This window comes from Erinaceus europaeus, chromosome 4 (genome assembly GCF_950295315.1).
Source record: "Erinaceus europaeus chromosome 4, mEriEur2.1, whole genome shotgun sequence".
Classification (NCBI taxonomy): domain Eukaryota; kingdom Metazoa; phylum Chordata; class Mammalia; order Eulipotyphla; family Erinaceidae; genus Erinaceus; species Erinaceus europaeus.
Window position 1 is genome coordinate 119,630,531 of NC_080165.1, and position 288,358 is coordinate 119,918,888.

General features: G+C 37.7%; 2 protein-coding genes, 1 long non-coding RNA gene and 1 pseudogene across 5 annotated transcripts in view; all 4 read right to left on the reverse strand.

Moving 5' to 3' along the window:
- Positions 1 to 47,013: 47,013 nt before the first annotated feature.
- ENPP1 (ectonucleotide pyrophosphatase/phosphodiesterase 1) lies at positions 47,014 to 135,180 on the reverse strand. The gene is made up of 25 exons (XM_060190444.1): positions 134,837 to 135,180; positions 102,110 to 102,182; positions 99,425 to 99,541; positions 99,101 to 99,226; positions 97,682 to 97,742; positions 95,147 to 95,244; positions 91,429 to 91,508; positions 88,357 to 88,476; positions 86,735 to 86,844; positions 81,404 to 81,469; positions 81,022 to 81,094; positions 77,549 to 77,657; positions 76,463 to 76,594; positions 75,677 to 75,708; positions 72,675 to 72,802; positions 70,563 to 70,632; positions 69,323 to 69,410; positions 66,776 to 66,945; positions 65,841 to 65,892; positions 64,372 to 64,532; positions 61,130 to 61,259; positions 59,664 to 59,744; positions 56,470 to 56,602; positions 54,208 to 54,370; positions 47,014 to 50,495 (listed from the first exon to the last, which is right to left on the reverse strand). Exons 1-25 carry the CDS (start codon positions 135,053 to 135,055, stop codon positions 50,325 to 50,327), a joined length of 2,763 nt encoding a protein of 920 aa, XP_060046427.1. The 5' UTR covers positions 135,056 to 135,180; the 3' UTR covers positions 47,014 to 50,324.
- Positions 135,181 to 136,931: 1,751 nt separating this feature from the next.
- LOC132538144 (uncharacterized) lies at positions 136,932 to 168,286 on the reverse strand. 2 transcript variants are annotated; one of them, XR_009549583.1, is made up of 4 exons: positions 168,069 to 168,286; positions 161,762 to 161,841; positions 137,264 to 137,430; positions 136,932 to 137,106 (listed from the first exon to the last, which is right to left on the reverse strand). It is a non-coding gene; the product is annotated as an uncharacterized LOC132538144 (long non-coding RNA). The 2 variants fall into 2 exon arrangements; XR_009549584.1 differs by lacking the exon at positions 168,069 to 168,286 and adding an exon at positions 164,674 to 164,973.
- Positions 148,610 to 148,704, reverse strand: LOC132538460 (U6 spliceosomal RNA; annotated as a pseudogene).
- A 33,429-nt stretch (positions 168,287 to 201,715) lies between the features above and the next one.
- ENPP3 (ectonucleotide pyrophosphatase/phosphodiesterase 3) overlaps positions 201,716 to 288,358 on the reverse strand; it is a 101,281-nt gene continuing 14,638 nt past the window's right edge. Inside the window, exons 4-23 of one of the 2 annotated variants that reach the window (XM_016193737.2) lie at positions 284,261 to 284,358; positions 280,742 to 280,821; positions 277,236 to 277,355; positions 276,424 to 276,533; positions 274,393 to 274,458; positions 272,672 to 272,744; positions 255,868 to 255,976; positions 249,123 to 249,251; positions 248,760 to 248,791; positions 245,660 to 245,787; positions 240,117 to 240,183; positions 237,676 to 237,763; positions 235,514 to 235,692; positions 234,805 to 234,856; positions 231,835 to 231,989; positions 224,440 to 224,575; positions 218,079 to 218,156; positions 215,649 to 215,781; positions 213,377 to 213,533; positions 201,716 to 201,976 (exon numbers count right to left, since the gene is read on the reverse strand). In XM_016193737.2, the coding sequence (XP_016049223.2) occupies positions 201,806 to 201,976; positions 213,377 to 213,533; positions 215,649 to 215,781; positions 218,079 to 218,156; positions 224,440 to 224,575; positions 231,835 to 231,989; positions 234,805 to 234,856; positions 235,514 to 235,692; positions 237,676 to 237,763; positions 240,117 to 240,183; positions 245,660 to 245,787; positions 248,760 to 248,791; positions 249,123 to 249,251; positions 255,868 to 255,976; positions 272,672 to 272,744; positions 274,393 to 274,458; positions 276,424 to 276,533; positions 277,236 to 277,355; positions 280,742 to 280,821; positions 284,261 to 284,358 (2,161 nt within the window). In that variant the 3' untranslated portion in view covers positions 201,716 to 201,805. Of the gene's footprint in view, positions 201,977 to 213,376; positions 213,534 to 215,648; positions 215,782 to 218,078; positions 218,157 to 224,439; positions 224,579 to 231,834; positions 231,990 to 234,804; positions 234,857 to 235,513; positions 235,693 to 237,675; positions 237,764 to 240,116; positions 240,184 to 245,659; positions 245,788 to 248,759; positions 248,792 to 249,122; positions 249,252 to 255,867; positions 255,977 to 272,671; positions 272,745 to 274,392; positions 274,459 to 276,423; positions 276,534 to 277,235; positions 277,356 to 280,741; positions 280,822 to 284,260; positions 284,359 to 288,358 lie in introns of both variants that reach the window. The other variant, XM_060190443.1, reaches the window with a different exon arrangement.

A 288,358-nucleotide genomic window follows, 5' to 3' on the forward strand; every position in this document is an offset into this window, starting at 1 on the left:
CACCGCTCCTGGTGGCCACTTAACCTGTTTTTATTTTGTTTTGCTTCTTTGATTTTCATCTCTGTTTTATTTGACAGGACAGAGAAATTGAGAAGGGGCCCGGTGACAGAGAAGGAGAGAAAGAGACACCTACAGATCTCCTTCACCACTCATGAAGCATTCCCCCAGCTCCTTGAGCATGGAAATATGTGCGCTTAACCCAGTGCACCACCACTCCACCCCCTTCAGATAAAAATTTTTTAAGGATGTTTATTATTGAACTTTTGAAATTGTTGATAACTCGGACTACTAGACTATGGTTGGTTATGATTTGTCGGTTATCACCATATGATATTATAGGTAATAAACCCTGCAGAAAGTGGTCTCAGCTGTCCTGGGTTATTGGACAGGAAAAGCCATCCTCTAAGTGGTCAGGTAGCTTGAAAATTCATGGAAATAGTTTACCACTAACCCATGCAAAACTGTAGCCACTAAATGCTATAGATCACCCTTAAAAATGTGAATTGTGTCTACCATAATTGAGAATTTTTTTCTTTATAGTATGGACTTTTAATATCTACTCTCACCATTTTTATTGTTGTTGCTGTTGCTATTGGTGTTAGAGAAGGCAAAAGACATAGAATGAGTAAAAGAACACACAGCACCAAATCTTCCTTCAGTGAGACAGGGCCAGCCCTTGAACTTGGGTCACATGCATGGTAAAGCAGTATATTATTCCACTCAGCTTTTAAGTACATCATAAGATATTATTAACCATAGTCACTGTGTTAATCATTGCATCCCACTGATTTATCTCTTCTATAATGGAAAGTTTGTTAACAAATTAACGTTTAAATTCACCTTTAAACTAAATATTAAAGATTAACAAATGTTTATGCTATTTAATTTTAATTTGATTAACAAAAGTAACAAATCAACTACTGGAAAACCTTTATATGTGATTGGAATAGTAGCTATATTAATCTTTTTTTTTCAGTTATAAGTTTCATGAAATCTGGAGTCAGGAGATAGATCACTTGGTGGGGTGCATGCCTTACCAAGTGTGAGAGCCGGGTTTGAGTCCTGACACAATATGGTAGCAGTATGGCATTGTGGACAGCTCCATGAATGTAATGGCTCATATTTTCTCTCTATCTAAAAATAAAAAGAAATATAAAAGTCATCCTTAGTACAATACAATTAACATGCATAAATCCCCAGTAAGAAGGGAAGGAATGAGGAGGAGAAGAAGAAGAAGGGGAGGAAGAGGAGGAAGAAGAAGAATAAGGGGAGAAGCGAGAAGAAATGTTGGGAAATTGTGCAGATGTGGTCACATCCACCATGTTGTCCTCTCCAGGTATTGTCAGTTCCTGTGAGAGTTGAAATTCTATTCCCGGAGTGCTTTGTTCCACCATGTTTTCCCCTCAGGGTATTGTCAATTCCCCGGGAGAAACCCTATTCCTGGAGGTTTCCTAGCCATTCCTGTCCCGACTTGTCACTTCCGGAATTTCTCCCATAAAAGCCTTTCTGCTTCTGCCTCTCTCTCTCTCTTTTTCCTCGCTTTTCACCTTGGTGACCAGACACAGGGAAAGCTTGCTGCATGTAGTGGGAGGCATCCATTTTGCTATCTCCACATGGCCCGAACCACTGTGCTCTCACCCAACTCTGAGGTGTCTGCATGAATAAAAATTTGTGTTCCTTCTCTGCTCCAGATATCCTCTCTCCTCCGAGTCTCAGCCTGACAAGGAAGAAGAAGAGGAAGAGGAAGATGGAGGAAAGAAGGAGAAGAAAGAGAAGGAACATGGATAAGAAAAATTATATTTAGTATATCAAATATTTTCCCAAAATATGATCTGTTAAGTTAGACTATTGTATAAATTACCAGATTTCAAGACTAAGTAACAAAATAAAATATATGAATTTGCTTCTTATTATTTATATCAATTACAGGTAGTTAATAGTTTATAGTACAGTTATTAAGATATGGTACAATTTCTCATCTCTTCATGGTAATTATCTGCAAAACAGCCTAACCCCTAATTTAAGGCCTTCTCCATTATCATATACTAGGTCTCGAGGGGCCTCCTCCCAGCCCCCTCCCTTCCACTCCTTATCTGAAACCCTTTGCTTTGGTGCAATATACCACACCCAGTCCAAGTTTCACTTTATGTTTTTTCTTTCTGTCCCTGTTTCTTAAGTTCCACCTATAAGTGAGAACATCCTGTATTTGTCCTTCTCTTTTTGGCTTTTATCACTTAATATTATTCTTTCCAGTGCCATATGAGATGAAGGAAAAGGGATGACTTCATCATTTTTAACAGCTAAGCAGTATTCCATTGTGTATACATACCACAACTTCCCTGGCCCTTCATCTATCACTAGACATCTGGGTTACCCACCCTCCAAATTAGGCTACTTGAAATTATTCTACTATAAACAGGTGTACAAAAATTTTTTTTGATGGATGTATTTATTTCCTTTGGCTATTTCTTCAGGAGAGAAATTGTCAGGGCATAGAGTATGTCCGTTTCTGCAATTCTGGTGTCTCCAGACTATCTACAGGGTTTGGGCCAATTTGAATTTCCATCAACAGTGTAGAGGGGCTTCTTTCCCCCACATCATCTCCAACACTTGGTATTTATGTCATTTCTAATGTTGACATTCTCACAGGTATAAAGAGTCTTGCTGTTGCTTTTCTTTGCTATTACCTGATAACCAGTGACTTTGAGCACTCTTTCATATATCTGCTGGTTCTTTGGTGAAAATTCTGTCCATGTCTTTGCCACATTTTTAAATGAAGTTGTTTGCTAAGTTTTAATGAGTTAGGTGAATTCCTGATAAAATATATGAACATTTTATGTCAAAATATATTGTATTTGGGTTCAATAAAATATTCATTAACATATTATAGCTTATTTGTGTTTAATGTATTGATAAATATATCATGGATAAGCAATTTAACATATTTAAATATAAATGTGCTAAACTCATATATTTTCTATAATTACATAATTATAAAAATATGCAAGTGTGTATTAACGTAGTTTAGAATACATCAATATGGGAGTCGGGCGGTAGCGCAGCTGATGCACAGTGCAAGGACGGGCATAAGGATCCTGGTTTGAGTCCTGGCTCCCCATCTGCAGGGAAGTTACTTCACAGGTGGTGAAACAGGTCTGCAGGTGTCTATTTTTCTCTCAAGTGTCTTCCCCTCCTCTCTCCATTTCTCTTTGTCCTATCCAACAACAACAACATCAATAACAACAATAATAACTACAACAATGTAAAACAACAAGGGCAACAAAAGAGAAAATAAATATAAAAAAATAACTTTCGCTGGTATTTTTTCTTTATACATTTGACCTAATTAAAATTATATCTAATTTTGTGACATACAACTTTATTGAATAGTACTGTTTCATTATGTACTATGTATATCCCCTAGATTCCTTAATACATATACTTTTAATTGTTAAATACTTCAAAAACAACTTGATAACCACTGTTTCACTCCGCAATATGTGAAAGACACCTTGCCATATGAATAGGTATCTATTCATCTGCAACTTCATAAGGACTAAAATAAGTGAGATCCTCATTTGGTGAGATGGCTTTACTGTTGAGGAAATTAGGTAGACTAGATTGTCATTCTTTAGACTTTAACCTAAAATACTGAGGACAGGCAGAAAGCTAACAGTTGGAGTATATCCTACCTCACTCAACAAAATATTTCCAAGAATTTGAGTGGAAACATATGTGAAAGAAGTATTTATGAACTAACACTTTGTTTTATGTTTGCCTTACTTGCAGAAATAATAACAGACTATTATCAGTCAATGTACTATTTTCTCATACAGGCTTATAGTTAAATAATAACACTATTTTTAGAAGCTGACTCTATAGCTGACACATCCTGTAGTAGTCCCAGACTACCTCTAAGCAACCAGTACAAAACAGATTTATGAAACTTGCTGCCTTAAGTCTTATAAGAGAACAGGGAGTAATAAAGTCTCAAAATAGAGTCTCTTATGTAAAAACTTACCCTTAAATGTCAACTTTTGTAATTCAACTCAAATATAGCAAACCTGGAACTCTCATATATAAGAAGTTTTGTACATGTGCATATATATATACTGGCCTAAAAAAAGGCCAAATTACTTCATAAATTTCCAGATCCCAAAGCAATAGTTAATATGTTAGCAATGTTTCCTGCACAGCAAAAGTCATCCAGTGGCAATACTCATTATTAATGCTATCTTGAAGAAAGATAGTGTGATGATGGAAAAACAAAAACCAAAAAACATGAGTTTCTAGTACTTCAAAACTCACTCATGAACTTTGTGTCTTCATTTACTGATTTTGTTACCTTAGAGTGTGACATAATCTTCTTACATCTCAATTTTTCCATTTATTACTTTTTCCATTATTACTTTCCATATAAGAAAGTAATACTCTTCCCTAAAGCAACCAGAAGGACAGAAATCACTAAAGTTAGAGCAGAAATAAACAACATTGAAAATAAAAGAACCATACAAAAGATCAATGAAGCCAAATGTTGGTTCTTTGAAAGATTAAACAAAATTGACAAACCCCTAGCCAGACTCACCAAACAAAAAAGAGAGAAGACTCAAATTAATAGAATTGTAAACGATGGAGGAGATATCACAACTGACACCACAGAAATCCAGAGAATCCTGCGAAACTTCTATAAAGAACTATATGCCACCAAGCTAGAGAATCTGGAAGAAATGGAACAATTCCTAGAAACATATGCCCTTCCAAAACTGAACCAAGAAGAACTACAAAATCTAAATGCACCAATCACAGACAAAGAAATTGAAACAGTTATTAAGAATCTCTCCAACAACAAAAGTCCTGGACCAGATGGCTTCACAAACGAATTCTACAAAACTTTCAGGAAACAGTTAGTACCCATACTTCTGAAGCTTTTCCATAAGATTGAAGAAACAGGAATACTCCCTTCCACCTTCTATGAAGCCAACATCACCCTGATACCAAAAGCTGATAGGGACAGAACAAAAAAGGAAAACTACAGACCAATATCTCTGATGAACATAGATGCCAAAATATTAAACAAGATCTTGGCCAACCGGATACAGCAACATATCAAAAAGATTGTTCATCATTACCAAGTGGGATTCATCCCAGGAATGCAAGGCTGGTTCAACATCCGTAAGTCAATCAATGTCATTCACCACATCAATAAAAGCAAAGCCAAAAACCACATGATTATCTCAATAGATGCAGAGAAAGCCTTTGACAAAATCCAACACCCATTCATGCTCAAAACTCTACAAAAAATGGGAATAGATGGGAAATTCCTCAAGATAGTGGAGTCTATATATAGCAAACCTACAGCCAACATCATACTCAACGGACAGAAGTTGAAAGCATTCCCCTTTAGATCAGGGACTAGACAGGGCTGTCCACTGTCACCGTTACTCTTCAACATAGAATTGGAAGTTCTTGCCATGGCAATCAGGCAAGAGAAAGAAATGAAAGGAATACAGATTGGAAGGGAGGTAGTCAAGCTCTCACTATTTGCATATGATATTATAGTATACATAGAAAGACCTAAAGAATCCAGCAGAAAATTACTGGAAGTTATTAGGCAATATAGCAAGGTGTCAGGTTACAAAATCAATGTACAAAAATCAGTGGCATTTCTTTATGCAAACACTAAATCTGAAGAAGAAGACATCCAAAAATCACTCCCATTTACTGTTTCAGCAAAATCAATCAAATACCTAGGAATAAAGTTGACCAAAGAAGTGAAAGACTTATATGCTGAAAAATATGAGTCACTACTCAAGGAAATAGAAACTGATACCAAGAAATGGAAAGATATCCCATGCTCATGGATTGGAAGAATAAATATCATCAAAATGAATATTCTCCCCAGAGCCATATATAAATTTAATGCAATACCCATCAAAGTTCCACCATGCTTCTTTAAGAGAATAGAACAAACTCGAAAATCATTTATCTGGAACCTGAAAACACCTAGAATTGCCAAAACCATCTTGAGGAAAAGAAACAGAAATGGAGGCATCACACTCCCAGACCTTAAACTATATTATAAAGCCATCATCATCAAAACAGCATAGTACTGGAACAAAAATAGGCACACAGACAAGTGGAACAGAATTGAAAGCCCAGAAGTAAATTCCCACACCTAATCTTTGATAAGGGGGCCCAAAGGATTAAATGGAAAAAGGAGGCTCTCTTCAATAAATGGTGCTGGGAAAACTAGGTTGTAACATGCAGAAGAATGAAATTGAACCACTTTATCTCACCAGAAACAAAAATCAACTCCAAATGGATCAAAAACCTAGATGTCAGACCAGAAACAATCAAATACTTAGAGGAAAACATTGGTAAAACACTTTCCCACCTACACCTCAAGGACATCTTTGATGAATCAAACCCAATTGCAAGGAAGACTAAAGCAGAAACAAACCAATGGGACTACATCAAATTGAAAAGCTTCTGCATATCCAAATAAACTATTAAACAGAGAGACCCCTCACAGAATGGGAGAAGATCTTCACATGCCATCCATCAGACAAGAAACTAATCACCAAAATATATAAAGAGCTCAGCAAACTTAGCACCAAAAAAGCAAATGACCCCCATCCAAAAATGGGCAGAGGATATGAACAAAACATTCACCTCAGAGGAGATCCAAAAGGCTAACAAAAATATGAAAAACTGCTCTAGGTCACTGATTGTCAGAGAAATGCAAATTAAGACAACACTATCATACCACCTCACTCCTGTAAGAATGGCATACATCAAAAAGGACAGCAGCAACAAATGCTGGAGAGGATGTGGGGACAGAGGAACCCTTTTACATTGCTGGTGGGAATGTAAATTGGTACAGCCTCTGTGGAGAGCAGTCTGGAAAACTCTCAGAAGGCTAGACATGGACCTTCCATATGATCCAGTAATTCCTCTCCTGGGGTTATACCCCAAGGACTCCATAACACCCAACCAAAAAGAGGTGTGTACTCCTATGTTCATAGCAGCACAATTCATAATAGCTAAAACCTGGAAGCAACCCAGGTGCCCAACAACAGATGAGTGGCTGAGAAAGCTGTGGTATATATACACAATGGAATACTATGCAGCTATCAAGAACAATGAATCCACCTTCTCTGACCCATCTTGGACAGAGCTAGAAGGAATTATGTTAAGTGAACTAAGTCAGAAAGATAAATATGAGTAGGGGATGATCCCACTCATCAACAGAAGTTGAGTAAGAAGATCTGAAAGGGAAACTAAAAGCAGGACCTGACCAAATTGTAAGTAGGGCACCAAAGTAAAAACCCAGTGGTGAGGGGTAGACATGCAGCTTCCTGGGCCATTGGGGGGGTGGGAGTGGGCGGGTGGGATGGATCATAGTCTTTTGGTGGTGGGAATGGTGTTTATGTACACTCCTAGCAAAATGTAGACATATAAATCAGTAGTTGATTAATATGAGAGGGGGAAAATCAATTGTATGTCTCAAAGTTTCTCAAAAGACAAACTGAATCTTTTTAATATATAGGCTGTGTATTTGATATGCGGGCTCTCTCAAAAGCCTAGACCAAGCAGATTAGAAGCATCCAATAGCACAGCTATATACAAGATACTGGATACTGTACAGCAAACCCTAACAAAAGGACTTTTCAAAGTTAACCCAATTACCAAATAATATGATGATAACATTAACTATCGATTGTCTTTTTTGAACCCTAAGACAGCAGGAACCCCACATCTCCACTATAGAGCCCCTACTTCCCCCAGTCCTGGAACCCTTGGATAGGGCCCACTTTCCCGTATGCATCTCCCAATCCATATCAAATAATATTGCATCCGCCGATCACAACCTCACCAACGCAATGATTGCCACCTCAACATGCTTCACCTCAGACTGTGTCCAGAGACTTCACGTGTGGAATGACAACCCTTCAGCTTCATTACTCGGGTGAGACCTTTCCTTTTATAGTACACTCTAATTTCATCTCAGGTGGTTCACTTTCTAACAAAGTCCCATAACCTAGATATACACCAGTTTCTGTGAGAGAGAGCATATGTTCACATGTATCCATAAACTACTGCAAAATATATACCTGAAAGCAGAAGTACTCTAGAGTTTGCAGTGAGTACCCCCCTAACACTTCCTCTCCACTATTCCAAGCTTTGGGTCCATGATTGCTCAACAATTTGTTTGGCTTCGTATGTTAACTCTCTTTTCAATCACCAGGTTCCAGATGCCACCAGGATGCTGGCCAGGCTTCCCTGGATTGAAGACCCCACCAATGTGTCCTGGAGCTCAGCTTCCCGAGACACACCCTACTAGGGAAAGAGAGAGGCAGACTGGGAGTATGGACTGACCAGTCAACGCCCATGTTCAGTGGGGAAGCAATTACAGAAACCAGACCTTCTGCCTTCTGCAACCCTCAATGACCCTGGGTCCATGCTCCCAGAGGGATAGAGAATGGGAAAGCTATCAGGGGAGGGGGTGGGTTATGGAGATTGGGTGGTGGGAATTGTGTGGAGTTGTACCCCTCCTACCTTATGGTTTTGTTAATTGATCCTTTCTTAAATTAAAAAAATAAAAATAAAAAAACATAGATCCTATTAGATTAAAAAAAAGAAAGTAATACTCTTTATTTTATTATTAACATTTTATTTGTTATCTTTATTTTACAAAATTACATACCAACAGGAGTTTAGATCCACACCATTCCCACCACCAGAGTTCTGAATCTTCAGTCTCCCCACTGCAATCTACCACAGTTTCCAACATGGGCCAACCATCATCTCTACAACTATTTTTTCACATTTATATATAACTGCCCCCTTTTTCCTTCTGATTCAATCGTCTCTTCCCCTCCAAGGCACTCATGACAACATTACTCTCTCCATATGTCCCTCTCCTTTTCCTTCTGTCTCTCTGGGTAATGATGGAGTTGGAGTTCAGAGTCCTCTTATCTTCATCCTATCACTTCTCCCCTGCTGAGAGTATGGACCAAGGTTGTTTTGGGGGTACAGAAGGTAGGAGCTCTGGCTTCTGTAATTGCTTCTCCACTGGCATGGGCGTTGACACAGGTTGATCCATTCCCCAACCTGTTTCTGTCTTTCCCTAGTGGACCAGAGCTCTGAAGGTGCGAGGGTCTAAGATATACTGGTGAGGTCATCTGCCCAGAGAAGTTGGGATGGAGTCATGGCAGCATCTATAACTTGTTGTCTAGAAGGTGGCATTACCTAAATTGAGACAAAATGGTTAATGAACAGAAATCAAAAAGGAGGATTAGAGCAGATGAGATTAGGGATTTTTAGGACAGAAGAAAGCTAGGAAATCTATTTTAGGTATGTTCGGGGTGGGGGGGAGCACAACTATGGTAGTTTTGCTTGAGTTTGATAACTAGCCTGAAGTTGGATATGAATATTGCCTGACAGAATGGTGTCAAAGTAGAGAAAAGGGCTAGAAAGTTGAATTAGTGCAGAGTAGCTCCTGTTTTTGAAAAAATTCTGTAGCTAAAATTAACTATTTCTCTCCATCCACCTAACCCAGGGCCTATATATATATATATTCATAGTATATATGTATATATACATATATATGTGAATATATACATATATACGTATATATGTTCATAGTCATAGTCATTCATATTTAGCACCAGAGCCTGTGTAACCTCTTAGTTCCTGTCGGTCTGAGCTCATAGCTCATGGTCTCAGCTGGGAACATTGCAGGCTGCTTTAATTTCAGGACCAGTCTTTCTCAAGTGGCAGAGCAGGATACTGCAGCCTCCCTTTGGAAAGCCTATCCCTTTATGGTGAAGACAAGGTCCTGGGAAGGTCCACAAGATGCTGTTCCTTATGGCAGTGTCCAGTAGTGGTAGAAAGAAGGATCCCTTAGAGGTCTACTTAATGTTTTGTACACCAGTGAAACGTTAACTTTAGTATAGTATTCAATGGGTCATTTTAAGAATATATTATGTGCTAGGCACATAGTGACTAATATATTATAAGCTGTCATAAAAGCGGTTTTTTCTCACCCTTTCTACTGCTACAGCTCTGATAGGGCCATAAACAGACTGAGGACCACCTGGAGGGCTAGGAGTCTCTTTGCTTTATTACCCTATGGGACTCTGAACTCACCAATGGGTAGGCTCAGGCTATTTACTGGCTTTGCAAAGGGGAGTGGCAGAAATGAATGAGGGCATTAGAATGTCAGAGTGCAGGCAGTCACAAACAGTTCCCTTTCAGCCTGGAAGAATTAAGGAGTCAGTCAGGGGGTTGGGAGGTAGCACAGAGGGTTAAGAGCACATGGCACAAAGCACAAGGATCCCAGTTGGAGCCCCTGGCTCCCCACCTGCAGCGGGATCACTTCCCAAGTGGGGAAGCAGGTCTGCAGGTGTCTGTTTCTCTTTATCTTCCTCCTCTTTTCTCAATTTCTGTCTTATCAAAATAATAATAATAATTCAGGAGTAAAAGCAGGCCAATATTTCCAGGGGTTCTTCCTTCCCCTTTCATTTCCTGTCTGCTGATTTTCCCATTTCACTAAATTGTTATATTAGGGAATGCACATGTGAAAGAGTTAAAATCAAGTAATGAGGGGGCTGGTAATGACACACCTGGTTGAGCACACATGTTACCAAAGGAAGGACCCTAATTGCGCTGCTGCTCCCTACCGGAGGGGGGGGGGGTTTGAACAGTGAAGAAGGCCTGCAGGTGCCTATCTCTCTCTCTCTCTCTCTCCAGCTCTGTCTCTCCCCTCTCCTCTCAGTTTGTCTCTATGTTATTAAAATAAAAATTATTTCTTTTTTAAAAAAAGGAAAAAAAATTGCCATCGGGAGCAGTGGATTTGTAGTGCCTGCACAGAGCCCCACTAATAACCTTGGAGCAATGAGAACCCTGGAGGCAAAAAGAAAACCAACAAAAAACATAATAGATATAAGGCATAATTATTTACACAATTTTATAATTACACAACAAAGTAATAGAAGTACATACGCCATCTCAGACACATTAAAATATAACCACATTTCTAATCAAGTGAATTATATTGGTAACTATAAGGATAAAGGGTAAGGACTGACAAAACATGCACTTAGATAGCTCACTTGCTTTGTTATAGGTATGACCCAGACTCAAGCCTGGTTCCCACTGCATTGAGTGAAGTTTTGGTGTTGTGTTGTCATTCTCTGTCTCTGTCTTCTCTCTTTTTTTATTTAATTTTTTATTTATAAAAAGGAAACATTGACTAAACCATAGGATAAGAGGGATACAACTTCACACAATTCCTACCACCAGACCTCCGTATCCCATCCCGTCCCGATAGCTTTCCTATGATTTAACCCTCTGGGAGTATGGACCCAAGGCCATTGCGGGATGTAGAAGGTTGAAGGTCTGGCTTCTATAATTGCTTCCCTGCTGAACATGGGCATTGACAAGTCAATCCATACTCCCAGCCTGTCTTTCTCTTTCCCTAGTGGGGAAGGGCCCTGGGAAAGTGGAGCTCCAGGACACATTGGTGGGGTTGTCTGTCTAAGGAAGTGTGGTCAGAATTATGCTAGCATCTGGAACCTGAGTAATGAGGGTGAAGGGTTGACATTCCACGCCTGACATCTCTGGACACAGTCTGAAGTGAAGCATGCTGCGGTGGTACTCCTTGCATTGATTAGGTTGGGATCGGCAGATCACTTGGTATGATTTGAGAGAAGCATGCAGAAAAGTGAGCCCCACCCTAGAGGTTCCAGGACTGGGGGAATTATAGGCTCTAAAGAGGAATTGGGAGGTTCCTGCTATCTTAAGTTTTAAGAAGACTATAGATAGTTATTGCTATAATCACATTATTTGGCAATTGGATTTACTTTGAAATATCCCTTTGTTAGGATTTGCTGCATCATACACAACATCACCATAATTTGTGTCCTTTGACATTATTTGTAAATAGCTGTGCCACCAGTTGCTTCTGTTCTCCCTGGTCTAAGCTTTTAAGAAAGACAAGATATAAAAGGCAGCCTCTGTATTAAAAAGATTCAGTCTGTGATTTAAAAGTTTGAGACATTCAATCCATTTTTCCCCTCTCATATTAATTAAATAGTGATTTATATGACTACAAATTGATAGGAGTTTACATAAACACCATTCCTACCACCAAAATACTGAGTCCCATCCCCCCCCCAACCCCCCCCCCCCCCACCCCTTGAAGCTGAACATCCACCTCATAATGCTACTATGATTCCATCCTGAATTCCCTGGGCAGATGACCTCATCAATGTGCCCAGAACATCACCTCTTCAGAGCCCTACCCAACTAGGGAAGATAGAAACAGGCTGGGCGTATGGATCAACCTGCCAATGTCCATGTCCAGTGAAGAAGCAATATCAAAAGCCAAAACTTCTACCTTCTTCATTCCTTAAAAAAATTTAATCCATATTCCCAGTGGGGGAGAAATGTTATGGGAACATGAAGGGTGCTAAAACCAAGTTCCATCAGGACCCAGAGAGAGAAGAGAAAAAAAAAAAAAAAAAAAAGGAAAGACATTTGAAACTAGTTACAGGTGTAGGTGTGACTTAGAAAGGAAAAGAAGGGGGAAGGGCTGGCAGGTGGTGGCACACCAGGTTGAGAGCACCAAATTGAGTGCTCACATTACAATGTGCAAGGACCCAGGTTCAAGCCCTTGGTCCCCACCTTCATGGGTAAAGCTTCATGAGTGGTGAAGCAGGGCTGCAAGGGTCTCTCAGTCTCTTTCCCTGTATCTCTCTCTCCCCTCTTAATTTTTATCTCTCTGTCTCTATCCAATAATAAATAAATGAGTAGTTGTGAGGCTACATGATGAAATTTTTATTCTATTTCAGTGACCGGTATGTGAAATATCAATTCAGTGCAGTTGTGTGACATAGTACCATAAACAGAAGAAGCAATCAGGAAACATCACGTCACATACTAGGGAAAACTGTGTGGTGAACAGGGAATTCTGTAGTTATGCTCACCCAACAAGACCAGGTTTGTGTAGTTCTCTAACATCACATCCCTGTACAGATCCCGCTGAATCTGGTCAAGACATTCTCATTCCACTTGGGAGAATTCTATGAACATATCCCTGAATGTCAATGTCTCCTGAAACTAAAAGAAAAAAAACAAAAAAAAAAAAACCTTGCTATTTCTGGGCAGAGGTCACAGTAAAAATAAATAAATAAATAAATACATATTTTTTTAAGAGAAAGGAAGACAGGACCATAATAAAAATGGGCAAAAACATGCATAGACAGATAGTTATAGAAATAATAATCAAGCCATATCTGAAACCTTGGGAGAACCACAGCAATTTCCACAGAGGGAATGGGACACAGAATTCTGGTTGTAGAAACAGTATGGCATTGTGCCCCTGCTATCTTGTAATTTTGTAAATCAATAGTAAATCACTAATAAAAATTAATTAATTAAAAAAGAAAGACTCTGTGTATAGCACATCAAATATTTCACACTTTATCATCCCCAGAATCCCTGTAGAGTTTGTTTAAACAAAGGCTGTAGATTGTTACCCCTGAGGTTTTGTATATATATATTTTGTGGTGGGGTAAGGGAGGGGGATGCCAGGGTCTTCTGTATATGACTTTTTTTTATTATTAATCTTAAACTTTTTTCACTCTTTTTTAAAATTACAGATAAAGGTAGAGAAATTAGAAAAAAAGTTAGAGAGATACCATTGCACCATCCCTTCTCTTGTGGTGTCATACTTTATATAGTATTGGGACTCAAACATAGGCCAAATACACTGCCAGGATGGGCTATCCTTCCTGTCCAGAATCTACATTTCCACCAAGCTTGTAGGTAATGCTGATACTACTGGTTCAAGGGTCACACTTTGAAAGCCATTAGTATTTGCAACTGCTAGACTCCAATGATCAAGACCAATGTTATTAGTAAGAGAGAACAACTAAGGATATATATAAATACACAGGACATAGCTGGCCTTTACCTCAAACTTATTTTCTTTCTCTTTGTTAATATCTTATTTTCATTTTACTGGGGGGTTTAGCAGTTTACAATAAGGTTGTTGACATATAAGCACATCAATATCTCAAGACTGTAGAAATTAAAATATATAAACTTGGAGGGAGAGAGTTAATCATATCTAAGATCTTGAGAGAACTATGGTGGTTATAGTTAGGAAGTAATGTAGGAATGGTGTAGAACTATACCCCTGTTATTTAAAGTTAGTGTTAAATCACTAATTTAAAAAATATATATATCCTGGCCACATTCTTTCCCCATTTTTCCCCTCCAGGATTATCACTGAGGCTCTATGCCTGCACTACAAATCTACAGCTCCTGGAGGCCATTTTTTTCCCCAGTGCTGTTGCTGTTGGACAGAACAGAGAAATTGAGAGAGGAGAGGGAGACACCTGCTGACCTGCTTCACCATTTGTGAAGCAACTCCTCTGCAGGTGGGGAACCGGGGTTCCAACTGGGACTTTTGTACTGTCCTTATGCTTCACATTATGTGCACTTAACCTGGTGTGCCACTGCCCAACTGACTCTCTTTCTCCATTTTTTGAATGTACTTTTTGTTGCTAAGTTTATTAAGTCTGTTACATGTCTTGGTTATTGGCCCTTTGTCTGATGTGGCATGTGAAGATCTTCTACCACTCTCTATTGTGATAGAGACTTTCTGTAGGGAGTCTTTATTTTGTTCATAGTTCCTTTTGCTGTACAGAAGATTTTTAAGTTTGATGTTTCACTGATTTATTTTTTCTTTTCTATTCTTTGAAAATGGATCTGAGTCACTGAAGATTTTTTTAATTTCTTGATTGGGGGGGTTAGTGGTCTACAGTTGACAGCAAAATACAATAGTTTGTACATGCATAACATTTTCCAGCTTTCCACATTACATGCATAACATTTTCCAGCTTTCCACATAACAATTCATCCCCCAGTAAGTCTTCCTCTGCCATCATGGTCCAGGACCTGAACCCTCTCTTCATCCCAGATTCTTTTACATTGGCACAATACACAAAGTCCAGTTAAAGTTCTGCTTAGTGTTTTCCCTTCTGACCTTGTTTTTAAACTTCTATGAGTGAGATCATCCCATATTGGTTTTTTTGTTTCTGACTTATCTCACTTAGCATGAATCTGTCAGCTCCAACCAAGATGGGGTAAAGGTGAATTCACTATTTTTAATAGCTGAGTAGTATTCCATTGTGAGTATATACCACAACTCACTCAGCCATTCATCTGTTGTTGGACACCTGGGTTTCTTCCAGGTTTTGGCTATTACAAGTTGTACTGCTATGAACATAGGTATACACAAATCTTTTTGGATGAATATGTTTGCTTCCTTTCACCAGGAAAGGAAATGCAAGGTCATAGGGTAGATCTACTTCTAGCCTTTTCAGAGTTCTCCAGACTGCAGTCCACAGGTTGGACCAATTTACATTCCCACCAGCAGTGCAGGAGGGTTCCTTTTTGCCTACAGCCTCTCCAGCATTTATTGCTGCTACCTTTTCTAATATATGACATTGTCACTGGAGTGAAGTGATATCCAATTGTTTTCTTCATCTGCATTTCTCTGACAATCAGTGACTTGGAGTATTTTTTTCATATGCTTGTTTGCCTTTTGGATCTCTCATTGAAGATATCTTGAAAGCGTATATTAAAAAAGCTCTATCAACCAGTTGAGACACCACCTCCAGTCTGTTTCACCAACAAAAAGATGGCTGAAGGGAGGAGAGGACACCTCTAAGACTTGCCAAATGCAACAGTGAGTCCCCACTGCTACTGCCCTCAGAATATGGAGCAGTGGGGGTGAGGCCCTGTGCTGACACCAGGGAACAGAGAACTAACCAGGAAACTCAGGAGAAGATCTAGACCTCAGTGGCCTAGTGGTGGGGCTGTGAGAGTCTCTTTTCATAACCACTGGATTATCTTTACCCTATTCTGCTTTATCTCTTGGTCAGGGGTCATTGATTAACCTAAGAAGCCTACTTATAGTTTAAAAGTCCTCAGGCTCCCATAATCTACAGGGAAGAAAAAGAACAAATGAGGCTTTTAAGCCACTGTGCTCCAACTCAGGGATTAAAATAATATTGAAACAACTGTCAATTTCCACAACTGTGAACCCTTTAATTACCTTACTTAGACACAGGTCAATCCAGGCAAGAGTGATCAGTAATTTGAAAAGTACTGAGAGAGGGACCTCATAACATACTATATAAAATGGTTAAACCAACAATAAAAACTATTGGAGAAATGAACCAGGACAAGAGTCCAGCGAAAAGCTCCCTAAAGGGTGAAGCACAAAACAATGAGGTCAACATCCAAATACTAGTTAAGGAAATTATAACAGGAGTGATTAAAGAGTTGGAAAGAACTCTCATCAGAAATGCAGAAACAACAAATGAGACTCTGGAGGAAAACACTAATTACCTCAAGATTATTAGAGAGCTGAAAGCTGAAATAGCTAAGCTAAGAACACAACTAGCTGAACAAGCCAAAACAGTATCAGAATAGGGAAACAAAATAGATGAACTCCAGAAAACAGTAGAGGGGAAAGAGAATAGAAACAATGAGGATGAAGACAGAATTAGCAAGATACAGGACAAATTAGATACAACTAAAAAAGAAGTAAGAGATCTCAAAAAGAGACTAAGAGATACTGTAAAAAAACAGAGACCTATGGGATGATGGCAAAAGAAATAATATATGCATTATTGGCTTACCAGAGGAAGAAAAAGAGGGAGGGGAAGAAAGCATTCTTCAGGACATAATAGTTGAAAACTTCTCTAGTCTAGACAACATCAAAGACATAAAGGTTCAAGAAGCCCAGAGGTTCCCAAACAGAATTAACCCAGACTTAAAGACACCAAGATACATTATATTTAGAATGAACAGGAATAAGGATAAAGAAAGGACCCTGAAGGCTGCAAGAGAAAAAACAAAGAGTCACCTACAAAGGAAAACCTATAAGATTAGCAGCAGACTTCTCCACACAAACACTGCAGGCCAAAAGATAATGGCAAGATATCGATTGAGTGCTCAATGAGAAAGGCTTTCAACCAAGACTACTGTATCCTGCTAGACTGTCATTCAGACTAGATGGAGGCATAAAAACCTTCTCAGACAAGCAACAGTTGAAAAAAACTATCACCAAGCCTGCCCTGAAAGAAGTTCTGAAAGATCTCCTATAAAAAGTCAGACCACCATAAATATGCCATTTATCAGAACACTATAAAAATCTACAAGATTTCCATTAAAATATCTTCTATCTTTGATATCAACAAATGTCAATGGCCTGAATTCACCTACAAAAAGGCACAGAGTAGGAAGATGGATCAGAAAACACAACCCAACAATAAGCTGTCTATAAGAAACCCACCTAACTCAACAAGACAAAGACAGACTCAAAGTGAAAGGATGGAGAACTATCATACAAGCCAATGGACCACAAAAAAGTGCAGGAATAGTTAGTCTCATATATGACATGATATACCTTAAAATAAATAAAATTTAAAAAGATAGGGATGGACACTACTTAATGCTCAGAGAATCAGTCACTCAAGACAACTTAACAATTATTAACATCTATGCACCCGATGAGAAACCATCTAAATACATCAAACATCTACTGAAAGAGCTACAGCAATATATTAACAGAAACTCAGTCATAGTAAGGGACTTCAACACACCACTCTCTTAACTTGACAGATCATCCAGGCAGAAAATCAATAAAGACATGAGGGAGCTAAATGTGGTGATACATAAACTAGAACTATTGGACATTTTCAGAGTCATTGATCCCAAGAAATTGGAATACACATTTTATTCAAGTCCACAAGGCTCAAGGATAGACCATATGTTAGGCCACAAAGACAGCATCAGCAAATTCAAGAGCACTGAAATCATCTCAAGCATCTTCTCAGACCACTCTGAAATTAAAATAACACTGAACAATCAACAAAAGATTAGTAATAGTCCCAAAATGTGGAAGCTCAACAGTACACTACTTAACAACTATTGGGTCAAAGGGGAACTAAAAGAAGAAATCAAAATGTTTGAGAGTTCAACGAAAATGAAGACACATGCTATCAAAATATTTGGGACACAGCTAAGGCAGTACTGAGAGGGAAGTTCAAAGCCATACAAGCACACATTAGGAAACAAGGCAAAGCACAAATAAACAGGCTGATTGCATATCTTAAAGACCTAGAAGAAGAAGAACAAAGGAACCTTAAAGCAACCAGAAGGACAGAAATAACCAAAGTTAGGGCAGAAATCAATAACATTGAAAATAAGAAAACCATATGAAAGATGAATGAAAGTAAATGTTGGTTCTTCAAACAAAACTGACAAAACTTTAGCCAGACTCACAAAAGGGAGAAGAATAATAAATAATAAATAGGATAAATAATAATAAAATAAAAATAAATAATAAATAGGATCATAAATGAAAGAGAAGATATCACAACAGACACCGCAGAAATTCAACATATCATATGAGACTTCTATGAAGAACTATATGCCACCATGCTAGAGAACCTGAAAAAATGGACGATTTCCTAGATACCTACAAACTTCCAAAATTAAGTAAAGAGGAAGTAGATAACATGAACAGGCCCATCACAGCTAATGAAATTGAAACAGTTATCAAAAACCTTCCCAAAAATAAAAGTCCTGGGGATTCGGGCTGTAGCGCAGCGGGTTAAGCGCAGGTGGCGCAAAGCACAAGAACCGGCAGAAGGATCCCGGTTCGAACCCCGGCTCCCCACCTGCAGGGGAGTCGCTTCACAGGCAGTGAAGCAGGTCTGCAGATGTCTGTCTTTCTCTCCTCCTCTCTGTCTTCCCCTCCTCTCTCCATTTCTGTCTGTCCTATCCAACAACGACAACAATAATAACTACAACAATAAAACAACAAGGGCAACAAAAGGGAATAAATAAATAAAATAAATATAAAAAAATAAAAATATAAAAATAAATAAATAAAAATAAAAGTCCTGGACCAGATGGTTTTACAAATAAATTCTACAAAACCTTGAAAGAAGAACTAATACCTCTACTTCTAAAAGTCTCCTAGAAGATTGAAGAGACTGGAATACTCCCTTCTAGCTTCTATGAAGCCAAGATCACATTGACACCAAAAGCAAACAGGGACACAACCAAAAAAGAAAAATAAAGACCAATATCTCTGATGAACATAGATGCTAAAATATTGAACAAAATTCTAGCCAACGGGATACAGCAGTATATTAAAAAGATTAGTCATCATGACCAAGTGGGGTTTATCCTAGGCATGCAATGTTGGTTTAATATATGAAAATCAATCAACATGATCCACCACATCTAGAAAAGCAAGACCAAAAACCACATGGTCATATCAATAGATGCAGAGAAAGCCTTTGACAAAACACAACATCACTTTATGATCAAAACACTACAAAAATTGGGAATAGATGGAAAATTCCTCAAGATAGTGGAGTCAATATATAGAAAACTTACAGCCAACATCATACTCAATGGTAAAAAACTGGAAGCATTTCCCTTCAGATCAAGTACTAGACAGGGATGCCCACTATCACCATTATTATTCAACACAGTGTTGGAAGTTCTTGCCAGAGCAATCAGGCAGGAGCAAGGAATTAAAGGCATCCAGATTGGAAGAGAAGAAGTCAAACTCTCCCTATTTGCAGATGACAAGATAGTACACATAGAAAAAACTAAGAAATCCAGCAAGAAGTTTTTGGAAATCATCAGGCAATACATTAACGTGTCAGGCTATAAAATTAACATTCAAAAGTCAGTGGTATTCCTCTATGCAAACACTATGTTGCAAGAAGTTGAGATCCAGAAACCAATTCCTTTTACTATAGCAACAAAAACAATAAAATATCTGGGAATAAACCTAACCAAAGAAGTAAAAGACTTGTATACTGAAGATTATGAGTCACTACTCAAGGAAATAGAAAAAGACGCAAAGAAGCGGAAAGATTCCATGTTCATGGGTTGGAAGAATTAACATCATCAAAATGAATATACTACCCAGAACCATCTACAAATTTAATGCTGTCCTCATCAAGATCCCAACAACATTTTTTAGGAGAATAGAACAAATGCTACAAATGTTTATCTGGAACCAAGAAAGACCTAGAATTGCCAAAACAATCTTGAGAAGAAAGAACAGAACTGGAGGCATCACACTCCCAGATCTCAAATTGTGTTATAGGGCCACTGTCATCAAAACTGCTTGGAACTGGAACATGAATAGACACACTGACCAGTGGAATAGAATTGAGAGCCCAGAAGTAAGCCCCCACACCTATGGACATCTAATCTTTGACAAAGATGCCCAGACTATTAAATGGAGAAAGCAGAGTCTCTTCAACAAATGGTGTTGGAAAAATGGGTTGAAACATGCAGAAGAATGAAACTGAACCACTATATTTCACCAAACACAAAAGTAAATTCCAAGTGGATCAAGGACTTGGATGTTAGACCAAAAACTGTCAGATACTTAGAGGAAAATATTGGAAGAAGTATTTTCTGCATAAATTTTAAAGACATCTTTAATGAAACCAATCCATTTACAAAGAAGACTAAGGCAAGTATAAACCTATGGGACTACATCAAATTAAAAAGCTTCTGCACAGCAAAAGAAACTACTACCCAAACCAAAATACCCCTCACAGAATGGGAGAAGATCTTTACATTCCATATATCAGACAAGAGGCTAATAACCAAAATATATAAAGAGCTTACTGAACTCAACCACAAGAAAACAAATCACCCCATCCAAAAGTGGGGAGAGTACATGGATAGAATATTCACCACAGGAAAGATCCAAAAGGCTGAGAAACATATGAAAAAATGCTCCAAATCTTTGATCGTCAGAGAAATGCAAATAAAGACAATGAGATACCACTTCACTCCTGTGAGAATGTCATACATCAGAAAAGGTAACAGCAGCAAATGCTGGAGAGGGTGTGGGGTCAAAGGAACCCTCCTGCACTGCTGGTAGGCATATAAGCTGGTCCAACCTCTGTGGAGAACAGTCTGGAGAACTCTCCGAAGGCTAGAAATGGACCTACCCTATGACCCTGCAATTCCTTTCCTGGGGATATATCCTAAGGAACCCAACACACCCATCCAAAAAGATCTGTGTACATTTATGTTCTTAGCAGCACAATTTCTAATAGCCAAAACCTGGAAGCAACCCAGGTGTCTAACAACAGATGAGTGGCTGAGCAAGTTGTGATATATATATACACAATGAAATACTACTCAGCTATAAAAAATGCTGACTTCACCATTTTCAGCCTATCTTGGATGGACCTTGAAAAATACATGTTAAATGAAATAAGTCAGAGACAGAAGGATGAATATGGGATGATCTCACTCTCAGGCAGAAATTGAAAAACAAGATCAGAAGAGAAAACACAAGTAGAACCTGAACTGGAATTGGCATACCGCACCAAAGTAAAAGACTCTGAGTTGGGTGGGGGAGAGAATACAAGTCCATAAAGGATAACAGAGGACCTAGTGGGGGTTGTATTGTTATATGGAAAACTGGGAAATGTTATGTTATACTATCGTATTTACTGTTGAATGTAAAACATTAATTCCCCAATAAAGAAATTTTAAAAAGAGTTCCATCGATGTTTTCCTCTAAATATTTGATAGTTTCTGGTCTAAGATTCTAATTTTGACCCATTTGTAATATTTTGTGTGTAGTAAGATGTAATGGTCCAATTTCAATTTTCTTCATGTTTTAACCTAATTTTCCCAAAACCATCTATTGAAAAGTCAGTCTCCTTACTCCATTTAATGCTGTGGTCACCCTCATCAAAAATTAGATGTTCCTAAGTGTGGAGATTTATTACTGGACTCTTAATTCCACTGGCTTGTGAGTCTATTTTTGTTTCAGTGCCAGGAAGTCTTTATTTCAATAGCCCTATAATATAGTTTTTACCTCAAATATCTTACTAAATTGTAGAAGTTTGTGTCTGAAGAACATGGTGATGAGGTAGAGAGCACTAGGATTTTTCATTACTTTGTAGAACTTTCTCTGGAAAGTCATCACTCATTTCTGGACTTCTATCCTCACTGCAAAGAGCAGTCTCTGAATATCAATGGATTGTGAAATATAAAGCATCATATCAATTACTGTTATATTAAGGAATGAAAATATTGGGGAAGTTTAGTGTGAGGCTATGAGATTCAGATTCTATCTTGGAAAAACATATGATCTGATCATAATTTTAAGGCAGATGAGAATACAGAATTTAGGTGAAAAAGGGTCTGACCTGTCTCAGTAGTTGGCTGTTGCCAAAAAGGACCTCAGGACCTGATAGTTGTCATATATATATATTATTTTGTTGTTTTTGTTTTTCCCAGAGCACTGCTCAACTCTAGTATATGGTAGTGTGGGAATTTGAACCTGTGGCTATAGAGCCTCAGGTATGTGAGTCTGTTTGCAAAACCATTATGCTATCTTCCCCACCTCCCATCATAACTTTTTGCAAAACAGCAGTTGAAAATCTGGGCTTTATTTTTATTGCAGGAAAAGGTGAAATTGAACCCAGCATAGCTATGTGCAATGTAATACTATGTGACAATGACTAGTTGTATTGAGAAGAGAATAATTCTATTTTAGACCTGGAAGAAGAATGATCATCTTTATATAAATAATACCTAGGAAATTTTGAATATTTGCTTGAGGATGAGACCTCAGTAAAAACAAAACAAACAACAATAACAAAAAATATATGTAGACTCTTAATAAGGCTGTTCAGTTTTAAAATGATCAAAGAAAATTACTATTTTTTTATGACAAAACTAGTAACTAGGATCAATCCTGAATATATTACTGTTTTTTTTCCCAATGAGGGGATGAGACTGGAGTCATATTTCTATATCTATATTTGTAGAAGGCAAAGTAATCTGACAAGAAGCAAAATTCACAGATCCTACTCTGTGAATGCATATTCTAAGGACTGCTTAAGTGATGCTGGGTATTAGTGTGTGCTGGAGGAATTTCAGTTTCTTGGCAACACATAGTTTGCTAAATTTCCCATTAAAATCCTAGAAACCTGAGAGTGATATTCAAAATACATTGTTGACCTCTCAACGTATAGACGTTCAAATAATAAGAACTTGGTTCTGCCTGATGAGACGAAATCTCCTCTGCCATTATAGCCATGAGTCTTCCCACAAGCAATCTGAGATTTGGAAAAGTACTAGCTATGCAATCTAGAAACTTCCAAGATAGGAAATTAATGAAGATTAATGTAACAGTGCCAAGATATTTCCAAGCTACCTGACTTGAGCAAATTGGAAGTCTTGTTGAAATGGTCTGTCTCAAAGCCAAACTATGGAGGATTTCCATAGACAAAACTGAGGTTACAATTCAAAATTACAAAACATATATTAGAATGGTCTTTCATGAAAAAAAAAATGTAAGTGCACAAAGCTGGGGATTTTAAATACTCAAAAACTAACAAAAAAGAAGAGCAGAGCATCGGTTAGGGATAGAAATGGGGGTTAAAAAATGGGTCTCTGGGAGTTAGGTGGTAGCACAGCGGGGTAAGTACAGGTGGCACAAAGTGCAAGGACCTGTGTAAGGATCCGAGTTCAAGCCCCTGGCTCCCCACCTGCGGGGGCGTCCCTTCACAAGCGGTGAAGCAGGTCTGCAGGTGTCTATCTTTCTCTCCCCCTCTCTGTCTTCTCCTGCTCTCTCCATTTCTCTCTGTCCTATCCAACAATGACGACAACAATAATTACTACAACAATAAAAAAACAAGGGCAACAAAAGGGAATAAATAAATATATTTTTTTAAAAAAACGGGTCTCTCCTCTACATAAATGTAGGTACTTCCCCAAAAACTATTTGTTGAGAGCATTTTAAGGGATTAGTAGAAAAACATAACTGTCATATATATTGTTATTCCCCTACTGGATACATGTATTTGTTTTTTTGCCCTGGGTCAAGGATTCCAACTCCCTTCAAATAAGTATGATAAAATGTTGTGAGTATAACAGAAAGAAGCAGTAATAAAATTTTAAGTCCTCCATAATGATTTTCCCAATTTACTCTCTCCAACATGTTTCCATTGTACTTCAAAGAGCCATTTACCAAGATTTACCAGGATTAACACAGGAGATATAATATATATATATATATATATATATATATATATATATATATCCTCAGAATTAGGCAGGAGCTATTGTTGACAGTAGAAAACTAATAGAAAACAAGAGTGCATCATTTAAGTGTCCAGTCCTAGTACTTCCAAAATTCTTAATTAGTACAGAGCACATGTTTAATAAAAGTGTAGAAAACTGAATAGAAAAAAATAGGAGTAAATAAAGTGCTTCAATTTAAGGTGAACAGAGTCCAAAAGCCTTTTAAAATGCCATGGCTGCACTGTTTGTTATTTACCCAAACAAATGCAAGTGATTCATTTTACCCAAAGCCCTCATACAATTTCGTATATACACACAATCAATATCACATTAAGTTTTTTAACACTTCCTCTCAGCATCTATCATTGTTCCAATTTTCTTGGCATAGAGAAGATGCTCATCAGCTTTTTTTTTTTAAGTGATTGATTGATGAACTGATTGACTGATATTCTTTCCCTAAACAAAGCTTCAACTCTGGCTCAGCAATTTGTCTTGCTGGTGTCCTTGAATCCATGGCCTGAGTATGACACCAGCTGGTTAGAAGCATCAAAGACAACAAGTAATTCTCAGAGGCCAGTGGGGCATAGGAAGTAAATTAATCAAAGGGTTAGTAGCTAAGCTGCCTCATTTGTCACTTAAAAGCTTCTATTTTTACTCTGCATAAGATATTTTTTTCACTTCAAAGTTGTTGTATTTTCCTCCTTGATGTACTTCCTAATTAAGGGCCAGACTTTCTTCTAGTTTCAAAACAAGATTCCCTCCCCAGAGATAGCTCTCTAAACATAGCTTTATGAGGAAGGCTAACAGACATGGAATAGAGTGTAAAAGGTACTTTTGACATGGAAGAGAGCACAAACAGCCCTCTTACCTCCAGCGAGTGCTGTCAAACAGGCAACCACTTTAAATAGACAGCGATGAGGCCCCAGCAGCCTAGTCCTCCTTCCCTTCATTACATCCCACATCCGAAATCTCTACCCATCATTCACACTCCTGTTTGGTCTGGACAAGGGAATGACTTTGGCAAGACTCTTTGCATGTTCTTCATGAACTGCAGCATTCCTCTCTGCGGTCTAGTCGACCACACTGGATTAGTTGAGTTTCCCCTTTCAGCAGAACTTTTAGGAGTCAGTGGACAAATTTAAAGACTCATACTGTTGAGAGATGAGAATATGTAGAGTGGAAGAATCAGTAATGAAAGGAGAAAATAAAAACCGTCTAGAAGAAGAAATGGAATTTGAGCAAAACTTGAAGAAAATGGGGACATTCCATTGGGAGAACACACACAAAGAGGGAGAAGGTAAGAGGTGATTATGGATCAAGATGTGAGGGAAAGGCAACAAATATCACAGAGTCAATAAAGATGAGACATCAAAATCAATGTTAACAAATTAATCAGGCTCATATTATGAATATTAAGAGTACAAAATGACTCTGTGACAACAAAACAACAAACAAAATATAGTCTTCAGTGTACCAAGTTGTACCATAGTCACTGAGGTCAATACATATCTCAGATAACGCCTTCTCTGGGAAAACACAGCCTGCCATCTAGTCACGGACTTCTTGAGAAACAAAACACACATTATGAAATAATGACATTAAACTAATCTCATTGAATGCCTTGGGAAAGCTAGAGTTGCAGAGGAAGTGGCAAATGGAGGAGAGATCAAATTGTATCACTGTAGAAAGGTGTGAATTTGGTTTTGGTTGTTGAATTTTTACATTTTAACCATCTTCACATTTTCTACACACACACACACACACACACACACACACCTGTCAATTTGTTCTCTGTTTCTGTTGATTTAGTTTTTTAGATTCTACATATGAATTCTTGCAGCATTTATATTTCTCTGCCTAACTTATTTTACATAGAAAAACCTTCCTCTTGACAGTGATATCATCACAAATGGTAGAATTCCCTTCTTTAAATGACCAAATATTACTTTGTTGTGTCTATATACATAATTATAAAAAAGCATTTACTTTATTCATTCACTTACTTAAACATGGATACTTAATTTTTCCTGCTTTGTAGGTGAATATGGGAGTGCATACAACTTTTTAGTACAGTATTTTCACTGCTTTTGAATACAGATTGTTGGATCATATAGCAATTCTATTTTCAAACACTTGAGGGTTTCTAATTTTTTCCCATAGGTCCTATACCAATTGACATTATTCTTTTCAATAATAGTATACTAAGTGCCCTTTATCCCACATCATTATTCAGATTTACTCTCTCTCTTATCGTTTCAGAGAGAGTCATTCTAACAGGTGAGAAGTAATATCTTATTGTGACTCTGATTTATATTTTCCCAATAATTAGTGACACTCGCCATTTCATAGACCTAATGGTCATTCAACTGCCCTTCCTTTTTTTGAGTGTCTTTTTAGGCTCTTTGTCCCAGTCTTAAAGCTGAATATATAGATATCATAAATACTTACACATGTTTACTATAATGATTCTTTAAATATTTTGGATATGTCCCCTTGACAGATGTGTGATTTGCTAATCTTTCCTCCCATTCTATAGATTGCTTTTTTGTTTGTTTGTTATGTTGATCTTTTTTTTTTTTGCTTTAGAGATGCCTTTTTGTTTAATACAGTCTCCTTTATTTTTTCCATTTCAAGTATCATTTTGTGAGTGGCATAAAAGAAAGGTTTCACTATTGATAAAGAATGTCTAATTTTCCCAAAATTATTTATTAAAGATGATTTTTTTCATTGAAATTCTTGTTGGCTCTTTTGGCAAATAATAATTGACCATTTGGGGGAGGTAAATTTGAACTGTTCTTTATATAATGAGATAATTGAAAGTCCAAGAACTGATGGGATGAATGGAAAGGAAATGGAATATTATCAATGATGGAAACAATAGTGTTTGAATCTGTGGGATATTGATAAACATTTAACATCCTTGTATTTGCAGTGAGTTTTGTTGGTGAATAAAATTTTATAAGTATGCCTGTTTATATTCTCGTTTATCTGTTTGACTTTGAGCTTGCAAAGTGAGTACTAATAGAAAAAGTTTTCTGAATTCAAAAAATAATATTGAATAATCACCTGGAGTTAGGAGGGTCCTGGCTTATAATATGAGAGATTCCTATTCCAAGAGCTTCTACAATAGCTATTTTCAAAAGACCAATGTTTAGTCGACTGTTTTGAAAAATCTCTGAAAAACTGTCATTAGCTTGTGTGTGCTCATGTAAGTTGTATGTATGCACTACCTGGTGTAAACATGTTGAATCTGAGATAACCATCAGATGTGGTAACAGGGAACAATTACCAGTTGTTATTGACCTATTATAGTTGTGAGAACCTAAAGCAAAGAAGGATTTTTAGAGTCTCAAGTGTCATCAGTATTTGGGGACAATTGCACTGAGAACTTAAACTTCATATGGTATTCAAATTAACCACTAACTTTAACCACTAACTTTAGACTAGTATGATATTCAGTATACTCCTTGAATTATACTTTCCTTAGCCAGTCCTTGCGCTTTGCACCACATGCACTTAACCAGCTGCGCTACCGCCCGACTCCCAAATTATACTTTCCAAGAAGAAGCAAGTCAACAACATCGCCCTTTACACTAGTATGTCACTGCATTTCCCACAATCATTTACTGCCACCTGCTGAGTGAAGACATGCAGCACACATGGCTAAATTGTTTTTCTCAAGGACCAACTGAACTCTAAGTAGCTTTATTTTTTTTTAACCCTTTGTCATCTGATGTCACTGTTACTGTTCAAGCAAATACCAGTGGGAGAAAGATAGCCAAGATGGTTCAGAGAAATATCCCCCCAGAACATTCACTGCTGTAAGCTGCTTCCCCCCCCCCCCAGATAGAAAGAGAAAGACAAAAATGGAGAAAGGGAGGGAGGGAAGGAGGAAAGAGTACTGAAATAGCCCCCCAGTTTGATGGGGGCCTAAATCAAGCAAAGACCAATTGCATGGAAAAGCAAACACACTCCCAGGTGGATTATCTTGCAGGGTCCGATGTTGAACTCTTAAACATGATTTAATAACCATGAATCATAAAAGAAAAAAAAAGAAAGAAAGAAATTGCACTTCATCCACATTATGAAAAATCTGCACAAGGCCGTATGATGAGAAAAGACAAGTTGCAAACAAAGAGACCATTTTTACAAACCAGATATCTGATAAAGAAATTGTATTTAAAATGTGTTGAAAATCCTCAAAGAGCAGCAGTAAAGTTATAAACTATTTAGTTAGAAAATAGGCAAAAAGGGGGGGGCATCCTGTGGTGCACCCCGTTAAGCACACAAAGACCTTCGCAAGGAACTAGGTTCAAGCCCCTGCTCCCCACATGCAAGAAGGACAGAGCAATGAAGCAGTTCTGCAGTTGTCATTTTCTCTCCCTCTATCTCCCCTCCCCTGTCCTATCCAAATAAAAAAAAGAAAAAAGAAAACAACTGGCCACAAGGAGCTGTGGTTTCATAGTGCAGGCACTGGGTCCCAGTGATAATCCTAGAGGTGGAAAAAAAAAGAAAAGCGGAAGACACGAGGAAATATAGCACCAGAGAAGATATGCAGATGGCCAATGTGCACATGACAATATTTGCAACAGCATTTGTAAACAATAAATGCACATTAAGTTCTCTATGAGATGCTATTATGTACCTATCAAGAAAAATAAAATAAAATAAAATAGGGCAACCACTCGGAATGCTGGAAATGCTGAGGAAAATGTAGATCTTTCTTTCATACCTTAATGAGCATGACAGAAATTAGTACAATCACTACAGAAAATATTGTTAGTTTGACAAGTTCTCAAAAGAGTAACTAAATGTTCACGTAATACACAACCAGCAATATTTTTCTGAAAATTTCATCCATAAAAGAAAAGATCAACATCTGTCTACACAAAAACCTTAACTTTATTGTTTAAAGTAACTTTATCGGGAGTAGGGCAGTAGCACAGCAGGTTAAGAGCACGTGGCGCAAAGCACAAGGACTGGTGTAAGGATCCCAGTTGAAGACCCCCACTCCCCACCTGCAGCAGAGTCACTTCACAGGCGGTGAAGCAGGTCTGCAAGTGTCTATATTTCTCTCCCCCTCTCTGTGTTATCTTCCTCTCTCCATTTCTCTATGTCCTATCCAACAACAATGACAATAATAGCTACAATAATAAAACAACAAGGGCAACAAAAGGGGATAAATAAATATTTTTTTAAAAGTGGTAAAGTAACTTTATCTCACCTACCTCCTATTACACATCCTACAATCCCTCCAGAGCTAACCTTGTCAGACAGAGTAAGGGCTACAAAAGCTGAAAAAAGGCAAGAAACTGGCATACTTTAACTCTTTAGTTTTTAGTAGTGACTCTTTAGTCACTACTACCAGGCCATCCCATCGCCTGGGGCCCTAGTCAGGGAGTCCCGGGATCCCCACACAGACCTGATGGGCCTAGACCTCTAACAGATCCCTCTTGCCACTGTCACTGATGATAGCCATCAGGAACAACATAATGGACCCCTTTGTGATCCCCTATAAGAACTTGCCTTCAATATGAATCAACAATGGTAGGGGCTGTTCCATTCTCCGAAGGGAGGTTGAATAACATACTCTACCTACTACCCGAGGAAGATGGGTCCTAAATTAGTGCAGCCTGGAATGTTCCTAGCTGTGACCACAGAATACAAACTCAGACTACAGGGGTGCAGAGGTTACACAGGCTCCTGTGCTGAATATGGGTCCCAGATCAAATCAGTGGGGTTTATAGTTAACAATATTTATATACTTTCCTCATATTTGGTAGCTACTCTATTTCCCTAATCCAACTTTCTATTCCTTTTTCCAACTATGACACCATCTCCCAGATAATAACATGGGTCAACCTACATATCAGATGTCAGGCTCAGGCAAAACTTTACAGTAAAGTCATGGGCCCTGGGAATAGCTAAAATAGACCTACTACTTTTTCCAAAACGGAGACCCTAAATCTTCATCTGCAATATTCTTGTCTTTAGGTTCATGATTTGTCAGCTTGTTATGCTTTATATCTTAACTCTTTTTTAGCCACCAGGTTCCAGATGCTATCATGATGCCAACTGGACTTCCCTGAACAGAGGACCCCACCAGTGAGTTCTGGAGCCCCAATTCCTACTCCACTAGGGAAAGAGAGAGACAGGCTGGGAGTATGGATTGACCTGTCAATGCCCATGTTCAGCGGGGAAGCAATTACAGAAGCCAGACCTTCCACCTTCTGCATCCCATAATGCTCCCAGATGGTTAAAAAATAGGAAAGCTATCAAGGGAAGGGATTGGATATGGAGTTCCAGTGGTGGGAAGTGTATAGAATTTTACCCCTCTTATCCTATGGCCTTGTCAGTATTTCCATTTTATAAATAAAAAGTTTTAAAAAGTAACTTTATAGGGGTCGGGTGGTGGTGCACCTAGTTGAGCACACATATTTACAGTGCACAGCGACCCAGGTTTGAGCTCCCGGTCCCCACCTGCAGGGGGAAATCTTTGCGAGTGGTGAAGCAATGCTGCAGGTGTCTTGCTGTCTTTCTCCTCTCTATCACCTCTTCCCTCTTGATTTCTGACTGTCTCTATCCAATAAATAAAGATAATAAAAATTATTTTAATGTAACTATATTATCTTGTTATATTTATAACATTTATATTATAAATGATTAAAAACCCATAATTAACCAAAATGTTTTACAAGAGGTGAATATTTCATGAGTTTGAGACACATTCAACACCTTAGATGTACCCCAATTAAAATCTGTCTCAAAATGTCACATAATGTATAATTCCCTTTGTATAACATTCTTGAAATGACAATATAGTTTACTGTTATTTTCTGCATCTTATTTGCTTATTTAGTATATCTATCCCTCTACTAGACATCCACAGAAGCCAACTTCACCTTTTCAGTGACTAACTACCTCTAGGGGCTAGTGATGGTAGAGGACTGAGGTGGGTTTATTAATATAAAAGTACTACGGGGGGGAGTCGGGCGGTAGCGCAGTGGGTTAAGCGCACGTGGCGCTAAGCTCAAGGACCGGCATAAGGATTCCAGTTCAAGCCCCCGGCTCCCTACCTGCAGGGGAATCACTTCACAAGTGGTGAAGCAGGTCTGTAGGTGTCTATCTTTCTCTCCCCCTCTCTGTCTTCCCTTCCTCTCGCCATTTCTCTCTGTCCTATCCAACAACAATAACAACATCAATAATAACTACAACAATAAGACAACAAGGGCAACAAAAGGAAATAAATAAAGAAAAAAAAAGAGAAAAAATCCGAAAAAAAAAAAAAAAAAAGAAGTACTACTGGGGGCGGTAGGCAGTAGCACAGCAGATTAAGTGCACATAGCAGGAAGCGCAAAAATCAGCATAATAATCCCGTTTCAAGCCTCTGGCACCCACCTGGGGGGGGGTTTGCTTCAGAGTGGTGCTTCCCAAATTTAAACATATTATAAAATGGCACATATCTACACTGAGACTTTGTAGCACCCTGTGTTTTTTGTTTGTTTGCTTGTTTGTTTGCCTCCACGGTTATTGCTGGGGCTCCGTGCCTGCTCTAAGAATCTACTTCTCCTGGAGGCCATTTTTTCACATTTTGTTGCGCTTGTTGTTGTTACTGTTGCCATTGATATTGTTGTTGGATAGGACAGACAGAAATGAAGAGAGGAGGGGAAGACAGAGAACAGAAGAGATAGATAGATGCCTGCAGATCTGCTTCAGCGCTTGTGAAGCCACCACCCTGCAGGTGGGGAGCCCGGGGCTCAAACTTCTTTAATCTAACTATTCCAAAATAAAAAATGGGGCCAGGCAGTGACAGGCCCAGTAGAGCACACATACCACCTGCAAGGACCAGAGTTCAAGCTCTTTGATCCCTGCCCGCATGGAGGAAAGCTTTGTAAGTGGGGAAACTACTGTTGATGTCTCTCCTCTCTATTCTTCACCCCTGATTCTCTCTCAATTTATGTTTCTATTTAAAAAAAAAAAAGCCGCTGGGAGCAGTGAATTTGTCATGTAGACATCAGCCTCTAGTAACAACCCTGGTGACAATGTGAATAAATAAGTAAATAAAGTAGTAACTAAAAATTAACTGGGCATCAGCTACAAAGCACATCTGGTAATGCCCCTGACCCCCTACATAGAGTATTATGGCAGAGGGGAAGCTTTGATACTGTTCTCTCACCATGTCTTTCTGCCTCCTTATCAAAAACCATTGGTCAGGAGTCATGAAATTATATATGCGTAACACCACCTAACAAACTGAAATAAAAAACTGACAAATAGTGTTTGACAAATAGTATATTTGTGTGCTCATCTATTAACAAATAATTTCTTTTTATGGGTTTTATGACAAGTTCAACTTATAAATTATGATTTTATTATATATGTGTACTGCCCCCCTTTTGTCCCAATTCCTACACTCATTCTATATGGTTAACTCCTCTTACATCTACAATCTCTACTGCACTTGATTTAATTATTGCATATTTATGTCACACTATTAAATGTCAAACCCAGGTCCACACCAAAGTCCTCTTTAGGAACCTGTGTTTTAATATATACACTGGTATATGTTATGAGTTATATAAAGGCTAGAGAATGAATGAGCTATGTGCAAAAAAGAAAACCTGTTCATTTCAAGAATTACAAAACAAGTAGTGAGATATTTCAAATAATGGTAATAAGAGTTTAGTGTCTCTACAAGAAATATTTTGGTGAGTGAAAGCAATAAGTCTTATAGGCAGTATGTGCTCAGTATGTGGTCACTTGTATTTTCCTAAAGTGAACAATTCCAAGTTGACCAGCAGGGGGAGAAACAGCTCTTATTTTGTATTTGGAATTTAATAAGTACTAAGTGTGACTACAGGAGTTTCCTATGTTCAGCATTATCCATTACTTACATTTATAGAATTAACAGTGTGTCTACAATGACAATTGTTTTCACTGCTAATATTTCATGAAGTATATTCATAAACTTACAAATTTTCCATCTATAATCAGAATTTAGCACCTTGTGTTATATTTCATCCAGTCTAATGTTCTCAATATTCCTCCACACGGATGTCTGAGGTAGATTATCCTTTGTAGATTATCCTTTCCTATTTCAGTTTATGTTTACAACACATCAGTCATCCCTTAGTATGCATGAATGTCTATCCATGGTTTGTTCCAAGCCTTGCCTATAGTGACAGTTTTGTATGAATCTTTTTCAGTGTGGAATCAATATGCACACATATGACTTATATTTTAACTTTAAACTCAGTCTTGTCACTTTCACAGTGCTTTACAAAGAATTTGGAATAATTTTAGAATAATTATAGTATTAATTGGATGAAGCTGATTGTGATGGTGCTTAGTGAAGTAAATGAAAGACAACAACTGGATAGTTTCATTCATATGTGGAGAGTTGAAACACATAAACTTGAATAAAATTTAAAAAGTAGCAAACTGTCTCTAAGATTTCATAACCATGGTTATGGGTGTGGTGATGTAGACACAAAACTTTTTGTGATGACTATGGTGTATGGAACTTTACCCTGTATTTTTATGATCTTAACAATCACTAATAAAGATATTTTAAAAATAAAGTGTGCAATATTATTACAAAGGTGGAGCAACAGTTATGCATCAAAGAGATGGAAAGATGGGGGTCGGTAAATAGTATAATGGTTAGGCAAAAAGACTTCCATGCCTCAGGCTCCAAAATCCCAGGTTCAATCCCCCACACCACTATTAACCAGAGATGAGCAGTGCTCTGGTAGAGAGAGAGAGAGAGAGAGAGAGGGAATCATGTAGTAAGAAAACAATTTACTATAATAGCCAAATGAATGGTATAATATATAATGAAACTACTTTGGAATAAAAATCAGTAAAATAAAGAGAAAATAGAATTGATAGCAATGTGGAATCTCCTATGTTTACACATTAACAAATATCCAGTTATTTACCTATAAAATGTAGTAAGCCTTTGTCTGAGATTCAACCTCCAATAGATTAAAAAAAAAAAACCAAATGTGAAGAAAATTTCAAAATGGTGTCAGTTTATCTTTTCTCCTTCACCTACCAACCTTTTAGTCTTCTAAAAAGTGAACAAGACTAAAAACATTCTCCCCGATACACACATTCCACCTCAGCATAAGATTTTGACTTATGAATGTCTTAAGAATGGCATTAAACTCACCAAATATAATGCATAACTTAAAAAGAAAAGATTTCTACCCTATTTCCATCCATTTCTACGACCAATCAGCCACATAAATTGAATTTTTCATTCTTCTACAATTGTACACTGGCTACTTCAGAATAAATGAAGATCTGAAATATGAGTCACATTTATGGACATTTTTTAGACCTCTGAAACAAAATTATTAAGTTATCTTCAAAAATGTGCCTTGCCTAATTCTGTATGAATATATTTTCAGTGTGGAACCAATATGCACACACACACACACACACACACACACACACACGAACTATGTTTTAATTTTATTTTTTTAAGTTTTCACTTATAAAATGGAAACATTGACAAGACCATAGGATAAGAGAAGTATAATTCTACACAATTCCCACCACTAGAACTCCATATCGCATCTCCTCCCCTGATAGCTTTCCTATTCTTTAACCCTCTGGGAACATTGGACCCAGGGATATTATGGGGTGCAGAAGGTGGAAGGTCTGGTTTCTGTAATTGTTTCCCCGCTGAACATGGGCATTGACAGGTCGATCTATACTCCTAGCCTGTCTCTCTCTTTGCCTAGTGGGACAGGTATCTAGGGAGGTGGGGCTCCAGGACACATTGGCCAGGTCATCTGCCCTAGGGAGTCCAGTTGGCATCATGGCAGCATCTGGAACCTGGTGGCTGAAAAAAAGTTAAAGTAGCAAGCAGAACAAATTCTTGACTAATCATGAACCTAAAAGCAAGAATATTGTGGATGGAGATTTGAGGTCTCCATTTTGGAAAAAGCTTCTATTTTAGGTGTATTCCAAGGGCCCCGTGACTTACTCATTTTTGCCTGCGCTGGACATCCAATATGTGGGTGACCTAAGCTATTGTCTGGGGGGATGGTGTCACAGTTGGAAAAAGGACCAGAAAGCTGGATCAGGGAAGAAGTAGCTCCCAAATATGGGGAAAGTATACAAATATTGTTAACTATAAACCCTATCAATCTGATCTGGGGCCCATAGTCACTACAGGAGCCTATGTTTTAATTTTAAATTCAGTCTTGTCATGTTCAGCATGCTTTACAAAGAATTTGGGATACCTTTGGAAAAAAATGTGGTATTAATTGGATGGAACTAGAGTGGCATCTTACATCATTGTTCCCAATGTCTGACCATTTTTCACCTTTATAGCACTGAAGATCAACATCTTTTAAATCCTTTGCCCTAAGATACCCATCAGAAAATATCCTTCACTTATTCTTGACCTAATAAACCAGCTAAAACAATGTAATGAATGTTTTCATTTCTTTCTTATCATTGTTTTATTCCCATTTTTTGCCCCCTTTCTTTTCAATTTAAACTTCATTTTTTCCCCTTTTTATCAGGTGGGGACCTAAAACATAAATAATTTTACTAGGTAGCTTTTTTATTCAGCAAGAGAAAATACAACAGCATTTGGAGCTTTCCCCAGTTCCACGATACACCCAGTGATATCTGGGCTCAAACCTGGGTAATTACACTATGGAAGGGGGTGGAGGATGGCCTCTGGCTCTTTGAGTTGTTTTTTTTTGTTTGAAGATTTATTTACTTATTTATTTATTTATTTATTTATTTTAAAAAGGAGACATTAACAAAACCATAGAATAAGGGGTACAACTCCACAAAATTCCCACCATCACAACTCCATATCTCATCCACTCCTCAGATAGATTTCCTGTTCTTTATCCCTCTGGGAGTATGGACCCAGGGTCATTGTGGGATGCAGAAGGTAGAAGTTCTGGCTTCTGTAATTGCTTCCCCCACTGAACATGGGCATTGACTGGTCAATCCATACTCCTAGCCTGCCTCTCTCTTTCCCTAGTAGGGTGGGACATTGGGGAAGCGGAGCTCCAGGACATATTGGTGGGGTCATCTGTCCAGGGAAGTCTGGTTGGCATCATGCTAGCATCTGGGACCTGGTGGCTGAAAAGAGAGTTAACATACAAAGCCAAACAAATTGTTGACCAATCATGAACCTAAAGGCTGGAATAGTGCAGATGAAGTGTTGGGGGGGGGGGGGGGTCCTCCATTTTGTAGATATCTAGTAGGCATATTTTAGTTATATTTCAAAGGGTCTGTGGCTATACTAGTTTTTTTTTTTTTTTCCTGAGCCTGAAATCTGATATGCAGGTGGATCCAAGTTATTGTCCGGGAAGGTGATGTCATGGCTAGAAAAGGGACAGAAAGCTGGATCAGGGAAGAGAGTAGCTCCCTAATATTGGGAAGGGGTATAAATATTGTGACTGTAATTGATTTGATTTGGTCTGGAGCCCATATTCAGCTTATGAGCCTATGTGACCTCTGCATCCCTGTAGATCTGAGCTCACATTCTGTGGTCATGAATAGGAACGATGCCCCAATATTGACTCATTTTCCTCAGGTGTAGCATAGAGTATGTTGTTCATCCTCTCTTCGGAGGATGGAACATTCTCTATCGTTGTTGATCCAAGTTGAGGGCAAGGTCCTATGGGGGGCCCACAATGGGGTCTTTTTTGTTGTTCCTGATAGAGATGACCTGTAACAATGGAGAGAGGGATTTATTTGAGATCTAGGCCCGCCATCTCTGTTTGGGAATCTCAGGACTCCCCAATTAGGGCCCCAACTGATGGGGTGGCCTGATAGTGACTAAAGAGTCATCATTAAAGTATGCCAGTCTCTTGCCCTTATTCAGCTTTTGCAGTCCTTGCTTTGCTAAGGTTAGCTTTGGAGTAAGTGAGAAAACTGTAATAGGAAGTAGGTGAGGAGGGTATCTTAAGTCTAATTAGATACTATTTCATTAGGAACTTTATAATGACTCACTACAGACTATTGCATATTTTTGCTTTCAGGTATATATTTTGCCCTAATACGTGTGAACATATGCTCTATCTCAGGGGACTTGGTCTATATCTAGGTTTTGGGGCTTTGTTAGAAAGTGAACCTCCTGGAATGGAATTAGAGAATCCTATGAAAGGAAAGGTCTCACCCGAGTGATGAAGCTGAAGGGTTGTCATTCCACATGTGAAGTCTCTGGACACAGTTTGAAGTGAAGCATGCTGAGATGGTACTCATTGTATTGATTAGGTTGGGATTGGTGGATGCAATATTATTTGGTATGAATTGAGAGAAGCATGCAGGAAAGTGTGCCCCACCCTAAGGTTCCAGGACTGGGGGAAATATAGGTTCTATAGTGGAAATGTGAGGTTCCTGCTGTCTTAGGGTTCAAGAAGACAATAAATAGTCATTGTTATAATCACATTATTTGGTAATTGGGTTAACTTTGAAAAATCCCTTTGTTAGGATTTGCTGTGTAATACCCAACATCACCAGAACTTATGTCCTTTGACATCATTTATACATAGCTGTGCCACCGGTTGCTTCTGTCCTCCCTGGTCTAGGCTTTTGAGAAAGTCGACATATCAAAGACTCAGCCTATGGATTAAAAAGACTCTGTGTTTTAAAAAGTTTGAGACATACAATCAGTTTCCCCTCTCATATTAATTACTGATTTATATGACTACAAATTAATAGGAGTGTACATAAACACCATTCCCAACACCAAAAGACTGTGTCCCATCCCACTCATCTACCCACCCCACTCCACCCTGCTACCCCAGGAAGCCGAATATCCACCCTCACCCTCACCCCAGGGTTTTTACTTTGGCCCTACTCCAGTCTTTGAGTTTTTTGTTTGTCTCACAGCTCCGAGCTGATTTTTTTTCAGATGACAAGTCAGAGACAGAGGAGAAAAGTAAAGAGAACATTACATTAAGGTCCTCTGCTGTGGTAAATACTGAATTCAAACACTGGTTGTGTGCATGACAAAGCAGATGTACTTTCTAGTTGAGCTATCTTGCCAGCTTTGGTTTTCTTCTAAAATGTTTCCACTTGGTGACATTTTCATTCTGTGCATGAACTATTAATGATTAAAGAACTGTCTTAATTTCAACTACTAATGGGATAGAAACTTCATGAACTTGAACATTTTCAATGTATTGTTAAGGAACAATATGATATACTGTTGAAATATATAAATTTTGTCAAGACTTGCCAGGATAATCCATTAGCCAGGGATAAGATTAATATTTCCACATTATAAAATTGAGAAAAATGCCTATCATTTAACACAGTGCTTGAAAGTGTTATCCAGGTCTTGGACCTCAAATTTCTGAGTTTTTCTAGAAATTTTGAATCACTGTTGAGTAAATCACATAAGAGCAAGGTAAAAAGATAGACAAAAAATACACATCTAGTTTCCTTACTGTTTAAAATTGGTGAAAGGTAGCAAAAAAAAATTAGTGAGTCAGATCTCTGAGGAAAGAACCAGAAACAGGGATGAAAGGACAAAGATAATCCTAGTGATTTATAGGAATAAAATGTGTGATGCTTCCTCAGAAATAGTTGCCTCCTTTCCAAAGAAGATCAGGATTTTGTCGCATCATTATTATAAGATTCATATAAAATCTTTTTTGTTCTGTTTATTTAATTTTTATATTTATTTATTTATTTTCCTTTTTGTTGCCCTTGTTGTCTAACATTGTTGTGGTTATTAATGTCGTTGTTGGTGGATAGGACAGAGAGAAATGGAGAGAAAAGGGGAAGACAGAGAGGAGGAGAGAAAGACACCTACAAGACCTGCTTCACCACCTGTGAAGTGACTCCCCTGCAGGTGGCGAGCCAGGGCTCAAACTGGGATCCCTACACTGGTCCTTGCGCTTTGCTACCGCCAGACTCCCTGTTCTTTTTATTTTTGCAGTCATGCTTATCACTGGGGAATCTGTACCTGCACAACTCCACCATTCCTGGTGGCCTTTTTTTTTTTTTTTTTTTTTTTTAATAGAGGATGACAGACAGGGAGATAGAGAGTGAGGTAGAAGCAGACAGAAGTAGAAACACCTGCAACACTGTCCCACTACTCATGAACATTCCTACCTGCAGGCAGAGGCCAAAAACTTGAACCTTGATCCTTGGTCCTTGTGCCTGGTAACATAGATATTCGACTAGATGTGTCACCTGTTGGCCCTCTACAGAGTTTAAATCCTTTGTTCTTATGTCACTTTGGGGCAAAATGTTTTTCTGAATGTCAGCTTTTTGGTTCTCCTTCTCTGACCTTGGAATAAACCTTTTTGCTTTTGTTTTGTTACTGTTGGATTTTCTCTGCTCCTCACAAAATTTTTTCAGATAGTAAGAGTCAGAGAAAGAGAAACAGAAAGAAAGAACACCACAGCACCAAAGCTTCTCTCAAATGGTGAAAGTGGAGCTCTGACCTGGGCACTTACATGGCATCCTCCTAGATGAGCTATTTTGCTGGCCCAAATCTTTTCTTTCCTTTTTTAAAATATTTATTTATTCCCTTTTGTTGCCCTTTTTTTATTGTTGTAGTTATTTTTGTAATTGATGCTGTTCTTCTTGGATAGGACATAGAGAAATGGAGAGTGTAACTCAGTATTTGGGGGCCAAGTTATTTTTAGAAATGCTTTAACAATTTAAGCACATGATCAGAATTTAATCAGTATACAAATTTGAAATATTAATTGCTTAGACTAAAGAAATATATACTCAGAACTGATCTAGGCAGTTGACGGCCTTAAGACAGTCAATCTATTTTCCTAACATATTGAATATATAGTGATTTATAAGATTGTAAGTTAATAGGAGTAGAGTTTAATACTGTCTCTCACTGTTGTGCCCAGAAGTTCGAGTCCCGATCTCACACAAGGAAGACCAGCATCACATGCAATAGTGAGAGCCTTTATTAGCAAATTTAAGCTTGGGCTGCCGACAAAGGCCCTTCCACACAAGGGTAGAGTCCGCTGCCAACCACCCCGAAACACTGTTGCTCTCAGCTTTTTATAGTACACAGAACAAGAGCCATTGGTTTCAGTTTAACGGTTGTAACAAGGAACTGTTGGTTTCAATGTAAAAGCCTCTAACAAGTAACAGTTGGTTTCAGTGTAATAGTCTCTAAGAAGTAACAGTTTCTAATCTCTACATTCTAATCTCCACACCACCACCAAAAGTTTGTGTCGCCAGCCATAACATAAACCCTAGTTTTTTTGTTTGTTTGTTTTTATTGAATAATTAATGTTTTACATTTGACAGTAAATACAATAGTTTGTACATGCATAATATTTCTCAGTTTTCCACATAACAATACAATCCCCACTAGGTCCTCTGTCATCCTATATGGACCTGTACTCCCCTGCCCTCCAGCCCCAGTCTTTTACTTTGGTGCAATACACCAACTCCAGTTCAGGCTCTACTTGTGTTTTCTCTTCTGATCTTATAAACCCTAGTTTTTAAATTTGCATCTTTTTTTGCCTCCAGAGTTATTGCTGAGGCTCAGTGATTTCACTAATCCACAGCTCCTGGAAGCCATACCCCCACCTATTTTTTTTTCCATTTTGTTCAGTAGCACAGAGAGAAATTGAGAGGGAAGAGGGAGATAGACACCTGAAGATCTGCTTCAGCATTTGTGAAGATTTCCCCCTGCAAGTGAGGCCCCAGGGTCTTGAACCCAGGTCCTTGCATACTGTAATGTGTGTACTTAACCAGGTGCACCACCGCCTAACCTCTACACTTACTATTTAAAAAAAATCTGTCTTGTATGATAGGAAGGTACCTGTTAAAAACTCATTTTTAAATGGCAGCTGGCATTTAGGAACCTAGGATGCAAAGAATGAATAATTTCTGTATGCTTGTCCCTTGATTGGTGTTTTTATTATTTTTTTAATTGATTTAATTATGGACAACAAGTCCATTGGATAAAGAGGGGTACAATCCCACACAATTCCCACCACCAGACTTCTGCATCCCATTCCTTCCATTGGAAGTGTTCCTATTCCTTATCCCTCTGGGAGTGTGGACCCAGTATCATTAAAGGGTGCAGAAGGTTAAAAGTCTGGTTTCTGTAATTGCTTCTCTGCTGAACATGGGCATTGGCATACTCCCAGACTGTTTCTTTGACTAGACTATTTAACTGTGTCTCCTCAGCTAGTTTAAATGGATGATTTTGCTGGACAATTATCTTGGTTTTTATTATTCAGAACATTTTTAAATAACTTTGGGTTCCTGGCACCATGTTAGACATGATGAACATACAGATCATTTCTGTCCTCAGTATCAGATGACTTTGAAACAAAACAATAAATATATACAAATGGATCTGCTGATTTGAGAAATATATGCAAAATGCTAAATAAGAACTGTAGTCACTGGTGTGGGGAGAGTCACACATAGGAAATTATAGTCCTTCTGGATCAATATATCCTGGACACAGAAGTTTCTTCAAAGTTCGTTTTCAGGAAAAAGGTCAAAGGGTAAGGTTTTGCTTTTACCTAAAGTACAAATTTAATGAAGACCACAGTCTGAAAAATCACCAGAGAATTCAACTATTTAAGATTTCTCAGTTTCTTTGTGTCCTTTGTAGTAGTATTGTTTCTTCAAAATGAAAATATCAGGTCCCTGGAGGCTTCAACTAGAAACTAACAATCCTCTTATATCTACAACTATACCACCCTGAAATTATTTTCTTTCCTTTTATGATTGTAGACTTCCTTTAGCAAGCCCTGTGTTAAGCATGGTGAGGAAGATGCCTGGGTACATTTTCTTAGTAAGTCACAATGTCATATAATAATATAGTGTTCAGATTATTGAACCAAAATATTGCATTATGCTCAGTTGTTTATAAATTAACAGTGACTATCATCACTACTATATAGGTGAATCTAGTTACATAACCAATGCCATTAAGTTTGGAGGGGTGAACTTCTTTTTTTTTAATTTATTTTTTATTTAAGAAAGAATAAATTAACAAAACCATAGGGTAGGAGGGGTACAACTCCACACAATTCCCACCACCCAATCTCCATATCCCATCCCCTCCCCTCATAGCTTTCTCATTCTCTATCCGTCTGGGAGTATGGACCCAGGGTCATTGTGGGTTGCAGAAGGTGGAAGGTCTGGCTTCTGTAATTGCTTCCCCGCTGAACATGGATGTTGACTGGTCAGTCCATACTCCCAGTCTGCCTCTCTCTTTCCCTAGTAGGGTGTGTCTCTGGGGAAGCGGAGCTCCAGGATACATTGGTGGGGTCTTCAGTCCAGGAAAGTCTGGCCGGCATCCTGATGGCATCTGGCACCTGTTGGCTGAAAAGAGAGTTAACATAAAAAGCCAAACAAATTGTTGAGCAATCATGGACCCAAAGCTTGGAATAGTGGAGAGGAAGCGTTAGGGGGGTACTCACTGCAAACTCTAGTGTACTTCTGCTTTCAGGTATATATTTTGCACTAGTTTATGGATACGTGTGAACATATGCTCTCTCTCTCACAGAACCTGGTGTATATCTAGGTTTTGGGACTTTGTTAGAAAGTGAACCACCTGGGATGGAATTAGAGAATACAATGAAAGGAAAGGTCTCACCCGAGTAATGAAGCTGAAGGGTTGTCATTCCACACCTGAAGTCTCTGGACACAGTCTGAGCTGAAGCATGTTGACGTGGCAATCTTTGCATTGATTAGGTTGTGATTGGCAGATGCAATATTGTTTGATATGGATTGGGAGAGGCATGCGGGAAAGTGGGCCCTATCCTAAGGTTCCAGGACTGGGGGAAATATAGGCTCTATAGTGGAGATGTGAGGTTCCTGCTGTCTTAGGGTTCAAAAAGACAATGGATAGTTAATGTTATCATCACATTATTTGGTAATTGGGTTAACTTTGAAAAGTCCTTTTGTTAGGGTTTGCTGTATAGTACCCAGTGTCTTGTATATAGCTGTGCCATTGGTTGCTTCTGATCTAATTGGTCTAGGCTTTTGAAAGAGTCCACATATCAAATACATAGCCTATATATTAAAAAGACTCAGTCTGTGTTTTAAAAACTTTGAGACAATTAATTTAGGTCTGAACTTCTATGGTAAGGACATGTGTCTTGGATGTGAAATAAAGGCAAAATGCTGATGAGTAAGCACTAATGGAATAGTTAGCATTCCTATTTCCCAGTTTGTGCTTAATCATGAGTTTGGAGTAAGCACAACTTTGTAACCTAATATCAATTGTTCTAATTGCATCTAACTTCTTCTTCTTCTAGCGTTTGCCCGGCTAGGGAGGATCGTCAGTTTCCCCAACGAATGGGTACTCACGAGATGCACCACGGGAAGGTCGATCCAATGCATCCCTGCATCTAACTTAGTTCCTTTAAGTCTACAATGGTTATATCTTAAACCAAACAAGTCCATGAACAAAACCCCCACTTATTTACTATACTGTTTCCCTATACTAGCAACTCCTCTGGACAGTGAAATTGTATCAAGATATAAAAAATAACTCATGAAATTCAAAATTGTGTTATTCAAGACTTGAAAACTTGAGCAAAGGCATGAATCCATTCTTTATGGTTTAAAAAAATTGAAGTCCTTTAAAATACTCTCACAATTTTATAAAATTATAAATGTTCAGTTCTAAGACCCTTGTTTCAATTCCTTTATGTTATGATCAGCACAACTGAATGTATGCATAGGCACATTTTTCCATATTAAAAAAAAGTGAACTGCATGGGGTGAAATTATTAAGAAATACTCACACTGAACCCCAAAAGGACTTGGTTTGATCTGGGGTAACTATGGGGGTGGCAGAAGGGAGGGGAAACAAGGGATTGAGAAATCATGAAAAACTTAACTCCAGCGATTAGTATGGATGGGCTTGCAGGTGAAGTCATACACATGTTTGCATAGAAAAGAAGAAAAATAGATCATGACAGCCCAATTTGAGAAGAAAAAGGATAGCCTCTTGGACCCAGCTCCCACCCCTTTCTTGATGGTCATTTTAGAGTTGGTCTGGGATCCAATGTCAGGAAGATTGGAGGATAGGAGCTCAAGGTCCTGACCTTGCTGTCTCAAGGTGGTGGGAAAAACCTGTCCCCAGCCTCCTCCTTTCTGATCCTGACAAAAATTTAAAAAGCACAATGAAAATAAAAAGGCAGTCATTACCTGGAGGTTGATGAGTAACAAAGATGCTGCATTCTTGATTTGTACTAACAAAACTTTTCCCCTTCATGAAAAATACTAGTGTACAGACTTCTAGTGACACTGGGACACTGAGAAAAAGAGAACCTTTTGTTCGGTTTCAGATGCTGAACAGAAAAGGACATTTTTTTTTCCAATTTCAATATTGTAACATTAAATTGCTTTGTGTCTCTAGTCTATGAAAACTATAATTTATTTTGAAAATTTCAGTTGATTACATTCAAATGTTATTGACTGCTATTACAATCCTTCAATTGTGTCTCAAAGACTTATAGTCAAGTATAAAGTCAAATTTAAAACAAGGACATTGGGGTATATAGGAAGAATGGGTCTTCTGATATGTTGCCCCTTTGTGATATCCCAAAGGTATAACACTTGATTTACAGAACTTATTATGATTTCTGGCATGGGTATGATTTCTACTAATCATTTTTTCCTTCTGTTGTGGGAGGCTGTGGTGCTACAGCCCTCTGAGAGACAGACCCAAGCATCTTTCCCAGAGTGTCTGGTTTATCACAGTAGTTTTCCATGAAGAGTCAGGGGATCCCATGGGTCAGACAAAGAAAATTTTATTTAGCAAAGAAACATAGCTCACACAGACACAAAAAGGTCACTAGAGAATATGGCCATTTGCTAAGTTTCCTTTGGATTTTTATACCAATCTGTCTCATCTGGAATGAATTTTTCTTTGGTGTTTAAATTACCTTACCTTGCTTGCTGGATCTTTTCCTCTAGTATTTTCTTTTCCTGGTTAGGTCACCTCCTCTACATTTCCACCCTCCCTGGGCTGGTTTCTTTTTCCCTTTCCGCTGTGCCCAAGGTTAGTGAAAGCAGTGTTTAAGTGACCAAAACCAGGTCACCATGGCTTTTCTGGAATGGTTTTATTTATTTATTTATTTATCTATGTATTTATTTTTACCAGAGCACTAATCAGCTCTAGCTTATAAAGGTGCAGAGGAATTGAGCCTGGGAACTTCAAAGCCTCAGGCATGGGAGTACCTTTGCATAATCATTGTGTTATCTACCCTTGTCCTCCAGACCTAATTTTCCTCTAACATTTCTATCACTATTAATATATAATAGAAAGGAAATTAAAAAAAGGTTAAGTGGGGGCCAGGTGGTGACGCACCTAGTTAAATGCACACATTATAATTCAAGCCTCTGGTCCCCACCTGCAAAACGAAAGGTTCACGAGTGATGAAGCTGGGCTGCAGGTGTCTCTGTATCTTTCCCTTCCCCTTCTCAATTTCTACCTCTATCTAATAAATAAATATATATATATTTTAAAATGACAAGTGAAAAAATATTCATATTGAAAAAAAATCTATGCAAGTTACATGTTGGTGAATTTACTTGGGGACACAGACCTTTTGTGATGGGAGTGGTAAAAAAAATATATAAACTGTTACTCAATAAAGCTCTAAAGTTAAAGAGAGAGAATTTACCTGAGTTTTAGAGTATTCTGAATACTACAAGGGTATCTCTCTCTCTCCTTAGAAGTATGATATGTGTAATTTAAACAGCAAACATATATGTCATGGATCAGGAACAGGCGTTTACCTTGTGAACCTGAAATGAACTTTAGATCCTTTTTGATTCCCTCCAATATAGATGTGGTTGTCTATACTCCTGCACTTGGTATGAATCACTAAAGGAAACAAACACCCAGGTTCCTCCTTCGCACTCTCCACTGCCCCCTACCCCAACACCCTGCACACACACACATCAACACATAAAATAAAGCAATCATGCTACACTATATATACAACTTTTATTTATGAATCCATATTTCTTAGATTACAGACATTTACATACTGTAGGGTTTTTTTCCCTTCTCCATTATAGATATTTTGGTTGGGTAGAAATCAAGGAAAATGTCTTAGAACTATAGCCATGGAAAATGTTTTACTTAAATACACTCACAGACCAAATTCCTGTATTAGGTTTCAGCATGAAGTATAATTAGCACATTTCGTTTCAAAGTTCAAATGCCAGTCTCTATCACAGATAAGCACTTACCCACAAAAAAAGGGTAGGGCAGCTAATGGAGCTATCTATGGTTAGAAAAGTCAAGGAGAAGTTGAGTTAATAGCCACCCTTCCTAATTCCTGAAAAGGCCTACATATCTATTTAGCCTCTGGAAACTGACCGCCCACTTTCTTCTCCCTAAAGTTTGTATCTTTTCTGATTGGTAAAGTATCTTTAAATCCCACCTAGTTATTTGTTCTGCTGTGAAAGAACTGACTAGGTATAAAATACTTACTCATTTAAGTGTTACTGACCGGAGATAGAAATATAATCAATGATGAAAAGCAAAAAGTATTTATTTTGAAAATAGGGTAAAGGCATCTCCAAATATAACCATGTGAATTTACTATTCAACTTAGGAAAGTGGAGATCAGTCATATGTTTTAAGCTAACGAAGTATAAAAAAAGAGGAGTATCTTTCAAAACAAGAAAAAAATTATAGAGAAACTAAAAAAATGTTTTAAAAAAATCAACAAGGTAGGAACAGATATGCCTTTTTCCTATCAGAACCAGCAGAAAATTTATAGCATAACACTTCCTTTTAGGAGAACAAAGCAAGAAGTGAAATGGTTATACATTATAAGTAGGTCATAGCAACATTTGTAGGATGTCTCAGAATTAATAGTAAATGGAAAAACGTCAAAAATGTATTCACAAGGATACTGGACTGCTCTTTCATTCCTGTCCATCAGAAGACTTCAGGAGAGCTCAGAGTTCTAATTCCTCCTGCAACCCAAATGCTACCACTCCTGACATGTCTCTGCTGAGCTAGTTAAGCAGCATCTAGTGTCTTTGTGCTTTTTTTAAAAAAGATTTTGTTTATTTATTTTCCCTTTTGTTGCCCTTGTTTTATTATTGTAAAACAATAATAAAAAGACAAAGAGGGGGAGAGAAAGACAGACACCTGCAGACCTGCTTCACCGCCTGTGAAGTGACTCCCCTGCAGGTGGGGAGCCGAGGACTCAAACCGGATCCTTAGGCTGGTCCTTGTGCTTTGAGACATGTGTGCTTAACCCACTGTGCTACCACCCAACTCCTGTCTTTGTGCTTTCTAACCCCATTCAAGGCTGCAAATAACACTTAACTACCTATCAGGTATCATTTACACTTCTACTGCCTCCTCTCCTTCCCTAAAACTATAGGGATTTCTTTTAATTGAGGGGATTGTTTTACAGCACAGTCATTGCTACATGAGTATAATTTTGTTATGCACCAGGACCCCACAGTTCTCCTCCAACCTTCCCTCCCCCTCTTTACCTGAAGTCTTTTGCATTGATGCAATACACCATTACTCAACTGTTAAAAACAAGGTTGTTTCCTTTGAGTCATTTTGGATGGAACCAGAAGACATCATGCTATGGGATTTTTTTTTTTTTTTTAGCTTGTTCTTCTTTGCATTCTTGGTGTCTGAGAAAGGTGAGAAGCACCTATTTCTTAAGTTAAGATCTGTTCATATGCTTTAAGCAGAGGCAGTTATGTGTCTGCATATGTTTTAAAGAATATGTAAAAATTAATGAGACACTTCTATAAAGAAGCAGATATCAGTCTGCTTAGTGCAGACAAAAAGGTTGGGTTTTATATAATAAACAAATAGGAAGATTCTGAAAACTGCAGACAACACCCAAGAAACAATTTGTGTTTGTTGTTTAGCTTGCTCATATATTTCATAATTGGAATTGAGAAGTCAATATCCTAGAAGAGTCCAAAGAAAGCATGCTCAATAGCTCCACAAAAAAAGGTCATGGCTCTACCTACCTCAGCAAAGGTTGAATGGGAAGCCTAGGTTTACAGCCAGGCCAGACTATGTGCTGTTAAAGTTTAGCTCCCGTAACTCCTAACCACATCCCAGCCTCTGATAATAAAGCTTTTCCTGCCACTCCAAACACCAGTGTCAGTAGTGACCACCCTGTACATCCTAGTTAGGGACACAGAAGCCCATTAGGGAGCTCAGTTCTTACCCTCCTCAGCAGCTACAAGAATCACCTCACACTTCAAGCTATGAGTAGAGGCTGAATGTGCAGCCTGAATGCCTAGACACACTTGGCAAAAAATAGCACAGGTCTCCTACTGGGGTGATGTCACAGAATGCCAGCTAAAACAGGTTTAATTGTATAACATAATATCTAAAATATTCAGGTTTCAAGTGAAAATTATTCATCACACCAAGAAGCAGGGAAATATTTTTGAATGATAAAAAGATAGCAGATGTTGGAATTACGTGACAAAGATTTTATGTCATTATAAAAATGTCTCATTGAGTAGTTACAAATATGCTTGAAACAAATTTAAAAAGAGTTTCAGTAAGAAATAAGGTTTCCAGAGAGATAAATATCCTCAGTAAATAAATTTAAAAAAGGTAAAAATGGAGTTTTTAGAAATAAAACAACCAATGTATGGGTTCTACATCAGAATAGAATAAACAGAGGAATAAGTGAACTCTTAAAGTTTAAACAACAGAAACTATCCACTCTAAATACAGAACTTTAAAAAGAAAAAAAAAAAAGAACCCTGAAAAAAGTAGAGTCTGGGGTCCTTAAGGACCAAAGCACAAATCAATGTAACTTTTTAAATTATGAAATAACATTCAAATGCAAATTGTAATATTTAAAGGTTTTTTGTGGTCCTGAGGCTAAAACTTCCCATGTGAAGGTCAAATACAGGGTTGTAAAGACAATGTAATAGTTATGCAAAAGACTTTCATGCCTGAGGTTCTGAGGACCCAGGTTCAATCCCCAGTACCACCATAAGCCAAAACTGAGTTTATATATCTATATATCTTTCTCTCTCATTAAAATAAAATAAATTATTAAAAAAAGGTCAAATACAGATCTTTGGTGTATCAGTATCAGATCCAGGGTCCTGGAAAGTGAAAGTGGGTTTTGAAGATTCACAGATTGGAATTAAAAGGCATAATCTATGCAGCAGGGAAATCTGGCTCATTTATCATGATCACTGAGACAATGTGAAGTGATGCTGGAAGGCTTCTTCAAATTTATGGAGCTTCAAAATAAACAAATTACTACAGTAAAGTTCTTCTGGCAGACTGTGTGTGTGTGTGTGTGTGTGTGTGTGCATGCACACACAGGAAAACATTTTTATAATCTCACGGAAAAATGCCACCTGCATGTGTTAACAAGTTCTTGAAAGTTTCACCAAGATACCCTTTTAACAATCTTAACCACTACTTTTAGAGCTGTTTTCAACCTATGTTGAGCTCAACCAGTGAGCTGATGGGATTTTTTTTTTTTTTACAGATGTGAACTATCTTATAACAGGTAGATAGGTTCAAGTCACAGATCTGCTTTCAAAGTTAAAGTTCTTACAGCCATTACATTTGAGAAACCTGATCACAATAAAAAACAACACAGAACTAAAAATGTTCTCTGTGAGCGAGTACACAGAAAACATAAAAATAGAACCTCAGAAGCATTCCATTGCCTTTTTCATTAAATATAAGAGAAATGAAACTTCAGCTTAAAAGGAATCCAAAGTCTTTCAAAATTTTGTGAAAATTCTCCAACATTTAGTATTGCGATGCTAATCGTTAGTTTAGTGTCTGCCGGCTCCATGAAAACTTAATAGTGAAAATGAGATTCAAACTCTGATATCTAGGCAGGGTTCATAGCTACTTTTGTCCTTGAGAGAAGTAGGAGAGAAGTTTTAGATATGGTGTGTCTTTATTTCCCAAACTTGAGCAATGCATATGGTTCTTACACTCGTAACCATGTGTAAGAATCAGTAGGAACACTGTCCTACTGCTATGTTGAGGCCACAAGTTTCCCTGAGAGTGTCACAATCACAGAGGAATTCCCAGTTCAAACTCTGGTCAACAGTTTATAAACAATGCAATAGTGTGAATTGAGGACTATATAAAAATGAAAATTCTTCTGGAAAGGTTTATGGTGTGTTTCTGCAATAAAGAAAAACAATCAGTCTTCTTGGTCTAAAATGGACAAATATGTTTTCAACTTCAAAATATCTGAAATTGGTTCTTTCCTTTCTTGATAGAAGCTGAGTCCAGTTATGTGTTCAACATCTGTGACCCGAGCTCTGTGAAGCTTCAATAACTCTTCAATCCATGATGATAGATGCTTCCTATTCTATAGTGGTGGGATACAAACAAATAAAACAAAAAATCAAAAAAAGAAAATTTACTTCCCCTACAATTCCCCTTCCTCTCCATTGTCGCTATTTTAACCAGTTCTGGCAAATTGGCTCCCAAATGGCAGATGCCACAAAACTTATTAGGCAGAGCCCTCACTCTTAATTACTTTGCTATATAATATATAACACAAATGCCTGCTTGGTCACAGGTATCACATATGGAAACAGGAAAATAGCTTGCAGCAGGTAATTATGTATTACATCAGAGCAAGAAACTTCCTTGGTGTGAGGTTAAAATGTTAACAAAGTAGAAGCATCATAGTATGGTAAAAGAATGTCAAGATTTTAGAAAGGAATATGGGAGTTAGCATTAAGAACTCTGAATTCAAAGGGCTTGGGTGGTGGCACACTCAGTTGAGCACACACATCACCAAAGACCTGAGTTGGAGCCCTGCAGGGGAGGTAGGGGTGGTGAAGGGGAGTCATAAGCAATGAAGCAGGTCTGCAGGTATCTCTCTCCATCTGCCTCTCCCCTCCCAATTTTTATATGTCCTAGATAATTAAAAAAAAAAAAAGGAGCGGGGCAGGTGGTGGTGCACCTGGGTGAGTGCACACATTACAGTGCTCAAAGACCCAGGTTCAAGTCCCTAGTCTCCGCCTAAAGGGGGAAAGCTTTGCAAGTGGTGAAGCAGGGCTGCAGGTATCTCTCTCTCTATCTTCCTCTCTGTCTCCCAATCCCTCTCGATTTCTGGCTGTCTCTATCCAATAAATAAATAAAGATCATTAAAAAATAAAAAATAAATAAAAAGGAAAAAATGGCCACTGGGAGCAGTGGATTCACAGTCCCAATACTGAACTGCAGCAATAACCCTGGAGCCAAAAAAAAGGAAGGGAGGGAGGAAGGGACGAAGGGACAAAGGGAGGGAGGGAGAAAAATCGAAAGAAGGGAAGGAGAGCAGGAAAGAGGAGAAAGAAAGAAAAGAAAATTTGAATTCAAGTCCATGCTTTTACCACAACTCTACCTGGTAAACTGGGGAAAAATTATTTGACATCAGCACCTTAAACTTTGGGGCCACATGTATTCATGGTATATAGTTGGAAATGATACAAACAGACTTTTCACACTGAAGGAGAGCTGATGAATAAAGTCTACCTTCCCAATCACCAACTACCAATACTGGTGCCACATTCAGTCTTTTCCACAGTAATCCTCATTCTGGGTCTAATGGGAACACTCCTTTATCAAAAGAGCTATTTAGCCAGTAGACATTTGTTCCGATTTTCACAAAAATAAGTTAAAATTATATGCAAATGGTCTGCTCTCTCCTGCCAATATTCAACTAATCATCATATCCTACTTTAGGGAAAAAAAATCTCAAGTGTGTGTGTGATAAACCTTCAAATAATCTCTGGTTCAAGTTCAATATTGTCTTCTGGTTGCACTCTCATTCTATCATTTTATTAAGTGCATTTAAGATAGTGGTACAGTAGCTTTTATAATGGTGAAGATGGAAAAAGAACTCATTCATTCATGAAAATATTATTTTAGTCAATGATATGTAAGCATAGTCTGTTGCTGACTTCTTTATTTTGGGAGGAACCCAAATTTTGACAGAATATCTAGAGACGTAAAAGCCATCTTTAATCCACAGGGGCCACATGCCAAATGGTGGTACTGAAAGACAGGAAATGTCTGGATCCCTAATTGGTATTGTTGACATAATGAAAGATAAAAATAAGATGAAATAAAATAATAAATAAATAAGGGAAATACTTGGTATACGGTCAACAGCATCTACTTGGCAGAACTAGATAACTCTAATAGATAGTCCAAGAGAAGATACTGGTATTGTGTAATTAATTCTGAATATTGGGGGAAAGTAACTAAAGAACTATATCCTAGGAAAACAGGTCAATTCACTCTGAAAGTATAGCAGAGAAATAATTAAGAGGAGATACATATTCATTATCTGTAATGAATGATCCATAGAAAGATCATTGGGCCAGGGATGGCAAATGAGTCATTGTAATATACTCCTGGGTCCACAATAATTTGATAATTCTGTGTCCTGAGGACCTGGAAAGTCTGTTGGTATTAAAATATTTGTCTGTACTATTGAATGACTGGGTCAGAAAAAAAAAGGTTGAACGAATGAATGAATGAGTGAGTGAATGATCACAATATGCTGCCTAGTCAAGTTCAGAATGAGCCCAATCCTTTAAGACACAGAATTCCAGATATCTGCTCTCCACTCTATTTGCTAATAACTAGGGTTGTATTATTTTGTATATCTTCAATGGACAAAAAAATGAAAAGAATAGGATCTTGAATAATAAAATAATTCTTTCCAATCACTGGAATAGGAGAATGAGAAAAGATAATAAGGGAAAAGAATAATGTTTGTAATAACATGCTATCTCAAATAAGGATTTCAGCTTCCAGGAAGGGGGAATAAGAGTATAGGACTTTCATGCAAGAGGCCCTGAGTTTAAGCCCTAACATTACATATGCCAGATCAGTGCTCTGATGGGATGCATCGGATCGACCTTCTCGTGGTGCATCCCGTGAGTACCCACTCACTGGGGAAACTGACGATCCTTCCTAGCCGACTGAATCCACATGGATCCCAGTCACTTTCAAAGCCAGCAACAAGCAGCTCCTGACAGCTTTCAACCTGACGCTGTTGACTGGCTACGGAAGAAGGGCAAACGCTAGAAGAAGAAGTGCTCTGATTGCCCTCTGTCTTTTTCTTTCTCTCTCAAGAAATAAATATACCTTTAAAAAACAAAATAGGGAGTTGGGCAGTAGCGCAGCGGGCTAAGCACAAGTGGCGCAAAGACCAGTGTAAGGATGCCAGTTCAAACCTCCGGCTCCCCACTTGCAGGGGAGTCACTTCACAGGTGGTGAAGCAGGTTTGCAGGTGTCTATCTTTCTCTCCTCCTCTCTCCATTTCTCTCTGTCCTATCAAATGACCACTTCAGCAACAACAACAATGATAACTACAACAATAAAACAACAAGGGCAACAAAAGGGAATGAATAAATAAATAAATAAAAATAAAAAATATATATTGGGAATGGGTCGTGGCTCATCTAGTAGAACACACACACTACCACGCACGAAGAGCAAGTGCAAGCTTATGTTCCTCCCTAGAAAGAGGAAGCTGCATAAGTTGTGAAGCAGAGCTGCAGGTGTCTCTTTTTCTATCTCCTCCTTCCCTCTCAATTTTTCTTTTCTCTCTCTAAACAACAAGAAAAAGAAAGTAAGGAAAATGCCTTCCATGAGTGGTGGATTTGTCATTCTTGCCAGTATGCTGAGCCCCAGCAATAAATCTGGTAGCAAGAAAAAAAACATCTAATATTGTCTATCAATAACTTTAAGACTACGAATAGTGCTGACATTTTTGGAATTATAAATCTAGTCTTGAAAAAAAAAAGTAAATCTATAATTCAAATAAACCTAAAGTTTAGTGGCTAAGTGATATGAAGTCACTAAACTTTTACATTTTGATCAGATGTTTCATGTTTTTAACAGATGGGGTAATCTTTAAAGATCTGTTATCTAAGAGAATCAAATTAAAAATCATCTCATTATTTCAAAGTACATATATATTCAAGTTACATTTAAGAGTGTTCGATATAAGACACAGCCATGGGTACTTAGAATTATATTTTCAGGACTTAATACATTTAGCAAAAACTACTTACCGCACAGCTCTCACTGTTATCAATCCTATGAGGCAAAAGGAATGCTAAGGTGTCTAAATTTCCACAGTGTAAGGGAGTCTGGGATTTATTTTTACAACTTGTAAGTACAATGAAGAAGTGAGTTGGAATCGTAATTTCTTGATTGCGGATGAGTTTGCTGTTTCTGTAAAGTATAGCAATATTCACAGTAAGAAAGAAGTACCCATCTTCTTTAGAATGTTTCAAACTAGTATATCTAATATATTACAGCTAATATAAGTCAGTCAAATAATTAAGTGCATTTTAAGAAGTGAGTAATAATTGTAAAAGATTTGGGATACAGAAATATAAACATAATCCAAATAACTTTTTATAGAAAGCTTTGTTACATGATGCAATTTTTGTATTTCTACCATAACAAACTGGAATTGAGATACTATAACAAAAGAAAAATTCTGAACACCTACAGTAAAAATTATCTACAGTGTTATTATTGTGGGCAGACAGTGATTTTAAAATTGACTCATTGGATGTTTTAGACACACATTATACCATGGGAAGCCATGTTACTGTAAATTCTCCTTTGTTTAATCTGTAATTTCTTTCCTCTATCAATAACTTTATCTTCATTTTCAGCATGTACTCGAAAATGTTGCAAGTGACACCACTGCCTTGTCTCTGTTCTCCTATTTCTTTTACTCCTAAAGCTAGGGCTGTATTCATCTTCTAAAAAAATATTTTGTAGTTATTATTGTTTGTGGATAGGACAGAGAGAAATGGAGAGAGCAGGGGAAGACAGAGACGAGGAGAGAAAGATAGACACCTGCAGACCTGCTTCACCGCTTGTGAAGGGACTTCCCTACAGGTGGGGAGCCGGGGGCTCGAACCGGGGTCCTTATGCTGGTCCTTGCACTTTGAGCTGCATGCGCTTAACCCACTGCACTACTGCCAGACTCCCTACATCTTCTAAAATTTAAGGCGGTGGAATCACCATTTTCAAATGTAATCTTATATGGACTACAAGATGATGTAACATTAAAAATACTACAGACTAAACAATCTGTGGGTTGGAAATGTATAATATCCTCTTCTCTATCCATTTTATTATGATCTGTAAATAATGCCTAGTTTTACAAATACCTAGTTTTACAAATTAATGTATTCACAAGTATATGCACATAAAAAGGAATTATAAATCAGTCTTAGAGACTACAGGGAATTATCAGAAAGGACTGAGTCCAGTGAAGTTTTTTTTTTTTTTTTGGCACCATAACAAAATTGCTTCATCTTGTCATTATTGTTATAATAAAGATCATCCAATTTCTAAAATATTCTCTCCCTTTACCTTACAAAAACAACACCACGAGTGCATGTGGTTAGTTCAGCATCTTTCTACAGCTAGAATTGGCTCAAAACTGTGATATTTACCCCAAACCTACATTTATACTGCTGCTTTATGTTACAATTGATGCCTTAATTCAGGATGCCTCTAGTCCCACCAGATGGTTCTTCTTTTAACTGGCAGCCTGCTAATTAGGTAAGTATCTTAATAGTTATCCACAGAGGTGTTTTGTTTGTTTGTTCATGTGTTTTTTAACGATGACCTTATCTTCTTAAGTTAAGGCAAAGTTCATCATTTAAACTGGGATTAAGAATTACTTATCTAAAACAACAAGGGTAACAAAAGGGAATAAATAAACAAATATTTTTTAAAAAAGAATTATCTGTCTGAGAAGAGTAACATCAGTGATCTAAAAAAAAAATCACTAAACAAAGAGCAAAACTGATCAAAATCAGACATTTAAAAGGGCTTACAGAAATGCCATGTAGATAAATGTTGGTATGCTTCTAAATTCTGCTTCTAAGACCCCTTCTATTTCATTGGTTTAATCCCCCCTGCTTAACACTGTATTCTATTTACATAACCACTGTTAACTAAGCACCACCCTGCCTCCAGGGCATTGGTTTAATCCTCACTGTTTTGCACACTTATTCCTTCTCCCCACACCCTATCCTACGTACATCCTCTTCGGACCTGACACTTCTGCCTCAGGATATATAAGGACAGGATTGTGATTAGAGATAGCTTAGATTGCGCTGAGTTCCATATGAATAAAGACTGAACTGCGTACCACTCAGCCATGAGTCCCTGGTCGTCTCTCCTGCCTGTGAAGCTAGCCTGGCAGATAAAAACAAGTAAGAGAGGGAAATATTCTGAGGATTCAGTTGGATGGTAATCATATTTCATACCAAAATTTTAAAGTAAATGAAATATGTCCTTACTGTTTTAGAGTCTCCAAGGAATCATAATGCCCATCATAATCAAAGTCAAACACAGGACCGCTGACAACATTGACACCATTTCTTTCTTCAGCATACTTTGGCAGTAGGGTGCCATGGAAGTAGTGCCATATTACTAAAACAACAAGGAATATATAGTATACTGTTAAAAAAGAAGGAACTGAGATGGAATATAAAGTTTGGCCAGATCAGGTTCCCAGAGATATCTCACCCAATCAGTTAGTGGGTGAGAGTGCCGTTACTTCTCCCAATGAACATATGAACATTAGAAAAAATGACAGGCACCTTGCTGTGCAATCAGCAGTCAGAATAAGTGATAAGTTACCTAGCACTAATGCAGAGGCTTTCAGCTCTGTTATTCAGGAAGACACAGAACCCTACAGAGAATTTGTGGACAGGGTATAAGAAGCTGTCAGTAGATAAGTAGACAATAAAGAAGCAGCCAGAATTTTAATTAAATGACTAGCCTATGAAAATGCAAACCAAGATTGTAAAGGAATTCTTGGGCCACTTAAGGATCTAGATTTAAGTATTTCTCAGATAATAAAAGCATGTACTGAGGAACAGACTCAAACCCATAAAGTACATGTTATTACATTTAATCAGGCCACATATGTGGCAGGTTCAGTACAGCCCATGCAAAACAAGGTTTGTTTTAAATGTAATAATGAGGGCCATTTACAAAAGAATTGCAAAATGAATCTCAAACAGTTTGATTATAAGATATCTAGAGATGACAGATATTTAAAACCTCCCTTAACCAAATGCCCACTCTGTAAAAGAGGCTTTCACTGGGCAATCCACTGTCCATCCATAACTTATGCAGGAGATAATTCTCTGCCAGATAACAATAAGCAGGGCCCTGGCTCTCCAGCCCACAAAGCTGGATGACTCTGAAGGATAGTCACTACAGGCATGAATCTTAATAGATTGCTTAACTGTGTAACTTATGTCTTTAACCTTCTAGTCTCTCTATGAAGAAGTGATTTATTTGAATATGAAGTATGTATATATGTATTGACTCAAGTTTATCCTAAAGCCATTGGTGATTGTAGTATGCTACTGTACACACCTATGTCTTTTAACCAAAAGTGAAAGAATAGAAACTGTATCCACCAGTTTTTTGCTGTCCTCTCCCCATAACTTTTACTGCTGTTTCGTTGCTGTGCTCTACTTAACCTCTCTAGTTCTAGCACATTCTAGAATTATTGGTACCATGCAGGACATATACTGACTAGCTATTAATTCCCAGTCCTTCTCTTACCAAAGTGCTAAGCTCTAGTTATATAATTAAATATTTCTCTGATATAGCACAAGCCATTGTTTCTTTATGCCTAGACTAGTGTGATTCCTCCCTTTATGGGTGTTTATCTCAGTATCTTTTTTTAATGTTGATTCTGAAAAATGGATGTTTCACACATCCCTCAGTTTGCTAAACTGAAATTTATTCCTATCTCTGTGGACACTGTTACAGGCTTTATATATGCCACCTGTTGCACAGAAAGCAAGCCATGTTCGTGAACACTATCTCTGCCTTTGCTGCTGAAGTATTCCTTATTAGATTGACTATGACCCTAAATATGTTTCTAGACTAAGGCTTACTTCTTCTAAACATGCATTTTGCATGCCTTACTACCCCATTAGATAAGTAATTGTAGAATGCCATATGTACCTTTAAAGGGTTATTTCTCAGACATGAACAGAATACAAGGAACTTTATATATTTTAAATTTTGTACTGCATAATTCTTATCAGACAGCTGCTAAGCATTGCCTTTCTCCACAGAGCTACTCCTTCTCCAGCAGATGCCTCATGATTTGTCTAGTCTTTGTGATTAAAATCAATAAAATTAAAATCATTAAAATCATTGCACCCGCACTGTGGGGGGTGAAGGCAGAGTTTACAGGGGTAACCCTAGAATCACTGAAGATTTGCTTATTTCTCCTATGCTCATACTGACTGTACGCCTTGTCCATGTCTATAATCAGAAGTGGGGAATTGCTGTGACCTCAACAGGAGTTTGGTAGTATTAGCATACGAATGACGTCAGCCAGAGGCAGACACAGAGAAGGGAAGGTATAAAGTATGGAACTTGGAGCAGGTGGCTCTTTTTGGCTGCTGCTTCTTCTCCTGGTCAGAAGCATCTTGATGGAGGTGCGCCAGGTATCTGCCATGGCTACTTCTCCTGGGAACTAAACACGTGACTCTGCTAGCTGGTAAACTTTTAGACCCCTCTACAGCCATGAACAACCTTTACCAGAACCGATAATTGTTTATCTTATGGGACTAAACTTTTGATAACTATACTCAGACTTTATGGACCTAGTGTACTGTTAACCCTTGATAATAAGTGCTTATTTTGCCTTTTACCTGTTTCACCTTAATAAACCTTGTGTTGTTTAAACCAAAAAAAAAAGCACCAAATAGTTATTTGAAATAACTCAATGTCATGATTCAAACTTAGCATTTATAATTAATTAGAAATAAAATCAAGTTTGGCCTTCTGCCTAAGGATCAGATCAAAAGTCTATGTTTGGGTTTGGCCTTTGGAAGGACTCATAGGAAAAAGCTGAATCACTTCCGTTTCAAATATTCCTGAACATGGGCATAAGCATCAGCATGAACTTGTGATTGTATATCATTACTTAGTATAAAAAAAAATGACCAACACAAAAAAGGCAGGCTATTCATATTTATTGATAATATTAGACTAATTCTACTGATATATTCATAGATATTCTAGATAAAAAGAAAATTTACTTATATGCTCTATATTTTATAAATGCATATATTACTTTAAATATAAATGCATATTTATTTGTCAGAGCCAAGTGCTGTAATAATTATAATGATGTAAAAGGTAATGGTTTTTAGAATTAAAAAAATTATCAGGTTTTTTGAAATTGTTAGTTTAAGAGACTGTGTCAACTAGATAAATTCAGGACCAGAATTACAAGGTTTTTGCCCTAAAGTTTATAAACATTTAAATCTGATACAGAAGAATATCAGAATTCTAATAATGATAATTTTATATACTTATATTCTAAAAGTAAACACTTCAAAAATTTTCATATTTAGCTATTTAATTTTGAATACTAGGGTTAGTACATAAATTATACCTATTATTACAGAAATTCATTGCAATTATAAGATAGGGGATTAGTTCATTTTTTTACCTTGAAAACTCTGGTACATTGGCACTATGTTACTAGTAATCAGTGCTTCAGAATATATTAGACTTAAAGCTTTATTTAGTCCTACAAAAAAAAAAAAAGACATTTTTTTTCATTTTTCACAAGTAACACTAGAAATTAAAATTTTCTTATAATTTCATGAAGCCATTTAAAAAAAAATGAGCTGAGTAGCATGTAAAACTTTGCCCAGGTACTGTGTTAAGGAACAAATGCAGAGTATTTTATCAAAATCCTTTTTAAAAAGTAAGATATTTAGACTTTTTAAAAAAAGATATATGTATCGAGGAATAAAACTTCACTATGAGCCCCAAACTAAACATAATGAAATATTCCTTTATTTACCATTTCTGCTAAAGTGTACTGCATTGCTATTCTTATTTTCTTAAACTCTTTCACAGTGAAAAGGAAAAAGAAAACATCTGGCTTCAAAATAGCATTTACTATCCAGAAAAAACATCACAGGATGTCTGCTTCAAAATGCAAGACAAGGTTTCTTTGTATGAACTTGCAGCTTGGATCTCGTCTATTTTTATAAGGTGGTAGCCAAGTTCTGATTTCAGGTACTTACTCTGGGGACAAGACTGGGTCTGCAGAATATTTGAGTACTTGGAGCTTTCTGACTTTTGCTTTTTTAAAGCTGGCTTCAAATGTTTTATTACCATACAAATGTGCCATAAAAAAAAAACATAGTTTCCAAAAGTCAATTTCAAAGGCTTTTGATCAATGAAAGAACAAGTAAGTGGTTAAGACTCTTACCTTTGTTTTGACAAACTACTTTTTTTTTTTTTGCCTCCAGGATTATTGCTGGGGCTTTGTGCCTGCATTTTGAACCCACTGCTCCTGGAAGCTATTTTCCCCATTTTGTTGCCCTTGTTATTGTTACTGCTGTCATTGTTGTTTGATAGGACAGAGAGAAATCAAGAGAGGAGAGGAAGATAAAGAGGGGGAGAGAAAGATACCTGCAGACCTGCTTCACTGCTTGTGAAGTGACCCCCTTGCAGGTGGAGAGCCAAGGGCTGGAAATGGGACCATTAAGCCAGTTCTTGTGCTTTGTTTGCACCATGTGCACTTAACCCGCTGCATCACCACCCAGTTCCAGACAAATTATTTTTCATTAGACTACAAAGTGATATTTTTCTTTAAGAACAATGTTGCAAGCTTTTAACCTGAGTTTTCTCAAATTGTTTAAAGGAAATGCAGAAACATGCAGATATTGTATCATGATTACATTAAATCTACCACTCCCCAAACAATATAATGACCCCAAATTCATTTGTTGATACCTTAAAACTTTTATGAAGAGTTATATTTCTCAACTGCAGTTTTCATTAATAACAAGGTGGTCTGCATCTCCCCTTATTGTAGTAAGATTTACAAATGAGAAAGAAAAGGGAAAGGAAGGAAATAAATGGACATGAGAATAAGATAGAAATAAACTTAGAACCTACCTGGTGGATAGAGGAACCCATAACTGTGTTTGGCATTGTTTCTATAAAATGAACATTTATGGAGAGGGCTGAGAGAAATTCGAGGATCCTGGTAAAGACAGTTGGGAATGTTTTCTGCAGAAAAACTGTCCTAAAGAACAAAAAAGAAAAAGATCAACAGGCATCAGACATAAGGAGATTGCTTCACAAACAGTTAGACTTGAAATACTTATAAAAATTTTCATGCTCTGAGAGTCTGGCAGTAGCACAGCGGGTTAAGTGCACATGGTGCGAAGCACAAGGACCAGCTTAAGAATCCCGGTTTGAGCCCCGGGCTCCCCACCTGCAGGGGAATTACTTCTCAGGCTGTAAAGCAGCTCTGCAGGTGTCTGTCTTTCTCTCCCCCTCTCTGTCTTCCCTTCCTCTCTCCATTTCTCTCTGTCCTGTCTAACAACAGTGATATCAATAACAATAATAATAACTACAACAATAAAAAATAACAAGGGCAACAAATGGAAAATAAATAAATATTAAAAAAAATTATCATGCTCCTGCTGACTCTTCATTTTTTCACCATCTTCCTATTTTTTTCTAAATGTTTAACTCTTTTTCTAACTAAAGTATAAAATTTCTTTACAATACTGTTTATTAATCTATTAATCATTTGCCATATATGTCCAATTATCTTCCTACCATGTAGTGCTACTTTTGTTTATACTATTTTAACTTACTCAACTTTAAACATTTACATAGTGAATGGCTATTTAAGATACCTAAATCCATCTTCTACATACAAGTAAACAGACTATAGCTAGGGAGGGAAGAAAAAAGTCACTGAGTAGTGAATACAATATAAAGAAATAGTAAACATGGAATTTACGCAGTTTTGACTATATAAGTAAACTGAAAAATGAAACAGGATCCATAAGAAAACTAATAAGACATTATCTAGAATGTCACATATTACAAAGTTAAAGGTAAAAAGTATTTGAAGTATTTGACATGGTCTTCACAATTTTTGGAAGCAAAATTTAAGGCAGAAATCATGCATATATGTTAAAGTATATATACATATATGTATATATCATATATATTTCAATACAGAAATAACATGCAGTACTATTGTTGGAAAAAAAAATCAATGAGTATTGGATTATATTTTTATTTTTAAAATTTCAAATACAGATTTAAAACATTATATTGATTTAAGTATATAGCACTGTAATTCAGTGTCTATACAGCATGTTACTTTATGGTCCCCACCAACAGTCTGATTTCCACGCACTACCTTTCATGTTACTTCCATTACCCAAATGCCCACCTTCACCCCCTTTTTCCTTTAGTGATCATGATTTTTTGTTTTCATAACCCAAGAGATTTTGTTTTTCTTTGCTTGCTTGTTTGTAAGTTTCAGATGTGTAAATTTACATTTTGACATCTGTGTATAGTTTCCATTCACCAACACATAACAGTTTAATTTTTCCAATGGTTTCATAGATTCAACCAAGTATGCTCAAGTATCTTCTCTATCCTCACAGTTTATCAGATTCACTTTCATTTTCTAAAAACCTGGTAAATCTACTTTAAAACTTCAAATGCATTTAAAATCCAAACATCATCTTCAACCCCTGTTCGCCATTCAAGGCCTTTCTCTATCATTTCTTTATTCCACCCCATGAAGAAGGAACTGCAGTCTTTTTGTTTTTCTTTTTTTTTTCACCATGGTTATTAGTGGGGATCAGTGACTCCACTATTCTCTGTGGCCATTTCTTCTTTTTCTTCTGAGAGGAGAGGGGAGGGGAGGGGAAGGGAGGAGAGGGGAGGAGGTAAAGAAGGAGGGGGCGGGGAGGAGGGGAGAGAAAGGAGGAAGAAGAAAAGTTCCTGCAGGTGGGGACTGGGGCATTAACCTGGGTCCTTGTGCAGAGTAGTATATATGGTCTACCAAGTGCAACAGTCTGTCCTTTCTCCACCCCTTTCAAATACCAACTCTTCATCTGCACTACTCCAGAGTTTAGGTTTATGATTAATCAACAACGTGCTTGGCTTTATATGTTAACTCTCTTTTCAGCCACCAGGTTCCAGATGCTAGCATGATGCCAGCCAGACTTCCCTGGACAGACAACCCCACCAATATGTCCTGGAGCTCTGATTATCCAGAAACCCACCCCAGTAGGGAAAGAGAGAGACAGGCTGGGAATATGGATTGACCTGTCAACACCCGTGTTCAGCAGGGAAGCAATTACAGAAGGCAGACCTTCCACCTTCTGCATCCCACAATGACCTTGGGTCCATACTCCCAGAGGGTTAAAGAATAGGAAAGCTATCAAGGGAGGGGATGGGATATGGAGTTTTGGTGGTGGGAATTGTGTGAAGTTGTACTCCTCTTATCCTATGGTTTTGTCAGTGTTTCCTTTTTATAAAAAAAAAAAAAATCCTAATTCCTTTGGTTTGGGTGATGAACAGGACCATGGTCTTTTCCTGGCTTGGGGGGGTGGGTGGGCTGTATCCTATAGATGGTGTATGTAGGAAATTTATTGAATTTTTGTTGGTCATTACACCAGGTCCCCTGCATTGCTTGATGCTGTGGTCTATTTACATAATCATTGTTTTGCCTGAGACACGCCCTGCCTGCAGGGCATTGGTTTAATTCCCCACTAGTTAGATGGAAGCTTGCTACCTTCCAGCTCGTTTCTTCTCTCCACCCCCTCTCCTAGCCATTTCCTTTTCCGACCTGCCACTTCCATTTCAAATATATAAATGTGTTTTCTCTGATCAATAAAGGCACTGCATTATGTTCTCGCTCAGCCACAAGTTCCAGAGTCTCTCTCTTTGGCGACAGTAGCCCGGCAGATTTTAATGGCTTTTTTCATCAGTGAAGACCCTTTAAAACTTGGGAAGCTAAGGAAAAAAATTTGTACTCCCCAGTTGTCTTTTTAAAGATGGATAATAACAACTGACTTGAAATTGATTGCAAGAAATTATATGTGACAACCATAAAATGTTAAGACTAAAAAAGTAAAAGGGCAAGGCAGAGTCTTTACTACATATCCTTAATAGAATAAATCTGCTTTGAATCATAATCATAAAGCCAGTCAGTGACAGAGCTGGAACCTAAATTTTCTGACTCTTACTTCACTAAGTTTCTACTTTGGGAACTGATTGACTATAGGCTCATGAGTAACAGTTATAAAATACACTTTCAATGTTTCCTTAATGATAATTTGACACAAATACACATAGCTAACAAGGTGACAAATACTTGCAGTTTTGTCAATGGTGTAGGATGTCCAAAGGGGCATGAGAATGTCATGGCTATATGCACTGACAAACTGCTGCTGGTATAGAAGACAGAGAGTGTTATTCTTCTGGAGATTTCTGGGTCTTCCATAGGGCAAAGCATCACGCTCAATGATCTTCTCTTGGGCTACAGAGGGGAAATAAAGTCACCATTTATATTTAATTAGTATATGTTAGACTATATTACATAAGGACACACTGACTTAACTCTGCTTAATCCTATTGAAAAAAAAATATATATATATATCTTTAACAGTAAGGAAAGTAAGAACTTAACCAAAACAATTAAGAACACAAAAATGATTTATTGTAGTTTTCACTGATAAAGACTCTTGAGAGAACTGTATTATCAAAATATCACATTGTGAAATTGCTAGAAATCTCAACAATTAGGGACTTAAAAATTGTATCACTGACACTCTTTAACATTGTTTTAATTACTTATTCTCTAGAATACACTCCAAAATGTTTTCTGGATGATGTATTTAGAAATTAAAAGTACAGAACTGAAAATATGAGATTAAACTAGATGAAACAGTAATAGCATTTGCCATTTTTACAAAGTGACAAGTACTCAGCAGAGTTCCCTATTTATAGTGTCTAGTTCTTAAATATGAGGTCAGTTGGGTTATGCACTCATTACAGGTGAGGAAACAGCAGTCTAATAGGGAAGGAAAAGATTTTCCATGGATAGAAACTTCTGAAGCTCATGTTTAAACCCAAATCTACTCAATTTTAAATGTCATTCCTTGACACAACACTTTACTACCTGAGATTGCAAACATCTCTCTAATCAAACATGTATAAGTATTTTATATAAACAAGTCAGAATTCACTTTTTTATTCCAGGTGGAAAAAACTGACAAGCAACTTAAGTCTCAGAGATTGTATCAAAGTGATAAAAACATCTATTATGTGAATTAAAAATTCCATCAGGTAGCTACATAGTCTTAATTTTTACTAAAAAAATTACAGAGAAATAACTTCCAATAAATAAATTTGCACTTAACTATAATTAAATAATAATCAACTGAGACACAAAGTTAAATTGTATTTACAACCTGAAAGTCTATAAAAGCTTTAAAAAATTTTAAATACCTCCATTGTGTTCACAGAGTAATTTAGCTCCCACTAAACATATTAAACATTGTTCACATTATGAAAACCTCTTCTTTCCTCATTATTAATGGTCTAGACTATCCAGTAAAGAAATATGTTTCATCAATAGGTCCCTCATTAAGTCCTTAATTTTACTAGTTATTTTCAAATAATGTCCCAACACCAATACATTTATGTCTCACACTGTTGTGGACACACACACACACACACACACACACACACACACACACACACACATATACACACACACAAAAACAAACAAACAAAAAAAACACCCCTGAATTTACATTATAAACTCAAAAGAAACATGCCTTACCTTCTACCATAGATAGATTCAAGTCTGTCTGGAAATCCACAGCTGGTAAAATCTAGAAAGTTAATATAATTTTTAAATATTGAAAGAATAGTTTTGATTTTCCAACTATAAAGTCTATAGCCTAACTATGTCACTGTAGAGCGAATATAACATTTAAAACCATCTTGTGTAAGTGAAAGTTATTTTTTGATGACTAAAAGGACAAGATGATAGCTGTAAAAAAGGCAAAACTGTGATAAGTACACGATAAATTTAAATAAAAATAATAATGTAATTGCTTTATAATTCTAAGCTCTATTTAGTTTTATTAGTGAACCTTAAATTAAATGGAAAGTATAAATTCAACCATTTCCTGAAAATGTCTTTATGGATACTCTCAACTTCTTTCATAATATTTGTTCAAATATTTCCATTTCTTACAAGTATATATTAAGAAAAAAAAGGAGCAGTGTTATATATTAACCTCATGCCATAAATGATATTTCCTCTCTGAATTTAAAATAGGTTGTGATGTAGTCTACAGAGGGAATATTGCGGTTAATTTATAATCATGATCTCATTGTTAGGATAAGAATATGGATTATCATTCAATATATCCCAGGGCAAATCGTAGTACCAAAGGTTTAAAAGTAGAAGTAGTGAGTCTTAGACACAGCACAGTGATTATGCAAAAGGTTTCTATGGGGGCTCTGAGGTCCCAGGTTTAATCCCCAGCACCACCATAAACCAGAGCTGAGAAGTACATGGGTTAAAAAAAAAAAAAAAAAAAGTAGTAGTAGTAATGTAAAAACCAAGAGTAAAAGATTCACATGTACCACTAGAACTACAAATAAATATGCTTACTCTCACACATAAATTTCAATTTGATTACTAAGTAATTATATTTAGAAGGTAAAATAAGCAATACACACTAATCTAAGCTGGGCAACACTTACAGAGTCGTCACATGAACAGCCAAGGTCATCTCTGGGGGTGCTTGTCAATGGGCACCGTACCAAGGATCGGGTTTCTTTGGGATGCTTCGGAGTGTAAACGGGATCCTTTAGAAGGTGGTTAAGACTTCCATGAGTTCCATTATTAGGAGCTGGTGTTAAATTCAGCAAATCTGCATAGTTATAGAATGGTAGCAAGTTACTTAGAAGCTTCTAAATCAGCCAGGTGGCAAACTTATACTTTATAAACCAATTTAAAAAATTTTATTGGGGGATTAATGGTTAATGGTCAACAGTAAAATACAGTAGTTTGTACATGTGTAACATTTCTCAGTTTTCCACATAACAGTTCAACCACCTCTAGGTCCTTCTCTGCCATCATGGTCCAGGAACTGAACCCTCCCCACCACCCCAGAGTCTTTTACTTTGTTGCAATACACCAAACCCAATTCAAGTTCTGCTTTGTGTTTTCTTATTTTTCAACTTCATTTATTATTATTATTTTTAGTGATTTAATAATGATTGGCAAGATTGTGGGATAAAAGGGGTACAATTCCATACAATCCCCATCACTAGAGTGTCCTATCCTATCCCCCTCCATTAGAAGGTTCCCTGCTCTTTTCTTTTTCTTCTCCTTCTTCTCCTTCTTCTCCTTCTTCTCCTTCTTCTCCTTCTTCTCCTTCTCCTCCTCCTCCTCCTCCTCCTCCTCCTCCTCCTTCTCCTTCTTTTTTTTTTCTTTGCCTCCAAGGTTATGGCTAGGGCTTAGTGCCTGCAACATGAATCTACAGCTCCTGGGTGCTTTTTTATTTTTTTTTCTTTCATATTATTGGGTAAGACAGAGAGAAACTGAGAGTGGAAGGGAAGATAGAGAGGGTGAGAGAAAGATACCTGCAGACCTGCTTCACCTCTTGTGAAGCGACCCCCCCCTACTGGTGGAGAGCAGAAAGCTCGAATCCAGATCCTTGTGCATCATACTATGTGCGCTTAACCTGGTATACTACCACCCAGCCCCCAGAAGATTCCCATTATTTATCTCTCTGGGAGTATGAACCAAATATCTTTATGAGGTGCAGAAAGTGGGAGATTAGACTTCTTTAATTGCTTCTCTACTGGACATGGGCATTGACAAGTCAATCAAACCAATTTTTTATTTAAAATATTTCTTATTCTATCTAAAGTAAAATAAAAAATCCCACATGGTGTCAATGCTTAAACCTTGGCAGTGAGGTGTCTCCACAGTCTGACTATTCTTTTTGTTTGTTTCTTTTTAAGTAGCAGCAAAGACACAGGGACAGGAGGGGAGAAAGAAAAAGAAACATTGAAGTTTCCTTCCATGTCATAGGGGCTAGTCTCAAGCCTGGGTCACACACATGACAAAAGAGGACACTATCTAAGTGAGCAGTTTTGCTGGCCCTTAACTATTACATTCTTTGTGACAATACTGATATGTACGCTGTACTAATCTAAAAAATGTCTAATTTTTTTTTGTTGTGGTTGCCAGGTCTTCACTGGGTTGACTTTTTCAGAGAGAGAATGAGAGAGAGAAAGAGAGACAGAGACATCGAGAGAAAGGGATAGAGGGAGAGACACTGACAAAGGGGAGAAAAGAAAAGACACCACAGCACTAAAAAGTCTCTTAGTACAATGGGGACCAAGCTTGAATTTGCATCACATGTATGGTTTCAAAGTAGACACCCTCTCAGGTAAGCTATCTCACTTAAAATTTACCTATTACCTATTAAAATTTACCTATCATCTGTAAAATTTACCTATTATGACTTAAAGGCTTGCCTATTACTGAATTAGTATGGTTTTCTTGACCCTCAAAACTATTTACTAAGTTATCATCAATATTTAGTAGATGAGTAATCAGAGTACTTCATTCAGGATCTCAAAGTTGATCTCAGATTCAAAACTAGCTTTGCTCGATTCTGTGACTAAAGCTACTGATAATTATAATGTTGGCAAACACTTAAATCATAAAGCACTGACAATATATATCCAACAAAACTTCCAGTGCTTTAGGACATATTAACTAATTTCAGTAAATAGTTGTCTACTAAGAGAATTATACTTAGGATGTATGTTAGGTTTTGCAAATGCTCAGTATTATTATCATCAGAAAAAGGAAATAATAGTCAAAACAAAACACTCAGCCACAAAAATACTAATTACGAAGTTACAGACTAAACAAAGAATATACTAAGGTATCCTCTATTTCTACAACCTTGATATTGACATCTTTCCAGTTGTTACCAAGTAGCATACAGTTAAGACCAGGGACTGGCAAAGTTCTAGGCAAAGTACAAGACTCACTGCATATAAGGTACAGAACTTTGCCAGTGCAGTAACAGAGAATACAAACATAAATTATGTTATGGTATTTACTTATAATGTTTTTAACAGCTCTAGGTCAGAAAGGAGGTGAAAATGTCAGTCTATTGTCTCATTATCATCATCTCCTGAAAGGATTATCTACCATTACTTCTACTTATAATTCTATTGCAACTCTGACTTTAAAAGAGATCATATCTGACTATTGACACTTACCACACATTAAGTTATAGACTTCAATATTTTCAAAGGAATCAACTTCAACGCCATGCTTGAATCCAGGTCCATAGCCAATAAAGAGAGCCTAGATTCACCAGGAAAGTAAAAGTTTATCAATTCATTTACCTTATGTGTATGGTTTAGGGGAAAATGTTTTAATTTTTTTATTGTCTTTATTTATTTATTGGAATAGAGAAAGCCAGAAATCAAGAGAGAAGTGGGGGATAGAGACAGAGAGAGACACCTGCAACACTGCTATACCACTTGTAAAGTGGGAACCAGGGGCTTGAACCCAGGTCCTTGAGCATTGTAACATGTGTGCTCAACCAGGTGCACCACCACCCAGCCCCAGGAAAATATTTTATATTCCACATTACATATATAAAATGGTCATGTTTAGCTAAGGGGGAAATAATATGCCCAGTGAACCCCAGGGACTCTAACTCCTGTTGTACATTTAACCTAAGGGCATGTAAGATATTTCTTTTGGCTTTATAACAACTACTGACTTGATAGAACAGAAAAAAAAGTGAAATATTTTTCTATTTTTAAAATGGGACATAAATCTCACCCTGGCCACCTTGCACAGTGCTATGAAGGTTTAATTAGTAATAATTAATAAATATATTCTGATATTAGGTAAATTGAATTTAGGCAAATATAAAGTATTATATTTAGAACATATCTTTTCACTTATCAAAAAATCATCTTTTAACTGTGGACCAATTTTTTTGTAATTTTTATTTATTTTATTTTGGATAGAGATAAGAGAAATTGAGAGGAGGGAAGAGGAGAAGAAAAGAGGGAGAGAGAGAGAGAGAGAGAGAGAAAGAGAGAGAGAGAGAGAAATACAAGCCTACAGCATTGTGAAGCTTGTCCCTGTAGGTGGGGCCTGAAGGCTTGAACCCTGGTCCTTGCACACTGTAATGTGTGCAGTCAACCAAGTGTGCCACCACCCAACTCCCTGAACCAATTTTCTTAATGAAGCATAATATACAGAAATTATTAGAAATTTAATTAATTACATGTTCATGTAACTTGAACATAAACCTTTAACAAATCTACTGATTTAATGTTCACAGCAAAACAGACACATAAAATAGATAACGTAAAAATTAATTTCATTAAATCTTATCCAGAACATATAATCAATCTGTATTTTTAAATCTAAAACTTTGCATATCAGTTATTTTAGATATAAACTGTCATTTAAAAAAAAAGAATAAGCTTTACTCACTTGCATATTTGAAAATACATTGTCAGAGCCATGAAATCCACTTCCACAGTATTTCCGTTCTGAAGGATTCCTAATTTTGATCATACAAATTAACAGTGTAAAGTTCATTCATAACTAAATCAACAACTAGAACATTATTTTCATTACTAAAGGATAAAGTGGGTCAGGAGATAGCCTAATAACTTATCAAACAGCCTTTCATGCTTGAGCCTTAGTGGTCCCAGGCTTCATCCCTATTCCATAAAGAAAAAAATTAGATATGCAAACAAAGATAAATAAATAAAACTAAATAAAACAATTGGTTTGGCAAAGCAAAGAGGGAACATCTTTTGTAGACAAATCAACTATAAGCAATTATAGTATAGATGAGTGGGCTAGGGAGAGATAGTATAGTGGCTATGTAAAATGTCTTTCATGCCTGAAGCACCAAAGGTCCCAGCACCATCATGAACTAAACCTTAGAGGTGGTCAGAGAAGAAATATAAAATATAAAATAAATGGAGGGTTGAGTAGTGGTGTACCAGCTGTGTAGGTTCAAGTTCCCAGTCCGGACCTACAGGGAGGAAACTTCACGAGCAGTGAAGCAGTCCTGCAGGGATCTTTTTTTCTCTCCCATTCTATCTCCTCTTCCCCTTTCAATTTCTCTCTGTTCAATACAATCAAGTAAATAAATAACAATAATATAGAGGGTGAAATTGCCAGCATCTTAACTACTTTATTTACTAGCTATGATTACAGAAAACACTGATAATTGCATTCTTTTGATTTAATATTTTTTATATTTATTTATTTTCCTTTTTGTTGCCCTTGTTGCTTTTTTACTGTTGTTGTAGTTATTACTGTTGTTGTTACTGATGTCGTTGTTAGGTAGGACAGAGAGAAATGGAGAGAGGAGGGGAAGACAGAGAGGGGAGAGAAAGACACCTGCAGACCTGCTTCACCGCCTGTGAAGCGACTCCCCTGTAGGTGGGGAGTTGGGGGCTCGAACCCGGATCCTTATGCCGGTCCTTGCACTTCACGCCACGTGCGCTTAACCTGCTGCACCACTGCCCGACTCCCTGATTTAATGTTTTTATCACTGAGTTGTTTGATAATAATTAAGTGGTTTACCTAAAGAACTATTCGACTATGATTACTGAATGTGGGAACTGTCCCTTCCTTTCAATCCCCAGCACTGCCATGTCCCAGATCTGAGCAGTGCTCTGGTCTCTCTCCTCCAGTTTTATTCACTCATAAAAAAATTAATGAATAAATTATAACAAGGAAAAAAAACAGCTCCTTTCATATTCTTCTAAACACCACAAAATTTAGTTCTCTATTAATAGCAGAGATAGTATTACTCTGCTGACTGAATTCTAGTACACAACAAGGTTTAACAGGGGGTGTTAATCATTCCCAGCTTCCTTACAACATAAAAAGTTTTTAAATCAAGTTTTGAGATATTAACTTATTAATAATATTAACCATACAAATAACTTGCTGACACACCAGTAAACTAAGGTTTATTGATGGGTTAATAAATTAAATCCTGACAACTGGATTTTGTCTGAAGTCACGATACATTTTTTCTATGCAAAAATGCATCATGACTTTTCCAATAACCTAATATAATAATAAAAATAATTATTTATTAATAAAATGAATTTTTCCAATATAGTATACTACTAGTATTAGTGTAAGGTTCAGAAGAGATACAATGGGAAGTGGTGACACACAGTAGGAATTTAAGAAAACACCACTAAGGGTGTGAACAGTCAGAATCTGGTCTGGTTCCTTAGCTGGAGCAACTCACCCCTCCCCTGGAGACTTCTGGCAATGTCTGGAGACATTTTTGTTGTTATAACTATAGAAAGGATGGTTTTTCTTCTAGTGAGTAGAACCCATAAATGTATTCAAATATTTCACAATAAACAAGACTTCTTCACACAAAAAAGAGAATTAATCTGACTCAAAATGTCAGTAGTGGAACATTAAAAAAAAAAAACTGAGGTAGAATGAAGATAGACATACTTATGTGACTTTTATATAATAATATTTTGGGAAAGATCCCAACAGTTACCTGAATGACAAATAAATTAGGTTAAGTTCATCTAGAAACTTAAAGAGACTTACAATGCAAGTTGCCACTGAGGGTCCAAATAGAATGTCAAAGGCTCAATCCTGTCACTTTTGGCAAAGTGCAAACGCTTGGGTAGGAAATATTTCAAGTATGGTTTGAAGTGCTGGTTTGGCTCCTGACACTGAAATTTTACAAGGAAAAAATGTATTTTTATATATCTTTAAGGGCAAATCTCACTTAAGAAAATTGCTTTCAACTCCATTTGAATTTCTCACATTTTACCAGTTTGCTCAGTGAATCACATATACAAAAAAGGTAAGTTCTTAACAACTTATATGTACAAGTTAAACATTCTCAGCTACTAAATCTTTCTAATTGTACAGAAAATTATAATTATAGCATATAAAATTTCTAGGACATTTAAACTTTTTCAAAAGGTGTTATTCAAGATACTATGTATAATCCTATTTTAAGGAATTTTTTACAGTTATATTTGCAAGAATTTTCATCAAAATTGCAAGCATTTTCTATCAAAGGAGAAGGAGAAAAGAAGAGGAGGAACAGGAGGAAGAGGAAGAAGAGGAAGAAGGAGGAGAAGAAAAGAAGACGAAGAGGAAGAGGAGGAAGAAGAGGAAGAAGGAGGAGGAGAAGAAGAAGAAGAAAAAGAAAAAGAACAAGAAAGATAATGTACAGCTGGGAAGTAGCGCAGTGAAAAAACATTGGACTCTCAAGCATGAGGTCCCAAGTTCAATCACCACCCTTGTATTTGTGAGAGTGATGTTCTAGTTCTCTATCATTAATAAAAGTAAACCTTAAAGAGGGGCTGGGGTGGCTGGGTGGTGGCACACCTAGTTGAGTGCACGCTGCAATGAGCAAGGACCCAGATTCAAGCCTCCAGTCCCCACCTACAGGAGGAAATCTTTGCAAGTGGTGAAGCAGTGCTGCAGGTGTCTCTCTGTCTCTCTTCCTCTCTATCACTCCCTTTCCTCTCGATTTCTGACTGTATCTATCCAATAAATAAAAATAATTAAAAAATTTTTTAAATAAAAATTATTTTAAAAAAATATTTATCAAGAAAAGGAAGAAAAAGAGAAGAACAAGCTGTTCAGTGCTAAAACAAACACTGATTTTAAAAAATAGCCATTAAAAAAATTAGCAGGAAATATGTCATAATACTGAGATTTTAGGTACACTGTAGTTTCTTCCCCTTATATGCTCAATTATTCTATTTTTACATAAATGTAACAACTTCAACGAATAAATTCTCTAAACTTTCAAATGTAGAGTTCTACATGTCCTTAAAGATCTTTAAAAGATATGTAGAATTGTTTCTTTTTCTTAAAAAGAGAGAGAGAGAGAGAAAACTAGAGCACCAAAGGACCCATCAGAGTGGTAGGTGTTATGCTGGACCCTGGGTCTCTCATATAGCAAAACAGCATGATATCCAAGCAAGCAGCTTTGTTAGTCCTACACAGTATTTTTAAATGACACGTACAAATTTTTTTTTGGTCAAGATCCTTTTAATTTTTTAATTTTTTGATATTTATTTCTTTCCTTTTGTTGCCCTTGTTGTTTTTATTGTTGTAGTGATTATTGTTGTTGGATAGCACAGAGAGAAATGGAGATAAGGGGGGAAGACACAGAGGGGGAGAGAAAGAGAGACACTTGCCAACCTGCTGTTTAATTATTATTTTCTTTCCTCCAGGGTTATTGCTGGGCTCCATGCCTGCACCATGAATCCACCACTCCTGGAGGCTATTTTTCCCCCCTTTTGTTGCCCTTGTTGTTGTAGCCTCGCTGTGGCTATCGTCATTGCCATTGTTGATGTCGTTTGTTTTTGGGATAGGACAGAGAGAAATGGAGAGAGGAGGGGAAGAAAGAGAGGGGGAGAGAAAGATAGACACCTGCAGACCTGCTTCACCGCCTGTGAAGCGACCCCCCTGCAGGTGGGGATTCGGGGGCTCGAACCGGGATCCTTACACTGGTCCTTGCGCTTTGCGCCACATGCGCTTAACCCACTGTGCCACCGCCCGACCCCCTGTTTAATTGTTTTTATAAAGAGACCAGAGCCCTGCTCTAATCTGGCATATGCAAGACTGAAGATGAGACCTGAGATCTGATGTATTCAAATCCTGTTTTCTACTGCTCAGCTAACCCTCCAACAGTAGAGAATTTAAATTGTCAACAATATTTATACACCTTTCCCATATTTGGGAGCTACTCTCTTTCCTGATCCAGCTTTCTAGTCCTTCTGCCAGCCATGACATCATTTCCCCAGACAATAACTTGGAACTACCTGCATATCAGATTTCAGGCTCAGGCAAAAAAAAAAAAAAAAAAAACCCAAAACCCCAAAATCCAACACTAGTATAGCCATAGGCCATTGGACTATAAAATATGCCTAATAGCTATCTATAAAATGGAGGCCCCCCCCCAAACTCTTCATCCACACTATTCCAGCCTTTAGGTCCATGACTGGTCAACAGTGTGTTCGGCTTTGTAAGTTAACTCTCTTTTCAACCACCAGGTTCCAGATGCTAGCATGATGCCAACCAGACTTCCCTGGACAGACAACCCATCAATGTGTCCTGGGGCTCCCCTTCCCACTAGGGAAAGAAAAAGATAGGCTGGGAGTATGGATCGACCTGTCAATGCCCATGTTCAGCGGGGAAGCAATTATAGAAGCCAGACCTTCCATCTTCTGCATCCCACAATGACCTTGGGTCCATACTCCCAGAGGGTGAAAGAATAGGAAAGCTATCAAGGGAGGGGATGGGATACAGAGTTCTGGTGGAGGGAACTGTGTGAAGTTGTATCCCTCTTAACCTATGGTTTAGTCAATGTTTCCTTTTTACAAATAAAAAAGTTAAATAAAAAAGTAGAAAAAATAAATAAATTGTGACTCAGATACTCAAAAATTCTAATACAAAAATGTCAACGAAAAAATATATAGAGCTTTTAATATATAGAGAGCTATGTGGAGCTTTTAATCTAAATTCTATTTATTATATCAAACTATTAATAATTAGATAATGGAAAAAATAGTAATACTTACCGAGAGATTTCTAGCAATGCCTTCATAATTAACTGAAACAGACAAATGTAGAGAATTAATAGTTGGTGGTATATAGTAATCAGAAATAAATACAGAATGCGAAAAAGACGTGTGAAATATTTTAAATAAAGTTATTTTTGAAGGGGCTGTGGTAGTGTACTTACTAGAGCACACACATTACTATGTGCAAGGACCCAGGTTCAAGCCCCCCCGTACCTATCTGCAGGAGGGAAAGTTTCACGAGCAGTGAGACAGTACTGTAGGTGCCTCTCTTTCTCTCTCCCTCTCTATCACCCCTTCCCTCTCAATTTCTCTCTGCTTCTATACCAAATAAACATTTTTTAAAACATAAAATCATATTTGAGAACATGCATTATCTACTTTCAGAAGTAATCTTTCACCAGTATTCCTGCCATTCAAAAACAGTAGTTTTAGTAGTTTCAAATGGATGACACTAATTAAAGTTAAATGCACTGGCTCAACTTTTCTGCTTTTTTTTCTAGCACAAGTAATCTTGAACTTCATGTAAGCAAGATACACACTACAACGTAAAATTACACTAAGTTTATCAAATATGTTTACTATGAATAACAAATAGCTAAGTGCTTAGACTTGTATGCCCACATTAAATTTCATAAAATTCCACTGGGTACAGAAATACCACACTGGAGCTTTACTCATGAAAAGGAAATTAACTTTAATTGATCTGCTTTATTTTAGGGATATTATGATTTAGTGGAAAATATTCTTAATATAACTGCAACCAAAGTTTAAAGATAAACTTACATGCATAGTATTGATCTGGAACATCTAAAGGCCTTAGTCGAGCTGCAGGGCCATATACAATTTTTATATTCTTAACATCTCCCAAGTATTTATTCAGATACACATATTTTTTACAACTGCCTTGTTCCATGCCTAGGCGAAAGAAAAATTCCCAAACATGCTTTAACTTTAATAAAAAACTTAACATGTCTGAACAGAGTTTCTTTCACTTCCAGAATTTAACTTAGTAAATGAATATGCTCAAGAGTTCATGTTAGTTGAACACTAATAGGTAAGAAATGAAATTTAAGCTTTATAATTTTGCTTTATTTCATATCTATTGCCTTTACTGCAAGCAAAATTGTTTCTTCATATTTATATATATTATTTACCTGCTATGTTCTATTTATATGAGAGAAGAGGAGTGACTTATCACCGTGCTTGATTGACTATAAAAGCCCAAGTATTTTCCCTAAACCACTGAGGATATTAACTGGGAGTGACAATTTTTCAGTCTTATTCCATGATTATATCTTCTTAGGAACGGTTCTAGAAATAGCTTTTTGAAATTATATCTCAAGAACACAACAATAACAATAAGAAAAAGACAATGAACTTATTTTCGATTTTTTTTTTGTATACATACTGTTTCTATAGCTCCAAGACTGCACACTAAGCCTTTACCAAAAAAATCACAGTAAATTAAGGTAAAATAAGAACAACCCCACAATCAGAAAATACTACTTGTAAGTCACATGTATCATGTTAAAGAAATTTGAAGTTACATACTAATCTTCAAATTAAAATCTAAAATGACAGATTTACCAAAATGTTATATTAAAAATAATTATAACAATCTAAATTATTCATGTAGGCACTGTCCAAATCCAGGGGTTATATTGTGAATTTTAGATTTCTATGAATTCTCTTTTACTTATATTCTACATTTTATGGTATTTTTCATATAGAACTACATTTGAAATTTCATTTCCACTAGAAACTATGTTTTAGAATTAGCAGTAACAGATAAAAATTATAAAATAATGAACTACAAGTAAAATGCTGGTTCCATTTAACTTCAGGGCAAATAATATGCATTCAAATTACCATGGTCTGAAATAAGGATGATGTTCAGGCATCTATGCAAGTTCAGCTCTTTTAGCCCATCCATCAGCATGCCAACCATGTTGTCAACCCTCTGCAAGGCTCTGATGACCTAGGAAAGGGAGACAACCTTGCATGATGGAATCCAGACAAAAAGCTACTTCCGTATAAGGTTATCTCTGCTTATTGAACACAGAACACTGCGATGAATTTATTCACACCTGTCTAAATCCAGTTAGGAAAGATAGGAAGGGAAGTAAATAACTGATTAATAGAGGAGGGCCCAATTTCCACACGTGCTCACTCATGAATCCTAAGAATAACATTAGCTAATCTTAGTAGTTCTCTCCTTCCTGTTACTTAATTGCTACTCCTTTTGCCAGACCCAACACAAGTCATAGCACTACTAGCTCAAAGCCAGTATTTGCTGATAATAAAGGAATTCTGAATGTCACGTCATTTCTATAATCATTTTCTTGTATTTTCGTATCACTTACATGTTAACTATGTAAATGTGACCCTATTTAATTTTCAAAACTGTGGAAATTATTCATGAAGTGATTATTATAGTTCTATATAGTTAAGTTTAAAAATTAGAACTCCTGGGAATACAATCAGTAATATCCTTTTTTTTTTGCTTTGCTTCCAGAGTTATCACTGGGGCTCAGTGTGTGTATACTATGAATCTACTACTCCTGGAGGCTTTTTTGTTTGTTTGTTTGTTTGTTTGTTTATTGGCTAGGACAGAGAGAAATCAAGAGGAAAGGGAAAGATAGAGAGGAGGAGAAAAAGATAAAAGACACCTGCAGATCTGCTTCACCACCTGTGACGTGACCCCCTGCAGGTGGGAAGCTGGAGCTCAAACTGGGATCCTTGCATGGGTCCTTGCAGTTAATATTATGTGCACATAACCCAGTGCACCACTGCCCGACCCCCTCAATCAGTCATATCCTAATGAACTCAATTTTTCTCCTTTTTTATTATCTTTATTTATTTATTGGATAGTGATAGCCAGAAATTGAGAGGAAAGGGAGTGATAGAGAGGGAAAGAGAGACAGAGAGAGACCTGCAGCTGCAGCCCTGCTTCACCACTCATAAAGCTTTCCCCCTGCAGGTGGGAACCGGGGTTCGAACCCAAGTCCTTGTGCACTCAATCAGGTGTGCCACCACCTGACCCTCCTCAGTTTTCCACATAATAATTCAACCCCCTCTAGGTGCTCTTCTGCCATCATTGAACTCAATTTTTGTCCTATCAAATAAAAGTGAAAGAATTTTAAAAAAGAAAGAAAGAAAGAAAAGAAAAAGGAAAATGGCTACTGGGAGTGGTGGATTCAGTGAGGCCCCAGCAATAACCCTGGTGAAAAATAAATAAATAAATAAAAGACTATAACCAAGGGGGCATGAGGTGGTGCACTAGTAGAGTATACAAGTTCCCACATGCATCAACCTGTGTTCAAGTCTCCAGTGCTCAACCTGTAGAAGGTAACCTTCATCAATGTTGGAGTAGGTATTACTCCCTCTGTCTCTCTCTTCCCTCTGTCTCTTACTCTCCAACAAATACAGAAAGGGAAAAAACAAAAAAGAAATGGCTGCCAAGAGCAATGGAGTTGGGCTCTGAGCTCCTGAGATAACCCTGATGGCACATCAAGAAACATCCTAATAAATAAATATAAAATAATCCTTACACTTACTTGTGTTCACACTGACCTGGTGTCAGTGACTTTAGTAAAAGAATAAAAACTACTTAGTCAATTGTTCAAATCAAGATAACAGCTATTATATTTTATTACCAATTAAGAGGGTTCCTTTGAGAATTAATGACATGGCCATATTGTTGGCCACATACTTTCTTTATTCTACTTCTAAGAGACAGCATTTTTCCTTAGCTTTTGGACATGATTAAAGCAAGGGCATATGTACCTATTAAATATAGTGAACTTGCTGGAGATAGATTTGAATAGAAAATTTCCCTCTCTTCAGCCTCCCTCTCTCTCGCTCTCACTTTCTCCCTCTCTTTCGATAGAGACAGGAAGGGAGAAAGGCAGACAGAGAGAGTGAAAGAGAACACAGTTATGATGCTTCCATCAATGTGGTTGGGGTCTAAAGCAGCAGCACACTATTCAAGTGAATTATTTGGCCTGTCCAAACACTTACAGTGTTTGCCTTTCTTTCCTTTTTTTTTTTTTTTTTTAATTAGAGCACTGCTCAGATCTGACTTACAGTGGTGTTGGGGACTGAACTGAGGGCTTCAGAATCTCTAGTATAAAGTTGATTGTAGAACCATTAAACTTTCTCCCCAGTCCCTCTTTAATTTCTGTTATTTGATGACACCCAAGAGGAAACTAGTCCACAAAAAAGGCTTCATCTAAGGAAGACCCAGGGGAAAAAAAAAAAATTAGGCAGAGATGGTTTATGTAGTTGTTATATATTTAAGCAAGAAAAAATATCCTACTTTCATTTCCTCATTCCTATTGCTGTTACTGAAGGAAGCATTTCGAGCATATAATACCCTCAGAAGGAGGGCTCACCAACTCTCCAGCCTGTGCTACCTAGACTTTATTCTACTAGAATCACCTAGGACGAAAGTAAGACAAGGATTCTGATATAAGAGGGGGCTGGCAATACTTAATTCTCCCTTTTTTATAGCCAACAGATCCAATGATGTTTACTATTTTTTTCATATATTCAGAGATTAAGAAAAATGTTAAATTATAATGGAAGAGGTACCTTGTGCAGGTACTTTCGTAATACAAGGGAAGTTCAACTTTTTTTTTTCTTCTAATGCTTCCTACGTCCAAGATACAAAAATGATATGGCCACCCAACACCTGAAAGTTTTATTTGATGCTTTAAAGCACTTTGTTAGCTACACACACTGTCAGGCTATTGAAAGGGTGTCCTGAAATTGTCAGGTCAAATCAGATAGTATGTTAAGACCATTCATCCATGAACTATTCCCCTAGTTCTAGTTTTCTAGCAGACACTAAATAAGACAATATTACTTCAATTTCTCTTTACTTTTAATAAGCTTGTCTACCTTTTGCTAGTTAAGCTCTGTTAAAAGCAGTATTTCAGATAATGAGAAATGTATCTACTAAAGAACAGAGTTAGTAGGAATTTTACTCCACTATTTCACAGATTACACTATATTTTCACAGAAAATTTGGGTCTTAGTCAAAACAACTCCATCAGTTTTTAGTTTGATGGCATAGCATCCTCTATTTTAGGAAACCTGTGCTTAAAATTCAACCTCTTTAACAAGGACAAAATGGCTTCTAGGAGCAGTGGATTCATAGTGCAGGTACCGAGCACCAGCAATAACCCTGAAGGCAAAAAACAACAACAACAAAAAAAAATCTCAACCTCTTTCTAGAAACCCTGAACTCTTATAGAATGGGCTAGAAACCTACTTCAAAATAAGGGGTGGTAAGATTTTACATCGTTTAATTAAGTAATCACTAATAAAAATGTACTTACTTCACTGCTGACTGGTCCATACTTATGACCTGAAGAATCTGGTTCTTCTAAATACAGAGTGTAAAAGTGTGGTCTAAATCAAACAGTATCAAAATGTAATATTTTATGAACACATTGTAAAACAGAATGGAAAGAATAATTCAACAGCTGGTAGTGATTAAAAATTCTACAATGCCAGCAAACAGCTCTAAATTTGTTAAGAAGCAATTTACTATTTTGATACTCTTCCAAATGCAGCTAGACTAGTTCACTAAGTTCATGAAGTATGATATGAAATATCATAAGCATTGCAAAGTATTCTTCTTGTCTATTTTAAAATACTATGCAGCAATTTTTATAAAACAAAAGGATATTTAAAATAGAAAATTGGTGAGTCATATACCTTTCATCTTTAGGAAGCTGTAGCCACTTGAGAACAGTTAAAATTCTTTCTTCAAACGGTATTGAACTATAATAAAGAATAAAGAAATAAGAACACATCTGTGACAACTGTTTGGATTTAATGCATATAAATGTTTCTCTTCACCCGCCCCTCTTTTTTTCCCTTTTTTTAATGAGGGGGAAAGCATAAGCAGTTTTCTGTTACCACAATTTATACAGTCAATTTTCCTATATTTGGGGAAATCTCAAGGGACAGCACATGCTATCCAGATACTCCTCACCCTTGGAAACCTGCCTTTGTGATCATGGTATTACCCTTACTAGGCATGTGTAATACAAAAAAAAAAAAAGTCTTTTATGAAGCTTTTATGACAGACTAAAAGTCATGTGTTCAAAAGTCATATGACTTCTAGTTGAGTTTAGTTTCCTTTGCTTTCTCAACAAAGGAAACAACTTTTTACACATAAAAAAAGCTCTATTACACAGGTTAAGCGCACAAAGTGCAAAGTGCAAGGATCTGCATTAAGGATACCAGTTTGAGCCCCAGCTCCACACCTGCATGGGGTTTGCTTCGCAGGCAGTGAAGCAGGTCTGCAGGTGTCTTTTTCTCCCCCTCTGTCTTGTCTCCTCTCTCAATTTCTCTCTGTCCTACCCAACAACAGCAGCAACAACAGTGGAAAAAAGATGGCTGCCAGGAGCAGTGGATTCGTAGTGTAGGCACAGAGCCCCAGCAATAACCCTGGAGGCAAAAGAAACAAAAAACCTGAATCAAATTTAAATGTGCTTCCCACATCCTCTTTAAGGATATGATTCACACCTGAGAATAGCAATAACTACATGGATACACGTCAAATCATTCTACAAAAAATTAAATCACTCTAGTAATGAGTTCATGAGTTCAAGAACTCATTCATTGATGGCATCTGGTAAAACTGGAAAGCAGGCACATGATGAGCAGGTGGTTTGCCAGACAATATTTCCTCAGGATAATGGGTTATGTCTTCTTTCGGACACAGAACTTAGTATCTAACAACTCCACTAGAGTTTGTCCAATTCTCCTAGGTCAGGTGGTCACACACCGGGTAGAGCGCAGACAGTGAAAAGCGCTAGGACTCACTCAAGGATCCCAGGTCAAGCCCCCAGCTTTCCACCTGGGGGTGGGGTTGTCACTCACACAAGCAGTGAAGCAGGTCTGCAGGTGTCTATCTTTCTCTCACCCTCTCTGTCCACCCCCTCCCACACACACACCTCAATTGCTTTCTATCCTATCCAATAAAATGGAAAAAACAGCCACCAGGAGCAGTGGATTTGTAGTGTGAGCACCATGCCCCAGAGATAACTCTGGAAGGAAGGAAGGAAGGAAGGAAGGAAGGAAGGAAGGAAGGAAGGAAGGAAGGAAGGAATTCTCAAGTCCAGGTAGGAAGGAAAGAATTCTCAAGTCCAAGTCCCAGCTTCAATCCCCCACACCACCATAAGCCAGAGCTGAGTAGTGTTTTGGAAAATAATAATAATAATCATAATAACTACAATGAATGGAATGAAAATAATGGCTGATTTTAAGGTAGGGGAATCAGCATTACACTGTGCTCATGCAAGCCATGAACAGTAAAAATAGGATAAAATGAACAAACCAAAGAGCAATGAGTTTCTTGCCTTAATTATATGATCTTTTTTTTATTATTTAGTTGATAGAGACAGAGAGAAATTGAGAAGGAAAGGGAAGATAGAGAGGGAAAGAGAGACACCTGCAACAGTACTTCATTGCTTCCAAAGCTTTTCCCATGCAAATGAAGACCTCGCAGACTGTAACATGTGCGTTCAACCAGTGTACCACCACCCAGCCCCTGTAAGATCTTTTCTGTGGGTCCCTCACATATACTGTTAAATATGGTTTTTGTCATCACAACTGTTCTACCACTCCCAGCCAATTTTCTTAAAGAAAGGCAGAAAGGGCAAGACATGGTGGCTGGGTGGTGGAACACCCAGTAGAGCACTTACACTAGTATTATCATGTTTGACCCTAGTTCAAGCCCCTGGCATCCATTTGTGTGTGTGTGTCGGAGGGGGGAGCTTCATGAGCAGTGGAATGATGATTTAGTTGCCTCCCTCCCTCCTCTCTCCCTCCACTCCCCTCCTCCATTTCTCTCTGCATCATAAAAAAAGAAAGTTTAAAAAAAAAAAGTGTTTGTGTGTATGTTAAGAGAGAGAGACCACAGCATCAAAGCATCCTCCAGTGCAGTAAGAGTCAGGGTTAAACCTATGTTACATTATCCACGGGAGTTATTTTGCTAGTCCAAACTGACTATTTTTTTTTTTTTTTTTTTTTTTTTTTGGCCTCCAGGATTAGCTGGGGTTTGGTGCCTGCACCACAAATCCACTGCTCCTGAGGCTATTTTTTTCTTCCCTTTTGCTGCCCTGATTGTTTTTTTATCATTGTTGTGGTTATTATTATTGTCATTGATGATGTTGTTGGACAGGAAAGAGAGAGAGGAGGGGAAGGCAGAGAGGGGGAAAGACAAGACACCTGCAGACCTGCTTCACCACCTGTGAAGCAACTCCCCTGCAGGTAGGGAGCTGGGGGCTCGAACTGGGATCCTCAGCCTGGTCCTTGCGCTTAGCACCACATGCACTTAACCCACTGTGCTACCGCCTGACCCCCCCCAAACTGACTATTTTGAGAGAAATAGCCCAAACATAAAATGGCTTCACTAAGATTCACTAAAAGGTGTCTTCCAGAAAAAAACAAAAAAAAAAACCCTGTATATATAATGAATTTTGAATGTTATCAAGAAGTTATTCTAGTCAGCTCCTCATGTGAATGTCACTAGGACTGCAAATCTAGAGATACCTTTTTCACCTTCTCTGAAATACTAGTTCAAAAGGGCAAGGTGGTGGCGCACCTGGTTGAGTGCACAAGTTATAATGCGAAAGAACCCAGGTTCGAGTCCCCGGCCCCCACCTGCAGGAGGAAAACTTCACAAGTGGTAAACCTGTCTCTCTGTCTCTCTGTCTCTCTCTCTCCTCCTTCCCTCTCAATTTCTGTCTCTATCCAATAAACAAATAAGATAATAAAAAAATTTTTTTAATATTACTTCAAGATAGATACCACAATTATTTCTGCCTATTTCCTCTTTAATACTTTTTCTCTTTCTCTCTCTCCTACTCCTTTTCTTTCCCATGGTTAAAATGTGTAGTACAAACCTCTATATTCACCATGACTTCATTTTTTTTTCATTCCTGCCCCCAAGTCTGCATGCATGCCCAACATTTTACCAGTATTTTCTAGATAGCAGGGGGAGGGGCATTTAGTGGTACTTTTTATGGATCATCCATCTAAAACTCTTTGAGAAAGAGTCCTTATTCTGGCAATTTTCACTTTTCAGCCAACCTATCATTTATATACTAGAATTTAAGAGGTTATTAGAGAGAGAGAGAAACTGAATGCTGAGTTTACTGGTTCCGTCAGTATAGTATGTGTGAGAATGGGTCATAGCATCTAACCCCCTCTCTGTGTCATATGATTTAAATAATAAATTAAAGACTAGGAAAGCAGCATAATGGTTTTGCAAAAAGAATTTGCGCCTGAGATACCAAAGGTCCCAGGTTCAATCCACAGGGCCAACATAAACTAGAACTGAGCAATGCCCTGGTTAAATCATTTAATTAATTAAACAATTAAAAATGAGGAAGGAGGGTCTCTTCAAGAAGTGGTGTTGGAAAAATTGTATTAAAACATGCAAATGAATGAAATTGGGCCACCACATATCACCATGCACAAAACTCAATTCGAATTAGCTCTAAGACGTGGACATTCCTGGAAATGGATGACAGAGGACCTAGTGGAGGTTGTATTGTTATGTGGAAAACTGAGACATGTCATGCATGTAGAAACTATTCTATTTATTGTCGAATGTAAAACATTAATCCCCCAGTAAAGGAAAAAGAAAGAAAAGAAAAAAAAAAAGATGTGGATATTAGACCAGAAATTATCAAATACATTGAAGAAAACATTGGCAGAACAATCTATGCCTCCAAATGGTCTTCAAAGATTCACCAATAGCAAAGAAAACAGAAACTAAGATAAATCCATGAGACTGCATTAAACTGAAGATCTCTGAATAGCCTTGCTCTGCATAGCAAAGAGTATCATCACCCTATCATCACACTGCACAGTATGGTAGATCTTTATTCACCATCAACCAGATAAAGCACTAATAACCAAAATACTAAAGAGCTTAGTAAACTTAACACTTAAAAAAAAAAAAAAAAGAAGAACAGTCCAATTAGAAAATGCGGTGAGGGCATGGACAGAAATTTCACCAAAGAGATCCAGAGGGCCATGAAAAGGTGTGAAAGTCACTGATTATCAGAGAGATGCAAATAAAGACAACAATAAGATACAACTTTACACCTGTGAAAATGTCATACACTAGAAAGGACAGTAACAATAAATGTTGGAGAGGATGTGGGGATAGAGAAAAGGGACATTTCTGCACTGCTGGTGGGAGTGTACATTGGTCCAATCTTTGTGAAAAAGAAATATGGAGATTTCTCAGACCACTAGAAATGAACCTAACCTGGGACTCAGGAATTTTCTTCTAGTGATTTACCCAAAGGAAACAGAAGCACCTGTCATAAGAAATCTATGTATAGAAGGATGACAGAGGACCTAGTGGGGATTGTATTGTTATATGGAAAACTGAAAAATGTTATGCATTTACAAACTATTGTGTTTACTGTCGAATGTAAAACATTAATTCCCCAATAAAGAAAAAAAAAGAAAGATATCTATGCATACTTATGTTCATAGCAGCACAGTTTCTAATAGCCAAAAACTGGATGCAACCTAGATGTCCAATGACATATGAGTGGATTAAAAATCTGACATATATGATGGAGTACTAAGCTGCTACAAATTATGAAGTTGTCTCCTTTGAGTTATATTGGATAGAATTTGAAGACATCATGTTAATTTAGATAAGCCAAAAAGAGAAGAACAAATCCTAAATGATCTCACTTCTATGCAGGACTTAATAAATAAAGACAGGGAGGAAGAACACAAAGTAAAACCTGGACTTGGCATGATGTATTACCTCAAAGCAAAGGACTCTGGATAAGGAGGGGAGAGAGGGGTGAATGAGAATTGTGGGGTCCTAGTACATAATGAAATTGCACTAATATGCCAATGACTGCACTGTAAAACATTAACTCCTAAGTAAAATATTAAATAATAAAGCACATCTTTTTTTAAAAAAAAAAAAAGAGAGGTTATAATTAAAAACTTAAGCTACTTTATAAGTATAGATTCTAGAAAAATTGTATCTACACATACCCATTATATATTTTATAGATGTCTGGAAGAATTCCATTAATTTTCACATCTGATCCTGGCCAAAAAAATGTCCCACTCTTCAGGCCTTGATATTTAGCTGTTAGCCAAATCTTGGGAATATAATAAAGAAAAGTTATGCAAATACTAACTTCTTAGGTGAGTATGTGCATACAACACAAATACATTTTTCCTAAGTGTCAGAATGCTTTTAAGGTTAACAAGCTTCATAAGTTAACTACAAAGTAAACAACTAATATGACTCTATGTAATAGGGGCAAGCTATTAAGTAATCAAAGATTAAATTAACCTAAATATGGACTTAAATCATTTGGTAGTTCTTGCCACTTAGAGCAATATCCTTGACTTATTAGGTTTCTCTGGAAAAAAGGAAACAACAAATATACATGTCTTCAAGTTATTCAAAGCTTTACTTTTTGAAATTATCATTTATTAAATACTTATTGTCAATGATAGTTCTATATATCCTAGTATCCTTATAAGTATCCTAGATTACTCATTCAACGGAATCATCTACAATATAGCTCAAGAAAAATGAAGCAAAGAAAGAGTAATTACTGGCGCCCAAAATCATAACATCTAAAGTTGGAACAAAAATTTGAACTTACAAACTATAGATTAAAATCATGCTCTCTCTACACCTTGGGAGAATAACAAGACTATACAAATAAACTACACTAAGGAATTATTGTGGCAATTAAAAAATTAGAGAATGCATATAAATGAAAATCTGAGGAAATTTTACAGGTTAGTACATTCAAAGGAAATCAAAGATCTCCTCTATAGAATCAATGAGCTTTTTAAGATTAAAACATTATCCTATATTATCATAAGCTGTTTCTTCAAGAAAGTACTTCTTAGTGGCATAAATGATTGAGCACACATTACCATGTGCAAGGATACATTTTTGAATCCCTGCTCCCCACCTGCAGGGGGAAATGCTTTATGAGCAGTGAATAAGGCCCACCGGTGCCTATATTTCTCTATCCCTCTCTATCTCCCCCACCTCTCTTCTCAATTTTTCTCTCTCCTATCAAATAAAAAATGGTCTCCAGGAATGGTACATTTGTAGTACTGGCACTGAGCCCAAGCAATAACCTTGGTGGTAATAATAATAACAAAAATAATAATAATTAATTTTTCAAAAGAAAATATTTCTTGAATTGAGAAGAAAAACCAAACTCAACATTGATATATACTACTCTCATTATACAATGACACAATCTATGATTATAATTAACAGCATTCATTTCCATTCACAAAATAATAAACCAAAATAAATACAATTATTAAAAACCCCAAGGGATCTGATATTCTACTTTAGTTGGCAAATGCTAGAAGAAGAAGTGGAAAGAGAAGAAAATAATTTTAAAAACTTATTTCATTCACTTATTTATTTTGTATAGAGACAGAAAAATTGAGGGGGAAGAGGAATATAGAAAGAGAGAGAGAGACACCTGCAGAATTCTGCAGGTGAGAACCAGGGGCTTGAACCCAGGTCTTTATGTACTATAATGTGTGAATTCAACCACATGCACCATTACCCAGCCCCAGAAGAGAACAATCTTAAAAAGCTGTTTAAGCAGCTAATGCAAAGAACTTACTGGTTCTCCTTTGTACCACTCAGGATTAAATTTCTCTGCACTTTTAAGTGCAAAGAAAGCGTTCATTTTGGGATCATACATTTTATTGTCAATTATGCCATGGGATTCTGGATAAAGTCCCTAAAAACATAAAACACAGGGTTTGAAAAAATGTTTTATGTTAAATAAAATGATAGAACAAAATCATTACAGAGAAGCTGATATTTGATAGCTATAGGGAAGTTAAACTTTAAAAGAACAAAACAAGTACTGTCAAAACACAACTAGTCCACCACTTAAGATTTTTATTTATTTGCTTTTTACATTAGGCAATAATAGAAAATAAGTCAGGAATGATATGGATGGAATATACATACACAGTCAACAAACTTTTTTTTGGAGGGGGGGGGAAGTGCACTCATCTTTATGCATTACTGAGTAAAGCATTTTTACAGAGCATCCTTTTTTTTAGTTGGGTCCAAGAGCAATGTGTAACAATTCAGCTCAAGTTGTAATTTTTTAACTTGTACCCTAAGCCCTAGAGAATTCCACTTTCTTTCTGGGCACAAATTAAATCTGAGACTAAAAATTTACAGGGTCATAGTCCCATCTATAATTAGGCAAAGTGTCTGTGCATCATCATGGGTCCAGAAAAACAGTACAGTTCACCTACTGGTTGCTTGCCTTGCTGTTTGCAGAGTAGCCTGAGCTGGAGCCCTACAGACTACCTGGGAGCAACATGCCCATGGGGAGAGCTCTGGTGCCATGGTAACATCTTCCTGTCTGTCTGTCTATATCTCTAGCCAAAAAAAAAAAAAAAAAAGTTCACTCAGGGGCCAGGTGGTGGCGCAGCTGTTTGAGTGCACATGTTACAATGCACAAAGACCCACGTTCGAGCCCTTGGTCCCCACCTGCAGGAGGAAAGCTTTGCAGTGGTGAAGCAGGGTTGCAGGTGTCTCTCTTTCTCTCTCCCTCTCTATCTCCCCCTACTCTCCTGATTTCTGACGGTCTCTATCCAATAAATAAAGATAATAATAAAAAAAATTCACTCAGAGCAATGAAATCATGTAGGCATGAGGCATTAAGACACAAATGTGAAGAAAAAAATCATACATTACAATGAATGGAAAGACAGATTAAGAACACATTACAAGTGAAACAGTTTCGGGAGCTCAAGTAAAGTGAGCTATAAAACAACTGAGAAAAAACAGAGTGCTTAATTAGATATGGTCTGTTACAGCAGATCAAAGTACTAAAGAAACAAGGTAGAGGAACCTAATGGTACTCTATGATGGGAGAGGAGAACAAATTTGTGGAGGGTGTGGTATGCTGACATTTGTTATGAGGAGAAATTAAACTGTACATTTATGACAATAGTCGTCTTGTTAAGTCAACATTGCCCTTGAATAAAGTGATCTACTAAAACAAAAAAACATTCATTTTATTTACTTATTTTTTAATATTTATTGTAATTATTTTCCCTTTTTGTTGCCCTTGTTGTTTTTTACTGTTGTTGTAGTTATTATTGTTGATGTCGTCATTGTTAGGACAGAAAGAAATAGAGACAGGAGGGGAAGACAGAGAGGGGGAGAGAAAGATAGACACCTGCAGACCTGTTTCACCACCTGTGAAGTGAATCCCTGCAGGTGGGGAACCAAGGGCATTTATTTACTTATTTATGAGTGAGAGAACACAGTTTAGCTCTGGCATAAAATGGCTCTGGGGATAAAACCTGGTAATCTGGGGTCTCATGTAAGCAAGTTCTGTGCTCTAAGAGGTTGAGTTACCTACTAGTACAAGAATCAAAGAATCTTATGACTGAAAGGAAATCAGAAAATAAGTTCTAACACAATAGACCCCTTTGTGGGTCCTCATAGGACCTTGCCTTCAACTTGGATCAACAATGGTAGAGAATGTTCCATCCTCCTTACAGAGGATGGACAACATACTCTATGCTACCCCTGGGGAAGATGGGTCGATATTGGGGCAGCTTGGAATGTTCCTACTCATGACCACAGAATGTGAACTCAAATTTACAGAGATGCAGAGGTCACATAGGCTCCTAAGCTGAATAGAGGCTCCAGATCAGATAAAATTGATGGGGTTTACTGCCAACAATATTTGTACCCCTTTCTCATATTAGGGAGCTACTCTCTTCCCTGATCCAGCTTTCTGGTCCTTTTTCCAGCCATGACATCATCTCCCCAGACAATAACTTGGAACTACCTGCATATCAGATTTCAGGCTCAGGGGAAAAAAGAAAAAGGGGGAAAAAAAAAACTAGTATAGCCACAGGCCCTTTGGACTATAACTAAAATATGCCTACTAGTTATCTACAAAATAGAGGACCCCCCCAACTCTTCATCTGCATTATTCCAGCCTTTAGGTTCATGATTGGTCAACAATTTGTCTTTGTATGTTAACTCTCTTTTCAACCACCAGTTTCAGATGCTAGCATGATGCCAACCAGACTTCCCTGGACAGACAACCCCACCAATGTGTCCAGGAGTTCCGCTTCCTCAGAACCCCGTCCCACTAGGAAAAGAGAGAGACAGGATGGGAATATGGATCCACCTGTCAATGCCCATGTTCAGCAGGGAAGCAATTACAGAAGCCAGGCCTTCCACCTTCTGCATCCCACAATGACCTTGGGTCCATACTCCCAGAGGTTAAAGAATAGGAAAGTTATCGCGGGAGGGGATGGGATACGGAGTTCTGGTGGTGGGAGTTGTGTAGTTGTACCTCTCTTATATTATGGTTTAGTCCATGTTTCCTTTTTATAAATAAAAAGGTTTTTACTGTTGAGTGTCAACCATTAATCTCCCCAATAAAAAAAAAAAAAGAAAGAAAAGAAGTTCTTAGAGTCTTTAGACACTACTCACAGACAGGAAAAGAAGAACCTAGAAGGTAAAGTAATCTTCCCAAAGTTAGAGTTAAGAGACAGAATAGAGGCCAAGGACCTAAGTTTCTTTGCTTAACTATAAAGTTGAAAAGAAGGTTTTTTTTAATAATCTAATATCTAATTATCCCCTTGAAAAATGTTCATATACATCTCAATTTTGTGAATATAAAAAATTGAAATACAGAACTTACTGTGACAATGCTGTAGTGATTGGGAAAAGTTTTTGTAGGATATACTGGTCTCATATTTTTAGTATATGTTCCACAGCTTTCTACAAGGGAAAAATAAGATTGTTATTAAATAAAACTCATAATCTGTTTACCTCATTTAGCTACCATGCTGTAGATATCTAAACTATTTTAAAGATTAACTCAGAAGAATTTATAACATAAAAATCTAGGGCAACACTGTGAATTCAAACTCAATATTAAGAGCTAATTATTCTCTCAGTTAGAAAAAGATTAAGTTGATATAGTCAACCCATAAGTGTCATTAACACTAAATTCCATATGAATCATTTATAGTGAATCATGTTTGCTAAATTTTTGTCTATTTTTGTCACACAACTATTTATAAGAAGTATCTTTTTTAATGCAATAGTGGTATTTCTGTAAAATTAAAACAAGGGTGAATCAGTAGCTAAAAATTCAGAACCAGCTAACTATAATCTTATTGCTTCTCTAAAGACAAAATACATCTTCTGGCTTCCACTTACAAAAAGCACAGAAGGGAGTTGGGCAGTAGCACAGTGGATTAAGCGCACGTGACGCAAAGCCAAAAGACCCGCGTAAGGGTCCAGGTTGGAGCTCCTGGCTCCCCACCTGTAGGGGAGTTGCTTCATAGGCGGTGAAGCAGGTCTGCAGGTGTCTGTCTTTCTCTCCCCCTTTCTGTCTTCCCCTCCTCTCTCCATTTCTCTCTGTCCTATCCAACAACAACGACATCAGTAACAACAACAATAATAACTACAACAACAACAATGAAAAACAACAGGGACAACAAAAAGGAAAAGAAATAAAATAAATTAAAAAAAAAAAAAAACCATAGAAGGCAAATTGTTTCTGATTTAGTACTAGTGTCGTGGTCCTCTTCTCCTGCCTCTGTCAAGGAAGGAACACATAGCCAGTGATTCTAGCATTTTACTACTACTTTATTGTCTGAAAAAAGTTCTTAAAATTGGCATGTCTGTGTCTCACTGCTTTCCAAATAGTTCAGAACTACAGATCACATACCTCAGCCATCCAAAGCTAACTGTATATTGATTTCTTTTTAAATTCACATAACAATGCCTAGCTCCTTAATTTTGAATTTAGGCATTTATCTCTTTAATTCAGAATGATAACATGGTTGGGCTACTGAAATAATCTTTCTTTCTCTTGGAAACAAAAGACCAAAAATAGGCTTTAAAGTCTTAATTCTGGCTGATAAAAACATTATCTTGGGAGTCTGGTGGTAACACACAGGGTTAAGCGCACATGGCGCAAAACGCAAAGACCTGCGGTGAGAATCCTGGTTCAAGCCCCCAGCTCCCCACTTGCAGAGGGGTCGCTTCACAAGCGCTGAAGGTGAAGCAGGTCTGCAGGTGTCTTTCTCCCTCTCTGTCTTCCCCTCTTCTCTCCATTTCTCTGTCCTATTCAACAACAGTGACATTAGTAACAATGATAGTAATAACAACAACAATGACAAAACAAGTGCAACAAAAGGGGAAAAAACAGCCTACAGGAGCAGTGGATTCATGGTGCAGGCACTGAGCCCCAGCAATAACCCTGGAGGCAAAAAAAAAAAAAAAAAAAAAAACCAAACTTTTTTTCACATTAAAGTTCTAAAGTAACTTTATGGAGCTGGGTGGTGACACACCTAGTTGAGCACACAAGTCACAATGCACAAAGACCCAGATTTGAGCCCCTAGTCCCCACCTGCAGGGGGAAAGCTTTGCAGATATCTCTGTCTCTCTCCCTATCTCTCCCTTACCTCTTGATTTCTGACTATATCTATTCAATAAATAAATAAAGATAAATCTGAAAAGTAATTTTATGTCAAATGATTCTTCTTAAAGCCTAAAAATTTAAAAAGATCTTCAAAAATTATTTTTGACTTGTCACAAAACAAATAGTTATGTATTTACCAAGAGTGATTCTATTGTTTATGGAAATGTCATATATCACATTCTGATACATAATATTTTATCCTCTTTTTATTCATTTATTTTTATTACTTTTTTTGGAAAGGAGATGACTTCCTTATTCTTTTTAATTTTTTTTAAATATTTATTTACTTATTCTCTTTTGTTGCCTTTGATTTATTGTTGTAGTTATGATTGTTGTTACTGATGTCGTTGGTATTGGGTAGGACAGAGAGAAATGGAGAGAGGAGGGGAAGATAGCGGGAGAGAAAGATAGACACCTGCAGACCAGATTCACTGCTCGTAAAACAACCCCCCCCCCTGCAGGTGGCGGGGGGCTTCAATCAGGATCCTTACTTTGGTCCTTGGGCTTTACGTCACGTGTGCTTAATCCCCTGCGCTACCTCCCGACTCCCATTCATTTAATTTTTTTAATTTATCTATTAGAAGCAGAGAGAAATTTAGAGGGGAGGGGGAGATAGAGAGGGAAAGAGACAGTGAGACACCTGATGCCCTGCTTTACCACTCGCAAAGCTTTCCCCCTGCAGGTGGGCACTGGGGGGCTTGAACCTGGGTCCTTTCGTACTCTATTGTGTGCACTTTACCAGGTGCACCACCACCTAACCCACTATTTTATCCATTTATTTTGTAGAAAGAGACCAAAATACTTTGCTGTCATTTTATACAGTACCAGGGACCAAACCCAGGGCCTTACTTGTGCAAGACATTTATTCTACCACTAAACGAACTCCCCAGTCTATAAATATTTTACAATGACAGAAGAGCACAGAAGTATAGTTGTATTTATTTCTATTTCAGTTCAACACTATGTTGTTGTTACTTAAATATTGACAATAAGCAAATTGTGTGGTTTATATACATATATTTTAATAATGATAAAAGTAATATATTAGTAACTAGCATGATGTAAAACTTTGATGTTAAAACTAGTAATATATAAGTCTGCTATTATATTAATAACAGGATGATTTTCAGTTAAGGTCTTGATTGAAACAAATTTTGCTTAGGTGATAAACAGCACTATAGGATGAAAACTACACCATAAGATGTCTGCATTAATATGTTAAAAATTCCTCTAGTTTTGAAATGTATTTTAATATGTAGAATATATATAATGGCACAAAATAATACAAATTTGAAAAACAATATACTTATGTACATAACACATACAATATAGGCTATATATGACATCTTAACCTATCTAACAACAACGACAATAATAACTACAACAACAATAAAAAACAAGGGCAACAAAAGGGAAAATAAATAAATATAATTTTTTTTTAATTCTAAGCTTAGTTACACTGTTTTAGAATTTTAAAAAAGTGGATTTAGAGCAATTAACATATTAATACTTAATTCCATAAAACGTTCAACTACTTTCTAATAGAAAAGTCTGGTCAAACACTTAAGCTCTGGGGGGAGTTGTGGGGCAGCACACAGGGTTAAAGCGCACGTGGCGCAAAGTGCAAGGACAGGCGCAAGGATCCAGTTCCAGGCCCCAGCTCCCCACCTGCAGGGGAGTCGCTACACAGGCAGTGAAGCAGGTCTGCAGGTGTCTATCTTTCTCTCCCCCTGTCTTCCCTTTCTTTCTCCATTTCTCACTGTCCTATCCAACAACGACTACAACAATAAAACCACAAGGGCAACAGTAAAGGGGGGAAAAAAACAAACACTTAAGCTCTGTCAGTATTTTTCCAAAAAGAGACTTCTCTAGTCTATCTTACTGAAGTCGTGACACTCCAACAGACAACTACCAAGTTACTCACTTAGTCTGCTAATAACAGGAAGAAGTCCAGCCCAAGTGTGTAAATACTCTGCCCTGAAACCATCCAAAGAAAATAGGAGGGTGGGAGCTTTTTCATACCTGTATAAAAAGAAAAAAAAAGTATGTATAAAGAAGTTGATAGCATAGCAAATAAAGATATTTTTCTTTCTTTGGTGCAAGTCTAGTGGAGACTTTCCCATGAAGTTAATATGTAATCTAAAGTAAACTAATAAGCATCTTCATAAAGGGTATTTTGTAAGCATTTGCATTCATATACAAATTGTCTCTCTCTCACACACACAAAGTAGTATTAATCAAGCATATATATTTTTATAAGCCACTACACAGAGAACATCACTCTTGGTTCCTACTATTCCAAAAGTCAAGTTAAACATTACTAATGTTAAATAATAATTGCCCATCTTGCAGAAGAGTAAACATTAACCGCAGAAATTTCTAAATAGTACTTTTGTTTCTTTTTTCTTAAACAAGTACTTTCTGATATTGTCTCTGTTTGAATCTAACAAATGGCAGATCACATCACAAAAAGCATACAAAGTATTTTTTTAAGTTTAATATATTTCAAAGGCATTAATACTCAATAGAGAAGTTTCAGAGGTACTTATTACAGTCAAATATAAATATCATAAAGTAGTAATCCAGTTAGGAATGTAAGCACATGGGTAGAAACACTTCTGCCTTTCTCTCTCTCTCTGGAGTTAATGTATGTATTGTGGACATCCAAAATGAGCAAAGGAAAACATCTAATAATGATGTACTCAGAAAAAAAAATGGGTAACTATGAAAAATAGTCTTATGAGGGGGCTAGGTGGTGGCCACGCACCTGGTTGAGTAAACATGTTACAGTGCACAAGGACCCAGGATCGAGCCCCCAGTTTCCACCTGCAGGGGGAATGCTTTGCAAGTGATGAAGCAGTGTTGCAGGTGTCTCTGTGTCTCTCCCTCTCTATCACTCCCTTCCCTCTCAATTTCTGGCTGTCTCTATACAGTAAATAAAAATAAAAATAATAAAAAGTTAAAGAAAAAGAAAGAAAAATAGTCTTACGACTGAAAATTTATAGTCAGGGAAGATAGCATAATGGTTATGGAAAGTGATTCTCATGTCTGAGGTTCCAAAGCTTCAGTTTCAGTCCTTTGCACCATCATAAACCAAAGCTTAGTAGTTCGTGGGGTGGGAGGCAAGAGAAAATTTACTCAATAATATGAAGTTGCAGATAGACCTAGTTTTTTTTTCTCTTTTTTAAATCTTAGTGGAACTTTTTTTTTAAAGATTGTATTTACTTTTTATGAGAAAGATAGGAGGAGAGACAAAGAACCAAACATCACGCTGGCACATGTGCTGCTGGGGATCGAACTCAGGGCCTCATGCTTGAGAGTCCAAAGCTTTACCACTGCGCTACCTCCCAGACCACTGGCCTAACTTTTTTTCAAGCTTATCTTCTCCCCATCTTACCTCTCATTCACAAACAAAATGAAAACATTAAGGAAATGCATACAATTTCCACTAATAGTGGCTCTGTTCAGAAACTAACAAAATAAGTTGCCAGGTTCAAAAGTTATATTTGTATATAATCCTGTATATATTATCAACAGAAAATATAAAACAATTGACTGGAAAACTACTAAGTATATTGTTATAATAAGCCCTCATATGTGGGGCTGAGCAGTAGCATATCAAGTGGAGCGCACATTACAGTGTGTAAGGACCCCAACTTAAGTCCCCTCTAAACTTCTCTCTGTCCTATCAAACAAAAGGGAAAATTATATATATGGTCACTGAGAACAGTGGATTCATTTTACAGGCACTAAACACTCAGCAGTAATCCCAGTGAAAATAAAAATTTTAAAATAATGTTTAAACCAGTGATTTTTTTCCAAAAAATTGGTTTTATTTTTATAGAAAATTTGATATTGTAATTAAAAATAATATTGACATTAAAGAAAAAAAAAGTTAAAATTCACTAAATCTAAGGTGTGCAGACACCTATCCCAGGGTGATATAAAATTGTACTCATGTGCCAGCAGCTGTCCTGTAAACCATTATTTCCACAATAAAGCAATTTTAAAATGAAAAAAGATTTCCAATATATCTTGGACTTAAAAAGACATGTTAGGCTACATTAGAAGCCATCTTTGAAAGCTTTTTCATTTGGGTTTAGGTTTTACAATTGTTGTTACCATTGCTTTAAACATCAAGGTACTTTTCACTCCAAAAGAAAAAAAAAAACTCATTTTTAAAAGAGAAACACAAAACACCTGTGTACATAAACAAATTATGCAAAATGCAGGGTTAAAAATTCAAACCACTATCATCTTTATATTACCAAAGACAAGGTCAGAATGAAAATAACACAGGGAGTCTGGTGGTGGTCGGGTTAAACACACATAGTATGAAAATAAAACTTAATGAACTAAAGAATAATAGTTACTCTTACTTATCATAACTAGATAAAAGAAAAACATGTACTTCTAAAAAAATACCACTATCTCACAGTATCTAAGAATATACTCTTACCCTGCTGGACACTGTGGTTCATTAATGTTTTCACATGTTTCTTCTACCCAACTTTTCACACCTAAAATATTTTCAAGAAATTAAACAAGTTGAATACACTTAGTAGGGCTGTGTACCTTGTGAAATACATTATGCCAGATTTCACAAACAAATTTGTTAATGTATTTGATAACATGGAATATGACTCCAGGAAAATGAGGCAAATTGACGGAGGTACTCTGTTTTCAAAAAAGTTAGTAGATAATCAGTCTGAGAAAATTACATATAGGATTTCAAGAGAAAACATATTCTTGTAGTCATGAGAACTTGAAGGAATCTCTTCTATTTCTGAACTGTCAATATTTTCAGCCAAAATTTACAACCATCCTTCTCCCATCCAGCAAAATGTAGTATTAAGTCATTCATGCTTTAATTCCTTTCATATATAGCTATGTTCTGTCTAAGGATTTTAAGGAACCCTTTAACACCCTGGCAAGGTATCATAATAATATAACTGTATGTGGTAATCTATAAATCCTTTGCTGTAATTTTGTATCTATTCTTTCAACATATGTATTTGCATGTGTGTGTAAAAATATATATACAAAATTATATGTAGTGTTTCTATTATATATAAATGTGGGGGTCAGGTGGTGGTGCACTTGGTTGAGCGCACATATTACAGTGTACAAGGACCCAAGTTCGAGCCCCCGGTCCCCACCTGCAGAGGAAAGCTTTGCGAGTGGTGAAGCAAGGCTACAGGTGTCTCTGTCTCTCTTCCTCTCTATCTTCCCTCCTCCTCTCAATTTCTGGCTGTCTCTATCCAATAAATAAATAAAAATTAAAAAAATAGAAATGTGCAAGGACTAAAAAAGTGGTTTTCACAAACACAATATTAAATATAAAGTTAGTATCAAAACTATATGAGAATGGTAGTGGAAAAGCAAGTGACTAAAGATAAAATAACTTTAGCTATATGTAGCGGGTATTAATCATCAAGATGAGTAATGAGCACAAGGTTAACTATAAATACTTTCTTTTTAAAAATTTTTTTTATTATCTTTATTTATTGTATAGAGATAGCCAGAGATTGAGAGGGGTGGGGAAACATAGAGGGAGAGAGACAGAGACCTGCAGACCTGATTCACCACTAGTGAAGCTCTCCCCCTGCAGGTGGGGACCAGAGGCTTGAACCTGGGTCCTTGTACACTGTGATGTGTGCGCTTAACCAGGTGCACCACCGCCTGGCCCCTATAAATACTTTCTATTCTAATATTTATTTGAAATTTTCTCTACTAGTATTTGAAAGTATTTTTCAGAGGATTTTCTAACACACCTATCTCCTAACTTACAAATAATAATATTTATGTAAAACCCAGTTTAGCCCTATGAAAATGTCAAGAGTTGTAGAACCCTGCCAAAGTAACATGGAAACCTGACCTTGACACGCAGAACTATAGTTGATGCAGCAGTCGCCCTTGTCCTTGCAATCATCCGAACAGGAGCAAAGGCTTCTGGACAACCTTTTTTCACCACACCTAAATTTGTTGCAAGTCCATATATGTTCTAGAAACAAATATCAACAAAATACATTTGATGGCTCAAATTTAACACACCCAAAGTGAACAAAGAGCTGCTGTCTTCTGGTGCAAGATCCATAAGACACAATGAATTGTTTCATAAATCTTAGTTACTCACACAATCATTATTTAAAAATGTAGACAAACATCACTCTCTATGTAGTTTTTTTGTTTTTTTTTTTACCTGGCTCTATACATGTCTCTTGGTAATCCAAACAGCAGTTTCCAAGTTCAACACAAGCAACGTCACAGCGACAGTTTCCAAATGTTCTCTCAAAACAGCGCCCTTTGCAACTTTTAACTGAAAATATTAAGTGAGTTAGATACTACTCACCACTACTAAACAAACGTAACTAAATTATATGTAGATTCAAACACTGTTGTTGAAAACACGGATGTAGTAACAAAGTTACCCAAACATCCTTTCACAAATACATATAAGATGTGACACAAAAAGAAGGTATGTTTATGTACAGTGTGATTTTTATCTCTTGCCATAGAAACAGGGAATTTTTTTTTCTTTTATTTATTACAACTCTTATTGAGTCAAATAAGATTTAAAATACTTATAGTATGGTAAAGACAAATCAGAATAAAGCTTGTATAGAGTATCTTGTGCTCTGAAAACTGGCTGAAATGGCCATGAAGTTCACTAAAATTGAAAAATGTGAGAAAAGATTTGTTTAAATGAATGTGCATGCATACTTCAGAAAGAGGAAGTATATCTGACTCACTTCTTGGCATGAAGATGTCATATATTTGTGTATCACATGTTTGTAGAACTGTGATTCCCTTCTATCAACAAAAATATCTAGCTCTGGTTTTGGTGGTGCTGGGGATTAAACCTGTAACATTAGAGCCTCAGGAATGCAAACCTTTTGTATAACCATTATGCTGTCTCCCTGACCCTGAAAGCTTTTTGCAAAACATAACTTCTGCACTTACGTGGCAGGTATGGAAGGAAAATTTTCTTCTTCAAAAACAACTTTGTTATAGTTCTCTTTAATTTATCTGGAATGAATTATATTTTCAGTGGAGTGCTAAAAAATATCAGGATAGTTGTTCAACAATTTGTTTGGCTTTGTATGTCGACTCTCTTTTCAGCCACCATGTTCCAGATACTAGCATGATGCTGACCAGACTTCCCTGAACTGACAACCCCACCAGTGTCCTAGAGCTCCGCTTCCTCAGAGCCCCACCCCACTTGGGAAAGAGAGAGGCAGTCTGGGAGTATGGATTGACCTGTCAACACCCATGTTCAGCGGGGAAGCAATTACAGAAGCCAGACCTCCAACCTTCTGCATCCCACAATGACCTTGGGTCCATACTCCCAGAGGGTTAAAGAATAGGAAAGCTATCAGGGGAGGGGATGGGATACGGAGTTCTGGTGGTGAGAATTGTGTGGAGTTGTACCCCTCTTATCCTATGGTTTAGTCAATGTTTCCTTTTTATAAATAAAATAAATAAATAAATACATAAAGTAAAAAAATATATATTAGGATGGTAATTATAAAAAATCTACCTGCACAATAATATCAGGCCAACAGAAAAAAATTAATAATCCTAGAGCTTAACTGTAATAGTATCCTTGTGCAAAAAGATACTACTGGGGAATTTAATTCTATTTTGACCCTGAAAATATAAGCAATTTTAAAAATATAAAATTACAATAATGTTGTAGGTCACAAATACTATTTTCTTGACTTCATGGGAAAAAATGTTCTTAGTTAGATAAGAGCTACTACTTGGAACTCATTAAGATTCAATCTAGTAGATTTTAATTCATGCATACTACATGGAGTTTAAATTAAAACTGCCATTTGCAAACCTTCAGGTTTATTATTATATATTTAACTGAATTTAAGGTTATTACTTTATACTTCAAAACTACATAAGTGAACATCTGTAACTTTTTAATTTGTTAAATTTAATATCTTTGCTCTAAATATATTGTTGACTATATTAAACCACTACATTTCATTACTTTCAAAACAAATCTTAACAATCATTTAAAAATTCAAATGACTAATATTGCACTCACAGTATAGTTGAATAGGAAAAGAATTTGCTCAATTTTCAAAACTGAATTCCCTTGTGAGAACATCAACTATTTATATGAGGGGTTAAAAAATACTTCATTTTCAACATAATGATGACTACAATGTATTGTGATTCAGAGTTTTATTATTTAGAGTAACATTTCAATTCTGAATAAACTGATTCACTCAACATAAAAATTAGTTGTAGAAGCTTAATTATATCACTATTACTTTTTTTTTTTTTTAACCAGAGCACTGCATAGCTCTTGCTTATTTCAGCTGGAGATTGAAAATGGGACCTTGGAGGATCAGATATGAAAGTCACTACCGCTTTCAAACAGCCAATGTCCAAACGTTTTAAATCTCATAGCATTGTGAGACTATGATTATCATTATGAAGGATTATGTGTTTCTGGTTGCCCTGAGATGCTGTTTACCAAGTAACCCCCATGGCTGCTTTAGCAACTAATTCCTTGGGGAGAAAGAATGTCCTAGAAATCCCTGGAGGAAATCAGGGAGAGAAGATTCTAGAAACACAGTACTAGAACTTGTCAGCTATTTCTGCTTGCTTATTTCTTTGTTCTTGTTTTAGATTTCTGTTTGTATTATTTTTTAGTTGGGAAGAATAAAATTCTATAGGTGAATATATAGCTAAAATATTATGCAAGTTTCAAGAAAAAAAGCTCATACTAGCATCAATTTTACAATATCCAGTGGAGTCCCTATAGAATTAGGACATAAAATTTATTTCAAATACATTCTGAAGATGGTTATATATCACCACCACTATTTCCTCCCCTAGCACACATACACAGCACTCTATTAATTACCTTCTTTTGCACAGCTTGGCTTCAACCCAAATATACAACCAAGGATTGTTGTTAACACACAGACTGATAATACCTAGAGAAAGGAAAAATAAAATCATATAGGTTCTGTACAGAATTGTGCTTTCAATGTTGAAATCAATGTAATATACACACATCTCGATTTTCAGTGATACACACTGGAGCATCATGATAGAATATTACTTCACTTGAAAAAGATTAAATAAGAAAATCCTATTTTTCCTAATGTTTTATTTCTTTAAATACTTCTGAACTTGATGGCTTTAAATTTTCTGTTGTTTCCAAGTCAAGGTGCTGGCTGCATAGAAGCAATCACTGTATGAAAAGTCACTGTACACTGTCTATGCTATCTTCAATAACATGTCTATTAAATTTTAGAAGACCTATCTATACCATTCAAGGTTAATATTGCTATAAGCTTATTAGTTAATGTAAATGAATTAAATCCAAAAAATGTGATGACTAAGGAAGATAAAAAGGATAATTTATTTATAGGCTCAATTTCCAACTTATTATTTCATAAAAGGCAATTTGAGAACAATAGACAGTTCTTGATTCTTCTAACAATTAATATACACAAACTTAAGAAATGTCCTAACTTGCACTCACAAAGTCTGGATTTAGAAATGAACTAGACAGGGTTAAGTGACGATACTCCAAACCCAAACTGATTGTATAACTGGGATTAAGTTACTTAAGATTTCTAGACATGAGATTATTCATCTATAAAATTAAAAGGTTGGTATACAGATATCTCTAAAAAATATTTCCAGCTCAAGCATTATACTATTACCTCACCATCAAATCTTCTAGACTTTGAAAATTCAAAATAAGAGAGGTATACCATATGATTCCTATAAACAATAATAAACCTTTAATATGTGAGTTAAAAGAAAAAATGCAAAGCAATTCACAAAATAATTCTTAATAATTCTGGAGCAGAACTTCCTAGAGAACTCACTGGAAAGTCAGTTTGCAAGGCAATTCAACACCAACAAAAAATACATATGATTAGTATCAACTACATGTAAATACAGACTATTACACATTAAAGAAAACAATGAGACATAAGCATTGGAGAGCTTCTATGTGTGTCAAAGAAGGTAAAAAGTAATGACTCTTATTTCATAAACTCTAAGAAGTAGCTGCTGAGCTTTACAGTTGTTTAAAGAAGAAAGGTTGGTGTAGCTGCAGTGTGAATAACCAGAAAGAGCTTCTTAGAACCTTTGAGATGGGCTCTAAAAAGGGAAAATGATAGACTAATATTGCTAGTCAACAATGAAGGAAGGGAAGAAAGGATATCAGCAAAGTTTTAGGAGGAAGGCAAGCATAAGAAAAGGCTGGAAGAAAGGACATCATATGAGAAAAAAATACGTAAAGGGTAAGAACATGCAAGGACAAGGCATAGACAGGTAAAAGAAATATTTCCCAACTATCAATGTGAACAGCTTAACTAGATATAGAGGAATACATGGAAGAAAATAGATAAAGAATAGAAGGTAGAGTAGAGGCTTCAATAATTTCTCAAATAAAACATATCAAGTAGTGCCCATATGTCAGCCTCTAGACTAAGTATTTGTTAATCAATAATAAAATAATAGAACTTCTGGCTTCAAATTATTCGTGTCAAGAGACTTGAGAATTAAAGAAGAAGTGAATTTGCTGAAAAGTTGATAATCATGAAAGAGCAACTCCAGAGTTCACAAAGTGGACAGAATGCATGAAAGAAAACCTCTAAACAGAGTTAGAACCTGTGAAATATGGGGGGTGGAGCCAACATGACACTTTGGAGGCAGACACTTTTAGGGTAGGATACTGGGCCATCAGCAGGATGGTGAATAAGGGGTCCTAAGTGTGATATCAAGGAGAGGTCCTGTGGCTCAATCTTAGGTTAGAAAACAGAGGGAAAAGAAAGGAAATGTTCTGATTATTTCTGAAGTGCACACGTCTTCCCCACCCCATAACCAGACCCCAGGAGCTGGAGAGCTGCTCCTAGCAGGCTCCCCACTGAGCTCTTTTCTTTATCAAGATTCCTGGCTCACCAAGGGGTGTGTCATTCCAATCCTTTTCCTATTTGATTTCCTTCTCTCTCTCTTTTTTCTTTTCTAAGTGGCTGGAGATCTATTTGAGTGACAAAATATCTGACCAATCAGAGCCTCACCCCTGCCTGGGAAAGATTACCTGGAGGTTTTGTTTGTTTGTTTGTTTGTTTTAACAATTGGCTGTCTTTTTTCAGGCTGCCTGAGCCAGTCTAGAGCCATTCAAGTTGCAGACTGACTGTTCAGTTTTTTTCTCTATTCTATTTTATTATTACTATCATATATATGTGTGTGTCCCTTCCCCCGCTCCTTCAGGTTGACCAAAATTAGCTGCTATTGTTTTTTCCATTGCTAGGTGACTGGGTGTCCTATCTATTGTGAGAGGAACTTGTTTCCACTCTCCCCGTTTTCCCTCCTCCTAGCTAATTAAAAAACAAAAACAAAAAAACTCTTTCCTTTCAATTTTTTTTCTTGTTCTTGTCTTCTTTTCTTCCTTCCTCCTTCTGCTTTCTGAATTCACTGATATTCACTTGTGAATTATTTTGGGAAAGAAATCTGACTCAGAGTGGACTTTCTGTGTGTCTGTGTCTCTCTTCCCTACTTCCCTTTCTCCTCTTGCTATCCCTAGAATTTACAGTGGGCAGGAAATTTGCATAATTGGCATTCTTGTTTTCCCTTTTTTCCTTTCTCTTTCATTTGGATTTTGTTACTATTTTTTCTTGGACTGGAGGTGTTGTTTGGATAACTGATAGTGGTTAAACTGCATCAATCCTTGCTTCAGTTACTATTGTAATTTCTGAGGTTGGTGACTGCATTTGTAATAAAGGCATTTGTATAGCATGAATTATACTCAAAACACAACAGCTGAAGTATGACAGAACAGAAAAAATAAAAAACACATCAATAAAGAAGGTGTGAAATATCACTTGAATGCAGTTCAGATTCACATAGCAGGACTAGGAAGTACATTCAATAAGGTAGAGAAAAGAATATCAGGAGTATAAGACACAAAATAAATATACTCTTTGAATTCAAAGAGGTTAAAGAGGTTTAGGGAAAAACAAAACAATTCTCTGTAAAATAGCAGGCTATATCAGAAAAGCATATATGAGCATTATTGAGATTCCTGAGAAAGAAGATAGAGAGGGGAGCATAGGTCATATTCAAAAAGATCATAACAGAATATTTTCCACACCTGAGCAACATTCAAAATATAGATATCTAAGAAGCTGAGTGAATGTTAAAGTTCCTGAATCCAAAGAAGCCTACACAAAGAAAACTATCCAAAAGTAAGGACAAAGCCCAAATACTGCTGGCTGCCAGGAAAAGAAAAAACTGGCATAAAAAGACAGGGGCATCAGGCTTTCACTATATTTCTCATCACAAAGACTAGAGTTGAGATGGGTGTGGAATGGCATATTCAAAGATTTAAAAGTTAAGAATTACCAGTCACAAATATTCTACCTTGCCAAATTATCCTTCAGATATGAGGCAGAACTAAAGGTCTTCTTAAGAAAGAGAAACTCTCTTTTTAGTCACCAGGTTCCAGATGCCAGCATGATGCCAACCAGACTTCCCTGGACAGACAAACCCACCAATGTGTCCTGGAGGTCTACTTCCCCAGAGCCCCACCCCATTAGGGAAAGAGAGAGGCAGGCTGGGAGTATGGATCAACCTGTCAATGCCCATGTTCATTGGGTGCTGGGTATATTGTGAGAAATAGGTTGAGCATGGTGAAGCTTTTCCCATTGAAAAATAGGGAACTAGGGAAACAAATCTTCCTATAAGACTCCCTCTTGTGAGGCAGAGCTTAGAAGAGGCACGTACTCAGTTTTCTGACTCCCTGTCAGTCCCTCCCTATCTCCAGAAACCCTGCATTTTTTGCCTCCAGGAGCCCAGCATTCCTTAAAACATTAAGCCAGCTCCCCCTGTTCCACCCTGCATTCCTTGATACTATTGCCCATCCTTTTATTATCTACATATCAATCTTCTGCTTTGTCTAACAAATGACTTAAGGCCTCCTCCCTACTCCCCACCCATTCTGCTCATTTAATATATTCTTTTCCTACCCTCAAGACTGCAGGGTGTTATTAATCCTACCAGTCAAACTCCTAGCAACAGTTGCTAAGGAAGTCCCTACCTTTCCCAGTCCCTTTTGCCTTTCTCTGCCCCTTTCCTAACTATATATGGTATTGTCAAGCCACTTCCATTTCCAACTTGCCTCTTCTGTTTTCCAACCTCAGGGAGCGCGGGCAGACAGGGAGGCTGACACCAGCCATTGTGGTTTTGTACCATGTAACTTAACCAGGTGTGCTACTGCCTGACTCTGGGGTGTTCTGATGAATAAAGATTTGAACAGCCTTGCCACCACGAGCTTGGTCCTTGGGTCATCTCTCTCTTTCTCTCGAGTCGCTAGCCCGACAATCAGGGAAGCAATTACAGCAAGTCAGACCTTCCACCTTCTGCATCCCACAATGACCTTGGGTCCATACTCCCAGAGGGATAAAAGAATAGGAAAGCTATCAGGGGAGGGGATGAGATACGGAGATCTGATGGTGGGAATTGTGCAGAGTTGTATCCCTCTTGTCCTATGGTTTTGATGTCTCCTTTTTTAAATAAATAAAAAAAATTTAAAAGAGAAAGAGAAACTAAAGGAATTTACCTCTACCAATCCTGTCTTGCAAGAACTGCTGAAAGGAATCTCACAGGAAAAGAAACAAAGGAATTCCAACTGTAATTAGGCAATCAGAAGAAGAATAGAACCAACAACTGGAAGGGACAAACAGGAAAGGCATGAACAAAATGGACAGAATAATACAATCAAATGCTTGTGCATCAAGACTAACTTGAGTGTGGGGGAAGATAGCATACTGGTTATGCAAACAGACTCTGATACCTGAGGCTCCAAAGTCCCAGCTTCTAAGCAGTGCTCTGGTAAAAATAAATAAATAAATACTTGAAAAAGAATGTTGCAAATATTGTAAGCTAGATAAAACACTCGTGGCAATCACAAAACAAAATATAGACCAGAGAATGATAGGGGGGTTAGATTAAGCACTCACATTACAGTGCACAGGAACCCAGGTTCAAGGCCACAGTCTCCAGCTGTAGGGGGAAGCTTCATGAGTGGTGAGGCAGGGCTGCAGGTGTCTCTCTGTCTGTCTGTCTGTCTGTCTGTCTGTCTCTCTCTCTCTTCATCCACTCTCAATTGCCTTCTTTTCTATCCAATAATAAAAATAAAATAAAAGGAGAATGATAGGAAACATAAATAAAACCATTATAGAAATATACACCAAGTAACAGGTAGAAACAAACATAAAGATAACCAACAAGAGCACAAAACAACCTCAAAACAAACATCAGAATGTCTATAAGTAAATTCCAAATATCAATAATCACTCTAAATGTAAATGGTAAAATTCACCAATTGAAACACTAAGACTAACTGAATGAAATAAAAAGCAAGATCCTTCTATTCTGTACCTCCAGGAAATACACATCCTAAGAAAAAACAAACAGAAAATCAAAGTGAAAGGCTGGAATAAGATGTCCCAAGCCAATAATAACTTAAAAAAATTTTAAAAAGGAAAGAAGGAATAGCTATTCTATTAGATAAAAATAGACTTTGAGGCAAATAAGGCAGTAAAAGACAAGTACAGAGATGTTCATTATATATGGGTCAAAGGATCAATACAAGAAGATATTACCATCATCAGTATACATGCCCCCAACATGGGTGCATCCAAGTAAATAAAACAAGCACTAGATGACTTCAAGGAAGATACTGACAGCAAAACATTACTAGTAGGAGATTTAAACATACTACTCACAGAAGAAATAAAACATCAGAACAAAAAAATCAACAAAGGAATAGTGGCCTAAAATGTTGCCACAGACAAGTTGAACATAACAGATACATATGCAATATTTCACCCCCAAAAAATGAATACACATTCTTCTCAAGTGCACATGAAACATTCCTGAGGATTGAGCAGATGCTGGGACACAAAGATAGCCTTAATAAATATCTAAATGTTGAAATTACATAAAAAACAAGGGAGGGGAGGTCTGACCATGGAGTATGAGGCTATAAATCAATCACAAAAAGAGAAAAAGTAATACTCCCAAAATATGGAAACTAAACAAAATTCCTCTGAATAACAACTGGGTCACTGAAGAAACCAAGAGAGAACTTACAAGTTGCTTGAAGAACAATACAATGAAGAGATTTGTTACCAGACCCTACAAAATGTGGCAAAAGCAGTCCTATGGGGGAAACTCATAGCAATACAAGCCCACATTAGCAAAGAGGAAAATTCTCAAGTAAACCACCTTCTATTATGATTCAGCCAGCTAGAAACAGAGCAACAAAGAGACACAAAATTCAGTAGGAAGACGGAAATAGTTAAAATGAAGACAGATATTAATGAAGTAGAAATTGGAAAGAGTGTCTCTTCAAAAGGGTAAAAAAAAAATAGATTAACCAGATAATGCTTTGACAAAAATTATTAGAAAGAGGTGAAATTACAGTAGATGACAGGGAGATAAGAATCACATCACATAAAGATATCTCTATGCAAGCAAACTAGGCAATTTAGAAGAAAAGGACACATTCTTAAAATCATACTGCCTGCCAAGCTTGACCCAAGAAGAAGCAGAAAGGTTAAACAAGTGAATTACTAGTGCAGAAATGGGCAAAGCAATCAAAAATCTTTACAAGAATAAAAGTCTAGGTCCAGATGATTTTACTAATGAATTCTATAGAACTTTCGAAATTGAACTAACACCAGTTATCCTCAAACTTCTCCATAACATTAAAGAGAGGGGATCATTCAAACATGTTGGGACCATGTGTAAGCCTGATAGAGCTTGGGGAGAACCACCTCCATCCTTGGATGGAGGTCTGGGAAGATAACCTCTTGGTAAGTCTCTCTCAACCGAGGTGAGCATAAGGGGGGAAACTCAGACTTGGTTCTTTCCTTCTTGATTCTCAGGCCCACAGAAACTCCAATACTTCCCTGCATTAACTGCAGGCCACATGGCCACAGATTCACTTATTCAAAGTCACCTTCTGATTACAGAAGAACACACCTTATCACACACTTCATGACTCATCTCAGACCCCAGACAAGAGAAATTCCAAACTATATGGCCTTTTGATATCCATCTTCTTTCCGTCTCACCCTACGGGTTTAACCCCTATGCTTCTCTCAAATACCTTTGGATAATTAAGTTGCTTGTGTCATGGAGAATAACTGTCTGTATCTCATCAATTCCTGTCATACCAGCCCCCTACCTTAGGGGCATGCTGACTGTTAAGAAACCTGTAATTTCTGACATATTTCAACAATAATTACTTCCATTGCTTTTCTATTTAACTCATGTCCACTTTGCTAATAAACGGACTCTAGGACTCAGATTCTAGGCACGCTAAGAGTCCCCTGGTGTCTTACTTCGTGTCACCCCTGTCGTGAGCGAGAAAGAACCAGCCCGTTACCTTTCCCCTGGAGACCACCCCGCCGGAGAGAGAGAGAGATACCCCGAAACAAACACATTCAATGAAGCTAACATCACTCTTGATTCCAAAAGCAGGAAAGGATTCTAGCAAAAAATAAATCTAATAACCCATATTATCTGATGAACATTGATACAAAAAAATAAAATCTTGGCAAATTGAATCCAGCAACATACTAAGAGAATAACTCACAAAGACCAAGTTGGATCTATTTTTGAAAAAGAAAGATGGTTCAGCAATTGTAAGTCAGTCAATCAATGGAATCCACCACATAAAAAAGGAAAATAAAAACCACATGGTCATATCAATTGACACTAAAAAGGCATTTGATAAGATTCAATTTATGATAAATATGCTTTAGAAACTGAAAATAGAAGAAATATTCTGCCATTCAATTAAGGCTATATATTATAAACAACAGCTAGTATCATGCACAATAGGGAAAAACTGAAAAGTTTTCTCCTCAAAAGTCTGGAATGACATACCAACATCAATTATTTAAGTTCTGGAGGCCCTTGCTGTTGCGATCAGACAAGAAAGACATACCAAAAGAATACATATTGGAAAAGAAGTCAAACTATCACTATTTGTTGATGGCATGATAATATATCTAAAGTCTCCAATGACTCCACCAAAAAACTACTATTAATAAATTCAGTAAGGTAACAACTAATACACATAAATCTGTAGCACTTCTATGTACAAATGATGAGTCAGCGGGAAGGGAATTGAAGGAATCAGTCCCATTTGCAATCAAACCCAGAGAAAGAAAATAATTTGGAGTGAATCAAAGGATATGAAGAATTTTTACAATGAAGACTATAAACATTGTTAAAAGATTAAATACAGAATGACACAAAGGAATGGAAGAATATCCCTTGCTCATGGACTGGAAGAATAAATATTATTAAAAATGGCTATCCTACCAAAGCAATCTATTGAATCAATACAGTCTCTATTTTTCTTCAAGGAAAGTGGATAATTTATTCAAAAATTTGTGTGGAACCACAAAAAAAAGAAAAGAGAAAAGAAAAGAAAAGAAAAAATAATAGAAATAGTCAAAGAACTCCTGAAAATAAAAGGAAAAACACAGTGATATAATATTCCCCAACTTCAGTTTATACTACAAAGCAATAGTAATTTAAAAAGCAAGGTACTGGAACAAAAATGGACACTGAGGCAAATGGAACAGAATCAAGAGACCATGGGGCCAGGTGGTAGTGAGACCAGAAATAAACCCACACATATACAGCTACCTAGTATATGACAAAGGGGCCCAAACCCATTTTCATGAGAAAAAAGATTATTTTGGTACTGGAAAATTATATTTGGAAAATGATGCTCAGAGAATGGTGCTGGGAAAATTAGACAGCTGCAAAGAGAAAAATGAAACCAGATCATCATCTAACACTAACATCAAAAGCAGCTCAAAAACAGGTCAAAGATTTGTGTATTAGACTTAACACTATAAAATACACTAAAGAAAACATTGTAAAACACTGCATCAAAATTTAACATCAGAAGTGTACTTGGTGACTCAACCTCATGGACATGTGAAATGAAAACAAGATTCAATAAATGGAAGTATATCAAAAGTAAATTACATAAAGATGAATAGGTAACAAAATAATTGGGAGTATATATTTACATGTAACACATCCAACAAGTGATTGATATGAAATATTTTTTTAAAACTCATAGAGCACAACAAAAGAATAATCCAATAGGGAGTCGGGCAGTAGCACAGCAGGTTAAGCACACAGGATGCAAAGCACAAGGACAGGGATAAGGATCCCAGTTCAAGCCCCCAGCTCCCCACCTGCAGGGGAGTCACCAGACAGTGAAGCAGATCTGCAGGTGTCTGTCTTTCTCTCCCCCTCTCTGTCTTCCCTCCTCTCTCCATTTCTCTCTGTCCTATCCAACAACAATGACATCAATAACAACAATAATAACTCCAACAATAAAACAAGGGCAAAAAAAAGGGAATAAATTAACACATAAAAAAAAAAGAATAATCCAATAAAAGTAGACAAAAGGAATGAAACAAGACTTCTCTAAAGAAGAGATACACATGGTTTATTGCTTTTCAGCCACTAAGCTACAGATGCTACTATGATTTCATCCTGAACTCTCTGGGTAGACAACCTCAGCAATGTTTCCTGAAACCTCACCTTTCCAGAGCCCTAACCCACATAAGGGAAAGATAGAAACAGGCTGGAGGTATGGCTCAACCTGCCAATGTCCATGCTTAGCAGAGAAGCAATTATAAAAGCTAGAACTCCCACCTCCTGCACCCACAAAAGCAATTTGATCTATACTTCCAGAGAGGTACGTGATAGGGCAAGACAACTAGAGGCCTCTGAACTTCCATTCCACTAGGACTTGAAGCATTTGTCACCAGAAAGCTTGTTTTTATACCACAGCTAAGAGAGAAGTGAATCTAGAAAATACCAGAGGAAGCTGGGCACTTCTCAGGAAGCTGAGAGAAGAAAAAAGGAAGGATACTTGGAAGTAGTAATAGTTGTAGGTGAGACGTAAAAAAGGAAGTGAAGGCAGGGCAATAGAAAAAATAGGCAAAGTGTGTGTGTGTGTGTGTGTGTGTGTGTGTGTGTGTGTAGATATAGATATGTAGATATAGATAGTTATAAGTCAGCACATATCTGTGAAGTTGAGAGAACTACTGCAGTTTCCAATGGTGGGGTGTGGGGGACACAGAGCTCTGGGGATAACCGTGTGGAATTATACCCCTATTATAATTTTGTAAATAAATATTCAAAAAGGAGGGGGGCTGGGGAGACAGCACAAAGGTTATGCAAAAGCCTTTCAAGCCTGAGGTTCTGAGGTTCTGAGGTCCGAGGTTCAATCCCCAGCACCACCATAAACCAGAACTGAGCAGTGTTCTGGTAAAAAAAAAAAAAAAAAAAAAAAAAGAAGGAGGAGGAGGAGGAGGAGGAGAAGAAGAAGAAGAGATACACATGGCCCACAGACATATGGAGAAAGGCTCCACTTCACTTAGCACTAGAGAAATGTAAATTAAAACTACACTGAGGGCAGGGGAAATAGCATAATAGTTATGCCAACAGACTGTCAAGCCTGAGGCTCAGAAGTCTCAGGTTTAATCCCCCCACCACCATAAACCAGAGCTGATCATTGCTCTGGTTAACAACAACAACAAAAAAATGACTGAGATTCCACCTGACACCTGTGAGAATGAAACTCTTTAACAAAACAGAAAATGACAGGTATTGGAAATGTGTGGAAAAGAAGGATTTCTGTTACTATTGGTGGGAATACAAACTGATAAAAACTACTTTGGAAAAGTGTATGAAGAATTCTAATATAAAAATGAGAATACCGTATGATTCAGCAACACTACTCTTAGGCATCTATTTAAAAGAAATGAAAACACTAATTTGAAGGGACATATGCACCCCTATGTTCATAGCTGCATTATTCATAATAGCCTAAGAATGGAAGCAGCCTAAATTCCCATCAACAGATGATTGGCTAAAGAAATTATAAGATATATATTCTATGCAGTATTGCTCTATTATTGAAAAAAGAGAGAAATTGTGTCTTACTGGACAAAATGGCTAGAAATAGAGGTGATTAGCCTTAGCAAAATAAATGTGGAGGTGAAAAACAGCTACTAGATGTTTTCACTCATATGAGTAATCTAGAGAAATGAAACAGATGCACTACTTACAAAAGAGGAGGAGGAAGAAAGACAAGGGAAGAGAAGAAGAAGAAATAAAGGGAAGAAGGGAGAGAAGAAAAAAATAAATTGTCTCAAAAACTGCTAGAACTTTGGTGGTTATAACTGGAAGGATTGGGGCATGAGGTAGTGATTACAGTGGGGAACTATATCCTGTAATCCTATAATTTTGTAAACCACCATTAATTACACATTTTAAAATGCCTGAAAAAAAAAAGAATATCAGGAACAACTTAAGTTAATTTTCAGAAATTGGTTTGATAAAGCAGATTTAATCTATGTGAAAAAATCCTCGCAGGAAATTCACCTCCGAGATAAATATGTAGAAACAAGGCTGGTAGGATGGAGGAAGATATTTTTTGAAAACCTAAGGTGTAGCCACAAGAATGTGAAAACAGCTGATGATGTAGCTCCTCTACCCTCCCGGCAAGTAAGAAGGATCTGAGAGGTGAAGTCACAATGAAGCAAACAAGGAAAAGGGACTAAGGTCACACCATGTGAAGGACAACAGAAAGTCTGTGAATTTGTGTAGACTAAATCCACAAGACTGAAAAGTCGGGCGGGGGGGGGGGGGGGGGGGAAGCGCGAGACTGGGTGGTGGTGCATCCAATTAAGCGCACATATTACCAAGCCCAAGGACCCTGGTTCCAGCCCCTTTCCCCACCTGCAGGTCTGAAGATGTCAATCTTTCTTTCCCTCCCTCTATTTCCCCATCCTCTCTCAATTTCTCTCTGTCCTATCTAATAAGCTGGGGAGTCCCGGGGGGGGGGGGGGGATAACCGCCCAGAGCAGCAGATTCATAGTGCCAGCACCAAGCCCTAGAGATTGGAGGCAATAATATTAAGAAGAAGGAGGAGAGGGGGGAGGGGGAGGGGGAGAAAGGGAGGGAGAGAAGGAGGAGGAGGAAGAAGAGGAGGGAGGAATTTTTTTTTAAGTAGGTTCTGGGAACCTACTTTAACCTGAGATGGTAGATTATAATATAAATATCAGTATGTAGTCTGGGATTCTAGGAGTGGGAGTATGGAGATAGAATTAAAAAGATGGCATGGCATAGGGGGAAGTAGAGGAAATGGGGTACAAAAGGTGGCAAGTGAGTCAAAGTGAGCCTGCAAAGATTGAAAGGGTTAGCTAAGGGTGGGAATGAGTATTTGAATGAGGAGCTGGGAGACAAGAATAGAGTCAGGAGAGTGATGGACAAGGGAGGAAGGAATTAAATAACGTAAGTGGTCTGGAAGGTGGCGTGGTGGATAAAGCACTGGACTCTCAATCATGAGGTCCTGAGTTCAATCCCTGGCAGCACATATACCAGAGCGATGTCAGGTTCTTTCTGTCTCTCCTCCTATCTTTCTCATTAATAAATAAATGTTTTAAAAATAAAAAAGAAAGAATAAGTAGGGAGTCCTGGGACCTGGACTGTGGCTTTTTTTTTTTTTTTTTTTTTGCAAAGCCTCTAACCCAAATTCGAAAACCTGCTACACCACATGAGAATATAACAGCATTAGGGGAAGCTTTGTGCTGTGGTATTTCATTCCATACACCTTCTATCTGAAAAAAAAATCATCTCAGAACAGTGAAAACAAAAATTTAAAAATAAATTACATATATATATATATATATATATATATATATATATATATATATACAAAGGAATTTTAGACTCAGAGCTTTCAGAAGTGACATAGTTTAGAATAGAGATACAACCAAAAGTATAAACCTGAAATAGGTGTAAAGTACTTAATAGAATACCCAGAAGTGGGAGTCTGGCGGTAGCGCAGTGGGTTAAGAGCACATGGCGCAAAACCTAAGGATCCCAGTTCTAGGCCCCGGCTCCCCACCTGTAGTCAGTGAGTCACCTCACAAGCGGTGAAGCAGGTCTGCAGGTGTCTGTCTTTCTCTCCTCCTCTCTGTCTTCCCCTCCTCTCTACATTTCTCTCTGTCCTATCCAACAACATCAGTAACAACAACAAAAAAGAAAAAGGGCAACAAAAGGGAAAGTAAATAAATATTAAAAAATATAAAAAAAGAATACCCACAAGTTCCAGTACTTTTACTAACAATCAGAATTAATCTTTTAACATTAAATTAAAAGCAGTGAGGGAGCTTTATTCATATTCTGAAATTTACCGACTTCAAATATATTTTTCCCTCAGTACTGCCAGTCATAAAGATATTTTACTAGTAACTTCACTATTCATATTAAGTATAAACAGAAGGAACAATAAAGAGCTCTGTTATAGGGGGGATCAGGCAGCGTCGACTGGGTTAAGCGCACATAGTACAAAATGCATGGACTCATGCAAGCATCCCTGTTGGAACTCCCCCCACACACCCACTCCTTCCTGCAGGAAGGTCCCCTTACAAGCTGTGAAGTAGGTCTGCAGGTGTCTGTCTTTCTCTGGCCCTTCTCTATCTTCCCCTGCCCTCTCAATTTCTCTCTGTCCTGTCCAATAAAAAACGGCCTCCAGGAGCAGTTCATTTGTAGCAGGAGTCCCAGAGACAACTCTGGAGGTGCAAAAAAAAGAGCTCTGTTATAAACAAGTCTTATCTTGAGTGAGCAACACTATGAAAAGATTTGGTCGTAAGCAATTACTTAAATGATAATCACTAAAAAAAAAAAAATCTTTCTTGGACACAACTTAGAGTCAAAAGAAATAATAAGTAATTAAACCACTTTTTCTTCATTGATGGTCTCAAAGTCGCATTTTATTATATTCTTTATCAAGCATTCATTCAAACATGAGTACATCCACTGCACAATCTCTGTGTGAAAGATCAGAATAAAAAGGAAAGTGATTTTCTAGCCCCCATCTGCACCTGCAGAGGAGGAAGCCTCATGAGCAGTGATGTCATGCTTCAGGTGTCTCTGTCTTATCTCTCTCTCTCATTCTCTATCTCCCTTTCCTCTTAATTTCTCTCTGAACTAGCCAAATAAATAAAAAATTAAAAACCTGCCAGGCGTGGTGGATTCAGAGACAACCCTAATGGCAATAAAGAAGGAAAAAGTGAGAGAAAGAAACTCTTACATTGTCACAGAGACAATGGTAGAGGGTAGACATTAAAATAAATGCTTATTGGGAATAGGGCAGTAGCTCAGCTGGTTAAGTGGCGCAAAGTGCAAGGACTGGCTTCCTTAAGGATGCCGATTCGCCCCTGGCTCCCCACCTGTAGGGGAGTCACTTCACAAGTGGTGAAACAGGTCTGCAGGTGTCTGTTTTTCAAATCTCCCCCTCTCTGTCTTCCCCCTCCTCTCTCCATTTCTCTCTGTCCTATCCAACAACACCATCAGTAACAACAATAAAACAACAAGGGCAACAAAAGGGAATAAATAAATATTTAAAAAAAAAATATGAGTGCTTAAAATGGTCTAGAGCTATAATAGAAATATGAAAAACAACAACAAACCAAAGTTAATAGTAACAAGAGAGAATAATTGCAGAGAATGCCTCCACAAATAGAGATTTGGAGAAAGGTAACCCAAACACAATGCATAGTTACATCTTGACCTACAAAGCATTTGATCACAACTGGAAAGTTACCATGTAAGGTTTGGTCATGAGCTCACAAAGCATCTTTCACTGAGGGTAAATTTCAGGTACTTCAAGGCAGGGGAGAAGGGAGCAGTTGATTAAAACCAGGATATATGCGGTGGGTTTCAAGTTGGCCATACACAGTAATTCATGGCCTTTGTTTTAAGGGGATGGAGTAGCATGTGCAGAAAGGGTGCCCCATCCGGGGAAGCCCATCCATCCTAAGTTCATGAAGTCAGGAGGGACCTGCCTAACTTCTCCCCCAGGAAAGGGGTCAACTCGCTCAGACTCTCATGGAAACAATGGCCTGGACTTCCTGGACAGTGGGCCCATTTCCCACAAGAACTCTGGTGGGAAAGGTGTGTAATTATACCCCTGTTATAATTTTTTACATCAATATAAAAATCACTAATAATTTGAAAAAAGAAAGTAACTAGGATAACTTACATTTAAAAAACTTTGCTAAAAAAGTTATCCTGGAGTAGTAAAGCTCCTACAATAATAACAGCAAAAAGAAATGAATTATTGTGACATTAATAATCATGGAGTCTCCCTTTGACTCTTCAGCGGGAGGTTCTTGGCACTGGGTCTACTGCATTGGAAAGGAAGGTTACCTTAACCTTCTCTCTGGACTATAGGTATGTCTAACCCTCAGTAGATGAGTTGACACTCAGAGGCTTCTCCCAGAAGAAGAAGGCTTCTCCCGTGCTACACCCTTGTCACACAAAGCCACCCTGTGACCCCCAGCCAGTGGCCAGGGAGGCAGTAAACCTGCAAATTCTGTGTCCCCATTCTTTTCTCTGGAAATTGCATTAATTCTCCCAAGATTACAAATGTGGGCTGACTATATATATATATATATATACCCATTTTTTATATGGTCCGGCCTTCTCTTCCTTTTACACCTACTACTTCTGAGTGTGTGTGTGTGTGTGTGTGTGTGTTTTCCTTTTTCCCCTCTTCACTTTCACTGGGTCCTGATGGAATTGGAGTTCAGAGCCCTCTAGTCATCTTGCCCTGACATTTACCCCTCTGAGAGTATAGGTCAAAATTCTTTATGGGAAGCATAAAGTGCAACCCAAACACATCCATCCAAATAGATCTGTGTATACCTATGTTCATAGCATCACAATGTGTAATAACCAAAACCTGGAAGCAAACTTAGGTGTCCAACAACAGATGAGAGGCAAAAAAGTTGTGGTATATGTACATAGAATACAGCTATTATTAATACATATATATACATAATAATATATATTATATACACATATAATATATATACATAATAATATATATTATATACACATATAATATATATACATAATAATATATATTATATACATATATAATATATGTATATAATATATATTATTGTATAATATATAATATATTATATACATATAATAATACATATTATTAATACATAATATATTCTTAATACAGCTATTGAGGATGATGAGGTCAACCTTTTTTTACCTCATCTTATATGGAGCTTGAAGGAATCATGTTAAGTGAGATAAGCCAGAAAGAGGATAAACATGGGATAATTTCACTCATGGACAGAAGTTAAGAAATACGAACAGAACGGGAAAACATAAAGTAGAATTGGACTGGCACCAAAACAACAGAACTGGGGGCTAGGGTTCAAATCCAGGTGCATGATGATGGAGGAGGAGGACCTAGGCTGGGGATGAGAGTGTTTTGCAGAAAATTGAGAAATTTAAACACCTATCAACATACAGTATTCACTGTAAACCATTAATCCCCCCAATTAAAAATAGTAATAATGAAAGAGAGAGGATTATTGAAATTAGTATAGTGCTTAAGCAAAAGATGTTCTGGCCTGGGACATAATAAAAACTCTGTAACAGCTTTATAACTTTCATGCTAATGTAAAACTTTTCTATATATTAAACTCTGTAACAACTCTGTAACAGCTTTATAACTTTCATGCTAATGTAAAACTTTTCTATATATTAAAAGTCAATTTTTTAAAAAATAAGAATATTTTTCTTGCCATGCAGGATTTTTTTTTTAAATTATCTTTATTTATTTACTGGATACAAACAGCCAGAAATTGAGAGGGAAAGGGGTGATAAAAAGGGAAAGAGAAAGAGAGACACCTGCAGACTTGCTTCACTACTTGTGAAACTTTCCCCCTATAGTTGGGGACCAGGGGCTTGAACTTGAGTCTTTATGCAGTGTAAGATTTGCGCTCAACCAAGTGCACCACCACCTGGCCCCCACAAAATTTCTACTGCTTAATTTCTGGGTCAATTTTCATTGTATGTATTCCTGTAAATATACGTATATACATAGTTGAGAAATTATTCTACACACTTTAATTGAAAAAAAAATTCTATGTATAATTTTGTTCCTTTTTTTTGCACAATACTGTTTCAAAAGGATTTTATTATTGTATTAATAATTTTTGTATATAGGGTCAAGATGGCATACAGTGGTAGACTATCAAGACTTTCCAGAGATACCTGGTTCAATCCCCTAAGTAGCACCATATGTCAGAGCTGAGCAGCACTTCAATCTCTCTTTCTCTCATATGCAAATAAATAAATTCTTAAGAAAATAGGGAGTCAGGCGCAGCAGATTAAGTGCACATGCACAAAGCGCAAGGACGAGCGTAAGGATCCCCGTTCCAGCCCGCAGGTACCCACCTGCAGGGGAGTCACTTCACAGGTGGTGAAGCGGGTCTGCAGGTGTCTTTCTCTCCCCATCTCTGTCTTCCCCTCCTCTCTCCATTTCTCTCTGTTCTAACAACGACATCAACAACAACTACAACAACAATAAAAAAAAAAAAAACAAGGGCAACAAAAGGGAAAATAAATAAATATAAGAAAAAAAGAAAATAAAGAAATATTTCAAATCCATTTTAAATTTAAGTAGATCTACAGACTGAGGTATAGAAATGTATAAATAATACAATGTTGAGGTCAGAAAGTAGGTCGGGGGCCACAAACACCACTGCACCATGCCAGAACACGTTTCCCAGGCACACAGGAAATGGGAGTGGTAACAGGCGTGGCTTACTTAGAAAGGTGAAGGCAGGGCTTGGATGATTATAAACTAGATTTGTGGACAAGCTGGAGCTCGCTCTCGCGCGCTCTCTCTGCCTAGCAACATATGAGTAAGAGCTCTGGGTGTTTTCTTTCTTTCTCTTCCTCCCTCTCTCTTGGCCTAACATGTAAATGTTGCCAATTTTCCTGAATAAAGTTTAAAATTCCTGAAAAGCAGACTTTCTCCTTAATTCTTTGTTGAGATTATGCAGGATGAACCTTTAATGTAGGGAACAAACTACCCCAATACAATGTGATACTGCCAAATGAAAAAGGCTAGTTGAATTTTTACTTCATGCATTTTAGCAATATATAATTTTTTAAAAAATAACATGCATATGTTGTTTTTATATACACTTCTTACTTTGATGAACACTTTAGTAGGCTTCCCACATTCCCTTTCAAGAATGAAGAAACTGCTCCTCAGGCTGCAGAAAGTAGTGCCTTACAAAGGGCCCCAGATGAAGACTATACCTTACCCCCTTTCAAGGGAAGCTTCCACCCTCTTGGACAACTCCATGGGGTCATGGTAGTAATAACTGGCCCAGGATGCCCACTTGAGGCACCGTATTACAACTCAGCTTCATACCACAGTACTTCCTTGACCTTGACTCCTCTTATAGAAGTGCAGATCTCAAAAACACATCTTTATAAAACCCCTGGCTGGTTAATCTTCAGCTTGGAGTGTATTTCCTGATAAACCCAAACACTGTTTTTCTCCAGAGCATAGCTATCTCAGAGAAATACCTCAGGGAAGTAACAAAGCCCAGATCTCTGCCTCCAGGCAATAAGCAACAAAGGGGAGGTAAGGGGAAACAAAGACAGAGGGCTGGAGAAGTGAAACCATTCAGACCTTCACTATTCTTATTTTAAGTAGGAACCAGGCAGAGGCTGGATCGCCGCAGGGGTCCAGCTGCAGCAAGGAAATCCTTATTCCCAGCTCTGTTTTTATCATCTTTGCTTTATGCCTTTTCTGCCTTCAAGACCCTAGCAATTTCCTTCTTTTCCTCTTCTCCAGGTTTGCCTCATTGCCACCCCACAACCTATCTGGTTTCTATCTCTTCCAATACCGCTGTAATATATTATCTTTGTTTACTATATTAAATTACCTTAATTTATTTTTAAAGATTTATTTATTTGTGAGTGGTCAGAGAATGGCTCAGTTCTGGCATATGAGAAGCCAGGGATCAATGTGGGGGGCCTCAGACATGTTCTGAACTTTACTGCAGAACTCTTTCTTGAGCTCTTGCATTTTCTTGATTAAATTTCCAGATATGACCTTTATTTTCTTTTTGAATCCTGACCAGTGCAGCAAATAATCAAATATCAAATACACACACACACACACAACAACATCATCTCAAAGAATCACCTGAGGTTAAATTTAACAGAATTGAGGAACATTTTATTTTGAGAGTGCACTTAACTTTTAATTCTCAAATCTCCTAAGTACAGAAATATTTTAATTAGACCTGTTTCAGCTGGATTTTAAGAAGCAAACATTGCCAACAAAATCTTTAAGACAGTTTGCTTTCTTTGAAGCAATGATGAAGAAAGATATGACTCATTAAATAAATGTAGTAGTAAATGACTTTAGAAAAAAAATCAACTTTATCAGATGAGAGGAAAGGAAAAGTAATTTATGGTACAGGACAAGAATAGCCCTTCCTACCCTCAGGTGGAGGGTAAAATGGATGGACTAAAAGGTAAAGTACTAAGGATTTTATCCAAGACATTCTTGTTCTTGCCTGGGCAGGCATCTTGCTTATTGAGGTGGTAGTTAATACATAGATGAAGCATAAAAGGTGAACAAAAGAAAGGGGGAAAGAGAGAGAGAATGAGAGAGGAAGGGAAAGAGACCTCATGTGTAGTTAAGTGGGAGGGGTATTATTATTCCTAAGATAATTTTTGGAACATTATGACTAGGGAACATTACATTAATTGAAAAAAGTTGACTCAGTGAAATTTTACCAACTCTTTCTGAGGAATAGGGTGCTAATAAATGACTCTTTAAGGCCCATTAGTGTTGCTCATCAGTCAAAATTACAGTGGCCTGGGACAGGAAAGAGTTCACCCCATAGAGTACACACTTTACTAATCATGAGGACAGGGGTTCCAGCCCTCACCACCACATAGTAGCTATGCCAGGGCAAGCTTCATAAGAAGCAAAGCAATGCTATCTATAGTATCTGTCTTCATTCTCTCTCTCTTTCTCTCTCTCTCTCTCTCCCTTTCCCTTTCTCACTTCTCTTGTCTCTATCTGAAATTAAAAGGGAAAAAGAAGAGTTAGCTAGGAGTGGTAAAATAGCACCGGCACAAAAAGCCCCAGTAGGAAAAAAGAAAAAAGTTACACAGAAAATTTAAAGCCAGTACTCAGCCCTAAAATCTGGAACAGACAAGGATGTCCACTATCACCACTGTTATTCAACATAGTTCTAGAAGCTACTCAAAAACTGATCATGGAAACATGGTTTACTAATGTAAGAAAGAATATCATTTTAGAAATGTATTACCTTTTAACGTACATATTTAGACATAAGTCACATATTTAGACATAAGTCACGTTAATTATACTCATTCAAATGGATATAGAATCACAAAATTATATTTGTAAGATCATAACCCTTCTTGTTGTTTTCGACGGGCTATGTTTTTTTCGCCGGGCTATGTTTTTTTCGCCGGGCTGGCTTCACGGGCGGGTAACAGACGACCAGGGACTCATGGCTGGGTTGTAGGCAGTATCTCTTTATTCATGCAGGACGCAGCACAATCTAAGATGAGCTAAGCTAAACTCAAGGTACTGTAAAACTCACAATGCTGTCTTTATATATACTTGCCAAGTAGGGTGGAAACAGGATGTGACATAGAGAGGGTGGAGAGAAAAGTGACTGGTGAAAATCAGAGTGTGACAAGGAGGGGGTGGAGCAGGCGAGAATCCTATCACTGAACCACCAATGCCCTGGAGGGAGTGCTTTATGTAAATGTAAAAGTGATTTATGTAAATAGACCAAAGCTTTGAATGGGATTAAATCTATCCCTATATAGGCATATGGTTAAGCAGAAGCCAGGGGGAGCTGGCATACTATCCAACACCTTCTAAGCAGTTTCTTTTTGTTCTTATAATATAGGCTTCTCGAACAAGGAATATGCATTGTATGTACCGTACTTCTCATTACTTGCTGGACAACTATTTCTTTTTTGTTTTTTATTTTTTAATATTTATTTATTTATTTCCTGTTGTTGCAAGGGGAAGACAGAGAGGGGGTGAGAAAGACAGACACCTGCAGACCTACTTCACCACATGTGAAGCGACTCCCCTGCAGGTGGGGAGCTGGGGGCCTGAACTGGGATCCTTATACCACATGTGCTTAACCTGCTGCGCTACCGCCGACTCCCAGACAACTATTTTTTTAATAAAGAGCTGTGATATATCAACTTTTAAGTACCATAAGTAAAAGATATTTAAGATTATAATATGGTTTTTTTTGGTCTACATATTGGTCTGTGCAGCCCAACACAGCAGTAGTCTGTCAATATTAAGCCTTGAAAAGTAGCTAGTATGACAGAAAGACTGAATTCCTTTTTATTGTATTTAACTTTAAATAATCTAAAATTTAATTGATACCACATGTGAAATTTAACACCTAGTTTAAAAAAGATAAAAAGACAAGGAAGAACTGTTCTTTCTACATGTACTGTGCTCTCTTCAATTTGCTTATGCTACCAAAATTAAAATGACCTTTCCAAATGTAAAACAGGTTTTGTCTCTAAGAACAATTGAAACAAAAAGAAACAGGAAAAAAAAAAAAAGACCAGTGATTTCTAGTTAATGTTAAGAACAAAACTCAAAATTGCCAAGATGTTTTTCAAGGTCTTCCTGTCTGGCCCCTGAACACCTTTTCTGGGGGTCACCCATCAAGCACTTTCTATTGCAATAGTTTTCTGCTCAACATTTACTTTAGCCTTCATCTCTTCTGGGAAGGATCTTGCTTGCTTCCTGCAAAAGCAACATTTTTGTGGTTATTCTTGTTGTTGTCATTGTCTTATTTGTTTTGTTTTGAGAGATGTAAATAGAAGATACAGAGAAGGAGACCAACCAGAGCACTGCCCAGCTCTGATTTATGATGGTGCTGGAGACTGAACCTGGGACCTGGGAGGTTCAAGCATGGAAGACTTTTTGTATAAACCCTATTCTATTTCCCCATATCAAACCAGTGTCTTTGAATAGGCCACTGCCTCTTTCCAGAATCCTTTTATCCTTGCTTGTTACTACCTCAGAGATTCTTCTCAGACCTCTATGATGAAGTCAACTCCCCTTTACTAGTTAGTCTCTCTCACTATCCTGTCTGTACAGTTTCAAGGTGGCAATTATCAAAGTCACAGTGTGAGACAGCCTTGCAAGATTTTTTTTTAATAAATGCAGAGATGGACCATGAAGACAGTATTCCCCTCTTCTGCCTACCATATAGCCTTTAGCCTCTTAAATTAGGGCTGCTCACATAGTAGGAATTCTGAATAGTATTTACTGAGTAAAGTTCCTAACCATAGCAGTAACAGTAAATCCTACTGTCTACTTAGACATCATTATAGTTAGTTTAAATATATATATATTTAACATTGAAAACAAACTTATGAAATAGTTTCTATTATTATCCCAGTTAGAGAGAAGTAAAGAGACTTACCCAAGGAGGGCTGGGCAGTAGTGCAGCGGGTCAAGCTGCTGAAGTGCAAGGACCAGCTCAAGGATCCTGGTTCTCCAACCCCAGGCTCCCCAGCTACAGGGAGGTTGCTTCAAAAGCAGTGAATCAGGTCTGTAGGTGTCTATCCTTCTCTCCCCATATCTGTCTTCCTCTCCTTTCTCCATTTCTGTGTCCTATCCATCAATAACAGCAATAATAATAACCACAACAATGATAAAAACAAGAGCAAAAAAAGGGGAAATAAATAATTAAATAAAATATTGAAAAGAAAAAAGGTGGAGCTTCTGTGAGAGAAAGCCATCTTGAGACACTTTCTGATTTTCTAATTTGGCAAAGAGAACAGGAAATGACTGTGAAGCACCTGAGTCCTTTGAACTCCTAGATCCAAGTTATGAACATAATGGGTGAAGCAGGTCTACAGGGATCGATCTTTCTCTCCCCATCTCTTGTCTTCCCCTCCTCTCTGTCCTTTCCAACAATGACAATAACAGTAGCAACAATAACAGCAACAACAATGGGAAAAACAATGGCCACCAGGAGCAGTGATTCCTGGTGCAGGAGCCCCAAAGGCAAAAAAGAAAAAAAAAACAAAAAAACAGGAGCCAGGTTGTGGTACACCTGGTTGAACACAGGCATTACAGTGCTCAAGGATCTGGGTTCAAGTCTCTGGTCCCCAGCTGCAGGGGGAAAGCTTTGCAAGTGGTGAAGTAGTGTTGCAGGTGTCTCTCTGCCTCTCCCCCTTTCTATCACCCCCTTCCCTCTAGATTTCTGGCTATTTCTATCAAACAAAATAAAGATAATAAAAAATAAAAAAAAAAAGAAAGAAAAACAAAAGAAGGGAAGGGGAGGGGAGGGGAAGGAAGGGGAAAGGAGAGGAGGAAAGGAGAGTTACCCAAGGACACACAGACACTCCAGCAATCTAGCAGTGGAGACTCACCCATAACTACTATGCTCCAAGTGACTAAGAAAATGAATTGTTGAGGTACACAGAGATAATGGATCAAAGATTATCTATGAGAAGATAAACTTAGTTGGATTCCAGGAGACGCCTAAAGTTGGATGAAACAAGGAAGCTGAAAAGATCACTCCTGGGGTAAAGAACAGAGAAATCTACACAAGGTACAATGCAGTATCAAGCTAGTTGGAATGCAAAGTGTTTCATTTAAAGATGGAACTTCTGGGGGTCAGGCTGTAGCGCAGAAGACCTGTGTAAGGATCCTGGTTTGAGCCCCAGCCCCCGACTTCCCACCTGCAGGGGGGTCGCTTTACAAGCAGTGAAGCAGGTCTACAGGTGTCTGTCCTTCTCTCCCCATATCTCTCTTCCCCTCTTTTCTCCATTTCTCTCTGTCCTATCCATCAACAACAGCAATAATAACCACAATGATTAAAAACAAGGGCAAAAAAGGGGTAAATAAATAAATAAAATATTTTTTAAAAATAAAGAAAGAAAAAAAGGTGGAACTTCTGTGAGAGAAAACCATCTGAGACACTTGCTGATTTTCTGATTTGGCAAAGAGAACAGGAAATGACTGCAAACCACCTGAGTCCTTTGAACGCCTAGATCCAAGTTATGAGTATAATGTATGCATGGCCCACAAAATAATGGGACACAGAGTCTCACTAGGGTCTGGGTCACAGACCAGACTTACTTACCAGCCAATGGGTTTGCTCTCTCTGACCTCAAACAACTGTGCCGACTAGAGATAAAGTACACAAGGTCTGGCAAATAGGAAATGGGGGGGGGGGGGGCTTGATAGAGCAGTGATTATGTAAAGAAACTCTCATGCCTGAGGCTTCCATGTCCCAGGTTCAAGCCCCTGCACTGCCATAAGCCAGAACTGATCAGTGCTCTGGTAAAAAAAAAAAAAAAAAAAAAAAAAAAAAAAAAACGACAAAGAGCAAACTTAATAAATACAGACATGTATTCAACGAACACTTATGTAGTACTTCTTACTAAGTGGAAAAGTCTTAAGTGCTTGACAAATACTAACCAATAAATAGCTACGCGTGTTATGTCACAGGCCTTCAAGACTGAAGTGAATGGAACTATTTATGCTAAGTCCTTGAGAGACCAAAATAACTGTTATTCAAGTGATGAGAAACAAAACTAGAAAGAAGGACGTTTTGTGGCAGTCTCTGAGTAGAAATATCATGCTAGGAAGTCATTGCTTTGGAAAAACCAATAAACAAACATAAAAAAAAAAAGAAATATCAGCAGTAGAAGTGGAGTTGAAGAATGAAACAAAATACAAATTAAACAAAATCTTGAGGGCTAATTATGAAGGTATGAAGATAAATGCCTTCAATATCCAATGAACTAAAGTTATTAGAACTCTCAAAATCCTATTCATTAATGGTACATTAAAAATTGTCTAGCATCGAGCCCCTGGCTGCCCACCTGCAGGGGGATCGCTTCACAAGTGGTAAAGCATGTCTGCAGGTGTCTTTCTCTTTCCCTCTCTGTCTTCCCCTCCTCTCTCCATTTCTCTCTGTCCTATCCAACAATGATGACATTAATAACTACCACAATAAGACAACAAGGGCAACAAAAGGGAAAATAAATATTTTTTAAAAAATTTAAAAAATAAATAAAAATTGCCTAGCAACAGTTAAATATCATCATGAAATAAAAATTAAGAACAGGGAGTTGGGCAGTAGCACAACGGGTTAAGCACACTTGCCATGACGAGCAAGGACAGCGTAAGAATCCAGGTTCGAGCCCCCAGCTGCAGGGGAGTCACCTCACAGGTGAAGCAGGTCTGCAGGTGTCTATCTTTCTCTCCCCCACTCTGCCTTCCCCTCCTCCTTCCAATTCTCTCTGTTCTATCCAACAACGACGATGACATCAATAACAACAACAATAACTACAACAACAATAAAAAACAAGGGCAACAAAAGGGAAAATAAATTTTTAAAATTTAAAAATAAATAAATAAATAAAAATAAAAAATAGAATAGTATATGCAGAACAATCCCATTTTCTTTTAAAAGAAATTATAAGCATACATAGAAAAGCCCAGGAGGGGGACAAATTTAATAACAGGAAATAAGATGAAAGGATCTCATTTAAATGTTCCCTTTTAAAAAAAAAAAAAAAAAAAAAATTTTGTAGTAGTATATACTGTGTCTACAACCAAGGAGAAACACTGTAAGCTTTCTATACAGCTATGTTCGACCTAGAAAGAACCTGTCTGATCCAAACAACTCGTATTATAATTAAGGAAACTGAAAGTCTAAGCAGCAAAACATTTGTTCAAAGGTCACTTGGAAAATGACTTGTGCAAGTTTAGGGCAATTTACCTAACCCCCGTCTCTCAACGCCTTTACCAGCGGAAGCATACAGAAAAGTCCATGTTCTCTTTTTCTTTTAAAGTTTCTAAGGGGTTACAAATAATTTTATGTGTCAACATTCTTTATATTACTTTGAGGGTTCAGTGAAGTATTTAAGTAAATGTATACAAGGGATCCTAGTTAAGTGCACACATTACAGTGCCTAAGTACGCAGGTTCAAGCCCCCGGTCCCCACCTTCAGGGGGAAAGCATCACAAATGGAGTGCTGCTTCAAGTGTCTCTCTGTCTCTCTCCCTCTCTATCTCCCCTTGCCCTATCAATTTCTATCTCTATCCAATGGTAAATAAATAATAAAAAATAAAAAATATATGCAAGTAGAGTTACTTTGTGCTTGAATTTCCTTGAATAATCCAAAAATAGAAATGGAAAAACCACTCTTTTGATAATTCTTTTAAACCATGCCCTCCCAACCCTAATATAATTTATTCACCTGTTTCCTAGTGTCTATAGAATAATAATCTAAATGATTCTGAGTGGTGGCTTTACAGGAAGCCAATGCATTTGGCCAGAGAAGTACTATGGAATCAACATTGTGCCAAGACACTTAACCTGATTCAGTGCCATCTGTAAAAGCCTGGGAACAATATTCCTTTGTTCCAGTTTTGTGTTGAGTATATAGCTGACAATTGTGAAGTACTGCAGTGGAAATTTTGAATTGGAAGCTTTCTAATGATGATGTGGTCTATATGAAATCTATTTGATATCCTGAGAGATGAATGGCTGGCTTAGAAAGAACACCTAGATGCTATCAGATCACAGAGAAAGAAGACTGGCAAAGCTGAAGGGAATAAAGACCAATTAAAGGACAAATACACCACACTTCTGTTTACACTTTGACTGGGAAAAGATACGGTGGGTGGTAAGACCATACAATCACAGATTTATATGGCCACTTGAAGGTTAGGGATTCAAATATAGATGCACTAATAGGACATGTGGGTATAAATTCAGTGATCAGGTGAAAACTGAGATTAGTTTTATTATTATCTTTATTTATTTATTGGATAGAGACAGCCACAAACTGAAAGGAGGGGGAAGACAGGGAGAGACAGAGAGATACCTACAGCACTACTTCACCACTTACGAAGCTTTCTCCCTGCACTTGGAGACCAGGGCCTTGAACCTGGGTCCTTGTGCACTGCAATGTGTGTACTCACCCAGGTGTCTACTACCTGGCCCCTCAGATCAATTAATTATTCTGTTAAGTGCTGGAAATGGAAGGCTGGCCCCACAATTTATCTAAGAAGAGATTAAAAGTGACCTCTCCTTTTGCTATGTGTACAAACCAGGTTAAAGCATAGCCCCCACTGAATAAGAGAAAACTTTGGTACTTTGGTGTCTTTCTCTCTTTCTCTGTCTCTTACTATCTGAAAAAGTCCAGAGCTGTGAAGCCCAGACCATATGTCATATATATGTATATATATGTATATTCTCCGTGATAACTTGACTTCAGAACCACTTCTTAGTTCCTCAGGAACAAACATCCAAAATTGGTCATTTCTAGGTTTAGGGAAGTCTCCCTGCATTGTATCTTGCCTCTGTTTTGGTGACTTTACTGTCACACCACAAACTCAGTTTCCATGGCTCATGTAGGGGACTTTTTCCTGTAGGGTTGCTTTATATTTCTTTTTCCTTGGGTAATAATATTCTGTTCTTTCTTTTTATAAGAATTCATATCAACTATTTCCTCTGTGTCCAGCCTTCTTATGTGTATATCTTATGGATGCACAGTTTACCTTTCAATAAAATTCTTTTTTAAAAAATATTTATTCCCTTTTGTTGCCCTTGTTGTTTATTGTTGTAGTTATTATTGTTGTTGTTATTGATGTCGTCGTTGTTAGATAGGACAGAGAGAAATGGAGAGAGAAGGAGAAGACAGAGAGGGGGAGAGAAAGTCAGACACCAGCAGATCTGCTTCACCGCCTGTGAAGCGACTCCTCTGCAGGTGGGGAGCCGGGGGCTGGAACCCGGATCCTTATGCGGGTCCTTGCGCTCTGCGCCACGAGCGCTTAACCCGCGGCGCTAACGCCCGACTCCCTCAATAAAATTCTTTTCCTCTTCTCATTCCACCTATTCAGTTAACTCTGGATACCTAGTTTTGCCATCTTCTGCTCCTGTCATATCTCACTCATGATTCTGAAGAGAATTTGTGTTGAGAGACCTTATATGCTCTATAATAAAGAACTGAAGACCATTAACTTTTAAAGAATATTTGCAGAAAGGTTTATCCATCATCATCTTCTGGTTCTTTTTCCTCAGTGTTAAAAGTAAACTGAAATAAATTTATATTCAATGTTATTTTTAATATGATGTATTATTTTTTTAAAAATTAAAAAATGTGTTACTTTAGCATTGTGAATTTTCTTTTTTTAATTTTTTTAAATTAAATTTATTTTCCCTTTTGTTGCCCTTGTTGCTTGTTGTAGTTATCTAATGTCATTAGATAGAACAGAGAGAAATGGAGAGAGGAGGGGAAGACAGAGGGGGGAGAGAAAGATAGACACCTGCAGATCTGCTTCACGCTTGTGAAGCAACTCCTCCGAAGTGGGGGACCGGGGGCTTGAACCCGGAACCTTACACCGGTGCTTGCGCTTCGCCATGTGCGCTTAGCCCTATGTGCGCTTAGCCCACTGCACTACCGCCCAACTCCCAACATTGTGAAATTTCTAAACAAACCAGAAGAGCTAATTGGAATGCATACCATTTCTTTCTCTTTCTCTTTCTCTCTCTCTCTCTCTCTCTTCTTTCTTTCTCTCTCTCTTTTTTTTTTGCTAGAAGGAAAGGCACTTCAAATTTCAAACAATTTAGAAACAAATAAGCCTTTAGAATGCAACTTGTAATGAGAAATCTGCCTTTGATTAAAATAAATATGCCTCTACCAACCATAAAATATCTTACCACCACCAAAAGTAAACAGTAAGCCTTTTAGCAAATAAACTCAAGACATACATAGATGTTCTTCTGAGCCTAAATCATGTTAACCAACATGAAACCCCTACAGTATCAAATCAGACCTAAGTTTGTTTATTACAATGTAAGAAAGTAAAATAATGCCTTTAAGTGCGTTTTTCAAACAAGTGATCATCATGTCCCTATTAAGCATTAACTAGGGCATTCTATTTAAGTGTTTTAGTTTTCTGAGGTTTAATTATAGGAATTATGACAACATTTGTATTTTTTTAGGTTCTGCTTCACTTTCAGGTGTTAGAGTAATCATTTGGTGGAAATGTGTAGGTGTTAAAGATTTAGATTACTGTAAGTAGAACTTTGCTGTTTTAATTTTTTTTGTATACTCTTAATTGATTATGAACACCTCAACAACTGAAATAGGGATGTATGATGACAGTCCTACTTTATATATAAGGAAACCGAGGACACTGAAACTCACAGGGTTTCAAACAGTGTGTAAAGGAATTACAGCGAAACCATTAAACATCTAGATCCCTGGATTCTATCCCCAGTAAATTTTTTACTTAGAATATCTGGAATTGTCGTAGACTGAATATTCGTGTGCACACCTCCACCCCCCCCACACACACACACTTTATATATTGAAGTTTCAATTCCTCATGTGAATGGTACTTAGAGGCAGTAAATAGGTTTAGGAGGCCAGGCAGTGCCACACCTGATTAAGCACATGAGGGAAGGGTGCCCACATTCGGGCGCCAGATGTTAGATAAAAACAGCAACAAACTATGCACCTGAGGACAGCCATGGCTCTCTGTAATCCTAACTTCAGAGTGTGATTTCCCCCTGAAAAAAGGAAATATTGCAACTGTACTTTTTCCTAGAAGCCAAGTCCCAGAGCTTTCTGGTGACAACTGTCAAGTTCCTTGTAGAGATTTTTATGCTAAGGTATATAATTTGAGGGAAAGAGAGAGAAAAAAAAAAGTGGGTAAGAGATTTTACTTTCAATTCGGTCATTAAAAGTTTCAAAAATACAGCAACAACGACCTGATATTAGAACATCAACTTGCGTGCCTGATGCCCCAGAGGTCACAGGTTCAATCCCTGACACAACTTTGACCCAGAACTGAGCAGTATGCTGGCTGTCTCTTCTCTTGCCCTCCCACTCTACCCTCCCCTCCTTTCTTTCATTTTCTCTCTCATAATAAATGAATGTAGGGGTCAGGAGGTGATGAACCTTTGTTGAATGCACAAGTTATCATGCATGAGAACACAGGCTTGAGCCCCCTGTAGGGATGCTTCATCAGTGGTGAAGCAGGTCTACAAGTTACCTTTCTCTTTCCCTCTCTATTTCCCACTCCCTTCTCAATTTCTCTCTGTCCTATAAAAGAAAAGAAAAAATGGTTACCAGAAAGAGTGAATTTGCAGTGTTGGCACCAAGCCCTAGCAGTAACCCTGGTGACAATTTAAAAAACTGTATAAAAAATAAAGGAGTCTAAAAAATGTTTAATACAGCAATGAGTTTTTATGTATAATTAATATCTCACAGTATTTCATCAAAAGAACTGAGGTAACAACTCTTTCCAATTCACTATGTGTCACAGCAAAAGACTCTACCCAATGGGACAAAAAATTATTCATGATTATCCTTCTTATGAGAAAGTTGATTCCCAAGACATTTCCATTTCAAGTGTCCACATTGCATGATCAGAATTTAACAGGAAGCTAATTACTTAGTTGACTGCAAGTCTCAAAGACTAAAACAGAGTCTCCATGATAGATGCATACTGTAGGGCTATAAGTAAATAACTAGGAAAGGTTCAAAACCTGAACCTAGCAACTGAAAATTAAGCAATTGGTCAAGACTATAGGTATTTGGAAATGATTTCATATCGTAGTAACATACAGATTCAAAGTATAATTACTGTATATCTTGTAATAGTGTGCTAAATAACTGAAAGTACCAACACTAAGCAATGTATGTTGTTGTGAAAGCTAAGGTCACCCACTAATGAAAACAAAACAACCAGATAGACATAGACATAGATATAGGCATAGCCTCATGCCTTACCTTGTGCTAGTCTAGGTTCAAAACCCCAGTATCATGCAGGAATGCTACAGAAACAGGGTAAGCTCTGGTGCTGTACTGTCTCTCTATTTGAATGAAAAAGTCAGTCTCATACTGGTGAAACTCCAATAGGTAAAGAATTGATTTCAGAAGGGGGGTGAGTAAAAAGACCTGAGTCTCATCAATAGCATGTATTCTATAATAGGCCCAGGCCATGAAGCAAACATGTGTTCTGGGACATTCACTCTGCATCTGGGCTTTATATTTAAACATTGAGTAACACAATTTCTTTTCTTTTTTTTCTTCATCTTCTCTTTATTGGAGGGAGTAGTGGTTTACAGTTGACAGTACAATACAGTAGTTGGTATAAGTGTAACATATCTCAGTTATCCACATAACTCTCTTACCCCCCACATCTAGGTCCTCTGCTATCATGTTTCAGGACCTGAACAGCCACCCACCAAAACTCCCCTCCCCCCCCACACTTTTTTCTTTAGTCTGATGTTGATTCTTCAAAGTACTGCAACATCTTCTGACATCAAAAATATAGTGAAAACTGAAATCATTATGAAAGGAAGAGATTTCAAAAATCGGAAAAGAGTTTCTGTATACAGCACTGTTCAATCATAGTATGTAAGTAACAATATATTTTAGAGTACTATATATACATCTGATACTTGCATACAATACCAAAACCTGCATCTCGTTAAAGTTTTCAATTTACTTTGGAAAGCACGTTATTCGGGGACGGATGCTGGCACACCTGGTTGAGTGCACATGTTACAGTGCGCAAGGATCCAGTTTCAAACCCTCGGTCCCCACCTGCAGAGGCAAAGCTTTGCGAGTGTTGAAGCAGCGCTGCAGGTGTCTCTAAGTCTTTATTCCTCTCTATCACCCCCTTCCCTCTCGATTTCTGGCTGACTCTATTCAATAAAGTTAAAAAGTAAAAAAAAAAAAAAGAAAGCACATTATCCCACTTGATCCTGGCAATAATACTATGTGATGTGAAATAGAATATATGCTGTCCTTAACACAGAAGAAACTAGGGTCTGTTTCACCAGATTTCACCATTTCATAATGGTTCCGAAATCAAAGATCCAGGATGCCTAACCTCCATCCAACACTTCAAGGATCCACAAAGAAAAAAGCAACCACCACCACCTCCACCCCCGCATTTCATAAAGCTAACTGGACCCTGAAACTCTCACAAGAAAACAGCTGATAACTGATGCTTTAGTTAGCAAAATAGTCTTACAGCCTATGGCTAAGAGTGGACAAAGAATCATAAAATGTTTCTTCATATTCACAAAATATTCATATTGATGGCATTTCAGAACAGCCGCAAGGAAATTCCTAAACAAAGCCAAAGAAGAATTTTCTAAAGTTTCTGATTTGAAAAAGAAAACAGCTACTAAATTCCTTTAAGTGGACTCAGATCACATGGAAATTTGTCGATACTGCATCCAGGGTCACTCAAGATGTAAAACCTTTCTAAAGCCAACAACTTTCAGCCAGGTAAGCCCCTTCTCCACCCCCCACACACACCTTTAACAAACATGTACTTTCAGAGAGGAAGAAGTGGTATTTCTAAAGGCCACAACTTTTTGCAGCCTGTTAAAATGGAAAGCACAAATGAATGAATCCGCTGGGATAAACACAAGTGACTAGTGATCGGCAGGTATTGAAAGACTGCAAGAATGTGAAGACCAAGAGGTAAAAGCTGTCTCTCTCCGGTACCAGGGTGCTGACGGCGCTCAGAGCTCATGAGCTGCGCCCCCTCCCCGCTTTCCGGGCGCCGGCCGGGCGGCGGACCTACCAGTGAAAGCACTTTATAGGTGTTGGGGTCTTTGGCCGTGCGGGCGCGCACCGCCTTCTCCATCGGCTCCTCCCCCAGGTCCATGGGGGCCAGCAAAGATGCAGCCGACTGCGGCTCTCCGGGAGCCTCTGCTGCATGGCCGCGCCTCAGGTCCCTGCCATTCCCCGCCGGGCCCTCCCGCCGACCGCCCCCGCCCCCTGCGCAGCCGTCTAGCTCCATAGTGGCCCGGAGCGCTGTGGCCGGGCCACCCCGTCTGGCCTTTAATAGGCTTCACCCGCCCCGCCCCGCCGCAGCCTGTGCCCGCCCCTCGCCACCGGACCCTTGGCTCCTCGCCTGCGGCCCAGAACTACAAGTGAGGGAAAGGCGACTCTATGCCCCTGGTTATTTGGCTTCCTGTCTGATTTCGGGCACTCTGCGTGTAGGTTATTTTGGATCCTTTACGTAGGCGTGTCTTTAACTTCCCCTCCCCACGCCCGGGGCACCGTCCGAACTCCTGCAGGAGTGGCCCCTGAGTGGCCTAGAGAGGGCTGGACTGGAATATTGCAGTGTGTGGTCTGCAGAGGGCATGAGATCATGGGGCCCCAAAATAGAGCAAGAGGAGGAGGAAGAGAAAGATGCAGTCAGGGGTGCTGCTGCAGCTTCTCCAGGTCTGGAGAGTGGAATAGTGTTCTGGATGGAAGAGAAAATAGACTATAGGATCGAGTAGTGGAGAAGATAGCCTACTTTTTCTGCATTAGAGTAAGAATTCCCAGAAAACCCTGTGACATTCAGCCTAAACTTCTTTTAGAGGACTATCCAACCTTCAAATATTCTAATGTGAGAAAGCGAGTTTACCCAGAGGCTTTTCCCAGAGCTCTCTCATTTTTAAAAATTCTCCATCTTTTCAGGCAGCCAGACAGAAGGCCACCTGGCTCCTCAGATACTGAGAAACTCCCTCTTGCTGAGAACCTAAGGCCAACTGGCTCTTCAGATGTTAAGAAACGCCCACTTGCTGAATGCCTCAAGGACAACTGTTTACAAAGAGTGAGATTACAGAACTCACAAAACAAAGCCCCTTTGCCCCCTGGCCCTTGGGATAAGAGTGACCATCCTGTTCCTGGTCATTATAAAAAGACATGAGTTTGAAGGTTCTGGATCTCACTCCCTCCCAGGCGATGGGGCCACTTTTGGCACTATGACTTGGGGGAAAAGGGAGGGGACCCCTCAGCTTTCCTGAGGTCCTTGTGTATCAGTTCCTGTGTCTTTACATGTGTAAGCTGTTATAATGGGTACTGTCAGAAACAAAACTTAACACTAGCTTTACAAATACAGATTCATGTAAGAGACACTTCGTTTTTTACAGTTTTATGTGGTTTCTGTGTTTTGGGTACTTCTTATTTAACGGTTTACTCATTAATTCATTCAGATTTCTCATATTGTACAGCTTCAAAGTGGCTTAATGTTAATATTTCGTTAGCTGTAAACACCAAAAATGTTAACAAAGTAGGAAATGTTTTACTGTTATATCTTGGAAATGGGGCTTTCTGATTTACTTTCAAATCTACAACTCTTCTTTTTCTCTTCTTCTCCCAGGCACTACTTTGATCTGGCTTGTGATGTAGGGGATTGAACCTAAGACCCCGGAGATTCAGGCATGAAAGTCTGTTTTCGTAATCATTATGCTATTTCCCCCGCCCTAATTATACAACTTTTGCATTTCCTTGCTCATCAATCTGAAACCAGTGACTTCCAGCTGCTCTGCAATACTGACGTAAGCAACCAGGAAAAGTTATGCAATAGAAAAGCATTTTCAGGGAGTTGGGCGGTAGCGCAGTGGGTTAAACACAGGTGGCACAAAGCACAAGGACCAGCATAAGGTTCCCGGTTCAAGCCCCTGGCTCCCCATCTGCAGGGGAGTCGCTTCACAGGCGGTCTGTCTTTCTCTCTCCCTCTCTGTCTTCCCCTCCTCTCTCCATTTCTCTCTGTCCTATCCAACAACAACGACATTAATAATTGCAATAATAAAACAACAAGGGCAACAAAAGGGAATAAATAAATGTTAAAAAAATTAAAGCATTTTAATTCATTTTAGTTGCATGAATACATACATTTTTTTTATGAGAATGGATGTTAGGCAGAAAGTATGCATTTGGCCCCCTTGAAAAACAACTTGAGATGCTTTCCATCTATATGGATTAATTCATTCTGTAGTGAATCCATGTCATCCTTCAGGCCTCCAGCTATACATAGCCTATCAAAGATGAATAATGGTATATTGTTCCCAGGTGGTTCTTAAGTCAGGTTGAAGAGGATGAAGGCAGTAAATTAAAAAAAATAATAATCAGAACCCAAATCATATATGCAGAATAGAACCACATGTAAACTATTACAAGAGTTCAATGAAAAGCTTATCCTTCAATGTATTATAAAGCTCTTTGTAAAAATTACCTTTGAGTCAACTCACAAACCACTCGAGAGAAACAAGTTTTCACTGTTTCTTAGTCATAGCTATATCCCATACTTGACTCCAAAGTTTTCTTTTGACCGTTTCCAGAAATCAAAGATATGCTCCACAGATGAGTAGTCAGTAGAAATGCTCTAAAATACCTTTAAACCTGACAAAATAAATGAAATAAATATATCACCAGCATCCCAGGGCCAGGCGGGATGCATTGGATCGACCTTCTCGTGGTGCATCCCATGAGTAACCATTCATTGGGGAAACTGAGGATCCTTCTTAGCCGACTGAATCCACATGGATCCCAGTCACTTTCAAAGCCAGCAACAAGCAGCTCCTGACAGCTTTCAACCTGACGCTGTTGACTGGCTACGGAAGAAGGGCAAACGCTAGAAGAAGAAGGGCCAGGCACTATTTTAAATTTTCATGATTGGACAGGTCAGTAAACACTCTAGAGGAACATCAACTCAAATGTGTTGGGACCAGCAGAATCATACATGGGACAGAAGGAACTCTGTGTCCTGTTAGAAGGTACAACACTCATTTGGCAAGATCCTTTGCCTACTATGGTCAGATAGTCAGAGTTTTCAAGAAAAACAGGAAATTTAGATGTTTGTGTGAATTCCCCAGATTGCAAAATTTTGTCTACAAGTTTCCAAAAAAATACTTCCTCTAACCACTTTAAAGGCCAACAAAATGTAATACATCTGCAGGTTGGGCCTGGCACACAGGCCACCAGGATGTGGCTCTACCTTATCCTCATTCGTTGCCAGTTCCAGTTGAGACTTCTATGCATAGCTTTCAAAACCTAACTGAAATTCTAAAATCAGAGGAATAAAAATGTAACAAGTATGCCATTTACATTATTTTGCTTCAGATACTGCATTGTCTGTAATTAAGTATCTCCTCTGTCTTGTTTATATTCCAGATGGTCTGAGGGACAACTTCATAACCTAAAGGACAATAAATAGAAGACAACTTCTCTAATTTGTGAGAGTGTAGACAGGACTGTTCCATCCTTAGTCCTAAATCATTCAACTTCAGTAATTAAGGATTCCAGTCTAGTACAGCATTAAAGATGATAGTTTAAAATTTTGTAGCATCTTTATTTTATTTTTTGAAGACATTATTTATTCATAGGAAATGACAGAAGGAGAGAGAAAGAACTAGACATCACTCTGATACATGTGCTGCTGGGGCAGAGTCCAGTGCTTTATCCACTGTGCCACCTCCCAACCACAGTAATTTTTATTTTATTTATTTATTTATTATTGGATAGAGACAGAGAGAAACTGAGAGGGGAGGAAGAAATAGAGAGGTAAAGAGACAGGGCTGGGCGGTAGCGAGCCAGGTTAAGCAGGCATAGTTCCTAACACAAGGATCCCAGTTCCAGCTTCTGGCACCCCATCTGCAGGGGGGTCCCTTCATAAGCAATGAAGCAGGTCTGCAAGTTGTCTCTCTTTCTCTCCTCTCTGTCTTCCCCTCCCATATCAATTTCTCTCTGTCCTATCCAATAACAACAGCAGCAACAACAGCAGTAACAGCAACAATGGGAAAAAGATGGCCGCCAGGAGTAGCGGGTTCGTAATGCAATCACCAAGCCCCAACAAAAATCCTGGAGGAATTAAAAAAAAAAATTTTTTTTTTTAAAAAGAGGGAGAAAAAGAGACAGAGAGATATACCACAGCCCCACTTCACCACTCCTGAAGCTTTCCCTCTATGGGTGGGGGCCGCCGGCTTGAACCTGGGTTATTGAGCATGGTGTGAGCGCTTAACCCGGTGCGCCACCACCTGGCCCCTTTTATTTATTTAACATGAAAAGTTAACCATGTCTCCCTTGGTGACTGAAAATTTTAACATAGATAAGGCCAAAACCCCAAACTGAACCAATTTATCTATGTTTGAATGATGACTTTTTGAATTTGAAAAAAAAAACTCTTCTCAACTTGAAAGAAAGAGAGAAAGAAAAAGAAAGAAGAAACTTATAATTATTTTAGCAACTGTTGCAGGGGGTCCTCCAGCTTCCTACAATACTCCAGTTAAACACCAAGGACATCTAACTCAAAGAAAAGCATCTTTATTTTCGTGAAATTTAGAACAAGAAATTCCATAGTACACTTTTTTTAAAAAGAATTTTGTGACACTGATTTCTTTTTCTTGTTTATTGGCACAAAAATATGATTTCTGGAGATTAAAAAAAAAGATTGGATAATTATATGACTAGGGCAGATTACAAAAATTCTGAGTCTTTTTGGTAAAAATCAGGTAGCCTTATTGCACCAAAGTAAAAGACTCTGGGGTGGGGGGCAGGGTTCAGGTCCTGAAACATGAAGGCAGAGGAGGACCTCGAGGGGGTTGAATTGTTATGTGGGAAACCAAGAAATATCACGCAAGTACAAACTATTGTATTTTACTGTTAACTACAAACCACTAATTCCCCAATAAACAAATTTTAAAAAAAGAAAAGCAGGTAGCCTTTGGTGGAATGGAACTTTTGGGTGTCTGGTTATGCTTTTTTTAATCTCTTTTCCATGGGTGCTACTTAAATGTGTGTATACTTCATAAAACCTCATCACCTATGTACTTATTGTTTGTACACCTTCCTGTATGTTTGTGGTGCCTCAATAAAAATTTACTTAAAAGATTAAATAGTAAAATAGCGTTATAAAACTATAACGCTATTTTACTACTATACTACTATATTAGTTTACTACTATAACTAATAGTAAAATAGCATCATAAAACTACAATCACTAAATGCCAACAAAATATTTTACACTCCCTCAATTTTAAATAAAGTTCTAAATCTATGCTGTCTATATTTAGATTGCACAATTCCGACCCCTAAGAGAATAAGATGACTGAATTTTTATGTAAATTATGCATGCCTTATTAGTAATTTCTGGGAAGGCTTTAGAGCTATCACTGGATCTGGATCTACAAAGGGAGACTTCCTGGAATCAGGAAAGGAAATTTGTTCCACTGGGATCTCAGACTCCTTAAAATGAATGAAGCCAGATATGTAAAATCCAGTGAGTATGATAGAAAAATGAAAAAAATAATAATAAAATAAATTCAGATCAAATCTAAAAAGAGCCTCTGACCAGAGCTGTAGCACAGTGATAGAACAAATGCATTGCATGTATGAATGAGATCTTGGATTTAATCCCCACCTCAAAAAAGTAAATTTAAAAAATAAAGGAAGATTCTTCATTTGCTAGCTGTCCAGTCTCAGCCACTTCCTATTATTTCTTACACTTTATCTCAAACACAACCAAGACCAAGGGATGCCAAGACATCTGGATCCATAACTGCTGTTCCTATTTTACTTACATGCCCCCTTTCTATTTTTTTTTCTCGTTCTCTGTTCCTCCTTCACCACTTTATATGTGGGTTGGGTATTTCTTTTATTCTTTTGTTCAATTTTAGCTTTTTGTAAATTATTTTCTTAGTAGTTGCTTTACAGGTTGTAAAATGCATCCTTATCATCTACTTCAGTTTACTATTGACTTAATAATACTGGCAAACTAACACTTTTTTTTTTGAATGAACTACACTATCATTTCCTCCCCTCTATTTTACTATAATCACCACGCAATACTAATCTATATGCGCCATGAAACCAGTTATGTAATGTTGCAATCTTCTTTTTTTCCTTTCTTTTGTAGAGCCAGTGTTTCATACATGCATGATTTCACAGTTCCAGACTACTCTTTCATTTAAGTAGAGAAGCAGATACAGTAACACATCAAGAGAGCGAGTGAGACAGAGACTGCAGTACTGACTCTTCTGGGGGTGTCATAAAACCACATAGTCCCAAGGTTCAAACTTGTGTATGTGGGAGTCGGGCAATAGCGCAGTGGGTTAAGCACAGGTGGCGCGAAGCTCAAGGGCCCGTGTGAGGATCCTGGTTTGAGCCCCTGGCTCCCCACCTGGAAGGGAGTCAGTCACTTCACAGGCGGTGAAGCAGGTCTACAGGTGTCTTTCTCTCCCCCTCTCTGTTTTTCCCTCCCCTCTCCATTTCTCTTTGTCCTATCTAACAATGATGACATCAATAACAACAATAATAACTACAACAACAATAGAAAAACAAGGGCAACAAAAGGGAAAAACAAACAAATAAATATAAAAATAAAAAACAAACAAACCTGGGTATGTGTATGGCAAGGTACATGCCCTGTGTATGTATATGTTTTGAGTTATATGATCACTGAAATCATTGTTTCTAAACACCAGTATGTTTTTTTTAAGTTAATTAACGAGGAGTTGTGTATATGTACACACTAATTTTTTTCTTGAATATGAGTCATATTGTTTCTTGGAATGTATTCTAATTTGGGATGGAAAACTAGATTTTTATGTAAATGTTCTAACATTTCTAGATTCTGGATGTTTTGTGAATAGTTTTCCAGTATTTACCTAAGTATAAAATTAAACATTTTTTCTGTTGTTTTGAACAATATGATCTTTTTCTTTTTTCCTCCAGTGTTATTTCTGGGGCTTGGTGTCTGCACTCTAAACCCACTCCTTCTGTAGCCATTTTTTGGATAGGACAGAGAGAAATTGAGAGGGGAGGGGAAGATGGAGAGGAAGAGAGAAAGATAGACATCTGTAGATCTGCTCCACTGCTTGTGAGGTGACCTCCCTGCCAGTGGGGAGCTGGGGGGCTGGAACAAGGATTCTTGAGTGGGTCCTTCCATTTCTCACTCTGTGCGCTTAACCTATTGCGCCACCACCTGGCCCCTGATTTTGTTGGTTTTATGACCCATCTTTACCCCACCAAATAATCCCACCCCTATGATGACTAAAGGACACAAAGATTCAGAGAATTTTTGTTATTTTTTATAATTTTTTTCTATAATTTTTATTTATTTATTGGTTAGAGACAGTCAGAAATCAAGAAGAAAGGGGAAGATAGGGAGAGAGACAGAGAGATATCTGCAGCCCTGCTTCACCACTCATGAAGCTTTCCCCCTGCAGGTGGGGACTGGGTATTCAAACCTGGGTCCTTGAGCATTGTGACATGTGCACTCAACTAGGTGTGCCACCACCCATCTCCAAGACTTGTAATCTGTTCTAGTCACATAGTTATCCAGTACTCACTATTCTAATCCAGAGCCAGAGGAATTTTTAGAATAATTACTACTTAATCTTTCTGTCTTTGGTCATTTATATAAACCCAAAATGATTATTATTAGAAATGGTTCTTTTTTGGGAGTTGGGCAGTAGTGCAGCAGTTTAAGCACAGATGGCACAAGGCTTAAGGACCAGCAGAAAGATCCTTGTTCAAGTCCCTGGCTCCCTACCTGCAGGGTGGTCACTTCACAGGCAGTGAAGCAGGTCTGTAGATGTCTATCCTTCTCTCTCCCTCTCTGTCTTCCCCTCCTCTCTCCATTTCTTTCTGTCCTATCCAACAACGATATCAATAATAACTACAACAATATAAAGGGTCAAAAAAGGGAATAAATAAATATTTAAAAAAAGAAGTGGTTCATCTTTATGTTTGCATTTTTATGGAGAGGATTTGCCAGTATCTTTATAGAAACTCACCCAGATAATAACAAATGTTAAAAACATGTCTAACTATATACATTTTAGAATATTGTCCACTGAGGTTTTTTTTAATTATCTTTATTGGATAGAGACAGCCAGAAATTGAGAGAGAAGGGAGATAGAAAGGGAGAGAGAGAGAGAGAGAGAGAGAGAGAGACCTGTAACACTGCTTTACCACTTGCAAAGCTTTTCCCTCTGCAGGTGGAGACTGGGGACTTGAACCCAGGCCCTTGAGAACTGTAACATGTGCGCTTAACCAGGTGCACCACCACCACCACCCCTTTTTTTTTTCAACACCAGATCTTCACTCCTCCAGACTAACTTTTTCAAATAGAAAGAAAGAGAGAAAGGTGGAAAGGTAACTGATCATTGAAATTACCCATGTGCATTGGGGGCTACATTGGAACCCAAGCTGCTAATCATAACAAAGTAGCTATCTCCCCCAGGCCAATTATCTTGCTGGCCCTGAGTTAATACTTAAAAAAAAAATCATGGAGACCTAAAATATGTATCTGTGGGATCCATGAACTCATAGCTTCTCAAATTTGCAAGCTCTATCCCAGGAGAATACCAGTTGTGTCTGCAAAGTATTGAAATTACCCAGTTGTACCAACTCCAGACTAAAAATGTCCTACTTCAAAGGAACCCTCCTGCACTGCCTGTGGGAATGTAAATTAGTCCGACCCCTGTGGAGAGCAGTCTGGAGAACTCTCAGAAGGCTAGAAATGGACCTATCCTATTATCCTGCAACTCCTCTTGTAGGGATATATCCTAAGGAACCCAACACACCCATCCAAAAAGATTTGTGTATACTTATGTTCATAGAAGCACAATTTGTAATAGCCAAAACCTGGAAGCAACCCGGGGAAAAAAAAAAGCCAAAACCTGGAAGCAATCTGTTTAACAACAGATGAATGGCTGAGAAAATTGTGGTATATATACACAACTGAATACTACTCAACTATTAAAAATGGTGAATTAAAAGTGGTGAATTCATCTTCACCTCATCTTGGATGGATCTTGAAGGAATTATGTTACATGTGGTAAGTCAGAAAGAGAAGGATGAATATGGGATGCTCTCACTCAAGGACAGAAATTGAAAAACAGGGTTAGAAGGGAAAACACAAAGAAGAACTTGGACTGGAGTTGGTGTATTGCACCAACGTAAAAGACTCTGGAGTGGGAGGTTGGGGGAGGGTGGGTTTCAAGTCCTAGAACAGGATGGCAAAGGAGGACCTAGTGGAGGTTGAATTGTTATGTGGAAAAGTGGGAAATGTTATGCATGTACAAACTATTATATTTTACTGTTGACTGTAAACCATTCATCTCCAGTAAAGAAATAAAACAAAATGTCCTACCTAATGATTAAGCTAATGATCAAGATTACATTACGCACTATATCTCATTCCCTTTTAGTTTCTTTAAGGTAACTCAGTGATTAGGGTACTAGGAGCCAACTGTGTGTAGAAATAAGAATTCAGGTGTGAAGATGATACTGATTTCCCAATATTTAAGTGTTATGTTTCTCCACACACATATGTACATGTGTATATGACAGAGAAAGAGAAACAGAGAGAGAGAGAGTGAAAGAGGCCATAGCACTGAAGCTTCCTTCAATGCAGTGGGGGCTGGGCTTCAACCTGAGTCGTGCATATGGCAAAGCAGTACACTATCCAAGTGAGTTATTTTGCCAGCCCATGAAATATATATGAACTAAATGGCCCAGTCTTCTTATAAAGCTCCAGCCCAATAAGTAACGACAGATATATGAGTGTGTGTGTGTATGGTGGGGGTTGGCGGGTAGGGAGATGAAAGGTAAACCGTACTATACCTATTTTTCCTGTTTGTTCCAAATGCCTCTGCTGTCCAAGATGTATGATGACAGTAATTGGGCAGTATTCTTGTGGTGCTGTGAGTGAGGCTATGTCTCGCTTCTCTGAGTTGTTCTTTGAATTCTTTCTGACATATGTGGACAGTTTCTATTTTAACAGAGTCACAAAGTACCTTTTACTTTGTGTCTTCTTAAATACTATAAGCTATTTTTTTTTTAATCATTCCCTTAGTTCCATCAAGGTTTGGCTATCCTTAATAATTGATTTAGCTCTGGGGCTGGGAAGATATCATAATGATTATGAAAAAGATTTTCATTTTAAGACTCTTAGGTCCCTAGTTCAATCCCCAGTACCACCATAATCCAGAGCTGAGAAGTACTCTGATCTAAATATATATGTCAGCTCAGGCAGAGCTGAACACAATTCTGAGTATAATCACCTTTTTCATCTGGCCCTGGTCTCAAGTATTTAAATGTGGTTCTCTGAGTTAGAGTTACTCAACTAGAAGATCCATAGTATGTCTCTATGGCTTTCAGGCTGCCCCAAAATATGCCAGACTAGCAAACTGATCACTCAGCTAAAAGTCACTGTATGAATGAGTGATTCCTCAAACCTTACTGTCTCCAAAAAGTGGGTATTTCTTCTAACCCTTCTTCTGCCCACCCACCCCACAAAAGTAGGAAATAAATTGCTATGTGAAAGTCATCCTCCCTACACAGAGACAGAGAAATATCCTTATCATCAGAGACAGATACTCCACTGTATAAACAAGTCTTGCTTAACTCATAGGATTTCTTATCCAAACCAGAACTTTCAAGCATTCCTTCTTCTAGTCAGTCCTTCACACATCCATTGCATCTATGTCTAAAAGTTATGTAAATAGAGTTTTTCACTCAGTTACTAGGGGTCATTCCTTGTAGGTCTCTGTGTGTACATAACTAAATCTGTCTTTTCTTGTGTTTATCTTTCTCATGTTACTTTTCTCCTGGCGTAGTCAAAGGAAGCAAGGAAGGTCAGAGAGAGAACCACCAAAAATTTTATTTGCAAACATGTGTAAGCTCTGTATTCTTTAAAGGAATGTGGAAACTTCAGGGTTGCTCCATTCCTGTCTGTAGGTGATACAATGAAAGTTTCAGAGTAGGGGCCAGGCAGTGGTGCACCCAGTTAAGTGCTCACATTACAGTGTGCAAGGACCCAGGTTCAAGCCCCTGGTTTCCACCTGCAGGGAGAAAACTTCATGAGTGGTGAAGCAGGGCTGCAGGTGTCTCTCTGTCTCTCTTCTCTCTATTTCTCCCCCTCCCCTCTCAATTTCTCTCTGTCTCTGATAATAAATAACTGTATTTTAAAAAAGAAAATAGTTTTTAAAAAGATTCCTCCTTTAAAAAAAGTTTCTGAGTACTACCTCAAATTCTTTATTGACATTTTTTACTTGGTAGAAGCTTCTCCATGTTTATCAATGGAATACTTTACTTACAGTTCTTCCATGAAGCCCATTCAGCAAGTAGAATAAAGGCATCTTTGCTTCAGACTCACCACTCATATTAAACTACAGCCCCTTCCCATCACTGTCCCTTCCCACAGCCACACCTGGTCCACTCAAGGACTTCAGCTCATAAATGGTGAAACCATCATAAAAGTGTCTGATGGAGGGTTTCCCATAATGCCTCACTCATCTTTCCGCCCTCCGTTTGTTTGAAGAGTCAACTTTCTCTCATTCCAATGTAGCAGAAATTTTTTTTTCAAACATCATAGTCCTATGGTTTACTTAGTAGTCAAGCTTTTCAGGCTTCACACTTATTATATTTGTGCCCAAGCAAGAACACTGAGCAGGATAAAGAACAAATAAAAACAATTTAGAAATCATTATTTCTTTAATAAAATCCAGCCTTTTAAAAAGGTAAATATATTTTTCTCTCTCCTTCTCCCTCTCCCCCATACTTTCCTCATCTATTTCACCATCACTAGAGCCTCAACTAGAGGATAACATTTTTTATTTATTTATTTTTCTAATTTTGTATTACTTTATTTGTTGGAGACAGCCAGAAACCAAGAGGATACGGGGAGACAGAAAGGAAGAGAGAAAGATAAATACCTGAAGACCTGCTTCACCACTTGCAAAGCTTTCCCTCTGCAGATGGGGACTGGGGACTTGAACCTGCGTCCTCCCAAACTGTAACATGTGCACTCAACCAGGTGTGCCACCACTTGCCCCCTATAGGATGGCTTTTTTTTGAGGCCAAAAGAGAGGCAGAGACAGAGAGTGAAAGACACTACAGTACTGAAGATTTTTCCAATGTGGTGTGGGCTGAACCCAAACCTGGGGTATGGTCATAGTCAAGAAGGCACATTATGCAGTCAGCTGGCCCCAGACAAATGTCTTTCTTATATGCAAGGAACTTTATAATCATTTAAAGTTAATGATATTTCAGAAAATTAAAACTCAAAAAGAATATGACATCCCAATTCTTAAAAAATAAAAATAGCCCCTTAAAAAATGAAAAACCAAGAAAAAAAAATCAAAGCAAAATTCTCATAATAGGGTAGCTGCCAATCAAAGGAACAATGAATTATACTGTATATTAATATACATTTTAAAAATCATTTCATACTGCTTACAAAGTTGTTGGAGATGATTTTTTATATAAGAGAAACAAAGTGAGTTTTATATTTACTATGAGTATATATAGCCTGATGGCACTTTTGAAGTGATATTAACACACAAGAAAAATCCAAATAAGCCCAAAAGTGCCACTGAGTTAGTTGAAAAATTAGAGACTGGTATTAAGAAAAATCAAAACAGCCGTAATCTGTAACAAAGATTACAGATAGGAAGGTACTAAAAGAGGGAGGGGAGGGGAGGTTATTCTAAGAATTTGTAGAAAGGGCCCCTTAAAACTTTGGGAAATTTGTGGTATACGTGCACAATGAAATACTACTCTCCTGTTAAAAAGATGACATCATCTTCTTTGCCTCATCTTGACTAGATCTCAAAAGTATCATGTTATGCGAGATAAGTCAAAAGGAGAAGGTTGAATGCTGGATGATCTCACTCATAGGTGGAACTTATGAAATAAAGAAATAAAGGCAAATATATAAAGTGAAACTTGAATGGGGTGTGGTGTACTACACCAAAACAAAGGATTCTGGGGAGAGGGAGGGAGAAGGCACTGGTCTCCCAGTGCATGGTGGTAGAAAAGGACTTAAGTTAGGGATGAAAGTATTTTACAGATACCTACCCTAGAGACATGAGAAATTTTGCCCATGTGTTAACAACTGGACCACAAACCATTATCTCCTTAATAAGATGACTTGGAAGGGGAAAGAAATGAAGGGAAAAAATTGGGAATAATTTAGAAAACAGAGTATTGTGACTTTTTAAAGAAAATTATTACATTGATAATGATGTTAAAATTGATCCAGACCAACAGTGCTCTGGATGTAATTTACAAAAGCTTAAAAGTAGTCTTTAAAATGGTTCAACTGTCTTCAGCTACCTGTGTAATAGAATAAAGTAACACAATTTAAAGCAATAAAGTAAAACCCAGTGATGTACAATATAAAACTGAACAAATAAAATATTCAAAGTTTTCCAGGCATTCACAGAAGCTAGAAACTATAGCTTTACATTATTTATATTTATACTCTATTCATTTACTGGATGGAGACAGAGAGAAACTGAAGTGGATAGGGAATCAAAAAGGGTGAGAGAGACACCTGGAGTACTGCTCTACCACTCATGAAGTTTACCCTCTGCAGAATAGGGACCAGGGATTGAGCCTGAGTCTTTGCACATAGTAACATGCTCTCAACTGTGTGCACCACCACCTGGCCAGTATGGCTTTTAATTATGAGAAAATCAATTAACAGAAATAACTCATACATGACAGGGATTAGGAAATTGCAGATACAAGGGTTTTCTTTGTTTGATTTGTTTGTTTTTAGTGGAATGGGAACTAAATGTTGTGTGATTTATACTTCTTTCCTTGAACTGGGGCCATGTTTATCTTCTCTGTATCATTCCAATTTTAGTATATGTGCATAAGCACTCTTTTTTTTTTCTTCATTCAGATAGATACAGTCTTATCCACAGGCTGTAACACCCAAGTTTCCTCAACTGCTATAATACTTCCCATCTGGTACTGGGGCTTAAGCATAGGTTGTAGGCATGGTAATACAGGTACTCTAACTGGTGGATTCTTTCTCCAGCCCTAAATGAGGTTTTTGTTGTTGTTGTTGCTGCTGCTGTTTTCTTTTGTTTTTAATGGCAAACAACCCAGTGGTTGAGGAGACATCTTCACAGTGTATTCCAGAACTTACATACTTGAAATCCAGGTTTGATCTTCACTGCATATGATAGAGTGATACTCTAAGCTCTTCCTCACAGAAAAAAAAAAGGGGGACTCTTAAAAATGACAAGATAATTCCATTTTTTGTTTGTTTGTTTTGTTTTGTTGTCTCTCTTTTTTTTTTTTGCAGGGCGTCACTGCTCTAGGCCCACTTTTTCAGATAGAAATATAGTGATGGAGACAGACATATGAAGGGAAGGTAAAATGTCATAGCATCCAAGGATGTCTCAGTGTAGTGAGATAAGACCCAAACCTGAATCACACTCATGGCAGACCAGGCACCTTCTCAAGTGAACTATCTTATTGATCTGCCAGTCCCTTTTCTGGATAACCAATTAGCAGGAATAGAAAAGCATGCCATATATATTAAAAAATATTTATTTATTTATGTATGCATTTTCCCTTTTGTTGCCCTTGTTGTTTTATTGTTGCAGTTATTATTGTTTTTGTTGATGTCATTGTTGTTGGATAGGATAGAGAGAAATGGAGAGAGGAGGGGAAGATAGAGAGTGGGAGAGAAAGATAAACAACTGCAGACCTGCTTCACCACCTGTGAAGTGACTCCCCTGCAGGTGGGAAGCCGGGGGCTCAAAGTGGGATCCTTACGCCAGTCCTTGTGCTTTGCACCATGTGCACTTAACCCGCTAGCTACCTCCCTACTCCCCCTATATGTATTTTAATATATAATTTGATAGTTATACCTTAATAAAATTGATTTTTAAAAATTAAAAATGCCATGTGAAAAAGAACTTATGGGGGGAAAGATAAGGAATTGAACATATGTATTTGCGTTACTTTTCTTTCAAAATCACATAAAGAGTATGATTTTTTAAAGGCATAAATCCACAAAAACAGAATTGGGGGTGGGGAAATGACCAGAATAACACAGTACTAAATGAAAACAAGAAAACCACACTTGATAACTGCTTTATCAGACCAAAGAAAGCTTATCCCTAAGCCAGAAGTGAAGAAATTCAGTATGCAACCAGAATTCTAGATAGGATGACCTCACCAGGCATTTCTATCAGAGGACACAAAGGTAGGACTAAAAAAACAGTAAAACTGTTTGAAATTTTGTTTAATCTGTAATTACAATGCCAGAGCCTCAGATTCTCTCCTTGATACTATTCAACTGGTAAATATCTCCTCCCCCTTTGTCAACAGAAAACTAGAAGTTTATTCTGTAAAGAAGATAAAACAGAGCCTTTGGACTCTTAGACTCCAGAACTAAGTCAGGAAGCTTCCAAATTATTACGTTTCACTAGTTCCTTTACAATGACCAAAGTAATGTATTTAGCTTGGAAGAACAGATTGAAAATGTACATACAGAATGCTATTAAATCAGTCACCCTTGTGAACTCCCATTTATTGACTAAATATACTAAGGATTGTGCAAAACACACTGAGAGTAGAGAAGAAGAACAAAAATGGCCCATCCTCACAAGAAGTCACATGAAAAAAATAAAAATATTAACAAACTGGGCCAATTAGGTAGCTCACTGGTTGAGACAAAGTGCAGGTTAATGCTGTTATCTCTTTCACTCATTCATTCTCTCTTTTTTTTATAATACAAGCAAACCATTCCAATACTAATAATTGATTTCAGTACCATATCTGAGAATTATGAAAGGAAAGCCAATATGTTGAGAGCCCAGAAAAGCCTACCAGTTCTGTGATCTTGGAAGTGGCACAGTAGATAAAGTGGTGGGCTCTCAAGTCTGAGACCCCAAGTTTGATCCTTGGTATCACATGTGCCAATTATGTTCTGGTTCTCATCTCTTTCATTAATGAATAAATAAATCTTTAACAGATAGCAAGATTACCAATTCTAAATCTGCAAACCAAAGGTTTTTTAGATGTTAACATTTTTTTAGTGGTTTCTGTTTTTCTTTTTTTTCTTTAGAATAGCTTTTATTTGAATGAGCAGAGAGGAATTGAGAGGGGAGGAAGTGATAGGGAGAGAGAAAGAAAGACACCTTCATCACTGCTTTACTGCTTGTGTGCTGGGGCTCATGTGTGTTGGTATGCTTCTAATTCTGCTTCTAAAAACCCCTTTTGTTTCATTTGATTTAATCCCTCCTGCTTAACGCTATTCTATTTACATAACCACTATTAACTAAGCACCGGCATGCCTGCATAGCATTGGTTTGATCCCACTTAAAGCTGCGGTCTATTTACATAAACCACTGTTAACTAAGCACCACCCTCCCTCCAGGGCATTGGTGGTTCAGTGGTAGAATTCTCGCCTGCTCCGCCCCCTCTCCTTGTCACACCCTGATTTTCACCAATCTCTTTTTGCTCCACCCTGTCTACATCACATCCTGTTTACACCCTACTTGGCAAGTATATATAAGGATAGTATTGTGAGTTTTAGGTTACTTTAGTTTAGCTTAGCTTGGCTTAGATTGTGCTGTGTTCTGCATGAAAAAGAGATACTGCATACAGCTCAGCCATGAGTCTCTAGTCATCTGACTCCCACCTGCGAAGCCAGCCCGACAATATGGACTGGCTCCAACCAGGGGGTAAGCCTCCGACCCTCCCTCACTGGCTCTAGAGGCTGAGTGAATTCAGAAAGAGATGTCGGGGAACATTCTGGTATGAACATTCGTTTATTTGGAGAAGAGTACAGGTCTTTATACTGAGTTAAACAAAGGACATTTTTCACATATGTCAGAAATTACAGGTTTCTTAAAGGTCAGCTTGCCCCTATGGTGGGAGCCTGGTATGACAAGAATTGATGAGATACATAAAGGTCAAAACAATTAGTTTCCATGATGTGGGCAAGTTAATTATCCACAGGTATTTGAGAGAAGCATAGGGGTTAAACCAGTACGGTGAGGTAGCAAAGAAGAAAAACAAAACTTGATGTAAATCACAGATATCCAAGGGCACAAGGAAATAGAATTTGGGGGTCTCACTGCCTGGTGTTGGCGGGGGTGTGTGATAGATAGAGTGTGTTCTCCTTTATGATCAAAAGGCGAAGTGGCTGTGTGAACTTTGAGTGAACCCTAAAGCAGGCAACCATTTGGCCTGCTCCTAGCAGGGGAGACTAAGTGTGAGAGGCTTGTAGGCTTTTTGTGAGCTTGAGAGACTAACAAGGAGAAACTGAGTCTGGGAGATCTTTCCCTCTTGGCTCATCTCTATAAGGAGAGAAGCTAACAAGTGGGGTGTCTTTCCAGACCTCCATCCAAGGATGGGAGAGCTCCGCTAAACTCTACCAAGCTTTCACATAGTCCCACACTTGTGAAGTCCCCCCCCCCCCCCCCACACACACTGATTAGGAACCAATGGCTTGAACTCAGGTCCTTACACATGGTAATCTGAGCACTCAACTAGCTGTGCCACTGCCTGGCCCCTGAACCAGAGTTCCTATGATCTGTATCACTTACATACAGTACACCTCCTGACCTCCTGTAGTTCATGTTAGAAAACTCATTTGCCTGAGAACCACTAAAAGAACAACAGCACACATCCTAGGACATGCCCCTGCCCCTGCAGTTGCAATTTGATTAGATGCTTAACAAATATCCAGCCAATCGGTTTACTTTGACTAGCGTTTTCTCTGACTTGAACTCTGAGGTTTTCTGTCAGTAAGAAATTTGCGCCATGCACAATTGAAAGGTCATGATGGAGAGAAAGGTTGATTGATGGAAACATTTATTTATTGAATTTCCACTGCAGCCAAGCAGTATGCTGGGCTCAGGATATAAGTGTAATACAGCATCAGTCTCCATTAGCAACCTAATGGCTTAGGGGAGGGAGATAGATACCAATCATATAACTCATGAAAGATATCATTAAAATTATAATAATAACTACGGTGAAAAAGTATAAGGAGTTAGACTATACAACTGTAGAAAATGATTCAATTTGTAATGGAGTAGGATGTGGTTAGACAAGGATTCCCTGAGGAAGTTATGGTTCAACCAAGATTTGAGAGGTGAGTAGGATTTAATTAAAGAACATACCCAGACAACTTTGAAACATGGCTTTTGTTGATTGCGTAAAGTCTGTATATAGGGGGGAAAAAGATAGATTGACCATGAGTCATAAACTAGAGACTCTTTACACATCTGTTCTTAATTTACCAGTTTTATAAGCTTCCTTTTATACATGAGAATGATTCAGGATTCCCCTCCAACTTGGATGAATTGGAGGAGAGTGGGGGTGCTTGCATTCACAAGTTTAAAAAAATCAAAGGGATGATAAAATAATGTTATTATAGGGTAGGGGAGACAGCATAATGGTTATGCAAACAGGCTCTCAAGCCTGAGCCTCCCAGGTTCAATTCCCACACACCACAATAAACCAGAGCTGAGCACTGCTCTAGTTAAAATAATAATAGTAATATTATTGTTTACTGTCCTGAATTTTTATTCAGGTATATGTGCTTTGAAAGTAGCAAAGTGACAAACTAAGTATCCACTTGAAATTAAATTTAAAGATACATGTTGAAAGTAAGGGGAATCACAGTAAATAAAAAGTGATATATTTCAAATAGGTAATATTTAGTTTTAGATTAATTTAAGTTTCAAAATACTATATGGAAAATATGTTTTATAGTTGGTTATAACAGGAAAACAAATGTTTTGTGCTATTTCTCCTCAATCATATATAGTTGAACTTGAAAACACATTTCATAAGAATGAGCCTTTGCAAACTGAGAAAGAAATGCAACATAAAGATTAATTTTGGTTTTTACACTTTTTTCAAAAAATGTATTAAAATTTTATTTTAGTAAATTATTATGTGTTTTGGGTCACATTATTAGCTTTTTATTGATAAGGAAACTATGGGCTCCCAGCTCGAAGTAGACTGTCTCGTGAGCAGAATCTGTGAACTCACTCTTCAGCACATGCTGCATTGTAAACACAGTGGAGTTATCCCAAGCAGAGATGAAAAAAGGACTTTAAGGACTTTAAGGATTCACTCAAGCATGATCTCTTGCTCTTTGGCAGCAAGCCAGGATTGAAACTGTCTGGGAAACAGCTGCTGGCAACAGATCAGTCTGGTGTGCTGCTGAGAGATAGAGATATTTTTTCTTTTTCCTGTTTTCTTTTAGAAAAGAAATAAAGATATCTCTAATAGGTTTTGATACAAACAGCCATAGACGCTTCATAGAAACTTGTTGCAAGAAGATGCTATTCTGTCTAGAAAAGAAGTGATCAAAAATAGCATTCGTTTCCATGTGTTTATAGTCTACTAAACACTGAACTTTCTGATTTGTAAACTCTTTGCTTGAGGTCTTTTGAATTAATGAACCCACCATAGATTGTGAGTCCTACAGCCACTATCCTAGTCCTACAGGCAGGTTTCATGTTGAATTGGTTGTTTTTATATCCAAATAGAAGTTAAAAGGCTTTTAATGTTTCACATTACCCTATAGTACCAAGAAACTTCTCTTTTAGACCAATTAATTATCTGCAGATGGAGTGAAATAATGGGCTGTTTCTAATCTTACAACTATAAACAATCATTTATATCATATGAAAATGTTAGTAGTTCTTTTGTAATGACTTGTTTATGTTTTATTCACTCTCATCCACCAGAATCTATCTAATGTATGCATTGAATTTGCCCGTAAATTAAAAGTATATATGAAAAAGTGGCCCCCTCCTAGAAATCCTTCAGTTTTTAAAGGGCAGCACAAATGTCTCCCATTTCTCTTATTATAGAAAATTGTATTAGATTTGCTTCTTTGACCAAGACAGATAGCTAATGAGGCCTATAGTTGGCCTTCTACATTGTGGTAGTTTTTATGGCCCAAACAAAAGGAATAAAATGAACCATCTTGACTTCTGCCAACTGTGTCCATTACAATGATACATTCAGGTAAATGAACACTGTGTTAATCCATGAGTCCCTCATTAGCTGGATATTAGTCAGGACTCCAGTCATTTCTTGGCTGACATATGATATGTAGAATTAATTATATGAGTTTGGGGTCTAGAGTTCTGGAGTTTATACTCAAGTAAGTATGAGTCGTCATTCCTGTAGTGTTTAAGCCAGTCTAACAATGTATTATCCTCATCTTCAGTGGATCCTGCCAGTGCTAAATACTATATTAATAGTGGTTTATTTGAGGCATGAAAGTCTTTTCGCATAACCCTTATGCTATTTCCCCAGCCCAGTAAGTAGTTTATTTTATTTAGTGGAGGGGGGGTGTTAATGGTTTACAGTCAACCGTAAAATATAGTAGTTTGTACATGTGTAACAGTTCTGTTTTCCACATAAAATTTCAACCCCCTCTAGATCCTCCTCTGCTATCATGTTCCAGGACCTGAACCATCCCCACCACCCCAGAGTTTGTTTTTTTAAAAAATATTTTATTTATTTATTTAATAATGAGAAAGATAGGAAGAGAGAGAGAGAATAAGAACCAGACATCACTCTGGTACATGTGCTGCTGGGGACTGAACTCAGGACCTCATGCTTGAGAGTCTAGTTCCTTAGCCTCTGCACCACCTCCCAGATCACCACCCCAGAGTTTTTTACTTTGCTGCAATACACCAAACCCACTCTAAGTTCTGCTTTGTGTTTTCTTATTTTTCGACTTCTTTATTTTATTAGTAATTAATAATGATTGACAAGAAGTCCTTATTTCAATACATTCATATTATGTATTCTACTCCATTCCACTTGGTTTACCACATGTCAATACTTTCTATCCTAGACATTGTTAATATGCATTACCTAGGCTGCACATATCTGTATAATGTTCCTTTTCTCTCCCAGCTGAACTGTGTTGTGATTGGACCCTTTGATAGTCCGGTGAGCAGGTGTCAGGGGTAGTTACATCCTGATGTGAGTATCTGTTTTCTTAAAAACACTCAGGAGCTTCCGATGAATAACTAACCTTTAAGATGAAAGACTGAGGGAGTTGGGCAGTAGCACAGTGGGTTAAGCACACAGGGCACAAAGTGCAAGGACTGGCCTAAGAATCCATGTTTGAGCCCCTGGCTCTCCACCTGCAGGGGAGTCGCTTCACAGGCAGTAAAGCAAGTCTGTAGGTGTCTGTCTTTCTCTCCCCCTCTCTGTCTTCCCCTCTTCTCTCCATTTTTCTCTGTCCTATCCAACAACAACAGCAATAACAACAATAATAACTACAACAAGGGCAACAAAAGGGAAAATAAATAAATACAAAAAAATTAAAAAAAAAGAAGACTGATATCATTCAGCAGGTCTGGAGTCTTGTTTTCCAATAAAGATCAGGAAACTTATGAAAGATACTAAGATTTTTTCTTTCTTTCTAAAACTGAGACCTAATACAGAATATAGACTCTGTCTGATAAATAATATTAATATTGTTAATTCTCCTGTCATCTCTAGAAAGAAAGAACTTATATTTTTGACCCTTTGAAGCAAAATTCTGGAAGTTGTTGCTGTCTGTATTACTGTTTCAATATTTCACACTTTTATTAAATCATTTCTATAATATTTTGAGGACATCCAAAATGTTATGTGTCTGACTTTTTATGTGGGCCCCAAGTTGTCACAAGACCTAATAAAAATAGTTACTTTTGAAACTCCAATATGTTTGGTAAATTGGCTTCCTTAGTATATTTTCAAATCAACTTCCTCCCCTGACTACTACTATTACTTTAATAAGGAGATGTTTGTGTAAAGAGTGGGTGATCAGATGGGGAAGTGGAGACAGGAAGAAAGGGAAATGTGTGATTAGGCTGAGTCCAGTCTTCAAGAATCTCAACTGTTCTACACCCCAAAAGAATTATTTATTTTTATTCTCCAACTCTTTGTAAATAAAAGTAGCTAAGGAGCTGTCATTTTGGTGGGGAGAAAAGGCTTTGGATTCAGTAGACTTTTGGCGAAATCCTACTTTCTCTACTTAACAATTTGATGACATTAGCCAACTCATTAAACTTATATCTGGTTTGGTTTTCACATTTTAATATAAGGATGATAATATCCTCTGCTCTATCAATCTAAAAAAAGGACTATTAGAAATATTCAATGTTGGACATAAGAACATTTTATAGATTTTTTTTTGTGGAATTTCTTTTTATTTTATTTTATTTTTTAAATTTTTTATTTATGAAAAGGAAACATTGAATAAACCATAGGATAAGAGGGGTACAACTCCACACAGTTCCCTCCACCAGAACTCCATATCCCATCCCCTCCCTGGATAGCTTTCCTATTCTTTAACCCACTGGGAGTATGGACCCAAGGTCATTGTGGGATGCAGAAGATTGAAGCTCTGGCTTCTGTAATTGCTTTCCTGCTGAACATGGGTGTTGACAGGTCGATCCATACTCCCAGACTATCTTTCTCTTTCCCTAGTGGGGGAAGAAGGCTCTGGGGAAGCAGATTTTAAGTAAGAAACTGTTAGAGTTGATGATCATATTCCTGCTGTAATTACTCTGGAGTAGTTGCAACATATTGATCCTTAAAGGATAAATTTGCCATTTGAAGATGATGGTTTATTTCCTTTAAAATTACTAAAATTAATTTTTTAAAGTTTTAAACTAAGAACACTGGCAAGTACAACTCATAAATGTTATGTTTTAAATTGATATTCCTTTCTAATTACATACCATACAATTACATTAGAAAAAAACTTACACTGAAAAATATCTACAGGTTTTATTTATAGTGAAGGCAAACTTACGTTCCTTAATTAGTCTAAAGAACATTCTATCCTGAAGCAATAACTTTATAAAATTTGTAAATATGTCTGGGGATGCAAAATAAATGTCTAAATATAAAGAGCTCTTTGCAAGAAAATTACCATTAATTTCAAAGTTAAATCTGAGTAAGAAATAAGTCAGTGTGTTTATTTATAAGTTTTGTGCTGAGTTAAACAGATATATTTTCCCTGTACAGTTAATTCCCTGGCAACTGTAATGAATGTCATTCCTAACGAAATCACATATATAAGATTTATTCACTGCTTAATGTCAAGCCTGTTATTCCAAGGTAACATCAGATTTTAGGAAACTCAAATATCATTTCAAAGGAAGATTCAGAATATTCCTTGGTCCTCTTCCCCTACCATCCTAGTAGCCCCTCCCCCAGATGAATTACAATACAATAAACATAATTGGACATAATACAAAGATGTATTATCTTCAGCAAGTCAAAATTGTTCTGATTTTTAAATTACTCTTTGGCTAATAGAAGTTTTGAAAGATGTCACCTGTTAAAGAAGCAGCATTTAGAAATAATTCTCTGTAGTATTTAATAAATTTACAATGAGAAATCTCCCCTAAAGATATTATTTAATTTGCATAGCATCCTATGTTTTAAAAATTTCCAGCAGTATTAGAATCAATCTCTTCATATGTTTTAAAGTTGAAAATTTTGCATTCGTTTTTTTAAATATTTATTTATTTCTTCCCTTTTGTTGCTCTTTTTTTTTTTTTATTGTTGTAGTTATTATTGCTAGTGATGTAATCATTGTTGGATAGGACAGAGAAAAATAGAGAGAGGAGGGGAAGACAGAGAGGGGGAGAGAAAGACAGAAACCTGCAGACCTGCTTCACCTCCTGTGAAGCGACTCCCCTGCAGGTGGGGAGCCAGGGGCTGGAACTGGCATCCTTATGCAGGTCCTTGTGCCTTGTGCCACGTGCACTTAACCTGCTGGGCTACCCCTGACTTCCCATTTTTTGTATTCTATAAGCAGCAGGCAAACAAGAAATGAAGAAAGCATGCTTATAAAATTGAATTATTCCAGTCAGATGTTCCTTTTAATCAAATCACCAGGATAACTGACATTTCCCTAATGCAGCATGCTAAACACTCATAATAGACCTGAAAAACTAGTCATGTTTATAATAAGGAATCACTCCAGCAGAGCAAGGAGCTGGACAATTCCAGATGGGCAATTGCATCTTCAATTCTCAAACCCTAGAGCAACTAGAACCATGACGAAATCATAATACAAACCAAAGATTTTTTCCTGTGGAGTATGTGAGACTTTTAGAAAGGCATAAACATTTTGAAAAGAAAACATAGTAACATGGATATACAAACTTACATTTAGAATATTAAACAAAACTGTGTATTTTTTTTCACTTATACAACATCATTCTAAATTTTCCAGTAAACATATTGTTGCATTGTAGTATTTTATACATCTCAGCTACTATGAGCTCAAGTGCACATCTGCATAATTACAATAATTTCCCCACCAAATCACTCATTATTAATTTGTATTCAAGAGAAGTATGAATTTTGAAATGTGGAGATGCTCGTCAGACTTTTTATCCTCTTTTTTCTTCTTGTGAGAATTTTCCTGACATTCACTCTAAGATTTGTACTGAATATAGGTGCTAATAAAACTAATAGCTTCCTCAAAGTTAAACCAATTTCCAAAGGATTTGGTTATAGCTACATGTTGTATGCTTTACATTGGGTTGTTCTAGCTCTCCCCCTACCAAGAAAATTGGATCAGTCCTGCTAGTTTCGCGGGCCCGTTTGGCCCCGCCCCTAGGGACCCCAAGAGGGTTCCAGAGTTGCAGAGTTCGAGTGTGCTTGGCGCCGCCGCGAGGAAAGAGGCAGCAGAGTTCTGTTTGGTGATTAGTTTGGTTTAGTTTATGAATCGTTGTTCCTGAATAAAGAAATACAGCTTCCCTGCCCAGCCGTATGTCTCTGGTCATCTCTGTTACCCGCCCATGAAGCTAGCCCGGCCAGCTGGAGCCTCCGAATTTTAACAACAGCTACAGCTATCTATTGCTTTCTTAAAGCCTAAGACAGTAGGAAACCTCCCCTTTCTCTATAAAGCCCATATTTCTCCCATTCCTGAAACCTCAAAGGTGAAGCTCACTTTCCTACATGCTTCTCCCAATTCATACCACTGATATTGCACCTGCTGATTGACACCTAATCAATGCAACCAGTACCACCCCATCATGTTTCACTTTGGACTGTGTCCAGAGATGTCAGGCATGGAATGTGAACTGACCAACTTCATCACTCTGGTGAGACCTTTCCTAGCTCATAGGACTCCTTAAATTCATTTCGGATGGTACACTTCTTTTTTGTTGTTTGTTTGTTTATTTTATATTATTATTGGACAGAGAGAGAAATTGAGAGAGGAGGAAGAGATAGAAAGGGAGACAGAGAGACAGACACCTGCAGCCCTGCTTCACCACTCATGAAGCTTTCCCCCCTGCAGGTGGGGACCAGGGGCTTGAACTCAGGTCCTTGCACACTGTAATGTATGCACCTAACCAGGTGCACCACAGCCTGGCCCCCAGGTGGTACACTTCTTAACAAAACTCAAAACATAGATATAGACCAGGATCTATGAGATGGGGCATAAGTACATATATCCAGGAGTTGGGGAAAAACATATACCTTAAAGCAAAAGTGCACAGTAGTTTGCAGTGAGTCAATAAAATGTAACAAGCAAACAGAAAGACCTAACAAGACACCATAAAGTACCTATTGAAATGGTTTCTACTTAGACCTAGATACCCTCCTCACCTACCTTCTTTTGCACATCCCTCAATCACTCCAAAGCTAACCATGTCAGACAAAGTAAGGACTACAAATCTGCATGGCAAGAGACTGGCATACTTTAATGATGACTGTTTTGTCACCACCAGGCCACCCCATCACCTGGAGCCCTAGGCAGGGAGTCCTGGGATTCCCACACAGATATGATGGGCTTAGACCTCTAACAGATCCCTCTCACCACTGTCACTGGTAATCTCCATCAGGAACAACATAACAGACACTTTTGTGGTCCCCTATCAGATCTGGCCCTCAATGTGAACCAACAATGGCAGGGAATGTTCCATTCTCTAAAGGGAGGTTGGATAGCATACTCTGCCTATCACCTGAGGCTGATGGGTCCTGAAATTGGCTCAGCCTGGAATGTTCCTAGCCGTGACCACGTAATGTGAGCTCAGACCTACAGGGAGCAAAGTTTACATAGGCTCCTGTGCTGAGTATGGGCACCAGATCAGATGGGGTTTACAGTTAACAATATTTATATACTTTTCCCATATTTGGGAACTACCCTCTTCCCAGATCCAGCTTTCTGGTCCTTTTTCCAACTGTGACACCATCCCCCCAGACAATAGCTGAGGTCACCTGCATATTGGATGTCAGGCACAGGCAAACTCTGGTTGGGTCATGGACCCCTTAGAATATACCTAGCTTTTTCCAAAATGGAGACCCCCCCAAATCTCCATCCTTAATATTCTTGCCTTTAGGTTCATGATTAGTCAACAATGTGCTCTGCTTTCTATCTTAACTCTTTTTCAGTCACCAGGTTCCAGATGATACCATGATGCCAACCAGACTTCCCAGGGCAGACGATCCCACCAATGTGTCCTGGAGCCCCATCTCCCCAGATTCCTGCCCCACTAGGGAAAGAGAGACAGGCTGGGAGTATGGGTCGACCTATCACCGCCCATTTTCAGCAGGGAAGCAATTACAGAAGCCAGACCTTCCACCTTCTGCACCCCATAATGTCCCTGGGTCCATGCTCCCAGAGGGTTAAAGAATAGGAAAGCTATCAGGGGAGGGAATAGGATATGGAGTTCTGGTGGTGGGAATTGTGTAGAGTTGTACCCCTCTTCTCCTATGGTTTAGTCAATGTTTCCATTTTATAAATAAAAACTTTAAAAAAAAACAACTAATAACTTCCACTAGTGTAAGAGAGATTCAGTTTCTGTTTACTCCTAGACTCAGGGCACAGACCTCCTGTATGTTTCCACAATTCTTTTCATGAAGAAACTGTAAACCTAATTCCCAAGGATTTCAGAATACATGAAATTCAACTTACATGTCCAGTGAAATAACTGCTGGAGTCTGAATGAAGTGGGCTGCTATCCCAGAAGATCAGTTGTTATCCACACCAATCTCCTGGGAGAAGCCAGGGGGTGAATCAGGGAGGGAAACCTAGAGCACATTTATTAGTATGCATTTACTTAAGTCTTTTGCTTTGTAACCAGCAAAAATTCCATAGAAACCAAATTTCATGACTACAGTAGGAAAATATTTTTGTAATGACTAAAAACCTAGTCTCCAGTTGCTATGAATATATCACTGCTAATAAGACTACCCTAGTCATTGTCAGAAAGCCCATAAGAAAAGTCCAGAAATGGGACCGGGTGGTGGTTGAGTGCACATGTTACAGTGCTCAAGGACCCAGGTTCGAGCCACCGGTCCCCACCTGCAAAGGGAAAGCTTGGCAAGTGGTAAGCAGGGCTGTCGGTGTCTCTCTTTCTCTCTCCTTCTCTTATCTCCCCTACCCTCTCGATTTCTGGCTGTCTCTATCCAATAAATAAAGACAATAAAAAAAAATTTTTAAAGTCCAGAAATAACTCATTTGGTTAGGGCACCTAGAGTGTGCTCTGGATTTGAGCCACCAATACTAGGTGAGAACAGGCTTTGACAGCAGGAGGAGATTCACAGATGGTCAAGTAGAGCAATGGGGTCTTTCTCTTATTGTGTGTCCTCTATCTGAAATAAAGAAAAAAGAAAGAAAAGAAAAAGAAAAAAAAAGGCCTAGGAGTGATGGAGTCATGTATATGTTAGGTCCAAGAGCCATAAAACAAAAGAAATCAATGAGAAAAGTAAAAAATCACAAATGCTATGTCAAGAAATGGTAATGTAGGCCTGGTGACATTGCTCACTTGGATAGTGTGCTACTTCGCCATGAGCTTTGTCACATGCAGGAACCAGGTTTAATCCTACTCTCAACTGTATTGATATAATCGTCAATAATGTTGTTAATCTGTGGTTTCTTTCCCTCTCTCTCCTTTCTCTTTGCCTCTATATCTCGCCATTTCTATCTGAAAAAGTTAGCTAGGAGTAGTGAAGCCCTAGAAATAAAAATAAAATAAATTTAAAAAGAAAGAAACTGGGGAGTTGGGCGGTAGCGCAGTGGGTTAAGCGCACGTGGCTCAAAGTGCAAGGACCAGTTAGGATGCCAGTTGGAGCCCCCCCCCCCCCCCCCGCCCCGGCTCTCCACCTGCAGGGGAGTCATTTCACAGGCGGTGAAGCAGGTCTGCAGGCATTGCTTTGTATCTTTCTTCCTCTCCATCTCCCCCTTATCTCTCAATTTCTCTGTCTCTAGTCAATAACAAATAAAAAAAATAAAAAAGAAACTGAAATTATATGCATGTTGTGATGTTTATTGTTCCTTTTATTGTTTTTTAATCCATTCTCTAGTAAAAATGGAATAATTCTGGTGGTGGGAATTGTATTCCTCTTAAAAAATAAAGAAAAGAAAATACTGGAGTAATTAATGTACAGTAGATCAGTCTTCTGATTGACATATTCTCGGATTTAGGAAGCACAGATCTTAGTGTCAGGCAAGACCAGTTGTATCTTGTTTGTTCACTCACTGACAGACTCTGATTTCAGAACCTAAAGCTGCCAATTGCCAACATCCCACCATTAACCAGTATATGCTGAAATTTCATAATTATAACATAAAGGATGTTTTTGGCCTAATGCTTTATTTGCCAAAAAAAAGTGTATTCTTGAGAAGGATAAGAGAATGTTTTATTTAGTATTTATGTATCTTTAAAATATACATATATATTTATTTATTTATTTCCTTTTGTTGTCCTTGTTTTTTATTGTTGTAGTTATTATTGTTGTCGTCATTGTTGGATAGGATAGAGAGAGGAGGGGAAGACAGAGAGGAGGAGACTTAAAAGACACTTGCAGACCTGCTTTACCACCTGTGAAGTGACTCCCCTACAGGTGGGGAACTGGGGGCTGGAACCGGGATCCTTATGCTGGTTCTTGCACTTTGTGCCACCTGCGCTTAACCTGACTGCGCTACAGCCCGACTCCCAGCAATTATGTCTTAACGAAGAAAAAGTTTCTGGCAACTCAAGAGGTGGTTCTAATAAAAAAGAAGGATGAGAACATAAGAGCACTGGACTCCTGTAATAACTGATGAATAAGGGTAAACATAAAAGACACTGTAGACTTTAATCCAGTTTTCTTATTTATTTCCAAATCCTGTTTTATTGACCCTTACTCCTGCAAGCATTCTTTCTTTTAAGATAGTGTGGTTTGTCTGGATGAAAGAAAGAAACAAAAACTAGTAAACAGGAGAAACCAGAATTCCTCATATAATGAAGCATGTTGAAAAAGACGTAACAGGATCAGTGCTCTGGTAAAATAAAGATAAATAAATAAATGAAAAAAGATGGAACATTCCTTGGCCAACAGAAGATAAAAAATACCCATACTAAGTGACTGAAGACCAATGAAGCAAGGTGTTGCGAAAAAAAAAAAAAAAAAAGTCCTCAGCATCAGCAACATAGTTTTCAAAAAGCTTCACTAGAAGTGTAATCTGGGAATCTGGAGGTGGTGGAGCGGGTTAAGTGCACATGGCCCGAAGCACAAGGACTGGGCTAAGCACCGACTCCCCACCTGTAGGGAGTCACTTAACAGGTAGTGAAACAGGTCTGTAGCTGTCTTTCTTTCACCCTCTCTGTCTTCCCTTCCTCTCTCCATTTATCTCTGTCCTATCCAACAACGACTACATCAATAACAACAACAATAATAACTACAACAACAAGGGCAACAAAAAGGGAAATAAATAAATAAATATAAAAAAAAATTTAAAAATTAAAAAATTTTAAAAAGAAGAAGTCTAATCTATGGGGACAGGCAGTGTGGTACACTTGGTTTAGTGCTCACTTTACTATTCACAGGGACCTTGGTCCTTACCTGTAGGGAGGAGGTTTCAAGAATGTGGTGAAGCTGTGGTGCAGGTGACTCTTTGTCTCTCTCCTTCACTATCTACCTTTAACTTTCAACTTCTCTCTGCCTTGTCAAATGAAAAAGAGGAAGGGGTTAACCGCCAGGAGCAGTGGATTCATAGTCAGACACCGAACCCTAGCGATAACCTTGGAGTAAAAAAAGAAAAAAAAGAAGGGGGTGCACAAAGGATGAAAAGGAGGAAGGAAGGGGAGAGGGAAACTGGTTTCCAGTAACGATGGATCCATCTTGCAGTAACATTGGACTCGTCTGAGCCCCAGGAATAACCCTAGTGGAAATACATATTTTAAAACATATAATACTAAACAAAATAGCCTACCTTTTTTTCCCCCCTTTATTGAGGGATTAATGTTTTACATTTGTCAGTAAATACAGTAGTTTTTACATGTATAACATTTCTCAGTTTTCCACATAACAGTACAATCCCCACAAGGTCCTCTGTCACCCTTTTCCAGGACCTGTACTCTCGCCCTCACCCATCCCTGAGTCTTTTACTTTGGTGCAATACACCAACTCCAGTCAGTCTAATCTACTTCTAATTTAGATCTAGAAAGTCAGAAACAGGTTAAATCTCACAAGGCCCATCAAATCATCTCAGTCCTGCCATCTACTTACTTTGCTACCTTAAAACTCTTTTGATCTTTGATGGGATTTACAGTTAACAGTATTTATATATTTCTCCCATATTTGGGAACTACTTTCTACCCTGACCCAGCTTTTCTAGTCCTATTCCTAACTCTGACACCATCTCTCCAGACAATACTTTTAGCCCACCTGCATGTTAGCTGTTAGGACCAGGCAAAAATCAATAAAGTCATGGGGCCCTCAGAATATACCTGGAATGCCACCTCCCCAGAGTCCTGCCCCACTAGGGAAAGATAGAAATAGGCTGGGAGTATGAATCGATCTGCCAATGCCCATGTCCAGTGGCAAAGCAATTACAGGAGCCAGATCTCCCACCTTTTACACCCCATAAAGATCTGTCATCCATACTCCCAGAGGGACAAAGAATAGGGAAACTTCCAATATAGCGAATAGGATACGGAACTCTTCTGGTGGTGGGAATTGGATAGAATTGTACTACTCTTATCCAAAAATCTTGTCAGTCATTAATAACACACATGCACACACACACACACACACACACACACACACACACACTCTTTTGAACTTTACTACCACCATCACTATCACCACCAAGATCCTCAAATCCAATTCTTAAGGATATCAATCTTTGTATCAGATCAATAAATATTAAGAGCTTCCCCCTTTATAGAAAGGAAGCTGCAGCATGAGATAACGTTGAAGGAAAATATGCACACACATGAAACTTCTCTGAAGCAAGCCTTCTTCTGATGTGTTACTTCATTTAATGCTCATGTTTTGCTCTAATGTGCCTGTTCCCCAATGCATATATGCACACATGTATCTCACACCGCACTTGGCACTGACATCTTCCTAGGTTCCAAGTTTACCCTTGGATCAACTGATGCTCGTAATCATAAAAGTTGCAAGCAGTTAAGGTCAGTGAAGATTTAGAGGAGTAAAGGCAAAGTATTTTGTTCTTAGAGGCAAATGTCTATGGGGGGTGGTAAAGAAACCACTTCAGTTATAAGTGACTGCAATCTGAAAGGACAGTATGCAGGGAATGTAACCCAACCCCACAGAAAAAGTATACTGGCACATAACAGGAGCCTGTTCCACTGATGTTAGGACTTTAAAATGTGTGTTTCACTTTAGAAGTGAGAAAAAATGGTATGCCTACATGGGAAAGTCAGTTGAATTTCTCTAATTCAGTAAACATTTTTGAATTAGGTCTTTATTCCTTTAAGAACCATGCTTACCTTCAAATTCAGTTGGTTTATAGAAGACCTCCTTAACAGCAGCATTTATGAAGAAAGGAACCTTTCAGGGAAACCTCCAAATTCAGATGAAAGGTTCTTTGAAAACTATCATTTAAAAACTGGCTTTCAGGGAACTGCTGCCAGCTGCAGTTATCAGTTTTAGTAGATTCAATGGTTTTCCTTTATTTTTAGTCTTTAATAATTCATTTTTTCCTACTGTCTTAAATAATCTAAATATTCTGAACTTTCTGGTGTTTCCTTTACAAAGAAACTGACTGCATAAGAAAGCAGCATTCTGTGGTCATGAGAAGGAATATTCCAAGCTGCCCCAATGTTAGAACCCATCTTCCTCAGGTGTAGCATAGAGTATGTTAAATAAATAAATAAATAAATAAATAATTTTTTTAAAAAAAGAAAGCAGCATTCTTTTCCACTGGTATAGTTCCTGGTGGATTTTTATACTTATGAAATAATGTGACTATTAAGGGGCATATATTCATAAGCATAAATATAAGAACTATTGAAGAAAAACCTTTATCAAGCATTAGCATTGTTTTACATACTGTTTTGTGGTTTGGAAAGAGGGAGAACTTTTAATGGAATAATTGTCTCTTTGACTCCGGGTTCTGAAAAGGGTCACTTTCTTCAATGTAGTCTGTCTTTCCCTTCCTCTTTCTTTTTCCTTCTTTTCTTTCTCTCTTTCTTTCTCTCTCTCTTTCTTTCTTTCTTTCTTTAACGTTGGCTTCAGCATTCTGGGTTGCCTTTTTCCGACAGAAAGAGTGAAACAGAGATAGTGAGAGAAATGGAAAGAAACTATAGCATTGAAGCCTTCTTCAACCTAGTGAAGGCCTACTTGAACTTGAGTCACATACTGTTCCAAGAGAGGTGTTTTGCAGGCCCTCCATTCCTGTTTCTACCATCTTCAAAATAGGGTGAACTATTAATACCCTTAAAGTTGTTCTTTGCTCACACTGACTTTTATTTTTATTTATTTTTTCCAGCAGAATTCTTTTTTCGTTTGATTTGACTCCCCCCCCCCGGGGGGGGGGGGGCTGGCACATCTATATGATTCTGCTACTCCTGGTGGACTCATTTTTTTCTTTTTAAAATATTTATGGATTTACTTATTATGGATAGAGACAGAGAGAAATTGAAAAATAAAGGGAAGAGTGGCCCAAGAGGTGGTGCAGTGGGTAAAGCATTAGACTCTTAAGTGTGAGGTCTTGAGTTCAATCCGTGGCAGCACATGTACCAGAGTGATGTCTGACTCTCTCTCCTCCTGTCTTTCTCATAAATAAATAAATAAATAAATAAAATCTTTTAAAAATAAATAAAGAGAAGAAAAGGAAAGAGAGATACCTGCAGCATTGTGTCAGCCTCTTGTGAAGCTTCCTATCTGAAGATGAGAACTGGGGACTTGAACCTGAGTCCTTGCACACTGTAACACTACTAGGTGTGCCATCCTCTACCCCCCCTTTGTTGTACCTTCAGGCTTGGTACCTGCATATGAATCCACTTCTTCTGGTGGCCTTTTTTTTTTCTTCCCATTTTATTGGATAGGATAGAGAGAAATGGAGAGAGGAAGGGGAGATAGATAGATAGTAAGACAGACACCTGCAGACCTACTTTGCTCATGAAGCTTTCCGCCTTCAGGTGGGTAGCGGGAGTCTCGAACCCAGATCATTGAGCAAGTCTGCACTTAACAGGGTTGGCAGAGAAAGAAGGAGAGACACAGCAGAACTACTCCAGTGCTCCTCTTTGCATGTGATAACCGTTTGAACCTGAGCCCTTCTGGTACTCATTAAACTACTCAGTTAAGTGTGTGGTACTCAGTGAACTATCTCCAACCCCCTTCACGTTAACTTTTGTTAAGTATTTATTACATGTAAAACATGTGATGATACAATTGAATTTAATATATACAGTAACTTCTATGACTTGCCCCCATTACCAAAAATCAAGCAAATACTCCCCACTTCCGAAAAAAAAAAAGGTTTACAAAGGTGGAGACAGAAATGCTACTTAGACAATTGGCTAGGAAGTAGTGATCCAAACATAGAACCCTAGCATTACACCTTTACATTAAATATTTCTTTTTCATGTTCCTTCTATGTAGGATGGGCCTGGGGATACATAAATCTATTCACAAGTATTCTGTGGGACCTAGATTCTGGCTATTAGAAACAAAAGAATCATATGGTAGAGACAACAGCAAGAATTAGTTGTCAGAACAATTATTCTAACTGGCTTACTTGTGCCACGGCCACAGTATAATTCTGGTAGAAAGACTTGCTGGTTACATAAACAACAAGGGGGAAAAAAAAAGAAAAAAAGGTAGTGCTTTTCTGTTCTTTTCCATCTTTAGTTTTCCTAGTCTTTAGAAATCTGCCTGAAACTCTTGAGAACAGCTTCAGGAGATCTATTGGCAAGACCCCTAGGAGTTGTTAGCCAAAAGTTTCAAACTTTTAATCCCCGCCCATTGAGACTTGTCCTGTTAGGAGTAGCTCAAAGATATTCTTTCACTAGAGATAAATAGTTGAGCAAAAGGAAGCCATTGTATTTTAGAAAGCTCACCATTGATTACTAGGTCAAGATAAGGATGGTTCTCTCCTTTTTGCCTCTAGAGACCTTAGATAGTAAAGCACTTTTAACCTTGTGCAATAGATATCCTCTTTCCCAGTGAGAATTATGTGTGGAGGAAGGGAAGGGAGGTGGGTAGAAGCAAATGTCCTTTGTACTACTTCTCAGCACTTGTGTTGACAACATCAACCTTCATTTAATCTACAAGCATGTTTGGGGGGGGGATGATGCTTGCTTCCCCCCATTCTAAAAATTCGTCACCCATTTTCTTAGCAAAGAATTGAAGAGAGAGCATGATTATTCAGGCACTTTAGACTTTATTAAAGAACATTCACATGTTAAGGTGAGAGAGAGAGAGTAAGAGAGAGAGAGAGAGAGAGAGAGAGAGAGAGAGAGAGATTTACATGTTGATCACATGGTAATCCAGGCTGAGAGAGCCAGACAGCTCAAAGGTTCAGCTTTTTAAAACCCAAGACCCACCTCCACCTTTGTAAGCCACACCTGTAACCACTCCTATTTTCTGGGTGGTGACTTCTCTCTCAAAAATACCACCCTAAATTATGTTTTGACATGTTCATTATTTTGAGCTGAAGGTATTTGAGAAATAGTAAGTATGGAAGGTCTCTCTGACATCCCTCTTTCTACCTAAAAGCAGTGCATAAAATTTCCCATGACAAAGCCATCCTCCATGGACAAGCATGAGAATATTCTGATCACATGAATCTGGTAAAACAATCATAATAAACCTGCTAAAGGAACCTTTATCTTCCATGAATTTCCCCAGGTATTTTCTGATCATAGCCTAACAGTTCATTGACTTACAATCTATATTTAGTCCGAACTCCTTTATTTTACTCCATTACTACCATCTGCCATTCTTTGGTTTAAAAGATACATTGTTTTTGAGCCCTTTCTCCTGATAGTCATTTTTCTTCTGAAGACTCCTGTGCATACATATAAATATTACATAGTGTGTATACTTTTCTCTTGTGAATCCATTTTCTGTGGATAGGCCCAGCCATATAACCTCTGAAGGCAGAAGGAAGTTTTTGTTTTATTACAGCCCTATTGGAAAGCATGGAAACTTTTCCCAAAATGAATTAATGACAATAACTAAACTGCTGAAATGGTTTGTTTTTTTTTTTAATGTTTTCTTTCTCTCTTTCTTTCTTTCTTTCTTTTTTTTTGGCCATTATACATTCAATTTATGGCTGTTGAAGGAAATTGATAAAATGTAGGTAAGCAAATAGACGATAAATAAATCAAAACTACTCAAACTGCCAATACTCAAAATTAGCAATCATTAATAATTTTATGGTGACTCTTCCAAACTTCTATATTAAAATTCAAGTATATAAAAATTACCTTATTTTTAAGCAAAAGGAAGTCAATTGTAGTTTTGTAACTTGATTTTAACTTGGCAGTATGCTTCAAACTATTCCTTATTTTAAAAATATTTATTTATTTATTTTTTATTTTTCTTTTTAAATTTTATTTGTTAATTTATTATATTTTTATTTACTTATTATTAGATAGAGACAGAGAGAAATTGAGAGGGGAGAAGAGATAGAGAGAGACACCTGCAGCTGCTTGCTGTCTGTCTTTCTTTCTGTCTCTCTCTGCCTCTAAAATAAAAAAATAAGGATAAACAAATAATTACTCATCTTAATTTCCATAGCAATTTCAACATAAAAGAATACCACTGTTTTTCCTTTAAATTCAATTTTGTCAAACACTAGGAAGTCCTCATTTCTCACTATTTCATTAAGTAATGACACAACAACACCAATCATATACTTCTAAGCATTTGTCAGTTGCTTCAAAATGAATTGCCAAGGTGGTAACCATCACATTATTAAGGTTTCTGAATCATTGTCTCGAAAGTATCCAACAGCAGTTTCACTAGGAATGTTTGAAAGAGCAAGAAAACCTCAAAAATTAGAGCAAGCCAGTGATACAAAAATAATCACAGGAGAGGATAGTCAAGCAATTTCACTTCTTTGTCAGATAGCCTCTACACTGGGGTTCTTTATTTTTTCTCTTTTTTAATGTTTAATCTCTTAAAATATTCTTTTTAAAAAAATGTATTTATAAAATAAAAAGTGTAGACAAGACCATAGAATAAGAGGACATTGTGTACAATTCCACACAGTTTCTACCACAAGAGTTCCATATCCGATCCCCTCCTATTAAAGCTTCCCTATTCTTTTTTTTATTCTTTTTTTTTATTTATAAAAAGGAAACATTGACTAAACCATAGGATAAGAGGGGTACAACTTCACAAAATTCCCACCACAAGAACTCTGTATCCCATCCCCTACACTGACAGCTTTCCTATTCTTTAACCCTCTGGGAGTATGGACCCAGTGTCATTGTGGGATGCAGAAGGTGGAAGGTCTGGCTTCTGTAATTGCTTCCCTGCTGAACATAGGCATTGATAGGTCGATCAATACTCCCAGCCTGCCTCTCTCTCTTTCCCTAGTGGGGAAGGGCTCTGGGGAAGTGGAGCTCTAGGACATATTGGTGGGGTTGTCAGTCCAGGGAAGTCTGGTTGGCATCATGCTAGCATCTGGAACCTGGTGGCTGAAAAGAGAGTTAACATATAAAGCCAAACAAGTTGTTGAAAAGAGAGTTAACTTACAAAGCCAAATAAATTGTTGACCAATCATGAACCTAAAGGCTGGAATAGTGCAGATGAAGAGTTGGGGGTGGTGGGGGGGGGTGTCTCCTTTTTGTAGATAGCTAGTAGGCATGTTTTAGTTATAGTCCAAAGGGCCTGTGGCTATACCAGTGTTTTTTTTTTTTTTTTTTTTTGAGCCTGCAATCTGATATGCCGATAGATCCAAGTTATTGTCTGGGGAGATGATGTCGTCATGGCTGGAAGAAGAATCAGAAAGCTGGATCACAGAAGAGAGTAGCTCCCAAATATGGGAAAGGTGTATAAATATTGTTGATTGTAAACCCCATGGATTTTATGTGATCTGGAGCCCATATCCAATTTAGGAGCCTATGTGACCTCTGCATCCCTATAGATCTGACCTCACATTCTATGGTCATAAGTAGGAATGTTCCAAGCTGCCCCAATATCAGGACCTATCTTCCTCAGGTGTAGCATAGAGTATATTGTCCAGCCTCCCATCGGAGAAAGGAACATTCTCTACCATTGTTGATCCAAGTTGAGGTCAAGGTCCTATGGGGGCCCACAAAGGGGTCTATTGTGTTGTTCACTAGGGTTCTTATAATTCCCCAAGATAATGTATATGATGTCACTCTCTTGCCCCATGCCAAACTTGTAAAATGAGATAGCAGCAGAGCTAGATTATTAACCCAGAACAATGGAAAGTCCCATGGGTCCTTTAGCAAAAGCATTGCTCAGCATGCATTCTTATTAGGAAAACAGAGGTGAGAGTGGGGGGGCACAGAGGGGGAAATAGCACTGATGTGGAAGTTGAAGTCTGAGAGTTGCAAAGCTTATTTATTCACTTAATATACAGCATTTACTATGTGCCAAGTTTGCTAAAGTTTTATAAATCTCACGCCATTTCATTCTAATAATGACTGTATATATCAGTTACCATTTTTTAAATTAGGGGGACTAATGGTCTATAGTAAATACAGTTGTTGGTACATGTATAAACTTCTCGATTTTCTGCAAAACATTTTCATCCCCAGCCTCAATCTTCCTCCACCATCATGTATCAGGACCTGAAACCTTTCTCCACCCTCCCTTCCCCCTGAAGCCCTTTACTTTGGCACAATACAACAAGCCCAGTCCCAGTTCTACTTTGTGTTTCCCCTCTCAGTTCTTATTTCTCAACTTCTGTCCATAAGTAAGATAATCCCATATTTATCCTCTTTCTTGCTTATCTCACTTAGCATGATTCCTTCAAACTTCATCTAAAATGAGGTGAAGAAGGTGAAGGTGAAGGTCCACTTCTAGCCTTCTGAGAGTTCTCCAGACTACTTTCCACAGTGTTTGGACCAACTTACATTCCCACCAGCAGTGCAGGAGGGTACTTTGATCCCTGCAACCTCTCCAGTGTTTGTTTGTTACTGTTGTTTCTGATGATGACACTCTTACAGGAGGGAAGAGATATTTCATTGTTGTCTTTATTTGCTTTTCTTTGACATTCAATGACTTGGAGCATGTCTGTTGGCCTTTTGGATCTCTTTTTCGGTAAATATTCTGTACATATCCTCCTCCTATTTTTGGATGGTATCTGCTGTTATTGCTGAGTTTGGTGAGCTCTTTGTATGTTTTGTTTATTAGCTTTTGTATCTGATGTATGGTATATAAAGATCTGTAAAGAGTCTCTTTGGTTAGGTGGTGGTTTCTTTTGCTGTGCAGAAGCTTTTCAATCTGATGTAGTCCCATTGGTTTATATTTGTTTTTGTTTTGCAATTAGACCTGTGTCACTGAAGATGCCTATAAAACTTAGAGGGAAAAGAGTTCTGCATTAATTTCTACTAAGCATTTGATAGTTTCTGGTATAACATCCAAGTCCTTGATCCATTAGGATCCTTTACCCTCATTTTCACATGAAAGTTAAGTTATGAGATTAGTTTTAAAGTCTGCATGTCTAATTTCAAAACAATGTTGCTCGATAAGAAATGTCTCTGATACAAGAACACTCCACAACTGTTCCTACTTATATAAGTTGGTAGTAAACATTATTTTTTAATAAGTTAGGAAGAATTATATAACTGGTGTTGCTGTAGTACAATGAAAATCAGACTTTGCCTAGAAGAAGTTATTTAGTGCAAAACATAAGTAAAATAATTTTTAAATTATTTTTATTTATTTCCTTTTGTTGCCCTTGTTGTTTTCCTTATTGTTTTATTGTTGTTTTTATTGATGTCTTTGCTGTAGGTTAGGACAGAGAGAAGTGAAGAGGAGGGGAAGACAGAGATGGAGAGAGAAAGACAGATACTTGCAAACCTGCTTCACCACCTGTGAAGCGACTCCCCTGCAGGTGGGGAACCAGGGGCTCGAACCAGAATCCTTACTCTAGTCCTTGCACTTTGTGCCATGTGCGAATAAAATAATTTTCAATAGTGACTTGTTCCTGATACCAGTTTTAACCCTAGTTTAAATAAATAATGTTCAATATTATTTTCCAGGGCTGGGGAAATAACGTAATGATTATGCAAAACGTCTTACATGCCTCAGGCACCAAAGGTCCCAGGTTCATTCCCCAACACCACCATAAGTCAGAGCTGAGCAGTGCTCTGGTAAATAATAATAATAATATTTCCCCAGGAAGATTCCATGTTTCTTTAATAAACCATAATAAGACTATTTAATACCATGTAGTTTCAGATCCCTGTGATGTACTTCAAACTCATTTATTTTGCTTTTATTTTTTTAAATTATTATCTTTATTTATTGGATAGAGACAACCAGAAATGGAGAGGGAAAGGGGTAGTAGAGAAGGGAGACAGAGAGACACCTGCAGCCCTGCTTCACCACTTGAAAAGTTTTCCCCCTACAAGTGGGGACCCGGGGCTTTAATGTGGATCCTTGAGCACTGAAACATGTACATGTGTGCTCAACCAGGTGTGCCACCACCTGGACCCTGTTTTTTTTTTTTTAACTCTCATTTAATCACCACAAACAACCAAATTGGAATGAACTAAAACTTAGAAATTCACTTGAATACATAAATATCAGACAAAGGAGGATATAAATGCATAACTTCTATTACTTCCCCATTCCATCACTACATTTTGGACTCCATAAATCTCAATAGATACTGAAACAGTGCACTGATAGTTTAAAAAAAAAAAAAAAAAAGAGTGGTCTGGGAGGTGGTGTTGCAGTGTGAAAAACACTGGATTCTCAACCATGAGGTCCTGAGTTTGATCACTGGCAACACATGTGCCAGTGATGTCTGCTTCTTTCTCATGAATAAATAAATACATAAATAATTTTTAAAAAAGACATAAGTGGTAAGATAGATCAATAGATAAAGTAGAATAAAACATACTCCACAGTATTTTGTGTAATTTAAATTCAACCACTCGTTGTACTCAGTTTTCAAAACTCAAAACTGCACAGTAACTTTACTTGTATATTTATTTGTTTCCTTGTTTACTTGCTTCTCTCTAGTCAGCTTCTTTTTCCACACCCTACAGAACTGATACTGGAACTTTGCCACATTTTTTCCTTATATGCTGTGTCTTTATTTTTTTAATTATTGATTTAATTATAGTTTACAAGATTATATAATTACAAAGGTATAGGTCTACACTGTACCCACTACCAAAGTTCCGTGCCCCCTATGCTCTGTCTTTTTCTTTAAATACACGAGGGGGGGATTAGTGGTTTAAAGTAAACACAGTTGTTGATACATTTGCTTTACCACATCTTGAATTCTCTGGTTGTTTTTCTTATTTATTTATTTATTTATTTATTTATTCCTTTTTGTTGCCCTTGTCATCATTGTTGGATAGGACAGAGAGAAATGGAGAGAGGGGGGAAGACAGAAGTGGGAGAGAAAGACACCAGCAGACCTACTTCACTGCCTGTGAAAAGCCAATTGGGATCCTTAGGCAGGTCCTTGAGCTTCCTGCCAAGTGTGCTTAACCCTCTGCGCTACTGCCCAACTCCTGATTGCTTTTCTTTTTAAAAAAAAAAAAAATTTTTTTATTGGGGGACTGATTAATGGTCTACCATAAGTACAGTTGGTACATGTGAAAAATTTCTCAGTTCTTTTTTTTTTTTTGCAAAACACTCTCACCCCCAGCCTTCCTCCACCTTCATAGCCAGGTCCTATAAGCCTTGACCCTTTACTCTCCCCGTAGTCGTTTACTTTGGTGCAATCCACCAAGCCTAGTCCTTGTTCTACTTTGTATTTTCCCTTTCTGTTCTTATTTCTCAACTTCTGTACATTCTTACGGATGTTGAACCAGCCTTGCATTCCTGGGATGAATCCCACTTGGTCGTGATGAACAATCTTTTTGATGTGTTGCTGTATCCAGTTGGCCAAGATCTTGTTTAATATTTTGGCATCTATGTTCATCAGAGATATTGGTCTGTAGTTTTCCTTTTTTGTTCTGTCTCTATCAGCTTTTGGTATCAGGGTGATGTTGGCTTCATAGAAGGTGGAAGGGAGTATTCCTGTTTCTTCAATCTTATGGAAAAGCTTCAGAAGTATGGGTACTAAGTGTTTCCTGAAAGTTTTGAGGAATTCGTTTGTGAAGCCATCTGGTCTAGGACTTTTCTTGTTGGGGAGATTCTTAATAACGGTTTCAATTTCTTTGTGATTGGTGCATTTAGATTTTGTAGTTCTTCTTGGTTCAGTTATGGAAGGGCATATGCTTCTAGGAACTGTTCCATTTCTTCCAGATTCTCTAGCTTGGTGGCATATAGTTCTTTATAGAAGTTTCGCAGGATTCTCTGGATTTCTGTGGTGTCAGTTGTGATATCTCCTCCATCGTTTACAATTCTATTAATTTGAGTCTTCTCTCTTTTTTGTTTGGTGAGTCTGGCTAGGGGTTTGTCAATTTTGTTTAATCTTTCAAAGAACCAACATTTGGCTTCATTGATCTTTTGTGTGGTTCTTTTATTTTCGATGTTGTTTATTTCTGCTCTAACTTTAGTGATTTCTGTCCTTCTGGTTGCTTTAGGGTTCCTTTGTTCCTCTTCCTCTAAGTCCTTGAGGTGTGCAGTAAGGTCGTTCATTTGAGCTTCTTCTTGGTGTTTAATATGTGATTGTATGGCTATAAGTTTCCCTCTCAGTACTGCTTTAGCTGTGTCCCAAATATTTTGATAGGTTGTGTCTTCATTTTCATTTGTTTCCAGGAACAGTTGAATTTCCTGCTTGAGTGAATCTCTGACCCAGTGGTTCTTAAGGAGTATGTTGTTTAGTTTCCAAATTCTGTGACTTTTAATAATTTTCTGTTTGTTGTTAAATGTTAGTTTTACTCCACTGTGGTCTAAGAAGATACTTGGGATGATTTCCATGTTCTTGAATTTATTGATGCTGTCTTTGTGGCTTAACATGGGGTCTATCCTTGAGTATGTGTTATGTGTATTTGAAAAGAAGGTGTATTCCAGTTTGTTGGGGTGAAGGACTCTAAAAATGTCCAAGAGGTCTAGTCTGTCAATCTCTTCATTCAATTCTCTTGTATCTTTGTTGGTTCTTTGCTTTGCTGATCTGTCTAAGTGTGAGAGTGGGGTATTGAAGTCTCCCACTATTATTGTATTACTATTGATGTATTTTTGAAATTCTTTCAGTAGGTGCTTAATGTATTTAGATGGTCCCTCATTGGGTGCATAGATGTTAATAATTGTTAAGTCTTTTAGGCTGATTGATCCTCTAATCATTATGTAGTGTCCTTGCCTATCTTTTATTACTTTATGTAATTTATAATCTATCGTGTCTGAGATGAGAATGCCTGTTCCTGCCCTTTTTTTGTGGTCCCTTAGTCTGTATGATAGTTTTCCATCCTTTCACTTTAAGTCTGTGTTTATCTTGTTGTGACAGGTGGGATTCTTGCAAGCAGCATATGGTTGGGTTATGTTTTCTTATCCATCCCCCCACTCTGTGCCTTTTGATGGGTGAGTTTAAGCCATTGATGTTTATTGATATTATGAATTTAATGTATTGTAGTGCCATTGTTAAAAAAAATTTTTTTGTTTGTTCTGATATATTGCAAGTATTATAGTGATGTTCTTGTTTATAAGAGATCTTTTAGAACCTCTTTCAGGGCCGGCTTGGTGATGGTTGCCTCCTTTAACTGTTGTTTGTCTAAGAAGGTTTTGATCCCTCCATCTAGCTTGAATGAAAGTCTAGCAGGATATATTATCCTTGGTTGAAACCTTTTTTCATTCAGGGCTCGATAGATATCTTCCCATTCCCTTCTGGCTTTTAGAGTCTGAGTGGAGAAGTCTGCAGATAATCTTATGGGTTTTCCCTTGTATGTGACTTTTTGTTTCTCTCTTGCAGCCTTTAGGATCCTTTCTTTATCCTTACTTCTTCACATTGTGACTATGATGTGTCTTGGTGTCTTCGGGTCTGGGTTGATTCTGTTTGGTACTCTCTGGGCTTCTTGAATCTTGATGTCCTTTCTGTTATTCAGGTCTGGGAAGTTTTCTTGTATTATTTCCTCTAGAATGTTTGCTTCCCCTTCCTCTCTTTCTTCCTCTGGCAGGCCAATTATGCGAATGTTACTTCTTTTGAGATCATCCCATATGTCTCTGTTGTTGTTTTCAGTGTCTCTCAATCTCTTTTTAAGCTCTTTCACCTCTTTCTTAGTTTTCTCTAACTCATCCTCTGTCTGACTAGTTCTGTTTTCTGCTTCTGTTAGTCTTCTTTCCCTTGTCTCAGCTTCTTTCTTCATTACAGCTATTTCAGCTTTCAGTTCTCTAATTGCCTCAAGATAACCAGTATATTCCTTGGGGGTCTCAACTATTGTTTCCGTAATACTGCCATTCCTTTCCTCCAATGCTGTTTTCATTTCTGTGATTAATAAGCTTATTATTGCTTGCATACTTTTCTTATCTATGGTTACTTCTGGCTGATATGTAATTTCTTCTGGGATCTTGTCTTCATTCATTGGAGTAGCAGTTTTATTTGTTTTTGATCTACCCATTTTTTTGATTTATGTGTTTCTTTTTTTTATGCTCTGTTGTTCCTCAGTTGTTGTGTCTTGAGTACAAGCAACACTGTACTAAATACCTTTATGACAATTGCACTCACCAACCTCAGGAATTACAGTAACAACTGAATCAAGTATTGAAGCAGTTTAATCACTACCAGTTAGCCAAACAATTTCTCCTGTCCGAGAAAAAATAGTAACCAAATCCCAGTGAAGAAGAAAGAGAAAAGAAATAAGGGATAGCAAGAGTAGACAGTTATGCAAATCTACTATCCACTGTATATTCTAGGGGTAACAAGAGGGGAAAGGGAACTAAAGCAGAGATACACACATAGAGAGTCCACTCTGAGTCAGATTTCTTCCCCAAAATAATTCACAAATTCAGAAAGGCAAAGAAGAAGGAAGGAAGAAGTGTATGACAAGATAAAAAAAAAAAAGAAGAAAAAAGAGACAAGAGAGAGAAAAGAGAAAAGATAAGAAAAAGAGCTGTAATTAAAGAGCAGTGAAAGGAAAGGTTTTTTTTATTACTTTATTTTTAATTTAATTTAATTTTTTTAATTAGCTAGGAGGAGGAGGGAGGGGGAGAGTCTGTAGAGGAGGTAAGAGTAATGAGACAAGTTCCTCCCACAATAGATAAGATGCCCACTACCCTAGTAATGAAAGATACCCTAAGAGTTAATTCTGATCAACCTAAAGGGGGGAAGATATATGCCTTTATATAATATTAATAATAAACTAGAGCAGGGTAAAAAAAAAAAACCCTGTCCCAGATTACCTCAAACCTCGTGATCAGAGGCAGCTGATTGTTAAGAAAGAGAAAAAAAAAAAAAAAAAAAAAACCTCAGGACTAGACAAGGATAGCTGAAATAGATAGTTATGCAAATCTACTATCCACTGTATATTCTAGGGGTAGCTAAAGGAGGAAGGGAAGTTGAGCAGAGATACTCGCAGTGAGACTCTTCTCTGAGTCAGAATTCTTCCCCCAAATAATTCCCAAATGTGTATCAGTGAATTCAAAAAAAGCACACTGTTTGGTGGTGTGGGTAATGGGGCCTGTGGTTTTAGAAGCTGTAGGATTAAGGAAGAAAGGATGACAAGAATGAGAAAAAGATAAAAAAAGAAAGAGAGAGAGAAAAAAGAAAAAGATAAGAAAAAGAATAGTCATAAAAGAGCGGTGAAAGGAAAGAGTTTATTTATTAATTTATTTTTAATTATTTAATTAGCTATGTGGGGTGAGGTGAGAGGGTTTGGCTACTAAGAAAGAAAAAAAGGCCAGAGGTTTCAGAAGGGTATAGACTTAGAATGAATGATACTGCCTGGTGGGACAGGAATCTTGGTAAAGAAAGAAGCTCAGCAGGGGAGCCTGCCTGGAGCTGGTCCCCAGGGACTGGTTATGGGGGGGGGGAAGGGGGAGGCGGTGTGCTTAATAATTTTAAAAGAAAAAAATTTTTTTCCTTTTTTTCTACTTTATTTTTTAACCCAAATTAAGTTATAGTCACCTCCTTGGTGTCACCGCTAGGACCCCTTATTGACTGGCATACTAAAGGCAGAAAATCCTACCGTTTCCAGAAGATGTGGTAGCTCAAGCCACTAGCAGCTTCTCAGTCCGCCATCTTCCGGGAACCCCCAACTTCTGTACATTCTTATCATCCCATATTCATATTCTCTTCTGGTTTCTTTTCTTTCTGCAGCTGACAGACAAAGTATAGGACATCATTCATTCACTTATTCATATGTTCATCTATATGAATTAACCTATAGTACATTCATACAAGTACCACACTATGTAATCTTGCATTTACTGCTTCTATAGCTTATGGATTCTATCTCATTCTCTTCTATTATCAGATATTTGAAGCATAACTTAGTACCCATAAATTAACTACCAAATTTTTTTAAGAAACCTTAATAACTTACTATATGTATAAATTCATTTAATGGATATAGGACCATAAATACCATAGGATTTCTTTATTTTTTTTCTTTTACCTCCAGGGGGGCTCAGTACCAACACTATGAATGCATTGCCCCTGGGAGCTTTTTTTTTTTTTCTTGTTTGATTAGACAGGACAGAGAGAAATTAAGAAGGATAATAAAGGGAGAAAGATACCTGTAGACCTACTTCACCACTTCTGAGGTCACCCCCTGCAGATGGGGGTTGGGGACTCAAAACGGGAGCCTTGTGTTGGTTCCTGTGTCTGTATTATGTGTGCTTAACCCAGTATGCTTCCACCTGGCCCCCACTATAGAATTTCTTATTACCTCTCTCTGCTCCCATTTATTTCCTTCACCATGGGTAACCACTAAGATGACTATATCATGTGGGTGTTAGATTTTTTTATAATCTATATATGCATTAATTTACACTATTTTCTTGTATTTTCAGTTTTTCTTTTCATTTTAATATTACTCAGGAACTGGGTTCTACCAACATTAGAGATTTAGCCACATTAATACATGTAATCATGATTTAGATATATAGCATTTTAATAATATACTATTGTATATACTATTTCTAATTCTTTTAAATTATGAAGATACCACCTCTTGCTCCTTCATGAAAACTAAGCCTCTCACCCCAAGACTGATAAAATATGCCAGTACTGCTACAATATTAGCTCACAAATTTATAGATTAGATACTGAGTTACTTTCTGTATTTGGAATCTGGGAATATCTCTACTTTTTGTAAATTTAACTACCTGTTTAAGCATTCTTGTCACATCCTATTTAACATTTTCAGATACCTTACAAGTATGTTTCTGGCTCTTTCATCTTACCTAAAATGAGAAGTTTCCTTTTTTTTAAAAAAAATTAATTTTTATTTGTTATTAATAGTTTGCTACAAGATTATAAGATTACAATGTATAGTTCCATACCACACCCACCACCAAAGTACTAGTTTCCTTTCTGTAAACTTCTCTTTTCATTGATGTCATCATAGTTCATTACATCTCCTCTTTGCTTCTCTTCTCATCTCCTACCTTTTAATGTTTTTATATTTATTTATTTATTAGATAGAGAGAGCCAGAAATCAAGAGAAAAGGTGGTGGTAGAGAGGGAGAGAGAGAGAAAGTGACACCTGAAGCACTGCTTCACCACTTGTGAAGCTTTCCCTCTGCAGGTAGTAACTAGGGGCTTGAGCCTGGGTCCTTGAGCATTGTAACATATGCATTCAACCAAGTGTGCCACAACTTGACACTTTCTTGCCTTTTAATATCAGAGCTGTCATAAGATCTATGCTGAACTCTTTCTCATTTTAATATGCACTTCTCATACAATCATTATTGTAGAAGTAATTGACAATATTGTTCTGGCTAGTCACAAATAAGTAATTCCTGATTCTATTATATTCATGATTTCTATTATATCCAATTACTTCCTAAATATTTTTCACCTTGAATAGGTGAATAACACTTTAAATTTAGCATTTTCAAAACTGAATCTAGTCTTCCAAATATGTTCTTCCTCTTGCATCTCAAAAAGATAGACAATTTCATTCACTCAAGTCAGAAATTTTGAAGTTACTCCTAACTCCTTCCTCACCTTCAATGTTCATTTATTTCAAATATTATTTATTTATTATTGCATAGAGACAGAAATTGAGAGGAGAGGGGGTGATAGAGAGGGAGAGAGATACTTGCAACCCTGATCCACTGCTTGTGAAGATTCCCCCTTGCAGGTGGGGACCAGGATCTTGAACCTGGTAACACTGTAACATGTGTGCTTATCCAGGTGCACCACTGCCTGACTCCCCTCAATCTTCATTTCTATACCCTACTAGAATAGCCAGTTATCATGCCCAACCAATTTATCCTCTTCTGTTCAGTTCTCCATACCACTACAGTTTTAGTTTTTGCCACAATCTAAGCAATGGCAATAACTACTTTACCCCTGTTATTATGCTTTCCAACTAGAATTGTCTAATTTAACAAATAAAAATACAGCCTATCCAGTTAAATTTGAATTTTAGGTAAGTGGTGGATAAATTTAGTTTCTTTCCTAAGTAATGTATGTAAATCCTTTAATATATCTAGTAACCTACAAACACAACTTCAATATTCATCAAAGTGAACAAAACAAAGTCACTAGAATTTTTACATTTTCTACAGGACAAAACTTGGACTCTTTTGCATGGGATACAAAGCTCAGTGATCTGGTCACTCTAGAGTTTTTCAGTTTTCTTATGTATCTTTCCCTTCATGTTGTTCCAGCCAAAGGAGCCTCATTCTCAGTTCTAGAGCACATGAGACTCATTCCTATGTTGGAATTTGCAAATCTGTCTACCTGGTCACTCTCAGAAAATTGTAATGGCTGTCTAAGTACTCTCTGTCTCTCTATCCACCCCCCCTCCCTTCTTTTCCATACTGAGTCAAAGAAACCTTCTTTGGGAAAGTATTTTAGTGGTAAAGTTTGGATTCCAAGCACCACATTAAAACAAGAAAAATAAAAACAAATAAAACTGTACTTTGATCCTTCTTTCTTCCTTATACAAAGTAACAAGGATTAGAGGGTTGGGTGGTGGCACACCTGGTTGAGTGCACATGTTACAAAGTAACAAAGCTTTAAAGAAAATCTTTGACTCTGTTAGGAGTAGTAGATTTAAAATGGAAGGAAAGACCTAAAATGCATCTAGTAAAGCTTTCTTTCAAGTATAGTTACATATTTTAAATATTGTTTCTTAAAGGTAAGCTTCCAACCTCACCAATGTGTCCTGGAAGAGGACACCTCTCCAGAGCCACTAGGGAAAGATAAAGACAGGCTGGGAGTATGGATTAACCTGCCAATGCCTATGTACAGCAGAAAAGCCCTTACACAAGCCAGACCTTCCACCTTCTGCTCCCCATAATGACCTGGGCCAATACTCGCAGAGGGAAAAAGAGTTGGAAAGCTTTCAATGGAGGGGATGGGATATGGAATACTGGTGGTGGAAATTGTGTGATATTATACCCCTCTTATCCTATGGTCTTACCAATCATTATTAAATAAATAAATAAATAAATAAATAAATAAATAATAAACCTCCAGGCACATGAGAAATTTAGCTACTTAAAAACTGATCTCTGGGAATTGGGCAGTAGCACAGTGGGTTGAGCACACATGGTGCTAAGTGCAAGGACCAGCCTAAGGTCCCGGTTCGAGCCCCTGGCTCTCCACCTGTAGGGGAGTCGCTTCACAGGTGGTGAAGCAGGTCTGTAGGTGTCTATCTTTCTCTCTCCCTCTCTGTCTTCCCCTCCTCTCTCCACTTCTCTCTGTCCTACTTAACAAAGAAAACATCAATAATAACCACAACAACAATAAAAAAGGGCAACAAAAGGGAAAATAAATAAATATTAAGAAAAAAACTGGGGAGTCGGGTGGTAGCGCAGCAGGTTAAGCGCACATGATGCAAAGCGCAAGGACTGGTGTAAGGATCCTGGTTCGAGCCCTGTCTCCCCACCTGCAGGGGAGTTGCTTCACAGGTGGTGAAGCAGGTCTGTAGGTGTCTATCTTTATCTCCTTCTCTCTGTCTTCCCCTCCTTTCTCCCTTTCTCTCTGTCTTATCCAACAACAACAACATCAACAACAACAACAAACAACAAAGGCAACAAAAGGGAATAAATAAAAATATTTAAAAAAAAAGAAAAGAAAAAAGACTGACCTTTGTGGCCAGGTGGTGGGTGGTGCACCTGGTTGAGTGCAAATGTTATAATGAGCAAGTACCCAGGTTCAAGCCCCTAATCCCCAGCTGCAAGGGGAAAGCTTTGCAAATGGTAAAGCTGTGCTGCAGGTGTCTCTTTGTCTCTCTCCCTCTCTGTCATCCCCTTCTCTCCAAATGTCTGCCTGTATCTATCCAATAAGTAAATAAAAATAATTAAAAATTAAAAAAATAAATAACCCCTACTGTGGTCCTAGTGGTTTCTGCTAACATCTATTTCACAGTGAATTTCCACGGAACACAGGTCAGAAAAAAGGTAAAATAAAATTGAGAGTAATTCCCTTCAAAGGGTGAAAAAACCAAGAACATCCATTTAGTTTAAAAAATACCCAAGTATTAAGTAACATACTATTTATTCTTTAATTCTTAATTTCTCTTCTTTACCACCCACCTTCTAGGACATCTGCTTAACATCCTGGAAAAATGAATCACCACGTGTAAGGAAACTAGAAACACTGGCTTCTTGGAAGTCTGGAAGGTGACTCATATTTCATGGATTTTTGCTTTTAACAACTTCATTCGGAAAACAATTTTCATTTCCCAAATTTGCAGCGTCTCTACTAAGAAATTTAAGCTTGATGAAGTAGTACACAGCTTACTAAAACTGAAAAATCTTATATATCATATACTTGTCTAGCGTAGAGTATTTTCATTTCATCATGTTGGGTTCTACACTTATTTTAAAAAGTTATAACTGTGGTCAATAACTATATGAATTAGGTTAATGCTAGTCATTTTAACAAATACACTGAAAATAAAAAATTTGAACACTTCTAAATGGCTTTGAGGTTTCACTAAGGACAGTTCAGCCCTTAATTTGCTAATCCCAATGCACCCATATTTAAAGATGAACTATGGGTGGAGTGGGGTGGTGGTACATCTGGTAGAGCACACACATTACAATATTTCAATACACAAGCATTCAGGTTTAAACCTGGTCCCCACCAGCATAAGAGAAGCATCACAAACAGTAAAGGGCTCCAGGTGTCTCTATCTCTCATCCCTCTCAATTTCCTTCTGTCTCTATAAAATAAGTATGAATATGGGATGATGTCACTCATAGACAGAGTTGAGAAATAATAGAAGGGGAAACACAAAGCAGAACTTGGACTGGATTTGGTGTACTGCACCAAAGTAAAGGAGTGTGTGTGTGTGTGTGTGTGTGTGTGTGTGTGTGTGTGTGTGTGTGTGTGTGTGTTGGGTATGGGGCTTTTAGGTCCTGGTGTGTGACGGTGGAGGAAGAACTAGGCAGGGGGTTAGAGTGTTGTGCAGGTAACTGAGAAATCTTGCGTATGTACCAACAACTGAATTTACTTTTGACTGTAAACCATTAAGCCCCAGATAAAAATATTAAAACTAAATAAATAAAATAAAATATTTTTAAAAATGAACCACGTATGGGATACCTTCTTTCATATTCCATCCAACAAACAGAAAACTTGTCACATTTGGATACTCTTGAATTCTTCCCTCAGTGTATTAGGTGGCTTGTCTCTGGTCTGAACCTTTAATTTTTTTTACTTATTAATTGATTGATTGGTTGATTGGTATAGGGCCCTCACACATACCTTATTCATTGTCCCAGACAGTTTGAAATTTAGATAGCGACAGAGAGATGTATATAGAAAGAAGAGACACAACAACACCAAACTTCCTCTAGTGTTATACTATCTCATGTTTCTCAGGTTTGAATCTGGACCACACATGCAAGGCAAGTCACATGCCTTAGCCAGTGAACTATCTGTATAGCTCCTTGAACTTTTCCTCATGGAATTTTTCAAAGCAAACCAGTATTTCGTGTTTAGATAACTAAAGGTCCTGTGGGCACTGCAACACAAGTGACTATGAAGATTATTTATTTAATTTGCCTTGGCATAAATAAATAAGAAGTTTGTGGGCAGAGAAGATAGCATAATGGCTATGCAAAGTACTTTCGTGTCTGAAGCTTCAAGCACCTACGTTCAATTATTGGCACCACCATAGATGAACAGTGCCCTAGTTTAAAAATAACTAGTGGGGGTCGAGCAGTAGTGCAGCGGGTTAAGTGCACATGGTATGAAGAGCAAGATCCACACAAGAATCTTGGTTGGAGCCTCTAACTCCCCACCCCCTGCAGGGCAGGGGGTGTGTTGCTTCACGAGTGGTGAAGCAGGTCTGCTGTGTCTGTCTTTCTCTCCCCCTTTCTGTCTTCCCCTCCTCTCTCTATTTCTCTCTGTTCTAACCAACAACGACATCAATAACAACAACAATAATAATAACCACAATAATGATAAAACAAGGGCAACAAAATAGCCTCCAGGAGCAGTGGATTTGTGGTGCAAGCACCGAGCCCCAGCAATAACCCTGGAGGCAAAAAAAAAAAAAAAGTAAAAGAAGATTGTTCTTTGGAACAATCTCCCAAAAGGGTTAATCTCTATCCCCTTTGAACAGTTACTTGATTCATATGTGCAAAACAGTATTTATATTATGGCATAAAGAAAGGTTTAATTAATTATGCATGTAGAGTACTTAGTACAGTATTTGAAGAGACAGGTAAGAAAAATGAATAGGACTATATAAACAACCCTAGAAGGAAATGTATACAGGTATTAGTAAAGTGTGCTTTGTTTGATAGTATTATGGGTGTCATCTCTTTTAAAATATTAATATTTATTTACAGTATAAGAAGTAAAATTAGTAAGGGATTGAGTATAGGTAATTATTATTACTTTCTCTCTCTTTACACCTGAAATTTATCTGTTAAGTGGATATTCCAATATTTCCATTTACAAAATGAGTATATTTTACTATTTGGAGTGTAACTTGCATTTAGATTTTTATAAGTGATGGACAGGTCTATAATCATATAGACACATATGAAAGAAAATATTTCTTCACCTAGGTAAGTAGGCATCTTTTGCTTCAATGTTAATTATTTGGAAAAGGTATTAATAGCAGATAGCCAGGTGGTTTCAATTAGGAGAGGTTGATCAAGAGAAGAGTGAATTATTTTCATAGCTGGATAAACACACAATATGAGAGCTACATATCTGCCAATACACATATGGATCAATAAACAGCACTAATGTGATGAGGAATCTCTCCTTTCTGCTCGTAGCCTGCCCTTGTCCTGAAATCTGTCTTCTGGTAGAAATGACTAGGCAGCACTAGGGCACCTGGCAATGCAACTGGAACCTTTGGATTTAATTTTCCTCCACTTCAGAGCCTTCTTTCTCCTGTGTGGCCTCTCAGAAAGCACATTACAGTGGTTTCTGAGGACACATGCAGTTTCCAGAAACTTCCAGAAAGTTTCAAGAAAGCCTCTTAACTGTGTTTACCTATATTTTCATATAACAAATAATTAGTGTAAATTAATTTTAATGTAGTGAATTTCTACTTCCCTTTTGTAGTCACATAGCCTATAAACATATAAAACTATAATATGCTGATAAGACTTACCTTGATAGTTGTCATGATTCCAAATTCTAGCTTTTCCCCCAACTATTTATGCCATCACTCAGAAACCATTTAGTAATTTCCCAATGACTGTTTCCAAGTTTGTGGGCTTTGACTCGTAAAGTCAGAGGAGGAAAAGAGGAAAACCCCAGCCTACAAAGTTTCCATCAAATAAGTCTAAACTTCAGACATGTCTTGAGTCACTCTGACTACTTGGTTATTGGAGTTTTATGGAAACTTTTATGCTCATTGGTTAGCTACTAAACCCTTCAGACAAGTGATTTTCAGTCTTAGGATGCAGTGTGTCAATTACACTTATTGCTTTTTAAAACAGAGTTTTTTAGCCTTTCATATTTACCTGTTTTGTCTAGGGTTTCAAAATTCACATCTACATTCCCTATATTATTTTATGTTTAAATAAAGTCAATTACAAGTTTAGAATTAGCTGTTTGAATTAGCCACTATTTTAATTTCACTTAACTATTATTATTTTTTTCATTGCCACCAGGGTTATTGCTGGGGCTCAGTCCGGCACAATGAAACCACTGCTCTTGATATCCATTCCCTGTCTTTTTTTTTCTTTACATTTTTGTTTTTCCTTTTCTCTTTATTTGATAGGACACAGAGAAAATGAGAGCAGAAAGGGAGATAGAGTCAAGAGAAAGAGAGCCACTTGCAGCCCTGCTTCCTAGTGAAGCTTCCCCCACTGCAGGAGGGGACCCAGGAGCTGAAGCCTGGTCCTTGAATCTGTTAATGTTCAGTGCACTCAACCAGGTGCAAAACCACCCAGCCCCAGCCACTATTTGTCAAAACTCAAGTTATCTACTCTATCTGTGGCACCTACATTTGACAGTTGTCTGTCACAGGTATGTCTAAGGAATACACCTTGCCTCCAGCAAATCTATAAAGGAGAGCTTGTTCTGGGTCCCTTTGGGCTAACCTCCACCCCTTTATCTTCAATTTATCCTTAGATCTCTTCCCACAAGAAACTACTGTTATGCCTGACAGCAGAAAAAAAAAGTCTATGTACCACCAAAGCAAATATGACCAGAAAAAAAAATGAGTGCATCTCTTTGGGGTACATGAAATTCAAAAGAGGCACAATGTATTAAGTTGAATGTAGCAAAACTTCTGATGAGAATAGTTAAAGCTCCCAAAGAAAAGTTTCAGGGTAAAGCCATTTGGTTTCAGTCTGTCTTGAATTGCAACTGTATCTAGCTTCAGGGTTGTGTAGAGAAATGAATTTTCATGACCATAAGTAAACAACGACCTTATTTATTTATTTATTATTTTATTTTATTTATTTATTCCCTTTTGTTGCCCTTGTTGTTTTATTGTTGTAGTCGTTGTTGGATAGGACAGAGAGAAATGGAGAGAGGGAGGGGAAGACAGAGAGGAGGAGAGAAAGATAGACACCTGCAAACCTGCTTCACCGCCTGTGAAGCGACTCCCCTGCAGGTGGGGAGCCGGGGTTCGAACCGAGATCCTTATGCCGGTCCTTGTGCTTTGTGCCACCTGCGCTTAGCCCGCTGCACTACAGCCCGACTCCCAACAACGATCTTCTAAGTGCATGTAGAGACTGGTTAAATCTATATAAGGCCAATAGCTAGTTAATAATACTATACAATGATATTCCTTAGTTTCGATATTTTATTGTAGTTTCCTTGGAGGTATAATGAAGTCAATATTATTTTTCAGTTTCTTTTAAGATTATAATTATTTCAAAAATTATTTTAATAATAATCAAGGAAGCCAAGGAAGTAGCTTAGAAGAGCATATGTCTTATCATCCATGGGTTCCTCGGTTTATTTCCTAGCACCACATAGGGAAGACCTAGGATGAAAATAGACATACAAGTCTCCATGAATGTGGAACATTCCCTCTCAGAAAATACACTTAGCACTATACACCAATATCAACTCAAAAAATATCAAATTTAGACCTGAAACTATAAAATACATAGAAGAAAACATTATTCAAATACTTTGGAATCTCAAGATCAAGATATATTTGGAGACTCCATCTATGGACAAGGTAAACACATTGCTTCATTCAGTATCAACCAGGATTATTTTTCTTTCATCATTATTATGATGAAATGATAGTATTAAAGAACCCATCATATGACCTAGATTAGTTATATATATACATATGTAATAAAGAAATTTATTTTAAAGGATTGACTCACACAATTATGGGAGTTCAAAAGCTGTAAGGTAATTTCACACACTAGTAACCCAAGAGGGAATTAATATGCACTTGATACTTTGAAAACAAGCCTCCCCCAAAATGTGCCGCATTTGGTATGTAAATATTTTGATCTGTCAGCATCCAAGACCCAGCACTCCTTCTAACTTGCTAAAAAATAATTTAGATAAAGAGTCTACAGTAGTAAAACATCAGTCCCTAGATTTAATATTTACATCAATGACCTCCCAGAAACTTCTTCAAGGAAGTTCATCTACGCCAATGACATCTGCTGTGCAACTCAGGCATCCAAGTTTGACATCCTCGAGGAAACACTCACGAAAGACATGTCTCTGATATCTAATTACTGTAAAAAATGGCGACTAATCCCTAGCACTGCAAAAACGGTATCATCTGTTTTCCATCTACACCATGCCTCGGCCTCGTGTGAGCTTAATGTGCAGCTTGACGATACGAGAATCCGGCATGAAGCCCAGCCAGTCTATCTTGGCGTTACTCTCGATCGCACCCTGTCATTTCAGGAACATCTCATAAAAACTGCAGCAAAGGTGGGTGCGAGGAATAACATCATTGCAAGACTGGCCAGCTCCTCATGGGGCACGAGCGCTTCCACACTACGATCATCATCTCTGGCACTATGCTATTCCACTGCAGAATACTGTGCCCCAGTATGGTTCCGTAGCCCCCATGTCCACTTGGTCGATTCCAAATTATATTCCTCCATGAGGATAATTTTTGGAACCATCCATTCCACCCCGGTTCCATGGCTGCCAGTTCTTAGCAACATCACCCCGCCAGATATTCGTCGGGATGCAGCATCATCTAAGTTCATTTCCCACGTCTACGCTCGACCGGACCTGCCAATATACGCGGATATCTTCGCCCACCCTGTCCAACGCTTGACGTCTCGTCACCCAATCTGGTCCCCTACGCCTACACTGAACTTCTCTGTTCCAGACTCTTGGAAACAGAGTTGGCAGTCAGCTGAGGTAAAAAGAACAAACACCTCATCACAGACCCCTGCAAGCGTCAACCCGCTTTGACCTAGCATGTTATGATTGGGCCCTCCTCAATCGCTATCGAACAGGCCATGGCCGGTGCGCCACTATGTTCCATCGCCGGGGAGCCAGAGACGACCCGAACTGCCCCTGCAGCTACAGACAGACTATGACCCACATAGTCAACGACTGCCACCTCTCCAGATTCAAAGGAGGTCTCGAAACTTTACATCACGCTCAACCTGACGCTGTTGACTGGCTACGGAAGAAGGGCAAACTCTAGAAGAAGAAGAAGTCCCTAGAGACAAACACACACACAAGTTAGAGATGATAAACCAAGGGTCAGGGGTGTAGACCTAGTCAGGCCTGTTTGTTCATCATCTCTGCATTTCTTGGTCTTTCCATGGCATGGCAAATATTTCTTTAACAAATACTTGCATTGCCCATTCTTGTAAATTTCCTTTCTTTCTTTGAAGCTTCAGATCACATCTTCCTAATTCAGGAAGGCATATAAGCTTGCTTTTGTACAGCTTGCTCTTGAGACTCATCTCTGAGGTTCACTCTTGGATTAAATCAATTTGGTTTTCTTTTTTAAAAATTTTTTAATTATATTTATTTATTGGGTGTAGACAGCCAGAAATCAAGAGGGAAGGGTAATAGAGAGGGAGATAGAGAGACACCTGCAGCTCTGCTTCACCACTCACAAAGCTTTCCCCCTGCAGGTGGGGATTAGGGGCTTGAATCTGGTTCCTTGTGAACAATAATATGTGTATTCAGCTAAATTTGTTTTTCTTCTGCTGATCTACCTTTATTACACAAATTATTCCAATCAAGGGCCTAGAAAGGTAAAGTTTAAAAGATTTTATTCTCTACATCGTCAAATATGAACAGTTGATATTGTAAATGGAATCTGAAAGCAAGTCTTCTGGAGAACTCCGTCTTGCATGGAGATGTCAGTCTTTTGTTTTATTCAGGCCTTCAATTCAGCAGATGAGGTCTACCTACATTACAGAGAACAATCTCCTCTCTTAAGTGTAAGTCTACCTAACACACCTTTTCTTAAATTTACAGACTCGATTCACGAAGTTAAAGTAAAGCTAACCATCATAAGGTTTCATTTAGGCTACTTCATTGATACAAATCCAATTGGAAGGAAGACAAAAACAAAATAAACCTATGTTAATACATCAAATTGAAAAGCTTTTGCACAGCAAAAGAAAACACCACCCAGGGTGGGAGAGACAGAATAATGGTTATGCAAATGAATTTCATACAGGCACCAGAAGTCTCAGGTTCAAGTCCCCCCCCCCCACCATAAACCAGAGATGAGCTGTGCGTTGGTAGAGAAAGAAAGGAAGAAAGAAAGAAAAAAAGGAAGGAAGGAAGGAAGGAAGGAAGGAAGGAAGGAAGGAAGGGAGATATGTCACCATCCAAGAAAAGAGACTCCTTACAGAATGGGAGATCTTAATATATCATATATCTGACAAAAGACTAATAACAAAAATATATAAAGAGCTCACCAAAATTACCAACAGAAAAACAAATGACTACATCTAAAAATGGGGAGAAGATATGAAAAGAATACTCACCAAATGAGATAACCAAAAGGCCAACAAACACAGGAAAAAATGTTCCAAATCACTGATTGTCAGAGAAAATCAAATAAAGGCAATGAGATACCATTTCACTCCTGGGAATGTCATATACCAGAAACAATAGTAACAACAAATGCTGGAGAGGCTGTGGGAGCAAAGGAACCCTCCTGCACTGCTGGTGGGAATGTCAATTGGTTCAACCTCTGTGGAGAACAGTCTGGAGAACTCTCCGAAATCTAGAAATAGACCTACTCTATGACCCAGTAATTCCTCTCCTGAGGATATATCTTAAGGAATCAAACACATTCATCCCAAAAGATCTGTGTGTTCTTATGTTCATAACAGCATAATTTGTAATAGACAAAACCTGGAAGCTACCTAGCTACCCAAGAACAGATGAGTGGTTGAGAAAGCTATGGTATATATACATAATGGAATAGTACTCAGCTATTAAGAATGAGGAATTTGCCTTCTTCACCTCATCTTAGATGCAGCTTGAAGGAATCAAGCTAAATGAAATAAGCCAGAAAGAGAAGGATAAATATGGGATAATCTCATTTATGGACAGAAGTTGAGAAATAAGAACAGAAAGGAGAAATACAAAGTAGAACTTGGACTGGGTTTGGTGTATTGCACAGAAATAAAGGACTCTGAGGGGAGAGGGGCTTTCAGATCCTGGTGCAAGATTGTGGAGGAGACCTAGGCTGGGAGTGAATACATTTTGCAAAAAAAATTAGAAATTTTACACATTTACCAGCAACTGTACTTATTGTAAACCATTAATCCCCCCAATAATTGAAAAAAACAAAAGATTTCACTGAAGTAACCTTAGAAATCTAGCTTGGTCTTGAAAGCAAGACTACAACTTGTAAATTCTTCTTAGGTATTTTTGTTAAATATTATAATAAGCTAGGGTGTATTATGATGGATTGATCACTGGATCTAATATTTACCTTAATCTCTATTCTTATATTTGTTAGATGTGAGTTGGGAGTAATCATAAATGTACCAAAAGACAATGGAATAACATGAGGGCATATGTGAAATTATTTGGTATATAGTCAAAACTGAAAAAATGTTTCATAAAGTAGTTAACTTCATGACAAAAGATTGTCAAAACATAAAAATGCAGAAGTATGTCTCTGACAATCAACACATCTTGCTACTGAACATTGCTAAAATATAGTACAGCTTGGGCCATAAAAATTGACAATGTTTAAAAGTTGTTCAGTTATAAGAATAATTTCATAAAGCTTATCCTAATATTATAATATGAATTGATAATAAATGTAGAGTTATATTTGAGATAATTGCTGATTCACTTGCTGTAGCTAACTAGACCATTACATGGACCATCATTATTCTCTTTCCTGGTTTTATTCTGGATGAGAGTGAATTAGTATGCCTATAGAATGTAAGAAATGAAATTGGTTACAATGAACCTGCCTTATCTATTATTTTGATTACTAAGGCAGATTCCAGGATACTATTATGAAAGGACACAGATTTTTTTTCCTAATATCCATACTGTCTTTCAGATGATCCTTGAATATACCAGGCATATGCTTATATTGATATAGTCACCTAGGTAATACTTCATTTCCTCTTAGTCTTTGATTAGATTTAATTAATTAATTAATTTATTTATTATTGGATAGAGACAGAGAGAAATTGAGGGGAGATAGAGATTGAGAGAGACAGAGAGACACCTGCAGCCCCGCTTCACCATTTGTGAAGATTTCCCCCTGCAGGTAGGGACCAGGGGCTTGCCCCTGGGTCCTTGTGCACTGTAATGTGTACACTTAACCAGGTGTGCCACTGCCTGGCCCCCTGATTAGATTTATTTATTAAGGACACCTATTCTGTCATATATATATATTTTTAAACCTTCTTACCGACAACCCATTTTCCTTACTCTTTTAACCATGCTTTGTTATTTATATTATTTCATGTTTGTCTTCCTCCTTAAAGTTAACTTAGACCCCACTAAAGTAATAAGTGTATTTCCTCTCCAATTTGAGGCCAGAATCCATACACCTAAGACCAGTATGGATACAACAAATGACACTCCACACTTGAACAACTGGCAGAAAGTCTAAGTTCTTCAGATAAAGAAAGAGCTAAAATCCTGGATAAGGGCAAGAGATGGCTTACTTAAGGATGGCCTTTTTGGTAAATGCCAGGCAACTTCATCATGTGGGACCCTAGTCAGAGATCCTTAAATTCCCACACAGATATGATGGATCTAGACCTCTAGTTGATCCCTCTCTCCACCATCAGTGGAGACATTTTGTCCTGCTTTTATCTTACTGCCTTTCAACCACCAAGTTGCAGATGCTAACATGGTTGCATCCTGAGTTTCTTGGATAGATGGCCTCACCATTGTGCCCCAGAAACTCATGTCTCCAGAGTCCTACCCAATTAGGGAAAGCAATAAACAGGCTGGGAGTATGGATTGACTGCCAACATCCATGTCCTGCCTCTGCAGTTACAGATTCCAGAACTCCCACCTTATGCACCCCATACAATTTTTTGGTTCATATCCCCAAAGTAGGAGAGAAGTGTTGGGTAAAGATGACCAAAGGGCTTTGAACTTCAATTCCACCAGGATCCAGAGAAAGAGAGAGAGAGAGAGAGAGAGAGAGAGTTAAAAAAGGCAGGAATTCAGAAGTAGCAATAGATATAGGTGTGACTTAAGAAGGGACAGCAGGAAATTTAAAAAAAAGGGGGGGGGAATATATATAAATGTAGATAGTTATAGAAATAACAGTCAACCCATATAGATGACCTTGGGAGAAATACTGCAGTTTCCACTAGAGGGAATGAGTTCATAGAACTCTGGTGAGGAGGGTGTGGAATTATACACCTGTTTTCTCATATTTTTATGAATCAATATTAAATCATTAATAAAAAAAAGAATGTAAACTTCCTAAGGGCAGATAATCTCTGTTGTGCTTGTTCACTGATTATACAGGATAGTAAATTCAATGAACATTAACTGAATATATAGATTTAATAAGAAGATCTTGTGGTCTGGGAGGTGGCACAGTGGATGAAGCACCTGAGTATGAGGTCCTGAGTTCAATCCCTGGCAGCACATGTACCAGAGTGAGGTCTTGCTTTTTCTCTCTCCTCCTATTTTTCTCATTAATAAATAAATAAATAAATAAACAAACAAACAAACAAAATCTTAAAAAAGAAAGATCTTGAAGGGCCCAGGTGGTGGCGCACCTGGTTGAGCAGGTGTTACAATTGCAAGGACCCAGGTTCAAGTCCCCGGTCCCCACCTGCAGGAGGAAAGCTTTACAAGTGGTAAAGCAGGCTGCAAGTGTCTCTCTGTCTCTCTTTCTCTCTATCCCCTTCTTCCCTCTCGATTTCTGGCTGTCTCTATCTGATAAATAAAGATAATAAAAACATTTTAAAAAGAAGATCTTGACTATGTAGGAGGTTATCAAATGAGCATGGAAAGGTAGTTGGTTTCATATGTAAAACGAGAACAAAAAAGAAATTTAGTATCAAAGGTATCAAAAACTGCTTCTGTATTTTTGCCCTTATTTTTTTGAAAATTCAACTTAAATGCTACAAAGGCTGAAGTTAGAATCTGCATTTATAGTTGATTAAGTCTCTGAAGAAAAAGTCTGTTTTCTAACCTGAGATCTAGACAGATCTGCAGGAAATGCTTGAGTCTACTGCCAAGACCAGTGGATTGGAGCCTCTGTGGTCAGTGAGTTCCCGGTTTTTACAATATCCCTGAGCAACAAGGTTAACCATGCCATGTTTCCTCCCTCCCCTTAAATTGCTAATGTGACCATAACTTATAAAGAATATCCTTGGACTTAGCCAGTGAATAGGGAGTGTAATAAAGACAGGGTAAACTTAAAGACCAGGGCAACCACAAACCATGGATGATGCCATTAATGTGACTAACTCATCCTGGCAGGAACTATAGGAGTCAAACACCCAAAACACAGGGAAAAGAACAATCTAACACAGTCCACAAATTTGAGTCACTGAAACTGTGCTTAAATCCAACTTAAAGGGAAGCAGTTGCCTTGTATTCTCTGTATGTTTGAAAGAGGGTAATGCCACCAGATTATAGCCTCTATTGTGAATATTTCTATGTAGTGACTTCCTGAATTTATGAGGTTAGTACTAAATTATCTCCTGTGATTTATGAGAAAACTAAATTGTAGAGTTATATAGTACTTGTTCCAGGTTATACAACTAGGAAACCAGGATTTAAACCCTAGTGTCTTAGGAAATTATACCCTTATCAGTTCATTGTCACACACAACATACTACTCAAATAATAATATACATTTCTTAGAAGACAATTATAATTTTCATAGTTATTACACTGAATAGGCAAATCACTGTGTTTGTCATTAAACACACTTTCTTAATTTCACAAAATAAGAAAACTTACTTAACATCTTCTCTTATCCCTTAGAGAAAAAGAACATTTTCCTATGGTAAAGTGAGCCGGAACAAGTGAGCCAGGTGGACTCTCTAGGTCTCTTCAAGACCTATGGATTTTTAATTTACACACTGAGAAACACAGTATCTTAGAATAACAGAACCAACCCGGCTGAGCCTAGTGTTGTATTTTATTAGCTGTCATCCAACTGTGTTTATACTGTGATTTGGGACAAAGTCAGAGTTGCATGAATTCTCTGTCACTGAAAGACTGAGGTTTGTTCCTGTCTGGAAGTTTGCTCAAGTGTGAATTCACTGATTGAGGGAGTGATTGTGGTCTGCCAAGGTCTGGTGTAAGAAGGAAGTCCTTACTTCCAACAACCCTGTTTGTGTTTTTGAAAACTGTTTCAGTTTATGTCCCATTTCCATTCTCAGGCCAGGACCTCCCAAAGTAAACAGATGAGAAGTAGTGGTGGTGGGGGTAGTGGTGATGCATGGGTGGGGGTGGAGGTGGAGAAAGGAAAAGAGATTTATTTCCCTGGGGCAAGAGAATTTTCACAGAACCCAAAAATGATTTGGAAATACACTCAAATGCAAAAACCAGATGTGATTTATAGCATTAAGATCAGTTCAATTCCTAAGTATAAATATAGACCCCTAGAAAAGTCCATTCATTTATTCTAATATGACCAGATACTGATGACTATTTCTACAGTAAACTCCAGTCAAATCAGTGACTAAAGATGAATCCTTGGCACACCAATAGAGGACAATTATTCATCTTGCTCACGTTCACATATCTACTTTTCCTTGCCCAGAAAATGTGCGATACTTTTCAAAAAAACCAGATCTGAGCTCCCTTTATTCCTATGATTACACTAAAATCTCTGAAAGTTTAGAAGAACAGGAAGAGTAGGAGGAGGAAGGTGAGGAAAAAAGAAGAAATTCATTGAGAAATTTAGTTTGCAGAATTTTAACTAAACCTGGAAAACAAGCCAAGCCAACATTTAGAATCTCCCCTTTTTCCAAGTCTGTTTCTAAGGCTCATCTTGCATGTTGAAAAGTTCTTTTTTTTACAAATAAAGATTGTCCCCCCCACACACACTGGAGTTATTACTGGGGCTCAGTGCCTACACTACAAATCCACTGTTCCCGGTGGCCATTCCCTGCCCCTTTTATTTTTTCTCTTCTGCTTATTTGACAGGACAGAGAAACTGAGAGGGAAAGAAAGGGAAGGAAAGGGGAGGGGAGCAGATAGAGAGGAGAGAAAAAGAAAGATACCTGTAGACCTGCTTCATCATTCATGAAGCATTTCCCTGCCTGTGGGGAGTGTAGGCTCAAACCCAAATCCTTGCAGAAGGTGACATGTGTGCATAACCTGGTTCCCCCAATTAATTATAATCTTTGATTCAGTAATATGTAAACTCATAAAAATGTCCACATATATTTAAAATATAAAAATCTATTAAAATATTAATATTGATTCCTCTGTTTAAGAGATACAATTTGATTAATGTGTCATGTGCATAAAAAGCACTTGTCAAAAGTTCAGTTGAGGGTTCAGCGCACATGGCGTGAAGTTCAAGGACAGGCTAAAATCCAGGTTCGAGCCCTCAGCTCCCCACCTGCAGGGCAGTCACTTCACAGGTGGTGAAGCAGGTCTGCAGGTGTCTATCTTTCTCTCCCCATCGCTGTCTTCCCCTCCTTTCTCCATTTCTCTCTGTCCTATCCAACAACAATGACATCAATAACAACAACAATAATAACTACAACAATAAAAACAAGGGCAACAAAAGAGAAAACAAATAAATAAAAATTTTAAGAAAAAGGTTTAATTGATCACATATCTCAATGCTAATAGAGTAAAAAAAATATCAATTTTATCAACTGAGGTGATATCTTTCTATTGTCCAAAAGTCAAGAAGCAACTAAAGAAGACTGGGATACTGGTTAATCCTGAACGATGATATGGATTTCTGCTACACCCAAAGAGCAGAGACCATCAATTTTCAGTTATCCAGATTATGGGCACAGGTTGGTTAAAAATTTAGCATTTACTGAAATTTCAAGCAGTCATTTCTTTATCAGATACATTATTCTTTCTGCTGAAAAGTATTTTTAAATTTCCAAACCTAAGCATTTTCCTGAAAATTGCAACTAGGAAAAAAACTCAGTTCAGAGTTGTAACTATTCACTTTTCTCCGCAGACTTAGGTCTGAATTCCCAGCAAACCTGGAGGATCAAGGGACTGATGATTGGAGGAACTCTCTCTATATACCAGATAACAAATACTAGCATCATGTCCAAAGAATTGGAAATAATCTGTCTTGTCTTTTAACTTTTCTATAAAGTACATTTCTCACTGTGTAATTTTAAAAGTAAACCCTACAAGTGGAAAAATACATTAAAATAACATTACTACTAGTTATAATTAATGGTTATTATCCAGTTGAAATCTGATAGAATATTTTATTTTTCTGAACTGAGGTCATGATATTTTTCATTACTGAGACACTGTTACTTATGCAAAGGTGAAAAAAAAAGAGAGGGGAGTTGGGCAGTAGTGCAGTGGGTTAAGCGCAGGTGGCATAAAGCGCAAGGACTGGCTAAAGGATCCCAATTCGAGCCCCCGTTCCCCATCTGCTGGGGAGTCGCTTCATGAGCGGTAAAGCAGGTCTGCAGGTGTCTCTCTTCCTCTCCCCCTCTTTATCTTCCCCTCCTCTCTCCATTTCTCTCTGTCCTATCCAACAACGACATCAATAAGAACAACAACAATAGTAACTATAATAAAACAAGGGCCACAAAAAAAAAGAATAAATAAATACATATTTAAAAAAAGGAAAAAAGAGAGAAAGGAGAGTGACTAGTAGGTTTTATCATTTTTCTTTCTGTTACAATGGGAATAAAATAATTGCATTTATCTCTCATTTAATGCTACCAATTTCTGCCTTTCTCTGCAGGGGTAGATAGCCTAATGGTTATGCAAAAAGACCATCAAGCCTGAGGCTACAAAGTCCCAGGTTCAATCCCCCGCACAACCCTAGGCCAGAGTTGAGCAGTGTTCTGGTAAAAAAGTAAATATTGCCTCTCTCTAACCCAACTTTATTATATAAATCAGGAGGTGATAAGCTTCAGCTTATGGCCAAATCTAACCATTTTGTAAATGCACTTATATTGGGCTATATCAGCTTTATGATTATTTCCTTGATAAGATGTTAGAACTGAGTTGTCACAACAGCTAATATGTATCCTAAATTTGTTTATAAAATAAGGTCATTTGGAGGTCGGGCAGTAGCCTAGTGGGTTAAGTGCACATTGGCGCCAAGCACACAGACCAGCATAAGGATCCCAGTTTGAGGCCCCCTGCGCCCTACTTGCAGGGACATCACTTCACAGGTGGTGAAGCAGGTCTGCAGGTGTCTATCTTTATCTCCCCCTCTCTGTCTTCCCCTCCTCTCTCCATTTCTCTCTGTCCTATCCAACAACAATGACAGCAATAACAACAATAAAACAACAAGGGCAACAAAGGGGGGGGGGAAGCAAATAAAAAATAAATAAAATCAGGTCATTTGTACAAAATATTTTTTGATCCCTGGAAAATGAGAGCAAACTGTACACACTACCACTTACTCTTCATTTAACAATGCCCATGTAGCAACATAGAGACTTTTTTCTTTCTCTCTTTTGTCATTGCTAGAGATTCACTACCCTGGATAGATTTTTTTCAGACAAATGCTGAAAAACAGGGAGAGAGAAGGAGACTACAGAAAGGAAATTTTCCCCAATGTGATGGGAATCAGGCACCCAAGTAAATTAGCACACCAACCCTGACATATTTCTGAATAGAATTGTAGTATAATCGTTTCTCTTTGTCTCTCTATACTTTATAAATTGTTTAAACTACTTTTAAGGATGTTTTCTAGTCTATGATGCTTTTCTGTTCTTTGTAAAAGATATTTTCATGAATTTATGCAATATATATTTGCTGTTACAGATTTTCAAGAGAAATTATTAAATAAAGATAGTGTAAATATTTCATTTTATGGCGGAGGTAGATAGCATAATGGTTATGCAAAGAGACTCTCAAGCCTGAGACTCCAAAGTCTCAGGTTCAAATTCAATCCCCCACACCACCGTAAGCTAGAGCTGAGCAGTGCTCTGGTAAAAATAAATAATAAAATTATTTTAATAAATATTGTTGAGTTGATAAAGGAGAAAATATATTTTAAAAAAACTGATGTCAAATTTATTCAGTTCCCAAATGATAACTCACTTTTATTCTGCTTAGGAAAGGCTAGGCAGAAAAGTATGATCAAATATTAAAAGTGAGGTGATAAGTATACTAAAGAAGGTATAATATAGAAAATGTCTGCATTTTAAAAAAGTAACTTTACAATAATACATATTCAGTGCCTGGGAAGATGATTCAGCTGGTAAAAAACACAGCTTGCATGTATGAAACCTTAAATTTAATTCCAATTCTGTATATGCCAGAGCAATGCTTTGGCCTCTTTCTCTTGCTTGTGGAAGGAATAAGTAAATATATAAAATAATGAACATTCATATATACAAATGCTATATATTTATGTAAAATGTAAGATAATGCAACATGACATTTAGAGAAATTAAGGACAAAAAAACAGAAAACTTTATTTTTCAACAGAAAAAGTCATTCATATTTACCAAAATTATTTTGTATATCAACTTAAATAGTAGTTTCAAAGGTGGGTAAATATGTCTTTAGCTGCAAAATTTCAGAGACAGGCTGTGGTTTTTCCTGATAAAAGTCAAGTCCAGTAAGAAGTTCCACATCACGAACCCGAGCAGTGTGGGCTTTTAATCTTTCCTCAACCCAAATACTTTCTGTTTTGTATTCCTGAAAAAGAGAAACAACAGACTGTTTTCTATAAAGTATGGTTTTAAATAACAGAAAGAAATTGTACAATTTAGAAGTTGGTTTTTCCCTGTGATTTTACTGCCTTCAATCTTAATTTGAGAAAGATAAAATATTGTAATACCTTGAAATAGATGAAAAAGAGAAATACCATGTGTTCAATACCAAATAAAAATCACTACAAAATTGCAAAGTTCAGCCATTCTTACATTTACCGCTGATGTAAATGTTTTAAAGGAATATGGTATTAAAGGTTAAGTTAGGTTCATTTCGTCTACTTAGAGCTAATCACTAGTAGGAACCAGTGTGAGTCTGCTTCAAAACATTTTACTGCATATAAAAATACAAAGCTTGGGATCCAGGATTGCTCAACAAATTGTTTGGCTTCATATGTTAACTCTCTTTTCAATCACCAGGTTCCAGATGCCACCAGGATGCTGGCTAGGCTTCCCTGGATTGAAGACCCCACCAATGTGTCCTGGAGCTCAGCTTCCCCAGAGACACACCCTACTAGGGAAAGAGAGAGGCAGACTGGGGGTATGGACCGACCAGTCAACGCCCATGTTCAGCGGGGAAGCAATTACAGAAGCCAGACCTTCTACCTTCTGCAACCCTCAACGACCCTGGGTCCATGCTCCCAGAGGGATAGAGAATGGGAAAGCTATCATGGGAGGGGGTGGGTTATGGGGATTGGGTGGTGGGAATTGTGTGGAGTTGTACCCCTCCTACCTTATGCTTTTGTTCACTAATCCTTTCTTAAATAAAAAATTAAAAAAAAAATACAACACAGTGTTGGTTTATGAGCTTTCAAACTCATATAAATGATTCAATAAATGGTATTTACACTTTTCTATAGAATTTCTATAGTGATCATCCAGAATTATATTTATGATGTGTCAAAAACAAATATATCTAGATATTAAAATGCTTTTAGTTATGGTTAGTGATGTAGTACAATTTAGTTTTTTTACTGTTCTGTTGATAGATGTTTTGATTTATGAGTAATACAATCATGAATACATTGGCATAGCCCTACTATGTTCAAGAACCTAAGGCTATATAAATGTATGCAGCTTTAATTTTGCCAGATATGAAAATTTTATACCAATATATACTTTTTCTGGCAGTTTAGGATAATTCCACTTCTCCATATCCTTGCCCAAACCATGGCATGACATAGTGTTTCCCCCCTTTAAATTTTACTACATTGAATATTATAGCTAAGTACATTTTCAAATATTTTTAAGACTTTAATAGATATACTTTTTACTATATAAAGTAAACTCAGTACATCAGAGCCATGGGTATCTATGAAAATATTTATTTATTTTGCCTCCAGGATTACCACTGGGGCTGGGTGCCTGCACCACTAACCCACTGCTCCTGGAGGCTATTTTTTCCATTTTGTTGCCCTTGTTATTGTTCTTACTGCTGTTGTTGTTGTTGTTGGATAGGACAGAGAGAAATGGAGAGAGGAGGGGAAGATAGAGAGGGGGAGAGAAAGACACCTGCAGACTTCCTTCACCACTTGTTAAGCGACCCCCCTGCAGGTGGGGAGCTGGGATCTTTATGTTGGTCCTTGTGTTTCATGATATTCACATGACATTCCTACTTTTCAGTTAATTTTTTTAAATATAAAAATGTTTGCTTAATTGGATGAGTGTATTTTAAGAATGCTCCCTTTACTCAACACTGTGTTTTTTTATTAATATGCAGACCTAAAATAGGCAGCTACTATTTGGCCCAGAAAAAGTTAAGAGGAAATTACTGTTAGTTTTAAACCATAAGGACATTTCTCTGCATGAGTTCATAATATGAGTTCACTTTGTAAATGAATATGACACATAAAAGTTTGACTTCAATATTGGATGATCTCACTCTCTGGCAGAAGTTGAAAAAAAAGGTCAGAAGAGAAAACACAAATAGAACCTGAACTGGAATTGGCGTATTGCATCAAAGTAAAAGACTCCGGGGTGGATGGGTGGGGAGAATACAGATCCAAGAAAGATGACAGAGGGGGTTGTATTGTTATATGGAAAACTGGGAAATGTTATGCATGTACAAACTATTGTATTTTGTAAAACATTAATTCCCCAATAAAAAATTGACATAGATTGACATAGATTACTCAAATTTCTGTCTTATTTGACCAGTCAACTAAACACTTAGTAAACTCTCGACAGTGTTTTATTTTTCAACATCTCAATCAATGCTTTTAAATTAATTAGACTCGGGCAAGGATAAAAGCCAAGCTATTTATTATCAAATAGTTCACTAGCACCACCAATCTGGCTAGAAGCCAGGTACAGGCAACTGCTCTGAGTGTATACCAACAGATTAGCTACTTAGCATATGTAAAATTTTTATAAGATACATTTAGATTATTTAGGTTTTGTTATATATATATGGGTATATGCATGTTTTGTAAATAGCAGTATTAAATTACAACTCAGTTATTTTTTAATGTATTTTATTTATTAATGAATAAATTAAGGAGGAGAGAGAAAGAACCAGACACGACTTTGATACCTGTGCTGCCAGGGATCGAACTCAGACCTCCTTCTTGAGAATCCAATGCTTTGTCCACTGTGCCACCTCCCAGACCATTCAAGTTATTTTTTCTTAAAGCAATGCCAGTCTCAATATTTTTCTGCCCTAATTACTTTCTAATTACCACTCTTTAACATTTAGTATTTGGTTATTGCTCCTACAAACCTATCAAAACTGCTTTGCTGAGGATGACTCAACCAAATAGACTTTTTAGAAAAGCAACAAGCACAAGGCATCTGAGAGTTCCTCTTTTGCGCAGCTCAACATGTGCACTCAGCCTGGTGCACCGCCACCTGGCCCCCAGACTACACACCTCTAAAGTTTTACTTTTTTGATGGTCTCTTGTTTCCTCAACTGACTCTAGTGTTTGTTTTTCATTCTGGAAATATATCCTTCTATTCTATCTTTAGATCTCTCTACTTTTTTTTTTTTTACTCCCAGTGGCAGGTTTTTTTCTTTTCTTTCACTCCCATGATTTAATACCAAATCTATTTCTACAGGTACCATTTCTCTCTCAAACTCTAATACCTACATTTCATAATACCTGCTGAATAATTGACAATGGCGATAGTCACTTTGACTTGACAACATTCTCATCCATATAATTAGAACTTTAATGATACAAATTTAAGGGAGAAAGAAAAAGGATAAAGAGAAAAGATTGAAAAATAGGGAAAATGAAAATAAAAACGACTGTGTACCTAGGGGGCTAACAAGTTAGCTCAATTGTATAGTGTGCCTTCTTTGTCAAGGGTATATGACTCAGTTTGAGCCAGCCCCCACTGCATAGAGGCTACCTTCAGTGTTGTGATTTTTTTCTATGTCTTTCTAACTGAAAAAAAAAAAAATCAACTTGGAGTTTGAAGCCTCAGTGATGAGAGAGAGAAGATGAGTTTGGTTACTAGACTAATCAGAAAGAGGAGTTGTGCATCTGTTGTTTCAATAGCAGCTGCTAGCTTTTTTTTTTTTCTCCAGGGTTATCGCTGGGGCTCCGTGGTACTATGAATCAACAGCTCCTGGAGGCCATTCCCTTTTCCCCCCATTTTGCTGCCCTTGTTCGAGACCTCCTTTGAATCTGGAGAGGTGGCAGTCATTGACTATGTGGGTCATAGTCTGTCTGTAGCTGCAGGGGCAATTCGGGTTGTCTCTGGCTCCCCAGCGATGGAACATAGCGGCGCACCGGCCATGCCCGGCACTATAATAAATCAGAGCTGAACAACGCTATGATAAAAATCAGAAAAAGAAAAGGAAATAATGGATGTAATCCCATCAAAAGATGTGATTCCTTTATAATAACCACCAGTTGCTTGCTGTTTCTCAGGAATCTCTAAGATTTTATAAAAAAAAATCTCATTTAATGCTCAGAACTTCATGAGGAGAGTGAATTTCTTTTTGATTGCTGAGGAAAGTAATCAGGTTATTCACTGGAAAAGGTCAAGCCAATAACTGAACCCAAGGTTATTGAATTCTGAAATTAATACAATAACTTTTATTTTATTATATATTTTATATAACCCCTCCATCAATATTCAATTATTCTCTCAACCTGAATATGACCAAGAAAAAATTCACTATTCCAAAATCAACAGTTATATATATATTTTCTGACCTTAATCTCCAGTTACATTTGACTTTTTCTCATCCTATCTCACCCCTTCTCCATGTCTAATTAATATCCACATCTTAATAGTGTTACAGGGAGTCGGGCAGTAGCACAGCAGGTTAAGCACATGTGGCACCAAGTGCAAGGACCGCCTCAAGTATCCGGGTTCCAGCCCCAGGCTCCCCACCTGCAGGGGGGTCGCTTCACAGGTGGTGAAGCAGGTCTGCAGGTGTCTATTTTTCTCTCTCCCTCTCTGTTTTCCCCTCCTCTCTCCATTTCTCTCTGTCCTATCCAACAATGACGACGACATCAGTAACAACTACAACAATAAATATAAAAAAATAAAAAAAATAATGCTACAATCTTTCTTTTAATCATAGTTTAAGTTTTTTTATACTTATCTCATTATGTGTCATAATTATCTTTATATATAACACTCCTTATAAATATACTTCAAGTTCCTCAGAATTATGAAAATGTTTATTAGCGATTATATGCTATTTAGTGGAGATGTGAAGTCATTTCCACATTGGATGGAGATGCTTCATATTATTTCTACTTAGCAGGATAACTGGGGAAAGGTGACATTCTAAAGGGAGAAGAGACGAAGGGGAAAAACAGGGGACAGGACTAAGTAGGAAACTCAAAATATGGGTCAAGTAGTTTCAAGAACTCCACCTGACTTTTAGGCCTTCAGGGTCAACTGTGGGTAACTGTGATGAAGTCTTAGTACAAGTTAGGATATTTTTGTCTCTTTTATTGGCAATAGATTTTTGGATGAGAAAGTATATCTTAGTAAAAATTAAATTTTAAGATAAGTAAGTATATTCATCTAGTAGTATGCTAACAATTTGAAGAGGAGAATGAAGCTATGTAAGATTAATTGTACTTTTCTGGTTTTTTAAAAAAATTTTACTATATTTATTTATTTGATAGAGAGCCAGAAATTGAGAGATAAGGGAGATAGGCAGGAAAAGAGTGGTCTGGGAGGTGGCACAGTGGATAAAGCACTGGACTTTCAAGCATTAGGTTCCAAGTTCAATCTCTGGCAACACATGTACTAGAGTGATTTCTGGCTCTCTCTCTCCTCATATCTTTCTCATGAATAAATAAATAAAATCTTAATAGAGAGACAGAGAGAGAGAGAGAGAGAGTAAAAGAGAGAGACTTGCAGAACTGCTCCGACACTTGTGAAGCTTTCCTCCTGCAGGTGGGAACCAGGGGCTTGAACCCAGGTCCTTGCTAATTGTAATATGTGTGCTCAACAAGGTGAGCCATCACCCCCTCCACTTTTTTTTTTGTATTGTAACATGTGTGCTCTTCCAGATGTGCTAATAATCAACATTAAGATTATTTTTCTTTTTTTTATTTAAGAAAGGATTAATTAACAAAACCATAGGGTAGGAGGGGTACAATTCCACACAATTCCCACCACCCAATCTCCATTTCCCACCCACTCCCCTGATACCTGAAAGCAGAAGTACACTAGGGTTTGCAGTGAGTACCCCCCCTAACACTTCCTCTCCACTATTCCAAGCTTTGGGTCCATGATTGCTCAATAATTTGTTTGGCTTCGTATGTTAACTCTCTTTCAGTCACCAGGTTCCAGATGCCATCAGGATGCCAGCCAGGCTTCCCTGGATAGAAGACCCCACCAATGTGTCCTGGAGCTCTGCTTCCCCAGAGACACACCCTACTAGGGAAAGAGAGAGGCAGACTGGGAGTATGGACTGACCAGTCAACGCCCATGTTCAGTGGGGAAGCAATTACAGAAGCCAGACCTTCTACTTTCTGCATCCCACAAGGACCCTGGGTCCATGCTCCCAGAGGGATAGAAAATGGGAAAGATTAGTTTTCAAAGTCCCTGATAAAATAATGGGGGTCTGGGTCATGGAGGAAATGTAGAGCAAACATATTACTGTACATGAGGACCCATGTTCAAGTCCCTGGTTCCCACTTGCGGGTGAAGTTTCATGAGTGGTCAAGCAGTGATTTATATCCCTCCCTCTCTTGTTCTCCCCTGTTCTCCTTCCCCTTCTTTCAGTTTCTCTCTAGCTGTATAAAAGGAAAAAACAAAGAAAGAAAAAGAATAAAAATGGTCACTTGGAATGATGGATTCATCATGCAGGCACCAAACCCCAGTGACAACCCTGGTGGCAATATTATATCATTATCCTCATCATCATCATTGCCTATGGCCCAGAAATTTATTTCTAGGAGAAATATCCAAAGGAAATAAACACATCCATCCAAAGAGATCTATGTACAAGTGTGTTCATAGCAGCACAATTTATAGTAGCCTAATCTTGAAAACAACCCAAATATCTAATAGCAAATGTTAAAGAAGTTGACTTGACTATCAAAAATAATAAAGTCATCTTCTTTGCTTATCTTGGATGGAAATTTAAGGAATTATGTTAAGTGAGATAAGTCAAAAAAAGAAAGACAGATACCAGATGACCTCACTTATAGATGGAACATAAGAAACACAACTAATAAAGAAAAACACAAAATGGGACTGGGTAGTGGCATACCTTGTAAAGTGGTATGATACAGAGCACTGGGACTCAGGTTCAAGTTCCCAGCCCCCACCTACAGGGGGAAGTCTCAGGAAAGGTGAAACAGTATTACAGTTATTAATCTCTCTTTCTCCCCTTGTAATTTCTCTTTGCCTCTATCCAAAATAAATTATATATACAGCGGATTAAGTGTAAGGATCCACATAAGGATAGCGGTTCAAGCCCTCACTCCCCACCTGCAGGGAGTGTAGTTTCACAAGTTGTTAAGCAGATCTTCAAGTGTCTATCTTTCTCTTCCCCTCTTTGTCTTCCACAATAACAAGGTCAACAAAATGGGAAAAATGGCCTCCAGGAGTGCAGGCACTGAGCCCCAATGATAACCCTGGCGGCAAAAAAAGAAAAAAAAAAAAAAAGAAAAACACAAAGTGAAACTTGGAGTAGGTAGGAGGTACTACACCAAAGCAAAAGCAAAACAAAACAAAACCACTCTAGGGAGGGAGGGTTTGGAAGGGTATGAAAAGGGTTTTGAGGAATTGGTGTACTAACATTTCAATACTGTACTATAGACCACTAACCCATAAATAAAATGAAAACAAAAATAGTAATGGCATAGAGAAGGGTAGTTTCTTCTTTGCATACTCATTCTAATTCTAAACAATCTACAATGGCTAATAGTAACCTTTATGAATATATATATATATATATATATATACACACACATATATATATATTCACTGTTTGCTATTAGGTGAAATGAAGAATTATGGCTTACTTTTGTCATAACTAAATAAAATTCTGAGGAAAAAAAAATTTGGACTAGGCATCTCCTGATAGCTTATCATTTGGAAATCCTTTCCTCCTCTAGGATTACAAGCAAACCACAATTCAGAGACTAAACTTGGCATTCAATTGTCACCACAAATCCAATCAAATCCTATCTTAAATCTCCAACTAGAATTCTACTTACCCTATCAGTATTTCTCCTTTGAAAATATAATAAATCTCTTCATCTCTCGTGCCACATATCCCTCCCTTGTTCTAGGCTCCTAAGTGTTAGACTATGACCATCTATAGATAGAAATAATGTCTTATTTATCTGTGCTTCTCCATCCTCAAGTGTGAGGAAGTCATTTATGTTGAAGAACCTGAAAGAACACAGAGTAAGCCCAATATTACCTAGTTATTAAATTTTAATTTCCAGTTTCAGTAGTCCACTGGACAAGTAAGTGGCTGAAGTTGAACCATCACTCATCACCATGCATAAAAGTCAACTCCAGGTGGGTCAAGGACATGGCCATTAGGCCAGAAACTGTCAAATGCATAGAAGAAAATACTGGCAGGACACTTCATGACCTATGCTTCAAAAAAATCCTCAAGGATTCAAATCCAACAGCAAAGAAAATAAAAGCAAAAATAAACCATTGGGACTACATCACATTCAAGAACTTCTGCACAGCAAAGAGTACCACCTCTTTGGTGGTCAGAAAGACACCCAATGGGATGGGAGAAGATCTTTACACAACACACATCAGACAAAGGACTAATAACCAAAATACATAAAGAGCTCAAAAAACAAGCACCAAGGAAACAAGCAACCCCATTAGAAAATAGGGATAGACTTAGACCAATAATAGATCCCTCTCTCCACCATCACAGGTCACATCCATCAGGAATGTCAGCATAAGCCCTCCATGGGTCACTCCAGAAATTTGTCCTCCTTATAAAGAGCAGAGAATGCCCACTATCTAAAGGGAGGCTGGGAAGACTGGTTCAGATAGGGGTGGCCTAGAAAATTCCCGGCTATGACCATGAACTCAGACCAACAGGGACTCAGAGGTCACACAGGCTCTTGTGTTACATATAAATATAAATGGACCTGGGGTCAGGTGGATGGAGTAAACAATTGTATTTATAGATTTTCTTCAATACTGGGAGATTCTCTCTTCCCTAATCCAACTTTATAGTCCTATTCTCAACTCTGATACCATCTTCTCAAGACAATATTTTTCTCCAACTTCATGTTAGCTATCAAACTCAAGCAAAAAACTACAAAAGGCCCCTAGGAACAAACCTGAAAACAGATTTCTTCATTTCTTCCCACTCTGAAATACCTGTTCTCATCTGCTCTACTCCTATTTTTGGATTCCTGTTCACTAATTATTTTGTCCTGCTTTGTATCTTGCCACTTTTCACCCACTAAGTTGCAGACTCCATCATGATTCCATTCTGACTTCCTTGGGTCTTACGTATGTATCCTGGAACCTCACCTCTCAAGAGCCCTACCTGACTAGGGAAAGATATAAATGGCAGGGGATATGGATCAACGTGCCAACGCTCATGTCCACTGGAGAAGCAATTACAGAAGCCAGAACGCACACCTTCTGCAGCCCCCAAAAAGAAAATGACCAGAGGGCTCTGAATTCCAACTCTATCAGGACTGGGAGAAAGAAGAGAAAAAAAAAAAAAAGGAAGTAATAGGTGTAGGTCTGACTAGTAGGAGAACTCCTGTAGCTCCAATGGAGGAGATGGGGATCCAAAACTCTAGTGGTGGGAACAGTGTGGAATTATACCTCTGTTACTTTATATTTTGTGGACCACTAATAAATTTTTTAAAAAATGGGGCAAGGACATGGACAGAAATTCTTTTTTTTTGCCTCTAGGGTTATTGCTGGGGTTCGGTGCCTGCACCACGAATCCACTACTCCTGGAGGCTTTCCCCCTCCCCCTTTTGTTGCCCTTGTTGTTTTATCGTTGTTGTGGTTATTATCGTTGTTGTTGTTGTTGTTTATGTCATTGTTGTTGGATAGGGCAGAGAGAAATGGAGAGAGGAGGGGAAGACAGAAAGGGGGAGAGAAAGATAGACACCGGCACAGACGTTTTACCTCTTGCGACATCCCCTCCTCAGCCCAGGGTTCGAACCGGGATCCTTACACTGTTCTTTGCACTTTGAGCCATGTGTGCTTAACCCACTGCGCTACCAACCAATCCCCGCCCCCCCTCCTACAGAAATTTCATTGAGGAAGAGATCCTCAATGAACAGATAATATGAGAAGGTGCTTAACGTCACTGGTCATCAGAGAAATGCAAATTAAAACAACAATGAGATACCACTTTACACCTGTGAGAATGTCATTCATTAGAAAGGGCAGGGCCCAGACTGTGGGGCACTGGGTTAAGCGCACACAGTACAGAAAGGGTAGAAATAACAAATGTTAAATGGGAAAGCTATCAGGGGAGGGGGTGGGATATGGAGATTGGGTGGTGGGAACTGTGTGGAGTTGTACCCCTCCTACCCTATGGTTTTGTTAATTAATCCTTTCTTAAATAAAAAAGAAAAAGAAAAAAGAAAAAGAAATGACAAATGTTGGAGAGGATGTGGAAAAAAAGAGACACTTCTATATTGCTAGTGGGGGTGCAAAGTGGTCCAACCATTGTGGAAAGCAATCTGGAGACTTATGTCCCAGAAATTCCTCTCCTGGAGATTTTCCCAAAGGAAACAGAAAAACCTATGAAAAGAGATCTATGTACACCTATGTTCATAGCAGCACAATTTGTAATGACCAGAACCTAGAAGTAACCCAGATGTCCAACATTAGATGGCTGGCTAAAATTATATGAAGGAATACTATTCAGCTAGTAAGAATGGTGAAGTTGTCTTCTTTGCATTCTCTTGGATGAAAATTAAGCACATCATGTTGAGTGAGATAAGTCAAAAAGAGAAGAAGTAATAATAAATGAATTTACTTATTAGCAGAACATAATAAAGTAGGGATGGGGAGGGAGAGCACAAAATGAAACATGGGCTGTACATGATGCATTGCACCAAAGCAAAGGACATGTGGAGGGAAAAGGAGGGAAGAGAGGGAAAAACTTGTATGCATATATAATGAATCCATAAAGCATTAACCCCCTTAATTAAAAAAATATATATATACATATATATTTTACATACATGCAAAAAATAATTATAAGGTAATTTAAGTACATGATGCTAAAAAAGAAATATACTTGAATGAACTTGTTTCAGTTTGATGGAATTTTTACATTTACATATTAATTTAGCAAAAATTAATTTAGTGTCAACTTGTAATGGAACCTTAAGGTCTAAAGGAAAGAAATATAAGTGTTAGCTTAATTCCACTATCAGCTGAGACGATAGAAACAGGATGGGAGTATGAGTCGACTTCCTGACGCCCAAGTCCAGTGGAGAAGCAATTACAGAAGCCAGACCTCCCACTTTCGGCACCCCATAATGATCTTGGGCCCATGCTCCCAAAGGGATAAAGAATAGGAAAGCTTCCAACAGAGGGGATGACATATGGAACTCTGGTGGTAGGAATTGTGTGGAATTGTACCTCTCTTATTCTACAGTCTTATCCATCATTTTTAAATCAATAATAATAAAAAATAAAGAGATAAATGGAATATCACTCCTTCCCTTAATAATGATTGTAAGTAAAATGTATGTAAATAAAGTATGTGAGATATACATATATAGACACTTGTCTAGGTCTGTATCTACATGTTTGTATTGATGACAGTCACTTAGAGATTAATTGTTTAAAGTTTTAAAATGAGGTCATTTTTAGCGTGATTCACCTCTGAAACACCTTTGAAAATATACTGAAATAAGATTAATTTCTGAGAGCCCAGATGAACTCTGATTAAGCACTTTCTGAGGGTCCAGGAATTTTTCTAGAGCATACTCACAGGGCAACTCTCCACATTGGTAGGTCGGTGAGGGATGATAAAAGGCAGAACATCTAAGCCCCCAGGGCAGGCATCAGGGGTGTGGCTCTTATTTTTACAGCTAGTAAGTATCACAAAGTAGTGTGTTGGGATGGGAACAGTGGTGTTGAATACATATCTGGAAAATATAATTGAAAATTTCTGTTGTTATTACACTTTTGTTTCTAAAATTTATGAATGTCTTTCATATCTTAAAAGAAATGTAACGGTACAAATAAGATGTTAAAAATAGAAAGCACAATTTTTTTTAAAAGCACACAATTTTATTACATTGTTTCAGATTTTAATGAGTAAAATTGGGGCAGGGTGATGGGGCACCTGATTGAGCACACATGTTACAATGTGCAAGGACCCGGGTTCAAGCCTCCTAGTTCCCACTTGCAAGGGGAAAGCTTTGTAAGTGGTAAAGCCATGTTGCTGGTGTCTCTCTGTCCCTCTCCTTCTCTATCACCCCCTTCCATCTCAATTTCTGTATCCAATACATAAATAAGGCTAATTAAAATTATAAAAAAATTAAAAATAAATGAGCAGAACAAAAATGTATCACACACAAAGTCTAATCACTATTTTTAAGATTTATTTTGGGAGAGAAAGAGAGATATATCATCAAAGTTATCACCCTGGCAAATGCAGTTCTGGAGACAGAGTCTGTACTTGTTTGCTCAGAATTCTACTGCTATGTCACTTTTCAGGCCACTTGGTAATTTTAATATTATGAAAAAACAAAAGAAAACATTGAACAGCAGATGATAGTCTGCCTCCTGTGTTTTCTAATCTTTGTGTTTTTGGTTTTGTGTCTCAATGTAATGTGTTCTGCTAGAGCAAGGTCTGAAAATGAAGATTACAACTGGACTTGTGCACTTTCATCAGATGCTTGAAATGTGCAGGAACCCTTAGTTATTCTAGGACTTACTAATCTTTCTCAGCTTCTGCATGGAAGTGATGTTCCATTACCAACTTCAGGAGTAGAGCTAGGAATAAATACATAAAATGGATAGGACAGCCCTTGGGTTTCAGATACCAAGCACAAAAGTGTCTTCAGTTATTAATTTTTGATTGTATTTTTTCCTATTTGAATCCTCTTCTGGAAAATACTTTTGCTAGTCAGGGCTAGTTGGTGGTGTAACTGATTGAGTGCACATGTTATAATGCATAAGAACCAGGGTTCAAGCCCCTAGTCCCCACTTGTAGACGGGAAGCTTCACAAATGACGAAGTGCTGCAAGTGTTGTAGGTGTCTCTCTCTCTCCTTCTCTATCTCCTCCTCCCTCTTAATTTCTCTCTGTTTCTATACAATAAATAAAATAACAAAAATATTTTTTAAAATACCTTTACTAGGGGCCAAGTGGTGGAGCACCTGCTTAAATGCACACATTACAGTGCACAAGGACCCAGGTTCAAGCCCCTGGTCCCTACCTGCAGGGGGAAAGCTTCACGAGTGGTGAAGCAGGGCTGCAGGTGTCTCTCTGTCTCTCTCCCTATCTCCCCCTTCCCTCTCCATTTCTGGCTCTCTCTCTCTCCAATAAATAAATAAAGATAATAAAAAGTATACCCTTGTGTGCCCCTAAATTGTCTAGTATAGGAATGTTTCGCAAGTAAAAGTAAAATAAAATAATACACCAATTAAATTTGTTTTAAAAATACCTTTACTAATCAACCACTATTGGACAATGTTATGAACTAACTTGATTTTTTAATTTAATTATGTATTGTTGTATATTTATTTGGGATTGTTGGAAAAGTCATGACACATTTTTTGCATAGAAAAATACATTATGACTTTTTCACCAACACAATAATAATAGTATAATGATTTCCTCTTTAATCTTTACATCACATTTTCTCCTTTGCCCATTTGTTTAGGTGATTTCCAAATAAAAATTTCAACTCTTTCATGCTATTTTTTCCTGGCTAATTCATTAAATACTTGACCATATGAGGACTGGTTTATACAACAGTCTTTCATTCCTGAGGCACCAGAGGTCACAGGCTCAATTCTCAAGATCACCATAAACCAGAACTGAGCAGTGAAAAAATTCCTTATGGAAGTTTTAAATAATAACTAGGTAAACTACTTGAACACAGTCAACTACACTAAAATTGTCATGTGTATCTACAAACAAATATACAATATAGCATTTAGAATATTCAGTTTGTATTGAATTATAGAAATTTCCCATTATAATACACATAATTTCTAAATTAAAATGTCCATCTGATATCAAACTACTTACCCTGTAATTTCATTTGTAGAGTCAAAATGACCATCATAATTATAATCAAATATTGGTCCACTGACCACATTTACTCCATTTCTTTCTGTGGCATGCTTCACAAGAAAAACATTGTGAAAGTAATCCCACATTTCTGGAAGTAAACGAAGAAAGTGTTAAAAAAATACTCGTATCATGTTGGATCATGCCACTAGTAGACAGAGGCAATTCATTTTAAATTTGGATACATTTCATATCTTTTTCTTGCCAACTTGCCCCAGCACTTTCAGTACTATGTCAAGTAGAAGCAGTGAGACTGGGCATATTTGTCTTGTTTCTCATCTTATGGAAAAGACTTTTTCACCTTGAACACAGTGTGAGCTGTGGGGTTGTCATATATGCCTTGTACAATACTTCATTTGAAAGAATTTATCATGAAAGGATGTTGTCAAGGACTACTTTTTGAGATGATCAGATGACATTTAGCCTTCATTCTGTTTATTTGGTGGATCACTCTGGTTTGTGCCTGTCCAATCACCGTGTACTCTGGGGATAAAGGTCACTTGATCATGGTATTTGATCTTTGTTAATGTGATGGTGAATTTAGTTGCTAACATTTTGTTGGGAATTTTTGCATCTGTGCTGATAAAGGTTATTGGCTTGTGATTTCCTTTTCTTACATTGTATTTGTATGCATTACTGTCATGATATTAATGCTGGCATCATAAGACAGGCTAGAAAGTGTTCTCAATTGTTTTTAAGAACTGAAGAAATCATCTACAATATTCTGGCCTTTAGGCTCATGATTAGTCAACAATTTATTCTGCTTTATATCTTAACTCTTTTTCAGCTACCAGGTTCCAGATACTATCATGATGCCATCCAGACTTCCCAGGGTAGACAACCCCACCAAAGTGTCTTGGAGCCCAACTTCCCCAGAGTCCTGCCCCACTAGAGAAAGAGAGAGACCGGCTGGGAGTATGGATCGACCTGTCAATGCCCATGTTCAGCGGGGAAGCAATTACAGAAGCCAGACCTTCCACCTTCTGCACCCTGTAATGACCTTAGGTCCATACTCCCAGAGTGTTAAAGAATAGGGAAGCTATCGGGGAGGGGATGGGAAATGGAGTTCTGGTGGTGGGAATTGTGTGGAGTTGTACCCTTCTTATCCATGGATTTGTCAGTTTCCATTTTATAAATTAAAAAAATTGAAGAAAGATTGGTATTAGCTCTTCTTTCAATGTTTTCTGGAGTTCACCAGTAAAGTCATCTGGTCCCACCTTTCATTTTATTATTGAATTCATCACCTTCATTATTGGTCTGTTTTAATTTTCTGTTTATTTAAAGGTACAGTCTAATAGGTTGGTCTAGATTATCTATTATGTTGGCATAAATTTCCCATGATTCTTTGTATTTATGTAACATCAACTGCAATGTCTCTTTCATTGGAAAGATATTTGAATCATCTTTTTTCTTAGTCTAGTTAAAAGTTTGTCAGTTTTGCTTACCTTTTTAATAAAAGCTCTTAGTTTTTTAAAAATTATTATTAGTGATTTAATAATGATTGACAGTATCATGGGATATTAGGAGTACAATTCTATACAGTTCCCACCACCAGAGTTCCATATTCCATGACCTCTACTGGAAGGTTCTCTATTCTTTATCCTTCTGGGAGTAAGGACCAAAGATCTTTATGGGGTACAGAAGGTGGGAGGTCTGGCTCCTGTAATTGCTTCTCCACTGGACATGGGTGTTGGTAGATCCATACCCCCAACCTGTTTCTATCTTTCCCTAATGGGGTAGGGCTCTGGGAAGGTTCCAGAGCACATTGGTGAGGTCATCTGCCCAGGAAAGCCAAGTTGGTGTCATGGTAAAAGCTCTTACTTTTGTTGACCTTTAAAAAATATTTGTCTCTATTAACTATATGCTACTTGATGTTATTTAAATATATCTAACTATACAGGTAGACATATTTAAATAACATTAAATTCTGCTTTGATAATTGATACTAGTGATTGTCAATTCCAAAATAGTCTTAAATATCAAAAAAGTAAATAGTCATATTGATGATAGCTTTTTGTTGTTGATGTCACTGCAGACTTGAAATTATAGTTAAATGTGCCTCTAAATTCCTCTAAAGGATAGAATTACTTTGGGGACATTGAGTATTAAAAAATGGTCACAACATGCTGCTTTATGATTCTGGAGAAAAACACCTTTTATTAACTTTTATGCATCTCAGAAATTTTAGATTCATAAATAACTCTTTACAGATAAACTAGGTTTAAAAATAAATCATCAAAATACTAGTCAGTCCAAGCTGAAAAGAAGTTATGTCAGATATCCTTCTTGTTCTTATATTTAAATCACTAGAGTAAAACACTCATATCATCAGGTAAAAAAGTCCAGGAAATAATTTAGGTATTCTTAATAATTTACATATATACTCACTTTTGAATTCCTCATACATTGGTACCAAATTACTTGTAATTAAAGCATCATATTGACTAGCTGAAGTTCTACTGTTAGCTGCAAAACAAATTAATTTCATTTCATTACACCTAGTTATCTGAGCAAATGTGACAGACCACAAAATAGATCCATTACTATTACGTATCACCAATTTAGTAATAATCAAAACAATGAGATATGAAGTCATATCCAATAGAGGACATCAATAATACAGGAAGTTGTATGCTTTTGAAAACTGTAGTGCGTTGACAGCTCTCTAAAAGATAACCATTTCCCTCTTGCCCTGTGACTGTACATGTGATAGTTACAAAATAGAATCTTTGCAAAAGCCTGAAAATTAAGTGAAGGGCCCCCAGTTGAGATCATCATGGATTTAAGCTGTCCTCTATGTTGAACAGTGGAGCCCTTACACTGAGGAGAATTGAGAAGAGAGAAACAGAGGGGAAGGCCATGTGTGCCTGAGGTTGGAGTGATGCAGCTGGAGTACTGGAAGCTGAAAGAGGTGAAGGAGTCTCCATTTTAAAGAAATAATAAAGGGGGCAGGGACTGTGCCCCCCCCCCAGTAGAGTGCACATGCCACCATGCAAGAGAATCTGGGTTCAAACTACCTGCCCCTACCTGTGAGATGAAGCATCACGAGTGGTGGAGTAGATCTACAAGTGTCTCTTTCTCTCCCTCCTACTCTGTTCCTCTATGTCTCTATTATAACTTAAAAAGAAAATGAAATGACTTCCTGGTACATTGTAGTTGTCCTGCAGGCACAAATGTTCAGCTATTATCCAGGTAGCAAAATAATACTAATATCATAGCTTTTATAATACCTTGATCTTGAACTTTTGAATTTCTGGCCTTTAGAACCATATGAAACCATATTTATGACGTTTTGTACCACCAAATCTGTGGTAATTCGTTGTGGCAGTCCTGGGAGAAAAATATAGTACTAAAAATGAATGTATAGTTTTAAGAATGTGTACAGAATAATAGCAATAATGTCAAGGCCTTTCTCAAAATAAAAAATTTTAAGTGAATTATATATATTTCTTTTTTTATTTGATAGAGACAGAAATAGGGGAGGGGAGATGGAGAAAGACAGCCACCTACAGCATTACACTATTACTTGTGAAGTTTCCTCTGTGTATGTGGGGGCAAGGGACTTGAGCATAGATTCTTGTGTTTCGTAAAATGTGCACTCTACTGGGTGTGCCACTACCTGGCCTTTAAAGTGAGCTTTAACTGAATGAAAACTACTGATGACCCCCTGCACTGTCTATCTAGCACAGTGAATGGTGAGGTAGAAGGCACGTGATACAAGTGAATTACAGAGATTTATTTCACTTTGTTCAAATGGTTCTTCTGGTGGGCAGAAGAGCTGAGGTCCTAACCAGAATAATCTAGTTCCACGTCATACAAAAATAGTTTTTTTAATATTGTATTTATTTATTAGGTACAGACAGAAAGAATTTTTCTGTTTAGAGGGGAGGGCGAGATTGAGAGGGAGACAGACAGACACCTGCAGCACTGCTTCACCATTCATGAAGCTTTCCTCCCTGCAGATGGGGACCAGAGGCTTGAACCTGGGGCCTTGTGTATTGTAATGTGTGTGTTTAACCAGGTGTGCCACCGGCTGGAACCCCAAATCATCACTGACTATACTAGATAGACCACCCATGGAGCTTTCAGTTTTGTTCATATGATAAATGCAGAAAGTTGAACCATGTGAACTTGCAGAAGAGAAAAAATGTAAACTGCCTCTCAGACTTTGTGAGGACTGTGATGGTTGGTGGGGGTAGTAGAAGGGAGTGGGTCTCAGAACTTTGGTAGTAGGTGTGGTATGAAACTATATCATTATCTTATATTCCCCTAAAACATTACTAACCTATTAATAATTTAATAAGCTATCACAGCTCTTTCAAGTTTATCCTAGGATTTACACAAATTTAGTAATTCTAATTGTATCAAGATTTAAAATAAGATTTAGATTCATTTGTCTTACTTCTGGTGGGAGTTTTAAATTCATGTCCTGCTCGTTTCATTAAGCCTCCCCCTCCACTAGAAATATCCAAATATTTAAATTATAAATCTTCAAGTTTATTACCTCTTTGCAAATGTCCTCCAGGAAAGAAGAAAGACACAAAAAGGAGAAAGAAAAAAGAGAGGAGAGAGAGAGAGAAAGGAAGGAAGGAAGGAAGGAAGGAAAAAAAGAAAGGAAGGAAGGAAGAAAGAAAGAAGGAAAAGTGAAAGTCAGAAAGTCAAGCATCAGGAGGAAATTCATTCTCAGAAGTTGAATTTTTTTTTCCCCCTCTAGGATTATTGCTGGGGCTCAGAGCCAGCACTAGGAATCCACTGCTCCTGGAGGCATATTTTTTCATTTTGTTGCCCTTGTAGTTGTTATTGTTGTTATAACTGCTGTTGGACAGGACAGAGAGAGATCGAGAGGGGAAGACAGAGAGGAGGAGAAGATAGACAACTGCAGACCTGCTTCACAGTTTGCGAAGCAACATCCCCCCACACCCCACCCACACCCCGCCGCAGGTGGGGAGATGGGGGCTGAACCAGGATTCTTAAACTGGTCCTTGTGTTTTGCGCCATGTGCGTTTAACCCGCTGTGCTACCACCCAGCCCCCAGAAGATGAAAATCTTATAGCTGATTAGTGAAATAAAATTTACTGTAAACAACTACATGCCACCAAGCTAAAGAACCTGGAAGAAATGGACGATTTCCTAGATACCTACCAACTTCCAAAACTAAGTAAAGAGGAAGTGGATAACATGAACAGGCCCATCACAGCTAATGAAATTGAAATAGTTATCAAAAATCTCCCCAAAAATAAAAGTCCTGGACCAGATAGTTTTACAAATGAATTCTACAAAACCTTCAAAGAAGAACTAATACCTCTACTTTTAAAAGTCTTCCAGAAGATTGAAGACACTGGAATACTCCCTGCCAGCTTCTATGAAGCTAACATCACTTTGATACCAAAAGCAGACAGGGACACAACCAAAAAAGAAAACTACAGACCAATATCTCTGATGAACATAGATGCGAAAATACTGAACAAAATTCTAGCTAACCGGATACAGCAGTATATCAAAAAGACTGTTCATCATGACCAAGTGGGGTTTATCCCAGGCATGCAAGGTTGGTTTAATATACATAAATGAATCAATGTGATCCACCACATCCACAAAAGCAAGACCAAAAACCACATGGTCATATCAATAGATGCAGAGAAAGCCTTTGACAAAAATACAACATCCCTTAATGATCAAAACACAACAAAAATGGGAATAGATGGAAAATTCCTGAAGATAGTGGAGTCTATATATAGCAAACCTACAGCCAACATCATATTCAACGGTGAAAAACTGGAAGCATTTCCCCTCAGATCAGGTACTAGACAGGGCTGCCCACTATCACCATTACTATTCAACATAGTGTTGGAAGTTCTTGCCATAGCAATCAGGCAGGAGCAAGGAATTAAAGGGATACAGATTGGAAGAGAAGAAGTCAAACTCTCCTTATTTGCAGATGACATGATAGTATACAAGGAAAAAACTAAAGAATCCAGCAAGAAGCTTTTGGGAATCATCAGGCAATACAGTAAGGTGTCAGGCTATAAAATTAACATTCAAAAGTCAGTGGCATTCCTCTATGCAAACTAAGTTTGAAGAACTAAGTTAAACTAAGTTAGAAGAAATTTAAATCCAGAAATCAATTCCTTTTACTATAGCAACAAAAACAATAAAATATCTAAGAATAATTCTAACCAAAGAAGTGAAAGACTTATACACTGAAAATTATGAGTCACTACTCAAGGAAATTGAAAAAGACACAAAGAAGTGGAAAGATATTCCATGTTCATGGGTTAGGAAAATTAACATCATCAAAATGAATATATTACCCAGAGCCATCTACAAATTTAATGCTATCCCCATCAAGATCCCAAGCACATTTTTTAGGAGAATAGAACAAATGCTACAAATGTTTATCTGGAACCAAAAACGACCTAGAATTGCCAAAACAATCTTGAGAAAAAAGAACAGAACCGGAGGCATCACACTCCCAGATTTCTAACTGTATTATAGGGCCATTGTCATCAAAACTGCTTGGTACTGGAACATGAATAGACATACTGATCAGTGGAATAGAATTGAGAGCCCAGATGTGAGGCCCCACACCTATGGACATCTAATCTTTGACAAAGGTGCCCAGACTATTACATGGGGAAAGCAGAGTCTCTTCAACAAATGGTGTTGGATTAAATGGGTTGAAACATGCAGAAGAATGAAACTGAATCACTGTATTTCACCAAATACAAAAGTAAATTCCAAGTGGATCAAGGACTTGGATGTTAGACCACAAACTATCAGATACTTAGAGGAAAATATTGGCAGAACTCTTTTCCGCATACATTTTAAAGACATTTTCAATGAAACGAATCCAGTTAAAAAGAAGACTAAGGCAAGTATAAACCTATGGGACTACATCAAATTAAAAAGCTTCTTCACAGCAAAAGAAACCACTACCCAAACCAAGAGACCCCTCACAGAATGGGAGAAGATCTTTACATGCCATACATCAGATAAGAGTTTAATAACCTTGGGAGTCGGGCTGCAGCGCAGCGGGTTAAGCGCAGGTGGCGCAAAGCACAAGGACCGGCATAAGGATCCCGGTTCGAACCCCGGCTGCCCACCTGAAGGGGATTCGCTTCACAGGGGGTGAAGCAGGTCTGCAGGTGTCTATCTTTCTCTCCCCCTCTCTGTCTTCCCCTCCTCTCTCCATTTCTCTCTGTCCTATCCAACAATGACGACAACAACAATAATAACTACAACAATAAAACAACAAGGGCAACAAAAGGGAATAAATAAATAAAATAAAATATTTTAAAAAATTTTATAAAAAAAAGAGTTTAATAACCAACATATATAAAGAGCTTGCCAGACTCAACAACAAGACAACAAATAACCCCATCCAAAAATGAGGGGAGGACATGGACAGAATATTCACCACAGAAGAGATCCAAAAGGCTGAGAAACACATGAAAAAATGCTCCAAGTCTCTGATTGTCAGAGAAATACAAATAAAGACAACAATGAGATATCACTTCACTCCTGTGAGAATGTCATACATCAGAAAAGGTAACAGCAGCAAATGCTGGAGAGGGTGTGGGGTCAAAGGAACCCTCCAACACTGCTGGTGGGAATGTCAATTGGTCCAGCCTCTGTGGAGAACAGTCTGGAGAACTCTCAGAAGGCTAGACATGGACCTACCCTATGACCCTGCAATTCCTCTCCTGGGGATATATCCTAAGGAACCCAACACATCCATCCAAAAAGATCTGTGTACACATATGTTCTTGGCAGCACAATTTGTAATAGCCAAAACCTGGAAGCAACCCAGGTGTCCAACAACAGATGAGTGGTTGAGCAAGTTGTGGTATATATATACAACGGAATACTACTCAGCTGTAAAAAATGGTGACTTCACCGTTTTCAGCCGATCTTGGATGGACCTTGAAAAATTCATGTTATGTGAAATAAGTCAGAAACAGAAGGATGAATATGGGATAATCTCACTCTCAGGCAGAAGTTGAAAAACAAGATCAGAAACGAAAACACAAGTAGAACCTGAAATGGAATTGGCATATTGCACCAAAGTAAAAGACTCTGGGGTGTGTGGGTGGGGAGAATACAGGTCCATAAAGGATGATAAATGACATAGTGGGGGTTGTATTGTTAAATGGGAAACTGGGGAAAGTTATGCATGTACAAACTATTGTATTTACTGTTGAATGTAAAACATTAATTCCCCAATAAAAAAAAAGAAAAGAAATTTACTGTAATGCAGAGATTTGAAATTGAGAAAAATCTCAGTGACTTTTTCATGTTTCCAACAGAGGTTGTTTGAAAATAAACAAATGCAAAAAAAAAAAAAGGAAGAAAGAAAGAAAGAAAGAAAGAAAGAAAGAAAGAAAGAAAAAAACCCTTAAGGTTCATTTGACTGCTTAATGAAGTATTAAGTTATTGGATGTACAAAATGAGTAAAAAATCAAAATCATCCTGACTCCTTTTTACATGCATATCTAAACTTAAAACTGCCGGACTCTCCGAACATCTGGGCCTGATTAGAGTTGTTATGTGATTCCCACTGCAAAATTTATTAGACTTTATTATAGTTGTTGTACCACTTCTGGCCAGTTCACAACCACTGGATGCCTCTCAGGCATCTAGTTTAACCCAAGTAGATAGTTTTGATGGAGAGTATATGTTTAAGGCATATGCCCACATCCAGCTGATGAAGGCTTTCTAAATTGCTGCTCTAAAAAAGAGTTATACTAACCAGGAGGATGAAGGAAGCCATGGGTGATATTCTTGTCTGCTAAATAGATAGAACAATTTTGGCTCTCAGAAGGAGCAACTCTGACATCAGGCCGCAGACAGTCTGGGACAGTGGGAGGAAGAGGTGATGTGTCTCCCTGCTGAGAGAAAAGAAAAAAAAAATTACGCCTACAGTTGTGGCTCACCCATTGCCGTATATGGTTTGTAGCTTCCCTAGAATGTTTTTCATTGAACCTTTTCCTATTTTCTTAGTGAATCAGGTCTATGTGAGCAATGGAAATGGATGTCTTCAGCAGTGTTTTCCTCTGTGGTTCCCTTCTGGTTAGGGACATTAGGAAGGGAAATCAAATATACCTTGGCAAGGAATATGTGCAGAACAAATGTTGAATTGAGAAATAAGAAATGATCAGAGTTACTTCTCAGCAACAAAAAATTTCGGGGGGGGGCTAGCTTTTAATTGATGGTATATAGTGTACCTGCAAATCAAAACTGAAAACAAAATATATACAACATTAAAATACAAGCATTGTTCAGTTGAGGAATTCCTAAAGAAATCCATAGCTATAGCTGTCTAACTTATTTAAGGACAACCAGTCAATAGGAGAGAAAGTACCCCAGAGGGCAAATGTACTGTATTGAAAGCAGTGGGATCAAACAGAAGCTATAGCCTAAAGAGTAAATTTTCTCCCAATATAATTGCTCCTCTACAGCCTGCCAATCTTCTATGTTGAATCAGATCCGAAATATTTTTTTTTTGAAAAACAAAAAACAAACCAGTTTGAGAGGAAAACTAGACATGTCCAATTGAGTATTGAGTATTCCCACTAAAATGGTTCTTATTCTAATTAACCACAAATGAAGCCTACCAATTAGTTGGCAAGCCTGAGCCCCAGAATTTAGCACCCCACCCTTAAAATATGAGCTAATGGCCAGAGGTCAACAGATACCTCATAGAGATGGGAGGAAAAGGAAAAGAACGAGATATGATACAGAGAAAAGAAGACTTTCTTCTCAACATGAGAGTATATGTGGCATTCATAGAGAGAACAAAAATTCTAAATAGAAAAGAGATAACAAGAGTTCTTGGGATGTAATATTATAGTAGAAATAAAATATTCAATAATAAAATATAGAAGATGAAACTATAGCTCTCAAAAAGTGGAATAAGGGAGTCGGGTAGTAGCACAGCAGGTTAAGCAGCAAGAACTGGCATTAAGGATCCCGGTTCGAGCTCCCAGCTCCCTATGTAAGGATACCAGTTCGAGATCCCAGCTCCCCCCCTGCAGGGAAGTCGCTTCACAGGTGGTGAAGAAGGTCTGCAGGTGTCTATCTTTCTCTCCCCCTCTTTGTCTCCCCTCCTCTCTCCATTTCTCTGTCCTATCTAACAACAACGACATAAGTAAAAACAACAACTACAACAATAATAAAAAACAAGGGCAACAAAATGGAAAATAAATAAATGAATATAAAAAAGTGGAATAAAAGGCAGATGGAAAAAAGTAGGGGATATATAAAAATGTAATAGCCCATGAAGTTTAAAGTTTTATTTATTTTTAAAAATCATATGCAATTAAATTCTAAAGGTAAGTAATCAATTAAGCATAAGCAACATATCAAAATGTCTTTCCCCACTTACTTTAACCCAGGAAGTTCCTGGGTAATGCTGACCATCAAAACAAGTAAAGCAAGAAATAAGAAAAAAATTGTATTTGATATAGATTAGTTCTCACCATTTATTTCATTCTCGTGATGGAAGACAATGTAAAAGTAAAAATATATAGTCTTCCAAATATATAATATAATGAATATCTCTGAATAACCAGGTTTATTTACTTGGCATAAACAGACATATAAAAATGATATAAAGTGAAAGAACAAGGGGCTGGGCGGTGGTGCACTCTGTTAAGCACACATTTCACCATGTGCAAGCATCTGGGTTCTAGCCCTTGCTTCCCATCTGTAGGGGAAGGCTTCACAAGCTGTGAAGCAGGTCTGCACGTGTCTCTCCCCTTCTTCTATCTCAAACTCCTCTCTCAATTTCTCTCTGTCTTAGCTAATCAGAGTTGGATAGAAAAAAGGGGGGAGGGGTTAGATATATCCCGGGAGTGTTGTATTCATAGTGTTGGTACAGAATGATAACCCTGGTGGCAATAAAAAATACAATGCTCTGAGTTAAGCGCACATAGTAAGACACACAAGAAACTGTGCAAGGAGCCCAGTTTGAGCCCCTGGCTCCCCACTTGTGTGTGTGGGGGGGGGGGGCGGGGGGGGGTAGGCTCCGCTCCACAAGCGGTGAAGCAGGTTTGCAGATCTTTAACTTTCTCTCTCCCTCTCTATCTCTTTCTTCTCTCTCAATTTCTCTCTGCCCTATTCAATAAAATGGAAAAAAAAAATGGTCTCCTGGAGCAGGGAATTCGTAGTGCAGGAATACATAATACTGAGTCCCAGCGATAACCCTAGAGGCAAAATAAATAATTAAAATGAAAGAACAAGGAGTATTAAAATTTAGATGTTTCCTATAAAACATCTTGATTATTTTACTGTAAAACTTCAGATTTAGTTAAATATACAATACACAAAAATAGCCATAGATAACATTTTCCATAATGTAAGGAAAATGAACTGTTTGTATCCAACATAAGTGAGTCAAGGTTTGGAACAACAGGATGTGGCCTCTCTTATAAAGGCAAGATTATTTCATAGGCAGCCCTCTGGAAGCATGGAGTGGAAGAAGAGTCACATGATTTCTGACTTGTGGGCTCTTGAGAGAAGATGTAGTGAACCACGACTTCACCACCCCCACAACCTCCAGACCCCCAACCATACACACACAGGCTTCAGTGTTGTGCCTGGCAAACGCTAGAAGTGTTGTCCCTTACCCACCCCCATCCCTAGACTTTCTTGGAGTTTCTAAGGGCAGGGAACCGAAAATCCAGAAAACAATAAATAGATTCAAAATTGAGACTCAAATCTGAACTCCTTAGCTCTCAAAAGGATGAGAACAACTAGAAAAGATGCTTTCATTTCTTGTCTGGCATGGGAACAAAATAGTACTGAACAGGCAGTAAAATTATTTTTATTGAAATTATAGACACAGTTCTTTGACATTGATGCAAAAACAACATTATATTTATTTGAAGATGGCTTGTTATTATATTATTTTGTAATAAAGATAATCACTATAAAAATTTAAAATTAGTTTTTGGTAATGTCTATTTTCTACAGAGAAAAAGATCTTTTGTAGCTCAAAAACTCTTTTTGCAATGTACAACTATGTTCCTAGCTCTTACTCACAAAGTATGACTAGCTCAAGTTTTATGATATTAGAAATAACAAGCATTAGAAACAAAAGGCATTTATAAAAACTCAATGATACAGAAAAAGAGGTCAACGGACTAGTGGTGGCAGGATTCTGGATCTTAGTGGTAGAGATAGTATGGTAATACAATTTTGGAAAAGTGTAAAACTGTACTCCCAAAGTACCTAAAACTCTTGTGAGCCTACATTACCTCAATTCAAACAAGAGGAAAAAATTAATACTACGGTAGATATATGTGTATATAAATATAGAGAGGCAGCTCCCAATGTGTACTTGATTTCCTTCTCTGAAAATGCCATATTTCATAGTAAGTTTCTGAAATGTATTATATATAATGATCATAAGGTTTTCCTTTATTTACAATTTTTCACCTAGCAACAGAAACTATAAGATTCTGATCAAACAGTGGTTTTGAAGCTGTTGTTAGGAGAACATGACTTTAAGTTACAAATACTTCTTCAGAACTCTTCTGAGATAATAACAGCAACAAAAAATTAGCAAACCCACCAAAACCAGAGACAAACAACAAAGGCACAGAACTTGAAGGTACGAACCAATTAAGTCTATGCTCTTGAAAGTACTAAATTCTGAGTTTTCAGAGTTGATTTACAACATTTCTATGTGAATCTCAAAACATCTTTGTATGTAACTTTCTTGAACCACAACACACTAGCTGAGTAATTTTTGAATTAGAAAGTAGAAAATTGCTAGAATTCCATTCTGTCACACACATACACAAGGCATTCTGTAGGATCGATGAAAGGACAGGAACTTTTGATAACAAAGAAGCTTGTTTTAAAACAATAACAAAAAAGAATTGTACTAAACTCAGTCTGAACTCACTTTGCCTTTGGTTTCCACCAAAGTTCATATAAATCAACAATGAGAGAAAGCAGAAGAAAATAATGAAAACAAAATTTCACCTTAACTTTATACTAGTAGTACCTGGAATTTACAAAGTAAAGAATTAAACAGTAAGACTGGCCTTGAATATACTGCCCCTCTCAAACACAGCAACAAAATAGAAATTATGTCAAGGGATTAGAAATTTCATATTATTGTTTCATAGCATATTTCATAGTGCCTAGAAGAAAATCTATACATATTAAGAAAATGATGTTGCTATTTATTATACTAAAAAATAACTTGGGTAACTTCATAAAAATTTGCCTCCACTGGGAAATGACATTAGTGCTCTCCTAGCCCTAAGCACAATTAAACCATTGTCAGCAGCAGAGTTAAGTTTTCTGAATACACAGAGGCCTGATTAGTAGTGTGGAAAAATATGCTTATTTTTCCTCCCAAAATCTTGAAGAACAATACATATACTGAAAACAATCACTTCCTTTTCATAAAACAACAAAAGTGGCTTTTCTGTATGCATAGGAAGAAAAACTTAATCTTTATCATCAGAGTCTTTGAACTTTAAATACAAATACCTTCTCTACGAAAAAGGTTTCCTGATTATTTAGGTACTCTTCTGGTTGAAAATACTATTGATATTTGTTCTTTTTTTAAAAAAAATGTTTATTTTTTATTTTTATGTTTATTTATATTCCCTTTTGTTACTCTTGGTTTTTTTTATTGTTGTTGTAAGTTACTATTGTTATTAAGGTCGTCACTGTTGGATAGGACAGAGAAAAGTGGAGAGAGGACGGGAAGACAGAGAGGGGGAAAAAAAGACAGACACCTGCAGACCTGCTTCACTGCTTGTGAAGTAACTCATCTGCAGGTGGGGAGCCAGCACTCGAACTGGGATCCTTACGCTGGCCCTTGCGCTTTGCGCCATGTGCGCTTAACCCACTGCGCTACCGCCCAACTCCCAATATTTGTTCTTGAGACTTTAAAAATAACTACCAGCCTGTTCGAGCCCCCACCTACAAGGGAGTCGCTTCACAGGTGGTGAAGCAAGTCTGCAGGTGTCTATCTTTCTCTCCCCTTTTCTGTCTCCCCTCCTCTCTCGATTTCTCTCTGTCCTATCCAACGACAGCAACAACAACAATAATAATAATAACCACAACAATGATCAAACAACAAGGGCAACAAAACCCCTTTTGTTGGTAATGGTCTCCAGGAGCAATGGATTTGTGGTGCAGGCACCAAGCCCCGGCAATAACCCTGGAGGCAAAAAAAGAGAGAGAGAGAAAGAAAACAAACAAAAAAAAAACTACCAGATGGCTTCATTCATATGTGGAATCTATAGATCTGAACTTGCCAAAAAATTAAAAAAAAAAAAAAAAACAGAAGGAAGCAAACTGTTTGCAAGATTTGTGAGAACTATGGTTGGAGGGTAGGCTGTGATGGATATGATATGGAACAATAGTTTTTTTTAATCATTATTTATTGGATAGAGACAGCCAGAAATTGAGAGGGTAGGGGGAGCGAGAGAGGGAGAGATAAACAGAGACACCTGCAGCACTGCTTCACCACTTGTACAACTTTCCCCTCGCAGGTGGGGATCAAAGGCTTGAACCCTGGTTCTTGCACACTATAGTGCTCTTTGCTAGGTACGCCACTCCCCAGCCCCTGGTGTAGAATTATACATTGTAATTTTATAATCTTGCAACAAACTATAAAAAACAAAAATTAGTTTTAAAAAGATTTTTAAATAATTATTGGTGTTAATTAATCATTTCATAACACACACACACTTATTTGGCAACCTATTGTCCTTGGATTACATTAAATAAAACCATCCCTGCTGTGAAGGAGTATATGGACTGATTTTTCAGAGATTTTTATTTGATTTATATTTCCCTGATTACCAGTAAGGTTCAATTGCTTGGTTCAAACCCTGGGGCTATTTATTAAGTAAGAAGCTTGTCATCCTCTGTTTAATGGTAGATATTTATTAGTTATTCAAAATTTTAATTGCTATTTATTCTGGAAACTCATCACTTTTTAAAATATTTATTTATTCCTTTTGTTGCCATTGTTGTTTTATTGTTGTAGTTATTATTGTTGTTGTTATTGGATAGGACAGAGAGAAATGGAGAGAGGAGGGGAAAACAGGGGGAGAGAAAGATAGCCACCTGTAGACCTGCTTCACTGCCTGTGAGGCAACTCCTCTGAAGGTGGGGAGCTGGGGGCTGGAACCAGGATCCTTAGCTGGTCCTCTTGCTTTGTGCCACCTGCACTTAACCCGCTGCACTACCGCCCAACTCCCAACTCATCACTTTTTATATGCAGTGCAAATATATTGCCCTATCCATGACTTGGATCTTTTTATCATTCATTACTGTAGTCAAGTGAGTCAATTTTCTTTAAAAATTTGTTGCTGCTATTCCTGTGTTGTAAAACCCTTCTCCATCCTAAGGTCATAAAGATATTCACAAAGAAGAATATGGATTTGCTGTTCATCCTTCTCTCTATAAATCCACTGAAAATTTAGTTTTCTATGTGGCATGAAGTAGGGATCGAATATCATTTTTCTTATGGCAGCTAATAACCCTAGTGTCATTTATTGAACAGGAAATTGCCAGCTAGTGGACAGTGAGGAAGAGTTGAGCAACTGGATTATTAGTCTGAATGTGGAAAGATCTGTGGCATACCACACCTATACATATAAATCTATCTTTAACTCTCATTCTGACAGAATCAAAGGATTGCCTTTTATTCAAAATACACATCAGGTGGAAAATTTCCAAGTATTCAAGTAAACACAAAACCCTTTATAGTCCAGTTATCATTATCTTCTAGGTATTCTCACTATATACAATGGAAATACTAAGTGTAACAGTAAGCCTCTGAATTTCCCTTTGAATCTCTTTGAAATATCACTCTTTACCAACTTTACCACTTGGTCAATTGCACTGTAAACATTTTCTGATTTCTCCAAGAAAACACAGTATATTCTAACATTACACACACATACACACACACACACATACACACACACACACACACACACACACACACACACACACAACCTAAAAGTTCCTTTAGGTAACATCTGGGGCACTATTTTACTAGAGATAGGCCAATAATACCTTTTGAAATCTGTATTAAAAATAAAATTGCACTTCTTAGAAATCACTACACATTTTTTCCCACGAATCAATGGACACAGGAACTTACTGGTTTAAGGACTGTATATGAGACCCACATGGGCATGCTGATAGCTTTCACAAATCCACTGATGTAGTCCCTATGATAGAGGAGACAGTGTTCTTTGTTTTTCTGCATCATCCTGGGTCTTCCAAAGGGCAAATTCAGTTTCTCTGTTGCACTTACTAAAATAAAAGTAACGTAAAATAAAAAAAAAAATGTTTGTGAAATTAGAAATACATCTGTAGATAGTAACTACCAATATTTGATGACTTGTTTGCCACATACTTAGATCAGTTTCTGTTTTACATATTTAATCTCTTTCAATTCTTACAATATGCTCATGCAGATATTATTATTCCATTCTACAGATTACGAAACTACAATCTAAAAATTACAGAAAAAAAGCCTCAAGATAAGAAGCACAAGCTTTATAACAAAGATGATATCTATGCACATAGTAGTCATAGGAAAGATAGTATTATTTCACAAAAGTATGTACTAATGTGTTTGTTTACTTTTGCTTGTCTGCCATTAAAAGCTGAAAATCTCTTAATTGATGGGGGGAGCATGTAGTGGCATACCTGCTTAAGTGCACATATTGCCATGCACAAGGACCAGGGTTCAAGCCCCCAGAACCCATCTGCAGGGGGAAAGATCTATAAGTGGTGAATCAGTGCCGCAGGTGACTCTCTGTCTTTCTCTCCCTGCCTCTTAATTTCTCTCTGTTCTATCAGATGTAATAAATAAATAAACAATAAAGTTGAAAGAAAAATCTCTTATTGATGGTTTAAAAACCTGCAGGGCATTTATGCCATGGAAGAGCACTCAGCAGGTTATAAAAAGGTTGTCAAAACAAACTACATACATTTATTGAACTTTTACTGTGTTCTAGACACTAAGTGCACACATATCTGCACACTGATTGAACAACACAGCTCTCTAAAGCATGTGTCTCCAACTTGTTAATGATAAAGTAAGTCTAACAAATTTAAGTCAAGGACACTTAAAATATAACAATAATAATACAGTGATAAGTCAAAAACTATTCTAATTTTTTCCACAGATAAACTCTCTTAATCTTCCTAACTACGCGAAGTGAGTAACATGATAGATGAAGGCAAAGGTTAAGTGTTTTGGCTCAGATAACAAGCTAGGAAGCAGGAAAGCTAGAATTACAAACTCAGGGAGTTTGGTCTGCTCATATCTGAGAAAGGAAATAGATCACTATGGATGAAACATAGGTATGCTAAAGAATTTGTTACATTTCTGATGCCATTGTAACTATCCCATGCTTATTATTATCATTAAATTTGGTTTTGTTCTTTTTTTTTCTTCTGTATATTAGCAATAACACTTTATGTTCAAACATCCCTTCGAAATAAATTATGGAAAATTTTCCAAAGGAAACATTATGTTTTACTAGATCTAAATGTTAAAACATATCTTTTGATAATTGTCCAAGACAAGGTAGATGGTTTTGTCATTTTTGATAGCTGCATAGTATCTCATTGTATATTTCTTTTTTTTTAATTTTTTAAAAAATATTTATTTTATTTATTTATTCCCTTTGTTGCCCTTGTTGTTTTATTGTTGTAGTTATTATTGTTGTTGTCATTGTTGAATAGGACAGAGAGAAATGGAGAGAGGAGGGGAAGACAGAGAGGAGGAGAGAAAGATAGACACCTGCAGACCTGCTTCACTGCCTGTGAAGCAACTCCCCTACAGGTGGGGAGCCGGGGCTTGAACCGGGATCCTTATGCCGGTCCTTGTGCTTTGTGCCACCTGCGCTTAACCCGCTGTGCTACAGCCCGACTCGCCATTGTGTATTTCTACCACAGCTTTCCTAACCACTCATCTTTCATTGGGCATCTGGGTTGATTCCAAGTTTGGAATATTACAAATTGTGCTGCTATGAACAAAATTGCATATAGGTCTCTTTGGCTAAGTATCTTTGTTTCCTTCGGATATATTCTATGACTGTCAGATCATAGGATAGGTCTGTTTTTAGCAATCTGATGAGTCTCCAGACTGTTTCCCATAGGGGGTTGAACCAATTTACATTCCCATCGGCAACGCAGGAGAGTTCATTTCCCCCCCCGAGGCTCTCCAATAGTTGGTGTTTCTGTCTTTTCTAATGTATGCCATTCTCACAGGTGTAAAATGACATCTCAGGGTTGTCTTTATTTGTATTTATAGGCGGAATGCAAGCAAGAACAGTAAGGGAAAACATAAGGTGAAATTTGGACTAGATGTGGCATACTGCATCAAAGCAAAGGACTCAGGGAAAGGAGGGGGAAATGGGATAAAGAGGCTCTCAGGTCCTGGTGCATGATGGTAGGATACGAACTATGTTGGGGAAGAGAGTATCTTGTAGACACCTATTATGAGGAGATGAGAGGTTGCATCTATGTGTGAACAACTGCACTGTAAAGCACTAACTCCCTCAATAAAGTGTGTGGGGGATATATTTTTCTTTTTTAAATATTTATTTATTCCCTTTTGTTGCCCTTGATGTTTTATTGTTGTAGTTATTGATGTTGTCGTTGTTGGATAGGACAGAGAGAAATGCAGAGAGGAGGGGAAAGACAGAGAGAGGGAGAGAAAGATAGACACCTGCAGACCTGCTTCACTGCTTGTGAAGCGACTCCCCTGCATGTGGGGAGCCCGGGGCTCAAACCGGGATCCTTATACTGGTCCTTTTGCTTTGTGCCACCTGAGCTTAACCCACTGCACTACCGCTGTACTCCCTATTTTCCTTTTTTTAATCTTTATTTATTTATTTGATAGAGACAGCCAGAAATTGAGAGTGCAGGGGGTGATAGAAAAGGAGAGAGACAGAGAGACACAGAGACACCTACAGCCCTGCTTCACCACTCACAAAGCTTTCCCCCTGCAGGTGGGGACCGGGGCTCAAACCCGGGTCCTTGCGCACTGTAACGTGCGCTCAACCAGGTGCCACCACCCGGCCCCAAGAAATATATATTTTTATTAACTTACTTTGATCTGAAGTGAGATTTAGCCTTTGATTCACATGTTCTACAGCAGTATCCTATAAGATAACATGGGGTAAATAGGACGTATATAAAATAGTAATAATATGTTTTAAAAGGTGGTCCAGGATCATTTTACAAATGTTTTATTGCTGAAAAAGGAAGCCAGGTCAACTGGAGTTTATATTCCAATTCTAACAGTTGGAGATACAGTAATACAACTGCCTACTAGCATTGTCTGATGGAGATTCTTTACTGCTACTCAAAGCAGCACCTTCTACTTTGATTATTGGAATTCCTGCTGAGCAGACTCCAAAGCACCAACCCTAATGGGTGTATCTAATGTTAGATCCCAAGTCTAGAACCCACTCTTTCTGCTCTAAATAGCCAAGCATGACTACTTGATTCATGAACCACAAAGAGGAATGGATTTTGAAGGGAAATGATCAAATATGTTCCAAGATTCTGTTTTGAGTCACTAAGGATAATTAATACACAATAGAACCAATTCTTTCTACAGAGTGATTTCCAGTTTGGAAGCCATAGGCATGTAAGTTGTCTCACAATGTATCTGACATTTCTGGATACTGTTCTATACAACACAATCATTTACAGAGTAAATGTCTAGGCTAGAACACAAACTTGGTTATCAACTACCCTGGCTATAGAGTAGTTTTCCTCTTTACATTCATAATAGATATATAGTTATTACTTACATTTTGTAATTCCTGACACACACATCCTAGATTATCTGGTGGCAATGAAACAGTAAAACCACAAACAGAGGACTTTGAGACTTCTTGTGCATGTGCTGGCTTATAGAAAGGGTTCTTTAGAAGGTGGTTCAAACTACCATGAGTACCATTGTTTGGTGCTGGTTGAATGCGTAGAAGATCTGTTTTAAAAAAGTAAGTTCAAAATAATGTCAAATTGGAAAAGAAAAATGGCCATTAATGACATGAGAGTAAATAAACATGTAGTGTTTACTTCCTTTAATAAATTCTGCTTTAAGAGGCCTGGTGTGGTGCAGCCCATAAGAAAAACAAGTTACCATGTGGGAGGACTGGGTTCCTGCATGGGAGCAGCTTCATAAACAGTGAAGCAGGCCGTATATCTCTTTATCTCTCCCCACCACTATCCCTATTCCTTTTCTTTTTTCCTTCCTTCCCTCCCTCCCTTCTTCCTTCTTTCTGATTTAACAGGACAGAATGAAATTGAAGGGGGAAGGGCAGAGAGGGAGAAAGACACCTGCAGACCTGCTTCACTGCTCATAAAGCATGCCCTCTGCAGGTCCTCATGCATGATAACATGAATGCTCAACCAGATGCTCCACGGCCCAGCCTCCACCGTCATCTTTTTAGAGGCCTGCTGAGTAGTGCCAAATAGATGTCTCCTAGAATTGAAACCCTGTCTGGTTTCTTCTAAGCCTGCTCAAGAGATCGGTAACCCTGACTATAAACTCAGTCTTGCTGTCTCTAAGACTTGGTGATGCATTGCAGCAAAGAAAAGGACTTTAAGGAAAGAATGGAGAAGGGAGGTAGAGAGTGTGTTGAGTTCTTGGTGCATGATGGTAGAACAAGACCTCAGTTGAGGGTGAGAGTGTTTTGGAGTCACCTATCACAGAGAGATGAGAAATTGTATCCATGTGTCAAAAAAATTGTTCTGTGATCCATTAACCCCTCAACAAAATGATTAACAACAACAGCAAAAAGACTTTGTGAGAACTATGGTGGTTATTCTTGGAAAGGAGGCACAGAACTTTGGTGGTGGATGTTGTGTGGAATTATACCTCTGTAATCATTTAACCTTATAACCTATTATTAAATCACTAATAAATATAAGCTCTTATCTTTGGAACCAAGAACTGAAGTTGTAAAAACTGTGCTACATTATTTTAAGATGCATACTTTTTTTTTTATCTCTAAGTCAAATTCAATTACTACAAGTTAGTGACAAAATTAAAAGGAAAAAATTGAACTTATTTATGCATGAATTCCTAAAGCTATAGATGAAGTTGCAACCTACCCATTGCCTTGACTTAGGTGAATGTTAATACAATGGCTCAAAGCAAACAGGTAAGCAGAAAAGTAGATTGCCTAAAACTCTAGTTCTTTAAGGCTTTTAAATCAGAGGTGGTGTGGAAAAAAAGAATTTTAACATTGTTCTAAATACTTATCAATATAAGATCATCTGACCAACTCTTTATTACATAATTTTTCTCTTTGCAATTAAAAAAAACCAAAAGCCTGTGATTTTAGTTAGTTTTTTTTCTATACTTTGAAGTGTTGGAAACAGAATCTTATTTACCTTGGTTTTTATGTAAATTAGCTAGTCACATAATCACTAACAGAAAAGCTGATATTCTGTGATCAAATATTTATCACTACTAGAGAACAAAATTCAATCTCTGGCAAGTAATTTTCCTCATTTTTTTCTACTTTCAGTTTTCTTAGTGATGATCATCAGCCTATGGGATTTAATTTTTCACTGATTTAAAAAATAACCTGATTTTAAATATTTTATGTTCATTTTGCTGTTGAATTTATTTATTTATTTTCACTTTATTTATTATTATTTTTTTCCTTTAGGGTTATCTCTGGGGCTTGGTACAGACATTATAAATCCACTGCTCCTTTTTCTCCATTTTATTTGATAGGACAGAGAGAAATTAAGAGGGGAGGAAAGAGAGAGAAATTGAGAGGGAGAGAGACAGAAAGAAAGACACCTACATACCTGCTTCATCAGTTGTGAAGTGACACCCCCCACCTTGCAGGTGGGGAGCAAGGGCCCGAACCCAGGTCCTTGTGCTTAGTATTATATGCTTAACTAGGTGTACAAACACCCATTCACACTGTTGAATTTATGTAGGCATACTTACCACATAATAGGTTATAGATTTCAATATTTTCAAATGGCTCAGTTTCAGTCTTCTCTATAAAGCTGGGTCCATGTGCCAAAAATATAGCCTAGGCAGTAGTAGTTACACTGTTACTAGATGCCACTAAATTTTAGAACTGATATTAGAACAGACAGAAGTATTCTTCTACAACTGGTCTTCTATTTACTCTTTAAGTCCCTGCTAGTACTTCTTTTTTGATCTGAAATTGATTTTTAAATAATTTTCAATTTTCACGTGTGATTGTGCAAATACCAATTAAATATAATTTATACTGTTTTTACTTTTATTGCCATTTGGCTCTACCCACCTCATGCCAACAGACTAGGAATATATAAACAACTGACAATCAATGCCAGCACCATCCTGTATCTGGACAATATAAGATATAAATTCATCATCTTAAGTCAGAAACAAAAGGATGAATATGGGATGATCTCACTCATAGACATAAGTTGAAAAACAAGATCAGAAGGGAAAACACAAAGCAGAACCTGGACTGGAGTTGGTGTATCGCACCAAAGAAAAAGACTCTGGGGTGGGTGGGGTGGGGAGGGCTCAGGTCTCTGAATATGATGGCAGAGAAGGACCTAGTGGGGGTTGAACTGTTACCTAGAAAACTGGGAAATGTTATGCATGTACAAACTATTGTATTTTACAGTCGATTGTAAACTATTAACCCCCAATAAAGAAATTTTAAAAAATTCATCAGCTAATGCCATACATTATTTTCACATTCCTTTCTTTTTTTAATTATTTATTTATTTGATAGGTTAGAGAAATTGAAAGGGAAGGGGAGATAGGGAGCAAGAAAGAGAGACACATGATCACTGCTTCACTGGGGGACTAGGGGCTTGAACTTTGTTCACAGTAATATGTACACTCAGCAGGGTGTGTTACCACCCTGTGGCTTTTCTTTCCTTTTCCTTTCTCCTCCTCCTCCTTCTCCTCTTCTCTCCCCTACCCCCTTTTTCTTCTTTCTAGAGCACTGCTCAACTCTGGCTTATGGTGACTGAATCTGGGACTTTGGAGCCTCAGGCTTTTTGTGTAACCATTATGCTATTCCTCCACTGTTTTCACATTCCTTTACTGTCATCGCTCAATATATTGATAAAAAACAACAACAAAAACCCCTGATATTCTTAAGCAATACATTTTTGCTATAAGTGTCTCATGACATGCAGAAACATCTCAGTTCTTACTGCTTTATAATTTTTCCTTCTTTCCTTCCCTCCTCTCCTCTCCTCTCCTCCCCTCCCCTCCCCTCCCCTCCCCTCCCCTCCCCTTCCCTTCCCTTTCTTTCCCTTCCTTTTCCTTCCCTCCTCTCCCCTCCCTTCCCCTCCCCTGCCCTCCCCTCCCCTCTCCTTTCCTTTCCCTTTTTTGCCTCCAGGGTTACTTGCTAGGGCTTGGTGCTTGCACTAGGAATCACTGCTCCTATGGCCACTTTTTTTTTATTGTTTTTGTTTGGTTGGTTTGGTTTTTTTGGATAGGACAGAGAGAAGTTAAGAGACAAGGGGAAGAATAAGAGGGAAAGAGAAAAATAGACACTGGCAGGCCTGTTTCAATGCTTGTGAAGCAAATCCCTTGCAGGTGAGCAGCCAGAGGTTCCAGCCAGGTTCTTTACGTGGATCCTTACACTACACTTTGTACTATGTGAGCTTAATCTAGTGCACCATTGCCTGGCCTCCTGCTTTACATTTCTGTATGTCACATAGCACTTATCCCCTAACACACAAAATAATATACGCTTCTATTAAGTTAATTGTCTCTAGCCCTCTGTTAGAATGAAAGTTTTATGAGGTCAGGGACCATTGTCTTGCTCACTGATACATATATATAATGGTTTTTATCAGTCATTTTTGTTCATTTTTATGTATTATTTATTTTTTTTGTTGTTGCTGCAAGGCTTATCACTGGTGCTAGATGCTTGCACAGTGAATCCACCACTCCTGGTGGCCATTTTATTTTATATAGACAGAGAGAAATTGAGAGGGAGGAGAGGAGAGAGACAGACAGACAGACAGACATACCTGCAGCACTGCTTTACTGTTTGTGAAGCCTCTCCTTTGAAGGTGGGGACAGTGGCTTTAACTTGAGTCCTTGTGTATGGTTACATGTGTACTCTGCCAGCTGTGCTGCCACCTGGCCCTGTGTATGTGTGTGTATGTGGTATTTTATTTACTTTGGGTTCTTTCTATTTTAGTTGATAATACAGAGAGAAATTGAGAGGTGAGGGGGAGATTAAGAGGGAGAGAGAAACAGAGAGACCTGCAGACCTGCTTCACTGCTCATGAAGTGTCATTCCTCCACTGCAGGTGGGGACAGGAGACTTGAACCCAGGTCCTTGTGCATGGCACCGTGTGCATTCAATCAGGTATGCCAGTATCCCCCACCTCCATTTATTTTTTAAAGCAATAATTTACCTCCATGCTCTTAAATTCATTGTTATAGCCATGGTTGCCACCTCCACAGGAAGAATATGCTCTATTCCTACAAAGAAATAATAATAGTACATTGCAATCAATGAATTGATGAGACTGTATTGCAAACCAAAATTTAATAATTTTACAATATTTTTTCAGGTTCTGCCTTCACATAATTACATTTTTCACTAAACACAACACAAATATAATTGTGTTCACATTTCATTTTTTATATTTTATTTATTGATTTATTTTTGGATAAAGACACATGGTAATTGAGTGGGAAGAAGAGACAGAGAGAGGAAAAGAGGCAGAGCGTACAGCAAACCCTAACAAAAGGACTTTTCAAAGTTAACACAATTACCAAATAATGTGATGATAACATTAACTATCGATTGTCTTTTTGAACCCTAAGACAGCAGGAACCTCACATCTCCACTACAGAGCCCCTACTTCCCCCAGTCCTGGAACCATTGGATAGGGCCTCTCCCAATCCATACCAAATAAAATTGCATCCGCCGATCACAACCTAACCAACGCAACGATTGCCACCTCAACATGCTTCACCTCAGACTGTGTCCAGAGACTTCACGTGTGGAATGACAACCCTTCAGCTTCATTACTCGGGTGAGACCTTTCCTTTTATAGTACACTCTAATTTCATCTCAGGTAGTTCACTTTCTAACAAAGTCCCATAACCTAGATATACACCAGTTTCTGTGAGAGAGAGCTTATGTGCACACGTATCCATAAACTACTGCAAAATATATACCTGAAAGCAGAAGTACACTACAGTTTGCAGTGAGTACCTCCCTAACACTTCCTCTCCACTATTCCAAGCTTTGGATCCATGATTGCTCAACAAATTGTTTGGCTTCATATGTTAACTCTCTTTTCAATCACCAGGTTCCAGATGCCACCAGGATGCTGGCCAGGCTTCCCTGGATTGAAGACCCCACCAATGTGTCCTGGAGCTCAGCTTCCCCAGAGACACACCTTACTAGGGAAAGAGAGAGGCAGACTGGGAGTATGGACTGACCAGTCAACGCCCATGTTCAGCGGGGAAGCAATTACAGAAGCCAGACCTTCTACCTTCTGCAACCCACAATGACCCTGGGTCCATGCTCCCAGAGGGCTAGAGAATGGGAAAGCTATCAGGGGAGGGGGTGGGTTATGGAGATTGGGTGGTGGGAATTGTGTGGAGTTGTACCCCTCCTACCTTATGTTTTTGTTCATTAATCCTTTCTTAAATAAAAAATTTAAAAAAAAAAAAAAAAAAAGAAAAGAGGCAGAGCCTCACCACTGGAGCTTTCCCTTGCAGGTGGGGACCAAGAGCTTGAACCCAGGCTCTTGTGCACTGTAATATGTACACCTAGCCAGGTGTAACACTGCCTGGCTCCTCTGTGTTTATATTTCATGGCCATAGAAGAACGCCTGGAATTGTGGGAGAGAAGGAAAGAGACTTCCAGTGTCTATAAAATAGAATTTAAAATTATTTCACTCATATACGCTAACAAATGAATAATAATATAATTTTTAAAAATTATGTTCCTTTGCCTCTACAGTTACACTCCAATGTGTGAGTGATTAAGAAAAGTTTGATTAACAGTTTACTTTTTTTCAGTGCTTTAGAAACAAATCTCTGAACTGGGAAAATACTGATTTCTAGTTCAAAGCATAGAAATCTAGAAAAATGCGAGTCAGGCTGTAGCGCAGGAGGTTAAGCACACATGGCACAAAGCGCAAGAACCAGCATAAGGATCCTGGTTTGAGTCTCCGGCTCCCCACCTGCAGGGGAGTCACTTCACAGGTGGTGAAGTAGGTCTGCAGGTGTCTCTCTTTCTCTCCCCCTCTCTGTCTTCCCCTCCTCTTTCCATTTCTTACTGTCCTATCTAACAATGATATCAATAACAACAACAACAACAATAACTACAACACCAATGAAAAACAAGGGCAACAAAAGGGAAAATAAATAAATAAATATAAAAAAATTTAAAAAAAGAAATCTAGAAAGATAATGTAAAGGTATGAATAGAAAATCTTTAGGATACATTAACTGAACACTTGGTAAGGAGAAGTCAGTATATTTTATCATTTCAGAGGGACTATATTTTTAGTTTATTTATTTATTTTAATTTCCAGAGCACTGCTTAGCTCTGGCTTATGGTGGTGCAGGGGACTAAACCTGGGACTTTGTAGCCTCAGGCATAAGAGTCAGTTTGCATAACCATCATGCTATCAACCCCTGCCTCTTAGTTTATTTTTAAGTTTTCTTATATAAGCTATTGCTGTTTATTGAACAATTCTCCAAATTCTATTATTGGTCTTTTGCCCATTTTTATCTTTGAATTAGCGATAAGCTTAGATATTTATAAACAACAATGTTACACTGGTTTAAATAGACTTCTAAAAAGGACAAAACCACAAATTGGTTATGTTTGTCATAGTTTCACTCAACTACTAGGTATTATGTTTTGGAACAAATTCTCTTTTATCTTTTCCATGTCTAATTAATTAAGCTGAAATTGAAGCTTGGTGTCTGGGTCACAGCTGGTTAATCACACAGCTGGGAGATGAGCAAGACTTCTTTCTGATTCCCAGTCTGTTGCCAAGTCCTATCTTTCTCTAGTGTATTTAGCAATTTCCTTTCCTCTGTATTTTATATTTGCTTTATTTCCTCATCTGTGCTGCAGTCTAAGTTAATCATTACCTCTTTTATATATATATTGTTATATTAGTGATTTAATAATGATCGAAAAGATTGTGGGATAAGAGGGGTACAATTCCATACAATTCCCACCACCAGAGTTCCGTATCCCATCCCCACCATTGGAAGTTTCCCTATTCTTTATCCCTTTGGGAGTGTGGACCAAAGATCTTGATGGGGTGCAAAAGGTGGGAGGTCTGCCTTCTCTAATTGTTTCTCCGCTGGACATGGGTATTGATATTACCTCTTATCTAATCAAATCTCCTAACCAATTAGCCTGATTGTGAACTTCAGAAATGTGTAATATCATCACCCATACATGAACACACACACATACCCTAATCATATTTATTTATGTGCACAATCACTTCTACAAAGGAAAGTGCATGTTATAGTAAGTATAAATGTGGGACAGAATGTGAATAGCCAGCACCGTCCTAGAAAATCCAAGTCATAAGTTTACCTCGCACACTTTCCAAATAGTAGGCTACCTTGCTAGTTTTACCATTCCTTACAGTTCCACTCTCTATCTTGGGGTAAGATCAAATGGTGAAGAATGCATTACTATGCATCTGTTTTTTGGGAAAAAAAAAGTTTTATTATCTTTATTTTTTTGACAGAGACAGCCAGAAAATGAGGGGGAAGCAGTGATAGAAAGATATATATATATGGAGAGAGAGAGAAAGAGAGAGAGAGAGAGACTTGAAACACTGTTTTACTACTCACAAAGCTTTACCCCTACAAGTGGGTAGCAGGGGCTCCAACTGGGTCCTTGCACATTATAATGTAAGTGCTCAATCAGATGTGCCACCACCCAGCCCCCTACTATGCATCTTTTAACTGGCCTTCCTGCCATTTATTTGACTACCTTCCTCCATAATGCAGCAGAAACGAGCTTTCTGAAATGAAAAACTCATCATATTCAGCTTTAATCACCTTGTATCTCTGGGTAGTTTAGTTTGTTCCTGGTCAAAATCATACTCATTGGCCATGAAGATATGGTCCCTCATGTAAAGGGCAACTTCACTGACCCAGTGTCCCAGAAATACAGGACAATTTGCATTTGCTGAAATCTAGTCTTTCTGCATAGAAACCTGATTTTTCTACACTTTCTTGCCCTGTGGTTACTGCTGGTTTTAAAAAGGTATACTATGGCAGAAGTACCTCTGAAGAGACATAGCTTGATAGTGGCCAAGGCTTGGCAGAAAGATGGGTGTCTTCCACCCAGGAAAGATGGCTCTTCTCTTCCCACAGGTAGAGTCCCCATCAGAGCTCAGTGAGTTGAGCCAGGGTTACAATTCCATTCTCACTCATTCTCTTTACTGAGTACCTCTGTAAAATGATCAGCCTATACAAGCACACCGAATGGACATGATCTACATGGTAGTATTTTTTTCAAATGCACACATACCAGGAAGCATTCTTCCAAGAAGAGAAATTAGTACCATCTAGTGACCCAATGTGAAACTGCACACTCAAGTTGAGCAGCAAACCTCTCTTTATATTATAGAACATACCTTGCCAAATCTCAAGTTCCTCATTAAGCAACACTTACATCAAAGCCCAACTCCCCATCACTTCCCTCCTCTCTAAAAAACATACTTCAGCCACTGTGTTCTCATTGTCCTCTGTATCTCCCTACTAGCATACAAATAAGATAGAAAACACAATATAATCCTGATTCCGTTTATATTCACTTATAACTATAGGGTGATAAATACCAAAATGAAGTAAAAAAAATAAACAATCAGAGCTAGCATATTTATTTGTTTACTGGCATAGTAACAATCTATTCCATGTATTGAGACAGATAGAAATCATGTCTGTATCCCAAATGCTTAAAACAAGGTCTAGCGCATATACAGAAACTCAGTTACACTTTATGGATTCAATAAATTGGGGATTTTGAGGTGGAAATTCAGAATTATTTCTATTCTTTCTAAACACATATTTTGCAGTCAACATGAATAACAACTAGAAAAATGAAGTAAGTGATACAGTATTTGGTTATCTAGGCCTTTGAGTAAAGCTTGACCAAGATATAGGCTTGACCACAAATGTTGACAAAATTCATAGAGCCATCTAATCAGTTGCTTATTACCAGTCTTGGGGAAAACTGATAACATCTTTATATCTGACCTGCCACCAAAACACACATACACACACCCACACACACTGGGGTTTAAGAACATGCTGATACTGGACCAGTAAAAGAGCACACTTAAGACAGTTTGCTGCTTTGTCATGTGTACACCCATCTTTGAGACCAGATGCCCATCTCACTGCCTTGGTCTTTTTGTCTCTTTCATTTTCTCTCTTCCTCTGCCTCCCTGTCTCTTTGTAAAAAACAAAATAAAATAAAAGGAAGGAAAGGAAAGGAAAGGGAAGGAAAAGGAAAGGAAAGGGCCCACACCAGTCTCCAGAAGGTTCAGTCTTATTCCTCGCTCTAAGGTATGTTGTGAAGATTAAGATAATCAGCAACAACAATCTAATCACAATCCTTTCAAATACAGAACTTCTAAATAGAATATGAAGATCAAGAAACAGTCAACATGGAGCCAGAAAGTGGCAGAGACCCGGGTTCAAGCCTCTGATCCTACTGGCAGTGAAGCAGTGAACCAGTGTTGCAAGTGCATTTCTCTCTCCTATCTGCCCTCCACTCTCAATTTCTCTGTCTTATCAAATTAAAAATAAATAAATACATAAATAAACAAATATTAAAATGAGACAGTCAACACCTAGGAAAATCCATGTGATCATAATAATGGTGTAAGGTCAAGTATATTTATAATAAAAGATAGTTGTTAAAAGTGTGATGATAAGTAAGTAAACAAACCTCACTGCCAGCCACTGTCGATCAACCAAAAGATGAACTTTATCAATTCTGATATTTTTTGCATAGTGTAGTCGCTTTGGCAAATCAGGAGTCAAATAAGGTTTGAAATGCTGGTCAGGTTTCCGACACTGAGAAACATGTAAATCATTAACTCTTGATATTGTTAAATATACAACTGTGCGACAATTTTATCTTCTAAGACATTTTAGCAAAGTTTTTTTTTTTAAGGTAAGAAGATTTAAACTTGGCTGATAAAATGGGAATGTTAAACCAGCTATCACAGTGTTCATATTTCCTAATCCTACAGTCTTAATTATAACCATAAAATAACAACATAAACCTCTTCTTTCTGAATTGAGATAAAAGTAAGTTTAGATTTCAAATGGAAAGAGCAGCTTCTGAATTTAAATTATATATGAACAACATATAATACACCAGCAGATGCAAATTTGTTTAGTTGGAACCAAATATCTTTACCTGAAATAAAATACAGATACTTAATTCTCAGGTTTTGTTTTTTTTTTCTTACCAAAGTGTGATTTACTTCTGGCTATTGGTGGCTCCAGGATCAAACATGGAACCTCCCACATGCGCAAGTCGTGTGTGCTACTGCTGTGTTATATCCTTGGCTTATTATTTATATTTCAACCAAGTCAACAGTTTTACAAACTAATATGACATCCAGATTTTAGGTGAATTCATGGATTTTTATCAAAGGGGAGTAAGTTTTTTTTTTACTACTGTAGTAACTAAATGACATTTTCAAAAACTAAAATGTACATTACATAGGTATGTAAAACAATATGATGACAGAATTGTAAGAGAAATAAGCTAGAAAGTAACTGTGTTCCTCATTATCTTTTTGAGAAATGAAAGTGAAAGAATACAGGTAAGAATATAGGGAAATGAATATTTTCTACCTCATTTTCTCATCTACTTTAACCTTAATGTTTATGTAATTGTTTCAACTTTGTTTCCCTATTTCCTCATGCTAAGTTTACAGGAGAAAAATAAGAAGTTGAAGAAAAACACTTTTTAAATGATATAGAAAATAAGATGTCTACAGAATGAAAGGGAACTAGAAGGCTATTTGTTGTACATAGACTTTGGTCAGTATCTTTGTTTTTATTATGGAATCTTTTTCATGTTTCTGATTTTTTTTTTCATTTTACACTATTTTCTTCTTTAGTCATTGTCTTTGTTACTACCAGGCAAGCATTGATGGCGACTGTTGGGTATACAGCTTCCTCAAAGATATAATGAACTGGACCCCTAATGACCACAGAACATTTGATGTGTCACACACATTTCTAGCTGGTGTGTTGCCAGAAGAATTCTGGAGAATACTGGGGGTATACTGCTAACCTCTGAAGAAGCATGGAATTATTCTTTACATTTCTGAATTTGAAGTGAATACTAAGATTGAGATAAAATCTGAATCATTTATTTAAAAAGAAAGTGGATGTTACTTTCATGCAAACAGACTGTTGTAGATGTAAATAATTATCAGTATATACGGTCATATTTGTCCAGAATAAGCTCGATATAAGACCATGACATAACATTACTGGAGATCTATGCCATGGTCTACTTTCCTGGGAGTCATGAACTATTTTGTGATACGGCAGCCCATTTTTTTCAGTGCTCTATAGTTTCAGGCTGGTCCATATTTTCAATGCTGGGTAATGAACTTCTGAAAACTGTGATATCCAATTCTTTCGCATTATTAGGATTATAAAATATTTACCTTTCCTCAGTCACTAGGAGGACTTCATCTGTCTGGCTCATAGAAAAAAAAAATTAAAAAAAAAAGATGGCCAGGAAGGAAAACACTGAAAACTTAGTTTAGACTCCACATATTGAAATTCTCAACTGCTCATCCAATCACTGAGCATACTGCATATATATCTTTTACCAGGAGGGGGCAATATTGCCTACATGTTTACTTAAAATAAGAAAGGGAGAAGAATAATAGAAGTATTTAGCTTTCTAAAGGATTTCTTCTCTTGTCAACATTCTAACTTCAAACTTGAAGTGGGTCCTTAAAAGTACTAACCATTACTTATCTATTATTTCTTTATATTTATCCTAATAATTTTTATTATAACTACATATCACCTATACTTATTTTTAACTAAAGCCCCATAAAATGCAATGGTAAACCCATGAATTTTGAGAACACACACACACACACACACACACACACACGTAAATATACTAAAAATATAGAAGTATTGAAACTACCACACAATAATCTTTGCAATATCTTCAGGAGTAATGAATTTCTCCTGAAAGAAGATTGTTTAAGGTATCTGGAATTTGCTTTGTTTATTTACTTACTACCTAGGATGTGAGAACCCACGAAAAAAACAGTTGTACTTTTATAATCGTACTTGGTGGGTAAAGAGATTTCCTCTGGACCACCAGCCCCCAGAAAAGAAAAAAAAATCCATAAAAGACTTTGATTCACTTTTCTGATATTGACTTAGATAAAAAATGAAAAATTGATGCTGCCTAGAGCTCATTAGCATGACTCCTTTGAAAGAGACATCAGATTTTTCAACGAAAAATAAGCATATGAGTCACTGCTCTCCCAAACAAATTTCCTATAGAGGTGTCAACTAAAAAATGAAAACAGCTTAGACACAAACAACTGATATGCATTTAAAGCAATGTTGACAGAGGGGTTAAAAAATTACAAGTGGGAGTAGGGCTGTAGCGCAGCGAGTTAAGCGCACATGGCACAAAGCGCAAGGATCTGGCGTTAAGAAACCCGGTTTGAGCCCCCAGCTCCCCACCTGCAGGGAGTCGCTTCACAGGCGGTGAAATAGGTCTGCAGGTGTCTATCTTATCTTCCCCTCTCTGTATTCCCCTCCTCTCTCCATTTCTCTCTGTCCTATCTAACAACAACGACATCAATAACAACAAAAATAACTACAACAACAGTAAAAAGACAACAAGGGCAACAGAAGGGAAAATAAATAAATTTTAAAAAATTACAAGTGTTTGGAGTCAGAAACGTAAACAATATCTTTCTTGAAATTTAGATTAAGGACATTAGAGTAACTTAAATGTGTGTATTAGGAGACTGTATACTTACACTGAGGTTCCTAACAATTTCTTCAGAATTAACTGAAAATAAAATAAATAAATAAATAAATCACATAACAACTGATCACTGTGAAACTGTGAACAATTTGAGTGAATTTAACACATATATCTAGTAAAGTTAAATAACATTATTTCAAGCAAAGAATGATCTCAGCATTTAGAAATGGAATGAAGCATATTTTAACCTAACAGTATCAGATATTACTTTATAGATTGAACTCAAACAGGGATTTCTCACCTGTATACTTTCCAAAAAATCAGAAAGGAGGTGTTGGTAAACTCTCAGAATCAGGAGGTTATAATTACTCACTTTCAGTTTTACATTCATTTACGTGATTATCTTCATACTTACAGCTATAAAAGTCTTGAGGTATATTACGGGACCTGATGCGGGGAGCCGGCCCTTGATACATGTAGAAGTTTATTTGGGAAAAATAATCAGTCATAAATTCCATCTTGTCACAATAAGTCTGCTCCATTCCTGAATTAAAAAAAAAAATACATATCTACCAGATGGATATAGATAGTAACAGTTGATTGCCCTTGATTACAGATGTCAAAACAAATCTCATTGAGAACCTATGCAATTTAGCGACTTTAATCTCCATGAGGGATGTTAAAAAATCTTCACAGTGGAAGAAAAAGGTCATGCATTTAAAAGAAGAATAAACTGGAATTGTAAACAGATCGTTTGCTCAAGTTAAATCAATTAATTGCAAAGAAGAAAATCCTCATTAAGTAGATAATTGTATCTTTATAATGCTTTTCTTTGTATGTAAGGCCACACAATAGCTATCATTTATTTATTTATTTATTTATTTATTTATTTATTTATTTATTTATTTATATTGGGTTACTGCTGCAGCTTGGTGCTTGCATGACCAATCCAGTACTCTGGGTTGCCATTTTTTTCCTTTTTTTTTTTTCTTTCTATTTTATTTAATATCACAGGGAGAAATTGAGAGGGTAGGAAGAGGTAGACAGAGAGAGAGAAAGATAGACTCGCAGACTTGCTCCACTGCTCCTGAAGTTTCTACCCCTACAGTTGGGGAGCAGGGGCTTGAACTTGGGTCCTTGCACACAGTAATGTGTGCGCTCAACCAGGTGCATCACCACCTAGCCCCACACAATATATTTTTTAAATCATAAAAGTAGCTTGCATCATTTATTCAAAAACATTAAATTTAAAGAATACTTTTGTGTTTTATTAATCTTATTCAAGCAGCATAGACTCTAAAACAGTTACTTGAAGAATCTTCAGACTTCTTCTAAATTTCTGTTTCAAGTTTTATAGTATGTAATTTCTTTTAACTAATTTCACAGTAAAAAAGAGGGAGATAGCACAATGGTTATGCAAGGTACTTTCATGCCCAGATTCAGTCCCCTTCACATCACCATAATCTAGAGCTGAGCAGTGATTCTGACTCTCTCTCTCTCTCCCACTCTCTCTCTCTGTCTCATGTTTAAAAGAATTAATTAAAAAAATAATTTTCACATTCAAAAATATTAACAAAATCTCTAATAGTACATTTCTTTCCCTTTTCTCACCATATGCCTAGTCCTTCATAACTATTGAATCTTAACTTGAAAGTCTTCTAAGAGAGCAAAGTTCTGACCACCCCATCTCAAAAAGGAATTTTTTTTTGCTTGATACATTTTTTAATATACTGTATCTAGTGAAGTACCTGGCATAGAATAGGTTGGTACTTTATCTGTTAAGTGACCAAAGAAGGTAGCTCATCAGGTAGAGCAAATGCCTTGCATGTGTTGTCACTATTCTAACCTGGATGGCACCAGGATAGCTCCATGGGTGAAGGTGTAATCAATGCGGTAGTGTTTTTCCTCTCTGTCACTATGTCCCTTTTATAGTCCTCCCTCTAAAAAACTGGACTTGAGCTGATGTTTAGTGGCATCCAGCACACAGAAGGCCCTGAGTTCATTCCCCAGTGCCACATAAATTTTCTTTCTTTCTTTCTTTCTTTCTTTCTTTCTTTCTTTCTTTCTTTTTTTTTTTTTTTTGTTAATTGCCACCAAGGTTATTGCTGGAACTCAGTGCCTGCACTGGAAGCTTGAACCTGGGTCCTTGGGCACTGTAATGTATGAACTTTACCAGCTGGGCCACCCACTGGCCTCCTGTTGTTTTTATATAAATGAGAGTAGTAGGTCTTTGAATGACTTTATTTTATTCAACACTGTTTCCTTATAACACGGATGAGAAAAAATAATCTTAACTTATGCTAAAGAAAAAAAATCCAGAGGACTTCTGGAGGTATGGCTATGAAGTAGCAGCAGCTATGTTTTGGCTTTGCTTGGTCAACTAGGAAAAGCAACAGAAATCACCTGAAAACTCAACAAAATGCTAATAGGATTTCTTCGCAAACTCACCAAGCCACCAGTGAGTATAGACATGTGTGGCTTGTGGACAGAAAAGGGGTGAGGGAGAGATTCTAAGGACTAAAAGGCTATAGTCAGAGATGGCTGAAACCAAGCTAGGAGAGTCACAGCTGAGGCACAGCACTTCCAGGTCTGATTTAAAAACACAACTGTTAAAAAGAAAGAAAACCATATAAGCCACAGGTGAGTACAGACAGGTGTGACTTGTGGATAGAAAAGGGATGAAGGAGCAATTCTCAGGGCTAAAACCTGGTGCTCAGGGATGACTGACACCAAATTGGGAGATTGGCAATTGAGCTTCACCACTTTCAGGTGCAAGTATAAGTAACAAAGAACTATTAAAAAGAAAAAAAAAATCACCTAAAAACTTATCAATTAACAACTATGACTTCTTGAGTTTCCTATGAGGTTGTACCACAGAGGCTGGAAGAGCAGCAGGGAGACTATATATTGACATCAGGGACACTGACCCTGTCTGGTAACTCAGGATAAAAATCTCCCCTCTCACACTAATATATATAAACAGGGAAATAAAACACCTTAGCCACAGGCTTCCTGCTGGTATAACAAAAGAACACTAAATGTGGAGATGTAAATACACCTACAGCAATGACAGAAAACCCAAACCACCAGAAAGACACAAATAAAGAAAAAAAGGAAAAAGGCAGATATAGAATTCAGATAACATTATGAAATAACTTCAAGAAACTAAAATTAATATTCACTTTGCAGTTCAGGTTGAGGTAAGAGGCATCAGAAGTGGAGGAGAGAATATCAACACTGGAAGACAAAACCACCACACTCTGAATTTATAACTCTTGGAGAGGAAAGGTTTATGAAAAATGAAGTGCTTATCTCTGAAATAGACTCCATCAGGAAGATGAACATCAGAGTAATTGGTATTCCTAAGGATGAGGAAGGGAAGAAAAGAGTAGAGAACTATAGGGTGGGGTAAATAGCATAATGGTTATGCAAAGAGACTCTCATGGCGGAGGCTCTGCCACAAACCAAAAGCCAGAGCTGATCAGTGCTCCCATGAAAGAGAGAGAGAGAGAGAGAACATATTCAAAGAAATTTTAGCAGAAAAATTTTCAAACCTAGCAATGCTCAGGAATATTTCAAGAAGGTGAGTGCACACCTAAATTTCTGAATCTAAAATGACACACACCAAGATACATTATAGTAAAACTATCCAAAACTAGGGACACGGAAGAATATTGCAGGCTGCCAGGGAAAGGAAGAAAGTCACATACAAAGGCAGAACCATCAGGCTTTGACTAGATTTCTCATCACAAACCCTAGAGTCAAGGAAGGAGTGGAATGACATATTCAAAGTATTAAAAGATAAGAATTGCTAGCCATAAGTTCTGTATCCAGCTAAATTATCATTCAAATATAAGGTAGAAATAATAATAAAAAAAGTAATTGCTGACCTTAAGGGAGCCATTGACAGCAGCACAGTATTAATTGAAGACGTACTACTCACAGCAAAAGACAGATCATCAGGACAAAAATAATAAACAAGGAAAAAGAGGCCTTAAATGAAGTCATAGATTGGATTAGCTTATATATTCAGAAGCTTTAATACTTCCAAAAAAGAACACACATTGATGTATTTCACCAAAGTAAAAGACTCTGCAGTGGGGGTGGTGGGGTGGGGGGCCTAGATGCTGGAACATAATGGCAGAGGAGGATCTAACAGGGGCATGAATAGTTATGTGTAAAACTAGGAAATGTTATGCATGTACAAATTATTGTGTTTTTCTGTCAAATGTAAGCCATTATCTCCCAATAAAGAAATTTTTAAAAAGTTCTTAATATAATCAACTTAAAGTTCATGTAGTAAAAAGCTCAAACAAACAAAAAAAAAAGAACATACATTCTTTTCAAGTGCACATGGAACATTCTCAAGGATTGACCATGTGTTGTGTTGGGACTCAGAGATAGCCGTAATAAATATTTGAATATTAAGACCATTAAAAGTATCTTTTCTGACCATGAGGTGGTTAAATTAGAAAACAATCACAAAAAGAAATAAAGAAAGACACCCAAATTGATGATCTCACTCTCAGGCAGAAGTTGAAAACCAAGATCAGAAGAGAAAACACAAGTAGAACCTCATTTGGAATTAGCATATTGCATGAAAGTAAAAGACTCTGGGGTGGGTGAGAGGGAGAATACAGGTCCAAGGATGCTAGAGGTCCTAGTGGGGGTTGTATTGTTATATGGAAAACCTAGAAATGGTATGCATGTACAAACTTTTGTATTTACTGTTGAATGTAAAACATTAATTCCCCAATAAAGAAATTAAAAAATATATATATATATATAATACCCGGGAGTCGGGCTGTAGTGCAGTGGGTTAAGCGCAGGTGGCGCAAAGCACAAGGACTGGCATAAGGATCCTGGTTTGAGCCCCGGCTCCCCACCTACAGGGGAATCACTTCACATGTGGTGAAGCAGGTCTGCAGGTGTCTATCTTTCTCTCCCTCTCTCTGTCTTCCACCTCTTCTCTCCATTTCTCTATGTCCTATCCAACAACACTGACAACAATAATAACTACAACAATAAAACAACAAGGGCAACAAAAGGAAATAAATAAATAAAATAAATATTTTTAAGAGGTGTTATATATATATATATATATATGTAATCCTCTTGAATGTCAAAAACCACACACAAAAAAAGAAATACACCCAAATTATGGAGGTTGAACAATACACTTCTGTATAATATTTGAGTCATTGAAGAAATCAAAAGAGAAACTGAAAATACTTCCAGAACAATGAAAATGAAGAGACCAACTACCAGACGCTCTGGGATACAGCAAAAGTTGTCCTAAGAGGGCAATTTATAGCAATACAGGCCCATATTAACAAACAGCAAAGATCTCTAGTAAGCTACCTAACATCAAAACTAAGCCAGCCAGAAAAAAAGAAGAACAGAGAGACCCAAATATCAGCAGGAGAAAGGAAAAAGTCAAAATCAGAGTAGAAATTAATAAAATAGACTCCAGAAAGATGATTTAAAGATTAATTAAACCAAGAGCTGTTTTATTTATTCTTTGAAACAATAAATAAAAACAATAAATATGTATTGTTCTTTGAAATAATAAATAAAACAGATAAACCACTGGCTAGATTCACAAAAAAGAAGAGAGAGAAAGCTATGATAAAAACAATCAAGAACAAGAATGATGAAATTACAACTGAAGATGGGGAGATACAAAGAATATGTGAATATTATGAACCTCTATGGGAATAAATTGGACAATGTAGATGAAATGAATGCATTTCTAGAATCATACCATCTGCCAAACCTAACCCAAGAGAAAGAAAATAGTTAAAACAAGCCAATCACTAATTCAGAAATTGATCAGTCATCAAAAATCCCAAAAATAAAAGCAGGTTTAACAAGCCAATCACTAGTTTAGAAATTGAATCAGGGAGTCCGGTGGTAGCGCAGAGGGTTAAGTGCCAGTGGCTGCAAAGTGCAAGACCAGCAAAAGGATCCTGGTTTGAGCCCCCAGATCCCCACCTGCAGGGGAGTCACCTCACAGTCATTGAAGCAGATCTTCAGGTGTCATTCTCTCCCCTCTCTGTCTTCCCCTCCTCTCTCCATTTCTCTCTGTCCTATCCAACAACAACGGCATCAATAACAACAACAATAAAACAACAAGGGCAACAAAAGGGAATATATATAAATTGAATCAGTCATCAAAATTTTTCACAATAAAAGCCCAGGCTCAGATGGCTTTATTAATAAATTCCCTGCCCCTTTTGTTGCCACCAGGGTTATCACTCCTGGTGATTGTTATTCAAAGATGATTTTGTTATACACCATTTCTCTAAAAGTTGTAGTTGTGAAAGAATCTATTGGAGATGTTGAGTGAGAATTTATTGCACTTTAATACTGTGAGGTGTTCCATTTCCTTTTTTTTTTTAATCTTTATTTATTTGATAGAGACAGCCAGAAATTGAGAAGAAGGGGGAGACAGAGAAGGAGACAGAGTGACACCTGCAGCACTGCTTCACCACTTGTGAAGCTTTCCCCCTGCAGGTGGGGACCAGGGGGTTGAACCCAGGTCCTTGCGCACTGTACATGTGCACTCAACCTGAAAAAACACTTTCATGATTGAGTAGCACACTAACTAAATTTAGGCTAAATCCTTCTAACTCCATGTTTTACAAAAAATTGAGTGTGTGAATTATCAGAATGGATGTTAGCATAATTATCTGAAATGAATGTTAACCTCAAATAAACAAATGTGGGGGTTACAAAGACTTTGTAGACATTTAGTCATATAACTCATGAAAAAGATACATGAGATGGGGTGAAATTAATCTATATCAAAAACCAGAGGCAATTTATATGAATCACCTACTAAAAAGAAGGCCTGAAAGCACTTTCATGATTGAGTAGCACACTAACTAAATTTAGGTTAAATCCTTCTAACTCCATGTTTTACAGAAAATTGAGTGTGTGAATTAATTTTCAGAATGGATGTTTGCATAATTATTCTAGAAGTTTCAATTTTGGCATTAATTTCATTGCAGACTACCACAAAAGTTCATTCTTTGCCCATCCATCTACCATGTCTAGAAGCATAGACTTCAAAATACTTTTACTATTTTGTATGCCCCCTGAAGTGATAACTATACTCAGTGACAACAAATATAACAAATATTTTTTTAAAAGCATACCATGATCTGCCAAAAGGATTATGTTGACACAGTTGTGTAAATTCCTCTGCTTTAAACCGTCCATCAACATTCCAAAAGTATTATCTACTAACTGCAGGGCCTGAAGTACCTAAGGGAGAAAAACATGGACTTGATCTGAGGTTGTCTTCAAAAGTTAGGCTTAATAGGAGTCCAGCGGTAATAACGTGTTAAAACGCACATGTGGCCTAAAGTGCAAGGATCAGGGTTTGAGCCCCAGGCTCCCTCACTGAAGGGGAGTCCCCGGGCTCCACCCCCCTGCAGGGGAGTCTCTTCATAAGTGGTGAAGCAGGTCTGCAGGTGCCTCTCTTTCTCTTCCCCTCTGTCTTCCCCTCTTCTCTCCATTTTTCTCTGTCCTATCTAACATGATATCAATAACAACAATAATAACTACAATGAAAAAACAACAAGGGCAACAGAAGGGAAAATAAATAAATAAATATTAAAAAAGAATGACATTAAAAACTTAAGGCTTAATCACTAGTAAATTAATTAATCACAAGTAAAAATTAAATGCATTTCTTCTCTGAAATTGCTGAGTTGTGCAATAGAACATTGAAATCTAGTTTGCATACTTAAAAAAAATAAAAAAGGAAACCCTGTTTCTTGTAAAGTAGGATAGACTGCTGGCCAATAAATATCTAGAAAAAATTGTGCATCCACAACATTGCTCAGCTGTAAGAATGTTCATGCTAATGCCCAATGTTGGGAATGGAGTCCTTGGTACTTCTGGGAACCTAAATGTTAACACATAATACAAAGAGTTATAGGTTACAAGTACTTTTTTTTTTTTTTTTAACAGAGTACTGCTCAGCTCTGGTTTATGTTGGTGGTGTCAAGGAGTAAAACTGAAACCTCCAAGTCTCAGGCATAAAATTCTTTTACCATAATCATTGATACTATATCTCCCTGGGAGAGTGTGTGGGTCTCTCTCTCTCTCTCTCTCTCTCTCTCTCTCTCTCTCTCTCTTTCTTTAACCTTCTGAATCTCTTCCTCAGTGAAATTTCAGTTCATGTTCTGGCCCCATTTCCTAATGGAGTTTCTTGTTTTCATGGTGTTTAGTTTACTGAACTCTTTATGTATTTTTGGTTGTTAGTCCTTTTATTAGTCCTTTGTCTGATGTGTGTTGTGTAAAGATCTTCTCCCATCCCATTGGGTATTTTTCTGTTTGGGAGGTAGTACCCTTTGCTGTGCAGAAGCTCTTCAGTATGATGTAGTCCCAATGGTTTATTTTTGTTTTCATTTTCTTTGCTGTTGGATTTGAATTCTTGAGGGTTTTTTTTGAAGCATAAGTCATGAAGTGTTCTGTCAATATTTTATTCTTTGTATTTGATAGTTTCTGGCCTAATGTCCATGTCCTCAATCCACCTGGAGTTGACTTTTGTGCATGGAGATAAGGATTCAGTTTCATCAGTTTACATGTTTCAATCTAATTTTCCCAGCACCATTTGTTGAAGAGACTCTCCTCTCACCATTTAGTGGTTTTGGCTCCTTGTCAAAAAATAACTGGCTGATGGGGGTAGATAGTATAATGGTTATGTAAAAAGACTCTCATGAGGGATTGAAAAAACTGTTAACTTCCACCACGGTAAACCCTTTAATTAAATTACTTAGACACAAGTCAATCCAGGCAATAGTGATCAATAATTTGAAAAGTACTGATAAAGGGAACTCATAACATAATATATAAAATGGTTAAAACAACAAGAAAAAATATTGGAGACTCGAACCAGGACAAGAGTCCAGCTAAAAGTCCTCCAGAGGGTGAAGCACAAAACAACGAGTTCAACATCCAAACATTAGCTAAGGAAATAATAACAGGAGTGAGTAAAGAATTTGAAAAAATTGTAATCAGAAATGCAGGAACAACAAATGAGAATATGGAAGAAAATTCTAATTATCTCATGGTTATTAGAGAGCTGAAAGCTGAAATCGCTGAGCTAAGAAGGCAACTAGCTGAACAAGCTAAAACAGTATCAGAGCAGGGCAACAAAATAGATGAACTCCAGAAAGCAGTAGAGGGCAGAGAGAATAGAATCTATGAGGCTGAAGACAGAATTAGCAAGATTGAGGATGAATTAGAGACAACTAAAAAAGAAGTAAGGGATCTCCAAAAGAGATTAAAAGATGCTGAAAACAACAACAGAGTCCTATGGGATGACTTCAAAAGAAACAATATACACATTATTGGCTTACCAGAGGAAGAAAGAGAAGGAGAGGAAGAAAGCATTCTCCAGGCCATAATAGCTGAAAATTTCTCTAGTCTAGACAACACCAAAGACATAAAGATTCAAGAAGCCCAGAGGGTCCCAAACAGAATTAACCCAGACCTAAAGACACCAAGACATGTCATACTTAGAATGGAAAGGAATACGGATAAAGAAAGGATCCTCAGGGGCCCCACCTGCGGAGGTCTGTCCATCTCTCTGCCTCTACTTCCCTTTCCCTGCTCAGTCTCTATCCGGTCAAATAAGTAAATGAATATTAAAATACGGTATTAATTCAAAAAAAAAAAAAAGAAAGGATCCTCAAGGCTGCAAGAGAAAAACAAAGAGTCACCTACAAAGGAAAACCCATAAGATTAGCAGCAGACTTCTCCATACAAACACTACAGGCCAGAAGAGAATGGCAAGATATCTATTGAGTGCTCAATGAGAAAGGCTTTCAACCAAGAATACTATATCCTGCTAGATTGTCATTCAGACTAGATGGAAGCATCAAAACCTTCTCAGACAAGCAACAGTTGAAGGAAGCAACCATCACCAAGCCTGCCCTGAAAGAAGTTCTGAAAGGTCTCCTATAAAGAACCAGACCACCACAAATAGGACATATATCAAAACACTCTAAAACTCTACAAGAATGGCGTTAAAATATCTTCAATCTTTGATATCAATAAATGTCAATGGCCTGAATTCACCTATTAAAAGACACAGAGTAGGAAGATGGATCAGAAAACACAACCCAACAATATGTTGTCTACAGGAAACTCACCTAACACAACAAGACAAACACAGACTTAAAGTGAAAGGATAGAAAACTATCATTCAAGCCAATGGCCCACAAAAAAGGGCAGGAACAGCAATTCTCATATCTGACATGATAGACTTTAAAATAGATAAGATTAAAAAATATAGGAATGGACACTACTTAATGCTCAGAGGATCAGTCAATCAAGAGAACTTAACAATTATTAATATCTATGCACCCAATGAGAAGCCATCTAAATACATCAAACTTCTACTGAAAGAGCTACAGCAATATATTAACAGTAACACAATCATAGTAGGGGACTTCAACCTCCACTGTCTCAACTTGACAGATCATCCAGGAAGAAAATCAGTAAAGACATAAGGGAGCTAAATGAAGAGATAGATAAACTAGAACTATTGGACATTTTCAGAGTCATTCATCCCAAGAAACTGGAATACACATTTTACTCAAATCCACATGGATCATTCTCAAGGATAGACCATATGTTAGGCCACAAAGACAGCATCAGCCTATTCAAGAGCACTGAAATCATCCCAAGCATCTTCTCAGACCACAGTGGAATTAAACTAACACTTAACAATCAACAAAAGATTAGTAACAGTCCCAAAATGTGGAAGCTCAACAGTACACTTCTTAACAACTTCTGGGTCAAAGAGGAAATCAAGGAAGAAATCAAAATGTTTCAAGAGTTCAATGAAAATGAAGACACAAACTATCAAAATATTTGGGACACAGCTAAAGCAGTCCTAAGAGGGAAGTTCATAGCTATACAAGCACACATTAGGAAACAAGAAAAGGCACAAATAAACAGCCTGACTGCACATCTCAAAGACCTAGAAGAAGAACAACAAAGGAATCCTAAAGCAACCAGAAGGACAGAAATTACTAAAGTTAGGGCAGAAATAAATAACATTGAGAATAGGAAAACCATACAAAAGATCAATGAAAGTAAATGTTGGTTCTTCGAAAGAGTAAACAAAATCGAGAAGCCTTTAGTCAGACTCACAAAACAAAAAAGGGAGAAGACCCAAATAAATCGGATAGTAAATGAAAGAGGAGAAATCACAACAGACACTGCAGAAATTCAACATATCATGCGAGGCTTCTATGAACAACTATATGCCACCAAGCTAGAGAACCTGGAAGAAATGAATGATTTCCTAGATACCTACCAACTTCGAAAACTAAGTAAAGAGGAAGTGGATAACATGAACAGGCCCATCACAGCTAATGAAATTGAAACAGTTATCAAAAATTTCCCCAAAAATAAAAGTCCTGGACCAGATAGTTTTACAAATGAATTCTACAAAACTTTCAAAGAAGAACTAATACCTCTACTTTTAAAAGTCTTCCAGAAGATTGAAGACACTGGAATACTCCCTGCCAGCTTCTATGAAGCCAACATCAGCCTGATACCAAAAGCAGACAGGAACACAACCAAAAAAGAAAACTACAGACCAATATCTCTGATGAACGTAGATGCGAAAATATTGAACAAAATTCTAGCTAACCGGATACAGCAGTATATCAAAAAGATTGTTCATCATGACCAAGTGGGGTTTATCCCAGGCATGCAAGGTTGGTTTAATATACGTAAATCAATCAATGTGATCCACCACATCCACAAAAGCAAGACCAAAAACCACATGGTCATATCAATAGATGCAGAGAAAGCCTTTGACAAAATCCAACATCCCTTTATGATCAAAACACTACAAAAAATGGGAATAGATGGAAAATTCCTGAAGATAGTGGAGTCTATATATAGCAAACCTACAGCCAACATCATACTCAATGGTGAAAAACTGGAAGCATTTCCCCTCAGATCAGGTTGCTGCCCACTATCACCATTACTATTCAACATAGTGTTGGAAGTTCTTGCCATAGCAATCAGGCAGGAGCAAGGAATTAAAGGCATACAGATTGGAAGAGAAGAAGTCAAACTCTCCTTATTTGCAGATGACATGATAGTATACATGGGAAAACCTAAGGAATCCAGCAAGAAGCTTTTGGAAATCATCAGGCAATACAGTAATGTGTCAGGCTATAAAATTAACATTCAAAAGTCAGTGGCATTCCTCTATGCAAACACTAAGTTAGAAGAAATTGAAATCCAGAAATCAGTTCCTTTTACTATAGCAACAAAAACAATAAAATATCTAGGAGTAAACCTAACCAAAGAAGTGAAAGACTTGTATACTGAAAATTGAGTCACTACTCAAAGAAACTGAAAAAGACACAAAGAAGTGGAAAGATATTCCATGTTCATGGGTTGGAAGAATTAACATCATCAAAATGAATATATTACCCAGAGCCATCTACAAATTTAATGCTGTCCCCATCAAGATCCCAAGCACATTTTTAGGAGAATAGAACAAATGCTACAAATGTTTATCTGGAACCAGAAAAGACCTAGAATTGCCAAAACAATCTTGAGAAAAAAGAACAGAACCGGAGGCATCACACTGCCAGATCTCAAACTGTATTATAGGGCCATTGTCATCAAAACTGCTTGGTACTGGAACATGAACAGACACACTGACCAGTGGAATAGAATTAAGAGCCCAGAAATGAGGCCCCACACGTATGGACATCTAATCTTTGACAAAGGGGCCCAGACTATTACATGGGGAAAGCAGAGTCTCTTCAACAAATGGTGTTGGATTAAATGGGTTGAAACATGCAGAAGAATGAAACTGAATCACTGTATTTCACCAAATACAAAAGTAAATTCCAAGTGGATCAAGGACTTGGATGTTAGACCACAAACTATCAGATACTTAGAGGAAAATATTGGCAGAACTCTTTTCCGCATACATTTTAAAGACATTTTCAATGAAACGAATCCAATTACAAGGAAGACTAAGGCAAGTATAAGCCTATGGGACTACATCAAATTAAAAAGCTTCTTCACAGCAAAAGAAACCACTACCCAAACCAAGAGACCCCTCACAGAATGGGAGAAGATCTTTACATGCCATACATCAGATAAGAGTTTAATAACCAACATATATAAAGAGCTTGCCAGACTCAACAACAAGACAACAAATAACCCCATCCAAAAATGGGGGGAGGACTTGGACAGAATATTCACCACAGAAGAGATGCAAAAGGCCGAGAAACACATGAAAAAATGCTCCAAGTCTCTGATTGTCAGAGAAATGCAAATCAAGACAACAATGAGATATCACTTCACTCCTATGAGAATGTCATACATCAGAAAAGGTAACAGCAGCAAATGCTGGAAAGGGTGTGGGGTCAAAGGAACCCTCCTGCACTGCTGGTGGGAATGTCAATTGGTCCTACCTCTGTGGAGAACAGTCTGGAGAACTCTCAGAAGGCTAGAAATGGACCTACCCTATGACCCTGCAATTCCCTTCCTGGGGATATATCCTAAGGAACCCAACACATCCATCCAAAAAGATCTGTGTACACATATGTTCTTGGCAGCACAATTTGTAATAGCCAAAACCTGGAAGCAACCCAGGTGTCCAACAACAGATGAGTGGCTGAGCAAGTTGTGGTATATATACACAATGGAATACTACTCAGCTGTAAAAAATGGTGACTTCACCGTTTTCAGCCGATCTTGGATGAACCTTGAAAAAATCATGTTGAGTGAAATAAGTCAGAAACAGAAGGATGAATATGGGATGATCTCACTCTCAGGCCGAAGTTGAAAAACAAGATTAGAAAAGAAAACACAAGTCGAACCTGAAATGGAATTGGAGTATTACACCAAAGTAAAAAGACTCTGGGGTGGGTGGATGGGTGGGGAGAATACAGGTCCATGAAAGATGATGAATGACATAGTGGGGGTTGTATTGTTAAATGGGAATCTGGGGAATGTTATGCATGTACAAACTATTGTATTTACTGTTGAATGTAAAACACTAATTCCCCAATAAATAAATTATTTAAAAAAAAAAAAAGACTCTCATGCTTGAGCCTCTGAAGTCCGAGGTTCAATTCCCCACACCACCATCAGCCAGAGCTGAGCAGTGCTCTGGTAAATAAATTAATTAACTAACAGGCCTTAGATATGGGAGCTTATTTCTAAGTCTTTAATTTATTCCACTGGTATGTGTGTTTGATTCCAGCACCAGCCAGTTTTGATTACAATAGCTCTTAGTATAGCTTGAAGTGCAATGCTTTTGGTTTTCTTCCTCTTTCTTAAGATTGCTTTGGCAATCCTGGGGAATTTTTGGTTCCAGATAAATTTTTGTAACTTTTGTTCCATTTCTTTAAAGAAGTTCATTCATACTTTGATGAAGATGGCATTAAATTTATATATGACTGGAGGAAATACAGTCATTTTGATGATGTTAATCCTTCCAATCATTACCATGGAATGTCATTCCCCACTGGAGTTGAATTAACATTCAACAACAAACAGAATGCTAGAGAAATATGGAAACTCCCAAATATGGAAACTCAACAGCTCATTACTAAAAATTACCGGGTGAAAGAGGAAACTAGGGGCCAGGTGGTGGCATATCTGATTAAGCACTCACATTACAGTGCATAAGGACCCAGGTTCAAAGCCCTGGTCCCAACCTGCAGGGGAAAACTTCACGAGTGATGAAACAGGACTGCAGGTGTCTCTCTGTCTTTCTCTGTCTCCTCTTTCAATTTCTCTGTCTCTATCCAATAATAAATAAATAAATAAATAAATTTTTAAAAGATTCCTGAAAATAAATATACCACATTTTTAAGAAGGTATACTTAATAGTCATTAAAAATATCTTTTAGTAGCTAGGAGCGGACTGACAGTAGACCACTAGACTTATATGCCTTGGGTTCTATCCCTAGTATTACACACACATGTGCCCGAGAAGTGCTTTAGTTCTCATTCTTGTTCTCTCTCTCTCTCTGATAATCATCAGGTCTTCACCTCTCTAGGTGGACAATCTAGGTGATGGTGTCAGAGTTGAGGATAGAACTAAAAAGTAGCGTCAGTACAGAGAGTTGCTCACAAACTTGAACAAAATATACAAATGCAAATAACTGTTTACCACATCAATCTAACCCGGGGCCCCTTATCTTTTCATATTTAGCACCAGAGCCCATACAATGTCTGAGTTCCTGTCAGACTGAGCTCAAAGTCCATAGTGATGGCTGGGAACATTCTTGGCTGCACTCACTTCAGAAGCAAGTCTTCCTCAAGTGGAACCGTAGGATGATCCAGTCTCTCTTCAGAGAGTCAGGCAAAGGACTTTTTGGTTTTTTTTTTTTTTTAGAGATATATCTTTTTATTAATTAAAAATTATTATCTTTATTTATTTATTGGCTAGAGACAGCCAGAAATGGAGGGGGCAGGTCATGATAGAGAGGGAGAGAGACAGAGAGACACCTACAACACTGCTTCACCACTCACAAAGTTTTCCCCCTGCAGGTGAAGACCGGGAACTTAAACCCCGGCCCTTGTGCTTTGGAACATCTGTGCTCAACCAGGTGTGCCACCTCCTGGCCCCCAAGATATATTTTTAATAGAGCTGGTGAGAGAGTTTACCTGGGAAGAGGTACTGGCCAGCCATCAACCCAGGCTCCAACCTACCTCTACTGGACTAGAGGAAGCTGTGGTGGCATGCCCTCTCTTCTACTGTTTTTCTATCTGCTTCTCTCTTTCTATAGTCAGGCAGTTTTTCTCTTATCTGAGAAAGAAGAGGAAAAAAGGAAAGACACCTGGAAGTAGTAATAGGTGTAGGGGTGTCTTAGAAAGGAACTGAAGGCAGGACCATTGAAAAAAGGGGGGAAATATATATATAATTATAGGGCCAACCCCTGCATTGATGATCTTAGGAGAACTACTGCAATTTGCAGTGGAGGAGAGGGGGAGGGTGGGGCAAAGAACTCTGGTAGCAGGAACCATATGGAATATACTCCTACTATCTAATAATTCTGTAAGTCAAAATTAAATCACTAATAAAATACATTTTTAAAAATTTTATTTATTTATTCCCTTTTGTTGCCCTTGTTTTTTTGTAGTTATTATTGTTATTGTCATTGTTGGATAGGACAGAGAGAAATGGAGAGAGGAGGGGAAGCCAGAGAGGGGGAGAGAAAGACAGACACCTGCAGACCTGCTTCACCACTTGTGAAGCAACTCCCCTGTAGGCAGGGAGCTGGGGACTTGAACCAGGATCCTTACGCTGCTCCTTGCACTTGTACCACCTACACTTAACCCTCTATGCTACCGCCTGACTCCCAAAAACAAACATTTTAAAATGACCTTTGGTGCCCCAGGAATGAGCTAAAAATGAAGCAGCCCATAGTATGTGCTGCGTCAGAGACTGTGATTCTACAGGTCAGCTGTTATCCACAGCAGAACTTTGACAGATGGCTTTAAGAAGTAATACATTTAATTTAAGCATTTGATTGTTGTAATAATGATACTATGATAATTACTAGCACAAGCTTAACCTCTCAGTAGGTTGGAGCTAAAATACAACTTGGGTTAGAAATAGCAAAAAGGTTTTGTTTTGTTTTGTTTGTTATAAAGACATTATTGTGAAAGAAAATCAACTTACTATTTTTACATTCTCTCAGATTCATAATTTGAATCTCCATGAAAGATTCAAATTCAAAGAATATCAAAATAGGATAGATTATCAAGCTATAATTTTTTGAAGTGGAATTTTGATATTAATCCTATGTCTTTAATAAATAGTGCTTTTGTATTTCAACTCTATGATTATCCCAAAGACATTTCCTTTTAAATAAATATCAAGGTGAATAAAAGTGAGGCACACCTGGTTGAGTGCACATGTTACAACGTGCAAGGACCCAGTCCCCACCTGCAAGGGGAAAGTTTTGCCAGGGGTGAAGCAGTGTTGCAGGTGTCTCTGTCTCTCTCATTCTCTATCACCCCCTTCTCTCTTAATATCTGGCTGTCTCTATCCAATAAATAAATAAAGATAGTAAAATTTTTTAAAAATTAAAATATAGAGGGATAATGAATAGGAAAGCTATCAAGGGAGAGGATTGGATACAGAGTTCTGTTGGTGAGAATTGTGTGGAACTGTACCCTTCATATCCTATGGTCTTGTCAATATTTCCTATTTTACAAATAAAAATTAAAAAATTAAAATATATATAATTTAAAACTTTTATTTTTCAGAGAATAGGGAAGTGTAATGGCAAAGTATTGGGGGGTAGTGTTGAGATTTTATAACTATTATAACAATGATTGCATCTTATCCTCCTCCCTTTTTTGCCTCCAGGATTATTGTAGGGCTCTATGCCTGCACTATGAGTCTGCTGCTCCTGTGCCCATTTTTTTTTTTTTATCATTTTGGATAGGACAGAGAGAAATTGAGAGGGGAGAGGAAGACAGAAAGGGAGAGAGAAAGATACCTACAGATCTGTTTCACTACTTGTGAAGCGATTCCCCCCCCTGTAGATGGGGAGCAAGGGCATAGAACCTGAATCCTTGAGTGGGTCCTTGTGCTTATCCTGATATGCCACTGCTTGGCTTCCTCTTATGAGAAAGAGGCCTCTTTTTTGAGAAAGAATTTTCCTCTTTGGCTTTTTTTTTTTTTTTTTTTTTTTAATCAGAGCACTGATCAGCTCTGGCTGACGGTGGTGTGGAGGACTGAAACCTGGGACTTCAGAGTCTCAGACATGAGAGTCTGTTTGCATAACCACTATGCTATCTTCCCTGCCTGAGAAAGAATTTTATATATCAATTGCTATAAGATTTTCTTTTCTTTTCTTTTCTTTTTTTTTTTTTCCCTCCAGGGTTATTGCTGGGCTCGGTGCCTACACCATGAATCCACCGCTCCTGGGGGCCATTTTTCCCCCCTTTTGTTGTAGCCTCATTGTGGTTATTATTATTGCCATTGTTGATGTTGTTCGTTGTTGGATAGGACAGAGAGAAATGGAGAGAGGAGGGGAAGACAGAGAGGGGGAGAGAAAGATAGATACCTGCAGACCTGCTTCACCACCTGTGAAGCGACTCCCCTGCAGGTGGGGAGCCGGGGGCTCGAACCGGGATCCTTACGCCTGTCCTTGTGCTTTGCAGCCACATGCGCTTAACCCACTGCATCACCGCCTGACCCCCCGCTGAAGATTTTCACGGCATTATCTTATGGAATCCTCACAATAAAAATTCATGGGTGATTCTGTTAGAACTTTGTACTCTGATTTCTGTTTGACTCTCAAGTAGAGCATGCACTTCTACTACAAAAGGCCTGTGGAACCTAATTCATCACATGCTTCCTAAACATAGAAACATTCACAAAGTATACACTCCATTGTGAGCACATGCTGCTTGGGACAGGAGAGAGTTAGACTGAGGGGAGGGGGGCGTTCTTGTGGGATGGACTATGATAAGCTCTTAGGTAATGAACATCCTAAAATAAACTATCATCATTGGCCTACATCTGCTCCCATTTAGGTCTACCTGCACCACAATGGGATGACTTAGTGCTAGGAGCAAAAAGAAAGGGATGAGGACCAATGTGCTTTTCCACCAGTCTCTACACCTTTCCTATAAATAAAGCTCATCTAACTAAATATTTTGTCTGGTTCCCTGATTCTTCTGTGGCAACTAAGGTGTCGGACCTGGTATTGAGAAACTTACCAGTGTTTCCCTAAGAGCTATAACACTCCACCATATGGATCAGGTACCTGCCTTCCCCTGTGTCAGAAGCCCCGATGAAATTATTATTATTATTTATTATGATTGATTTAATAATGATCGACAAGTCCATTGGATAAGAGGGGCACAATTCCACACAATTCCCACCACCAGAGTTACGCATCCTATCCTCTCCATTGGAAATTTTCCTATTCCTTATACTTTTCCAATATTTGGGAGCTACTCTCTTCCCTCATCCAGCTTTCTAGTGCTATGTCCAACTCTGACACCATCTCCCCAGACAATAATTTAGCCCACCTGCATGTTAACTGTCAGGCTCAGGCAAAAATTAGTAAAGTCATAGACTTTCTAACTGCTTCTCATATGAAGACCCTTAGTTTTATCTGCTCTATTTTACTTTTAGTTTTTTGTTTATTAAACAACTTAACCTGCTTTATATCTACCACCATTTAGCCACCAAGTTGCATATGCTACCATGATACCATCCTGACTTCCCTGGGCAGGCGACATCACCAATGTGTCCTGGAACCCCACCTCTCCAGAGCCCTACCCCACTAGGGAAAGATAGAAACAGGCTGGGAGTATGGGTCAGCCTGCCAATGTCCTTGTCCAGGGGAGAAGCCATTATAGATGCCAGAACAACTACCTTCTGCATTCCATAATGATTTGGGATCCATACTCCCTCATGAATTTTTATCTTTATTTATTTATTTGATAGAGACAGACAGAAATTGAGAGGGAAGGGGGTGATAGAGAGGGACAGAGACAAAGAGACACCTGCAACACTGCTTCACTTGCAAAGCTTTCCCCCTGCAGGTGGGGACTGAGGACTGGAACCTGGGTCCCTGCAAATAGTAACATGTATGCTCAACCAGGTATGCCACCACCTGGCCCCTAAAATTCTTTGAACCCACTTCTCCTGCAGCAGTTTTAACAAGCATGAAGTGGCTGATGGCAGGCCCAACTCTATTTCAAAAAAGACAAAAAAGGGGGGAGTCAAGAGGTAGTGTAGCGGGTTAAGTGCACGTGGCACGAAGCGCAAGGGCCAGCTTAAGGAATCAGGTCTGAGCCCCTGGCTCCCCCACATGCAGGGGAGTAGCTTCACAAGTGGTGAAGCAGGTCTGCAGGTGTCTTTCTCTCCCCTTCTCTGTCTTCCCCTTCTCTCTCCATTTCTGTCTGTCCTATCTAACAACAAATACAACAACAATAAAAACAAGGGCAACAAAAGGGAAATATATATATTTGTATGTATATATATATAAACTTAATGGGAAACAAATGAGCAGTTTATGGATGGTAAGATAATTAACAAAAATAAAAATGTTTGCAGCTGTGGAGCAAAACAAGTTTGGGTAGAAAAAATTATTTCACGTGGAATCCTGACCACTCATTTTCACTGTGAATGTAGTGGAAACATTAAAATTAACCTGATAATAATAATAATAATAATAATAATAATAATAATAAATTAAGTGATAAAAGTCTTTATGAATGATTACTCTAGCTGTTCCTTTCTTATAAAACAAACTCAAGTTCGCGGAAGGCCAGTATTCCTTGTTACTGGAAGGCTGTACATAGCACTGATGTATTCTTCTTTTCAAAAGCTATATGCTTTCTCTCTTATTCTGTTTCCATATGTTTCCCCCAAAGAGAAATCCTTCAGTGCCTTGAAATTCTTTCACCATATATGTAAGCATTACCAAATTTAAGCCAATCTGTTCTTAATTTTAACCTTCTTTTCCAAATTGAATTTTTCTAAGCAACTTTTCATTCCTTCCCAGATGTACTACTTTGTTTGTTAATACTAACAGCTGAATCTCATTAGAATATTAGATCATTATTTAAAATTATCCGGAACAACTCAGGACATTCTTGCCCAATTCAACATCAATCCCAGAGATTCATTGGAACAGATGTCTTAAGAGCTTCTTGTTTCAATATACTATAAATGCCACCCCCTCACCTCATTTGTCCAGACCCTTATCAGTTCTACTTATCTATTTCTATTCATCTATTTTATTTTATAAAGTCTTCTCCAAGCAAGTCAGGGCATGACAATAGTTCCACTATACATTGTTTAAACTATCAATATTTAAGTTTGTTTAAATAATACCAATTGTACATTAACTCATTATTATTATTATTATTATTATTTTACTTGCCTTTTCAACATGGTTTCTGGCAGTACACATATCTCTCCCTCTCTCTCTCTCCCCCTCTCTCTCTCTCTTTCTCTCTCTTTTTTTTTTTTTTTTTTTTTTTTTTTTTTGCCCAGGGTTATTGCTGGGGCTCGGTGCCTGCACTATGAATCTACTGCTCCTGGAGGCCATTTTTTTTGCCCTTGTTGTTGTTATTGTATTTGTTGTCATTGATATTGTTGTTGTTATTGGATAGAACAGAGAGAAATGGAGAGAGGAGAGGAAGACAGAGAGGGGGAGAGAAAGATAGCTGCAGACCTGCTTCACCGCTTGTGAAGCGGCCCCGCTGCAGGTGGGGAGCCGGGGGCTGGAACCAGGATCCTTATGCTTTCCACCATGTGGGCTTAACCCGCTGTGCTACCTCCCCAACCCCCAGTATCTCGTTTTTATTACACATAACAATGCCTAGCTCAGTGGATGGGTGTTGGCTGTCATTACCATGTGTAAGAACCAAGGTTCTAGTCCCTGGTCCCCACCTGCAGGGTGGAAGATTCACAAATGAGACTCTATAGATATTGTTCTCTCCCCTTCTCTATCTCCCCCTGCCCTTTCAATTTCACTCTGCCCTATTAAGTTAAAAGAAGAAGGAGGAGGAGGGAGAGGGGGATAATGAGGAGAAAGAAACAGAAAGGAAGGAAGAAAGAAAAGAATGCCTAGCTCAAAATTAGATTCACTGAAAACTTAAAAGTAGATCTTAAAGGGACAGTACATCAAGCAAGCAGGGAGTTAGTTGGTAACCAAAAACACTATACAGCTTAATAAGCTTTCTTAATTTTTTTAACTTATCTTTATTTACTTATTGGATAAAGACAGCCAGAAATCAAGAGGGAAGGAGGTGATTCAGAAGGAGGGAGATAGAGAGACACCTGCAACACTGTTTGATCATTCGCAAAGCTTTCCCCTGCAGGTGGGGACTGTGGACTCAAACCTGGGTCCTTGCACATTACATGTAATATGTGTGTTCAACCAGGTGTGTCACCACCTGGACCCTGGGTTCCAGATTTAAAAAATATATATATATATAATTTTTAATTTATGGTATATAATTTTATGATTAAATAAAAGAACAGTTCTACAGTTTTAGGTATTCAGTACTTTATTAAATGAATCAAAATGTGGTTAATAAGACAGATTCTCTCTTTAGATGTTTAAGCATTTTTTGACTAAGGCAGATATTCTTTTCAGACTTATAAAATTATTATTATCTATGTTCTTTTAGTGGATAGAGACAGCCAGAAATTGAGAGAAAGGAGGCGATAGAGAGGGAGAGAGACAGAGAGATACCTGCAACACTGCTTCACCACTTGTGAAACTTTCTCTCTGCAAGTGAGGGACTGGGGGCTTGTGCACTGTAACATGTGTGCTTGGCCAGGTTTGCCACCACCCAGCCCCACTTTGCAGACTTTTAACCAATTTTATCATCTCACGAATATACCAAATATATTTGTACTCAGTAGGAATCAAAGGATACCATCTTTTTTGTGTGTGTTACAACTAAATGAGGATTGGTGCCTGAATAACTCCATCAATCCCAGCTTAGTCACTTTCAGGTTTTCTTTCATTACCTTTCTCTCCCTCCCTCTCTCCTTCTTTCTCTTTTTGATAAAGGATGAGAAACAGAGAGATAGAAGGAGAAGAAAGAGAGGGAAAGAGGAAAAGAAAGAGACAGAGAGGACGAGCTCTGAAGCTGCAGCAGTTCTGAGAGAGGGCTTTGCTATTTATTCAGATAATTCACAGCTAACAATGAAGAGCTGAAGTAACTCTTTTTGAACAACTGTAGCAAAATAATTTGCTAATCGTGATTTAATAATTTGCTAGTCATGGTTTACTACACAGTAGAAAATATCAGCAAGGAGGCCGGAGGTGGCACACCTGGCTAAGCACATGTTACAACACACAAGGACCCAGGTTCTTGCCCCCACCTGCAGAGGAAAGCTTTGTGAGTGGTGAAACAGTGTTGCAGATGTCTTTTTGTTTCTCTCCATCTCTATCACCCCCTTCCCTCTCTTTCTGGCTGTCTCTATCCAATAAATAAAGATAAAAAAATAATAACTAAAAAAGAAAAAAGAAAGAAAATACCAGTTACTGTTCTACATCACAGAAGATAAGGAGAATAATGACAGGGTTTATTATCTGTAGTGATAACTCTGTGGTAGCATTTCACTTGGATGTCTACAAGAAGCATAAGAGATCTCATATAGGGACTGAGCGGTAGTGCAGTAGGTTAAGTGCACATGGTGTGAAATGCAAGGACCATCATAAGGATCCAGGTTGGAGCCTCCTTATCCTGTGGGGTGTGGGGGTTCGCTTCACAAGCAGTGAAGCAGTTCTGCAGGTGTCTATCTTTCTTTACCCCTCTGTTTTCCCCTCCTCTTCGATTTCACTCTGCCCTATCCAACAACAATGACAACAGTAATAATAATAGCAACAACAATGATAAAAACAAGGGCAACAAAAGGGGAAAAAAATGTTCTCGAGGAGTAATGGATTCACAGTGGAGACACCAAGCAATAACCTTGGAGGCAAAAAAAAAGAAAGAAAGAAAGAAAGAAAGAGAGAGAGAGAGAAAGAAAGAAAGAAAGGAAACTCATATAGATGATAAGGAAAAACAATAAAATCATAAAGTAAGAATTCCAAGAATCCACTAGTGTTTCCACTTTAAAGATAAATCAGATAAGGTGTTCTTGGTCTAAACAGCTTCTAAGTGAGGATAGTGCAATTCATGTAATATCAGAACCTGTTCTGGGATCTAAATTGTGTGTGTGTGTGTGTGTGTGTGTGTGTGTGTGTGTGTGTGTGTGTGTGTGTGTGTGTGTTTGACAAGGTTTCTTTCAGCACCTCTAACCCAGAGCTGCTGGGGGAGATCCACCCAGCAGCCATGGAGGGGCAGCGGGTGGGTCCTTGAAAAGCCTTGGGGCGCCTGGCCAAAGCCAAGAAGGTGGAGGCCACTGGTCCCTAACCCAATTATTTTATTTATATTTCTATTTTAACTTACTGAAACACTGACGGGTCCGCTATTATGGCCTGCACTGTCAGGTTCTTCCACATATAAGGTGTAAAAGTCGGGTCTAGGAATGGAAAGGAAACAGATAAAAACAATTAACTTAGAATAAAACTATAGATTGGGTTGGGGAGTTTTTGTAGGTCTGTTAAGTTCTTGGCAGTTTCCTTCTCTTTTTCTCTGTTCTTTTCACCAAGGTTTAGTGGTTCCACTGGGCCCAGCAAGGATGACCCAGTGGAACTGGACAGTACCTCCCAAGCTGTAAGTGTTGGTCGAAGTCCATAACAGAAACTTATTTTACTCTGGTCCTTCAGATCTCTCTTGAGGTAGCTCGGCTTTTTTTTGTATTTTGGAGTTTTTGATTTTTTGCTGATTCTGTTCTGACAGTGTAGTTATTCCATTAAAAAAGTGCCCCTTCCTTCCTTCCTTCCTTCCTTCCTTCCTTCCTTCCTTCCTTCCTTCCTTCCTTCCTTCCTTCCTTCCTTGTAGGGAGAAAGGCACACAGAGAGAAATACCAGAGCACTGCTCAGCTCTGGTTTATGGTGATGCGGGTGATTAAACCTGGGACTTGGGAGTCGGGCTGTATCGCAGCGGGTTAAGCGCAGGTGGCGCAAAACACAAGGACCGGCATAAGGATCCCGGTTCGAACCCCGGCTCCCCACCTGCAGGCGGTGAAGCAGGTCTGCAGGTGTCTATCTTTCTCTCCTCCTCTCTCCATTTCTCTCTGTCCTATCCAACAACAACAACAATAATAACTACAACAATAAAAAAAGGGAATAAATAAAATAAATATTTAAAAAAAAAACAACCTGGGACTTAGGACCCTCAGGCATGAGAATTTGTTTGCATAACCATTATGCTACATCCTCTGCCCCAAATGAGTGCTTCTGGTGTGATGTTTACCTAACACTCTTTTGGGATGCTTCTTCCCAAAATCAGTTTGGGGTTTCTGATCCACTCAGGCCTGCCCTCCCACGCTCACCCCTTCCCTCCACCTGGTTCTGTGACATCTGTTTCTGTTCCCTGGTTCTAGCTTTATTTCTTTTCTTTTTAATCTCCCATTCCTCATCTCCCCCTCTCCCTCTCTTCCTCTCTGTGACACTAGGGTTATCCTCAGGCACACTGCCTACAAGACATTTCTTCTTGGACATTTTCTTTCTTTTTTTTGATGGAGACAGAGAGATATTGACTCTACAGCCATACCACCTTGAACATGCACCATCTCATCTGATCTCGGAAAGATATTGAGAGGGATGAGGTGAAGGAGATAGAGAGGGAAAGCGAAAGAGAGACACCAGCAGATCTGCTTTACCACTTGTGAAGCTTTTTTCCCTTGCAGGTGAGGACCAGGAGCTTGAACCTGGGTCCTTGCACGTGGTAATGTATACATCTAGTTTTATTTCAGTTGTATCACACTGTCAACTATAGTCTTAGAAACAAAACTCAACTACTGTCAGGAATAATTCTTGAAAAATGCAATAGAAAATAGATGTCCCTCCCAAAATAAATAAATTTATTTTATTTTATTTTATTTTTTTACCAGAGGACTGCTCAGTTCTGGCTTGTGGTGGTATGGGAATTGAACCTGGGACTTTGGAGCCTCAGGCATGAAAGACTCTTTGTATAACCATTATGCTTTCTAGCCCTACTCAATAAATTCACTTTTTATCCACAATATCCCACTGTAGAAACACTTCTCTGACATTAGTTATTACCTTTCAGCTTTGGGCAGGTCCAGCCATTTTAACAATGTGTGGATCCTCTGTTCATATGGTATATTCCTATAAAGAACAGTAATTTTTCATTAATCAAATCAATAATAATTCCTCATATACAAAGACAGAAAAACATGTTGATATTTTCAGATATTTACTTCCTAATCATATTTACATATGATTAAAGTACCAAGAAGGAGTCAACATTACTCAGAGACACTTGTCTTCAATAATCATATAGATATACATCTGCCTCACTATTCATTAAATGTTTTCATTTTTTCTCATAATTCCCTTCCTCAGTCCCACTAACTACTCTAACAGAACTTTATTATTCATTTATTTGACTTCATTATTTTTATTATTTTCATTTATCCACACACATACATACAGACAGGAAAAAAATCACTTTAAATAGAATTTATCAGTGAGAAAATCAATGCTGCTTTTCTTCCTAGAGATTACATTTTCTCATATGAAGAAAAAAAATTAAGCAAAAACTAATGCATAAATAACTTATATAGTTGGGGATGGCTCACTGGGTTAAGTGCATATAGTACAAAACACAAGGACTCATGTAAGGATCCTGGTTGGAGCCCCCGGCTCGCCACCTGCAGGGTGCAAGTTGTGAAGCAGGTCTGCAGGTGTCTATATCTTTCTCTCGCCTTCTCTATCTTCCCCTCCCCTCTCAATTCCTCTCTATCCTATCCAGAAAAAGAAAAAGAAAAAATAGCCTCCAGGAGCAGTGGATTCGTAGTATAGACACTGAGCCCCAGCGATAACCCAGAGGCAAATAATAATAATCATATAGTATATTAAAAGGTAGAAAATACTATGGAAAGGAATAAAAGACTAGAGCAGAGAAAGTAAAGGTATAGGTGGGGGGGCCGTGGTGAAATTTGAAATACTAATGTGATCAGGTTCAAACAGTACTAAAAAGGTAAATTTGACCAGAAGTAGATGAAGGAGTCAGGAATGAGATTTTCTCAAAAAGTAGGAAGAGCCAGTGTAAAGGTCACACAGCAGGTGGGGAAGACAAGATAGTATAATTTTAATGCAAGGAAACTCTTAAGTCTGAGGCTCTAAAGACCCAGAGCCAGAGCTGAGCAGTGCTCTAGTTAAAAAAGATAAAAATTAAAAAAAAAGAAAACTAAAGGAGAGGAGAGGAGGGGAGGGGAGGGAAGGGGGGGTTGAGGAGAGGGGAGGGGAGGGGTGAGGAGAGAGGAGAGGAGGGGAGGGGGATTTGAGGAGAGGAGAGAGGAGGGGAGGGGAGGAGAGAGGAGGGGAGGGGTGAGGAGGGGAGGGAAGGGGGGGTTGAGGAGAGGAGAGAGGAGGGGAGGGGAGGGGTGAGGAGAGAGGAGGGGAGGGGGTTGAGGAGAGGAGAGAGGAGGGGAGGGGAGGGGGTTGAGGAGAGGAGAGGGGAGGGGAGGGGGGTTGAGGAGAGGAGAGGGGAGGGGAGGGGAAGGGAGAGAAGAGGAGAGGGAAAGGGAGAAAAGCGAAGAGGGGAGGGGAGCAGAGGAAAACAACAAAGGTCAAGCAGCTGAACAAACCTGAGGCCACCAAAGAGGCCAATATGGTTCAAGCTTAGTGCATGCCCAAGGAAGAAGGGCAGTAGAGATCATACCACATAGGACCTTATAGACTTTTTTTTTTTACTCTAAGTGAAATGCGGAGCTACTGAAGACTTTGGTGTGAAAGTGTCATAATTGAACTCTTTTTAAAGTGACCATTCTGACTGGTATATTAAAAACAGATTAAAGGGAACATGAACAGAAGCAGGGAAACATGGAAGAGGTAACTAGAGTAATGCAGTCAAAAGATGATAATTCAGACCAGAGTGTTAATGTGAGTAGTAGTAAAAAGTTCACTAAGTGAAAGTTTTTTTGAATTTGCTACAACTATTTACTGACAAATTTTTCAAGATTTTGGATTCCGAAAGTGGAAAAATAAAATTATCATCAAGATTAACAACAGCAAATATTATCCTAAGTATCCCTGCCTGAATAGGATTATCTGTGAATTCTTTACTACCTGTTATACTTCATGTATCTGGAAGGAAAGGAACCATTTATAGCCACATCTGATCCTGGCCAAAAATAAGTGCCAGCTTTTAAACCTTGATACATTGCAGTCAGCCAGACCTATAAGAAGAGAAAATTCAATATACGTGGAAGTCAGAAGAATGATCATTTTGGTAGAATGGAACAATTTCCAAAACTACTTCAGTCATTGAGAATTATAATTATATAAGGCATTCATTTCAAAAATAAATGACATATTAAGATAGTAAAAATCATCATGCTGTTAACTGATAAAATTGAACAGTTTCTTTTGCCTTTTAAAGAATCATAAAACAGAACAAGGAGTGAAAAGAACAATCTTTTCAAGTAACTTTTAGTTTTGTTTATAACACAAAATCCAAGTGTCAAGGTCATCATGACAAATTAATACTAATAAATGTTTTAAAAGTCAATTTCTTTTTAAAAATTCTTTTATTGGATAGAGACAGCCAGAAGCTGAGAGGAAGGGGGAGACAGAGAGTGAAAGAGACAGAGCAACACCTGCAGCACTGCCTCACCACTTGCAAAGCTTTTCCCCCTACAGGTGGGGACTGGGGACTCGAACCCAGGTCCTTGAGCATTGCAACATGTGAACTCAACCAGGTGCACCACCACCCAGCCCCCCTAAAGGTCAAATTCTAAATAGTGGTAGTAGATCTTCCCATTCTTAGTCCTTGGAAATTGGAATGACAATATAAACATCGAAGTGGAGGGAGAGAAAAGATCTAATGTCATATTAGAAAAAGAAGTTTACTTTAATGCGATATGTCAAATGCTACCTACTGGTTGCCCATGCCACCAAGCTGGATTGTCTTTCTCCACTGAAGACAGTGAGAAATTCTTGTTGAGTTTTACATCATACATGTTATTGTCAATGATGCCATGCGATTCTGGATATAAACCCTAAAATGACAATTTATAAATATTTAAGACAAAATAGTATCTTATCAATAAGTATGCTTTAAATTGAAATAGCAGATCTATAATTTTGTCTTAGAAGGATGTTGTATACATTTCAATATAAACCTTCTGAACCTTTATATACACACATGCATGTATGTACTCATACATTTTAACTCCTTTACTGTATCTAGCCGCAAGTGAACAATATTAGGCAGATGTTTTGTGTTGATCTGACCTTTCTGTGATAGATAACTATTTGTTAGTTAAGGTTCTCTATTGTACTAATGACTACTCACTGGTCTTATTATGCCACTTATTATTTAGCAATAATGGCAAGAAATTCACTACATAAAAGCTTTTATATATTAAATATTCTGGTTCAGTAAATTAATGTCATACCAGGAAGTTAATTTTTATATTAACAATGATTTCATTGTAGTATTATGTGTAATATAAAATTTGTCATGTTAATTATTTTGTCAAGTGAAATTCAGTAAGATTAATCATATTCAAAATTATTATAAAATGTTTCTCATAAAAAGAGGCATTGCATGATTCATAAATTCCTTTCTACTATTACTAGGACAATTGTCAATATGTAAAAAGATCTGTACATTATTTTTTCCTAGAATATTTTGCCTTTTTTAAGTAACATTTGTCTTATAGCATGTAAGTTTTATTATACATAATAAAAAAATCTGCATGTGTATATACTATATTGAGTTCATCATTAAAATTACAATTTGATCTCTCGCTACATAATTGTGTTCTATGAGTACCTCCATTCCCCTTTCCTTTCTAATTTACCAGCTTTAGAAATTAGTCTGCCGAGCTTCCATCCCTCCTGCCTTCTATCCAATCATTGTTCAATCTAATCACAAATAATTCATTCCACTACTACACATTTCATTGAGTACCTATGACATTTCATGTGCTCATTGTTACTTTTCAATAGACCTTAGGGTTATTATTTCAGGACATTACTATGTACATAATGTTAATACATCCAAATACAGTAAATTAATAGCACTTATACAAAAATATTTATTTTGTATGTATATCTATGTATGCATAAATGCATGCAGTTGATACTTGTTATTTGTAGTAATCATATTCCATAAACTGATAATTACTGAACCACTGTCACTCAGAAGACTCTAATGTTGGATCCTGTGAGTCTTTGATCACAACCTTTTTATCACTATTCAATGTAAACTCCTTTTGTTATTGTTGCTGCTGAAATTTCACTGTTCTAGAATGACTTTTCAGTCAGTCAGACAGACAGACAACCACAATACCAAAAGTTTCCCTGGGCTTGAACCTGGGTCTCATGCATGATAAAGCAGATACATTCTTCCCAGGTGAACTATCAGGCTTACCCTCAATACATAATTTTGCTTTAAGTGCATTTTTTTCCTTCTCTTCTTTCCTCTACTCCTCTTCCCCCTCAGCATACACCTTCACCTTCTTTGTATGCTGGAGTCTTTTTCATGTGTGATTTTACTTCTTTCTTTCTTTATTTTTATTATCTTTATTTACTTACTGGATAGAGAAAGCCAGAAACTGAGAGGAAGAAGATAGACAGGGGCAGAGACACCTGCAGCCCTGCTTCACCGCTTGTGGAGCTTTCCCTTTACAGATGGGGACCAGGAGGCTTGATGATTCTACTTCTTCTAGGCCAATTTTCTGTTCTTTTTACAAGAGAGAGAGAGACAGAGCATGGGGGAGAAGACACCAGAGCACCATTTCCAACATCTTTGGAGCTTCTTTCCTGGTGTTGTAATTTTCCCATGGGCTATGAGGAATTAAGCCTTGAGCATGGCAAAGTGACCACTCTATTTGGTAAGCTATCACCAGCCCTGTGTGTATCTCTGCTTAAAGATATATTATCTAACATATTTTCATAGAACATCATGCCTGAATGCAGGCATATCACATCATAGGTTCCATGTTTTCAAAGACACAACACCAGTTTAGAACTGTACTTGAGAGTCCTTTTAACAGTATTTTATTTGTTTGTTCATTTTATTTTTCCTTTTTAACCAAAACACCTCTCTGCTCTGGCTTATGGTGTGAAGGAATTGATCCTAGGATCTCAAAAGTCTTTTAAATAACCATTATGCTATCTATCCCTCATGAGGTTCCTCTCAAACAGGAAAATAAATATACAAATATAAAGCACTGGGGCAGCCGGGGGTGGCACACTCCATTAAGTGCACACATTGCCAGGCACAAGGATCTGGGTTCAAGCCCCAGTTCCCTACTGGAAGGGAGGATGCTTCATGATCAGTGAAGCAGGTGTGCAGGTAGCCTATCTTTCTCTCTCCCTCTGTATCTCCCCTTCCCTCTTAATTTCTCCTTGCCCTGTCAAATAAAGTAGAAAGAAAAAATGGTCCTCAAGAGCCAAGGATTTGTAGTGCGGGCGTGGCACCAAACTCCAGCGGTAACCATGGTGACTATATATATCACTAAATAGATAATAAGCTGTAAAAAAACATTTGTTTAAGTATGAGCAACATGAAAATATTGCTATGTTAGAGTTCAACTGGGAACATAAGAGCTGGGCACCTCAGTTTTTTGTTGATTTGGGATCAAAAAAAGATGTAGGTTAAAATTTAAATAAGTTTCAGTTAATGTTCTGTAGTAATAAATACAAAAAGTAAAAGAAAAGAAAGGAAGAAAGAAAAAAAAGTAAAGAAACAGGCAGAGGGTAGATAGCATAATGATTATGCAAACAGACTCTCATGCCTAAGGCTCCAAAGTCTCAAGTTCAATCCCCTGCACCACCACAAACCAGAGCTGAGCAAAGTAAAGAAACTAAAACTGAAGCAGCAATATCCTTAAATTGACATTCATAATCTATGTTAAATTTTCCTGAGGATTTTTCTTTCCTTTCTTTCCTATGTCTTTCCATGGTTTGAGCAGAATTTAGTTGTTTTCCCAAAACTGATTTTTGAACTATTGATTCATTTGTAAAATAGAAGCCTTTATCAAGTTAAATATAATGAGAAGGCTAGAAAAAAAAAAAAAGAAAGTCTCTAAATCAAGCTGACTGTCCTCATATATAGCCTGAGATTCCTAGCAGATCTTCAGGTAATTAGAGGCTAATCAGGAAGGCAAAAGAGAATGGTGTTTCTCATATCCACAGTAATAGCTGGCATACACAAAGATGAATTAATCAGTGCTGGAACACTCAGTTAATAGTTCTCACATGATTAGCCTCATATAAAACATTCCTTCCTAGAATGAAATAAGCTATAAATTGCTACAACATGTGCTTTTGAAATGTGTGGCACAGGGCTTTGCCAATTCCTATTGAAGCATGTCTGATGTGACCAGTTGCCTGTCTCTGGCCAGTCTATCCTGAGACTGAGTGAAACACTTACTGTGACAATGGTGTAATGATTTGGAAAGGTTTTGGTTGGATAAACAGCTCTCATATATTGTGAATAAACTCCGCATGTTTCTGTAAGAAAGTATAATGAGAAATTAAGTTGCTGCTTTTTCAGGAATTATTTTGAATAAATGAAAATCTAGAACATAAAAATTGCCTAGAATACTGATGAGTGAATTAAAGATGGAAAGATGTTAGCATTTTTCCATTCCAACGAACACCAGTTTTTATGAGAGAAGTGAGCTAAATCAAGGATCTTCAAACTACTATTTTTCAGTGAAGGACCAGATGTTAAATAAATTAGGCTTTAAAAGTCCATGTGGTCTCTGGGAAACAACTTAATTTAGCCACCAGGACTAAAAGTATCTGTAGACAAGACATAAATGATTGTTTGTATTTCACATAAACGTTATCTGACATTGGATATTATTTTTCCCATGGCTATCTATGACTGGAATATAGTCTTCAATGTATGGGAGGCCATACAAAGACAAAGCAGACCACATTTGAGCCATGGTTTGCAGACACTTGAAACAAAAGTACCCTACATTGCATTTTATCAGAATTATTTGGTTTTTACTGTTCACTTTTTTCTTTTTTAATATTTTAATTGTTTATTTTTATTGAAACACAGAGAAAAAGGAGACAGAAAGGGAGAGAAAAAGAAACCCTTGCAGTATTGTTTTCTGACTAGTAAAGCTTCCCCCATGCTTGATGGGGAGCTGGAGGTTGAACTCAGGTCCATACACACTATGATGTGTGTTCTCAACTGGGTGCACCACCCAGCCTCTTGCTCACTTCTTTCAAGACCTAAGGTACAAGAATCTCAATGTAATATTTACATCTCAGTTCACAAGTCGTGTATGCAAAGTACCTGATGAAACAAGTCCACACAACTATGTAGATAACAGAAAAGGAATTCGACTTGTGCATAAATCCGTATCCTATAGAAACGTTTACAAAACAGCTAATTTTACTTCTTATTTTCAGTACTGTTTCAATTTGGTCAGCGAAATTTCCTGTGATCTGTTTTCCATACAGTATGGCATTAATTTTGCTTTTCATCATCCTGCTGTTTTCAGGCTGTGCAATAACCCTGCTTACAGAGGTCAGAACCTCTACTGCACATTGCTGTTTCCTCTGCAGAAGTGAATTACAAGAAACGTTCCATGCCCAAAATCCTTTCAATGCTAGTTCTAAAATAAAACGTCAGCATTATAAATTATGTTTTATTTAAATAAAAAAGTGAAATGATTGTTTTCCAGAAATTAACAAGCTTTGCAGTTGGAAATAATAAATGTTTTCTCAAGTAGTCATGGAGTTGGTCTCTTTCACAAACATAAGGAAATATTGGCAGAACTCTTTTCCGTCTAAATTTCCTAGGCAACTACAATGATACAAATCCAATTGCAAGGAAGAAAAAATAAAAAATAAACCCATAGGACTACATCAAGTTGAAAAGCACAGCAAAAGAAACCACCACTCAAACAAAGATTCTTTACAGAGTGGGAAAGATTTAAAATAAAATTAAAAAATGAATCATATTGACTAAGATAAGCCTGAAAGAAAAGATTGACTACAGGATGATCTCAATTACAGGCAGAAACAAGAACAGAAAGGAAAATTTGGACTGAGGCTGGTGTATTGCAACAAAGCAAAGGACTCTGGGGAGAGAGGGGTTGTAGGGGTCCTGATGCATGATAGTCAAAGGGAGTTAAGCTGGGGATGAGAGTGTCTTGTAGACACTTATCATGGGGACATGAGAGATCACACCCACGGGTCAACCATTAACCCCCTACCAATAAAATGTTAAAAAAAAAATTAGTATTCACATTAACAAGGAAAAAAGATAAAGAAATGGAAACTGAGGTGGCCTGACTATGGTGCACTCAGTTAAGTGCACATAGTACTAAGTACAAGGATCCTGGTTGGAGCCCCAGCTCCCCTCCTGCAGGTGTCTGCCTCCTAAGTGGTGTAACAGGTCTTTAGGTGTTTAAGCTTTAGGTCTTCCTATCTCCCCCTCCTTGCTCAAATTCTGTCTGGTCCTATAAAATGGAAAAAAAAAAAATGGCCGCCAGGGGCAGCAGATTCAAAGTACAGTCACCACCAAGCCCCAGTGATAACCCTGGAGGCAAAAAAAAAAAAAAAGAGGTAGAGATGTGAATGAACTTCCCAGGTCAATGTAACCCAGAATAATAAATTTTGCTTTTGGAGCCAGACACACTAAGTGACTGTAAGAGTCCCAATTTCTTAATCAGATTGCTGAAGATCTAAACAAGAAGCTGAAGAGAAATGACATCTTGTGTTGTTGGAAAAAGTAATTTATCTACCTAAAATAATTTTACTGTAGCTAACAGTAAAAATCACTAGGTTCAGTCCTCTAATTTCACTAGTAATTTTTTTAAATTTTTATTTATTTATTTACTTATTAGACAGAGACAGAGAGAAATTGAAGGAGCAGGAGAGATAGAGAGGGAGAGAGACAGAGAGACACCTGCAACCCTACTTCACCACTTGCAGGTGGGAGACCAGGTGGGAGACCAGGGGCTTGAACCCAAGTACTTCACATTATAATGTGTGCACTTAACTAGGTACGCCACTGCCTGGTCCTCTAATTTCACTAGTAAAGAAACTGAGAACCAGAAACAATAACTAACCCCCCCCCAAATAAAACCCTGCTTTTTAAAAATAATTTGGAGAAAGATAAAAACAGGAAGCCAAATTATCATGAACTTTGAGGACCTTGCAATGTTAAAAAGGGCCTGGCAGAAGGGGGAAGAAAGAGGAATTGCAGGATCATGACAAGTCTGGACACTGGGCTCATTCCTCCATTTCTCAGAATGCCTTAATAATTCTCAGCTCAGTGTTCTGGGCTTTTCATTTTCTCTTTACTATTATCTTCATAGTGTGGTGTGAAAGCCAAGTACCCTAACAGAGAAGCCTCATGATAAAAATGATAATAAAAATGTTAGTGATAGTATATCTTAGAGTAATACAATGTGCATTACATATATACACCCTTGATATATATCAAGAAGGTGGAAGTGACGATTTTACAGATAAAGAGACTGGAGCACCAATAAGAGACATAAGCATGGCTGAAGTGTTACAGCCAGGTCCCAGGCACTTGGTTTCCAGAAGCAGACATAGATACTGAACTTTTCCCCCACTGGAGCATTGACATGGACTGGCTTTGTCCAGTGTACTCCCCAGATGGTCATATCCACCTTGCTAAGTCAAAGAACCCAAATCTGACAAACACTGCACTTAAGACAATATATATATGAACAGATTTTCAAAGATAAGCACTTTTATTCAAATGAAAAACAAGTGTGCTATATAAGAAAGGAACTAACAAGCATGAAAAGGAAATAGCATTCGGTTAAGTCATCCTGCTTTCTACAGGACCAGAACAAAGAAAAATCAGTAACATTAAAAGTCAGCGAGGGATCCCATCAATAAACTGATGCACTGCATGCTATTTGCTTGCCTCCTGCTACAGAAAACTTACTTAGTTTATTAATATTAGGCAACAGAGCACTCCATGTATGTAAATATTCAGCTCTGAATCCATCCATGGAAAATAAAATAACTGGTGGCAGGTCAAATCTGAAAATGAAAAACAAACCAAAAAAAAAAAAAAGATCATTATTTTGATTGTAAAGATAAAAGCTTTCTATACTACCTGCAGTTCTCTAAATCAGAAAATCCTTAGAATGTCAAAAAGGCAGGGGTAGATTGCATGATGTTATTCAAAGAGACTCTCTTGCCTGAGGCTCTGAAGTCCCCCCACCAGCATAAACCAGAGTTGATTAGTGCTCTGGTGAGAAGGATGGAGGGAAGGAAGGAAGGAAGGAAGGAAGGAAGGAAGGAAGGAAGGAAGGAAGGGAGGAAGGGAGGAACTAAAGAAGGAAGGAAAGGAGGGAGGAAGGAACTAAGGAAGGAAGGGAGGGTGGATGGGAGGAAGGAAGGAAGGAAGGAAGGGAGGAAGGAAGGAAGGAAGGAAGGAAGGAAGGAAGCAAGGAAGGAAGGAAGCAAGGAAGAAAGAAATCCAAGAAAATAGTTATGGATCAAATTTTCTTACTCATCCAAACAAACAAACAAAAAACATCTGTTACCTTTCTGAAAATCAATACATCTAGTATGTTAACCCTAGTAAGAATGTACAATAATTAATTAACTAATTAATTAGTTATTGCCAGCAAGGTAATTACTGAGGCTTAATGCGGGCACTACAAATCCGTCACTCCCAGCAGTCATTTTTTCTTTTTTTCTTTTCCCTTTCCTCTCTTTCTTTTTAAATTTTTATTACCTTTATTCATTTATTGGATAAAAACAGCCAGAAATTGAGCGGGAAGGAGGTGATATATATATATGCAGAGAGAGAGAGAGAGAGAGATCTGCAACACTGTTTCACCACTCGCAAAGTTTTCCCCCTGCAGGTGGGGACCTGGGGTTCAAACTCAGGTCTTTGCACATTGTAACATTTGTATTCAACCAGGTGTATCGCCACTTCCTCTCCTTTTTTTCTTTCTTTCTACAGAAAGTATTTGAGAGGTAAGGTATAGATAGAGTGGAATAGAAAAAGGCACTTATAAACCTTCTTCCCTACACATGAAGTCCCCCCACACACATACACATGGGGAGCAGGGGTTCAAACCAGGACCCCTGAGTATGGAAAGGTGTGTGCTCAATGAGATATGCTACCACCAGTCCCCAGTCAGTGTTAACATCAAGCACCTGGCTCATTCTTTCCTTTTCTTTTATGTTTTCTCTCTCTTTGAAACAGATTTTCAATGTATTATACTTAAAACATTCAGCTACCATAAAACCGAACAACTGCACTCCTGGACATTACTCCCTGAGAAAGGAAGACTTAAGGCCTACACAAAATTTCTACAGCGATGTTTATAACTATTTTTTAAATATTTATTTATTTTACAAAAGACAAGGAGATCAGCATACTATTAATTTTGAAAGTTAAGAATACTCAAGTCACCTTTTGTGTTCTAGAATTTAAAAAAACTTGATCTATCTCTACTTCCATTCACTTAATGGCAATGTCTATCAGTAACAAACAAGTACATCAGGTGTGGTATTTATCTAGACCTGAGAGTTTTCCAAGACAATGCAACGTGCTGTGGAGGAAAAGGAAAGACTTTGGTCTCAGAAAGATTTGAGTTTAATTCTCATCTTCGTCTTTAATAGCTATTCAATTTTAAGGAGGTCCAATATCACAAAACTCAACCTTGACACACTTACTCAATACTTGGGAATCATTACAAATATAATACATGAATTCCATTTTCTCCTCTAAAATATGACTAGCATTTGACAGTGATAGACATAGTAGAGCTGATTTACTATAATTTGGCAATAGAGGTGAGCAACAAATAAGAAGAGCATTAACAAAGCATCGCTAGAAATGGAATTCCATCTTACTCATCTTTTAGAGTCTGGGTTGTGGCTAAAGAATCAAAAGTAGAACTTAATGAATTCCATCCACAAACACACAGTTATAAAATTCACAACTATTGTATTACCTTTCAAACATATATATGATATGAATTCAGAAGATATGTAGTTAAGAGATGTTTTATATTTATTTTGTTTATGTGGTATCAGGCATCACAGGTGCCTGATTTCACTGTGATGGGCCACTTTTTCATTCAGCACCTCCCACGTGGTGCTGTGGCTCAAAGCTAAACCATACACAGAGCAATTCTTCTTCTTCTAGCGTTTGCCCTTCTTCCGTAGCCAGTCAACAGCGTCAGGTTGCTGCTTGTTGCTGGCTTTGAAAGTGACTGGGATCCATGTCGATTCAGTCGGCTAGGAAGGATCCTCAGTTTCCCCAATGAATGGGTACTCACGGGATTGCACAGAGCAATGTTGAGGCACTATACAGTGAACTAACTTCCTGGCCCCTCAGATGTTTTATTTGCTATGATTTGCTTATATCTTTATCTGTATGAAAGAGACCAGAGCACCACTTAGTTCTGGTATATGCAGCACTGGGGATCAAATCTGATATAACATTATATTATTTAAAGTTCTACATTTTCAACTTTTTTATTCTAATAACTCATGATAATAATACTAACCTAAAAACATCACATTTGGGCTGGCAGAAATAACACACTTGAATAGTGTGCCTGTTTTGCCATGAAAGTTTGAGTCCAGCCAACACTCCATTGATGGAAGCTTTGGTTTTCTCCCTTTTTTTTCTTTTTTATCGGAGTATTGCACACCTCTAATTTATTATCTGCTCTAGCTTATTATCTTGATTATTATCTGATAATAAGATGTTGTCATCAGAGACCTCAAAGTCTCAGGCATGGAAGTCTTTTGCATAACTCCACCACTACTTTTCCTAACTTGTCCCTCACTGTCTGTCTGAAAAAGTCAGTTTGGTTTGGTGAAATTCTAACAGTGGGAAAACAATACAATCAGCTTCCCACTCTAAGATCTAGATTTAAGTAAAAATGATGGAAGGGAGCCAGACTTCTATTTTTCATTATTTTTATTGTATACACAATACACATTTTAGAGATGTGTGGTTTCATGCATTTTTTTTTCCTAATTGCACTTTGTTGTGTATCTATTACCCGGATCAAGAAACAAAACATTACCAGTAGCTGATAGCCTCCTTTTGTACTCCTCTCAAGCCACCAGTCTCTGCAAACTAAACTTCCATTTAAAATGACTAGTATCTTGACTTAAACCAGCAGAGCTTAGTTATGTCTATTGTTGTACTTATATTTATCTGTGAGCAGAATCAGTATGAGTTACATTGTATCTGAATTATTTTACTTGTTCCTAAGTTTGAGATCAACTGTAGTGTTGCACATAGTAGTAGATCATTCACTCTCATGCTTGTCTAGTACTCCAGCGAGTGACTAAACCCCAACTTACTTATTCTTTCATTAATGGACATGTGGGTACTTTCCAGTTAAGGGCTCTTATGAATATAGTAAAGTTGTCTTAATTCCAAATGCAATGCACACAAATGATTCCTTACCCCACCCGCCCCCCACTCTGCTCAAGCAGTTTTACATCTGACTTTTGGAAGAAAAACATACTTTCCTAAGAAATTTGGTTAGAATAATTCATCATTAGCTGCTGAGAATGTGACTCCGTGAATGGAGTACCTGTTCTGTGTGCTTGAGACCCTGGGTTCAATCTCTGGCACCATATGTAGCCAGAAATTTCTCTTTCTCTCTGTCTCTGCCTCTCTCTGTCTCTGTCTCTTTCTCCTAACCATCTCATTAAATAAATGAATGAATCAGTTTAGAAACTTAAAAAAAAGAATAAGTATTTTAAAATCCTGACATATACCCTATGTTCCTATAAAGAAAATTCTGAATGCTGATGCCAGAAACTTAATATAAAATGCCTTGTAAATGATAAAGCAAACTAAAGTCTGTTATGAGGCGGAAGCCATAATAGTCTAATCTTATAATAACTTTTTTTTGGCTTTAAAATGGAAAGTGAGGGCGGGAGTAGATAGCATATTGGTTATGCAAAGAGATTCTCATGCCTGAGGCTCTGGAAGTCCCAGGTTCAATCCCCCACACCGCTATAAACCAGAACCAGAGCTGAGCAGTGCTCT

Bases quoted from the DNA above. Each gene is read 5' to 3' on its own strand.
- ENPP1 (XM_060190444.1), bottom strand. From the start codon at position 135,055: ATGGAGCTAGACGGCTGCGCAGGGGGCGGGGGCGGTCGGCGGGAGGGC. The intron at 81,095-81,403 runs GTATATGACTCA...TGTTTGATTTAG, and splicing joins CAGCTTCCTAAAGATGAAAG to ACCACACTTTTACACTCTGT. The intron at 65,893-66,775 runs GTAAGTGTTGCC...TTAACTTTCTAG, and splicing joins GCTGTTCATGTGACGACTCT to ATTTTACCAGCTGTGGATTT.